Genomic DNA, 206,301 nt, shown 5'->3' with positions numbered 1-206,301 from the left:
TCTCGAATTTCCCCATTGTGGGACTAATAAAGGCAATATTATTATTATTTACACTTTAGCCAGCGATTTAACTTTGGCGCAAAAAGAAATTAGAATACAGAAAAGGTTACCAGATAAGAAATAAAATCAAATAAGATGGGCGTTTTATGCAGGAGTAATTACAACAAAAAAAGAAAGCTCAAAGAAAATGCTCACTCCATTCAACTGTCAAACATAGAATCAGAAGGTTTTTGTATTGAGGCATTTTTTAAAATTGTTTTTAAAAAACAATTTCAATCAGTAATGTCAAATAATAAAGGTTTCTAAAATGTTATTTTTCTGGGCGAATTATGTTAGCTAAACAAAAACAACAAGTCACTCCCCTTTAAGCATAAATTTAAATTTAAGAACACAGAAATAAAATAAATTATCTGCATGGAATAGTTTAAAAATAAAAATAGATGAACAGTGTGGAATATAAAATGAAGTGAAGTAAAATCCTCATTCCCTTTATGCAAATATGATACTGGTCTACAGGAACGAAAATTCATTAATTCATTGGGATGCACCTGTGTAAAAACAAAAACGTGCAGACATTTCAAATTTTCTTACGCCACAATATTTATTCAACAATATACAGATCCGTTTCTCTTCCTACATTTCAGACTTGCTCTCCATTTTGTACACTTTGTATTTACACGATTGAAAATAAGTCTCTCCATGTCGATCGCCTCAACAGTACAGTGTTCCTCACACTTGCATCTTTTTCATCCAAGGTGATCTTGGATCAAAGTGCATCCAAGCAGGCCTTCTTCTCTCCTCTCGCTCTTGGAGGGGGGCGTTTACGTGACAAATGCTGGGATGGTCGCACACCACATTTGAAAAGAGCTTTGTACCCATTTTGGATTCACCAAATTGGGCATGAGGAGGAGATGGTGGAGGTGGGAACGAGGAGGAGGTGGGGGGGGGGGGGGGGTTGGGTTAAATGTTGCATAGACTTCTATTCAGACGAGGAGAACAGAAAGTTTGGTGCTGCCAAGTGTTCAAATGCATCTGTTCTCGTTTGTTAAAATAAACTCCTGAGACCCTTTGGGACTTGGATCAACCTTTTGGCATACAAAAGAAAAACAAAAAACAAGCAGCTATTTAACCGTCGAGATAGAACACAAACAGCACAGCGTGGCGGATGCGACATCAAAGAAAATTATCTCTTTAGAAGAGACTTAAAAACCCTGCACTGAGTGTATACACACTAACATACATATATTATATACTATTTATATATATATATTTATAATCTTATATAATCTTCTTGTAAAGGTGGATGGATTAAAGTGCATCACAATGATTGAAAACTAAAAGTTTGTCACACATGCAGAGCTGGAAATGAACTTTGAAATCATTTGGACCAGACAAAAATGAAACCTCCAAAGTCGTCCACGTCGGCTAGCGTACTAAAAGGATGGGGAGTTTCAGTATTTTCATGATACCATGACAGTTCAGAAGACAATTATTTTAATTCGTGTTCAACCTTTGAAGTCATACATCCCCCGGCTTCAAAAAATGTCAAGTGTTTTAGAGTTGGGGAAAAAAGTCCTATAAATGCCACTAGGTGGCAGTATTGGACTGCAAAATCCTCACTACCCGTCCGTTCTACTTTTAGTGTGACTACACAGCCACTCTCTTAGTTACAGAATTTTCAACCGTTACTTTAAAGGATATACTATTATGTGAAACTGACTTTTTAATGGTTTTCAAAGAAATCGTGGTCTCTCGCGCCAAAAATTAAACGATCAAGAAAATCTGTGACAGTACTTGCCTAGAACTAAAAATGTGCCATTTCAATCTTCCACCACCACATGGAGATCTCCTCCAATGACATGTTCAGCTGGGCTGGGTTAAGCTCCAGTGCCACTTTCAAGGAACTACACTGTCCAAAACACAAAGCTAAAAGCTAAGCAGAGCTGCATTGAGTTTTGTCGTGAAATTTCCATGATTTCCAATGAGAAAATCGGCATTGTGTCCTAGAACATATGAAGTCGGACTTTGGAGGTTCCAGCTTGCCATGGCTGGACAATGTTAAACAAAGATTACTTGCTGATGTGTGTTCATTTACTGCAATGCCAACATGCATTATTTACGACAGAAAGATAATCACAAATGAACCAGCCAGTCCCCGTGAGTCATTTACAGCCAACGAATGTACAATCACCATGTAACCTCGCTTCAAAGACACAGCATGACGACAAGGGCCAAAAAGTGCAGTTATGTACACTACTGGGCGAGAGTTGTCCCTCACTATGACATAAACAAAAGAAAAAAAAATCAAAACTGTGTTCAACTTAAGACAGGCGAGCAAGTAAGTTTAAGGACAGGACGCGTGTTGGCACGTGCGGTGACAAAAGGATGGTGGGGCCACATTTACGGGTTACGACGAGCATGCGGGTGAGCAGCGCTGAGGCTCGGGCGGGGCTTGACGTAAGGCGAGCTGACAGCATGAGGAGCCAATTCAAACAATTGCACTTACAAACGCAAACATAAAAAAGTAAGACATCGTAAAGGAGCAGTTGAATGGATCCAATTGTATCGAACAACCCCGAACAGACGGCAGGGGCGTAAAATGTAAAACAAAAAAATAGTACAGTTCAAGTGCCCAATGTCCGACACAAATGGGCTCTTGGTGAACAACACGTGATGAGGTAGAGCAAAAAATGTTCCACGACAACTTGTTGCATCAACGAACTAGGATGCTGTGAAAGCCACTCGCCACTAGAGGGCAGACAAAGGCTAGCATAAAGCGCTCCAGCTCAGGACCCCCTCAGTGATTTGTATGCATAAACCTGTCTACAATGCTTTACACACACACACACACACACCCCCACTCAAACGTTTTTTTTTTTCAATTTGGTAATAATGACCTCAGTAGTGATTTCTTCAAGTCCATTTAAGATATTGGGAGTCCCTAGTTAGTTCCAGTTTGGTTTGACCGCACAAACTCAAAGCTTGTATACTATTTATTATAAAAAATAAACATCCTACCCTTTTCTTTGGATTGTCACTTAAAAAAAACAAAAAACGGAATATATATATATATGACTTGACTAAAACAGCAATTAACTAGAAAGATTTAGCCATTGGGAGCGATTGCACATGAGCCCGAGAATGAGGACGACGTAGGGGCGCCTTCCGCGGGGGAGTTATTGCTGAGTGAATGTCGACTTGAACTAAAGATGAAATGTCATTGAACCACTGCAGGTAGCCGAGAACCTGGCCAAAATGTTCCCCTTTTAGGAGCTTGAGGGATTACCTCTGTTCCACGATTGTAGATGTAGCGACACACTCATCCACACACATGTAGTGGATAGAAAAAGTATACACACCCCTGTTCAAATGCCAGGCTTTTGTGAGATGAAAACATGAGACACAGAAATCATATTGGAACGTTTTACACCATTAAAGAAAGAAAAGGGGGGAAAAAAAACAACTCTGCCAACTGCATTTTGTAAAATGTCGCGTGCCGATGAAACCAACGTCTTGGCTATCATTCTTTAAGTTACCTTTGGTGAGAAAAAAAAATAACTGTGGGTTTGGGGGCTGTTTTTCGTCAGTAGCTATCGTGGGCTTAGTCTTTTCTGACAAAATCCTGGCATCTGAAACAGAGGTGTGCAGACATCTGTTATATCCACTGTAGATGTTAAACCTGTGATATGATCTGCATGTTGAAGCTCGGGGAGCGGGACTGCTTGGTGAGGGGTGCCCCAGGAGACAGGGGGGGGTCGTCTGGCCTGATCAGGTGATCCTCCTGCAGGCTGACGGTGGAATGGCGGTGGGAGCCACCGGCGGGTCGCCCGGCGTCTTCGGCCGAACCTCCGCCGCCGCCCTCTTGTTCCCGTCTGCCGCCGTTCAAGCTGAAGGGCATACAGTCAAAAGACTTACTGGAGGACGTGCTGCCAGTTCGTACGAGTGGTGGTCCGGAGGGGAAGCTCAGGTGCTTCTTGATGGGACTCAGCTGGATGGCGTCAAGTCGGATGCTGGCTGGGGGCGACTGCTTCCTCTGGTGCTGGCGCTTGACTTCCGCCGACGTATCGGTCTGCTTCACCGCCTCGGGCCTGTCTCGCTCCTTGTCCCGGGACAGCCGGGCCGTGATGGCTTTCTTGATGCTGCTACCGCCGCTGCTCAAGCTGCTGGCCTTCGGCCCACCGCCGCCGCCTGCCCTGGTGCCGCAGGGCTGGCTGCTGTTGGACGCCCCCGAGGAGAAACCCTCGTCTGGGTCGTTGGCGTTGAAGGAATCCTCGCCACCGCTCATACCGTCTGCATCTAGGTTGATCACAGTTTTTTTTTTGTTTTTTTTAAGTGTTAAACAACAACCGTGAACTACGTATTGTCAAGAGTAGCTCAGATGTCACAGCGTCATTAACTCTGCAATAAACAGGAATAATTCAAGACAGAACATACTGACCTTGAGCCACAGTACCGCGCTAAAGTCTTAGACCCAATTTGAGTTTCATCTACAACCACACACACACGAAGGCTAAAAAAATCAATCATTCTGTACCTTTCTGATGCACTTATGAATCCATTTTCCATGTTTTCAATTTGTGTAGTTTACCATCTTTTTACTGCTGCACGGGTTTTATTTTCTTATATTTTCTGAGTGATGTGTACAGTAAAGCCCCACTAACAAATTACAAGGCTAACCTAAGTTTGAGTAGGTCAGTTATGCCGTTTGATGCTTTTTTTTTTCATTGAGAGGGGTTGATTTGGATGTGATGCGCTTCTTTAAATTGCAAGCTTTTGAGCAGTGGTAATGAGCCACACGCCAGCAGAGGGTAGCTGTGCACCAATTTAGATTGAATCCCTACCTATTTTCACAGAGGGGGGGGACTTTATTGTCATAGCGGGTGCAGTGATGTAGTATAAATGTGCGTGTGTCATTATTAAAAAAAATAAATAAATAGGGAAAAAGAACTATGACGAGGATGAGAAGGTTGTCACGTGAAGAGCCACTACTACTGGCGGAGCCGTACTAGTGAGTAGGTGTCACTCACAGACACAGGACTTGTATTGCACAAAAAAAAAATGATGAATTTCCAATAAAAAGACGTTCCTTAATATTTTAGTTGATTTCTAGAATGAAACCACTTAGAGAAGTTAACGGTGTCACTAAAGCAAAAATATCAGCATCAGTGTCACTGTTCTGCCCAACACGTTTGTTGACACAAAAATCAATTTGGGCAAAGTGGAAGAATTGATTTTGTACTGTTAATTACTAGAGAATTCCCCTGGTGAAAGATGGGTTTATATTATTTGGTAAATTCAATGTATAATTATAGAACTTAATATTCTGAGGGGGGGGGGGGAATAATTCAAAAATGAGCTAAAAGGAGCCTGGCAAATGGGGATGTTACATAACTGCCATGAATAATAACAATTTGAAGGGGGGGGGCTAAGACTTTTGCACGGTACTGTATGTTACCCAAAAGATATTTGTTTACAATTGTGCGGCAGGTGATACTTCAGTAACGTCATATCAGGCATTAGCATTCACGTAAATAAATGAACATCCTCGTTCTTTGGTTAGAGGGGATTAAAAAAAAAAAAAGCATGTTCAAGAGAGACAGCCGTTGTTCTCCAGCATGCACTGTTGGGACAAGCAAGCTAAACAGACAGGGCAGAAAAGGGGCCATATTCACATGCAAAGAACATGACGGAGGGGGGGGAAGACGCATGCTCTCCAGCCCAATTTATTCCTCCTGCGGCACCGCTTGGTCACATGACTGGCCGGCCGAGTCCCCAGCCTGCTATTCTGCGGAGAGTGCCGAGACCGCTCCAAACGCCTCATTGAGATTGATGGCGTGCCACTTTGTGCTGACAATTCTGCGGGGCAACTGCGCCTAGTGTGCGAGGCAGCGCCGGTTAACACTCTCACACATACACAAAAGTAGAGACGGCCATCTTTGGTAAGCAGTCAAGTCAATCAATCTGACATGAGCACCACAGATTCTTAATTCAAGACATTTTTTGGACAATTTCATGGGAAGGTTTATGTTCTAGCAAAGGGACCCAAAAAAAAAAAATCCCTAACATTTAGATTAGATGGGTTTGGTGTGAAAGAACAAGACTAGAGATTGCGAGCCAACTATGTAGAACCTCTCCCGAGAGATCAAGCTTCAAACTGATACACCATTTTCTTTTGGCTGAAGTTTTTATGAAGTCTGGAGAGCCATCTTTTATATTAACAGCATTTCTTGACCTCTGCTAAAAGTGAGCGGCTGCAGTTTGCCACGGTGTACTGTCAAATATTTTGATCACCTCAGTTAGTTACACAAGTCATAAATATTCAGTCACACACCGTAGCAAACTAGAACCTCAATATTGAACGTGTCGTTAAACCAACACCTGACAAAACGGAACAATATTCATTATGTCTTTATGTGTGTGCATAATATTTGATAAAGCTCTTGTATTGGATCTCATTATATTGCGTAAGTGGTCGGAACGCATGTTTTGGCTGGAACTTCATTCTATCATAAATCACAGACACCTAAGCGGAGTGTGCAAAGTGGTATAAATTAAAAAAAAACTGCTGCGGTACTGATGGAACCACTCTTCTATAGCCGTAAATTGATGCATGTGTCGCACAGAGTGAATTATTTGCAAAGTCCCCTGTCACAATAGCAGCTTACAATCAATTTCCTTTACAGTCTGTATAAAATGGCTCAAACCTTGACACAATTTCGTGCAGCGTATAGATTCCCGCGGAGCTACGAGTCACGGCAAAAGCATGCCATAGAGTTAACGCAAACAAAAGACCCTTCTTCCCAGTCTTCTCCATTCGAAGAGCTGCAGAAAGAACTTTCAAGGAAAAAGATCATGCAAAGACAACTGAGCAGCACTTTCTAACCATCATTCGTGTGATGGCTTCAAAGAGCACACATAAAAATGAAGAGACTTTCAACAAGACAAAATGGGCTGGATGGTGGACCCGAGCAATTAGTGGGTCTGCATTGCGCAAGTTGAAATTTTGTTAATACCAACCGAGTGACTGACTTGATCTTATCACGTATATATAATGTTAGCTATCCGGAGGGACTCTGGAAAGCTCGCTGAAGCAGGGTCATGCATGACAGAAGGCTCGTTCCCACTCACTGAGATAAGGGAATAATGTGACATGGCACAAGGCTGCGCTGGCAATCACAAACGCTGCAGGAGTGCAAAACAGAATGGAGAGTCGCTCATATGAATGCGCGGGACAGAGCGTGACCGAAAAAGCGGCGTGGAAACAAGACGTCAGGTGCTCTGCCGGTCATCTAAAACGGATCTACTGGATTTACTTATAAGGATGTGAAAGACAGCCGCTATGACTCAGTGAGTGACAAGGGCCAAAGAAAGAAATGTACGCGTGGGGAAGGAGACTGAGAGGTTTTGACAGGCCCATGCAACAAGGTCACTGGCCTCACTTCCTTCCAAACCAAAATTGGCATCGCTTCCACTCATCTCAGGCAAAGAGCAGCGGGCGGTTAGCTAAGGGTGTGAAAAAAAAAAAAGCCATATTTCCACCAAGCGGTACAGTTCAGTTTAGCATTTTCCCCCAAGATTTAAAAATAAAAACCTGCATTCAAATTTTGCCGATTTGACCTGTAATTTACGAATTTTATGATTGAAATCGTTCCATTTTTCAACTGTTCAGCTCGTTCCAATTAGACTTATTTTTTTCTTTTATTTATTTTTTTAATACAACCCCAAAATTAAAACTTCAAAGATCCAGTTTGCCAGGGCAAGCCCATCTCACCATGAAGCCTTCGCAAAAGTGGACTTAGTCAACAAATTCAAAATTCCTCTGGTAATTTTCTAGTCGTATTCATAATAAATATTTGTTTAAATAATCGGCCGATTAATCGATTTATCAAAATCTTTTTTACTCATATCAGTCAGGCCCTGGACATTTTATAAATACAATGCAAACAGAGCAATTAAAAATTCCATAATTCACACTTGAATATGAGCGTAAATGGTTAATTGTCTGTGGTTAACTGGCAACCAGTCCAGGCTCTCCAACGCCTCGCACAAAGTCAACGGGGATAAACTCCAGCTCACCCCTCACCTGAATGAGAACAAGCGCTAAAGAAATAGAACGAGTGGATGCTTGAGTAAAGACAAGGCGCAAGCATTTCCACTTGGAAATTGCAGCAGTCTGCTCTCATGGCACACTTGGTCATCTCGTGAATAAAATATATCTAACCAACAGCCACATGCTAAGCGCTTTATTAGCCTTGATCCAAATGATGTACCGAATATGGCGTGATTTTTCTCAGTATGCTGCTGTAAATGAAAAACTATGAAATGAACCGTTCCGAGCTGTTTGACATTTCCAAGTGGAAAAGGATGCCTAATAATAATAATAATTCTGTTATTTTGAAAAATGGGTACTGAACTGAACCGAAATGTACTCGCTTGGTACAAAAGGGGCTGAAGGGCAGGGAAATGCAAAGGCAGCAAAGAGAAATCCCGCAAAGCTGAAGAAGGGGAGGAAGAGGGTGATTTTTGGGTGCTTGATGCTCAGGGTGTCCGCCCCCCTGTGCCCTACCCTCAAGTGTGATGGGGGGGATGATGCTGCTGCTGTGATGGTGGTGGCTGTGAGGACCCGCTTCTCTCTGCTCATTGGCTGACAGGTGTTGGGCGGGACTAGGACGAGCGATGGTGACGCTCGACGCTGCATCGCTCGAGTAGTCAAAACAATCTGGGAGTCAACAACACAGACGGGGAAACGTGGTTCTTTAGTGGCAGCGGCCACCTCTGGTCTCATCATCTTACGACGCTACAATTCCTAAAAGCGACCTACGACTGGCCTTCGACTGTGATGACGGCGGAGGAAATCTGCAAGCACCATTTTGTCATGACTTGCAGAAAAGTCGGGTGAAGAAAGAAATGGAAGCAGTGAGACACAAACTACATGATGACAACTACAGAAAGTGACAGGAGACACCATATTGCACAGTGCGAATGGTGTGATAGGAATCTCTCTCACTGCTCAGAGGACCAAAATAAAATGATTCAAATCATTTTCTCACCTAAAAGCAGCTTCTTGTGGCCTTTCACACGTCGGAAGACATATCATATTACCATGAGAGATATTTGCATTATTTTCAAATGGTGATAAAATGATGACATAATATATGAGCATGCTGTCCATTGATGCCGTCTTACCTTCTCTCTTCCAGCGGTGGCGTCGGATGGAGGCGGTGGTGATGGCCGAGATGGAGATGCGGCTAATGGTGGGCGTCACTTCCACCTGCAGAACTTTGCGCCCCTGCGGTTCGTTCGGGGCGCTGTCTGGCAGCGAGTTCTTCATGGCGTTGCCCAGCTGGGGTTTGACACATAATGCGAAGGGACAGCCATGCGGCAGGCAAATTAATAACGGTGAAGGTTTCGGCACACTGGCGCAAATGTGTTTAACCTGTCACTTACCAGGAGAGGCTGGGAGTAAAGCTCCAGCTGGGCTCTGTACAGAATGTCCTCCAAAGCTTCCCGTCCCATTTCCCACTCTCCATTGTATCTACAAAAACAACACAGACACACGACGGCGTTGAGCAATGTCAAAGATAACATTTCCTCAGATCCACGCAGTCAACAAATTCTTCTTACGTAAGAGTGAAAAAGCAAGATTCTTATCAAATCGACTGATAACAGAGTTAATTAATTTCAATACGTATAATTTATATATAAATTTCCTACTACATATTTCATGAGTGTCTTTTTTAAACTAATTTTAATAGATCACACTTAATAAAAAAAAAATTAGTACCAAGCATTATTATTTTAAACAGAAATTAGGGTTTTGGCTTTTCTAAAAAGTACTTTTCTTTCATTAATATATGTTAATCAAATGCAAATGTTAAGTAAATTTAACTTTGCAAAGTGAGCATGGAAATCAATGAACCTTTCAACGTTATTCAGATTCATGCCCCTGTAATTTTCTACTGTAATTAAAAAAAATGGTAACTATGGGGCTTACTTTCTCGTTAAAAAAAATATATATTACTAAAAACGAAAACGTTACATAAAAATTGGTGTGTGTATTTTCTTTTCTTTCAATATTATATTTAGAGTTTAATGACTATGGTTGTAGCTTAGAATGGTTCAGGGCTAGAGTGCATCAGAGTGACATCTGCTCCTAACATTTTTGATCCTCAAATAACTAAACAAAATAATCAAAATATTTTAAAAAGCTCTTCTCTGTATAATGCTATGAAGTTCAACAACTACAAAAATAAATAAATATACTGCATTGTTAAATTAACACTGTACTTCTCTGGGAGCTCCAATAAAATCTGACCATGATCCTTGGGAGAATTGTGGCGACAGCTCTTGTACTGGATTATGCAAGTGTACCTAATGAAGTGGCCGCCCGGAATAGACGACAATCAGCTGAGACACTTACATGGCATGATAAACAGCAGTCAGCATCTGCACCATGAACTCAGGGTCCAAGAGCACCCGGTTGCAAGGCTCCCTCCAGAGTTTCTGCTGCTGCCGCGGGAAACCGCATACACACAACCTGAGGATGGCCCACACACACACGCACACACACACACACACGTCGACACCAATTGTGAGCATTATGTGCTCACCAGGAGGTTTGACTCAAGGGCTGAGTATTGTTCTCCACAGTCAAGCCTTGCCGTCTGTCTAAAGCAGACGTGGGCAAACTGCGGCCCGGGGGCCACATGCGGCCCGTTAAACGTTTTAATCCGGCCCGCCGAACTTGAAAAAAATTAAATGAATAAACCTTGCTTTTGTTCACTTTCATTTAAAATTAAATGTATTTATTTTCTCAGATGAGTTGAGGTTACCAAAACACTCCATCCATCTGCTACTGGTCCAGCCCATCTGTCATTTTTTTTTTTTTAAGAACTACAGTACTTTATTCATTGAGGGATTTATCAGATGATGCATCACAATTATATCAGATCAGATTTTTTTTAACAATTTAATGCAAATTATTTTTGCCTTCCAGCAATGGCTGCAAGCAGTTTTCAGGGAACCCAATTTTGACAACATCAACGCTACAAAATACGAACATACCCCCTAAGAGGTTGTGATGCGTGCTCGACGTTTCAGCCGAGAAAAGTAATAGCCCAGCTGTCCCAAAGAGGCTGTACATTTTGTACATTAAGTTCATATTGTAATTCCACTATTAAGTGCCATTAAAAGAAAAGAGCACAGGTGTAATAAAAACAAAGCAGTGTGCCGCAAACACGAGGCAGCAGAGGAGACTTAAGTCAAGGTCGCATATATTTACGTTGAAGATATTTCCCATATGTATCGTCAGTCCATGCGTGTGTATTCCTCACCGTGAGCTCATTCTGCAGACCGACTGATAAGAGGACAGGGGCATGAAGACCACAGCCGAGTTGTAGCACAGCATGAGGAAGCACAGCACCTCAAACCTGCAAATGCACACCAACGTCACAATGACGGTGTAGAATCACATGGCAGCATTTGTATTCCAGCACAACTGAGCCAAGTTTTCATATTCCGTTTCTTGTCATAAACAATAGTTCAGCCTGACCGATGGCTTTTCACGTGCGCAACGGAAAGTCTGCTGATCACATTGCCCGTTCCGAGCGACGAGCGTACCTGTTCTGAGCCGTGAAGGTCTCTCGCTGAGGGTGGAGGCCGCTGTACACAACTCGGATCAGGTCATGTTGACACAAAGCTCCTTCTGTCAAGGCCATGGAGCCCAAGCTTGAAGGCTACACATACAGACAAGATAAATGCACTACGAATGGAAATGTTCACTGGCATTTATCGTTATGTGGTGCAGTCCTGAGGTCACATCTAAGAAGTTTTCAACCATTTCTTCCCGCTTTTGTGTACAGTTCACTGGGCCAGAGTGTTCTAGTGGCTAGCACAACAACCTCACACTAGTGGAACGGGTTCCAAATCTCTGCTTTGGTCTTCCTCTGTGGAGTTTGCATGTGATTCCTGTTCTTGCATGACTTTTTTTTTAATGGGCACTACATTTCCTCTCATAAAAACAGGCAAAGCAGGGGTGATATTACAATTATTATTAATTGATCAATGGAATAATTGATAGAATAATTGATTCTAAAAAGATTTGTTGGTGACTACGCTATAATTGAATCAAGTAGCGGGTCGGTCCACGTTTGCCCGAATTTGGATTATTTTCAACCCAAGCGTACTTTATTTTAAGTCTTGTTTCATTAGATGCCATTATACATTTTATTTGATAAATTATTATCATTTATTAAAAATTACTATTACCATCCACCATTCCACATTACACCAGTGTAAAAAAAAAAAATAAATAAAAAAAAAAAAACATTTCGAGTCGTGAATGCACCTTTCACTGACAATGGCAATCAAATCCATTATAATTCTGAAAACTCAGTGGAACGTAATTACAACAAAAAGAGATGACTATCAGCGGGCCTCTTCATTGTGATGAAGCTCATAGTTAACGTCACTCCTAAATTAAACCGTTTTGTTTTTTTCTCTTAAGGCCCATGCATAGGTCTGAAGGGGAGGATGGATTAATTTAAGGAGCGACTCAAGGGTATGCTAATGCTGGCAATGTTTTGCTGTAGTCTCTCAGCATGCATGCGCAAGCCTCTCAAGCTTGCTATTACAGTTATAAATCGCCTTCAGCTGGCGCCGCCCTCGTATGAAAGCATATAATAAACTCTTGGAGCAGGTGGAAAGGCAATCCTCTCCACGTGTGGGTGTTATTTTACGAACCTATGTTAATGAATGACTGTGCTAAGCATGCAGGTATAGCTGTAAAGTAACGTGATGCCTCATTGCAAGTGCAAACATTGCAGTGCCAGCCCAAATACTTAGTCTTATTTCTTTAAAGAAGAAGAGGAACAAAAAAAACTGGGCAGGGGTTCTCACCTCATGATAAATCGACGGTTTGGATAACGACGGGATGGTGAAGGAAAGGAGCTTGCTGTTGCCATCTTTGTCCACAATCTCCTGGTAAACAGAAAAGAATACAGAGAAGCCATGACAAGACAGCCACGGAGCATTTCTTTGACCAATCAGGTTCCTAATGCTTAGTCACAGGAGTAAGTCTTCACCACTTAATCAGCACAACACACTGCTGCAGGGCTCAAGTGAAGTTTCGTGCTAGGCAGTCAATGAATCATCAGACTGGCATAATGACGATAATTCGTTTGAGTTGCATCGACAAAGAGAGGAAGACATTCTCAACACATTTGTCAATAATTTGTAAAAAAAAGAATAATAAAATAAATAAAAAAAATAAGATACCTGTGCGAGGACTGACCAAGAGTAAAGACTTGAGAAAAATCAAATTAACCTCATTTGTACTGTCACACCTAAAAACACCACACCAACGCAATTGTAGAGCTGCACGTTTTTAATTTTCCCATCAAGTGTAGACATTATTCATCCTTAGCTTGTAAACCCGCTAAAGAGGATTATAAGCGCTGTCACTGAGACTAGTTATCAAAGCACTTGTTTTTCAAGTCTCTCAGCATGTGAAGACCGATAAGAACATCGTTATAATTGCGTCATCAGATTTGTGCTGTTCAAAGGGTGAAGAGGAATTCGGGGGAGGTGAAGCCTATTGAAAGTGCAAAGCAAGATAAGTACAACTCATTTTAGCTACGAGGCAATATTGATCCGTTTGAGTTTTTTCAGCAAAAAGAGAGGACAAGATTCTGGAGCGAGTAGAAAAACATCAAAATCAATTTGATAATAAGGACACATTTTGAAAGGATATTAGGATTGCAGTAAATCGGAGAAACAGCCACGATTGCTCAGATGAGTCATGATCTATATTTTAGTAGTGTGATGTCCTCTTGACAATCGTTGTGCAATGGATCAAATAAATCACGGGTCGTATCGGATCACAGATGGGATCGTTTTTTTCAGATCAGAATAGAATTAAAAAAAATTATAGAATAAATGAAGACAATTTGTATTTTCCTTTTTTTTTTCAGAATGAAAAAGGCCTCAAAATGCAATTTAAGGCACACTCCCTTAATTTAAACATGGAGAGCGCATTACAAAGTAATCTAGGGCCGCAATATTGAAAATAAATAAATAAATACAACAATGGACACCCTGGGCATCAACGACGTAATGTCAATTAAAACTGCGATATGGCAAGTCGAAACGTCGACAACAAAAGTCAGATTGGCCGTTACGCCAACTTCAAAGTAAAAGTCAAATAAGGCCATTGGCATTAGCATTAATGACTCGATGTATTAATTGTACCTTTCATTTTGAAGTCAGCTTTTGCTGATGCGGCGTGAAGGAAAAGAAATTCTGTATCATTTAATTTGAGGACTCGTTTCACTCCAAATTGCCAAAATACTCCCATACTTATGTGATCCACGAATGTTTTCAACTTCCTCTACTGCTTTTATAGTGAATGCGGACTAATCATGTTGCCCACCGTGCCAGGTCCGAAACGCTGGGCTTCATCCGTATGGTTCACAGATCAAAGTTACACCACTTAGTGAAGGTCTCGCCTTACTGGTTTGTGCTCAGAACCAAGCTGTTTATCAGAGCCCAGGCATGAAGACGGTGGTATGCGTGTGTAGAATAAGAGGAATACATTATGCATGAATATACTTCGAGGAGCATCGGCTGAAATGGAGTGCTATCTATTGACTCGCTCCCGCTCTCTTCACACATTTTTAAGATGAGCATTCCTGGTGATTCAATCTAACCGCGGCACATTAGATGGAGTTTTCCCTGTGGGTTGTCTTTCACTTTGTGGAAATGGCGTATCTGACAGAGAATTTAATGATTTGATAGGATGTCGCAAGGAATTCACTATTCATTCAGCTTCTATCTAATTAAGATGACAACAAAATGTTGTGGAGAAACATTTCACATTTAGCCTCAAACGTGAAAACGTAAATTGATGATCCCTCATCAATAATGCGAGTCAAGTTGGGGTCGAGACTAGGCGTCATGATTCGCCTGACCCAAATGCAGCCACCCCAGATCATGTGATAGCAGAACAGCTATGCTGGGGAGCAAACAGCTCTGTTTCCAATGATCAGAGCACTTACTTTACAATTTGAAGAGTCTTCCAATGTAAAAAAAAAAAGTACAATAAATGATGATCAGAAAATTACTTTGACACCCCACAGTATTTAGAAAATAAAACATTAACAAGGTTTATTCATTTAATTTTTTTCAAATTCGGTGGGCCGGATTAAAACGTTTCACGAGCCGCATGTGGCCCCCGGGCCATAGTTTTCCCACACCTGACTTAAACAGTCACAAGGACTGTAATTATTTAGTCCAAATGTATGTTTGTTAATGCCAGTGACATGTGACAGGCAGAATAATTAATTCCACTAGATGGTAAAAGGCACAATTAACACAAGTATCCACCTTTTGCCCTCAAACGACAAATTATACATCTCTGTGTGGAATTTAAAATGTCTTGATTTTAAACTGAGTGCAAACATTTGTGAATAAATTAAGATCATCAAATGTATACTTTTTATATTTTTTATTTTATGGTGGGTCCTGAAGATTTTCCTCAAACTATCAGCCCCAGTTCAATGAAGGTTGAGAAACTGCTACGAAGCTACTATTCTGCAAAACAATTCAGCAAAATAAAAATAAAAAATGGAATTTGACTTTGTACGGTGCTGTCTGGTGACATTAACCATAAACAAAATGGTGTGAAATCCTCTCCCAGTATAATTGTAATTTCTTTTTCAGAAGGACTTTTTTCTTCATTTTCCAATTTCCTACCGTAACAGACATGTACATTGTCGGTTGATCAAATCAAAGGACAGCAGTGCGTGCAGGACCACATTCCGCACGCAAAAATGACACCCACCAGGTTGTAGATGCCCAAGAGGAGAGCCTCGATGCAGCCATTGCTCTGACGATCTCCGCTGGCCGTGACTCGAAGATACACCCACACCAGCTCGGGTAGAAACTGCATTGTGAACCGCCGCAAGCGGTCCTCGGAGCTGCGGTACAGCTCGAACAGCTGGTGGCACACGGGCTCCAACAGCTGGATGGATCAAAAAGGGGACATGCGTAAGAACATACGATTCTGTGCCTACGGCTAAGGCGCTGATCTGATGAGGTCGATCGCACACGAGTCGCTCTTTTTTTTCCCCAGTTCCAACATCATAGCTTTCTAACACGGGTGCGCATCCTATTCACATAACCGAGCGAGGCTTGGGGGCAAAGTCTAGTCAATAATGGGAGGTGTGACGGAGAAAAGGAGTAAATCACCATAATGAAAATCCGGGAAGATGCTCTTAAAAGAGGCAGCTGTTGTGCTCCTGTTCGGACCTTTTAGTGGTGATTAACTCAAGAGTCTAAAGAGCACTCTTATGTACACGCACGGAATAAATTTGGCCCAACAGGTCATCGACACCTATCCATTTCTTACATACGGGCACGCTCGCTCTCTATTTTATCACTAATGAGATTGCACAGGCAGAGTTGACATTCGGAATTAATTTAAGTCTGCGGTTGGTTGATATCAAATTTGACCATGAAGGAGCAGCGAGAGAAAAAAAGGCTGCCAAGATAATTGGATTCTCCCACTGAATCACTGTGTGTAAAATTAGAGTTCCATATCACTGAGTGTCTCTGGCCTTTCATCAAAGATTGCCTTCAAGCCACAAAAGCAAATGTAGGCACTGGATATAAACTTTTGTTTTTCTTTTTTTTTTTTTTAAATAATTATTTAATTAGCTGAACGCCTCCGACGTGTACTAAATATTCACTTAAGTTGCAGAAAAAAAAAACATTTCTAATAATACATCAACTCAGTGACGACCATAGACTTGGAATTTATTTATTGCGATAGATGTCCTGGGTGCTCAGCATAAGATTGCTCAAGACACATAAATCAACATTAAACTGAAAGTAAATGGTAGTATTAGTAATGTAGTAGTCAAATTAATTTTCCTGTCCATATTCATCAGAACATTGGGCAGGAAAAAAAAATGAACTTCTTTTTACGCTTGCATTCCAGCTAAGCATGTTAGAATGGCACTGAAAACATTGCACGGCCTATATAGTAGCTAAACCTGGAAAAAAAATCTGTTTCTATTAGTTCCAATTGGAATATTGGAGGTAAACTCGTTTTTACTTCACTTTTGTCCTATTTCCATTATGAAATTTGGCCTGTGTTGCCTATTCTATGTCACCTCATTGCCGGGATCCTGGATGACCCTGTACAGCGCTGGTACCAAGGAATTCTTCAAATGAAGGCTGCCAGCATAACTTGAGAGGTGGGTTTCTGGTAAGGACTGGATACAAGTAGAGAATACAGTTTTAGTTTGGCTGAGTGATGACACATTGGTCATTTCTTAAAAAAAAAAATCTCGCTGGTGCTGACACATAAGACTGCAGCATTTCATCATTCACATACATTTTAAGCCGCATTTAGTCAGTAAAGAATCCTGGCTTAACCAACAAGCCGTTCCGGTCCCTGAAATTCAAATCAGTTAAACACTTTAAATTCTTTTCTCCTACTGAGGCACGGCCGAATGAAGGCAATGTCAAAAACATTCTGGGAAACGTGGAAAAAAAAAATCTGTGACAGGGTGAGGAATATGGATCCACTCTAGAAAAGGAATTCTTGAAATCCACTTAGAAGAGGCAGAGCAGCCTTTTGCATGATCAAACACAGCGTGTTGCTCTTCAACATTCACACAATGAGGCATACCTTCTACTGAGCATTTCTTTTTTTTTTTTTCGTTTTAACTGTGGTCACAATGGCTCGCTCTTTTTTTTCGTTCTTTATTGCACATGCTTAGTTTTAAACTGTACATGAATGTATCAACTCAAGAAACACGACCATGTAAGGGCACTGAAACAATATCACCCTATCTTACACCAACACTGAAAACAAATTTCCAAAAGTAATCTATCAATTAATAAAGAGTCAAAATTAAATCATCAAAAAAAAAAAAAAAAGTGGCATTACCTTGAATTCTGAGAGCCATTCTTCAACAACTCCGCGCTCTGAACCCAGCATCTTCATCAGAGACACCCCTCAGCTGCCTGGTAAAAAGAGAGGAACACAGTTGACTTTGTTGGAATGACATTAGAAACACGCATTTTAAAATGTTACATAAAAAGTCTGTAAAGGCTCTATGATGGAAACCGTTTGACCCAGGATGAAATATTTAATTTTTTGTGGCATCTCCTAATAAAATAAAAGAGGAGATAGTGACTCAGTGCATGGCGCTGGCCACACGGTTGCATAATGCGCTACTATGCTGACCTCACCTGTCAACGTGAATCAACGAAAAACAACCATCACCACAGCATCCATATGGGCTGTCCCGAGGTGGCCAGCTTTCGGATCAAATCTTCAAAATGCATAAATAAAAAACCATATATGTTCTGTTTTGCTCATGTAGCACTTATCAGGGCGATGTTCATTAGAATAAAATGCAAATTAAGGTTATTTGTAATGTATACTGGATTGTTAAATACTATTACAACATCAAGTTACATTGGAGTTTAAAATAAAATTAAAGGAATATTCAACAAAATGCAGAGAAACGACAACATAGGCAGGATGGACAGAGGATGATTTATCTTAAGAAGCATTTGCACCCAGGGACATAAAACAATAGACACACACACAAAAGGACACACAATTTGACGCGAGCGAAATAGCGGCTATTACTTTTCTAAATAAAAATGCTGCCACCACATAATGTAAGATCATATTTAATGCTGTGCAGGGAACTTGTTTACAACATCAGAGATGCCGCTGACGTCGTGGAGTAGACACATACCAAAAATCTGGGCGAATCTGAGTATTTACCCAACCATCCGTTCACAGACACCTCGATTATCGGATGTGTCGGAGTGATTATTCTGTGGTGTGAGTTGCGTTAAAAGGGACTTTTCCTCCTCATCTGATCTATTCAGAAAACAGTAAATGTAATCCAGTCCAATATTCCTGATCGCAAATCCTTACGCGTGCAATCAGTGAGTTTGGCCGCTCCGAAAACTCGAATGCACTCAAGATGTTAAAAAAAAAAAAAAAGAAAAGAAAAAAATCAGTATGTGAGTACCCGTCTCAAGATTCCATTCTAGTTCATCTGAGAGGCTGTTTATAAGACTAGTTTGTCGCATACTGTAGGCCTTCGTTTTTCTTACCTCGGTGAGCGACAACTCAGATCTCCGCAGGGAGAGCCGAATGGTTTTCGACTGTGTCACACATCTTTGAGGGTCACCTGAGACAAGAGCAGAACAATTAACACAAATACCGGGAATCTCGTGTTTCAAAATTGAAAAACTTGGTTACACAAAGATGGCGGGGACAGCAGAAGAAAAAGCCATTGTTTCCTTAACACGAGTGCATCGGAAGTTGGCACATGTCTAAGGCAGCTTGCGTTCAGATTCTAACACTAACAAGGGAGAAGTGAAAACCTAAAATTGTTTAATAGTTTCGGTTCAAAACCATTTAGTGAAGCATTTGGATTGAAACGTTCCTATTTTGAGGGATGACGCAGGACAGGAGAAACCGCTTACTAAGATTTCGAGCAAATCAGGACTCCGCAAGCGAAGGGAATACGCCGCTTATCCACGAGATACACACATTTCTGAGCTGATTAAGCATTTTGGAGGCAGCCTTGTGTTCATCTGAAGGCCTCTTATGTAGAAACACAATTCAAAAGTAGGACTCAACGAAAACGCAGAGCACCAATCACGTCTGTCTTGTAGCGGCGTGAGTCACATCCCATCTAATAAAAGCTTGATATTCCTGTCAGCCCTAACCACCCGTTTGGTTTTGATTTAAACATGCTAACTAAAGTCAGTAATGACGCTTAAACATTAAAACAGCTTAATCAGAATTAAAAGCTGGCATTAGCATAGAGCATGAAGCGCCTCTGGTCATGTGAGTGGCCACAAATAGCTTGCGTGACAGAGGATGATGAAAACACCGTATTTCAAATAAATAGTACACAATTGGCATTGCCTACAATTTTTTCACTTATTAACTCATTCAATACCATAGACGGATAAATACGTCAAAATCCTTTTTTTTTTACTGGGCTGGTCGTGAATGAGTTAAGATGGTTAAACAACATAAAAAAAAAAATTCAAAAAAATTGGGGAGTAGCCTCAAGTTGTAGCTGTGTTCACTTTAAATGCAATCCAAGAGTGACTCAAGCGCATTCAAATCTGCTGTGTAAATAAATTAGTCAAATGTTCTCACTGGGGCGAGAACATTTGGTTTTCTGTTGTGTTCACAACAGCACCCAATGTAAAATTGTATGTTTCATCCGCCCTGAGAAGCCAATAGCGCAATACCGTGTTTAGCTCGCCAATTAGCTGTCACGGTTAAAATACAATACCGAGACAAAAAGCAAAGTTCCCTACGAGAGCCGCTCCTTGAATATACAAGATTGGCTCATTGTCTACAGCCGTGTTTGCAAAGGACTAGCAAAGCACCAACCCATCCTGTTTACTGTACTTCAAACCCAGATTACAATAGCACAAAAAAAACACTGCTAAATAGCACCACCGTTGGAACAAAGCCTACTAATGGACTTTGAACATAAAATTTATTATTCCTTTGTTGATTCAATGATTTGTAGTCTGGCTAGGGCAAGGCTTTCCATCTAAAACAACAATTGTCTTGAATATTTATGGAATTAGAATCCACTATAATCACAGTCTTATCTCACAGTCGTAAACACACGTTAAATGTGTCGCTAAAACACTTGGACTGCAGGTCTAAGTGCCCAATTCAGTTCAGTCCATTTATTGCCAACTTAAGATTTATCTATACATTTCAAGTGATCCATTTCCAACATGTTCTTGCTAGCAAAAGTAAGGAGACCAATTTCATTCAATGGAGTCTTGAGGGCGGCAAGAAAATGGAGCAAAGTGGTGACTGTGTCATGTGCTTTCATTTTGGCCTTCTATCGCTTAAGTCAGGCGTGGGCAAACTACGGCCCGGGGGCCACATGCGGCCCATTAAACGTTTTAATCCGGCCCGCCGAACTTGAAAAAAATTAAATGACTAAACCTTGTTAATGTTTGATTTTTTTAAATACTGTGTTTTTTCAAAGACATATATATTGTTGGAATGCTTTCGTTCACGTTCATTTCAAATTAAATGTTTTTTTTTCCTCCGATGAGGTGAGGTTACCTAAACACTCCATCCACTTGCTCCTGGTCCGGCCCTTTTATAAAATTTTAGAACCCATTGTGGCCCACCAATCAAAAAGTTTGCCCACCCATGGTTTAGGTAATAGTTGCTTGACCACTGAAAAAACAGCGGTTCACCTCACCATATGGTTTCGGTTGAGCCCGCTTAGAACCCTGGCTGAACAGGTTGGAGAAATAAATACCTGTTAGCATCTTCTTTTGCCAATGAAAAAGCATCAACGGGCAACTAGAGCAGAGTCAAGCCAAGTAAGTACCATGCAGTGGAAATGCAGGATGCAATTTAAAAATGAGAAAGATACGTGAAAAAAAGTCAAACTGAGTGAAAATAAACAAATAGGCGAAATACAAATTTGAGTGGAACCCAAAATAAATTAATTTCCTCATGGCATACTAGAGGGCACTGATAAATCTTCCTCCAGAATCGCACAATACTCTTTACTCATTATACAGTGACGTGTCTCTAACGCTTGGTGAATCATTCCACGACGGTGTTCAAACTCCGAATAAAGCAAGACAAAGAGACATTGTCAACCACTGCTGCAGTAAAGACAGAACAGACGACTTTAAATATTTACAAGGATAGCCTTTACCAGAAATTGTCTCCACAGCAAAACCACTCGCCTTTGAGTGTCTTTTTAGCACAATTTGCTTTTAATTTTCCACTTGTTTTAAAATATCGGCAAGATGGGACAAGATCTTGATGTGTGTGATCTGTATACTTCTTACACACCTATTCCATAGACTTCTTGATAGTACCATCTCTCTTCAAATAGCACCACCCACTTTAATAGAAGCTGTGCCACAAAAATACAAGTCATCCCTTTCCATAAATAAATACCAAACCTGAAACAGATCCCTTTTTTCTTCAATATTTGATGATGGCTGTAATTACTTTTACAATGAGATATAAATGACGCGCTACAGTAGATGCCGTTATCAGACTGTTGGCAGAGGAGACATCTGCAAACTCCAGACAGGATGGCCTGAGCTGAGAAGTAAACTCTGAACCTCTCAGAACTGTACAGAAAATACGCTAACCACAAGTAGTATACAATATCATACTTGTAATTACTTAAAAGAAATCCACAATAAATAATGCTGACCCACAATTAAAAAAATGGCTGGTACTCAGTGCCATTGATAAAATAAAATACCGCCACCATAACTATAAATAAGGTATGTACTGTAATAAACGTATAATAAGCTCACTCTTAAAACTATGTTCGAAAACCCAAATGAGTGGTGTCAAGTTTCAGAAGTCCGACATTGCCTTTTTTTTTTTTCTCCACAAAGTCATCTTAGCTCACTCAAGCATGAATTATTGAGCATGAGCAAGTTCTGTGCTGGTTTGTGCCACTTCAGTCTGCCCTTTTTTTCTTCATACGGATATCCAACCAAATGAGGTCATCACATCAAGGGACGCTTATAGCAAACAACTAAGTACAAGTACAACTCAGAGGAAACCGGGAAACACTCATCCTTTCTTAGTGTGTGCGTATTTGCAGGAGGTCTTCGAGGAACACCCACACACAAACAGTTCATCCAAACACTTTCCAGAGGAAGGAGGATTAACTCCTAATACGCAACCACGGTGAAATTGACGGCTGTAATCCGCACCCCGTCGGCCTCTCTTTATCGTTAAAGAACCAGCCACTCGGCGGCGGCGGGCTGCCACCTTGGGAATAGGAAAAAAAAGTTTCATTAATAGCTAATTCAGCAGTGGGGAATGATTCATCTTTATTTTGAACGAGACGTGCACTGAGAAAGGAAGACAGGTACGGAGTCGAAACGACATGCCAATGAGGTTTGGGTGCGCAAAGGTCATCGTCAAACACGAAAGCACAGTCAATATGTTGCCGGGCAAAATCAATGATTCTCCTCCAGGACACAAAAAATGACATTTATTTGGACAGGCCAAATACATCCTGAGCTGGTTCAGCAAGATTGAGTGAATGGCTAAAAAAAAAACAGACTGCGATGGTGATATGCGATAAGGACGGGGGGGAAGAATTGTCTCCACTCTCAGCATCATCCTTCTCTCAGAGCTCATAGGCCAGGCGAGGGGAGCTGAAGCGTACACACATCCAGAGCTAAAATTAGCAACTGCAGCTGCAGGGCCAGACGTGCTGGGATGGGCCCATGTTGCAACACACCATCTCTCGCTGGCACACACAATGTTCCACCAATTAGACAGGGCGAGCCACAACAAACACGCGGGGAGAGCGCAGGTGAACACCAGCAGCATTCTGCCGAATTCTGAGGCTCACACAGATGAGTTGAATGCAAACTCAAAGCGTGCATACGCCCAGTGGACACTCATCTTGGCATAATTATATTACATCTGAGTGAGAGAAGGGATATTGTTTTGATTGGCGTGCAAGGCAAAAATGGGATTTTTAATGAAACGCTGCGGTGAGTAAGTACATGTTCGTTTTTCATAACGAACTGGATAAAAGTCTTGGAAAAGGATTATTTTTTTTCATTGTGCTAATTTTGATTACTGTAATTACGTCGAGCAGCAACTGAGGCAAAATGGAGTACACAACCTGCCTGAAAGCAGCAGCGGCGTTGTTGACACAGGTTACAGTCCACTTGCATTGGAGCAAAGCGGGACAGTGAGATCCCTCAGAAGAAGCTGTTGCAGCATGGCTGGAGTGCACAACTGGGGCCTTGAAAAGTCTGCAATTTTCAATATAACGAATCAGATGGGCAGGATTTGTTGGCCAAGTTGGTTTGTACACTGCTTAGTGCGACCCAAATTTAAGAGATGGATTTTGTCAAAAGGTGATTATTTCCAAAGAACAGGTCAGACTTGATCAAGGAAACCTCATGAAATGCTTATGACTGCAATACAGACGTGACACAAACTACCACATTTCCGGACTATAAGGCGCACTTGTATAGAAGCCGCAGCAACTCTTTTGGGGGGGATAAAATCTTTTAAAGTCTTTTTTTTTTCCTCTTTTTACTGAAATATCTTAACAGCCAAAAATTGCTGTAAATTCCAAAAATATGATTGTTGAGTTCACTGAGAGTATAACGTCCATACAGTCGGTGTGAATGTGTGCCAAATGGCTGTTAGCTGAATGTGCCCTGGGATTTTGTGGCCATCAGCTGATGATGTACGCCAGCCACATCCGCAGAATCAACTCCAATTAACCGCATCCCTAAAGAGAACAGCTCTATAGAAAATGAATGGAACGATAAATGACAGCTCAAGGTTCATATACAACACCTGGTGAGTCATATCCAGATGTTCCGTTCTCAACCACGCAATGGCGACCTGAAGAGAAGTGTGCTGACCTGCTTGATGGAAACATGGACGGCGGACTGATGGGTATTGTAAAAATGCAATTAACGCTCCATTTCCTCCACTAAATAAATCATAGCAAATCTAAGCCCAGCGTTTAGCCACCATTTAGCATTAGAATGGATCCTCATAAATAATCAACACGTCGAGGACAGGGCAGTTGAGCATTGACTGAAAGGGATATCAGATTGAAATGTGGTGAGTGTGTGTGTGTGTGGGGGGGGGGGTCGTCGTCTTTGCCGATACAACGGCTGGTAAGCAAGCCTCAACAAAAGGATGACCTTGAGCTTGCCAACCACAAGGCAGACCAAAGGCTTTAAACCACAGAAGGAATAGCTGAGAGGGAGGAGAGCACAAAAGGAGTAGGGGCATTAATACTCCGCGCTGGTCCTGAGAGCTCGGCTTCTGCATTAAAACCACGATGATGAGATTTACATTTTGGCTCCATAAAGTGCAATGCGGCTGGTGAAAATACTAGCCTAACAATGACAAAATGCCCACAGCAACTAACTGTAGCCAAACTAATAAGCATTAGTGAGACCACTCCCGATGTTATTATCCTTTTAATGCCCTGTCGCGTCACAGCGCACGTTTGATAACAGGCGGCGCGCTCCGCAGTGTTCTCTCCTACGCTTTCCGTCCATGTATTTCCAATCCCATCTCAACATCAAATAGCTGGCGCTAATTCAAAGGCTCCATGGATCACCCGGGCTTTGGCGACTGTTCAACTTTGCACTGACAGGGGAGTCGTGACCGGCACAGAGAACCGACGAGCGTGTGTGGAGTGGAAAGGATGATGCCCGATGAAGTTAGCTAACACCGACCACCCCGTCACATTTAGACAAAACTTGTGGCCGCTCCCACCTAGGAATATTTTTAATCTATTTTTTTTCCAAAAATTTCTTCGGGATGTCTTTTTAATGCTTGGGCTCAATGCGCCGGAGCAATTTTGATGGCTTCATTGCCTCATTTGGTGCGTGCGAGTCAACTGGAAATAAATCTGTACTTTAAGTAGGGTTGCTCATCTCGTCTCTAAAATGCGGCTTTATTTTTCTTGGAAGTTGTAGGTTCTTTTTTAGCCTCATTATTTAGCCTGTTTGCTTGACTTGAGATTGTTATTTTACTCAACTTTGCTAAATTGAGGGTTTACTTTGTCCTTGTGTCACATGACCAAGTTGAGCATTTTCAAAAAGGCACAGGCGAATGGACTTGATTTTCAAAATAAAACTTCCTTCAGGCTGGTGTGATAAAATATTTTTGTTCAGTCTTGTTGAGCCCTAGGACTCGGCGGTGGGTGTGCACTTCACCCAAGTATTATTTTTGCATGGCTGGTGCCAATACAGCATGAAAGGCAAAGCGAGGTAGCTTCATTTAAATAAGATTTTGTAAAAATTGATTTAACACACCTTTAACACATTGGTCCCCAAACACTGGGCCGCGGCCTAGTACCGGTCCACAGGCCACGTTGTACCTGGCCGCGGTGGGCTGCACAGACAAAATAAATCATTTTTTTTAGCCCCTCCCCCAGTTTGCTGTCTGCAAAAGTTATGGACGTTGAATGAACCAGTCCACGGCGGAAAAAAAAGGTTGGGGACCGCTGCTTTACCAAACAATTTGTTTTTCACATTGGAACAATCTTGACGTAGTAAGAATGTATTCGCTTTCCATTGTAGTATTAATAATTCACTTGAAAAGTACTTTATTCCCCCAACCAAACAGTCCTTGTACCAAGGACTTTGGGACGAGACAGTCACAAAGTGTTTGCTTTATGTGCCGTCTGAACGCTCTCGTTGATGTATTCACAGGTATCGATCCATCATGTACTTTGTTGTTTAATCTCGAGCATTTTCTGGTTCAGTGCTGGGCCTCCCGACAGAAAGATATTCAAAGAATAGCTGCCGGTGTCGTGCAGATTGCAGTGGCAGCCAACACACAGATAGTTATGATACAAGGCAAAGCAGTGAGTCACATCCAGCCGACTGTCAAGTCTGTGCACGCAACCCGCCGAAAATGATTCCATTATGGCTTTTAAGCACACCAAGTACACACCAAGAGGCGGGGGGCGGTGGGACTAATGCAAATTGTGACACGTTCAAAGAAATATGTGCTTTGCAGGTAAAGTGCATGTGAAGTCTTGGGTTCTCTTATCTGAACGCTCTCAGGAAGAGCAAAAAAAAAAAAAAAACAAACATTTGACTTTCCTCCAATGGCGAAAAAGGGGAACCTCAGTGGGCTTGAAGCCTGTGTTCTCCTCTGCGTTCATGGGGGCGAGCGAGCGCGGTGGAAAACAGTCCCTGCTGCTAATCCATGTCCGGGCTAATTACAGCTTTGATCCTTTGGGTGAGCGCGTCGCCGAGAAGGGAGGGAGCCAACCCACTCTGGAGCTATACGGACATTGTTTCCATTAAATCAGTCGCGCTTCAAACACACCTGTGTTACGCATTTGCACTGCTGTATGCCATTAATGCAGTTTCAAGTATCTGGCCATTCATTTTTCCAAAATGCTCATCTGGTTTAGGGTTGTCCGAAGCTGGAATGTAGCAATACCAGATGACTTTGGGTAAAAAGACCAGTCACGCTCAGATTTCCACATACGTACGAGAACTGACCCCAAACTGCGGGTCCACTACACTGTTGGTGACTTCTGTCTCGACTAGTTCAACACACTGTTAGCTATAAGAAACAGCTATGGCACAACTGCAAACATGGAACGAGGGGGACTAAGTTGACCAGGCAACTTTGAACATTGGGAGGTGGTGTGAGAGCCATAACAGAAGCGGGATGACGCCAATGTGCAAAGGAATGCCATAAAGGCGAGACAAGGGCGCGGCGTTGAACATTACTCTGGTGTCTCCCGCCCTGTTGCTTTCATACAATCGTTGCAGTCCAACGAGTGCAGAATTTCAGACCACTATGACAGCGTTCCCCCACAATATTGCGGTTCTGCTACGGCGGCATTGCTACATCGCAGTAGACTCACCAGAGCTTGTAGTAAAATATGTTTACAATATATGTAATTTGTGTCTTTTAATATGTTTAAATGATTTTGAAGTGTGTGGGAAGGGTACAGCTATCCGTAAAAAAAATTACATATGTGGTCTCTTTATGTGCCTGACTGATTAATCAGCCAATATGAGCCATTTTGAAGTAAGACGATTTTTTTTTTAAACACATTAACACAGGCGTGGGCAAACTACCGCCCGGGGGCCACATGCGACCCGTTAAATGTTTTAATCCGGCCCACCAAACTTGAATAAAATTAGATGAATAAAGCTTGTTCATGTTTTATTTTCTACATACTCTGGTGTGTTAAACACAGATATTTTGTTGTAATGCTTTTGTTCATTTTCATTTAAAATTAAATGTATTTTTTTACTCCCATGAGGTGAGGTTACCAAAACACTCCATCCATCTGCTCCTGGTCCGGCCCCTCTGTCAGATTTTAGAACCTATTGTGGCCCACCAATCAAAACGTTTGAACACCCCTGCATTAACATATGACATTAGAAAAAGATAAAAACATTCAAACACACCACCCACCCAACAAAAAAATAAATTAAAAAAATTAAAAAATAAAATTAAAAAAAGCGGATTGTAATGTAATAAAGATAATTTCTTTAGAATCTTTATTTTTTTAAGCACTAAGAGGGGGAAAATGTATTCCTTGTATATTTGCTTTATTAATTGGAAAATTAATTGGATAGCAAAATTTTATTCTTTCAAATACAGAACTCATCATTGGCCTAAAAAGAAAATCCTTGTCGGACGGGCCCTAGTCTCTTGATATAGTGAATTTTCACCAATTGCAGATGGGTTTGGAACGATAACCTCAATGTTAAAGGAGGTTTACTGTGATGTGTTATGTTGCTGTGGCAAAGCAAAACAATTGCAGCAATATCCCACTTCCAAAAAAGACAAAGGCGGATAAATGATGACTCAAGATGCAGCAATTCTGGAGGATGTCTTTTGTAAAACGGGCTTTTACTTTTTACTACGTTCCTCTCAACAAGAACCCCTAAGTTGCAGTGATCATATTTTATATGACGTGTACGTTTAATGCGAAGCGCTTTCATCAGACCTCACGCCAGCAACATCGGAAAGATTTTTTTTTTTTTTGAAACCTCACCATAAACAGCCTCACAATAGATTTCAAAAGGCCTGCGAAGCACAGGTGCCATTTGTCACTGAACGGGAGAAGATGCAGAGAGACAGATTAAATGGGTAATTGGGAGTTTCTGCTCTAAAATAGCCTGCTGTCCTAGTGATAGTCCCAAAACACATAGCCACAAAGAAAAGAGGAAGGGAGGAGGAGGAGGAGGAGGGGGTGATGATGATGATAATTGAGGATGAGCAGCAGATGGTATGGCATCGGTTTTGCATATTTGCCAGCAATGCTATGATTTGAGAAACCCGCCTCAGCAAGGATGAGGGGAATTAATAAAAGCCATTATTGTTCAGTGCGTTGTTAGCTTTAAACATTTTGGAGAACCAAACAATCCCTCCAGCGGTAATCAATCATCTTCCTGTTTTAAAATAACCACACGGGTGAAATGTGGTGACTGAATAGCAGAGGCTCATTTAATAAGTGACCATGCCCAGCAGGGCAGGTGTGGTCAGCTTCACTACTCATTAATCAGACGGTTAATACCATAAGGCAACTCTGTGAAAAGATCATTAAATTCCTAAAAAGTTTACAACCTGATCGAAGGGGAATTGGGCCAACTGAGAAGGAAAAAAATGCTATGATTACAAATGTAAGCACACATTTGCGCTCATATTAGTATCACCATATTCTTCGTAAAATTACGGTTTTTTCCCCCATAACGTTAGTTAATTCATTTCAGTTTTGCTTCCGTAAGATCGGGGATGTCGATTGTGGCTATGTAAAGCCCTTTGAGACTGTCTGTGATTAAGGGCTATACAAATAAAATTGACTTGACTTGACTTTGTTTGCATCAAAAATTTTATTGAAAAGTTATGACTTTTTTTAACAATTGATTTTTACTGTTTTTCTAACAACAATACAATATTTACACTTCACAGAATTTAATTCTTGTAAACTTTTGGATTGTATTCGTCTGAAATTTTAACATACCTCGTTCTATTTAATAGGACCAGATAGCTCACAAATTACAACTTTGTCAAAAAACTATTGTAAAAATACAATTTTATTTTCTTCAAATGTCACCATTTATTATATTACAAGTTAAGTATTGTAATATTACACTAGTCTCACAACATTGACTCATTTCCTGCTATGTACATTACGAAATTTGTTTTCGTAAAATCAAGACATTATTCTTGCAAAATTAAAACTTTTTCTCGTTATTATTACAATTATGTTCTTGTAAAAAGTAACACATTTCCCCTATTTAATTGCATCTTTTTCTCATAGTATGTATTTTTCCATAATGTAGTGTTGATGCAGTCATACTGTTGAAATATGCAGCCACATATAGTGTTTCACTTTTCTTGATTTTTTTCCCTCATCCTATATTATTTTTAGTTTCTTAAAATTATTTGCACTTTCTTAAAATGTTTCACATCTTCATTCTTGTTACTTTACTACCTATATCCTTTTGGTTATTTTCATAAAAATCTACCTTCATTTTTGTAAAATGAAAACTTTTTTTCTCATTTATATCATGATGCTATTTGGTAATTGTACATTTTTTTTTCTCATGTTACAACTTTAATCTCATAATATTACAAATGATTTTTGACAGAACTTTCCCGAGCAAAATGACAACATTTTCTCACAATATTACATTTCCACACATTTTATCTTCAGAATTTTAGAACGTCTTTGTCATACTCTTTGGTTCTTGAATTTGTAAAAGTATGACTATTTATTCATATAAAATTGCAACTTTTTTTCTTGCGTTTAGTAAATTATTAGCTTACTTCTGAGCTTTAACTTCAGAACATTAAAACTGCTTATTCATGATACAACTTTTTTTCCTGCTAAAACTACAAATAACGACCCCCGTTTTTTTCACAAGTTATATACTACCATTTTATCCTCGAATATGACTGATAAAATTGCAACATTGTCATAAGATCATGACTTTAAGGAAATGACTATAATGTCAGATAATATTTGAATTGAATCTTGCAATTACGAGTTCAATTCAGTATTTTTTTCTCAGTGACTCAATCATTCAAACCGACAAACATTGCAGCTACACAACAACCCTAACATTAGGTACACCTGCATGAGATTTAACACATAAAATTGTGCAAACAAACAAGAAGGACATACAACACTGTTTGATTCGGACCCTTTTAACTTGAACATCACCGATTTTTTTTTATTACGTTTGTAAAAGCTGCTTGATATACTGTACGGTGCAGGTGTACCTAATAAAGTGTCCCGCGAATGTCTCGTGCCACCGTGGCACAAAAAAAATGCACGTTACGTACGCGGAACAACGCCGGCTTGCATAACAATGAACACTGTACTTAGATTACACGTTAAAAGATTAAAGTGCGTCTTTTTCCTCTGTCCATACTTCCAACCCGTCGCTATCCGCACAAACCGCCACCAATCGCTCGGGTGTCCCGCCGCGGCTAGCTAACCTTAGCTCAGCTCTTTAGCTTGGCCCATACGGACGTCTTCCGTCCTCGGTCGTGACCAGGCCGGATACCGCTTGCGACTCATCGTCCGCCTTGTCCCTCCGTTCCACCCGGCTTTTAACACTTTGAACGCCGCGTACTAAAAACGCCTCAGATACCCTTCAACCTCGCACAACCATGATGGGAAGGCGTCAAGTCAGCGCCTAGTGTCCTTTTTTTTACCCCCATTTCCTAACCAGCGACTTATGAGACACCCACCTGTAGTGACGTTCGTTGCGGTAGCTGCGCCCCCCGGGAAGGGAAAGCGTGGAGGTGTTTGGCGAGGGCGGTCACCCGGGTCGAGCAGCTCCCCTCGCGCGGATCCCAGGATGTGACCGACAGCAGCGACTACAGTGCGTGCGTGTGCGTGAGTGCAATGCGACGATGCTTCAAGCAGCGCGCGTCGCAATTGGTCGAGCTGAGCGGAAGTGGCGCTCGCTTGCTCAGCAAAGGGGGCGATTGGGTGAGGCGTTCATGACCGTCGGACGGCCCAGCTTCGCACGTCACAAGTAGAAGATGCCACCGCTGATTTTTGAGCATGTATTTGATATAATTGCTATTCGGCATAATGTCTTAGAAGTATGCGCTTCATCCTCGCTGGGAAGACGGTGTGTGCAGAACGTCACGTGACCAAACCCAGAAAACAGGTTAGTGGACTTCATGTGTACAATGTCAACTACAGGTTGATGACGTTAAAAGCTAAAAATTATGCTAAAATGTTGTATTTGTTATTTTACAGCTGGCGTCTTCACAGAAAAATGAAATGCATGCGTATCTTTTACTTATACATACATACATTGTAACACCCGGGTGATAACAGACTAACTGCTGTTGGCTACAACTCACACACAGTCACTCCACTCACTGATTGCCTCGCTGATGCCAACCTTCAAGCTCATATTACATCCTCATTCATCTTCATCTGCAATGCTCTTTTGTTCCTTTTCCATCTTTAAATACATTACAATCACTCTTAGTAACAGAAACAAAAAGCAACGTGTAGCAAGTGTCAACTATTTCCAAAGAGCACTAGTTCACTACTACTTCTAAGTTAATAGTTCTAAGTACCACCATCTTTTGGGGGTCCACAAGGTTCAATTCTAGGGTTGCTGCTTTTCTCTTTGTATTTAGAGAAAGCACAGCATTTAAGCTGTTTCCAGTCGACCATGTGCCACTTAAGAAGACGCCTTCTTATTACGAATGCTTTTATTATATCTTGAAGACTTCAAAGATTAGATGAACTTGAATTTCTTAAACTTTAACGAGAAAAAAACCCAAGTTTTAAGACAGGTTTTAAAGTGGGCAGATGGACTAGAACCATTCGCATAGAGTTAGTCAGATGCAACCAGGGACCATTGCCAGAAAAAAAAGAAGTGTTTGTCAAACTTTATTGAGGTAATTAATTTATTTACAAATTGACAGAGTCTGTCTGTTTGTGGGCTGAGCTAATATACACACAAGAAGCCATAACTTAGTCTGTTGTATGAATGGCAACAGGCGAATACGCTGTATTGTACTTTCTGTTATCAAGTGGAAGAGCATTGAATTGTTCTGCCATCACTACATAGATAAATATTTGTGATCAATAACATCAAAAATCAAATCAATTAATTGAAATTGTTTGGAATCACTGCACGAGTAGATAAATGTTAAAGCACCGGAAAACAGTTAAGCTTTCACAAATGATATTCTAACATTTATAGCATTACTAAAAACGTTCAGAATTGGTTGTTGATTGCACACAAGACAAGTGATGCAGGGGGCTAAGTAGCCATTGTTTGTATTCCTTAATACACACCATCTCTCAGTCTGAGTACATATTGACATTGTGACTGTCAGTTACGTAACAGTTAAATATTGTCACAGGTCCGGAATTTACTTGCTTGTGCCTTTAAAAGAAAATAAAGTGTGCTCATCCACACAGCAATGTGGCATCCGGCAAACAGATAAATAGATGCATGATGGCAATGTCCATGTCAGTGTCCATATGACACATAAAACTATTTGTGGCACACTGACAACTGAGTGACAATGTAGTATTTAGGGAATAAAGAATGTTTGATTTGATGAGCTTGCTTTTCTTTCTCACATGGTGACATTTGACAAGAGAAAGAGGAACAACTTTTATTACAATCTACAATTCAAATTAGGGTGTAAAATCTTGCAACACTTTACAGTAATCATTAGCCAAGAAGTAACTCCTGGATTCATAAAGGTTGACGAACCGTGGTGTAAAACCTAAACCTTACAATTGTTTATAATTCGGTTTAATTTTGCAGGGCACAAAACAGTAAATTGTTTTACGAGCGCAAAAAAGACGGCGCGAGTTTTAACGCTAAGATCTGACTGTGCCTACGTCACAAAATACTTGAATGTAATTGGTGGATGTTTGCCATTTCTTGTCGGGACCTACCATCGTTTTGCTACAATTTGAAACGTTAAATGCGCTTATATGTAACATACTAATTCAAGTAGGTCTATTGAAAATTACGCTACCGTTTAAAAAAATCGCGTTTTGTATGCTGTTGGCGTGGCAATACCTTAAAGTGATTGTGGTTGGTGGAAGTGGACTTCCGCGTTTTTTTATAAGTAGACTTCCGCTTTTTTCCCTGAGGTGGATTTCCGCGTTCGTCTTGGTATTTCCTTATTACGTCGCCAACTCAGATTCAGTTAGACTTAAAAGAGAAATAGACTGATGATTGCAGTACATTAACATGAAAGACTTAAAAGAGAAAAAAAGTCCATGTGGCCTTCGCATTTTAGTGATCACCAAATGGAAAATAATCATGCAAAATAGATGTCCCAATGCTTTGCTGCGAACGGCGATTATTTTGCCTCGATATATAAATTAAGCTTAGAAGAGTATGTTATAAACAGCATGATAAACTTGAAAGCACATTCATTTGAAGAACTATTTTGGCATCTTCATCCTGTTTCAAAATTGTGAACCTTGCCCCGGAAGCCCCGCCTGAGTTCTTTCTTTCCCTCTCGCTCTCTCTCTCGCTGTTTTACGTATTCTCTCTCTCTCTCTCTCAATTGTTTACATGCCAAAGAAGTTCGCCGCGAGTAGTTGCACACGATTCACTTTTTTTTTTCTTTGAAAAGTTTCACTATTTGTGTCCGGAAATTCCTCTCGTATGACGCACACTGAGACGACAAGTTTCCAAGTAAGTGTCTCTGAACGTGACCAGTTTGAAATTCCCAGCTATATTTTAAGACTTGCAGCGCTAAAACTTGTTTTTTTTTTTTAGTACCCAAGACTACTGGATGTTTATCGTCAAAGCTGTTCCGACCAACTTCCTGCATCAATGGCTCTAACTGAGACAGAAATGCGTCGTACTATTCATCAAATCTCAGAATCTCTCGGGAGTAAAGAACGTTTGAAGGTTTTCTACTTGTGCGAGACTTTGGACACAGACAATACGATAGCCCGTATGAAGGACACGTTAACGTCCAAAGTCATGAGTTATGACACAGGAAGTCTATTTTTGGCTGAGCTCATGCTACATTTGAAAAGGTATGACATCCTTAGGCAAGTTTTGGGGCGCAGCGGAGATGAGGTGCAAAGAGCTTTGAGATCCAGGGAGGTTCTGCCCCGATACAGGTGAGATAGGATCTTTAAAAAATGCATATAATCAGTTTAAACCAGCGCTACTGTGATTTAACCCTTCAACTTTGACCCATTGGACAGCAAGAAAAGTATCCTCGTTGTATTTATTTCACTATAAACGTTTCTTAAAGTAACCCAAAATGAATGAACAAAAACGAAACTCATGTTAAGTTTAAAGAAGTATATCCATACATGTTAACATACTTCTGTTTTAAATCTTCAGTTCCTCATTGCTGGTGAGCTATTTTTAGAACATTTTTGTTCTTATGGCTAAATAGTTCCCAACTCTTAAAGTTGGAAACGTTGAACGAGTCAAACAATACTCATAATACTAAGCATAAAGAACAGAATTCATATAGAGGGTCAGAGGGTGCTTTGACACAGGTGCAGTAGCTGTACGGCTATCAAATAATGTTTCCTATTCTTTGAAGTATTGATTAAGGATCAATCATCCCTTAATTAATGTCACATAGGCTATCAATACATTTTAAAAACATCTGTAGTTCAGGATTTGATTGAAACAATCAGTATGCTGGCGTGGTAGGAAGTCAGGCACTGTATACACACTTTATACAAGCCATAAAAAACAAACATTTTCTCATGTCCCACTTACTATTCGAGCGGTGTAATTGTATCTGACAAACGTGTTCCTCAAGTCATCATCTCTGCTACCTCCCACAGAGTACTGATGGCTCATATAAGTGAGGACATGGCCAGCAAGGACGTCAACAGTCTGAAATATCTGCTGGGTGACATGTTACCTCGCGACAAAATGGAAACTGTCACGGTAAAGGAATGTACCGCAATGCATTCCTGCGTTGGCGGGGACATTTGTTGTAATCTCGTCAAACATTTAAGTCAACGCTTTCACTTCTCATTCTGAATATTTGTTGCTTTTGCAGAACTTCCTGGACCTGATAATAGAACTAGAGCACCTTGATAAGATTTCCCCCAAAAGAGTGGATCTTTTGGAGGAATGTTTAAAGCATATCGGCAGGGTTGACCTGGCCAAAAAACTGAATGTGTACAAGATGTCAGGTGAGTCATTTAGTTTTCACAATAGTCCTTTAACATATAATGCTTGAGAACATTATGCTGTCATTGAATGATGCAATGCCAAGTTCCGAATTCCAGTTTATATATTAGATTGCATTTCCATTTAAAGTGGCACGTACAGCATAGCTGTGATTACACTGATTGAATCCATAGATAGATAGTAGAAAGATCGAGTGAGAGAAAAAAAAATAACCTCAATGTATGGATGCTTTGTTGGAATCAAAATGGAAGTTTAAGGAAAATCCCCACATTGATGTTAAAATTATGGGCTAGTCAAGAAAAGACAAACTTGCAAAATGTCGAATGAAGCAACAATTGGAAAAATTGGTATTTGTCTTTATTTTTCTGTAGCTGCCCCTCCTTTGAAGTCCTCCAGCACTCCCCCAGGTGAGGGGCGTGCATCACCCATTGAGTTAACTGTGTTTTGTTTTTGTTTTTTTAATTTTCCCTCATTGTGTACCCCTGTATTTCACATCTGATTTCAGCAAACTTGCCAGTACCTGAAGAAGGGATACATCATGCCTGCCAGGTAAGATTCTTCCTGATACAATAAACAGAAAAGAATTGTGACACCCGAAAACCAATTCCCTCCGAAGTTGTCAGCAATTGTCTGAAAGTGTTTTTAAGGTGACAAATTAATATTCAGGTGACCCAAGAGATGTCCTCTAACTTTGTGATATCGTGATCAATTAAGAGATTTGTCCACCTTTTGTTGCTCTGTTTTAACCCCTAGTGAAATTCAAACATATCTCTGCTTGCATCTGTGTACCAGAGTCCAGTAAATCGGTACACATTTACGAGTGACCCCAGAGGAGTGTGCCTCATCATAGACTGCGTGGGTAATGATGGAGGTGAGACATAATTAGACAATATTGGAAGACTTTGTGTACAGTGGAACTTGGGCTTGGTGTAATTCAATTTAGCTGCAGCACCCTAGCACACCACTAGAGTGTGCTGTTTCTCTCTCTGATACCCCCCCAATTCCCACAGTGGTTCAGTAGTGCCCTGAGATACAAGTTCAATTCATTCAGTGACCAAGCTTGTAACTAAAAAAACACTCAAATCCCAAATCATCTTTCCACATTGAAATGAATGGAAAATGAATCTTATTTCAGCCTCTCAACTAAAAACACTTTTAAAGAGGTAACTAGAACAATGATATTGGATTTAATGTGTGGCAAAAATATACAATTTTAACAATAAAAAAATCTTCAATTCAATGAACATTATTATTGTTATATTATTGCTGTGACTTTCAGAAAAATCAACTCAACCCCTTCTCTAAATTGTTCATAGGTATGAATGCTTTGTCTACAAGTGACGTATTTTTCTTCCTCAGAGATGCTGAAGCGGACTTTTCAGTCGCTCCACTTCAACGTGACCCTGCACAAATGGCTTGGCTTGGTCGAGACCGTTTCAACGCTCAGAAGGGTCTTCCGAGGAAGTCAGGAACACCGAGGCGACGGCTTCGTTTGCTGTATCATCAGCCGTGCTACCGACACGCACCTCCTGGCCACAGACACGCACTGTGAAGGGCTTCGTCTCAAAGATGTCCGCCGTCTTTTCAGCGGGGATGCGTGTTCAGTACTGGTTGGCAAGCCAAAACTGTTCTTCATCCAGAGCTACACTGTACCTGCAGTCCAACCCTGTACCAGCGAGAACAACTGGGATGAGAACCTGGAGACGGATGGTGGTGAACTGTTGACTCCGGATTGTGTCCCGTCAGATGCGGATGTGCTCTGGAGTCACTGCTCAACCGGAGAACATCAACTACGGCAAGATCAACACCGCTCCATTTACCTCAAGGCTTTGACCGACGCCTTAGGCAAGAGCCATGGAAGGTACGGAGATATCCCTGCTACTCACAAAAAGTTGTGGCTTTGGGGTGCAATTTTTATAAAATTCACAATTACCTTTACGGGTGAATGTAATTTTACAAAATTGAAACTTTTCAGTGCACATGTCCAAATTCAGTGCTTTTTGCAAAACCAACAAGTAGCTGAATGGCAAAAGTCACAAATATTGATCCATGTATTGACGCAAAATAAGTGAATACGGGAGTTTATCAGCAAATAACAGCAAGCGCTTTTTACACATTGTTCTCTTGAAAATGTTTTTTCTTTTACCTTGAATAAATGGACATGAGCATTAAAAAGTTTCCAGGTCAAATCAAGTTCACCATCTTAGGTCATGCGTAAAAGCTGAACACTCCGAACCTTTCGTGAGTAGCGTACATGATGATTCCATCTCCTGTTTTCTATGTTTGATTTGTAGCACTAAACATCCGTTTTATGTGTTATGACAGGAACAGACATGTGCTTGATCTCCACAACGAGGTGAACAGAACGATCTTCGAGCACAACAGGAAGCATCCGCGTGACGAATACCGCATTGACCTGAAAACCACTTTAAGAAAAGATCTTTGCTTGTAGACTCGCTCTTTTCATCGTCGTCAGTTGTTTAATTGGACTGCTGCAGATCAAGCGCTGAACCCCAAAAAATGGGGCACTGTCGAAATTAGGCATGTTGTTCATACGGCAAGCAATGCACAATTTTCTCGTCTCGAGTCGACATGCTTCTAATCCTTACAGTATCAATGCGTCAATTTTTTTTTTCCCTGATAATGTTAACTCGCTCTTCTGTGTTAATTCTTTTGTATGTTGTACAGCATATGCACTTCAATCAATCTAACAACTCAAACATTAGTTTGTATCGCAGACACCTATATCATGTCTTCATTACATTTAGCGTAATTAATCTTGTATTTATTCCGTGTGCCACTGTTCTTGCCACATGCATTGTGCAGCTAAAATCAAACTTGAACAGTTTCATACATTACTTGTAATGTTATAATGTATGAGGCTGTTTTGTAATTGTATATTTTCCATTTATTTTTTTAAAGTAACATAAAATGCCTTATATACATTCAGCATATTTGTAATTTGATGTGCTCGTATTGACTATGAACAGCATGATGGTTATTAGAACTGGAGTTGAAGTTAGTACACACTACGGCTTGGTATCGATCTAGAGTTACAAAATCAATTTGATTTGATTCGCAAGGGCCTGATTCGATTTAAATCACTTTGATCAATTTTAAATTCAGTTACGGATTTCACAGAGTATCATTTATTTTCAAATGGCTGCAAATAGTTGAAACTTTTTGTTCAAAATCTGAGCATTTGTTGTGCGTTGTCACACGTAATCACACAAATTTATGGGAAAAAGATTTGATTTTATGACTCAATATCAGGCTATGAAAAGGAAAATCCATTCAAATCAATGAATCTATTTTTTGACTGACTGACTAATCAGTTTAAGAATGAGGATATAGTTGAACTGTATATGTTGTTTTCATATTTTTTATTGCATTCTTGTTCACTCCATGGATGAAAATTCAGTTCACTCTACAAAATTCATAAGCACCTGACAGGCAAGTAAGTGATACATTTAAGGGTAATAAAAAGATAGTTTGAAATAATACAATTGTTTTGGGCATCATAGACTGCAGTATGTGTTTCTGGTTTAAACTATCAATACAGAAATTTTAAAACCATTTGGGAAGAGGGGTTTACTCTGGGCCTTCAGTTAGTTGCAAGTACAAAGTTCCCTGCATTCAAATGAGTACTTTCAGAAGTTTTAATGCACAAAAGTCAGAACTTCCAATAAAGTTTCACTCTGACCAAAAAAATTGTTACTAGTTTTTACTCTGTCGGTTTAGATATTGCAATGTGTTTTTAACTACTCCAATTGTGTGTGGCGTACTCGAGACTACCAACAGGGCACACGTGGATGATGCACAAAATGGCATTTAAAAAATACGATGAATAATGAAAGTCAACAGTATTTGAAAAGGATTAAGAAATAACTATCCCTACCCCTTAACTTTCTTGTAGGTTTTGATTCCAGCGGAAAGTTATTTACAGCACGTACAAACTTTCCCCAGTTAGTATCCCATGAAAGGAGTATAATCCCAATGTCTATTTACTAGATTTATTGGCATACACTGACAAGAAAATCCTGTACATGTCTCCACCAAATAGATATTTGAGTCTCTTTTTAAATCAAGTAGCCTAATATTTGTATTTAAGAATAAAATCATTTCTCAAAATCGACAACCGCAAGTCATCCCCCTAACTATAAGCCTTTTGTAGTACCAAGACTGACCTGTGAGAGGCAGCATTTTCCACATGACATTAGAAAACAGGAAGTAGTGGAAGAAATATAAGATAGGCCAACTGTTAGCAACTGTAAAGTACTTAAAAATACGCTTTTTAATTACGGTGAATGATTTTTTTTTTCGTCATTTGTGTCTGACTTCGCACCGCGACAAAACCACATCCATTTCTTTCTAATAGGCAAATGTCACATGACCATACCCAGCAAGCACTTAAATTGTGACGGTCTATTTTTATTTTGTTCGTCTCAGTACGAATATATTGCTCATTAAATAAAATCGAAAGTTCAATTGCATTTCAAGGCTTTATTAGTTGTAGCACTGAATGCAAGCATCAAAAGTACAAACACCTGTATGCAAGAAAGAGCGAAGTTAGTGTCCAACTTTCAATGAAATGACAAATATTCACCTCAACTGCTCAGACATGGAGGAGCCTACCAAGGACGCCAGGTAAGACACATGCGACTACGCCTACAGCACTTTTGACTGCAAGGGCATGGGAAATAACTGGGTATGCAGTAAGGCTGAGGGCAAGGGTCAGGTATTGGGCAAGAGGGAATTTGGGAGCAAACAGGACAGGGAGGGCATCTAGCTTCCAATGGCTCAAAGACCCTTTCGCCAGTCCTAGGAACTGCGCCTTCCGGGGACAAACTTCCACTGTGGTAGTGATTGTAGGGTTTGGCTTCATGCCCCATTGGCGCAAAAATCAAATAGCGTTCGCCGGCTTCATTCTGGAAGTATCCATCTACATTGGACTCAGGTTGACTGTACTGTGGATCCCAAGTAGCTGGCTGGCTTCTGTGGGAACTCCAAGCGGAACCAAAAGGAGGCACAAAGTCTCCTTGTCGCAAACCATGTCCTAACAAGAGGAAATAAGAAATCATTTTGCAAGGCCACAGATTCACAAGTGCTTACTTACCCTTTACGTGGAGTCCAAATGAGAACAGCCAGAGCACAAGCAACCTAAAGAGAAAAGATGACCATTGAACAAACTGAGCTAAACACCCAAATAGACAAAAGTTCATAAAAAGAAAAGACAATTTTACCTCACAGACAAGTTGCAAGCCATCGGTGAACCGTGTCACTTGTTTCTTCTTGTTTGGCTTCACAACTTCAGCTTGTTCGTGCGTCCCGCTGCTGTTATTGCTGTCAACCCAGTGGCCCTTTTTAAGCGCTGACACTTGCACCAATCAGATTGCTGCTCTCACTCATTGCAATCAGGTGTGTAGGAATTGATCTATTCCAAATCGGTGCAATACACTTGCTGAGCTTTGTATTATGAATAAATGGACCCACAGTCCCATCCCATCTCTAAATATATGAGTTAAGGTGTTATCCAGGGGATGAAGGGGAAAAAAACAACAAAAAGTAAACAGTGAAGAGCCACATAGTGTGAATTGGCCTTTGAGAATTTGTTGTCTTTTATTCCCTGAAAATTCTGGGCTTTCACTTGCTATAATGGAATTTCTGTGGTGGCATCTTGGTAATACGTTTAAGTGAATTGAGTATAATTTCGACATATAGCAAAAAGTCCACGATATAAAATTGTATTTGTACGATTAAAAAAAATGCAATGAGACAGAACAAATTTTCATCACTTATTTAAGAGCTGCAAAACACAACACAAAAGCAACATTTTCCTCTCATTTTATGCCTTTTAAATACATCCGTAGACATGCTTATTTGTTTCTAATTTTAACAGTTCTAATTCAAGAAATCTTGTCAAGTGAAATATTCTTTCTGCATCGACAAAAGATAACTGCCCTTGTTTAGGTTTCTCACAGCACTATGATGTGACAAACAGAAAAATACAATAGAGAAAGATATTGTGTATGCTGTCAAAGTGTTTTTTTCAGTCTTTTCCCACAATCTGAACACAGAACTGTTTTTTTTGTGTTTTGAACCAATACTTTATGATTAATTAAAAGTCAGGTGGCAGATTAAGCAGGCAAAAGTTGACAGTGGGCAGAACCAATGTGTGGCTTCTTGCATGTTTTTCTAAATTTCCCTTCTGAGTGAATCTTTGACCACACACTGAGCAGGCAAAAGGTTTCTCCCCGGTGTGAGTTCTTATATGTCTTATCAAAGTTGTCTTCTGATTAAATGTTTTACCACAAACCAAGCAGGCAAAAGGTCTCTCTCCAGTGTGTGATCTTGTGTGCCTCATCAAACCGGTCTTCCACGTGAATATTTTATCACATACTGAGCATGCAAAATGTTTCTCCCCTGTGTGTGTTGTCGTGTGCCTTCCCAGTTGCTCCTTATGAGCAAATCTTTCGCCGCAAACAGAGCAGACAAAAGGTTTCTCACCAGTGTGTGTTCTCATATGCCTTATCAACCCCGTTTTCCAAGTGAAATCTTTACCACAAATTGAGCAGGAAAAAGGTTTCTCTCCAGTGTGCGTTCTCATATGTCTTTTCAACTTTGACTTGTTGAAAAATGTTTTGTCACACTGAGAACATTTCACGTGTTTGTTGTTAGTGTGCGTATCAGCTTTGGAGTGTTTATCATCCTCAGAGTCAGAGGAGTGGGACGTTACGCCGTCACAATCTGATAGTGGCGCTAAGTGGCTATCTGCTTGTGATCCTCCACAGTGTCCGTCACCATCAATCTCATTTTCACTCTTCAATGGCATCTTGGCCTCCTCTAACCCTGGTATCTTCTTTCCCTCCTGACTGATGCTCAGTTCCTCCTCCTCTTCTTTAATGGGAGGGCACTCCTCCTCTTCTTTAATGTGGGCGGGCTCTTGATCCTCCACCTCCACCTTGTAGCTCCACTCCTGCTGTTCAGGGTGAAGAGCTCCTTCACCAATGTCTGTGGGACACAAGAATCCCAGGATCACACAGCTTTCATTAGAAAAAAAAAATCGAACAATAAAGACGCAAATAAATTGCTCAGTTACAACATTTAAGCGCAGATTAATTTGGAAGAAACGTGTCCACTTCAAAATATTTCATTATGATGTTAAATCTTGTGCTAGCGTTTACATTTTTTGAAACTAGAATTTCAAGGCTTATATGCTCACTAATACGCTTTTACTTTTCGTTCTTCAAGTTCATTTAGTAATCCAGTCTCTTTCTGTTTCTTCTTCAATTTTAAGGAGATGAAACAGGAATCGAGCACCCTGTGTAAACGTGTACAAATCAATTAGGTGTAATGCAAACGATTCAATAAAACGTTGCAAGATAGTTATAGCGAAAATGAACAAACCTGCTCCGGGGACAACAACTTGAGACACCTCGAAATTAGATTCCAATAGGTGACGTCGCTCGTTCTCGTCTTTTGCTCCACAAAGTTCCTCCTCGTACTCATCTTTCACACTTTTCGCACACATTTTCAGACGATAATCACGCCAGACACTCATTTGCTCTCTATTTAGCGATGTGTCGCGAAAATCCACGAGGAGCTACAAAGTGCACCGTGATCAAATTGTTATTGTGGACGAATTTTGCGACCGCGCAGACTCTTTACTTTATTTTGGTTACTTCCGGGAGATACGCGGAAAGGGAAGGATGTACTTCCGGTAAATGACTCACGGTCGGAATATTGTAGTTCATTACTGCCACTCACAGGTGAGGAGGTTGAAGAAGCAAGCAGTTCTAAATTAAATATTGAAAACATCAGTTTAATAGATCTATGAACAACTAAATAATAAAAAAGTAAAATACTTTTTTATTTTGGAACTTTGTATGCAGTGCTAGTTGCGTTTAAAGTGCTCGAGAAATAAATTTGAGTCGAGTAGATTGCATTAGTTCTGATTAATCAAATGCAAATACTACAGGATACAATATTTTTTAAATGTTATATGTACATTTTACAATTTTATTTTTTACTGACCTTATCTAGTCAATGCATCTTAACGACTGTCATTATGAACTAACTGGGGATAAATAGTTTGGTTTCCACGCCAACAGTCAGGCTCGAGCTGTCCTATTCCGCCTGTTTGGATGAAATGTCTAAAATGACATAATACAGTGAACCAAAGAGAATCTTAAATCAAGAAATCTTGTTCAGTGAAATTTTCCTGTTGCACAGATTTTTATTCAGGATAACATACACTTTTCCATTGTACCATAACAAGTTCATTTTTTAAATATATATATTTAGAGATCATTTACAGCTGCTTGTCTCATCAGCACATGTTTCACTCAATCTCATCAGTGTGTATTCTTGTGTGTGCCTTTCAAAAAATGTTTTGCTGAGCATGAATCTGTTCAACCAATCCTGTTTGATCCATTTAAACTAGGTTGCACATTGCGCGGGCAAACGATGACCTTTGGGAGAACTACTGTGTGTACTTGCATGTGTTACTAAATGTGCCTTCTGAGTGAATCTTTGACCACAAATTGAGCAGGCAAAAGGTCTCTCCCCAGTGTGTGTTCTTGTGTGTCTGATCAAACTTGACTTCCTCGAGAATGTTTTATCACAAACCGAGCAGGCAAAAGGTCTCTCCCCAGTGTGTGTTCTTGTGTGCCTTCTAAAATCTACCTTCCAAGTGAATATTTTGCCACAGACTGAACAGGCAAAAGGTTTCTCTCCAGTGTGTGTTATTGTGTGTCTTCCCAACTGTTCCTTATAAGTGAATCTTTCATCGCAGACTGAGCAGGCAAAAGGTTTCTCCCCAGTATGTTTACTTGTGTGTGTTATTAAATTAGTCTTCCCAGTGAATCTTTTACCACAAAATGCACAGGCAAAAGGTTTCTCCCCAGTGTGTGTTCTCATGTGTCTTTTCAATGTTGACTTGGTGGCAAAAGTTTTGTCACACTGAGAACATTTGGAGCGTTTGTCAGCGTGACCTTTCGAGTGTTTATCATCATCAGTGTCCGAGGAGCGTGATGTTATGTCGTCACTATCTGATAGTGGTGCTAAGTGATTGTCTGCTTGTGATCCAGCACAGGGGTCTCCATCACCTGCAGCTGTTATGTGTTGATTTGAGCTGCAGCCTGGAGTCTCCGCCTCTTTGCTCTCCTCACTTTGACACTTGCCTTTATCGTTTTCACTCTTCAAAGGGACAATGGTAATAATCAACTTGGTAATATCGTCCTCCTCCTCTTCCTCTTTAATGTGGAGGGGGTTCTCAGTCTCCTCTTGATTGTTCATGTGCTCTGAGCCCTCCTCCTTTATATGGGGAAACTTTTGCTCTTGCCTCTCAGGACCGAGCACTTCCAATCCAGAAGTAATGTTACAGGCTGAACCCATATATTTTTTTTTTCGAGTGTGCGTTCTTTTGTGCCTAAATAAATCCGACTTCATAGTGAATCTTTTCCCACAAACTAAGCAGGCAAAGGGTTTCTCTCCACTGTGTGTTTTTGTATGCTGTATTAAATCTATCTTCATAGAAAATCTTTTACCACAAACTGTGCAGACAAAAGGTTTCTCCCCAGTATGTGTTCTTGTATGCCTGATTAAATCCTTATTCCAAGTGTATCTTTTACCACAAACTGAGCAGACAAAAGGTTTGGCTCCTGTGTGTGTTTTTCTGTGTCTCGTTAAATCTGAATTCATAGTGAATTTTTTACCACAAATCAAGCAGGAAAAAGGTCTTTCCCCAGTGTGCGTTCTTATGTGTCTTAATAAACTTGTTTTTCTTGCGAATATTTGACCACAAACTGAGCAGGCAAAAGGATCCCCCAAAGCATGTCTTTCCTCCTGAGTTGATGTTTTAGAACAAACTGAGAGGGAAAAAGGTTTGTCCACAATGTGTGTTCTTGTATGTCTGACTAAGTTTCCCTTTACAGAGAATCTTTTACCACAAACTGAGCAGGCTAAATTTTTCTCCACATTGTGCGTTTTTATGTGTTTTTCCAAGTGTCCCTTCTGCTTGAATGTTTTATCACAAACAGAGCAGGCAAAAGGTTTCTCCCCAGTGTGAGTTCTTGTGTGTCTTATTAAATCTGTCTTCCAAGTGAATGTATTATTACAAACTGAGCAGGAAAAAGGTTTCTCCCCAGTGTGTGTTCTCATGTGTCTTTTTAAATTTGACTTGTTGAAAAATGTTTTGTCACACTGAGAACATTTGCAGGATTTCTTGTTAGTGGGACAAGTTGTTTCATCTTTAGAGTGTTCATCATGGTCAGTGTCAGACCTTGCGCCGTCCAAGTCAGGATCAAAGAGGCAGTCTGCTTTGGATTCTCCATGGCAGTCTCCATCACCTTCTTCAAATTCATCATCATCATCATCATCATCATCATCATCATCATCATCTTCATTCTTCACATGGTCACTAGTCAGTATCAACTTGGTGATATTGGCCTCATCCAGCTCTTGAAACTTCTCTCCACCCTGAGAGATGCTGTGTTCCTCCTCTTCCTCTTTAATGCGAGGGCTCTCTTCCTCTTCTTCTTTAATGTGTAAGTGCTCTGACTCCTCCTGCTCCAACCTGGAGCTCCACTCCTGCTGCTCTGGATGAAGATCTTTTTCACAAATGTCTGCAGGAAACGAGACAAAAATATGATTGTTCTTTTTTGCCAAAAATATTTCTTCTTACCAGACAGCTTTTGTGTAAGAACACGTAGCATGAACTGAGGTCTTGTATGTGTAATTATACAATGTAGCGATCACGAGTAGAATAGGGACATTCTACTTTGAGCCGCACCAACAATTCAGCCACAGCCGCCCTGTTCTACTCTTCCTGCATCTCATTCCACGAGGTTAAGTCCAGACAAAGTTCCGTTAATAAATTGCGCCTTTACACCCACTGTGTTTGCTTGCTGAAGCACAATTAAGGTCGACAAGAGGTCAGGGCATCCTGCATGTGAATGTTGGAATGTAACGTTGGAACACCCTATGTCCAATTGCTGGGATTCACCTAATAAGCCTTTCACTTGCTCCAAACATTTCTGAAGGTATTATAACAAAAGTTATGACTGTAACTCAGAATTGGTGAGTCTCGACTGACCGCCAGGAGGTGCACTCTAAAAACAGTTGTCAAAAATAACCCAATTATGGGTCAAAATCCCACTGCTTGGGAGTTCTGTGCAGAAGGATCTTTTTTTTCCTTTTTGTGTTTTTCCCAATGCAAAAAAAATATACAATGAAGACAGAAGATTTCAATAATTGCTAGATTTTCCTGAAATAAGCAATGCATTAATCCAATGATTTTGGTCATGGGTGTAACTAACTGTGTGTGTTGCCACAGAAAGTCCTACAACCTGGACTGTCAGCTGTCAATCACAGAAAATTGTGAAACGGGAATCGAGCAAACGCCGACTGCTTTAAAGAAAGCTATGTAAACGATCACACTGCAAATACAATTTAGGAAGAATGCCATTGATAGGAAAAAAGGCCACTAGACTAATGTGAGATTGAGAAATCAACAAACCTGCTCCGTGTAACACAACTTGCGGCTTCTTAAAAACAGCACCCCGTTGACGTTGTCGCTCATGCTCGTCTTTTATACCACAAAGGTTCTCCACAAACTCTTCTTTCACACTTTTTGCACACATTTTCACACGACAGCCACTTGATCACTGCTTAGCGATGTGTCGCGAAATTCCACGATGCGCAACAAAAAGCACAGATAGTAACTCGTCAATTAGTTCGTTCTCGTACTCGATAAATATACGAAAATATTGAAGAATTTGGATCATGAAAGCGGGATTGGACACAGCACCGTCTTGCTAGCTTTTTTTTCTAGTGTTCATTGAAAACAAGCGGAAGAGCGCATCAAATACTTCCGGTAGACGACGTACCGTTAGTACATTACAGTGCGCCACTGCCTCCTGCAGGCGAGAATGTGACACTGCACTCTGTCTCAAAGCAGAACAGCGGCCTTGTCCATCCATCCATCGATTCATTCCTTAGAAAGATTGTGCCACATTTCTATTAACTCATCTTTGAAAATTTACATCTAAAGTATTACACCATCAATATGATGGAATGAATGATATGCACAACTAAGAGTGCAAAAAAACAGATATGCTCCATGTAACACATCTTGAGGTTTATTGGAAAGACAATCAAGTTGTTGACAATCTTTTTGTGTTACAGTTGCAAGTAGCGGTCCATTGGGCGACGGAAGACAAGACACCAACTGAAATTCACAGATTTAATACTCATTTCCAAAGACGTGCACACTATCAGTGGACAACCTGCAGACATGAAAGCAAAGCAAATGAATGGAGACCTTGCAACAAATTGACCAACTTACTACAGTTCATCCTACCTGCTGAAATGACACGGACGAGCCTACCAACTACGCCAGGCGCGACAGCTGCGGCTGAGTTTACAGCAAGATTTTGAGCAAGGGCAAGGACGATAGCCACGTTTACAGTGAGGAGGAGGACAAGGGTCACGTAACGGGCAAGCCAGTGGCTCAAGGCAACGAGGACAGACGGGGCAAATCGTTCTCATTGGTGGGAACGACCGCCCACCAGAAACAGGAACCGCACCTTCATGGGAAAAACTTGCACCGTGCTGCTGGCTAAGGGGGTCAGCCCAATACCACACATCGGAATCAAGTTGACTGGATCGCTGTGGATCCCAACTAGTTGGCTGACTTCTTGGTGAAGGAAAGCCTCCATGATGAGAACCACCCCCTAAAAAAAAAAAAAAAATACACTCTAGTCCTGGTGGTGCTCACAAGGTAATTACTTACCCTTTGCGAGTTGTCCAAAGGCCATCAGCCAGAGCATAAGCACCCTTGAAAGAGAGAAAAAAAATGAAATGGTAAATAATTAAAAGCAGCGACAACATCACTAAAATGGGACAAGCCGAAACATTACCTCACACACAAGCCACGAGCCATTGGGGAATGTGGTTGCTCTCTGGGCCCTGTAAGCTTGGCTCTGCAACTTCAACTTATGTCATGCTGTGGCTGTCGACATATTGGCTCTTTTTAACCACTGTCCCCTGCGCCAATCATAAGCTGCTCTTCGTAATTACACTCAGGTGTGCACGTGTGTCGCCAGTCAACCTAACAGGAGTTCATTGTGGGCAAAGTAGGACAGTAGGCAACTGCATGTGGTGTGCACCCGCACAGTGTGTGGTCCCTCTATTAAAAAAAATAAAATAAATAAATAATGTACCACAGTGAACCCCACCAACCCGCCAATTTTCTTTAAAAAAAAAAACTATATATATATATATATATATATATGATATGTGTTCAATATTATTTAATTTCATTTTTTTTAGGTTTTTGTTTGGGAAATTCAGATTGGAAGTTTATTTTGTTTTTAAAGAACGGTTTGTGTTTACATTTTTTTTTCCAGAGCAACTGAATCTTTGTTAATTTGACACAGATTTTCCCGTATTTATAGTTTTGAGTTGTAATATCACCATTGACCACTGCATGGCAGACATGGCATTGTTGCACTTGCAATAAACAATGTGAGTCAGCCTAATAATTTGGGGATTTGAAAACACATCCAGGACAAACTTGCTCGTAATGTTGGTTTGCTGTTCAGCAGTTTTGTGCCATGGTTAAATTGTAATTTTTTATGCACTAGATTAGAGCCCGTTGCACTGGGAAAAAAATAGACCGAAACCAACACCAACCAACATCCCTAACATTTTGACAAACGCTTATAATTATTTAGCAAATTTTAGAGAATTATGGCAGTTATTTCTATATGTTGGGGGGGAAATATATTTATAATTAATATTTATTCTAACTGCAGCACAGACATGACTTCAAACCTACAGTAAGCACATCATTCAGTGAACCTAAACATCACATTGGAAAAGACAATCATTGAGTGTACAAACACTGCCAAAAATTATTTGAATGTGGAACTTCAATATCCTCAGAATTTAACAAGTGGAAATTTGTATGAATTTAAATGTGTAATTTCTGTAAAATAGGGGAGTAAACATACTGGACTGACCTCCCAGTATATTTTACTTTTTTTTTTTTCCAATAGCTTTCCAACCACATAGATTGCATTAACGATGGTTTCTTGCACAACCTTGAAGTCTTCCCCAATGATTCCGAAGCCCACGCAGCCTCTGGAGGCATTTCACATTTATTAGTTGACAAGATTTTGACACATGGACCATGTTGAACTATTTGATAAATCTTTTTTTGTGACATACCAGATTTGTCTCCACGTGAATTAAAACTTGAACAAATGCATGGAATATTTCACAAGTATGATGAACTAATGCAACAAACTTCACCTTGCTCAACAAATTGAATATTTTGTCCAAAGTCAGTTTATTGCAATTTCTGACATCCACCTGTAGTTCAAATATATATTTTTTTGAATGTTTAATATCTTGTGGCCAACACCCATGGTGGGGCAGCACTCTCCATTGACAGCATTGGTGTGATAGTTGAGTGGGGAAAGACTGGATCCAGGGTCACAAAATTTAATGGCTGCCATCAAGACTGTTGAATATCTGTAAGGGGGAAGAAAAAAAAAAAGTTTACACAGACCTTTCAAAAATGTAAACTTGCATTAGAGTTAATCTTACCTACACTCGGACACGGAGGAGCCTATCGAGAAAACCAGTAACTACATGAAGGGTTTTTCTTACAGCAAGATTGAGGGCAAGGGCAAGGACGATAGCCACGTTGACAATATGGACGAGGGCAAGGGCCAGGTACTGGGCAAGGGAGTGGCTCAGGGCAACGAGGACAGGGGCAAATGGGTTTCATTGGCTCATACAACGGCACACTTGAAGCAGGAACAACTGTGTCCAGAGACAAACTTGCACCGTTCTGCTGGTCATCGGGCTGAGCCACATACTCCATTGGTGGCAAACCCAAATACTGTCCGACTTCACTGTCGAGGAATTTGTCTAGATCAGATTCGAGTTGACTGTATTGATGTGGACCCCAACTAGTTTTGGGGGTTCCGTGGGAACCTCCACGTCTGGAACCATGTCCTAAGGGAAGAGATGACACTAAAAGTTGCTACACTTGTGAAAGCGCACAGAATTTTCAGGGACTTACCGTTGGCATGGTGTCCAAAGGTTAACAAACAGAGCACAAGCACCCTGAAAAGAAAAAAAATGACAATTTGGGGGGGCGGGGCGGAACAGTAACAGCCAAATTCAGTTGAAAACCCAGATAAATACATTACCTTACACACAACTCACAAGCCATGCGCAAATCTGGTCACTGGTTTCTCCTATAGCCCGAGTTCACAACTGCAACTTGCCCTCATGCCCTGCTATTGCTCACTGGCAGCTTTTAAGCGCTGTCACTTGCATCAATCAGCATGCTGCTCTGGATCATTGCACTCAGGTGCGCATGGCAAGGTGTGAGCGTTGTCACGTCGTACAATTATATTCACTCTCCCCCAATTCTATTTCCGGTCTTCAAAATAAAAGCCTCTATCTATCTCTCTATATCTATCTATCTATCTATCTATCTATCTATCTATCTATCTATCTATCTATCTATCTATCTATCTATCTATCTATCTATCTATCTATAATTTTATAACCTTTTATTTACATATTTTATTTTTAATTTGAAATAGTATGTTTCCTTTTAAAACCTTATCCCATTCCACAACTTCGACATACTATCAGAATACTTTCCCCCCAATATTTTAAATGATATATATTTTTTTTTTTTTACCCCCTGCTCCCTTTTCTCGTAGAAAACGTATAGTGAATATTCTTCAGCGTTTTCTAAAGAATTATTTGTATTTGTAAAAAAAAAAATTCTCCCAAAATTATAGCTACCTTTCTTTATTTAATTTTTGTTTCGTTTCGTTTGGGAAATAAATCAAGCCACTCACTGTGGTCGAGGGCCCGATGCGTCATTTGATGGTACTTTTGAACCACCGATTGTATCCTCCAAGGCAGGTTGTTTGTGCAGTTCCTCAAGCGGCCTTATAGGGGGCAGTAACGTCCCACCAGGTTGACGCAGGTGTCCGCTGTTGCTAAGATCCGAAGGCGGCTGCGCGATAGGCGAGCCGAACGTTGAGTTGAATGAGTTCTCGCCCCAGTTGAAGTGAGGCAGTCGTCACCGCGGGACGCAGCCCGTGGCGCCGCGGGGGAAAGACAGCAGTCTCCCCACCACCACCAGATACTGAAGTGTGACCTCTCACGCGCTCAGCTGGCAACACGTAACCGCCACGCGTCTGCCAGCGTCACGGCTAGCCGTGCCATGTCATGACGCCACCGGAGATTTCCTGCACATCTGTCCGCTGTTACTTCGAGACGCACCCTGTTTTCTCACCGCACCGGTGACCGAAACCGCATTTCCCCCCGAGGATCTCGGCTCTTTTTGTTGCGCCCTAGGAAGCAAGCCTGTGGATAGATTTGTGCTTTTGGACCGTGATGGCCGAGAGAACCTCAGCCGGGCTGCTGACCGTGACTCTGGAGCCCACGCCGGCTGTCGCTATGACCCTGCCGGCGGAAGTCCGGGCCAAGTTGGCCGAGCTGGAGTTGGAGCTGTCCGAAGGTAACTCGAACGCTGTCATGTCATTTTAGTTTGCTTTTAAAGGTTCGTTATTTTATTGTCATGTTGACATATTGTAAGGAAAACATTTTATATTAGAACAAGCTCACTGAACACGTCGAGACAAAAATGTCACACAATATATCTGTCATCACATGGAAGAGCATTTAATTGTTCTGCGTGTCACTATACGTCGCTGGCATTGATTTTACAAATAGGCTGTGCGGTTTTTGGGTTAATGAAAGTGGATTACTTTCCCCACACCTGATGATTTCTATCAGCACACTTATAAATTATTTTCCCCAACATTTGTGGCACGCATTTTACGTCCTAAAAAGCTTACAATACACTAACAACAGAAAGTTACAAAATTGTTACAAAGTATAGAATACTAAATTGATGTAAATAATTTGTAGACAAGTCCAGTTGAAGGGCAATAGGGCATTAAATTGTTCTGCCTGTGATGTCACTGGCACACAGATGGACTAAAGTACATTTGTAGGAAATATGGAATTGTTTTAGGACCTTTTGACTATTTCCTACGGCACACTGGTTTGGAATCACTGGTTTCATAAATACTGGAACAGTCGCCAAAGTGTTTCTTGCTATTTTGACACACTTATATAGTTTGTTTCGGAAACTTTAGTCAGCCAAGGCACATGTTATTAACACCATAAAAAGTTTACGGCGCAACAAATCAAAGGCACACGGCCAAACAAAATTTGTCACACGTTTGTATAATGCTTTTCACACAGCTGTCACTCAATGTTGCTGGCCTAGATAGGTGAACGAAGTAGATGGGGATCATTGCTCAAGACTTTCCCTCAGGTGTGTCCTTTGTTGTGACGTGGGTGGAACAGCTTGGTCTGTGCTAATGTGTCCATGTGGTTCAGACGGCAGCTAACTTCAAGACAACAAAGAGAAGTTGACAGTCTTTGTATGTCACAAAGGCTTTGATAGTATTACATTAAGGTCCATTAGAGTTACTCAACCACTCGCACGTTGCAGTTTCCTTGCTTCAGTGGCGAAAGTGCCATTGTGTATTTGGAGCCAAGATTCCAACCCCATGAGCATGAAAAAAAAGAGCTGAGATTCAAACCCAAATCTTAGAACAGAAGGACAGTGAGCACTTAACCAAACCTTCGTAAACCGAGGGATCTTTTGTAATGTCATTTTGCCGCAAAAATGCTAAAGGCACATTTTCTTTACTCCGCTAATTCCAAAATACATACACACACAGGAACCTTAAAGTTCAGATTGGTCACTTTACCTTTGATTGGTCAGATTCATATCTGATGAACATGCTGAGCACGTGTGGCAGACGCACCTCACACATTTCATATTTTCACACTCAAAGCGTAAAAGTTGACTGCAATTGCCAGCTCTGCTCACCTTCCGACAAGTCAGTGGTAGCTTGCCCAACCACATACCACATTTTCAGAAATCGGCTGATTAAAGATGTCGCACTTGATATTACAAACTATCTCAAGTACAATTTTCACAATGTCGCCTTCAACTCATTGACTACCTGCCGAGTAAATAAAATGGATCTTTGACGTCTTTAGCCGTCAATGGCAGTAAATGAGATAACTCACTTAAAAACAATTGAACAGTTAACCAAAAGTAAAACACAAAATCCGAACGCTGCCACCAAGGCCGCTAATGGAACAGATGAGTGTCCAGCAAATCTATATCCGTCCAGTTTCCTCTTCCTGCTCTCCGCATGACACATCCTGCCTTACTTGAGCTCTGATAGCAGCACTTCCCTCTGCTTTCTTCCCATTCTCCTCCCGCTGCGGTTCTTTGGTCCGCCGCTCCCCACCTCCACGGCCTCCACGTTTCACCGTCGCTTGGAATAGACAGAGCGTTGTGTCGGAAAGCAGCTCGTTTATTTCCCGCCCTTGTCAATGAGCTCTTCTCACAGGCATGTTTGACACGTACTGTTGCATCTGTTTAGTATGCCTGAGCGTGTGCGGCTAACCTTTTGTAAAAGCGCAGGAACGCAGTATTATTCATGTGCCGGAATGAATGTCTCTCGTATGTTTTGCTAAGCAGTCTAGCGGCGGAAGCAGTCGCAGGGCACGATTCGGCAGCTTAGCCCGATAATATTTCAGTGTCAGCAGTCGAGACCTGCCGATGTGTGAAATAAACAATCTGTGCTCTCTTGATGGGGTTATGGAATATAGTGGCAGGAATTTAATGATATTTCCTCTCTGAGTTTTCACATGTTGCATCTCACAAGATGACCCCTGATCTTTATTAAAGGGACATAAGGAAAATATTGAACTTTTTAATAGCCTATATTGACCTTTTCACCGTGACGGCACACATACAGCCGGGTGACAGTGAAACACTCTCATGCATGTGTCGCCCCTGTTGCAATTTCAAAGCCAGAAGGTAAGCAGAGCTGCACTGAGTTTTGTTACATGCACAAATTAGCATTAACTAATGTTAGCTTTAGCTCATTAGCATAACATGTGCTTGATTGCTCAGTAAAGTTGTTGTTGACTATTTGTGTTTGGTGAGGAGGCGAAGTGCCGCATGCATAGGGTGTAATGTACGAAGTACTGGTCTCTGGTCAGTATTTTCTGCATGTTCTGCTCCTGCGGGTAGAAGCCACTTAAGTAGCAATGCTCAGGCTCCGCCTCGGTTGTCATAGTAACGAAAACCAGACTCATCAATGGCCTAGCCGTATATGGTGCGGATCATCCAGTCGCTCACCTGCATGAGACGGGTATGTCCCATGAGAAGTGCTAAATTCAGCAAGACAAGAAATAAGATGTGCGAAGTAGTCTGTAATTGTTGATCTTAGGGGCATTTTGATAAACATGTTACAGATAAGTTAGTAAAACACACAGGGAAGTGTGTTGAATTTTGAAAAAACAAACAAAAAAAAAACAATATGCCTATTGCCTCCTTTTAGAAAGGCAAATGTTCTTGTTTTTCTAGGCACAGCTCATGAGTTCCACCTCATAAATCCAGTTTTAGTTTTGATTGGCCGCCACCGGTATGACCAAATCCTTTAGTTGTTGGTTTTCTCCAAATCCCTCCCATCCCAAATACTACAGTCTAGAGAGGGCAGGGCGTGTGTTACTTCTCAGCTGATGTGTATGAGTGGTCCAAAGATGGGGTGGAAAGGAGGGCAAAAAGACAAATGAACCCCATTATGTCCTGCCGGGATGAAGGAGGAGGGCTTGTCTTGTCTGCTGGGAAATTCATAGTCTCTCCCTTGCTCATTCCTCACATGGTTTCTTCCCTTCTCTGTTAGTTCGCCGCACCCTCTGATCACAAACTTTGTTTCTTTATTTTTAAGTGTTGGGAAGATTTATGACTTTGTAAAAGTACAATTCCAAAATGTGTACTTTTTGAGAGGTTAATGATCTGCTCATAAAAGAAAAAAAGTCATTTGTTTTCGTTCAAGTAGAGGTGACCTAATCCCGATGGAAGTGAAGGGTTGACCTTATTGTGGATCAAGGAAGACAAATGATGCATCAGCCCCCCCCCCCAAAAAAAAAAAATGACAGTCCTCAGGTGTCCTAATAACATGGCTGTCATGTGCCCATCAAAATATCGAAAGAATCAAGCATTATAACAAAATAAATAATTACATTTGTGATTGGCTTGGCCTTGTATTTAATTGTCACCCACAGTCCGTTGAGAAAACAAAAGAATCAAAACAACAAAATATTCACATTGTGATTCACTCCTTTTTACACGCACATTAAAATGTGGTAATTCTTCACTGAATGTGAAGGTCAAAGGGCATAGCTGATTGTCATGGTGTTTTTGTATTTATTTATTTATTTTTTTAAATGCTCAGACCACTCCAGGGAGAGCAAGGCCGTACAACACGTTCTCTTTTCATGATCACTTTGTTCTCATAAGTCATGACGTGTAAACTTCAGCCTATTGATGAGCCAACCCAAGCATTTTAATGAATGCACTTTAAGAAATCTTCGTCCAGAGTTTTGGGTGCATGGAAGATGTGTGATTTGTTTTTTTGCTCCTGCTGGCTGGTAGGCTAAAGAGGGAAAGAATGTTGAGCCCCGGAGTGAGTGTTCTCTTTTTGCTGCCTTAAAGTCCAGTTGGCAGATGCCATTGTGTGTATAACAGCGGTGAATGTTACTGGAGACTCATGCATATTTTAAGGGTGTGCCTCTGAGCAGAGCGGAACTTCAAATTCTTGGGCTTACGTTAGGATTTTTTTTGTTGCACTGCACATGAAGGGATGACGCATGCTGTTATCATTCCGTATTAAAAGTATTTCTGCTATTTCTTTCACTTTGTGTTGTTTTTCAAAAAAATGAATTGCTCTTGGTTTTGAGCTAGTAAAGAACCAGAGGAGTTGTGGATTTGATTAAAGATGCAGCTTCAGGAATAATGTTTTAACATTCTCAGGTTGCCATTTTATGGCAATTTCCATTTTTTTTTTCCCGAAAGTGGTTAATAAATTCATGGAGAATTTAGAAACAAAACATATAACTTTTTTTAAAATTTCAATTTGCGTACTTGCAAATGCACCGGGAACAATGCACATTAAATTTGTTTTGAATTGGATTACGTGGGTTCCCGGTGCACTGGCTTTTATGGAAATAAAAGCGATGATGAGTTTTATTTTTTTTCTACACACACTGCTATTATTTTGAAGTGTATATAATTTCAGCTCTGACTGAAGGGTTTCACTCTTGACCAGCTGTGATTCTATTTTTTTAATGACGTGTTCCTGAAGGTAAACAATGGTGACTGGGCTCTTTGCCACTCCACATCCAATGATATCTGTTGTAATGGTTAAGTTGTTTGGCAATGAGGGAAAAAAGTTAATATTTTACTTGGTAAAGGTAACTATTTAAAAAAAAATGATTGTTCTGAATTTGTGTTTCAATGTGAGTGGCGTGACAAATACAATCAGTCTCCGTACATTTATGGTTCGGCATTCAAAGAATTGCTGCTTTGTTTTGGAACCTATCCTCAGCTATTCACTGAAAAACTCCTCAATTTGCTGTTTTTTGTTTTTATGCTTAGCCCAAAACAATAACACCATCTGGTGGCATTTTTGTGCCTATGATTTATGTTGAAGTCAGTTGAGGAGCTTTTGTTTCGACCAAAGTAGTCCTCTGCTGCCACCGTGTGGCATGTACAGGCAATTACTGTACAATGTAAACCTTTTTCCCGGAAGCGGACGTCAATTATTTCTGGAGTTTTGTTATCCAAAGCTGCTGTTCCATAGCGTGAAAGTACCTCAACTTTCATTGTTGCTGTTAGGGTGTTTTTGAGACTGAATCAATCTGGTTTCCCACAATCAACCAAATTCTTAACGACTACGATACCACATACCACGCTAATACAAAGAATTGTTGTTTTCTGCAACTCTGTTCACGCTTTAAGGCAAAGCAAATTTACTGAAGAGAACTGCAGCATTCTTTTACAAAAATACTGACATGGACCTTTTAATGAGAAGAACAGTAGAATGCTGTTGCCAGTCTCCAGCCGGGCCACCATCCTGTCCTTCCTGCCGCACACGCGTGAGCTTTCCAGCAACCATCAGGTCTTTAGTCACGCTCCACATGGGATGCTTTAAAAACAGAGAAAATGTGCAGTGACTTCTCAGATTTGCCGTATTTTTAGTGGACGTGGTTGCCAGGTACTGTGTCTGGTCCGGTGCCAGCGATGACACTGCGTGTGTCCTTGCTGTGAGAGATGCTGACTAAACAGACAACGTCGGCCTCATCAAGGACGTCAAAATCAGAATGCGCTGCGCTCTTCATTTTTCCTCACCTGCATGGCGTTCTGTTTGGCCTCGGTTAACTCCCCGCTGTCCCGTCTCACAGCCGAGTCCACGTCTTTGATCCCTGACCCCTCCTTGTGTCCATCTGGTTGAGAGTAGCATGGAAATTGGACTGTGTCGATGTACCACCCCCGCCCTCTTCATCAGCACCAAAACTCAATTTAGTATTTTTCTGCTTTCACAAGCAGTATGGCATTACACAACCACATAATAAGTTGCCCGATGCCAGCATCTGGTGCGACTTATAAAATTCTTGCTGGCCCGTGACAATCGTTGTCAGCACAGTAGGATGGGGTAAATTGTCGGCATATCCAAATTTTTTAAAATTTATTTATTTATTTAGTTTTGGCACCTGAGTCCAAGTCACTTCCTTTTGAATGTCTGATGAAACCCAAGTCCCAATCCGATACATAGAAATAGATTCTTTCTTCAGTCAACTAACCTTGTAATGCAACGTCTGGCCTCCTTTTTGGGTTAATATATGAACTAAGGCTGCACAATATCAAAAAATTATTGGAAAAAATATTGATACAGCAATAATGGCCTATGCAATATACATATCTGATAAAGATGTAATTTTTTTCTTATGGAATTATTATTCTAATTTTTTATTATGTTTTTATCTGTATTTGACCAGTCCGATGCAAACCCAAATTCTTATTATAATTAGCTAAGAACATATTGAGCTTGCTTATTTTGCCGTATGAAAATAAATCATTAGATAATAAAAATGTATTTTCCTTAAGTACATATTAAATATCGCAATAATTAATATTGCTTTTGTCAACATCCATATCGCATGTTTTTCTAATATAGTGCAGCCCTAATATGAGCAAATAGGTGCTATACAACCCGTCGTAAAAAGTTGCAGCTTGAAAAAAAAAAACGACAAGCATTTTACCAGACGAACTGGAAATGTTATACAGATTAGTTGAAAAAGTCGTGATGTGCTCAGCATTTTTCAGTCACGTGAACGCATCGGGGAGTAAACGAAGTGGGTGTCAAACCTCACACCTTGGTCTCGGCTCGGCTTTGTGTAATAACCTTTACACGCATTTGCCTTCTACTTGATGGTGAAAAATTGTCCCATTGACTTTGTCCCTCCCACACCACCAACCGTTGATGCTGAGCTCACCATGTTCACATCTCATATTTCTGCATTCATAAGCAGACAATATCGTACAGGAGAGCTGATGTGACAACATACACATATTGTCTTTCACACATGGGGAAGTTTTATGAATCACGGTCTCATGTGCAGTCACAGGAAGATTCACCACACCGGGTGGGCAAACTTTTTGATCGGTGGGCCACAATGAGTTCTAAAATTTGACAGAGGGGCCGGACCAGGAGCAGAGAGATGGAGTCTTTTTGTAACCTCACCTCATCGTAGAAAAAAAATACATTTAATTTTAAATGAAAGTGAACAAAAGCATTACAACAATATATGTCTTTGAAAAAACACAGTATTTAAAAAATAAAACATGAACAAGGTTTATTCATTTCATTTCTTTCCAAGTTCGGCGGGCCGGATTAAAATATTTAACGGGCCGCATGTGGCCCCCGGGCCGTAGTTTGCCCACGCCTACCTTAATGGTTCATCCCAAGTGTCGTATAATATTGCCTGACACAAGGGGAGGTAAATCCAGACTGGAATTCCTTTTGACTGAAAATATGAGGTTATTAATGTTTCATTAAAAGCAAAACTCATTTACTGCCATTGACGGCTAAAGACGTCAAAGATCCATTTTTTTTTTTTTTACTTGGCTGGTAGTGAATGAGATTAATTAATTCCACAGAGCTGGTGTGATTGTGCACTGGCCAGTGCCAACAACCCCTAATTAGCCTCTGTGGACCTTTAACAGGCAGCCGCTACATGGGTCAGTGTGCATAGCATGTCAGGACTCTGACCTCTAATGTGCGGTCAGCAGGGACTCAGCAAGTCTAAAAAGCCACATGTCCACTTTTTTTTATTTTATTTTTTTTGGGTCGCAAATTGTGTTTGCATATTTGCGGCTATGAAGAATCTCAGTTACTATCTCAACAATACATAAAGTGGAACCTCTGTAAAGCTGGATTTGAGCAGACGAAGAATATATCTGATCATTTTAGAATCAATTACCTTATCGATTATTTGACCGAGTAATCAGTTACTTTTGAATTCTGAAATAAACATTTAAATTGAAGTATAACCGATCTGAAGTTGTGAGATTTGCTGTCTTCCGCAATATATTAAGGTCTCCCGAGTTATCATGCATGATTACTTTCAGAATCCCACGATGTGTATCTATGAAGTCAGGTGTAAAAAAAAAAAAAAAAAAAAGTACAAACCCAAGACCAACATTTTTTTGTCTTGCTCACTGATCCTACGTCTAGGTTACTCAGGTGTGACGTGCTGATCAAAGACAAGTGAGGGCCTCTTGGAGTGCAGCGGGCCGCATAGTGCGCACCCGTGGTGGAAAATAAACAGAGCCCCCCCCCAAAAAAAATGTGTGGAATGTGATTGGATCTGTCAACTAAAGCGTGAGGAGAGGGGATTCCAAACTCCAAGCGCTGCTGGAAGGCACGGCGACACACGGCACGCACAGGCAAATAGTTCAAACTAGGCTAGGCCAGTATTTTATCACAAGTTATGGCCAAGTTTTTCCACTCCCGCCTTACTTCATCGCTTTAGGTCTCCCAGTAGAATGTGGGAGGGAGAGAATAGATTTTTTTTTTTTTGTGTGATCGTCGGTCCTTTTGAAGGCGCAAAACTTTCTAAACGTTTACGCCCTCGAAAAGCAGCTCTTCCTTGTCTCCAGAAACGTTTTCTAGTATGCAGCGTGTCACGACAAGTCAGGATGCCTCTAAAAAAAAAAAAAAAAAGTCAGAAATTAAAATTGACCTCTTTGCTATGTGTTTTACAAAACAAGACTTTATATACTTTAATTTATCCGGGAGTGCTTCGGTAGGTGCTGCTGTTTTGGTTAGTCCAAATGGCTTGAGCACTTATAATTAATGGCACTAATTTGCGGTTGAAAGCCATTTTTGACTCACCAAATGGGGCATGGCGTCTATTAGAGGCCAGTACGGCAATCAATCAGTTTAATCTTAAGTGTTTTTCATGAGCTCGGGAAATCTCTCTGAATGTCCTGAACTGTTTTTTTTTTTTTTTTCCCCCAAGCATGTTTTGTATTGAGACGACTAATTTAATCTGGAGTTGTCTCATAACTTCTTTTTAGATGTAGCTCCACTTCCCAAAAGCCGATGCCCCTGTTAACTCGTTCAGACTGAATCAGTGGAAGGCTAATTGCTTCACGGTGAGATTAATCAACATTCAGTTGTGCACAACCAAGAGAATTCTTCAAGGTCAGTCGGTTACCATCAAATCATTTTAGGGTTGTGCTTGGTGCTGCAGTCACGTTGTTGGTTAATTGCAGTTATTGCAATAAGAACACGTGTTGAAAAGAGGTTGCGATAAAGTGCCTGCTCTGCCATACGACATAACTGCCATTAAACGTCTATCGCCGTCAACAGTCCAACTTCCCGGTTAAACATCAACCCGGGCTGCACTGCAATTATCTCCCGTTGTGTTTCTGTGCAATAAGCCTTGACATTTTTCTTTGCCCTTATTGTTCATTTAGATCCTGACAGATTACTTTAGTCAGTTCGTTTTAATTTTAATTGGCGTTATGTTTTGGAAAGTTTAGTTGTCTGAATTCCGATCAACTCCATACACAATACACCTCGTATCATTTGGAGCTGAGAAAGAGATTTCCTCCAATCTTTTCCCGGCTTGTACTATGAATGCTCGGTCTTTCAAAGTCCCTGTTCAAGTATGTTTTCTCTGGCGCTTCCAGCCGAACACATGTTTTACTGATAAGGAGTTCAGGGAGAGGTGAGTGGTTGTTTTTGAATCTGACAACAGGTGAACTTTTTTTCCCTAAAATGACATGTAACGTACGAATGTGAACAAACGCTTGCAATGGTTGGTCCTCTTTGTACGTGCCAGGTGAGGTCATCGCCATGTGGCAAAGATCACGTGGGCTAGCCAGACCCTGATAATCTCTAATGAACTACATATGCCTTCGCTGAATGTTAACTTAATACAGGCTGTACAGGGAGCGACCAAAAAAAAAATGTGTTCATGCGTGGTGTACTTGTTAAGATTTCACAATGCGGTGTTCCAGTTTTGAAGTCCAACGTGGTTGAAGCGACGGTCACAAGGCCTTTTGTTGGAACGTCCGCAATGTTGATCAAACACTGGAGTTTTGTTTAAAGCTAAATATAGAGCTTTGAGTCTTCCCCCGCGGTTTTTGGAGCAGATTGGGTAAAATCACTCTTAACATTCTTCACATCCTATGCTAATCTGTCAGGATAATCTTAAAAGACATTAGATAACTTTATTTTTTTATTTATTTTTTTGCCAGAAGGGGAGAATTATTTTAAGAATCTGTTTGTGTGCACTGCGCTTTGAGTGTGGAATCTTGAGCACTCGGAGAGGAACCACGACACAATGTTAAAGGGTTATGTCGTCCAAAACAACACCGTCATGTTCCGACTGCCAGCATTCTTGACATACATGTGTCAGCTCTCACTCACATGTGGTTGATATTCATGGCCGCGGTCCTGTAACATGTTTGTGAGCCATTCCTTGGCTTTGAGTTCAGCTGCTGAATCCCTTGTCCACTCATTGCTGTGTCCATATCCCCCCGGGGGCTGGCCGGGCTCACGGATTCAACTTTTGGATATCCCCTCATTGGGAAGGCATGTGGGATTTTCCGACTTGGGTTATGAAGTCTCACCCAATCTTGTGAGTTTCCGTGAGCAGGTCCAGTTTCTGTACAGTTAGTAGTTTTTTTTTTTTCATCACTGTGATTGACCTTTAAGTCTACCATATTAGGCTGTATGGTAATCTGAAGTACAGAGTTGAAAATGAATTGTCTAAAATGCTCTGGTGTGATGAACGATTAGAATTCATGGAGTCCAGCCTTACCCGATTGATTATTTAATGATTGTATTGTGTATGTCAATATTTTTGTGCACGGAATGTTTAGCTTCCTCTGTCTGCTTAAAGCATTATCAGGGAGCCCTTACTCAGCTTTGTGTTCCTTGGCAGCGGTCGGCTGCACATACAGTATGAGTCCATGCGATCATACGTGCCGACCGCCCATGCACAAACGCACCGCCCTCCTTCCTGGTTCAAGCATGTTAATTGAATTGAGACTTTGTGGCTTTGGGCTTTGGCTCACGAGTGACAGCATAAGTGCAAAAGCAGACATTATGCTGTCCGTAGAACTGACCGGTTGATCAAGTTTGCAGCCTTTTTCCTGTACAGAATGGTGGTAGGTGTGGAGGTAATTCCCAACCAGGGTGCCGTGGCACATTAATGGGCCGTGAGAGATCATCAGGGGCACTGAAAAAAAAAAAAAAAAAATTTCTACCAAAGAATAGAATTGCTTGAATGCCTCACAAACAAACACAGATTAAAAGAACAAAACAAAGAAAGGATTCATCTAAAAATGATTAGTCATTATTTGCAACTATATCTTTGTTTGGTGGGCAAACATTTTGATTGGCAGGCCACAATGGGTTCAAAAATATGACCAAGGGGCCAGACCAGGAGCAGATTGATGGAGTGTTTTGGTAACCTCTCCTCATTGGAGAAAAAAATACATTTGATTTGAAATGAAAGTGGACAAAAGCATTCCAACAATATATATATTGAAAAACCACAGTATTTAGAAAATAAAACATTAACAAGGTTTATTCATTTCATTTTTTTTCAAATTCAGCGGGCCGGATTAAAATGTTTAACGGGCCATATGTGGCCCCCGGGCCGTAGTTTGCCCACGCCTGGTCTAGAAGATACATTTTAACGTGTGCATCCATCTAAACTGTTGCTATCCATACAAGTGATTAAGACTTGGTGTTGTTTCAAATGTAAAATGGTTTCCTTGGCTTGCAGGTTGGGAAACGATGGTTATGAGCACAAAGTTTATATTGCTGGCCAGAGGTTATTTTTTTCAAATTACTCTGCCCTAACCCGTCAAAAAAGATATTTTCCGATTTTCCAATATTTATTACTTCTCCATCTTCTGTGTAGGAGGTTCATCTTACCAGCCTGACTGATGGAAATTCAATTTCGGGTTGTTTGTATTTTGCTGAAGGTCTACACTCAGTTGAGTGGCATTATGGTTTAATGCGTAAATATTTACAACTGCCGTACAATTGTAAAAAAAATAACTATTGCGATTTATAAAGTTGACGTCAAGTGAAGGATGCCGAGTGTGTGTGCTTGGGAGGCGTGTCTCTTCACAAATAGGGCAAAATGCCACTCACTTGCACATTTTGATCTGATCTTTTATTATTCTTGTCGCCATGGCACGAGGAATGCAAAGGTTCGATGTATTTATTGAAAGGCATTTTTTTCTGGACTCGAATTTGCACAGCTGCCATGGCGTTTGACCGTCGGTTCCGCTGCACCAATAACAATTCGCGTGTGTTTTTGTAAACGAAATGTTCATTAGTCTGCCAAGTTAAAGTACATTTGCTGATTGTAGCAAATTCACTTGCTGTTGCATTGACAGACGAGGTTGTTTTTCTCCTTGACAGTTTGTTAGCTCCCCTGCTAATTTGTCGTTTGGCATTGTGGTTTGTCTACACGTGCAATTGGCAGTTTGGGAAAATGCTTAGGAATGTTTGTCGACTCATACGCATTATTATTCAAATGATAATCGTTGTGGAGCTTTGAATATCTCTTGAGGCTTCTGCAACAGACAGGCTTCTGGCAGGTTATTGTCCGTTTGACAGCTATGACTTGTGTATTTGCATGTTGTAATAACTCCTCGCAACAGTGGAAGTGCTCATACAGGTCCCGAGGCTGCGAGGTACTCCATCAAGAGTTATTGAGCTGCAGGAAATGTTGGCTGACCTGGAGGAACATTCCTGTTTGGTTTTACGCCGCAGATGTACTCGGGAATTGTTTCAAATGTTTCTTACCGACTGCCAAAACTTACCTTGCGTCACCTCATAACTGAGCCTGTGCTGCATTGTGATTAGTAGGGGCCCACATTTTTTTTTAAGTTGTATGTAAAAAAATAATTTCTTAATAGAGAGCATTAAGATTTCATTTTACCGATTTATACGTGTTGTTGTGTTTTCCTCAAATGAAGCGAAAGCTAATTTGACTTTTTGTGCCATTGTCAACATCCTTTAGTAGCGGACACGCGGCCCTCGGGCTATGACTGCTATGGGATAGGCCTGGTAAAGTCTCAGTGTCAGCTCAGGCACGGTACGAAAGGTGAAAAGACGAGAAAGTTGATCCCTAAAGTAATGCTGGCAAAGTATAAATCACTTCTAAAATGAATGAGAACTTCTCTGTGACATTTGGTCAGCTCTTTTTGATGATGTCAGCATTCGAGATTCTCATCTGATCCATCTGGTTTTGAAACTCATCATTCAGGCCATTTGTTGGTATTCTGCCCCGAGATAAAGACCTTACAATGTCTTTATCCCTGTTTTGACTGATGAGCCACAGGAACCAGAAGACTTCATTATATCGTTTACTTCCCGTTGACTTTTCTTTACATAAAAAAAAATGCAGTATGTGGAATTCTTTCATGCAAATGGTGCAGATCAAAGTTGTCTGTGGCTAGGTGATAACATGGTTTATACAGACATTGTCAAAATAGCTGTCCTGTAGCAGATTTGATATTATCCATTTCTTTGCACATGTTGAGGCGGTCTTGTTGAATCCAGACTGATGTGATTTGGCTGCACACAGATGTGGAGATTGAAGCTGTAAATAGCAGAAGGAGACATCATGACAGACTCGAGTTCGCACTCGTGAAGTGCTAAAATGAAATACTTTCTGGAACAGGCGTGGGCAAACTACGGCCCGGGGGCCACATGTGGCCCAATAAATTTTTTAATCCGGCCCGCCCAACTTGAAAAAAATTAAATGAATAAACTTCATTAATGTTTTATTTTCTAAATACTGTGACATAAAGACATAGATATTGTTGTAATGCTTTTGTTCACGTTCATTTAAAATTAAGTATTTTTTTTTCTCAGATGAGGTGAGGTGACCAAAACACTCCATCCATCGGCTCCTGGTCCGGCCCCTCTGTCAAATTTTAGAACCCATTGAGGACGGACAATCAAAAAGTTTGCCCACCCCTGATTTAGAATCAGGCCTCTTTCAAATTTGGTTTCAAATCTGATTCAATGTGTGCCTACTAAATGGGATGTAATGTAGAATTTCATTTTTATTTATTTTTATGTAGTATTTTATTTTTACTGCCCAGTGTAGTTGTTAACGTGCATTTTGAGTGATATTGAATGTAATAGTTCACTTGAATGTGCAGACACTCATGGGCACTTCGACTTAATGTATAAATTCAGTCATAGTCTTTTTCTTATTTGGAACTGAGAAGCTTTTTGATTAAATTTCCTAAATCTCACACTTCCCATTTGAGTACTTAACCACAAGCATTCACAAACAGTGCGGTTGACAAGCTATGACAGGAAATACCAATTTGTACTGCTCATTTGCACATGCTCTTTTATTTAATTAGGAGTAACCATTCATAAAGTCACTGGCAAATCAGCAGTTCCTGCCTCGTGTGACATGCCTCACTGAACCGTGCCCAGGTCGATCCGTGGTGTCGGTATACTTCCTGCTTGGAGAAGAGTTGGCGCGGCATTAAAGTCATATTGGAGGTGGCGATTGCTGCGAGGTAACCATAGGACAGTAAACAGCGTTATCAGGCCTGCTGCAGGAGGAAGTGTCACTCCACGGCTGAACGGTCAAACCGTGGCTCTTTGTGGGCTGCTATTTGTGACTACTGGACGTGATGTGGATATTGCCATATGTGGATATTTGCACAGATTATAAAATATGATGATCTTAGCATCTTTGATTTTACTCGTCTATGCAGTATGAATATCTTTTCATCAGGTACATTTGCAGGTGTTCCTAATAATGTGGCTGTATCCATCTGCTATGCCATTTGCAGTCACATGTTAGTTGGTTCAGATGGGCTTCACATGTACAACATTGTGGCTTGCTGCTTGCGTCCACGTGCTAAGGTCAGATGTGACCCGAACGGAGCCGCTGGCCTATTTAACCTCAGTCAGGGGCCATGAGTTTCAAAAGAGCTTAAGGCCTAAGGCTGACCTTTTATGGCTCGCCCACACAATTATAATACTCTAAGCCTTCTGCCACTTCATAGTGGGTGAATATGAGGCCAATGGGGATGCATAATCTTCCAGGGATGAACGGCTGTAGCTTTTGCAGTACAACCAATGAAGCAAAGGTCAACGAGGTCTCACCTTAAAGGCAGGTGGCTTCATGATATCCATTAGCAGCTTGTGTATGAAGCAGATGAGCCCATGATTAACTTTGAGGGGAAAGATTAATGGAACAATGTTATCATCAGATTAACATATTGTAACATTTACGAGAAAATTGTTGTCTTTTTTGTGTAAACCCCCTTTATGACACACGGAACTAAGCATACTTTAAAGTAAAAGACAGGATGGCAGGAAAGGGAAAAAATGTGTTCCTCCTCAGTAGTGTGTAGTCAAACATGACTAGAGATCTCCAGCCTGCTTTCATCCTGATGTCATCTAACATGTCTCTGACCTCAGCTAGCATCTTGTCTAGCAGCCAACGATATGGCCACCAGATGAGCATTAAAAAACAAAACAAAAAAAAACCTGCGTATAACGTCATTGGGCTAAGTTGCCGTACAAGGAAATAGTTGCAGTATTTTTCCAATGTATTTTACGCCTAAATAAGTGCTTGCAAAGCAGATGCAAACTGAAATTTTTTTTTGTTTTGGTTGCTTTAGCATTGTGTACGGTGCATGTCGCTTCCCTCGGCTCTTTTCCTTCCATCGTCACACCCCACCCCCGTCGCTCTTCCTGCCTTCTGCACGGTCCTGTTCCATTCACATTTCCTGTTGTGCTCATTGAATGATACTACAATAGTATCCACTTGGAATTGCTGTTGCTAGCCATTTTGTAGTTTTAATGTACAATCCAAACTTGAGCAGTGCTTCTCACGGTGTCCCTTAGCAAAAAAACAAAACAATTACTAATAATTTACGTTATAGTCACACTGCAAATCCGCTTCAACGATACTAACAGAGCCATAACGGAGGCAGCACAGCACCTGTGTCTAAGACTATGGTGTGATGTCGGGACTGGATGTAAAGTTACACTTTCCCCCCCCTTGTCGTGTTGAAAGCAGTTGTCACACCAGGCTCTTACATCATCTCATAACCGATTATCTGGGATGAGCGCATTGTTGTGCGAAAACTGGATATCCTGCTTTGCTGAGTTCTGTATAGACAAGAACTGGGCAAATAAATCAGATCTTCTGTTACGGCTCTGCGGGGTCTTTTCGCTATGCGAAAGGAGATATCTGAATATTCAGCTGTATTGCAATTTTTTTTTTCAATTGCTTTCAACAGGAGAGGAGATGTGAGTGTCAGGTGTTAAATGTCACACCACTGCCACAGGATTTCGGAATTTCCTTGCACCTAAGTGTCATCCTAACTCTGTTATGGCGAGGAGGAACAGAGGTTGGGAGAGAGAGAGAGAGGCAGAGAGAGAGAGAGGCAGAGATTAAAAATGGATTGATAGACGAATGTAAAATATACTCCGTCATTTTTATATACAATCCCACTTCGTAGCTGCTATATAGGGATAAAACATGACTGACAGTTAAAGGTACTGAGCGCACGAATGTATGTTGAAATGTAATCCTTCTCGGACCATTTCCGTCATCAGACATTAACGATGTATTGGGAAGACGATAATACCAACAGAGTGGGAACAACTCAGGTTTGAAAGGGATTTGCAAAGTAAGGTGCATGCTATTTAGGTTATGTATATAATCTAGAGAATCAGGGTGGATTAGGGGGCCTGGATTAGAAGATATTGTATGTTCACGCCGTCTTTGTTATTGAGATTAGGTCACTCATATCTGCTCTGGTATAATTTACATTGTTAACAAAAAAAAGTGAAGCGCTCCCCTTCTGCATTTATATACTGTATTTGGGTATGCGGTATGAAATCTTCCATGAAGGGAGCGTTGATTCCACAGGCTGTGCTCCCACTTTCCTCGTTGAGGGGAGATACGGGGGCGGGGGGGTCCAGAACAAACACACAACCGGCTTTGCAGGTTCGCAAAACAAACACAACCTACATTGTTATCTGGAGTCCATGCTTGCCTGCTGGGTGAGGGTTTTGGAGAAACGGGCCTCCTCCCCTACGACAATACACTCTTAATTTTTTCTTTCGACACTCCCTGTGGTGTCTGCTTTTGTGAAGCACATTGAGTTGTCTTGTGTATGAAATGAATCCTTGGATGATTGCACTAAAGTTGTGTGAACTTTGATGATCTCAGTAAAGCACTATTAGACATATGTAAGTCTAGCCGTGTGTACACTTTACATTTTAGCCATGAACTCGCTTTGCATTTGTGAAGGTTTTGCATAGTGTGCGCTTGGAAGCAGTTGTCGACTTGAGTGACAGCTGGCAGTTGGGAAATGGACAAGATATTCCTCTTCTAACCGCTCCTTTACGCAGAGGCAGCCAGGATGGAATAGTTTGGATTTGAAAACGCCAATTGGGCGGCGTGTAAATGTCGCAAGTTGTTGTGACTGCGCCGACATAAGCCACGTGGGCAGCAGCTGTACACGCACACAGCCCACAACAAACGCACAAAACATTGGGCAAACGATCTGCAACAGGCCATGCATCAGTTCAGGGAAGATGTGACACATACATTTTTAAAACGCATCGAAAACAGCAATTACCAGGACAGCTGTTTCCTGTGTGGAACACGCAAATCGAGGCAGCGTGTGTGTGTGCGCACGTGTGATCAGTGCTGGGTAAACTTTTGTGCTCTCTGGCCCCATTTGATTTGTAAAATGGACAAGTGGGCTTTATGAGATTAAAATGAGCATGCAAAATTTGTGATTTAAAAAAAAAAATCAGAATAGTTATAATTAATGAAACGATTATTTATGAAATGAGAAAATCACTCTGAGGAATCATTAATCAATACATTTTAACTAATCATGCGTGGATGCCTGCATCTAACTTTAGAAGCGGTATTATTGTGATTCAAAGTCTTTGGACTATTGAAACCGTAAACTATGGCCTGTATTATCAGAATGTTTTGAAATATTTTTCATTTTCACTGCACAATACTTACCACGGTCTTCTTTAAAAAAAATCTTGAATGTGTAAATCACTTCCAAAAACTAACACTAAAGCTAACAAACCCGCCATGAAAACGAATTAAAACTAATAAAATTTTAAAAAGACAATACTCAAAACAGAATACTAATTATAATAAAAATTCCTTAACTATAATAACTAATAACTCGGGTGCTAACTCAATGAATCAGTTAGAATGAACATGAGGACCTACAGTAAGATAAGGAAAATGGCCAAAACGTTTTCATAATTTATTTTTTAATGAGTCACAATTATGAAAGCCAAGCACTCGAGTTCCCGAACAACACTTTCACAGATTGAAACAATACAAGGAGATTAACAAAGCGTGACGGTTTTTCTGGGATGCATCAGGCATGGTTTATGGTTGGGATCAGCTGGTTTCTTGTCATGGTTGATTTATGAATTTATAATCCCACTCTAGATATAACTACTGTGCGTTCAGTTAGACGTTAACATAATTCGATTGACGCATGTGGCCCTACTTTAAGGGCCCTTTCAGGGTAGAATGCAGCACATGATATTTTTTTTATTTTAAACAACTTATTTCTGCCTTCATCTAGAAAGTTGTGTGTTTTATTGTGGGGCAAACCATGCATTGGTCGTCGTCAGTCGGTCGAATTCCACTTAACGACAAACGAGCTTTCTCGCATGTACCCCATTGGACTGTATAGAATTGTCAGTGAACCAAAGATGCGTGTTTTTGAAATGTTGGTGGAAGCTGGAGAATCAGGAGAAAACCCACACAAGGTGTGTTTGATCCCTTAATGCTTACAACAACAAAGAAGTGAATTCCAGGCAGAACATTTTTACAATACTTTGTCCTTTAGTATTTAACTTTAAAAAGGGAAGAATCTACAAGTGCAAAAACATGCTCGTGCTCTCTCGCTCTCTCTCTCTCTTGCTCTTGCTCTCTCCCTCTCACTCTCACTCACTTTGTGTGTGTGTGTGTGTGTGTGTGTGTGTGTCTCTCTCGCTCTCTCTCTCTGTGTCTCTCACTCTCTGTCTATCTCTCTGACTCGCTCTCTCTCTCTCTCTGTGTCTCTGTCTCTCTCTCTGTGTGCATCTCTCTCTCTCTCACTCTGTCTCTCTCTCTCTCTCTCTCTCTCACTCTGTCTCTCTGTCTCTCTCGCTCTCTCTCTCTGTGTCTCTCACTCTCTGTCTATCTCTCTGACTCTCTCTCTCTCTCTCTCTCTGTGTCTCTGTCTCTCTCTCTGTGTGCATCTCTCTCTCTCTCTCACTCTGTCTCTCTGTCTCTCTCGCTCTCTCTCTCTGTGTCTCTCACTCTGTCTCTCTGACTCTCTCTCTCTCTCTCTGTGTCTCTGTCTCTCTCTCTCTCTCACTCTGTCTCTCTCGCTCTCTCTCTCTGTGTCTCTCACTCTCTGTCTATCTCTCTGACTCTCTCTCTCTCTCTGTGTGTCTCTGTGTCTCTCTCTGTGCATCTCTCTCTCTCACTCTGTCTCTCTCTCTGTCTCTCTCTGTGTGTCCCTCTCTCTCAGCCAGCTTCCTCCACTATGTCCCGCACTGCTTCTACTGGCGTTGTCGCAGTTTCCCCTAACGCAGTTTATCCTCTTTGCCATGAATGTGCACACATTCATCCTTTATCACTAATGAAATGTGCACTCCATGGAATTCTCCCTCCCGCAAGAAAATGTTTCTAGAAATGATTGAAACTGGCCTTTGTCTTGCCAACTCCCACAAAGATATTCAAGAATGACATGGAAACGGGAATCCTTAACAGGCGAAGAAGACCAGTGCAGGGTTAAGATAAGTGGAAAGCAGAAAGGGAGGGATGAAGGGAACGCAATAGATCTGTTTTTTTTTAACATCCAACATGTAGGAGGGGATTGGCCTCGCAGGGCTCATAAACAAAGACAGCGAGCTGTCTTTGTTCATTTCCACCCATTTGTAAATCCAATTTCTATCGTTGCATTTGTACTCTTTTTTTTTTTTTTCTCCCTTCCTTGGTCCCACACAAGCTTTCTCATTTGCTTTTACCCACCTCCTCTTCCTCTGTCAGTGACACTAGATCTGCCATGCTTCTGCTACAATGCGTTGCTTATTAGTTATTGTCTCTATTGAATTTCCACGAACAGCTGAGGTGACAAGAGGTCAGGACCTTTCCGTCGTCTCTTTCCTATGGTAATCCATAGATACTTTTCCTCCTCATGCTCCACCTAGGTCAAACGTTTTTCCTGAGAAGGTACACACCTTCTAGAACAATACATGCACATGGTCGTCCAATGAGATTGTGTGTTTTAAATGTTTCGTCCATGAAACCTTTGAGTAGATGAGCGGCTTTTCTTGTTTTGTTTGCTTCGTCTATTTTTAAGAGACAGACACTCCGCCTTTTAGGTGGCATTCAAGATGTTGTGTTAAAAATACTAATGTTCGATTGGCTATGATTCAGTTTTGTTCAGGATCAATATGCACATTGGAACCTTTGCCGTGTAGAGTGCACCGACAAATGACAGGATTTAACGTGGATCGTAATTCAAGTACCGTAGAATGAAAAGAAACGTCCCGGAATTAAGTGCGAACCTAGCTGTGGCTCAACCTCCCGAGTGGCCATGCAACCATGTGACCACATCACAAGAAAAACACTGATGATTGGTCAACTGGCCCACTGCCGGCTGCTACAGTATTTGTTTGCTTGTGTCATTCCCCTGATGATTTTATTCGAAACGCACCACTTGACATTTGGCAGCTTTCCTCTTTGCCACAAAGAATTCATTACACTCTTTTAGACAAATCAATCTTTTCAGCTCTGGCACCTCCCCTCCTTCTAGTTTCTGTCATCTTCATGACTAGAAACCCGTCCGTCAGGTGGAACTTGTCTGTGTGGGTTTCGTTTGACTCATTGTTTTCATAAATATTAAGCTTTCTTATTTGAATCTTTTTCATTGCGCGTTGGTGATGAACTAGCCGGAACATCTTCTTTAGGCTATCAGACGTTTGTGACAGTAGATGAATTAATGGATGAATTAATAGATGTTGGAGTGGTTTACGCCAAAAAATAACTCCACATTTGCAGTGGCCTCGGTGAATGCATGAATCAATATTGAGAGGCTGGCTGACCTGGCCTGACAAGATGACAGTCTGCCTTTAATGTAATTCCACTCTGGTGAATCTTGAAATTGAATCAACTGAACGGCCGGGGGCTGCAGGGTGAGGTTGAGGGACTGAATCTCAGCTCCAGCCTTGCTGTGTAGAGTTTGTATGTTTTCCCCGTGCTTTCTCCCGAATGCAATCGCTTCCTCCCACATTCCAAAAACTTGCACGTTACGTTCATTCAAGACTTTTAAATTGTTCTTGGGTGTAGGTGGGTTGTAATTGCGGGCCCTTCAATTGGCTTGTGACCAGGTCAGGGTGTACCCCACCTGTCACTCAAAATGAATTCAAAATCATTTGGGATGGACTCCAGCTCCCCCGTGACCTTGAATGGATGAACAGCCAAGCGTCAAAACCGATCCAATTGAATGTTTTGCTTGACATGGATATCATATTTCCTCAAATAGTAACCAGAACTGTTTAGTTGCTCAACTTTGCAGCTTACCTTGCATTTAGGGCGACTGTAATACTGTTGAATTTCCCAAGAGTCGAGCAGTTTGGATTTGATTTTTTGCACCAACAGCAGTTTTTGGGAGGAAGTCAAAGCACCTGAGAAAGCCCATAAAAACAAGGGGGAACGTGCGAACGGCACACGATTCCAACCACGAGACTCAGAATGGTCGGGCAGACTTACTGACCAGTACAGTAACCTCAAACTTAATTAATTCTTCCCACACCAATAAAACACCACTCAGTGAGAGTTTCACTCTATAAACACCTCGGTATTCCCTCGCATGCCAGGCACCTTCAAAGGGTGTGCCGTTTTATTTGTTTTTGTTTGATTTAGTTCAATACAGTGGTTGAAGCCTAAAGTTTTATGACAGTTAAAAATGTTTAATATTAAAAAAAAAAAAAAGTTGGAGGCATTTTAAGGTATATTTTAGGCGGAAGGTTACATTGTATCGCTTTTGGCTCTTTCCACTAGATTAGCTGGCCGTTTCCTGAATAAATCCATCATCTTTTGGTGGTGTCTTTTTGTTTGTTCTGCAGCCGTTCACTTTTTAGCGTATGCATATGTGTGCATTTTGGACAAATAATTCAGCGTGTGTGTGTGTGTGTGTGTGTGTGTGTGTGTCCCTCCCCACCATCACTCGTATCTACGCACATTCCTTCCTACCTTAACAGGAAAGACAAAGAGGAAACAAAAAGGCCACTTCCTGTCCTTGCAACCAGCACTCCACACAATAGAGCAGGAAGTGAGTGGCAACTGTAAGCAAGTACACGAGTGCAAAGGAAAGATAACTGATAGATCTCTCATTCTTGGCATCATTGTTTTTTAAAATCACAATTGTTTTCCATTACGCCTTAAATGTAACCATTTTATTTTAGGTATAAAATGATGTGCTCCTGAATAGCTTCCTCGTGTCTCTGGTGCCATTTCCTTGTTTGTTTTGGTGCTTCGTGATAATGACGCATAACATATCATTCCACATCACAATTGTCCATTTGTAAAATGATGCAATAGAAATGAAACGTGGCCTTACTATGAATGTATATCATAAATCATGATGATTACTATTGAACCAAACAGGGAACCTTTTACTTCATGCATGTTAAATCATAGCACAAAAAAAAAAAAGATGTTTACATGCCCCTGACATGACGAATAACTGTCTTCTATGTCTTGGCCATGTGTTACACACTTCCTTGTTCAAACTGTGTTGCACTAAGTTGACAGATCTAGTCAACCAGAAGATCGTGTTCAATCTTAATAGGATTGCCAGGATATAATAGCTAAGAAGCTATAGCTGCTCTTAACATTCATTGTCTGCTCCTTTGCAGACGTTGCATGTGGGCAGGCTGGTTAACTTCAAAGTGCATTGCCTCGCCCTGGTTTTCCTGTCTCAGATCTCTTCCTTTATTTGTATTGTCTGTCTTGTTTCCCATTGCTCAATCAATATATCTCACCTCTAGCGAGCTTTCTGCGCCCCGTTTCCTGCTCTCACCCTTCATCCCCCCCCCCCCCACCAGCTCATCTCTCTGCACTTCAAAGGCTCATCTTCTCCCCTCATGCTACCGCATTCAGGTTCCACGCCAAGGCCAGGTGGCCTCGGGGGGAATGCTGAGCCGTGTGGAAGTGCTCTGTGCCTTATCTGACAAAAATATGAGTGGAAAAAGTAAAGCGCACCCCCCCCCCCATTTTTTTTTCTTTTTTTTTTTTTTTTTTAAATAGTTGAGGTCATACATTGTGGAATGCAGCCATGTTTGGTTGGGATGAAGAAAATAATGTGTGAGGCTATAATCTAAGAATGACTATGTTCTTTTTTTTTTATATATATACTTTTGTCATCTTCATCCATCCTATTTTTAGAGGAGCCTCCTACTTTTGAAGAAACTCTTGAAAACTATCTGCCAGAAATAGCAAACTATGCGAAAGGCATCAAGCACAGAAAAGCTATGTAAGGACTGGATTGTTTATCTCCGCTCAAGTGGGAATCTAAAGCAGATTTCACCATACAATTACATGCTTCCATTAGCAGATTTCTCTGCTTTGACTCTTTCTACGCTCTACTCAAGCTTCACATAATTGTAAGCAATGCCCTAAAATAGGGACAAGTTTTTAAACCGAAACAGGCTTGAGAAAAATGGTCCATGTCCAATTCCCTTAAAACTACAAAGTAGTGTTCTTTAGGTTTATAGATATACACTGTATGGATTTAGTTGATTTATTCTATCCACCCAATTTTATATTGCTCATATGGGTTTGTTGAAGATCTCAGCTGACCCTAGTGAACAACACTCTGCAGTGATCACCTGCCAGACATAAGACAAATATGGACTAAGAAGCATTCACAGTCACACTTCTGAACAGTTAGTCGTCACTTATCCTCTCACATTGGTTTTTTGGAATGTAACACAAGTAACGAAGAACATGCCCAAGTCTGCAAAGTGAGCCCGGAGCCGAGAGTTGAACCATGACGTTGAGAGCTGTGCGATAGACGTGCTAACCCCAAATGTAATTCATGAACATACAAGTTTAAAAACAAAATGAAACTCTCCTTGAAAGCCAGTGTGTACAAATCTGTTGCTTTTTTGATGCTCATTGTTTTTGTTTGTCAGCCCAAAACAGGGGCGAGCTGCTCGGCCGGTAATATTAAATGAAAAGATTGAATATACAATTCAGAGACACTAATCCAATTAAGAAATGAAGCAATGTAGTGTCATTTATTTAGCAAGAGATGACACGATACGAGTTAATGTATAATTAACCAGGGTTATCCGGCTTTTACTCGGCAATAACATCGGTGAGATATTGGCTCGGTATGCAAATTCCAATCTCTATTACGGTAGATTGTGCAGTTTGCAAGCGATTCCAAATGCCAGTCTGACATACATTGGCAATGAGCTGTGTTTCTTTTGGTTACAAATGACAGATGATTCTTATCTGTGAACGTCCGGCTGAAGGAAGGATGTGGATGCAGTCGTTCCACGAGTCTGTGAATAATTTAACTTGAAATTCTTTTTAATTGCCTGACCTTTTGTTAGAGCTGAGCCTCATTAAGATCCCACTCGGAAGGAAACACATACACGTAACTGTGAGTGCTGCTGCGTGAGATATATTTCTAATGCTAAGCCTCGCGGTCCCGCCCATTAAACTTTGGTGTATTTGTGAATCAATCTCAGTCACTGTGACCGGCTTGAATTTGAGGCGCCAAGAAAATAAAATGGCATTGTTCTAACACATGCGTGGGCAAACTACGGCCCGGGAGCCACATGTGGCCCGTTAAACGTTTTTTATCCGGCCCGCCGAACTTAAAAAAAATAAATAAATGAATAAACTTTGTTAATGTTTTATTTTATAAATACTTTGGTTTTTCAAAGACATATATATTGTTGGCATGCTTTTATTCACTTTCATTTGAAATTAAATGTATTTTTTTTCTCCGATAAGGTGCGGTTACCAAAACACTCCTTCCATCTGCTTCTGGCCTGGCCCCTCTGTCAAATTTTAGAACCCATTGTGGCCCGCCACTCAAAAAGTTTGCCCACCCCTGTTCTACCATTTACTTTTGGATGTAGTTGATATGCATTTAATTATATTTCCGTATATCATAGTGAGTCTTGTGTCTGTGAAAACAAGTTATTTTATGGCTGGGTTTGTTTGTAGCGGCCTTTTTTAATTTTTTTTTTTTTTTAGTAAGAAACGTCACTCACACTGTACGTGTAGCTGTACCTGCCATCTCAGAGCTCATTAAAGAACACCCAAAGTCCGTGTTGAGCCACATTACAGTTCCGTCACACTCGCCCTGGAGACCGCAATCAGACCCCTTTCATAATTGCAATGAGTGCCGAAGATGATCACTGTTCAATCTGCTGGTGTCCCAACGACAGTGAAAGTGTCACACTGATGACTTTCAAATGAGCAATCATTCATCCGCGAAAATGCGGCTGGTCCCCATTCACCAAAGGGAGGTTATATGACACTGGATGGTGTGGTTATTAAAAAGACATGGCAATTTCTTTTTCAGTCAGAGCTCTTTGTCAAACTTAATTTATTCAAGTACCGGCACTTAAAATGCATGTCTCAATTCCACCCTTTTCCAGACTATACGCCTGTATTGTGGCATATGAAGACTTCAGTGTTCATTTTCTTAGAAATAAATGGATAGTTTTATGAATTTTCTCATAGGCACTATATCACATCAAATCATAACAAATAACACAACCACACCGTGTCAAAAACTTTATTTCACGGTCATTTATGTGCTATCTATCAGGGGCTGAAGTTGTTAGCCAACGCTAATCTGCGTATCCAAAAAATATCAGTGCAGCTCCGCTTACCTTTTGGTTTGAGATGATAGCAGTGGTGTTTGACCCATAAGTGCCTCTGCATGAGAGTGATTCAGATAGTGTGTACTCATTGCTTGAAAGTGGCTGTTTAGCAGATCAAGTTTTTCTTATTTTAATTTCCAAAGAACCGGTTACTTCTATGCAAAGTCAATTTTCCATAATGACACATCCCCTTTAAAGGTAAATGCACGTCACGCACACTAAGGCCTTCCAAAGGCCGAGTCCAAGTCTGATTGAGGAACTAAAGGCCCGTCACACATTTGTAGTGGGTGACTAGCGCTGTCTAAAACGAGTATCTATTTGTGCGCCCTTAATTGGATTCACCACGGTGTCCATGTGGAGATTCTGAGCTTTTTGTTTGTTTCATGCAAAAAAGAAAAATCCTGACTCCCCCACACCCTGCGATCCCTCGCTCTAGCCAAGGTGTTTATATGCGTGTGTATAGACAAGGTGCTTTATGGCTAAGCCAGTGTTAGGCCAGTGAAAAACATGCTTATTCATATGGTAATCACCATGCAAAGAATACAATAAATCTGTCCGTAGCCTCTAAGACCGTACAGAGCTTTGAGGAGTGCCCACAGGGCCGCTCGTATCTCATCCACCAGGAAGTGTGTAGAGCTTGCCATGAAGTTGCATGAGCTCGCAGTAGCTTCCCATTCCACTCGATAGCACAAGCTCTTAGATTGAATGAGTTGCATCATTTTTGAGAACAGATTCATCTTGTGATGTTTTGAGTTTACAGTGTGAATCTCTCACGCTGGTCACGCTTGTCACGGAGTTGTCTTGACTCCACAAATCACACTTTTTGAGACACAGTAAATGCTTAACTTGTTCGCTGCCATTTTGCCTGTCAACTGAAAATGACATCAGGGTTCAGGTAACGACCAATCCTGGCTCAGTTTAAAAAAAAAACAAAACAGGTGAGCTACGATTGGTTGTTACCTGAGCATTCAGCAACTGTGATGCTATTTCCAGTCAACAAAAGTGACAAAATGGCCGCCCCCAGAGTTGGTTAAAAACGGGTGGATTTTGCTGTTGAACTCATATTCCACAGATACAATATCAATCAGAATGCCGTAATCAGACTCGTGAAGGCACATAGAAGCTATTTTTGCAAAGAATTCTTCGGGGTTGACTTCCCCTTTAATTCCAACGCTCAACCCTCGAGCAGCCAGGTTCATCCGAGGTCTTGATCACACACTGTCATAACACACACAAATGCACGCACGTACACATCAATTATTGCATCGTAAGTCTCCGTAGTACTCCACATCACCTCAGCACTCGTGACGTCTGTGTCCCGATGTTGTTTTTGCTTCAGACATGATCAGGCATCTGCGCAAGCATCAGACATGCATGGGAGGGTGTCATGTGCATACAGTATCAAGTGTGTGCATCGCTAGTTCTTAATTATGATCCCCCCCCCCCAAACCCCCCCTCGTCGTCTCCTTTGCAAAATCAGTGTACAGCTGCAGCTGCCTCCTAGGCAGCGCTGCGTCTAATGACTCATTATTCACACTGTCTGTCTGCTCGTAAGCCTGGGGGGGGGGGGGGGTTGGATGTTGGACTCGTGTGTGCGTGTGTGTGTGTGTGTGTGTGTGTGTGCGTGTGTGTGTGTGCACATAATGTGATGAGCAGGTTATGTATTAGCAATGTGGTAATGGAGGGTTCATTAAGTCTCCTAATTCGTTGGCACTACTTAATTTTAAGGGGTGCCACCGTGTGGTTTGAAGCGTTGACGGATGGCGACTTTAGAGGAGCCCTTTGTGCGTGTATGTGACAAGAGTAGAAAACAAATGTAGTCACATCATCCCACGTCAACTCTATTTTCCTCCATCCTCCCCACCGCCTTTAGTTTCTTCAGCCGGTGTCATGTTGGTTGTCATCGTCAATCAACCCGTTTTTTTTTCCCTGCAGCCGCTCCACCCACCTTAACCTTTCCCAGTCCTTTCCGTAATGCACTTGTCACATAGAAAATTCCATGTTGCACATTCATGCCATTCAAAATGGTTTGAGCCTTTCAAAACATCTCCGTAGTCACATATTGGATTTGGCCTTGAAGTTAAATAGCAGCCGGTGGATTGAAATGGATTTTGTAAAATTGCATTCCGGTTGAAATAAAGCTTTTCCGCTGGCACATACTGAGTGTCGTCGCCGCATAACATGTTAAGTTTGGTGGTTATGAGCAGCGTGCAATGAGCTAGTTTGCACGGTGGCATAATTATGGCACATGTGGGTATGGTCAGTTACCGCCATACTTCGAAATAGAATACGCCATGTTGAGTCAAATTCAGTTTACTCCTCGACTATGATGGAAAGTGCGTCAATGCGTTGTCGCTGATGTCTTTTTCCAATAATGGTGTCTTTGAGATCAATAATGTGAGAAATATGGTTTTATCTTCAATAGAAGTTAATTGTCTAAAAAAAGTGAACAAAAAAAATGTAGGTTGTTACGATGCAAGGTTACTTGAGTTAATGGAAACTAACAAAATAACTAAAATTGAAAAAACGATTTTTCTTAACAAAATAATATAAAAAAAACAAAAACTAACTAAATTACATACTAATTCAAACTTAATATAATTGAAGAAAAAATGTCCTTCGGTTTCATCTTGGGCAGTTAATTTAATATATCAGACTTTGGGGTTCATTTTACATGAATTTATATCCATATTACTGCACGACCGTTAGCCGGAAGAACAGAAGGCCGAACTGAGACGTCATCAAGCAGCAGCCAATTACAATTTTAAATACTTTGTATATATATAAAAAAAAAAAAAATCCAACGTACAAACATGTACAATACGTTAATTGAAGCCACAAATTCACTTTATAAGCAACTTGACAAACATTGCACCCCTGCTTTATTATTATGAAGTTGCTTTCCTGTAATTAAAAGTCTGTGGACTGTTGAAACTGTAAACTGTCCCAACATTTTTAAATCGAATGCCACTGGACATGCGTGCTGGTGTTGTACGCTATTTAATGTGTAATTCGTGTCGGTTTGAACTTACACACAAGTCTGGAATGACATGACGTTTAGCCTCAATGAGCAATAAGACACAAGAGGATATCCGCTGGGTTTTCTGTTTGGAGTGTGCGCACTCGGGCTCATTATTCTGCTTACGATAGCAATAATTGAACCCATTGGCATCATGTTCTTCATAGAAATGTAATGGCAAAGGGTGAATAGGCCAGTGATTGCTGGCATAAAACACACACGTGCACACTCACGCAGATGCATAAAGGATGGCATACCAGCTGGGACTTCTACAAGACCCCCGCGTCCTATAGCATTGAACCCTCATGACTGGACTGAATTTAGTCGTAGGCTTCCATTGTCCTTTATAAGGAAAAGAACCATGATTTTTTTTTTTTTTTTTTAATTCAGATAAAGAACCCTGTTTTCTTCTCCCCAGATGATAATATAACCTTATATATATGGATAATTAGATTTCAGTCATTTTAAGATATAAGGTATAATTTGCAAAAATATGAATGCGTAAAAAGATAATTTCTTGTACACAAAGACAAAAAAAAAGGTATACGCATTCACACCTACGAATTAATTTCGATTCTTCTGTTACCTTCCAATGTGGGGAGAACATGCAACCTTCACACAGAAAGGTGATGACATTCAAGCCCAGAACCGAAGGACTTTGAGGAAGATGTCCAAATCACAAATTAACAATGCTGCGCGAACTGAAAAAAAAAAAAAAATGGACAAACATTAAAAAAAACGTGATTCAAATAATTTTCTAGGGGAAAAATATGTATTGGGTTCACCATAGTACGATTGTGTTTGGGAGATTTTGTCATGGCCATTTTGCGCCATAATTCCAAAAGGTTGGAAGCAAAAAATAAATCAAAAATATTGTTGCTGTTAAACTGTTACTGGGGTCTTAATCGACGTGAAGCATATTATGAACAGTTTGAACTAACCAGTTAGCGGTAGCACAAACCCATCACGCTGTTGCTGGAAAAAAAAATATCTGGAAAAGAACATGTTCATCAGAGGCAGTTTAGATAGTGGCGAGTGTTTGCTGACTCCCGTTTAAAATGAGTTTGAATATGATAAAAATGTGAACATTGCCACATCCCATTTATAAGAAGGAGTGCACAATTTTACTTTTACTAAAACATTTAATTGCGCTTTATAGGCCACTTGAATGCCCTTGAAATGAATATATCAAGGTCTTGGTCTTATTTTACATGATAAACGCGTGTCCCCTTTGACACACGACTTTGCAAAGGGGTGTGTCGGGGTCATATATCCTGGTAGCTCAACTTCCCTCGGCTGAATTGTTTCATTAGACGGCAAAACATGATTAATCAACAATATTTTCTCACGATCAATTGCACCAATCAACACATTTTATTTGTATTTTTTTGTAATCAGAGATGCTATTAAACTTTTCCATTAGTGCTCATTAGTTTCTCATTCACGCGTCCCGTGCTAGTTCACCTGCACAGGCATGTTGTAACAAGCGCAGTTGTTTTCCGGTGTATTTGTGTGTGTGTGTTTTGAATTAGTATGTGGGGAGGGGGTGGGGTCAGGGGCCCGCTTTGACACCCTAATCCTAAAGCCTAGCCAAGAGGGAGGGATGGAAAGAGTGCGAGTCAAAGAAAGGGGGTGCAATTGAGGGAAGGGGGTATTAGCAGCGAGGGAGGGGGTGTTTTGGGAAGGGAGAGTGCGGGAGATGGGGGTCATTCAGTCTACTGCAAAGGAAACAAAAGGATGCTGAAGGGTCTGACTTATGACAGGAGCGCCTCCTTCGATTGCCTGTTAGCCGGGTAGCCTTTGCTGTTTATTCTCTCCGACTGGCCTCCGCATCTTGCGTCCGTCCGTCTGTCCGTCTGTATTGGCGATGCATTCTTTGCTTCCTCCTTAACACGTGAGTCATTCAGCCTGTGCATGTCTATATTCGTCACTGACTTAACCGACAGCTGCTCGGTTATTTATTTTATCATCTTGACATGTGGTCGCATCTCTGGTTTGGATCTTCCTTCTGTCATTTTTTTTTTTTTTTTTTACTTACAGCTCAGCTTTTGTTTTGTTCAGAACTTTTCCCACAATGCATGAAATAGGTCAAGGCCAGTGTTTAAATAATCCCTCGAATGCATGTTTGCTCTCGGGGGGGGAGCACGGTCTATATGAATGTTGAAGCATAAAATCAACATTTGAATTGTTGGGGGAGTTGATGCGATGACATCTGGACACATCTGGCTTTGTTGGCCCATGTGCCCGTTCACTGTTCAGCCTAAATACGATACAATTATTTTTCTATGGCAGAAGAGCAGACGGTCTGCGTGCTGCCCTGGCATCTGTGTTGGCAGATTGAGAATCAGCCTGGCACAGGTACTGACTTTGTGGATGGGGAAGGGCTTCATTGTCAAGCGTCTAATCTCAGGTTAGAGATTTAGTCACGGGTCTCAAGCAATTGTTCTCATCATTACTAACTCAATATGGCTGTAATGACTCGTTAATTATGTTTGTTAACGTCAGATAGATAAACTGGTGATTCTAAAGTGAGATTTTAATTGCAATTAAGTTATGAAAGTATTTCAAACCTGATTTTGAGGATTGTAAAATTTTCCAAGAACTACTCTTTTAAAGGAATGGGTCTCTCTCTCTCTCTCGCTCTCTGTGTGTGTCTCTCTCTCTCGCTCTCTGTGTGTGTCTCTCTCTCTCTCTCTCTCTCTCTCTGTCTCTCTCTCTCTCTGTGTCTCTCTTTCTCTCTTTCTATCTCTCTCACTCTCTGTCTCTCTCGCTCTCTGTCTGTCTTTCTCTCTCTCTCTCTCGCTCTCTGTGTCTCTCTCTCTCTCTCTCTCTCTTTCTGTCTTTCTCTCACTCTCTCTCTCTCTCTCTCGCTCTGTCTTTCTGTTCAGAACCCTCATTTTAATGCCAATGTTGAGCAGAATAATACGCTCATAGTCTGCTTGGGTGCAACTCAAATTGCCAATAGCTGACACGTTGCACTTCTTAGACTGCAATTGAGTTGAGACTGAATGGCCAGATCCCATTTGCCTCACTTGTTTGAAATCACATTTAATCCGCTATCAGTTTAACAAATCAACCCAATTCTTAATGACTTGATTATCCTACCTATTTCTAGCATCATAAACAACTACAAATGTTCTTTTGGATCAATAAACTGCAATTCTCACAGACACTCGATATGGTTGTCATTGTCGATGATTGGGTTGTGAAGCGGTCTGGAATCTGGACTGAAGAGCTCCATCTGTGCTGATGCCGGGTAATTCACATTGAAGAACTGCGCCCCAAAAAGTCATCAGTCAGTTTTACTCAATATCTCTCCGTCAATTAAAGTCAATGTGACAAAGCAGAGGATAGTGACTCTCTTGCTGTCACTCCTTAGAGTGCACTCGGGGAAATTGGGATTGAATGCCAGGCCAGTGGAATGTTTACGGTAAAGAGTAACACCTAACTGCTTTTAGTCTCCCGGAATATAAAATGCATTGTTCCTCCAGACTGTGTTCAGCTGCACCTGAGCCAAAAATGTGGACATGACATCACCGCCATCCTGCTATTTCTCTTCCTCATTGAAAGACTCTTTGAATGTGCTTAAATAAAGACTGTCTGGAGGTCAGAAGAAGACCATTACGCTTAGTATGTGTGGACACGCAGCACTCAAGAGTGGACAAGAAAGTGGAGAGGTTAGTTTAAAAGCAAAGAGGGAGGGTCAAATGAGCAGGTTTTTGATTGGGACAGGGAAAGCTAAGGACATCTTCCAGCTGAGCCCCCCCCCCCCCCCCCCCCCCCCTCTCATCATTTTCTACAACTCACTCTCGCTTTACCGCCACTGAGCTTATTGCGGCACTTTAACAATTTCTCACAGCTCAATTACATCATAAAGCCTAGAGTCAGCATGAGGGAGCAAGGAGGTCAAGTAAAGGTTTTTCTCCCATGTTTGGTATTGTGTTGACTCACTGAAAGCTGCCGTGTGTCTCTTGAGACTGTGTAATTTGATGGAGGTGTTAAGCGTGCACACACACACACACACACACACACACACACACACACACACACACACACCCCTACCTACCCACTCTTCCACGAGCTGCCCTTCCATTTCCAAACGGCATCCTTAGATAACCCCTTTCCTGTTATTCCCAAGGCACTAAGCTACATATTGACCTTACGGAACCGCCACCATGTCTTACAGATTCCTTTACCAGGAAAATGCAAGTCCACTTTTGTCTTTTGGAATTTTTGCTGTAAGAAGTAAATTACAGGGAAACACAGTTGTGGGCGTAACATACAACGTACAGTGATGTGATATACGTACAAATTATAGTCACTAACTCTCTGGTATTGACTGCAGGCAAAGTAAAGTAGTCCTGACCATAAAAAATTAAATTCAAAATAATGTTGATTTTATGTATGTAAAAGAGAGTGAATAATGAAAAAAATAAGCAATTACAATTCAAATGTCTTTGGAGATGCATAGTTTCCATTGGGCAGCACAGTATCTTCGTTGTTATATTTGCGGGTGACTGTGAGATATATGTCCCGCTGAGCAAAAAATGTGCATTCTCAGTGAGGCCACTTTTGTCCTGCCTGCAGGAAATCAAGAGCTGGAATGCGCTGAATTTCTTACATTTTAATGAAAAGAAAACTAAAGTTGGTGTTTGGTCACAGTGGCTCTTGTACTTCCCGCCCTGCTGACTTGGGTCCTCTGGCTCCTTATCTAAAGCGTACAGTTTCGAACTTGGGTCTTAAACTGGACAGTGACTTTAAATTGAGCGGCAAATTGGTGCTGTTGTTAAATCCAACTTTTTTCATCTTCGGCAGCTAATTAAGGTAAAGTAATTCATGCCTTACTGTAAAGCACTTAATTTTGGAGTCAGCCAATCCTCCATCACGTGTCTCCAGTTGGTCCTAAATACTGCTGCTCGCCTCTTGACTAATACTCGTATGATTTATTAGATGTATTATGTACTTTTGAATCTTTAAATGGCCTTGCCGCCACTTACCTCGATGAGCTCCTCCACCCCGACGCACCTGCTCGGTACATGCGGACCAGACGCTATTAGAGATACAAAGGAAAGTGAAGGCTCAGAGGGGATCAAGCCTTTTCCGTTGCCGGTCGTTTGACAAGCCCCCTAGCTTCCCATTTTAAAAACTTGTTTGAAAACAAATTTTTATTCTTTGGCATATGACTCAGCATCAGACTTTGTTTTGGTTTTGCTGTTTTTGTGATCTTTACTGTTTTCATCATTATTTCATTATTACAGTTGAGTTAGGAGGTTTTGCGTTGAATCTCTTTGCTCCTGCTTCCTCTCCCCTTCTGAAAAAAACAAAACAAAACATGTTAGTGCCATTGTTTATGTGCCCGGACATTGGCTGGCGACCAATTCCAGACCCAAAACACCTCTCGCCTAAAGTGAGCTTGGATGGGCTCCAGCTGACCTGCTATGCCAATGAAAAATGGATAAGACAGCGGAAAAGACAAGTAAATAATAAGTCAGTCAAGCTTGACCGTTTCAATGTATCAAAATGTTCCCATTGCCACGCTTTCGTACAATAAGTGTTCCTTTGATGTCCCAAACCTTTTGGTGCACTGTGAGATTCAGGTAAAGGGTCATTGAAAGACTTAGCTGTTTGTTCCCGGCTCAAAAGATTATAGCTTCCACTGAGACATAACTTCATGGATCAGGATGCACTCGGCCTCGAAGCTCCACAAGCTACAATTTGGGGGGGAAAAAAAAGTACTCCCATTGTGTGCTTGTCAAGGCGTAATGCTGTGGTGCGTGCACGCTGACGCCCTGGTATGCACATAGACATGCGCCAGTGCACGGACAGAGAGACGCGGTCACGACAGAAGAGTCAGTGTTGGGTCAGGAGGCGCAGCCTATGGAGAGCTGGGTATTGTTCGGCATTAAACAGTGTCGCCATTCAGCTGTCAGGGGTGACTCAGGAGAAGTGTGACAACAACAACACCTGCCTTCACACTACCGCATTGTTGGCGCTCCATGCTAGAGTGGCAACGGTATCAGCAGAACTCTTTGCTCGGTGTACTCAGTAGTGCAACAATATGAGAGTATGTACAGTAGTTTGATGTGTTTTTACAGTCAGTCGTGACGCCGCAGCATGTGGGAAAAGAGCCACTGGTCGATCATTCAACGTCTGGAAAACAGTAAAAGAATCAAAATGAATACACTCATGCAGAAGCTGCTGTCAGCCACATCCCACACACACACATTCACACACAGACTCTCCGACGTCACGCCCCTCCTCACCAAGGCATGTCTAACTCAGATTCTACAATACACACAGAATTTTATATTCATTATGTTTGCAATTTATTTTTGCGCTCTAATATATTTTAATGTGTTTTTTAGAGATTAACTCATTTACTACCATTGACGGATAAAGACGTCCAATATCCATTTTCTTTTTTTTAACTCGGCTGGTAGTGAATGAGTTAGTGTCAGAGGCATACAACAATAAAAACTACTTTTCCTATCTCGCTGTACTTATTGTCGTTAGACCCCCAAAAATATATGCCAACAATAAAAGTGATATAATGGTTAAACAATATATTTTTTGCGTTCGTTAAAACAAAGTGGTATCATTAAAAAAGCTCTGACTTTATTACAATCTATATAAAACCGGAGGACAAACAAATAAAACATTTGGAGTGTCATAACAAATACATAAGTCAACACTAAAATATATGTATATTTATTTATTTGTACAATTTTTAATACATGACTGGATAAATAAATGCACAAATATATAATACAATAAAAATAATTGCACTTTTATTCACAGTAGGTGCACTTAGAATTCAAAGTACCACAGGATTTAAAATGAAATGTACAATTTCTAAAATGGTGCCAATTATTTAGATATAAAAACAAAGAACAGCGAGGACTTGACTCTGTTTGAGTCGTTTGTTACGTTCCGACAGCTCTGCTGAACTTTGCCTCTTCACTTGACCTCAGCCTCCACTCGACCCCCGCTGTGAAGCGTATATATTGTCCAATTTCGGGTCATGCGCTGATGAGGCCTATTCACCGAACATGAGTGGAAATATGACTGTCGAGCCGTTTGCGTTGACCTTTTGCAAGAAGTTTCTTGCCTCCTGTCGGCATTATGAATGTCATATCGGTTGACTGTTCAGTGTAGCAGTGTTTTCTGACAGCTGTTTTTTTTTCTTTCATCTTCCTCCACACAGCCAACTTTAACTTCTCCTTGCCACATCTATATTTATTTAAATCAGGGCTGTTGTCAACAGTGAGCATCTCCAAAGAGGCTAAACTGTTGCCGTGGAAATTCACAGGGCCCAGTTAGTATATATATTTTTTTATTCCTCAAGTTGGAATTTTGTTTTCTTATAAGCTATGAAAAGAACTATTTTGATGATTTTTTTTTAATTTTAATATCAGTAGTTATTGTTTTGTAGTAATAGATAGGAAATTAAAGTGTTTATGCAAAAAGCAGAAAAAAATAGGCATTATATGAAAATTGGGCTTTGCAGCGTAAATCCCCCCAGAGACTATCCAGCTTCGGATTCTAATGCTTGTGTCCACCACGCTGTTCTCAATCTATATCTTTAACCCCAATTTTAAAAGAAGATCGCTTAATGTGCAAGTCGCCCCGTGACGCACTCGCACGGCCTAATCTAAGCTAATGACTCATCTCTCTGCCCCTCTTCCCTCCCCACCCCCTCTGTTTTTTCATCTCTGTGCAGGGGACATCACTCAGAAGGGCTATGAGAAGAAAAGAAGCAAACTGTTGGCACCGTACATCCCACAGATACAAGGTAAGGATATATTTTGATATTTGAATATTTAAACACAGTTCACCTCCAAATGTCCAAGAAATGCAAACCAAAATATTGAAGAAAAAAAAAGTCAATGAATTTTTAAATGCATATCAAATATAGTAGCTTCTTATAGTGAATTAATCAGATCATGTGACTTTTTTTTTTGCCTCAGTTCCCGCCTCGGTATGTAAAAAAGACTAAAGAGACTGTTACACTTCGCGTTGTGTTGCTCGGTTTTTGACTTCAAAACTGGACTGCGAAAACCATGGCGTATTGAACACCTCATTCACAACGAGGCGCTGAAAAAAAAAAAAAAAAACACGCCGGGGAACAAAAATCTTTTAGTGTACTTCTCGTCTTGACTTTTGTCTATAGTGAGGAGGCAAATTCTGCTTCTGCGTTAAGACTCCGCAGTCTCCACTTTGCTGCAGTGGTCCTTTTCTCTCTAGGAGATGAACTAGATGAGATACTTTATTGATGTTCAAGGATGACTCTTGAAGGTCAATAAAGGACACAGGGCTCCGGCAATTTCTATAGTCACCAAAAAAAAAGTGCTAATGTAGGAATGTGTGTTTATTGTCATAATTTGTTACTGATTAATGTGCTGTGACCCATCCATACGGTATGCGCTCTTGGAATCCTGGCAATATTTGGCGGTGCACTAAACCCAACACACTGAGCCCTGCAGTGAGAGTAAGAGTAGAAAAAAAGTTATAGGGACCCCCCCCCCAAATAAAATGTTTATAATTTCCTAAAATAATAGTTTATAACATAAATGTATAATTTGTCATCTCAAGCTCATTTTACATTACCCTTCAAACTAAATGTCTTGCAGATTGTATAATTTTGAATATGTATCCGATGCATGCGTAATATGAACTCTCATCCATACACAGCAGTCATCAAAAGCCAAATATTCGCTCAACACAGGCAGAATGGAGAAAACTGACAATCATTTGTGAATCTGCAAAATTTATTCCTACGAACAGTTAGAGCTCCGAGACTCACGCCAAACATCCTCATTCACTTTTTGTACGGACATTCGCCACAAATGTCAATAACAATTAGAGTTGGTGGTGCAGTGCAGTAGAAAAGAGCATTTAGACCCACGTCAGATCTTCGTATCCGTTAAAAAACAATATGTGTGGAAAAGATGCAAGAACATCATCCTTTGGCTGTGGACCAATAAATGTATCTCCTTTAGCAGGGCATGCAAGTGATTGGCTTAAATGAAGTGCATTCTGCCCAGCAACCCAGTCTCTGGTCTTGGCGTGTGAATATAAACCCTTTTCCTCTCAGAGCTGGAGAAAAGCCATTGGTTTACTTTGTGTTAGTGGCCATTAAAGCGGTCCATCGGACCGGGCATACAATTGGAGTGCCCGTCCTTGCTCACAGGATGCGTGTCACGCTTATTCTCCGTAGTGTCCTGGAATGTCCTCGGACTATATTGAACCTGATGCAGTAAATGCACCTTGTGTTGTTTAGTAGATTGAGTGAATGTGTGTGAGACTATTGCTCAGCATTGTAGCGTGTGAGTTATGTTGCTGTCTAAGAGTTGCTGACATGTCGCTCAATGATCCTGACTAAGCTGCTGTAACGGAAAGGCCAGCCGTGCTGATTGCTAGCAATTAACCGCATCTTGCACCAGGCAGGCTACCACATACTGGACTCGCGTAATCGCGTCAAATTAGCATAATTTCCATTTCCTATTACCATAATTTCCAGAATATTGAGTGCAACTGAATGTAATACACACCAACTATACCAGCCAAGTAAAAAAAAAAAAAATGGATATTTGACGTCTTAAGCCGTCAATGGCAGTAAATGAGTTAAAGGGGGAAAATGGTCTTATAGAGGTCTCGTTTGACTTGTGAGGTGTCCACATTGTAGTATGGGAAAATTTGCTGTAATTATAAGAGTCAAATGATAAAAAATCACTGCCTGCCTTAATCAGAGCTGTGTATACAAGTCGTTTTATCGACTGTTTTGTTTGTTTTTTAGCTGGAACATGTTTTGAGATTTTCTCTACTCTACATAATCACCTTCTTTGAGCTTGGCATTTCTCATTGGCTTACCCTTGAAACATGCAAAGTGGCTGTTTATCTGTAAGTGAGGCTGGATTAATTCAAGATGATTATTTTCTCAACTAAGGCAGCATGATGACTAAGTGGTTAGCACAGCCTCTGTGTGGAGTTTGTATGTTGCTGTGCTGTCCTCGTACTGATCACAAAAACATGACATGGGCGTGCATGGACTTTTTCTGTCCACTGTATGAATGATTCCCTCATAATTGTCTTCCCGGCAGGTGTAGATCCTGCTCTGCAGCTAGACAGCCGGATCCAGGCCTCCTCCCAGGCTGTTCACTCCGCATCCAAACACAACAAATCTCGGGCAGCCAACACTAGGGATGAACGCTTCCGCTCTGGTAATCACATCTTTGTACTTTGTATGAGAGTTTGGAATTCCTGCTTGTGCTTTTTAAATGGTGCGCCTAAGCCATGTATTCTTTGTGTGGCGTAGATCTGCACACAGAAGCCGTCCAAGCAGCTTTGGCCAAATACAAAGAAAGGAAGATGCCCATGCCGTCCAAGAGACGATCCGTACTAGTCCAGTCCTCTGTTGAGGCATGCACTCCGCCAGGTGAGGCTTTTGAATCTATATTTAGCGTGCTGTGGGTTGCTAACTTTGGACATAGAGTATAATTAGCTACGAACACACGCCATCGTTGCGATTCCCTCATTATAGTGTAGGATGCTAACATTCTCGTAAGCCAAGATTGTGCTGCAAAAATATTCCACAAGAAAAAGAAACATTCTGGGTGATGACTGTAGCTATTGTTTGGGATAACAAAGGATTTAGTTATCCCGGGCGTGTTCCCAGCAGTCCTTCCCACATGCTTCATGCTGGTTCAGATTGTTAGCATTGTCTCAGAGTCAATATTTTACCTGTTTCTCTAGCAAGTTGTGCTATGTTGATGTCGGCCATGTTGGAAATCACGATATCAAAGCTCAACAAAGGACTTTTAAAACCTGCAGTGTCTTAATCATTGAGTTAGCTTAATTTGGTTTGTAGCTAGTCAAATTCGGTGTGTAGCTAGTTGTAATCCCACAAAATACACTCATCAAACATAGTCTTTCCATCTTTTGCTTATTACCTAGAACCCAGTGAGGACATTAACTTAGTTCGGGCAGTACATTCCTAGATGTTGGTAGATCCACTTGGTCTTGTCAAAGTTAGATAAATCCCAGGTTCAACAGGGTGTGTAAAAGGGGCTTCGGTGGCCAGACTTCTGGATTTCCACTTGCTGTCTTGAAATTCAGCGGCCACTTCTTAAGAACATTGAACAGCATGATGATGAGATTTTGTTTTAAATACCAATTCTAATTGAACCACGAAATGTTGGTTGGTTCATGAATCCAAAAATTATGTGCATTCTGAAGCTCATCTAGATGGTTGTGCTTTTTTTTGGTTGATCATGAAATTTCACTCTTAAGCCAAATATCCCTAACCTTTTGTGAATAGTGTATCTGATCACTGTTATTACATCACAGTTGTTGTACTTGTACTTAATCACTGTTACATGGTACATTGCAGTAATTAGCAGAGCCGCCAATTCATAAATGTACAGCTCATTAAGCAGTGCCTCGCAATTATATCCTGCTGTTTTTATCTGTTAAAGCAACTGGGAGCTTAATCAGTCTCCTCGCTTGCCTCATGTCTTGTTTATATGCAATGAAAGCCAACTCTCGATGTTACACTGGTTGTCTGACCCTCACTGTGTTCTTTTGCTTCACTTTGCCATGGTTACTGAGACACCGAGATATAGGAGAGATGAGCAGAGGAATAATAAACAGATTATTCACTGTGAAGCAGTTCCTTTGAGGCCACTGGCTGTACACACAAAATATGGACTTATTAGAATCGAGCCTCAAGCTTTGCGAGGCAACTTTTTCAAGGCCATGTAGGAGATTTCACTTGGGGAATTTTGTGTCGCGCTAGACGCGGTTATACAGAGTGAACGTTCCAATGGTTTAATTAGCAAACGTCTGATATTTGACATCAGTATTTGACAAGGAGCAATGAGTGATGCTAGACTTCTCCATTAGCTAGCTTCTTGTGCTAGCTAGCTTGCTAGTGGCTGGCTGGTTGCCTATTGTGTGCGAATGTTAATGTCCTTACATTGCCTTAGTGTTTGATTTTATTTCAAATTTGTGTGAAAGTTTCAATCTTGAAGACCATAATCTTGTCTAATAAGAAAAGAGTGATTTTGGCATCAGTAGGCAATTATATAATGTTTTGGGTGGGGCTCAATTACTATTGAATTTATAGTGTGGTAAAACCATATTTAAGCATAAATGTAAGCAACAAAGGGACAGATGAAGCGAATGTAACCACAAAAGTCAAATCCCCCCCCCACCAACCCGCATCTTGTGTTGCTGTCCTCTTATCATGACATGACGCTACTCTGACCTGTCGAATACAGACACCTCTTCTGCTTCGGAAGACGAGGGCTCGCTGCGGCGAAAGGGACGTCTGACCAACTCCACTCCCAACCAGAGCCAGAGCCACCCGACGGTCGAGCACTGGTTTAACCGGGTCATCCAGGGTTCATCCACCTCATCTTCCGCTTCTTCCACCTCGTCCCACCCGGGAGGGAGGTCTGGCACCACCAGCACCAACGCTAATAGCACCACCGCTTTCAACGCCAATACCAAAGCTTCTGCGCTGGCTGACCTTATGTCGCACACCCACCTCGGTGAGAGCTTCTTTTGTAAAATGTCACTTTTTAACTGAAGCACTGGTCCGTTTTGAGTTTGTAAATGGACTTCGTCTCCGGTTGTCATAGTAACAAAGGCCGTAATTGCTATTAGCCTAGCACTTTATGGGGTGGGATGAGGGCTGAAAAATAATGTGCTGATTTCAACATGACCAGAAAGAGGGTGTTGAAGTGTGATCTGTCTTGATGCCTTTATGGGGTAACCTCTTCTAGAATTGCTGAATTCAGCAAAGATTTGACGCATTCAATTATCTCCAGCTAATCAGATTTTTTTTTTTTTGTATGTATCCCAGACAGAAAGCAATGTCCCACGCAGCTGCTTTTGTCACCGCTCTAGCTACACATAAGCACTTAATGAGGCAAGACAAAGAATTTCCAAAGTTTTGTTTTATGTCTTTGGACTAAATAATCTTTGTCTGAAATCTCACTGTCATTCAGTCATTTGAAAAGGCTTTGGGCCAATCTGCTGCAGTTGCTTTATTGTTGTAGTCTGTTAATGCTCAGTGTGACACGTTGGCATCAAAATACTTCATCACATGTTTTTTTTTAAATATACAATAACAATTAGACACGTCACTAAATTGAGTGATGTCTTTAGGTGTCACAGTACTGCCTAAATGTCTTGGGTTATCTTGGTTCCAATATGTTACAGGTGTGCAACAGAACTTCAAAAACAGAACTATGAGAGAGACGTTGCAGCTCGTTTGAATCATCATAACCAGGGTTGAAAAAGTATTTTGTGCTCTATTTTTGCCATTCACGACAAAATTGTTCCAATTCTTTCCCATTTTCAGCACTTACCTTTGAATATATTTAAAGTATTTAGAAAAAGCACAAAAAATACTTTAGTGTGTCCTTAACCACTCATGTTAAGTGACATCACTGTCATCTCTTGACTGGCATGGCATTTAATTTTGATGTTTGACCATGCTTCACATTGATACTTCTATCTTTCACCGGCCGATGCAGATCAGATTTTGTCGTGACCTGTCGTCTGTTAATGTGATGGCTACTGGTGAGTCGGTCTCACACTACTGAGGTTGTGGATTCTTTTTAAGTTTGCATATTTTCCCCTTTGCTTGTGTGAGGTTTCGTCCTCCCATGTTCCCCAAAAACATACATATTGGTTTGATTGAATATCTAAATTGTCTTATGTGTGAATGTGAGTTTTTGATATTTGCTGTGGACCAGTCCAGGGTTTACCCCCCGCCTCTTGGCCAAAGTCAGCTGGCTCCAGCTGACCCAAGACACTAATGAGGACAAGCGCAATACAAAGGGATGGATGGATAGCTGACCTGTCCTTTCTATCTCCTTCTTCCATAGATAACCACATCGCTCCTCCAGACGTGACGGGCCTCTCGGAGCGCTCGTCACTTCATGCAGAGCAGTCCCACATTTCGTCGGTGCGAGGCATGTCCCGTGGCTACAACCACCACACCAGCATCATGGAGACAGCAGATGGTGAGTGTCCTGTACACACGCCGCTACATGGTTTCCTCCGGTTTGCCTTTTTTTCCCCCTGCTGTTCGTCCCTCTGTTTTCCCTCTTTAGTCAGTCTTCCCTTCAGATTGGCGCAAGCTGCCGGCTGACCCTCTTTGTGTTGCTATGGTAACACCTCTCCTCCTATGCCTCTGGGGAAAAAAAAACCCCCTCCAATTTCCGTGAGACGCAGTTTCTATTGGTAGTTCTTTGAATACTAATTGTTTTTTGTCATTATATTGACGACTTGTTTTAGCTGCTGCCTGGTGAGTTTGCGGTGCTATTTAGGAGTTATGAAAAGCCCTTCAAGCACTATTTATCATAGACGGTAAACGTTCAACGTGATTTTCCAGGTGTCGATCTTAAACGTTATTCTAAATTGTGCAACAAGTGAAGCTCTGTATTTCAGCCAATGCGAGTTTTTCTGCATTAGGCGTTAGACAATAACCGATCTCATCAGAAGATGCAGAAATATCCATTTCAGCAAAGTTGTTCTTTTACTGTATGCGCTGTGGAACCTCGTGTTAGCATAATTGGTTGCTCTCTCATATTTTTTTTTTATCAGTCTAATAAGGAGCAAAAAAACGCCATGCCACAATAGAGAAGGGGAGGAGCTCCTCCGTCTCTGACATTTATTTTATTATTATTTTTTTAATTCTTGAACTGCACTAGTCAGTCTGATTGCTGGGGATTTTCTTTTCTATCTTTGGTTGAAAGCTGTATAGAAATGAATACAATTTTGAGAATGTCTACACAAACCTATTTTTCTTGTCATTAACACAAAAGCAATCAAACACAAATGAAATGGGAACAAAGTTTAACTTTATGAGAATAGGTATCGTCAAAGTCATTATGAATACTGTAAATACTGTGGGAGTGATTGATGATTACAGGTTTGTCGACGCAAATGAGTGGAAAGAGAGTGGAGTCTCAGTCTCAACTCGGCGCCTCTATTTGAGAAATATCTGCATTTGATGCCCTCGTTTGTTTCTTCTCCAGGCTGTGAATGGAGATGTGAGGGAGCCCTCAGTGTGATGAATGGTATTTATTATTGCTACCGTTGCTTCAGCTCTTTGGCAGCCCGTGCATTTGTTGTGCATGTGACTGTCAGGTTTTGCACCCCGCCGCCAACCATGGTTGTTGCCCCCCGACCCCTCCAAAAAAAAGCAAATTCCATCATTCAGTCCATTTGTTTTGATGTTGTACGTGTTGTTAATGGTCTTGCCGAAAAGACGTGTGTTTGCACTTTGCATTTGTGGTGCTGAGAATCTATTCTTACTTAACCTACTGTACATGCTACTCCGTTGTGGGTTGGTCAGAAAAGGACGTTCTATGATGCGTTTGTGATAGCATGCACGATTGCTGGTTTTTCTTTTTTTATTTATTTTTTTTATTACATGATAGTGTAGTCTGATGGTCACTTGAAAGTGATTCTGGATCTTCACCCATTTTATTATGGAAATGAATCCCCCCCGTTATGTGACAGTGGGGCAGACACCTTTCCATAAAATGATGACAGCTAGATATCATAATAACAGATCACATATTTGCTTGCTGAATTTCACACTTGGGTGGAAAAACACTACAGAGACACATTTAATTGTGTATAGAACAAATAAAAAGTACATTTCCATGTTACCATCCCCTTTAAAGCATTCAAACGTTTGGATTCATCCATATAAACAATAACAAATATTGAACTAAGTCACAGTAAAACCTGAAAAAAAAAACTGAAGCATTGGCTGATACTGTAGGAATCCAAAAATATTGCAAGACCAAGTGATGCAATGCAATGCATGGGATGTTTTGGTGTTGGAAAAAGGTGGATTCATTCTGAGAACACTAATATGTTAATTACGATCCTTGGCAAGTCCTCATGTGCTGCTTCAGTACATTAATATATCAAAGCTTCAGAGTGGATGGCACTAAGGACCATCAGATGTCGTCGTCTGTGTAATTGGCCCATCAGGTGCCGCACTGCCCCTCACATGTGCCATCACAATGTGTGTGCGCGGGCAGACTGAGGCTTTCAGAGTCGACCTTATTATAGAATAAAAACCGCATCAGGCAAGCTGTGTGCAGCTGTGGCCTCTGTCTCCTGTGGCTGGAATGTCTGACACTTGTCCCTTCCCGACCTAGAATGAATTCACATGGACAAAACGTCTTGAATATAAAAGTCCTTAATTTCACCATGCAGGCAGTCCAGTTTAGTTTGGTCCAATGATGCAATTTCATCTAGCGCCTTTTGTATGCTGATAGATGACCACGTTTGAGCTGTGAGCTTATGCACACCGTGACAACAAGCTACTTGACAGGAGCCTCATCAGCCCAAAACCCAGGTCCATATGCTGGCTGGGAAGTCAGACTTAAAAATAAATTAATAAATAAAAAAAAATCCACCTTTCTGGCACTTTAGTTTGTTTTTTTTTTTCCACTGAGGTGCGCCCTCGCGGGTGACAAGATGTTTATTGCCAGCGGACTATCTGAAAGGAAGATTTTTCGGCACTGCTCCCCAGTTAACTGCATATCACAATTCCCCCAGAACTACAAACAATTGCACTGAAGTTCTTATCTAGTCGGGGTTCGAGAGCAGGCGAACAACTCATGCCTGCCGCCAACATTTTAGCCACACGCCAAAAATTAAGGATACTGAAAGGGTGAAGTATTTTAAAGTGGAAAACTGACCACTCCAAACTGATGTGAAATGTACAATTAAATCACCAGAATGTTCTATGTTGGGTGTCTGGAGTGTAGTCACCGTAGGTTCTGGCCACTCTGAGCTGAGCACATCCACCTAATGAGAGGCCTCATGTCTCAGGTGCTGGTGAGGAGACGTATTGTTGCTAGGCAGCAGGCGGATCCTCACAGTTTTCCTGGAAGGCTTATCCAAGAGTTTGCTGACCTAAAATACTAACTTGGTAGTACCTGCGAGCCTCCATCTACTGATGTTTGGTTGAGTGACAGCTGGTGGCGCTGAAATAATCTACTGACCTTGTGTGTTCTCCATTCTCCTCATTCATGGATCTGACTGCATATTTTACTAATCCTTTACGTCATCTTCCACTGCTGTGTATTTCCTTCGTTTGCCATCCGCGCCTCTCTCAATGTTTTTGTTTTGCCTGTTTTTTTTTCTTTAATCATATTTCTCATCATCCCATCCTCTCGGCATTGTCATTGCGTAGGTGTTCCAGTCAACAGCCGCGTCTCCTCCAAAATCCAGCAGCTGCTCAACACACTGAAAAGACCGAAGCGACCGCCTTTGCGAGAATTTTTTGTGGATGACTTTGAGGAGCTCATGGACGGTGAGTACCCCTGAAATGTTGGAGGTCAGGCACTTAGTCTTCTCCTGACTTTTGTAGCTTTCAGTAGAAAGATGAGCCAAAAGTCAAATGCAACAAGTTTGCTAATTAAAACAGAACAGACCCAAGAGAAAAAAAAAAAATCGAAATTTTGCGTATTTTCTGAACTATCGAGCGCCCCTACAGGTGAAAGGAAAATCCACAGAAATGCCGCAACGTTGTATTAGCCACAAAATCTAGAACAAAAGTAGCGGCTTATAGTCCGGAAAATACCGTAGTTAATTTTTATTTTGTTTTGACTGTATTTTTTTTTTTTATGAGTTTTAAGAAGTGTTTTCATTTTTTCATAAATGCTTTTTTGGTGTGTATTAATTCTAGTCTTAGATTTAGTTTTTTTTTTTTTTTTTAAATATATGGAGTATTTAAAAAATAATAAGGTCACCAAATTGCATTTTCAAACTTGCTCCAGTACGCCTTGGCCGATATTTGTGTGCCAATATGTGCCTTCCTTGTCGCTGTACCAAGCCCTTAGCCACACCTCACAAATAAACAGTCCAAGTCCACTTTTAGATAAGTGATTGTTTTTCTTTGTTGTTTCCACCCACACCTCCTACTGTGTATCAGAGACCACCAGGTGTGCTCACGGCGTGCTAGGCCACAGAAACACTGACGCGCATTGTGGACCTCTCTTGTTTCTCTCCTTCATTCCTTACCAGCCCATCGTGGCTTTTTGGGTGGTGCTCTGCCAGGCTGAATAAACACCGAGCAAATGAAAACGCAGCAGGATTAGTAACACACCAGCAGGTAATTGTAAAGCTCTCCTGACTCTGGCTGAGTGGAGCGAGCGTCTGCAAACTACGTGGGGTGTGTGGAGAGACCTTTCCTGACAGAAGTGTTTTTTTATCTGAAAAGCACAAATGAGATGGAATTGGAAAGTTGGGCAGGAAAAAAAAAATGTTAAGGACACAATATACGACTTTAATCCCCGCACCCCACCTTTCTCAATCCGCACTATCTCGCCATCAAACAATCCCCCTTGTATTACTTGTGAGGCTCCCTTCGCGAGAGATGTATAAATCACAGATTTACCACTACCTTGTAAAACACTCCAGCCGAATGGCTCCACAGGGTGATGGGTCATGCTCGGAATAAGCATGCTGAGGGTACTCAGCATTGTCGCCACCAAGTGGTGATGGATATAAGAAACTTTTTTTTTTTAAATCAATTTTCCTCTCTTAGTCCCTTTCTTCAATTTTCTCATCCATTGTTTATAGCGCTTCGATTTAAAGCCTATCCCGGTTGATTTTGACTTTGGGCGGGAGGTAGGCTACACCCAGAACTCGCACGCCCTCACGTTCATACCAAAGGACAATTTAGTTTCAATGAACCTTAGCATTCCTGTTTTTGGAAATGTGGAAGAAAGCCAGAGAAAACACACACAAGCACAGAGAGAACATGCAAACTCCACACACGAAGGCCGAGGCGAGATTGACATTTCGAACCTCTGGGCTGAAAGTGCTAACCACAATTTCATCGTACTCCCACAGAGAATGTCGTCGTGTCAAAAAGTCAAACCGGGCCGCTTTTTTAATGTTTTGATTAAGCCGGTGATCTGAGGTTGCCAAGGCAATGACAGAGACCACATTTTTTTATTGAATTATTCCCTATATATTTGTCAAAACAAAGACTTGCTGGTTCATGTCATTTTCTTCTTTGTGTTTTTAGTCCAGCAACCCAACCCAAACCAACCAAAGCCAGAAGGCCAACTAATGTCTCCCCTTGAGGGAGATCCCATCGGAGTGGTCACGAACTGGCCTCCCTCACTGACAGCAGCCTTGCAACGATGGGGGACCACCCAGCCCAAGAGCCCTTGTCTGACGGCACTTGATAACGCCGGCAAGCCCGTCTACACTCTCACCTACGGTAGGTATGAAGCGGACCGGTTAATACAAGACTGAGAAGTCCAGCAAGAATGATGTATAAGAGTCACAAGGGAGACATTTTTCCAGAAGCCAGCAAAGCGAGATATTTCCCCAACTGGGTTTAATTGCTTTTTCACATTTGGATTATTTTTGACGTTCAAATCATAACTCTTCAACGATTCTCAGGATATTTGAATAATTTTGCCGTAATATGGTTTAAACTTGCAGGTAAACTTTGGACCCGCAGTCAGAAACTGGCCTACACACTTCTCAACAAGCTAAGCACCAGGAATGAACCTTTGCTTCTGCCTGGAGATAGAGTAAGTTTTATGGCGGCCATTTTTCTCGAACATTCACACTTTTTTTTTAAAATTGGCAGATGCAACATGAACTTAATCGGAGGTAACAAACAGACCAAGTGCATAAAATGAGTAAAACGGCGCACTGTCGGAGTGTATTCTCCGTATAATGTTTGGCCTTATTTTTAACCACCTGAAATCTATTTGTCCTCTCATTTATCATTTCAAAGCCAGTCTGTGTCGTCTGCAATAAATAGAAGCCCATTTAAGCGCCTCCCTTTACAATCTAGCTCCACATCTAAAAGTCCGGAAACAAACACAGTGCAGCTCTGCTTCTGCACTCATCTAAATCCTTCTGAAACATTCAAGCTCTTAAATGATTTCATTAAAACACCCCCTGTTAGTTTTTGCATTTTGCTCGTTTACTCTACTGACTTTACTGTGACCAAATTATAGTAATGTAAATCCATCTGACCTTAAAATCCAAATATGTACAGAACCGTAATTTTTTTTTTTCTTTTTTTTTTTTTGCTTTTAGCTTTACAGCCCCTAGCCATTAGAAAATGTATGTCATTTCACCATTATAACCAGCTCCCTGCAAGCAATCATGATGTGGCCTGTGCCGAAAAAAAAAAATTCTGATTCATCTACAGGTTGCACTTGTATTCCCCAACAACGACCCCGTAATGTTCATGGTGGCGTTCTATGGCTGTCTGCTGGCAGAGCTGGTGCCTGTACCCATTGAAGTGCCGCTGACCCGAAAGGTAAAGGCAAAAAAGACTATGCACTCCATCCCTAATCATCACTTCCTTTAAGCTAGTAAGATCCTGTATTATAGTTTTGTTTTTTCAGGTAGCATGCTTCCCTCTCTGTCTGCTCGAGTGATTGTTATTCAGATGTCTATTCGAATATCCACCGCGCATTCATTTGTTGCTAAAAACATCTTGTTCTTCGCAGCCATATCGCTGTTATTTGTCGCAGCAGCCTCACCCGTTTCATGTTCTATTTCAAGAGCGTTATTATGCATCGGGAGTTAGCAAGCGCATCCAACGCAAACAAATTCACCTCGATGCTTTATACTCGCCGAATGTTAATGCGTGCACTTGATTGCCCCTTTATCAGCATGCCGTTTGCGGAAGCTGTTCAGTAATAAATGAGATTGGATTCAAGTGAAAGGATTGTTATTCCAGTTCAATTATTACATCAGACGCCCACTGTTCTTGAGACTGATTTATTAACCTCTCAAAAGTGTAGTTTTTTTTCCGGCGTGTAGTCGTGTAAGGATCATCAAGTGTTGCCTTGTTATGCAATGCAAAAACAAGTAATGAAATTAGAAATATTTCTTAATGTAAGATAACTGCTCTGACAAGAGTTCATGAAAATTTGATCGAAGTTAATATAGCCAGCCTAATAAAAGTTCAACTTAAAACTAGTCTATTGCCTATGGAGTTAATAGTATCTCTATATGCCTATAAAATGATGGTATTATAAGATAAACGTACTCATAACCGTCAATCAAACTCGAGACCAAGTTATAATCCCCTTTTGTTTTTTTAAAGCTTAAAATGCTTGAAGCAACTGATATGGAGAAAGACAAAACACTGCCGGGTAAGAAGAAATATATGACAGATAATAATTATATCTTGCCTTGATTTGAGATATTTAATTTAGATTAGATTTTAGTTTTTTTGCAGTGTGTCCGGTTAGCTACCACTCTGCTGCTTGAGTGTTTCACTTGTACAATTCTCCCCATTGCAGTAAAGAACATTTGTGTGTGTGTGTGTGTGTGTGTGCGTGTGGGTGTGTGTGTGTCAACCATTGTTTGTAATCTTTTTTTTTTCTTTTGGTCCTACAGGATGCGGGAAGTCAACAAATTGGCTTTCTGCTTGGCAGCTGTGGGGTGACATTGGCGCTGACCACTGACGCTTGTCAGAAAGGTTTACCCAAAGCACAAACTGGGGAGGTTGCCACATTCAAAGGTAAAGCCTCCTCGTTTTTTTGTTTTTTTTTTTCCAATTTGACTGTGCTTCTATTTGAGTTCCTAACTAATTTAATGCGTCTTCCTCTTTAGGCTGGCCCCGATTGCTGTGGTTTGTGACTGACGGCAAACATGTTGTGAAGCCTCCCAAAGACTGGCATCCTCCAATTCGTGAACCAAGCAATGATATAGCCTACATAGAAGTGAGGGATTTTTGGTTGAAATTTCATATTCGATAAGCCATTAATATTCTTGTACACCAAAGCCAGGACGAACACAACGCAACAGTTAGTGGCTGAAGGTTAGGTTTGGCCAAACGTTTGTGATGCAAGTTCCTAGAAAAGCCACACAATCGACGTATAAATGAATTCTATATCTTTTTTTTTTGGAAAAGGAGACCATACCGGAGTTGCATATTTCGATCAGCTCTGACAAAAATTTTTATATAACTTCACTAAGAAGTCAACATTACTGTTGTGGAAATTGGCAAAAATAACTGCTAGAAAACATTCTTAAAAGGCAATCTGTCTACCCGCAAGGGACGAACTACATCATTGCCCGAGACTGTTATGCCTCCCACTTGAAAATCGCTCTTTGTGTTATCATAACTGTAATGCACAACAAAACATTTCTCAGCTTCACTGAATGACTAGAATAGCAGCAAATGTCGGGTTCGTCTGCAAAGAGCACAGAGAGATTTCACTGGTGAATCTAAATCATTGATAAAGGTAAAAAAAACACTTTGGCACGGATGTTTGTGGCACACCCGATGTGACCTTAATAAATTGTGAATTTGTATTTCCAATTGTCACAAATTTTTTCCACCAATACAGATATGCCCAAAACCAGCAATACCAGACGATGCATGCAAATGCTGGCACTTAACATGAGACTCTCTATCAAACGGGTACTACTTTGGCAATTTTCCATCAACCAGGGATCGCACCTGAATCCAGGCTGAAGCGGAATATCATAAAAAGAGGTTTACATATACAAGAAGCTAACTGTGACAGGAAGGCTTGTAGCAAATATTCAAGTATTTTCTGCTATCATCTTTTTAGTGGAAGAGAAATGTGAATGAAACTGGCAAATTCATTACAGTCACTCCATTGTCCTGCACAAATACTGACGCAAAAGTAGTTCTCAACTAAATTGCCTATTTCCAATTATCTAACACGATTCTTGAATCACAAATATTACCCGGAATGTTAAGAAGAAAATCGTGATGTCATGAAGTTCCATAAAGTACAGACATTGCTTGAGGTCATGATTCGTTACTAAGCCCAACAAATGTCTGCACGCTTCAGTTTGAGAGCCTCCGTGTGGATCACCACTTGTGCTAATTAGCTTCCGTTGAAGATGTCGTGTTTTTCCCATTAGCGCCTGAATTGTTTGGCCTGAAGCAATTTTGTAGCATTAGACCAACTACACTTTGTCTAAGTTGCATTACAAAAACGGCACATGTAAAGCAACATATTGAATTTGGGCCATATTAAAAAAAAATAAAAATCAGTATCCCAATCAACCTTCACACTCAAATTCACACCCATGGACAATTTAATCTTTAATTAACCTAACGTGCACGTTTTTGGAATGTGGGAATAAACCACAGTGCGAGGGGAATTAAAAAAAAAAAACGCACCATCATGGAAAGAACATGAAAAGTCAACATTGAAAGGCAGTAGGTGCCAATGTGATAGGCCTGAGCGCCGAGATCCTGAATAGATTCATCGATGCGATAGGATTGGATTGGATTTGATCCTAATGATTTATTTTTTCGTTCTCGTGCAGTATAAAACCAGCAAGGAGGGAAGCACCATGGGGATCACAGTGAGCCATTCAGCCATGCTCGCTCACTCTCACGCTCTCACTCAAGCCTGCGGCTACACCGAAGGTGAGTGGCAACCACACGCCATATTTCTTTTTTTTGGTTTGTCAGTTGCATTAGAGCAATCGCTATGATTTGGTTTGCAATATGTTATTTTACAAAAGTTACATTTTTGTCACCCTGTCTCGTCTGCTTTTTTTAAGTCAAGTACCTTTGCAGTTTCATACTATATAATACAAAAAGGTGCCTTTGTCGATGTCAAACTTGAATTTTAAAATGTCCTTTTTTGATTCTCAGCTGAAACCATAACCAACGTGCTGGACTTCAAGAGAGAAGCGGGTTTATGGCATGGGGTTCTCACTGTGAGTGCTTTAAAATTTCTGATATCATTATTATTAGCTTGCTTGTCTGATAAGGAAAGTCGGATAATCAGTGATTAACTACTCATTAAAGCACACTTTTTGTGAACAAATTGTAAGCATATTTGAACACACGATAAATTTGCAGATATAATACTGCAGTTATGGACTGATGCAATCAGGATCGGAATGCACGGCTATTACAGCTCATTTGCTCTATTATAAATGAAGTCTTGAGTCTGAGCTTGTTCACAGTGACGTGATGCACGTCAAGCTTGATTATTTCCTTACTTACCCTCTCATCGCAGAGCGTCATGAATCGGATGCACGTGATCAGCATTCCTTACTCCTTAATGAAAGTCAACCCTCTCTCGTGGATTCAGAAGGTTCACGCATACAAAGGTGAGGGTTGGCCTGTGTGAGCCATCGTTAGATGAAGTTTGTTTCATTATTATGACAACCAGAAAGAGAACCTGAACAGATTTTTTAAATGTTTTCAAGATGCCTCCGCTCTAACCTGATTGACATGTTTGATGTATATGACATAGTAATAACTATACACAATTTTGAATTCCCATCTAGAGATAACTTCGAGAATTAGTGGTGTAACGGATGACATAAATCGGATATAGATAAATAGTCTTAATTTATTTAACTTGGAAAAAAACCCAAAAAACGCTTTGGCCCATTTAAAAAAAAAACAGCTTCTAATGTCTTATATGGCCACTTAGGATTTAAGAACGTAACTTAACGCAACATAAGGCACGATACATTCATATTTTATACATACGTGGTACGGTGTATAAAATAACAAATTATCCTGACAGACATTTTGAGCTGAATATTTTCGTAAAGTTATTTAATAAAGCAAAAGTGTTTTATAAAATAAGTGAAGACAAAGTTTTATTTAGCTTGTTTTATTTATTTATTTTAATCTTGAAAATGACCTCGAAGTTTAATTTAAAGACCCCCCCCCCCTTTAAACATGGTGAGTGCATTACAAAGTGATCTTGGTCCACAATATTGAAAAAGAAGTAAAAAAAAAAAAAAAGCGTTGTGCATGTTTACAGCTTATTTAATATTTGTCGAGAAAGCGACAGAAACAAATTCCTGTATCATTAATTTGAGGTGTCACCCAAAATTGGCAAGATGCTCTATGCACTCTATAATATTGTACTTAAAAAAATAAAACAAAGCAATAATTATTAAATTAAATATTAAATTAATTATTAAACAGAATATAAAAGGTGAACAATTTGTGCTACTTTCATTTATAGATGCTACGTTTGTCTGCATCCCTCCGAAATACTTTTTTTAAAATCTTTCAATATACAGTATAACATTTTAACCGGCTGAAAAGGAATGTTGATCAAAACTGCTCTGGCTGTCAGGTGTGATTATGTTTGTTGTGAGACATGTCCAATATGTGTTTGTGTGTCCGCCATCCAGCGCGGGTGGCCGTTGTGAAGTCCAGGGACATGCACTGGTCTCTGCTGGCTCAAAGAGACCAGCGAGACATCAGCTTGAGCTCGCTGCGCATGCTGATTGTAGCCGATGGAGCCAACCCATGTGAGTCCACGTACAAAAATAATAAACGTCACACACTGGTCAACATGTTGGTCATGTACATGCTCACTCAATTTGTTTGTGTGTCTCTGATGCCTTACAACAGGGTCAATATCTTCCTGCGACGCCTTTCTCAACGTTTTCCAGGCACGTGGGCTGCGACCTGAGGTGATCTGTCCATGTGCCAGCTCCTCAGAAGCCCTCACTGTCGCCATCCGGAGGTGAGATGGCATTACTACATCTTAGTGGTTTTGGTTTTCTTTTGGATATGTTGCAGACCCAAAATAGGTACGGTGTTGATTTGGAGCTTTGCAACTTCTTGTTTTTGACACACTGGACCAAACTGTTGGATGATATTAGGCTTAAAAATTAATTACGGTCATAATTTGATGGTAGTTTAATTTAGCAAATTCTTCAAAATTACCAATTCTACTTGTTCTAAAATTGTCTATCCATTTTAGACATAAAATCATTCATGTAAGTTCCATCAACAGTAACTCCCACACTTTTTCTAACCAATTCTAGGACTTTGTGGCATGCTTGGACCCAAAAACAAGACACTTTGTCTTCAAAACGTTAAGTTTCGCTTGTTCTCAACAGTTAGTCATAAAATTCATGTTGAAACAAGCTTTTGACAGCCGGAGTACTTTCCATTGAGACATACATCGTGGTATCAGCTGCATAGGTTGTCATACCTGCAGTTTTTCATACGTATGGCATATCGTTTAGGATGGAATAAAGGAAATGTCCAAGGCAACTACATTTTGGAATACCACTTTCAAGTTTAACGACATTCGACAGTGTGTTATGAAACATTTCACATTGTCTTCGACCTCGGTCAGTTTGCGTCCGAGCAGCAGCTCCTGCATTAGTGTGGTCAAAGTGCTCGTGTTTTACTGCTCTGTGGTTCACATGTGAAGACATTAATACATAACTGCGGTTCCATCATTTGATAATTAAGTGAATACGACTTTGTCCTTTAGACCTCCAGAGATGGCCGTCCCTTCACCGGGCAAGGCGGTGTTATCGATGGGCGGGCTGAGCCACAGTGTAATCCGCGTGGACACCGAAGAGAAGCTCTCTGTCCTCACCGTGCAGGACGTGGGGCAGGTCATGCCCGGAGGTGCCGTACACAATCGCGTTATACCATCTATGGATATGTACAGTCCATGAAAAATGTCCTGAATTTTTATTTATTTATTTTTTTTATGGCAGCTGTGGTATGTGTGGTGCGAGCGGAGGGGACGCCATACCTCTGTCAGACAGACGAGGTGGGAGAAATCTGCGTGAGCTCAAGTTGCACGGGTGCGGCTTATTATGGTCTTCAGGGCATGACCAAGAACATATTTGAGGTTCGTATGTACTATTATGCCAGAAATTTCGAGGGGCTCCGTACAAAATACCATCAGGAGCAATACAAAAGTGTATTTCATTAAAATACATTCCAAACTACTATTTTGGACAGCTTTAACGCCATATGCAATTTTTTTTTAATTGTCATCATTTAATAGTGTTCATATTTAGAAACGTTTTTACAGTACTCATGATGTTTCCGGCGCACAAAATAAAGTTCCGATGAGCAGTCTGTAGGAAATTTCCCGTTGATGTCATTAAAGCAGTGCATTGATATTTGACACCGAAAGTCATAGTTTGTGAAATAAAGTGAAATATCGAATTTATTGTCAATCATCTGCTCAAAACTTTAATTTCTTCATCCAAGGTTGGTTTATCACAGCAGCAAGTCAGCCAATACCGATTACAATTAATTTAGTCTGCTAATTGTCACGTTTTCTCACAGACCACCCCAGTCACATCGAGTGGAATTCCAGTCAGCGACAGAACCTTTACCAGGACCTCTCTGCTGGGTTTTGTGGGACCAGTAAGTTCTCTCTACCGCATAATTAACGCAAAACTTTTAAAACCTGCACCTTTTCAACTCTGCTATGTTACAATTTTTAATACGTAAGTCTGTTATTAGCTTCTGTGACTTTGATCAATTCTCAATAAATGCATGTGACTCTCTGATATTTTTCAAGTGATTCCAAAAAGACCTCAAATGAGCACTAAAAGTCTTACTTTGACATCCTGATTGCAAAACAAAAAAAAAAAAAAAACTTTAACGGTTCAGCTGACCTAAATAACACCTCAAATTGAGTTGGGCAGTCAGACGGCACGCTCATTGCTTTGTTGTGCCCTTGAAAATTTCTGAGATGGACTGTGCAAATAGCTCAGGAGAATTAATGAGCCGTTTGGCTTTTTCCAAGTCAGTGAAGCCGGGAATCCAAATTTTTGCATCTCCCTGACATCTGTCGTATTGATTCGGGGCCAGGCCTCAGTGTGTCTCAGTTGTCAAGTATATGAGTGTGAAGTCTAAAAGTGTTGTGGTCAGAAGGTGAACGTACACACAGAACGGGCATTCTGGGCTTTTGATCATTTATTAGAAACTTCTTTTTGACGAGTGCGGGTGAACTTCTTTGTACCCGGTGATGAGCTCAGCTAAGGCTGGATTTACACTGCAAGCCTAAAAATTAAGAAGCGTTTTAATTCAATAAATTGCGCCAAACATTTTTAATTCCAAATGTTTGCTTTTGTGTTCTGCCACCAGGACAGCCTCGTGTTCATCGTAGGGAAGATGGACGGATTGATGGTGGTCAGTGGGCGGAGGCACAATGCTGACGACGTGGTTGCCACGGCTCTTGCGGTGGAGCCGATGAAGTTTGTTTACAGGGGGAGGTTAGAAGACACGACGCAATTTATCAGTCAGTCCCACCGGCCACAACATTAGGCACACCAGCACAATCTAAGGACATCAATATACTTTGTCTCACACACACACTCTTATTATACATTATAAAAAGGATGGGTAAGTAACCCGTAATCCTAATCTAAACTGTGGTTATTTTATATTCTAAAACATTGCCTGCAAACTTGATGAAGACTCGTGAACATATTTGTCTATAATGCCAAAATAGTTTGAAAGTAGAGTGTAACCGTGCTATATCACCCCTGCCCCCTAAATCAATTTATAGGAATTAATTTTCTTTTTATTTTCACATTCTACGTACTGCCACTGTTGCAGATGCACTTTTCAGTTTATTGAATGGCAGGCGAATGGTAAAATACCGAAAACGCAATGATCCCACTTGCATAGGCGCTGCTGTTGGAATGTTTTTTGAAAGTGTGTTTTAATAGATTAGTAGGGTAGAAATATCGGTGTATATTTTTATTTAATGAAATGAAACCTTGGTGCGTTGAACAAGTTGCAAGTCACACAGCAGATTGTGTTTAGGATGCTTCACTGTTTTCACTGAAGAATACTTTTCTCCTATGGAGCAATAATAAGGCAGAAAAGTGAATAAAACTGCTCTACTGGATTTCATTTGATTATTATGCAGGTGTCACTATAACTGCAGCAGATGTGTGTTAAATTCCTGAGATTTTTTTTGTTTTGCCTGGTGCATTGCAGGATAGCTGTTTTCTCCGTGTCGGTGCTACATGATGAGAGGATTGTCGTGGTGGCAGAGCAGAGACCAGACGCCTCTGAGGAAGACAGCTTCCAGTGGATGAGCCGCGTCCTTCAGGTGCTGACTCTGCTCATTATATATTATATTATATTTATTATATATAATCTATTTTTTATTTATTATTTATTATATTATTTATTATATATATATATTTATATATATATATATATATATATATACATATATATTATATATATATATTATATTTTATATAAAGTTAGAAACAGTTCCATATATAAAAATAAATGCAAAAAAAAAAAAAACGGTTCTCGTGTGTTTTCTTCCAGGCCATAGACAGCATCCACCAAGTGGGCGTGTACTGCTTAGCTCTGGTGCCTGCCAACACGCTTCCCAAGGCCCCCCTCGGTGGCATCCACATATCAGAGACCAAACAGCGCTTCTTGGAGGGCGCCTTGCATCCCTGCAATGTCCTAATGTGCCCTCACACGTGCGTCACCAACCTACCCAAGCCACGGCAAAAGCAACCGGGTACAGAGCTGCAACGTGTCTGCTGGAGGAAGATGCTTTGCCCGATTTCAACTGTTTTAACTGAGTGGTGGACGGGCGGGTGTGCGTGTGCGTGCAGAGGTGGGCCCGGCTTCTATGATCGTCGGCAACCTGGTGGCAGGCAAGAGGATAGCGCAGGCCTGTGGGAGAGATGTGACCCAGTTGGAAGACAATGAGCAGGTACTCACCCAGGGAAAATAAATTCTGGTTTCATGGAATGACTTTTCATCACCTCAGCTGTACACGGCGAAAACAGAAGAATAACTAGGATTTTTCAAACATGCCAAATGAGACGTTGTTCATCACCAGCTCTATTTTCAATCCAATTTAGATTCATGGAACTGTTTTTTTTTTAAATTCTTTATCTGAGCCTACTTTTTGGCTGTTAATTAATTTATGATAATTGCTGCCCAGTGTGAACAAGTTTTGAATAGCTGTCTGTTGTTGTGAGGTCAAATTTTTAACATTAATATGTAACTTCCAAAAAATTATTTTATTATTACAATTATTTGTGAAATGCAATAAACAAGTAATGACACTTCAGGGAGGTTGTCATCATTCATGCATGAAATGAAAGAGTTAAAAAAAATATTTTAAGTTTCATATTTTTAAGACACTGTTGTCTTTATGTGTCCTTGTTTCCTGGCACTGCTAGTTCCTCTACATTCAAGATGTGCTACAGTGGAGAGCGCAGGCCACTCCGGACCATCAGCTGTTCCTTGTTCTCAATGCCAAGGTACCTCAACACATCCACTAATATCTCCGCTCTGAACTGAAACGCATGTCTTATTATTGAATCAATTACACATGTATAATCCAGAGGGTTTGTCGCCCCCTACAGTGCTGTCTCTGCATTGCTGCTATTTAAAATTTTTTTTTAGGGCGCGGTGGCCAGCGCGGCATCCTGTCTTCAACTCCACAAGCGAGCCGAGCGCGTGGCTGCAGCTCTGATGGGACGTCTCAATACCGGGGACCACGTTGCGCTTGTCTACATGCCAGGTACTCGCAACAGATCCCTGAGGTTCTCCGTGACTATCAGTCATGCCAGCAGCCTGTGGATGGGAAAAAAAAAGGAAGTCCTTTTTTTTTTTTTTTTTTTTTATGCGCAGGAATCGACCTGATTGCCACATTCTATGGCTGCTTGTATGCCGGTTGCGTCCCGGTGACGGTCAGACCGCCACATCCACAGAACTTGGCCACCACCCTCCCCACCGTCAAGATGATTGTTGAGGTAACAACACACAGCCTGTCAACCAGGCCTGTGTAAACTTTTTATGAAAGTGACTGAAAAGTTGTTGGGACAACCCGATAGGAGCCAACAAACATGCTAGCATCTCTCCAATTTTCGGAATGAATTATTTCCACGAAATAGTAATGCGATCAGTGTTGTGTCCGTGTTCTACAGGTCAGTAAGTCAGTGTGCATCCTGACCACTCAAGCAATAATGAAGCTGCTGAAATCCAAAGAGGCCGCCGCTGCAGTGGACGTCAAGAGTTGGCCGATGGTGCTGGACACGGGTGTGCTATGATGTCTTACAGGGACACCTTCATTGTGTGCTGTCGTGCTGACAAATATGATTTTTTTGGTTTTTTTTTTAAATCTTGTTGATTCAGATGACCTCCCCAGGAAGAAAAGCCCTCAGATTTACAAGCCCCCAACACCGGAGATGTTAGCCTACCTTGATTTTAGCGTTTCCACCACAGGCATCCTGGCAGGAGTCAAGGTGCGTACTGCAAATACTAAGAGCTGTGTCCCCCCCCCCAAAAAATTGTCCTTATGTGACATTGGATGATTTTTTTTCTTAAGAATCCTTATGTCATTTTCCTTATCATAGATGTCGCACGCGGCCACTGGTGCCTTGTGTCGCTCCATCAAGCTACAGTGTGAGCTCTACCCTTCTCGCCAGATAGCCATCTGTCTGGACCCGTACTGCGGCCTGGGCTTTGCGCTCTGGTGCCTGTGCAGGTGTGTCATTGTCAGCCGACATATTACAATTTTACGAACTCTTGGCTATTTAGCCTAAATTTTATCCGCCAAATGTGAATCAGCAAGATAAAAAGCTCTCGACCAATAATCTTTATGCTTTATTCCCTTATACTATAATAATACAGTCAATCCCGTGGGGTGTGAAAGCGATCCAGAATATCAATTCAAAAAAAGTTATAGAATGATTTTTACATTTTCTTACATTAGATTGAGTGAAATATTCAGTCCAAAACATGAATTAATTGCCTTGTTGGCAAGTACAGCGTCACTTGTAGTTGGTCACTATTTTTACACACAGCTCAGTTTGTTCTCTTTATCGGTTTGAGGTCTGGAGACGGGCTTGGCCACTCCTCAACCTTGATACATATATCTTCTTGAACCGCTCCTTTGTTACGGAACATTTCGGGTCCTCTCTTCAATGTTCATCCAAGAAACTCTGCTGCACTTGACTTTGTGATACTCATCCCTGCCAAAAGCCTTTTGTCAACTTTACCTCATATTTCATGTATGCTTGTGCGTTACAGCGTGTACTCTGGCCACCAGTCCATTCTGGTTCCCCCGCTGGAGCTGGAAAGCAACGTGTGTGTATGGTTGGCTGCGGTCAGCCAGTACAAAGTGCGTGTCACATTTTGCTCCTACTCAGTCATGGAAATGTGCACCAAAGGCTTGGGCTCGCAGACGGAAGCGCTGCGGGTGAGTGTGACTGTTTTCATGTCATGATTATAGCACAAAGTATTACACATAAAAAGTCAATAAAATGTATGTTCAATTGTTAAAAAAAAAATCATAATGTTTGACTAAACGGGGATTTGTGGGTTTGATCATGTGACGTTCGCAAGCTGAGCACTGTCAGTCGACAGCAAGTGGCATTTTTTTTTTTTTTTTTTTATACTTGACTTCTGCTTCAAGCATGGAAATAATAGCCGTCTTCCCTCATGTCCAGTTGCGGAACGTCAACCTATCGTGTGTGCGCACGTGCATGGTGGTGGCGGAGGAGAGGCCTCGCATAGCGCTCACGCAGTCCTTCTCCAAGATCTTCAAGGACCTGGGGCTTTCGCCGCGTGCCGTCAGCACCACCTTCGGCTGTAGGGTGAACGTGGCCATCTGTTTGCAGGTGAGCATCCGTCTGGCGGGACTTGACCTGTTTCAGAACTACATGCATGGGGCAATGTTCCACAGATAAGCTGTCATCTCCACGATATACGTTTTAATGTTTACACTCACTGGCTACAACATTAGGTAGGCCTGCACCATCTGTACTGAAGATCGCACCTGCCAGTATTATTATGATTAGACTGTACAGGTGTACCTAATGTTGTGTCTGTTGACTCTGTGCAAAAGTTTAAATGTGATTATTATATTTCCCTCTTCCTTTGTTTAGTTTTGTGTTCATGTGTTGTGTTGGCGTGTGTGTCCACGTGTATACATGAACACATAAAAATGTCTTTTATTTATGTGCCCCGTCAGCCCAACAGATTAGGGAAACTGGTCGAACAGGTACTGTCAGACAAGAGTGGTTGCTTGCTCTTTTTGGGGGCTGTTGCTGTTTTTCCATCCCTGTGTGTGTGTGTGTGTCTGTGTGTTTCTGCCTTCATGGTTTTTGTATATCATGGCAAGAATATAGCTGCATCTTGCCACGAACCTGTTTGTGGGCAGGTGTGCTGTTCTTCTCGGAAGCCTTCATGCCGCCTGCGCTGCTTTACGTTAGAGCAAGGAATCAGCGCATGCCTTTTAAGGACTGTTTCTCCTGGAAAGGGTGTGGTGATCACACATGTACACTGAGGCAAATTTCATGTTTGTCCATTTTTATTTGTTAATTGGAATTCCTGGCTGTGTGGGACCTCACAATTCTCAGATTTGGAAAATTCTGCTATTGTAAAAAAAAACAATAATGTGTTCAGTAACATTCAAACATGTTTAAGTTAACCACTACAGGTGCATCTTAAATTAAAATATTGTAGGAAAGTTCATTCTATGTTATAGACATTCATAAAACACATCTGGGAATACTGGAAGAGGAGCCGTAAAAGCCACTGTATTATGTATTTAAGTAAGAATTTAATGAATGTATTGCGCATAAATTGTAAAAAAAATAAATTAAAAAAAGGTTAAAATGTAGATTGAAAAGATGCAGTTCTTAGTGATTGAGTTCCAGTACAAAACTAAAAAGTTAAATAGCTCTGAAAAGCACTGATGCAGTGATTCTTTTGCTTACCACTAGAGGGAGCCTGTGCACCACTGGTCATATGAGATGCATATGTAGAGTATCTGTAGCTACTTAAACTTTTCTCAAATTAACTCTAATTAGTTGCTTAGCAACAATATTGATGGATCAATGTGACCCCGCTCGCCATGTAATCATTTAAAAATATGATAAAATACGAAAAGCAAAAAAATTTTAAAAACAATTCAATTATGTAAAAGTATTATTAATGAATGATATGTTTTATATTAGAATCGATCAACTCACATTTTTTGTTGAGTTAATAATTCATTTTTGTTTATGTGTGGATAAAGTTGATCCAAGTAGTTTGCCTACAAGCTGTATATTGTGAATATAAAACCATCCATCCATCAATTTGTTTTCTAAAGGGCTCAGTGCATGTGAGCTGGAGCCTGGGACGGGTCACCAGCCAATCACCGGGCACATATAAACAAGAAGCCGCTCACACTCACATTCACACCTGTTTTTATTTGCATTTCCCCCCCCTTTTGTCACACAAGTGTATGAAGGAGTTAACCTGTGAGTAATTTGCAATCAGAAACATCCTCAACTGTACTATTGCAAATTTCCCATTGGCACTTTGCACATACATTTTTGGACTTTTAGGTTGACTTCTGGCTAACTGTGCCATTGGCTTTGTTTCATGACATCGCATAATCTTTGGATTGGTGATGCCATGCTGAATGAATGTGCAGCTTTGTGCGAAGCTCTCCTTGTTTGTGGAGCCGTGTGTGCGTGCGTGCGTGCGTGCGTGCGTTGGCTTTGACCCTGCAGTTGGCCGTCACTCCCCCTCATGGCTCGCTGGTGCTTTGCATTAACACTTGGCCAAGGCGTAAGAATGATAAATCCAAAGCAAACTCAAATCAATATCGAAGTCATAGAAATTGGGTGTGAGGGTTCTTGTCAGCGACTTCTGTTGCTGCGTTTAATTTTAGCAATTGCTCTGTCAGAAATGTCCAATTTTCATGTTTTTTTTTTTTCAATTCTTTTTCAGCGTAGCCCTTGATTTGATTTTAACTAGTCACAGAAAACTTAACTTTTGTAAAATCATGATGAATCTTATGATGAAGGACATAATAATATTTGAAAAAGTTCTACAATACTTTCCTGGGCTTAAAAATGTCGCTCGCTCACAATTTCAAAGGGTGCGCTTTAAAATGTTTCTGGCAAACCAGAAGGACTTGTTGACATCATCTGGAATGCACGTAAGCTCATTTGTGCCTCTTTGTCACTCGTCAGGGTACAGCGGGACCGGACCCCACGACGGTTTACGTGGACATGAGGGCTCTGCGACACGACAGGTGAGAGACGCTGGCCATGGGCGTTGGTGGAAAGTCAGGGCTAGTAAGTCCTTCTCTGCTGGCCTAAACGCACTGAGCGACATTTACAATTTATATTGGAATAATCTTAAATTCTTTCATGAATTTGTATTACCCTATTGTCAATGGGCCTCTCTCTTTAACTTTACCGATTATAAATTTGCTACACAAGGCCGGCTATCAGGCTCACAATGTCTGCATGGTAAGAGCAAGCTAAGTTCAACAACGAGCAAAATATGTCTATAGCGATCTTCACGCATTAATTCATTTAATAATGACAATTTCTAAACATAATGTATTATCTTGATTTTTTTTTTTTCAGGGACTTCAATACATTCTGAACTGTTTTCAAATTATGCAAAAGGCACAATTAAATGTGTCATGCAACCACAGATGTGTCAATTCTGTTTTGGGATCTCATTCAGGGTTCGCCTGGTCGAAAGGGGGACCCCACACAGTTTACCCCTGATGGAGTCCGGCAAGGTACAGCGTGAGAAAAAAACACTGAACGGTATTCACACTCTGCAGAAGACTTGAGCTATCCCGCTGTCATTGTAGATACTCCCTGGAGTCAAGGTGATTATTGCCAACACGGAGACAAAAGGGCCCTTGGGAGATTCCCATCTCGGCGAGGTGAGCTTCAACCTCACTACGGCGAGGTCCATGCACGCTGATGTTAAAAACTGCAGACAAACCTGATGGTGACGAATGTGCCGTTTTTGGTTGCATGTTTGTACTAGGTGTGGGTGAGCAGTCCTCACAATGCGACGGGCTACTACACCGTCTACGGAGAGGAAGCGTTGCACGCGGACCACTTTAACACCAAGCTCAGCTTCGGGGACACGCACACGGTGTGGGCAAGGACGGGCTACCTGGGCTTCCTCCGGCGCACCGAACTGACCGATGCTAGCGGAGGTGAGACTGCACCTCGGCTGCTGAATGTCTTCCCTCAGCCAAGATCAGTGATCCCCAATCAATGTGCACTGGGAAATTATCCAGTTTCACTGACTTCAATTAGTTAACAAATTAAGATCAGTGTATAGCGCTGGGTGATTTTACATCAAAATGTTATTTTGCTGAATTGCAAAATTGGCTATGGCTTTATTTACCATATTAATTATTTAATATTATATACATGTGTGTGTGTGCACTTGTCTCAGAGCGCCACGACGCCCTCTATGTGGTGGGTTCTGTTGACGAGACCCTCGAATTGAGGGGGATGAGGTACCACCCGATTGACATTGAGACCTCCGTCATCCGTTCCCATAAAAGCATCGCTGAATGGTGAGGCTAAAATAATCTGTCCATGTTTCCCCACTGTATAAACGCGATACTGTATACAACACACACAATGAATTATTTAATTCAATATGGCATGGCTCAGTACAAGAATTGTTATTTTATATATGAATGAACTTCTCAGTACTGTAAATGTGGCGATATACCTTACGCCTTCAAAAAAGGCAATTTGACGTGTTTATTTTCAATTGGAACAATTTGATGCACCCACATCGTTGAATCAAAACCGATTTTTTCCAATTCCATTTTTTTTTTGTGACACCTAGTATATACTGTATAATGTACTAAACGTGCTTCCGGTTTTATGTGAAGTGCCGTGTTCACTTGGACCAACCTGCTTGTGGTGGTGGTGGAGCTGGAGGGCTCCGAGCAAGAAGCCCTGGACCTGGTGGCGCTGGTCACCAACGTGGTGCTGGAGGAGCACTACCTCATCGTGGGCGTGGTGGTGGTGGTCGACCCCGGCGTTATCCCCATCAACTCCCGAGGGGAGAAGCAACGCATGCACCTGCGAGACGGCTTCTTGGCCGACCAATTGGACCCCATATACGTGGCGTACAACATGTGAGGGCTCGGCCATGGGATGTCGCGGTGTTTCCTCGCCATTCGTGCGCCGGAATGATTTATCTGCTGCGGACCAGGAGTGACACCGGTAGCGCTGTCATTTTTCCGACAGGGACTCTGCTGTGATTATGTCCCAACCATCACCGTTGCATTAATTAACACGACGGGGTTGTAAGAACGTTGTAGCTCTCTCCACCAGGTGCAGTGGATTTAAAAAGTCCACATACCTCTGATAAATGCAATGCCAGGTTTTAGTGAGAGAGGGGGGGGGGAACGTGTTTTCACAATTAGTGTGACTTATCCTTTGAAACTCGTTTGAAAATAAATAAATCAAAGACAGGAGATTGTTGTCAAACTAAATAGGCAGTATTTGTCAAAAATACTTACAATGTTGGCGCCGCCCTCTTGGCAACCTCCCAGATCAGTTTTCACTCACATCTTTTCATCAGTGAGCAGGGAAATCCCGATTGTGGTAATGTTGCTGCTGTTCCATATTTTTCTCCACTCGATGACGATGTGTATATTTAATGCCTTGTCAATTGTTTTGAACCCTTTACCTGGCAAACGATAAGACCCAAGCGATGCTGCGGGAGCTCTCTGCGGACGGTGTCACTCCAGAAATGTCAGGAAAAGCCTACTAGAACAGCTGAGCTTTATTTTTTTTTTTTTGCATTATACAAGTCATAAGTCACATTTATGGTGAAAAAATGTTTTGAAAATATTTATTTTAGGTTTCATTTTTCCCAAAAAACATGGCATTTGAACAAGGGTATGTAGACTCGCCACTGGAGGTTCTACCATACTCTGACCGTAGGGATGGGCATTTTTTTTTTTTGTTTTAATTAACAATGGAAAATCTGTCTTGAGCAGAATAATACAGCTGGGTCGAGTTGTGCCAAAGTGCAGGGCTGTGCCAAAGTCGCTTTACTTCTCTTCTTCAGGACATCAACTCGTTGAGACGGTATCAACAGCGCCCTCTCAGGTTGCAGCCAAGCCGTCCACTCCCGTTTTTTTTGCCTCTCTTGCTTCGGGGACAAGCAGTTTCACACCAAATTCTGAGAAATCAGTTGATAGATTGCTCTGCCCATCCCTATGAGAGATGTTGTGGTTCCCCTCAAAACTTCCCATCTACTTTTGTGCATTTCCCTTTTGTATGTAAACTCAATGCAATATGACTGATGTAAAGAATGTGGCTTTGGAATGATGCGATGACCACGCCTTAAGTGTCTTTCCTCCCCTAGCTCTGCTTCAATTTAATTCAGTCCACTTCGGCAGCTGTTGGGTAGTGAGGAAGTACAGGGGGTCTTCGGTTTTCCGACGGATTCCCGTTCCTTTTTGATTGTAGGAGATGACAAACACGTACTTGCAGCAGTATTTGCGCTCCAGGTTGCATTAAGGATTATTTCTTGTTCATTAATTAGTAATGCATGTTAACCTCAATCCGAGTCCGAGGCCTCATCCGTAGGAATTTGCCATCATCAATATTGAACATGTTTAACATTTATCATGTCGATCTAGGAGGAAAATATACTCGTAACACACCACAAGATAATCGCTCTGGATAATCATTCTAATCTGACCTTTGCTTTGATTGTGGAAGGGACAAAAAAAATAAATTCAGGACGTACCCTCCAGGCCGCCAAGGGCCAAAAGAATTTTAGCTCGACATTTATTTTGAAATTAAATACTATTTCAGTAACCTACACAGATGCAGAAGTGAAGTCATAATTATAGTAAATGTTTTTATTAAAACATGTCAGCGTGTTGGGTATGCACGCCCCTGACTGGTTGCCAAGGAATTACTTATAGACCAAACAATTTAAACAAAATCCTACCCATGGAAATCTTCAATGAACCTTACATACTTTTAGAATATGGGAGGAAGCCGGCCGGCCGGGCGCTGCACATAAGAGCTGTGAGGTAGATGTTTTAACCACACCCCCAGTGTGCTGGCAATGAAAAACAGCAAATGCTGTGGGAACAGAGTGGGACTCATTTGGCTCAAAACGTCTTCCTCCCGAACCGTGGCAAACTGAGGACCCCCTGAAAATAACGTCTTCCCTATTATCCCCAGAGTCTAGCAAATGTGACCATGGTTGATTCTCAGCCGGCTATTTATAAAAACAACGCCCTCCATAGATACATCACACATGCAGTGATGTTGGTGAAATTAAAAGATGAACGTAAATGTGCTGCAATCTTACAGAACTTAAATTGACCTCTGAACTGTCAAACGGACCAATGGTTCAGTATCTTTACAAAACTTACTCTCTATCAAGGAGCTGAAAATTTTTAAGGGAGTGCATCGGTATGTCTTTCGGTGACTCTTCCGGTCTCTGTGCTGCAAACTGCTGATGAGACTCGGTGAGAACATCCGGTTAAAAGTTGATCACTTATTTGGCATTTTCTTGGTCTCATGATGTCAAAATATGAATGGCATAATAGTTTAAAGACCAATTGTAATAAGGAAAACAATCCATTTATGGCTGAAATGGTTATAAATTTGGCAGATCAGCTTCTTGTTAGAGAAACTGTGCAAAAATATTTCAGCAGTTGAACAGGTGGGCATGTGAAATAAAAAAGTTTAGAGAACGTCAAATGAATTTCAGATGGAAAGTCTTTAGTGTTTTGGGGAGTTCATCTCGAACTTTTTGCAAGTAGTGTTATTTTGTTTGTCGTTATTACCAACTGTGATAAATGTGTGCGTTATCGCGCAAAAAAGGCAGTTTGATGCACAATGTTCACAGCCTTTGTTTCCAGTGCCATAAGGTCGAGTGATAGACGCGTTGCATGTGCCTCCCTTCTTTGTCAGGGTTCCCATGACTTTTTGTTTTTTTACTTCTTTGCCTCAGAAATAGGCCTTGAGCATGCTGCAAGGATGTAAAGGTTTGATCTAAACGACTAATGGACACGGGAGGCTTAACACCAAGACTGAAGGAATCTGTTAAATATGTGAAAATTGTCCCTCGCAAAAACAATCGCAGATGGACTCAAGATTGCGAGGAAAGGATACACACACCGTATCTTTTTATAGGACAAATGAATAGGAAGCAAACAAAGTAGCAGAGGACCATTCTGCTCAGGTGACTGTCACGTGTGGTATAACGTGGAAATACATTTTGTCCAATATACGGTAAGGTGTCATTATTTTCATAACACAATTTCTTAATGAATAAAATAACAATTTTAACTTAACTTTGTTGTGGTCAAACAATCTGTTTGGGGTTGCTGCTCACGTTCTAATAATACCAATGGACATTAGGATTTGGCGGGAGTGAGAACCCATAAAAATGACATTTTAACTCATTGGCGCAGTATTACATTCATCACGTGTGTTGCTGCGAAATCAAGGTTGACATGTTTGTCTATGATTACAAAACGCATTTGTGCCACACAAACAACATTGCTTATCAAAAGAACGCCATAGTTGCAGTCAAGGATGGTCGTGGCAGCAGCGTGCTTTTTTGGGGCTGTTTACTTTTCAGATTGAATTGGGTTCTTCGTCCAGTGCTTCTCAATTATTATTATTATTAATCCCGATTTTCAAGTAAAATCAGGTTTTCTGTCATTTTAATACTTTTTGTTTGAGAAGTTTTTTTTTTTAAATGAATTAACTTTTTTCTTTTATCACAACACCTGACCATGTGAACACGGGTGTGTAGACTTCTTATATTCCACTGTCTCCGTGAGTTCAACCAGGTTCTATAAGTAGTGGACTTGGGTTTTGCAAACATTGAACATTAGACTTCAAAACACATTACTCAAGACGCTTCATTCGTTGAAAGAAGCAGTAAATTTTTAATACAAGAATGGCAATCATCATCTAGAGCTAAACATGTAACTCAAGAACACGTAAGTGTGACAGTTTAAGAAAGCCACGGAAGATGGCAACGTGACGAAGCATTTCAACAAAACGTAGCTGTTTATTCCGTGCTGATTCTGAAAGAAATGAAAAGAAATTAACGCGAGTAATTGGAATTGGCCCACTGAATTAAAAAGCGTAAACAAAGAATAAATGCGTATGGTCGTAGAGTTTTAATTCACGTACGTTTCTACTACAGTCAGAAGTTGAGTTGCTGTTTCCAATGCCGCACCCACATTGGCCGAATTGAAACTTTCGTTTGGGATGCGCGGGAAAGGATGGTGGTTCGGGTATTGTGTCTTTTTAGCATCCACGCCTAAAGCCTGCAGCTGGGCCACAATCTGAGGGAGGTTGCTTAGCATGGGGCTGGAGCTTGAGACTTTTTTAGCCATGCCTAAAATTGTGCCGCTGAGACACTGGCCATTTGTTTTGTACTCAACAGCGATGATGGACTTTTCCACTGCCTGGTGGACTTTGAACAGACACCACTCTGCACTCCCCCCATCGCTTTCGCTGTGCGCAGCATCGAGGTCACAGCGGGCCTGCCGACACCACCGTCGGGCCTCCCCTCGGTTGGGCCGCGGAACATATTTGTTTTGGTCCCAAAAGTTGTAGGAATGATATTTTAGGAAAATTCGTTCTCGTCCACTTCTGTGGTGAAAAGCCTCCTCGTCCCATCGCTGGTAGTAGTTTCCGAATGAAACGTGAGCTCTGCTTTTCATGTATGTGACTGCCTTTGTGACATAGTGGCACTGAGGGTTTTTGTGATGGTGCCATTTGAGGTATAGTCGCTTGCCGTGTTTTATCCTCTCCTCCTGTGGAAGAGTCCAGATCTCTACCAAACTTTGCTCAATTTCCTCCACTGCTTCTTCAAAAGTTACCGGTAAATCTCTTGTAGAATATTGTTGGTATGATGTTACTTGCAAATTCATACCGGCGCCTTCTGTGGGTTCATCTAAATCTTGTTGCAGCATGTTTTCGGATTTAAACTGATAGAGGTCAACAATGCTGACTTCAATGATCTCGTCTTCACCAATTTTTATTTTGTACCTCTGTGAGTAAGGTCCAGATTGTGGAGGTAGGACCTCCACAATGACCGCATAAATGTATTTGTCATCATCAATGCAGTAAGCTACATATTCTCCCTCTTCAAAGTTGTTGAGAACATTCATATCTAAGGAGTCATGCCACTCCTCTGGAATGTCTCCTTTCAGGGCCGGCGAGGTGGCGAGAGAACTTTCAACATCAACACTGTCGTGGATCCCATTCTTGGCCAAAATTTTACGAACATCTTGCAGATTGTCACAGAGAAGGAGCTGGCCGAGGACCAGGAGGTGCTCTGACAAAATTCTGTTCTCTAACAAAGAGTTGATCACCTTTGTCAAGGTCATGTTCACGTCATTTAAGACCTTTGGGAGCATGGCGTCATTGTGTTTCATGTAAAAGACGCAACCTCTTTCAACCTGTCGGACAAAAACGTCCGTCTCACTTGCCGTGTTCTCCAGTGCTCGGTCTTTCAGCCACAGCTCCGTCATCAGGCTGGTGCAACATACAATCTCGATGCTGCCGAATATTTTCTTACAAATGTCCGCAGCCTTCTCTTGGGTTATATCACCTTTTGACTGCTCTCTAATAAGACATATCAGTCCATGTGTGAATGCACTCGAAGTCAGATGTTGATCAAACCAGCCACGAAAATCACAGGCGTGACTAAGCTCACAGAGTTGCATGTGCGATTCCACGACTTTTTCTTCAGTGACCTGCGACAGCATTTTAGGTTGGAGTCTACGGGGCAGCAATTGCAGCAGACGGCAATGCTCGTAGATGTCGGTGCCCAAATGACATGTACTGAGTTTCTCAAGCAGCAGGAACTCTTTGTCCAGTGTTGCTTCCAACCGTTGGGGGTCAAACGCTGTGTTGTTGAAGTACAGTTCACATGATGGGTATAGTTTTCCATCTACAGCAGGAAGGTACAAAGTCTCTACACTGTCCATAAGAGACTTGTTACCCTTCTTTTTATGGAGCAGAAACAATTGCTCCACAGCACGTTCAACTGTTTTCCTTTGTTTCTGGTTGAGTTGGGTTTTGGTACTCGATTCAGCATTGACTGCTGCCAGAACATAACAGTACTGCAGTGCAGTTGGCTTCTCCTTCACGCCAACTTTCCTGAAGAATGGCCAAAACGCAGTGTCCCGAGTTGGAATATTGTACAGATATGGCCTAAAGTCAAGTTCATGGAGGAGTGAAAGAGCAACATTTCCCGTTCTCACCAGTTTAGAATCTTTTTCAACCAACACTAGCGGGACACCTCTGAGTGATTGGCTGTCAAAATCAATGGCTTGCAAGTAGGCATAAGAACGTCGAAACACGTTTGCACGGGTGTTGATCTGAACGTCCGTTTCACAAAGTGACATGCAGACATTTAACATGTTTCTGGTTATGCAATTTGCAGGTGGTCGTTCATGAGCTCCCGCTTCTGTCATTCTTTGCAGATCCTTCTTGGAATTTTCTGGTAGATTTATGATTGGCATTGAAGACCAAACCAATTCTTGTTCCGTGAGATAGCTATCAATTAAAGACCCGTTGATTTGAACAGCAGTGGTCTCTGGCGCAAATGGCAAATGATAATCACACAGTTCATTTTTTACTTTGACAGGAAAAATAAACTTGATGTTGGTTATGCTGTGCAGCAGTGTTTTCTCATCACTTGCAACTCTCAAGGCTTCTTTGAGAATGAGGGTGGATTTCTGTTGCAGCTCCTGAGAGTGACCATTTGCCTTAGTTTCTGACTCTACGTCCTTTGCAAAGCGTACAATATCGTCTTCGGACACAACATGCTTCATCCCAAGTTCCTGGAGCAATTTCTGTGCTGCTAGTTCTTTGTATTGAATCCCTTCGCACAATTCAGTCCAAAAACTTTTAGGCACAAAACTTTTTTGAGGCAACATTGCCCGGTACAGGTCAACTCTGTCATCAAAGAAGTACGAGACTTCTACCAAGTGGCCCTCAGTATTGCTAATCATTGGTACTGTCTTCAGTTTGGAAAGGATGTTGGACTTGTGCTGAAAGTAACTGTCATGATTTGGCAATGAGAGTAACAGTTTGAGGCACTGAAGCTTCTGACGCTCCGAGAGTCTATGCACAACAGGCAGAATGATCTTCATGAAATACTGCACTTCATTCAAGGTTTGAATGTTCAAAGTCTGAGCCACACTGACGTTCTCAGGATTGTTTTTGAGGAAAATGCTGTTGCTCTCGGGAGGTTTGAACAAGTCTGGGAATTGAATCAGTGATTGTGTGCTCAAGTTGAGGATGTAAACCGCTCCATGGTTATCAATTCTCACTCGATGGCCGTGTATTGTTTCAAAGAGTGGCAGAGACCGGAGCTTGCTCTGATACGCTTGACAGTTTATGGACTGTCCGGACTGCAGGAAGTGTTGAAGTTGTCTCATGTCATCTGAAGAAAGCTGGTGAAATTCAAAGTGGTCTAGAGCAACAACTTGGTTCAGCACAGAATTGTTGTCCCTCACATTCATTAGTTCTTCTGTTATAAGTGAAGTTTTGCGATAGTCAGCGTCTAGGAAAAAGGCTGTGTCAAGCTTCATGAAACCGAGTTTGAACAGGATTTTGGATAGATCAGCGTCCAAACTGTAGGGAATTACACTGGGCATGGCTTTCATTTTTTGAAGGAGGTGCTTGTTTGACCTTGGGCACACAACAGGTAAAATGGAGAAGTCACCGAAGAGCTGCTTCAGACCAGCTAATGACATATGCTTATCATCACTTGGACTTTTGGTTTTTAGATGGCTTAATAAGAACTTCCACAGCAATTTCAACCAGGCTAGAGTTTCTTTATTTGGAACATAAAGACCACCTTGTGGGTCAAGCTCACATTGGTCAAGATTCTGCTGAATCAAGAGTTTCAACCAGTTGGAAGCCTCAGGAACTGTCAACTTGCTGGCGAGGCTCAGGGCTTCTAGCACCTTCAAAAAGTCACGGTTTGTCTGATAATGTACAAAATGATGCTCAAAGCCAGAGAATAGCCTGCTGAACGTGGATATCAGCTTTGGTGATTTGTTGTCAAACACCCTCAAAAGCCCATCTGCTGTGAGAAGAAGAGGAAGCCCGTTGAGTAGAGCAGAATCGCCACCTGTGATCTTTTCCAGGCAGATGTCACGTAGGCAAAAACCGAGGAGCTTGGAGCATCTTTCTGAATTTTGGATGAGCGTGTCATTTACAGGCAGTGGTAACTCATTGCTTGTTTGGATTGGATTATGGACAGGCTTTGCTCGTAGGAAGGACTGCACACTTAAAGGATTTACATCTTTAACGGCAATGCCAGCACTTATGAAACTGTGCCATATCCTTTCCATTTCTTTGGAGAAGGGAACCAAATGCATGCCAAGGTCCCTCAAAATTAGATTTATGTCCGCACTGGACGATTCCAAGTAGGGTGCAGTTGTTGGTGCGGTTTCATTTGCATCCCACCACTCAATCGAATATTCAGTGGTAGTAGTCAAGGGCTTTTCAGTAGTAACTCGCTTTTCACACCTTAGCACTGGAATAACCTCAAGGCCTCTTTTGCTAATTGATCTGTACACCTCATTTATCATTTCATGCCATTCCTGACCAACATCTTCAGACACTGTTGGCCAGAAACACAAGTATGATTTAGGAAAACACGACATCATCATTTCAAGACTAGTTGTCTTTACCAAAATGGTTTGACTGATGTGATGAAGAAGATCTCCATACAATGGTGCAATGGTGTCATTTTTTAAAGATTCGTTCCATGTTAGTTTCCGACTCAGGCCATCTTCTTTCCAAAGGCTTTTTCTGGCAGAGTCAACCTCAAAGTCTCCATTGATGTGCACTGGTAGACCAGTGGTGCCTGGTAAAGGAAGCAAACAAAAGGCTCCTCCTTTAAAACCACTGCGGCTGAGTGGTCTTTTTGAGCCCACGCATGCCGCTACTGCTGCTCGTGGATATTTTCCGTCTCCATCAGTGGACTGCGATGTGCTAAACTGCTCTGCAATGATCCATTCACTTTGTCTTTTGTCTGAGGTTGAAATCATTCTTCTGTAAATTGCCTTGCACTGGACTGAGTCTTCAGTTAGAACAGCATTTTGAGGACACCTCACGCCAGCCTCTTTTTCGTGTTCTGTTTGTGGAATAGTCTTTTCTACTGAAAATAGTGTTGTGATTTCATCTGAATGATCATCGATTTTATGGACCGTGACTTTGCAGATATTTTTCAGAAAGAGAATGAGCCCTTCGGGGTCATCAGAGAGGGCAGAACACAGGTCATTCAAGTCATCATCATTGACTTCCCGTTGTGATATTTTTGAGATTTCTGCCATGGTATGAGTCCTTAGAGGCAACCTAATCATGGTTCCGTCTTTAAGGGGAAATTTGTCTGGAAGATAGGATTTGTAAACATCTTTGTACATGTCCTTGAATGCGTCACCTAGTTTATAGCCAATTCCCGCTCGCACCTGTTCGTTGTGGCTTTCAATGTAATTTTGGTTGGGATCTGAAATGCACAGTAAATCATCTCCAGTGAGGAATGAGGGGCAATCGGTCAGATGGTAAACAGAAGTGAATCCAAGTCCATATTTTCCAGCCTTTCCTGGATCATGGCCCTTTCCTCCAGTTCCCAGTTTCTGAATGCCAGTCAAGTCTGCAGCTGAAAACACATTGTTGTTGAAAACGCAGAGCGCCGGGCCCTGTAGCCTGTTCCATTTCTCTCCAAAGGTTTTTTCAGTGCCGTGCTGTCGTCTGTCCCAGACAAAATGAATTTCTGTAGACTCTGCATCGTCAGCGTTTTGGATGAGCTCTTTGAGGATATCCTTCTTTGACGGGTAGGCAGAAAGGATGTTTCTAATCCTCACAGTTATCTGCTCCTTCTGTTCGAACTGGAAAGAATGTGGTAGGAGGCTTTCAACTGCATGACTTTGCAGATTATGATGTCTGGTTGTTTTGATTCCAAAATGGAGTGCCATAGCACGTGGGATATCCTTGTGGCAGAGAGTAACATCCATTGTTACTGGCATCCATGGGCTGTCATTAAAAAAAAGCTGGCAGGCAGGTTGCAAAACCCCAAGTTCATTGGGTATGAGACAGTCACTTGTGGTTTTCACTTTGGATGAGTATATGCCTATGTTTAAAATTATGAGGCAAATTTTGAGCTCATTCTGTGGCAAGGGTTTGTCTCCACGTTTTAAATGAACTTCCTGAAGCACACTAAGAAACTGGTAGGGAGTGAATGTGTTTTCAACACCTATACACTCCCAGAGATTCCGGAATCGAGCAAAGGCAGGTGGAAGTACATGGAGATAGGGCTTTGCATCAAATTGCTCTTTGACAGCCACACGGTTGACGTTGACAAAAGTATTGCCATCAAAAACGAATGGGAATGATTTAGCTCTCTGAGAAATCAATGTTGATGTATTTGAGTCAGAGAGGTATTTATTCAGAAAACTGTAGCATTCACAGGCAATCATGTGAAGCTGCGATTTGTTCGTGGATTTTGATTGCTCCTGTGTTTTTTGCAGCTGCTGGAGCACCATGTCAGCTGTTGGGGTGTCACGAATCCCTAGTATTTGTAAGATAGGATCAGTAACGTGTATGTTCAGACCCGAATGATCCAGCACAGGTTGTGTTTTGTCAACAAGTAGTGAGCATTTTTCACTGAAAATGTCAACTGGCCGTCTCAGAACTGACTTTGCACCGCAGCAGTGAAATGCTGGGAGAAATGTGATCATTTTTAAAGTTTGCCAGTGACAGGAGTCTTTGACATTCATGTGATCCTTCATGAGATCAAGAAGGCACTTCAAATACCCATATGCTTTTCTTTTGTCAACCCTCCAAATCGTATGGATTGTCTCTGCTTTCTCAGCAATGGCCTCCAGTGGAAGATGGTCATTTGCCATTCCCAGCTCCAGCAGACGTTTAATCCTCCTTGGGGAGCAAAAGTCATTCTCCGTACCGCCAAGCAATCTCCCCTTCTCGTCTTCAAAAAGATAAGCCAATTTGCCCGATGGATTCACAAGTTTCTTGATATGCTGGAGGTGACCATCCATTGTGGGAATGCACGGATACTTGATCAATAGATGGTCAATTTCATCTGAGTGAAGGTCAATGGCATGTAACAAAAGAGTATTTCTACTCTCCGTGTCCAGGGCGGTCAGGTTCTCAAATACCACGTCTTGGTAAAACTTCTTCCAACTCCACGTTTTCTCCTGCAAAACCTTCTCAAGACCACCATGTTTGAAGCTATTTCGCAACCAGCGTGGAAGAGGAACAACATGGTTTGGTTCTTGGATATGTTTCTGACAGACCTGCATCACAAGTCTATGCATCTTTTCATCCTCTTCAATAGTTTCATGTAGAAATATGGCATTGTTCACTGAACACCAGTTTTTGCCATCACAGAAGACCTCTGGGGCAATGTGGTCCTGGGTGATGGTGGAGTAAAACTGATCAACCAAAGGTGTGAATGTGTCACTAACTTTTTCCCGATCAGGCCAAAAGGTGTGATAAGAGTAACTTTTCAGGTTGCCATTTTTTGACATGTCTTTTAACACCAAAAGAGCTGTCACATATGCTGTCACTATGGGATCCTGAAGTAGAGCTTTGTTCCAGTCATGTTTCACCCCATTTTGCCACAGACCTTTACGATTACTTGTTACAGCAAATGTTCCATTGATATGGACTGGGAGACCAGTGTGAATGGCAAGTGGGAGGAAGCAAAATGCCTGACCAGTTAGCTTGTTTTCCGGTGTGGAAAGTTTTTCACTTTTTGGATCTACTTGTAAAGGCACAGCTATTCCGCCAATCGGCAAGGAGAACTTGACTTGCTTGTCCTGTTGCACGGCCATTTTTAAGGACTGATCTGTGCCAAAGCAGTTGTGCACGAGCCAACACTGACTTTGTCTTCTACCAGGTAGGTCACTGGTTATTCGGACAATGTTGACGATACAGCAGTCGATAACTTTGCAATTCACATCATGTTTCAGTAAGGACTTTTTAGCTTGAACCTGTACTGACTGACGACTCTTACCTGGAATTTTTATTGCACACAGAGTGCTTTTGGTGACGGTGAGGACGGTTTGTATTTCGTCATCTCTTGCAGGAGTTGCTGCTTGGTTTGAGATATTTTGCAAAGACAGCGTGTTAATGTTCTTCAGGAACAAGATATGCATTTCGGAATTGTTAGTGAACTTTTGCTGAAAAGAAACGATACCATCTTTGTCATATACTTTAGTGCTTATCTCCGACTCAAGAGCCTCTTCCTTGGTTCGGAAAGGAAGTTTGATGAGAGTGCCTTGATATGGGTGTGGAGGACTTTGGGTGGTGAAATTACAATCAAAAATGTTTTCGTATGGTCCAAACTGACCAGGGAAACAATGAAAGAGTTTGTTTTGGGAGAGGTCCAACTTGATTCCAGGATTTGATTTGTTCCTGATTATCTTTTTAAGGTGAGTGACATTTGGATCAAGTATAAGGAGTTTGTTTCCACTTAGGACTGAAGGAACGTCTGTCACATGATACACAGTGTTGAATCCAAGTCCAAACTTTCCAATTTTGCCCACCTTTTGTTCTTTTGAGGCCGCGCCGACTCTCACAATATTGTTCCAATCCTCTGATGTGAACTTCTCATTATTGAACGCCCAAAGGCAAGGGCCCTGACAAAGGGCCATGCCAGGATCTATGAGAATTTCAGGGGGATTCTTGTGTACTCTGAAATCCACCAAGAATTTACAAGAGCTTGCTCCAGCATCTTCCGCATTTTGAATGAGCTCTTTGAAGACATCGCTTTCTTCATCATACTCTTTGAGAATGTTTTTAATCCTCATTGTTATGGGCTCAGATTGTCCACACTGCTCAATCCCCACAAGCTCAGGATCGAGGATGTGCGTACTAAGGAACTGGATGTTGAACCATTCAGCAGCAGCTTTTGGAATCTCCTCGTGTAGGACATGAATATCATCCTTGCTGTATTGAAGCCCCTCCAAACTTTTTTGGCTCAAATCACAGAAAACAGCCGTCGACAGTGATTTAAGGGTATACCGACCCTCTCGTGTGTTGACTGGCACTGGTAAGTCCTCCTGAACCTTCACGTTCTCCTTCCATATCCATTTGACAATTTCTATGGAGACTTTAATCTCAGAGGGCAATGCTGTTGGCGGCTGTCTTCCTTCAATAGTTTTCATGATGGTATGGAGAATGTCAACAATGTCTGACTGTGAAAGCACTGATTTCAGACCAAACTCCTTCAGGAGCTTCTTGTATTGCAGGAATTCCTTCGGTAATTTCTTCACCCATAAAATCAGATCTAGATTATGCGGGTAGTCGAGAACCAAATCTTGGGGAGAAACAAACTGGTCACCGCACCACAGCCAACGCATGTTCCTATCCATTAAAGCTGTGAAATCCGAAATTTGATTTTGCATGTGATTGTAAATACTATGCAACCTTCGTTTGAAAGCTCCATTTGTGTCAGGATCATCCATTTTGTCTATGTTTGTAATCAAGACAAACAAATTGTCTTTGACTTTTTTAGGCGGGGGCAGGCATTTGAGACCGAGACGGTGGCAAGCTCTGTCACTCAGGCTTCCATTGAGAGGCATCACATGCCCAACAATGTCCTCATATTGAGAGTGTCGTATTTCATCTGGGCAGAAGAGGGAAATGTCGTCTGTGTTCTTACCAGGGTTAGCACACGGAACCCATTTCAGCAATTTGAGGCTGTGAAGCTGCTCATCAGAAAATTTGGTCAGGAGACTGTAAGCATCGAGCATGCTTAAGAACGCTTGAGCTCTGCTGAAAGTGCGTGAGTGAACTTGCAGCTCGCCAATCACCGCAGCAGCGTGCAGCAAGTGCTCAGGAGACACATCCGCTTCTCTGTTTATCATACCAAGAGCTGTTAGGCTTTCAAGCATCTGGTCTGTTCGCAAGTATAGAGAAGGGGGAGAAAAATCTGTGTCAAAAATGACTTTGAAAATTGAAACTTGTGGATGAAGAAAGTATGAAGTCTTTTTTAACACTCCGTTTGCTTCGATGAAGTTTAATTCTTGACAGCGGTGTTTTAAGGTCTTATTCTGGGAGAAAAGGATACTGCCATGCTGTAAAATCCAAGTCATGATCTTTTCGGTGTCCACTTGGCTGCATGCTTTGGCTTCAATGTTATCAACCAGGAGAGTTGCTGCTTGAGCTGTGTCCAAAATCTGAATGTTGAGCATTTGCAAGAGTCTGCGATCAGCCTCAGTCGTGCATTGCAGTATTGATTCAGGCATCGGTAGATCCATTGGCATTGGCGGATCTTTTGGATCGCAACCTAAAAGTACGGCCTTTTTGCAGTGTGCTGGGAGCAGCACACCTTTTGTGTTTTGAAACAGAGGCACCTTTAAGAGAAGCTCCTTCTCGCTACTTGAGAGAGAATCCAGACAAGAAAGATACTCCTTCAATTCTTTTCGAGTGGCAGGGCTCATGGTCTTGAGTTCTCTGACGAGATGCTGATACTCAACGTTCATCAAGATGGTCACAACACTTCTTGGAGACGGACACAGCACAAAGGAATCAAGGTCGTTATGCTTAAGCCATTCATTTCCCCTCACCACTGTCCCACCGACTTTTTCCACCAACTTGGCTATTTTATCCGGCAAGCTGATCTGCCTGCTTTGTTGGAAAACAAGAGTTGTGTTTGGGTTCAATTTAGCAAGCAATAACGATTGACCGGAAGAGAGGGGATGAACTGGTATCAATGGAATGTCAATGAAAAGGCTTAACTTTGTAAAGTGAGTGTTGAGGAATTTCCAGAATTCTTGGAGCCAATCCAAAGGTGGATGCAGATGTTTGTTGACGTCCCAGCTAACGACCGCTTGTTTCCAGTCCTCGGGCAAATACTTCCTGGTGTACTGTGCCACCTGGTCTGCATCGATGTCCTTTATCTTGAATAATTCTGAGGAAAGACAATAAAAATATAATTATGTGCATTGGAAAAGATGGGGGAAATAAAAGATGAATTTCTTACTTTCACGAGCCAGTTGTTTCAAGTGGGCAGTGCAGTCCGGGCTTAAATCATTCGGGATGAAGAGGCGTTTGCAAAATGGTAGCAAGACTCTGCAGAGAGTAGAGAACTTCTGTTCACTATTCATGTAGAATAAACTGACTCGTCGTTATGATTAAGATTACGGTAGAGCAAACTACAACCGCACTATTAAACATACTATTAAATGAATGAATTTATGAGCATGCCAATTAAAACTGATCTTAAAGGAGATTTTTTTTTTTTTTTTAACTGCTCTCATTCATTGACTCTGTCGCCTACAATGGAAAATGACCAATTAATCATAATTTGTGATAGGTTGTAAAAGGGATGTGGATCTCTGTTTTGGCTCAAATTATTCAAGATCCAATTTATCCACAATTCCACATTTCGCAGCACTCAGCCAAATTGTAAACACTTGAGAAAAGCAGTCGTAATTACCTGAACAACATGCATCCGCGCATCTGTTCAGAGGTACAGTTCTAAATTACTTGGAAATTAAATAGTTGATTTTTTTTTACTTGTTTTGAACCTAATAGAGGTTAAAAAAAAACAACTCAATTGTATGAACAAGTGAAAAAAAATAAACTAACAAAGAAGACAAGATGATTTTTTTTTTTTGACGATATACCTTGGAAATTCCTTGCTGTCAATCAAGGCAGTGTCCTCCTCTTTGTCTGTGAAAGCTCTAAATGAGCCATCACTAAGTGGGAGAAGCTCAAGATCCCGGAGATCCCTGTATTTTCCATCACTCAGAATATACTCCAGAAGACAGAGTTTGTCATCTCTGGACAGGTTACGCAGGTCAACGGTGTGGAGGACCTCCCTGAGGTATGCTGGCGTCGCATACGTTAGGCTGTTGGCGTGCGGGTGAACTCTTTCTATGGCTCTTGTAACATTGTCCGGAAAAGTCACAAGATTCTTTCCGCAGGAAAGCAAAGTTCTTCCAATGGCACTCAGTATGTCAGGCCTCGCTGGGCCAGTACAAGGGAGCACAGCATCCAACGGGCTGATGAATTCTCTTTCATCTCTGGCGAGGGAGAGCAGAGCCACATTTTCTTGGAACAACTGATGAAGGACGTCTACAGCGATGGCATGCCATTTGTCCTTGTGTTGAAGCTGGTCAAGATCCGGCCACAGCTCATATACAGAAGCCACGGGGAGCAAAGCCTTTTGAGCAAGTTTGACGGCGTCGTTCATGATCATTTTGTACGCTTGTGGCAGCACCGCCTTCATCAGCAATTCATTCCACACGGCGTGTTCGTCATGTAGCTGATCTTCCTCCTGCCATTTGATGTGTCTCCTGTTATCTGTGAGGCCAAAGCAGGCGTTGACATGGACTGGCAGTCCTGTCTTGTTGCTTTCGTTGTTCGGCAGCGGGAGGAAACAGCTCAGGCGGCTCCTGCTGGCAGCTCTCGTCTTACCGCAAGGGAACGCCAAGTCAACTTGTGGGCGAAAGCTCAACTTTTGTGCGAGGGTATCTAATTCGGCCACATGTCCTTCCGTCATGGTACACGTTGTCAAAAGCCACTTTGTTTCCTTGTGCTCTTCTGAAGTGATGGTCAGGACTTTGAGTCTGGTCAAACCCTCGATGACGGTTTTGTCCCGGGGCGCCAAAACAGCATCCGTGCAGGCTGAGGACTTGACTTGAAGTCTCGTGCTCACAGAGCCATCGATGTCAATGTGCATCAAGGTAACCGTGGTCACATTTTTCAAAAAGAGCAGGCTCAGGTCCGCATCTGCAATGAAGCTATCAAAAAGCCGAACAACCTTATCTGCGTCGTACAGATTATCCGAAATGTCTGACGCCTCATCACGCAACGGAAATCTGAAAATCGTCCCGTTAAAATACTGATCTTCCGTAATTACTTTGGACCACTCTTGTCCGCTTACGAGTGCGACAATGTCCCGAAAGGGTTGGAACTGATCGCCGATCCTCGTCAGAGCTTCTTGATGCTCTACGTCGTCCAGCGACCAACGGAAACCTCCTTGTCTTTCCCCAAATATTTTTTCTTGGGGATCCAAAATGCCAAGGTTGCCAGAGCTGAATATACTGGGCACATCTGTTCATGTGAAAAAAAAAAATGTTACCTTGTCAATAAACGTGTCACAAAAATCTCCACAAAGAAATGTACACCATCTGAGAGGGTCTTCACCTGTAATGTGGTAAACGGAGTTGAATCCAATCCCAAACCTCCCGACTGTGGTGGGGTCATTGCGTTTGACGCTTCTCCCGACGGCCTGAATTCCCTCCCAGTCTTCATCAGTAAATGGTGCGTTGTTGTAGCTATATAGAGCAGGTCCTATACAAAAACAACAAGCAATATTTCAGGCTATGTTAAAGGTTGCATATGCACAAAATGGAGACTTAAAGTCTGGAAGCAAACTCTTAGAGTTCTCAAATACATTTTGATGAGTCAAATAATGACACTTTTTGCTAAATCTGATGTTCTATTTTTGCATTCCATTTCATATATTGCTACCACATTCTGTGATTCTGAACAATAACAATATCCAATTAAGAAGCAATACACCCGCACAATACATTCATATCATTTGGAATATGACCAACATTTTTGAGATTCACAATCATGTCACACATATAGAGAACTACGGTGAACCGTGAGCATCTTCATCATGGTTACCTTGGAATCGTCCCAAAGTGTCCGTCCAAAGACTTTTAGTTCCATAGCTTCTCTCGTCATGGATGAAAGTCACATTGGTGGCGTGAGCATCATCTGCATTTTGAATCAGCTCCTGATTTTTTTTTTTTTAAGCCAAACACATCATCAATCAACGATGTCGACTACTCATGTACAACTAATATACACCAAGTTCCAAATTATGATGCAACTGATGTTTTTCTCTTATTTTCCTGAATAGTCCATGCAAATGACTTTGTTGTGTATTTTGTCTTTGAAGAGCGGGTCCATCTCGGCGACCTTCCGGAGAGGCAGCTGAGCAAGGCTGGACTGGCGATGAAAAAGAACTTCTCCGACACAGCCATTGTGGTTACAAAAAGATTTTATTCTGGTCACGTGCTCATGCCAAGAGAAGTCTCCCCGAAAAGTTGTGCGTGCCTGCATGTGTGTCTGCGTCTGCTGTGTCCATCATCTTATCGGGAGAGGTATGAATATTCACTTATTACGTATGCAATGTCAACCCCTTGATTTTATGGTCTCCTGCCAAAAGCCGTTAGGGCAGTGCTTCTCAATTCTTTTCTGTTACGCCGCCCCTAGCAAGAAGAAAACAATTCGCGCCATCCCCCCTCCATCCACTCTCCGCTGCAACTACAAATAATAGCATTTTTGTCACAAAACAAACCTACACCGGAGAGTTAATACTCACTGTGTACAATGGCCAATGAGAGCGCCACTGCCAACTACTGGAGTGGATGTGCAACTACACTTTATTATAGTACGGTGGGGAAAAAAAAAAAACATGTCACACGTGGCCCCCCTCAGCATCACAACACGCCCCCCCTTGAAAATTGTGCTCAGTTGAATTTGCATGGACAATTTAGGAAAATTACAGAAATGTCTTTTTGCATATGCAACATAAAAGAAATAAAAAATATCATCAAATGATTGTTTTTAATCATGTCAACTTTGATAACTTAAATACAACACCCACCTTCAAAATTTGTCCGCCATCTGGATAGCGACGCAGGATGTCTTTCAAATAGTCGATGAAGGGAGGAGCTGTGGCCCCAAAGGAAGTCCTTTACCAAACAAAATAACATTCAAACGAGACATATTATTGCCTTTTCATTACAACAATGCGTGTCTAGGGGAAAATGTCTGCCCACTCTAAACAGGTTTGTTCACAGCAGCCAAGATTGGGGAGTTGACCTGTCTCATAAAAATAAGCCAGTACTGACCCTGTCCCCCACTCAACTGCTGGGTGTGCAAGTTACCATGATCACCAAGATCAGTACAATGGCTTGGCTACGACTTGGTCTTGAAATATGAATCAGAAAAGTTCACACATAAACCACTTACCGTGTTTTTTTCTTGGTGCTCATGCTCGTCGTTCTTTGAGTGCCTTCTGCAAGAAAGTCAGAGTATTTGGAACCCCATAGGTATTGTGTTGATGACAACTTTCACGAAGACTTTTCTTTACTTAGAATTTTAGCGTGGGTAGCGATTACGTTAAGCTTAATGCAAGGGAAGTGGCAGAGACGGAAAAGAGGGAAAATTAAGATAGTGGAACCAAAAATGGTACAGAGAGTCCTCAGTGCAAATAAAAAAATCCTGCAGAAGGAAATGAGTGAATAAATGGATTGCAGACTCACCCGGGAATCTGGTTGTTACTCCATTCTCATCAAGCAAAAGCTTTGCAGGCTATTATGAGGTGAAGGAGAAGATGTCTGAAAAATCAAAGTAAACACTGTGGCTCATGAGTAGGTGAACTCTTTACTTATTTTTTCAATTGACCATATTAACACCTTTTCGAAAAATTGTACACTTCCATGTACTAAACACTTGCATGCTTGTAATTTTTAAATTTTGTTTCTAACCTAATATGCAGCCAATATTCTTGGATGATGGTTGGAAGGAAGGAAGGAAATTAGCGTGCCAACCAGCTCAACACGCACACACATTTGGGCATATGAAACCTTAACTCTGCCCTTGTAACTAGAATTTAAAACCTTAAACTTGATTTAAAACCGTAACCATGACTCATAGATGCACAGTTGTTGGGACTTCCGGCTTATACCAACATACAGTTTATAAAAATAAATTTAAAAATTAATAAATAAACTAATAAATAAATACATAAACAAAGTGTATTGCTTCATATGTTCCTCGATTGTGTTGCGTTTTTATACAATACAATACAATGCAATGTTATTTTTAAAAGCCCCTAAATAAAGCTTTATTGTATTGTATTGATACACGAGTAAATAGAGTCACGGGCTGGGTCACGAAACACTTACAACTCATAAATCAAGGACGGAAAGTACAATGTAACCGCAAACGGGTTTCTTTTATTGTCATCTATCTTTTTCCTTTCACATTCAACGCACCCTTCTAAGGCTAAGCCTGCAACACTATGTAGTACCTCAGGAAATTGAAGGGTGGCGCTGTTACGCCAGAATGAAAGTTGCCCTTTGAAGAGAAACGAAACTGAACCCTTTTAATACAATACAGTACAACACGATTTTATTTATTTCGTGCATTTCAGAACAGCTGGGGCTGTAACAAAGCGCTCCCTAGCAATCATGCGATAAAACATTTAACTCCGTTGTTCCGTTGATTCTTTGTTGCTTTGATTTCAAATTCTTAATTCTTACTTCTTCCACGGTGTCAGACGAGGAAGGCTGTGGTTATCCGTCAACATAGCAATACTGTCTATTATTGTTAAACTCATGAAACTCATCCGATAGGGAAATGTTCAGGGCAACGTTTTACAAACTATAGATAACCATACAGGAGAACAAAAAAAAAAAATAAATAAAGTAAAAAATAAAAAAGGACAATGCTAATATTTTCCAGTTAAATAAGTCTTGGAAGTAGCCGACATATATATATATATACATATATATATTATATATATATATATATATATATTATATATATATATATATTATATATTATATATATATATTATATATATATATATTATATATATATATATATATATATACATATATATATTATATATATACATATAATGTATATATTAATATATATATATCATATATATATACTATACATATAATGTATATATTAATATATATATATTATATATATTATATATATTATATATATATATATATATATATATATATATATATATATATATATATATATATATATATATATATATAAATCATATTTATAATCATCAAGTGAAGAAAAGAATACACTACCTCGTCGTGCTCTTTTTCGCGACCCATCTGATGCTTTTCTCGCTGCTGCTGTATTTAAAGCCCACTGGTGTAGTGAGGTCACGCTGCATTTATTATTTTTTTTACCAGCAAACTCTTTTTACCAGCTAACTTTCGTTTCCTGCGAAACGTCATTGTTTGTGTGAGCGGAGATGACCACATGGGGGAAGCCTACTGGTGTTTCATAATAAGGGACAATATCAAGTTTGCCTCTATTTGTCTGTCTTTCTCACTGCCTGTCTCTCTATCTATAAAAACAATATAACTAAGTAGCGCATTTCACAGCAGCTGGAGCCGTAAGAAAGCACTTTACATATGGCGTAATATAAATTGGGAGTAAATCGTAAATAGTCAATTAAATACTTTGTAATTACACATACTAGTGAATGAAAGCAAATCATTTTGCATAAAGGTTACATCAAATCATCAGCTAAAATAAAATCAATTATAAATATAGTTTCGAAAATCAAATAAAATGCTGGCGGGCATGGTGTCTGTTTTACCTCCAACCTGTAGGTGGTGCTGTCTCCCCGCACATGACTGTCACCCCCTTTGCTGCCGCAGCGGAGCTTCACACTTCCCGTCCCTCTTTGACATTGGTATGTAATAAAATAAAGTAAATAAAAACATATTCCTTTAAAGACTTGTTGAAGTTAAGGTAAATGCGTTTAGGACAAGGTGGGAAGCTTGATTGTTTTTTTGCCTCACATCGATTGCCAGTTGACTTACAAGCTAAGGTATCGTGTTGTTTTCTAAGACGACCTACCTTATTTGGTACACCCACACAATCTAAATGGGATGCGAAAGCCATTATTACTAAGACAATAATGCTCAATTTTTATGTTATAAAAAGGTAACACGCCATTTATTGAGTGTGTAGTTTTACAGTGATGTACAGTGATGCTTTGCGGTGTTTTGCGTTTTCGCTCTAGAGTTTTGTCCTCATTCAGGTCAGGGGTGAGATAGAACCAACGTAGCTGATTTATATGGTGGTGTACATCCTGGACTGGTCACCAGCCAATGACAAGGTTTAACTAGGTGTAATTTAATATATCTACACTGAATGACTCTCTGGGTAACATCAGACCTCCATGACAACAGAATAGTAATGTGGTTTTAGTCGTGAATTTTCAGAGCAACGAGCCATGCACGTTATGTACTGTAGCAACTTCGGACAACGTGGGACATTGGGGAGTTAGTCTTGAATTTATTTTCAAATGGGATTAGTGTTAAAGTCTTGAATTTAACTTGCCTTAAGATGTAGGAACCCCGAACAAACATGAAGTAGGCACACTTAATCTGATTTAGTGGGCCACAAAATATATGTACCCTGTCCTGAGTTTGAGTATCAAACAGTAAACCTAATAAGTATGTCTTTGAAATGTGGGAGGAACCCCCGAGGCAAGCACAGAGAAAATTTGAAAACTCCCTATTGGGAGTTTTTGACGCTTAAACCTCAGAACTCTGAGGTAGACAGGCTAACCACTAGGTCACCATGCTGCCATTGACATATGTTAAAAATCTTGGCGAGGAGAAATTATGTTCTTGTGTATGTGTTGTTAAGTTTTCAGGTGCAATGACCTGAAAGTGTCTCTGCTGTTTCTAAGCATCACCATGCAGGAGAAAAGCAGCCCAGAAGTTGAGCAGCAGTGCTCCGAGTGCGGACGCAGCTTCGGTCTTCCACAATCAGACCAAACCATTCGGACTGGCAAATCTGAGGGTGTGTCCGGATGTCCGTCCTGCCGGGAAGACGGTAAGGCCCTCAGCGAAGGACAGGCCCAGGGAGGCGCCCACATGGACCCGCACAGCTGCTTACTGTGCGGAAAAACCTTCATGTCCTCGGCCCACTTGACCCTACACCTGGCCTCCCACAACAAGGAGAGGAGGTTCCAGTGTGCCACCTGTGGCAAGTACTTCCACCAGAACTCCCACCTGGTGGCCCACGAGGCCATCCACAGCGGTGACAGACCCTTTAAATGCCCCGAATGCGGCAAGAAATTTGGGCGCGCTGCACATCTCAAGACCCACCGACGAATCCACACCGGTGAGAAACCCTTTAAGTGTTCCCACTGTGACAAGGCCTTCACGCAAAAGGCAGGCCTGCTCTCGCACGTCCGCAATCACAGGGGCGAGCGGTCCTACAAGTGTGATGAATGTGGCGAGACTTTCAGCTCTCTGCCGCGACTACTCTCTCACAAGGCCGAAGAGTCGGCTCAGCAAGGAAAAACGCTTTCGGCGCCCGCACCTCAGCCCGACTCCCGTGCAAGCGACCTAAAGTGCGGCGTCTGCTGCCGCACCTTCATAAAGTCGTCCTACATCAGACTGCACGTTCGCCTCGAAAAGGGGCTGCGGCTTTATCACTGCAAAGTGTGCAACAAGACCTTTGCCAAGCTGGATACGTTTATCAACCACTGCGATAAACATTTGAGGCAGAAAGGGGGGAAAAGCGATGATGACAGTGTGGTAAAACCCCCGTTGTTCATTCCTCTGTCAAAGCCGTCGCAACTCCCGGAGGTCGCTCAGCCGGCATCCACTGAGATCACTGTGACCTCTGGGGTCAAATCGTGATTTGTGATTAGAAGGTCATGGCATGCCTTTATTGGGGTCACAGGTTTTGTAGAGCCAGGCACAGCTTACTTTAGGGTGGGAGGGAGTGTACAACCAATTCAAGGGCAGATGCATCTCTAAATAGGGGAAATCAAACAAACAAACAAAAAATTATAAAAATATTGAGGCAAAAAAAACCTCAGTGAATATGTTAATTCACGAGTGCCACAATGTGAGATTGGGGGTTTGGGGATGACGTTGCTGTATTTTGTAATATTTATTTCAGTTAGCTCCAGTTAAGACCCAAACCAGTCATACACCAGCCATTTGTATTTGTTGAATGGCTTTTTGCTGGAAATGACACAAGAATGTGGCAAAAGTGTGTGAGGAGTTATCAATGAAGATGAATTACGGTTTTCCTAGTTTTGGGGCATATTGAAATCAAATACTTTATTTTATTATCCTTGGCAAATTTTTACATTATTTTGGTACCTTCTATTACAATTTTGAACTTTTTTTTTTTTACATTTGCAGCATTCATTTTGGGCACTAACTTTTTTTGTTGAAATTATTTAAATTATTATTTTGGGACTAAAGCTCTTATATGCTGGCTTCCTTGTGTCATTTCTCAGAATTAAAAGATCACATTTCCCAAGTACTGTACTGTAAATAGGGGTGTCACAAAAACGGTTTGGAATAGTCGATCACTTCATATTGTATTGTATATTGACAACAAGAAACTCATTGCATTAACACCCTCTTGAACTGAGTTGTACCGCATCAAATCAGATTTGCACTTAATCAAACAGAATTGAATCGTTCTACTTTGATTTGTATGATTTCCAAAGGGAAAAAGCAGCAACTCGGAAGTTGACGAAATGGACTGTGTTCACCTCTGAAGGTTCTGCTGTTGTATTTGTCAAGGTTTGTGGGACTCTTCAGACTAAAAAAAAAAGTGCATGAGTTCAAAGTTGACTTTAAAGGTTGTGTGATCCATGTGTGTGGCACAAACTAAATTGTCACTGAAAAATGTCCTGGAAAAGTTTGGACATTTTTTTCCCCACTTAGTTGTTTTGTATCAGCCCCAACTTAAGACTGGTCCCAAGGACCCAGAAGCTCAGCTGGTTGTGCCAGATGGCGAGAAGCTGTCAGCGCCACATAGGGAAGCTCTTCATCCCGGCCTAAAGATCAGAAAGAAAAGAAGCACATCATCGTATTAGTGTAGCTCCCCTGTCGTATTATAACGACCATACGCAGGAGGCGACTAATTTGCCTGGCAGGTAGCCGCCTCCTGTGTGTGGCTGTTGATGTCCCAATGGAGGGTGACAGTCAAGTGGCGCCTCCAGATGGGGTTCCTTCGCAGAGTCATGGTTCCGTTAATGCAGTCTGCGGCATGCACGCTGACGGGCTCGTCCAGCATGAACAGAGTCTGCTTCCAGTGTGTCGGCCTGGAACCAAGACTTCAATTAATTGAAGACTGTGAGTGAATGGTAGTCTGTGTATTAACGACAGCTTTGTGACTGATGGGGCTGCATGGTGGTTTCGTGATGAGCACATTTGACTTTCTGTTGAGACACTTGACTTACTTGCTGGAATTCACAAATATTGTGCCTGTCCTCAGGTAACTTAAGAACATGTAACTTTTGAACTTTAATGATGTGACTAAAGTATGGCTTTTACCCAGCACCCAAACAAAAAAATGTCTTTAATGTACATGCAATTGTTTTTCTTTTAAATTAAAATGATAATATGCATTGAGCATTTTGAAATCACATTACTTGGAATCATGTGTAATTGTACTGTTTATTTATTTTTTAATTAAAAGAGGTAAAATAATTTTCAACAGGTGTGTTTTCTGTTTGTGGCCCATTTTGTTTGGCTTCCACCTTCCTAAAATAGATTGAAATGTTTTTGCGCATGGGTGCCAGTTCCACTTTAAAATGCCACAGTAAATGGACGGATGAGTGATACTCTGAGTCGGGTCCTGTGTTGAGCTCCACTGGCGCGCCGCCCTCCTCCAGGCTCTTGAAGCAAACCCTAAACCAGGCAGTGAAGCCGTGGAACACGCCAGACTTGTCCAAGTGAAACTGAAACTCTCCCTGCATTTCCTTAGAAACGATACAGCGGTGCGGCGCATTACCAAACACATTTCGCTTGGCACAATTGTACGAATGAACGATCGGACGGCATACTTCCAAGTCTGCCACCTGCAGCGTGTGCATGTCCAAGCAGATGACGTCAGCAGGAGTGGCGAGGCGGTCGCCTGGCTCCATCAAGTGGCTAAATTTGGGCTTGCCGAAGAACTCCTGCAGTGCGAGAGGCCTACGGGAAGAAGGCCATTTGGACAACGCACAATGCAAATAAACTGCATTGAAAATCTCTATGAGAAAAAAAAAAACTAATGGTGCACAATTTTATGGAATTTTCGTTTCAAAATTAGACCAACGAACGAGATACGTAGAATGCAGCAATTCTCACCTTGCCTCCAATGCATCCCGATTGTCTATTTCATTTAATTTATTTACAGGTTAGAGTGCAAGTCTGGAAGTTTTTCCACTCATCTTTTATCATTTGTATGACATCCATCCAAATTATGCAAAAAAGGTGCAACTCGTGAAGTCCCATTCATCTCATCAAAGGGTAAGAAGCCACTTTATTTTATTTAGTCTCATGATAGATTCAATCGTATTTTTTACACTTGTTGTGATAATCATGGCTGTGCAGTTCATCTCAGTTTTATGAATGTGTTCACTCTGAATCTTCTGTTACATTGAAGAAGATACTGTACAATGTCAACAACAAGGGTTATCACGAGTCAATCGGGTCTTTACTGTGAACCAATTTTATATTCTTTATGTTAAGGACACTGTCTCGAACCTCAAATGGAGGTTTCATAGAATGGACCCTGGAGGTTCTGGATTCAAACCTCGCCCCGACCTTCCTGTGTGGAGTTTGCATATTCTCCCTTTGCTGAAGTGGCTTTTCTTCAGCTACTTCCTCTCACATTCCGAAAACATGTACATTAGATTCATTCATGTCTAAATTGTGTAGAAATGTAAATGTGGGTGTGAATAGTTATCAATATATGCTCTGTGTTTGAACCACGACCAGTATATGTGGTGTAAAACTCCTCTTGCCAACAGACAGACGCCAGCTCACCCGTGATCCTCACGAAAGACGAGCGCAATAGAAAATGGATGGAAAACCAAAATGTGCGTCTTACTGAAGCGGGGTGAAGTCTAGACCGTAGGGCTTCTCCCAGAAGGCCATTTTCTCGGCGTAATATCGTTGGGCTTGACATGGCACCAGGGTGAGAGCTGCGGACGAGGGCCACATCGTGCCACCTTCCCTCAGCCAGCGGTCCCTGGCCAGCAGGACGGACTCCACCATGAACTCAAACTACACCAAAAATGAAGGGGATAAGGTATAGTTGAAAAGTCACATGCCACCTATAAAATTGAAACACATAACAGTTTTGAACAACCAATTACGAAAATGGGAGAGACCCCCCCACCCACACACACACACACACAAATAATGAGAAAAAAAAATTTAGTTGAGATGACCAACAAAGCACACCTCAATGTACACACATATTGTGTTGTGTCAAAGATGTTTTTTCTATTTTTTTCTCAAAACACCTTTTTTCCCTGAAAAATAATATCCCGATGATAAATTCCAGCTTCATTCTAGTGAGTTGATAAAAATGCTAAGATTTGGACCGGGTGACGGGATATGTGTGTTGTTGATTCTTACCAGTAAGCAGTTGCCCATCCACTCAGACACCAAGACGTCCACCTGCTCAGGTAGTTGGATCTCTTCGGCTCGACCCTGCAGCACCGTGACCACCTCCTCAAATGCATTCTCCTTCACCAACTTCCTGGTGTGCTCCACCATCGAGCTTGCCTCCACGGCATAAACCTGCAAGAGTGCAAACCGACATCACAACATAGAAATCGCGTGCCAATTCATTGGTCTCTCATTACGAATTCACCTATTTGCTTTTTTTTTTTTTTGTAACCAGGTCTGATAACCAGGTCTGGTCCCTACTACCACTTGTCAAGTGTCCATGTGCTTTCTCAAAGAGGTGTCGTGTTCTCCTCACCGCTGCCGGCTGTGCCAGCTGAGCGCAGAACAGACTCATGATGCCCGTACCACAGCCGAGGTCCATCACCACCTTCCTGTGCAGAGAAGCACTGTTGTTGACGATGACCCGCCTGTACGCCTCGGTGCGGCTCTTGTCTGACAACATCTCCAAGTGAAGATTCTGGTATGGTGTAAAAACATTTCAAATTGTTTTCCTCCCAAAAATGTGCATAGACATTGAACTAATAACATTAAAGTGATTCAAAAAGGCCAACCAGTGTTCCGTAGGTAAAGTAGTACTCCTCATCCTGCCATGCGTCCTCCTCCTCCTCCTCCTCTTCAGTGGCTCCCTGGTGGAGGTAGCTGGCAGGGACATATCCAAAGAGCCCTCCAAACTCAGCCCACCACCAATCTGGGGTAATCTTGGCATGGACCATCAGTCGGTCTCCTTTTTTTTACACTAAGCTGCTGAACAAAAGTGACACAGAACATTTTCAAATTTGATAGGAATCTAATCCAGGGATTATCCATTCATTTACTGCAGCGTTTGGTTTTAATTTTTTTGCAATGTCCGATTACAACACGAACACAGACTCAATTACAAATATCTTCTCGCAATAGTAACGCTGCGCTGTATTTCCACAGCTTTGCACGTGAACATTAACTCTATTTATCACGTAGTGGCTTAATTGATTTAGTTTTGTAAAATTGAACTCCGCTCTGCTTTCTTGTACACACAGTTTGCAACATGATAAATTATCCAGTAAATTTGACATATTCTGCAAGCGAACGGACAGACAAACAGATGACCTCTTCACTGCAACGCCCAGTAAAGCTCCAGAGAACAACATACTCCTCAGGTGGCACCAGATCTTCCTGCTGATCCTCCATCTCAACAAACGCAAATCGAGCTGTTTAATGTTGTTCTCAAAAGATATATTTACCCATGTTTAACTAGATTTTGGTTACAACGTGTAGTTTAGTTAAGATGGAACTAGAGTATCACTGTAAAATGACTGGAAAACATAACTTTTGCAAGCATTTCCTGCGCTCTACGTCACGCATGTTGCGTTCAATGGTAATCGGAAATAGCGAACATTGCGTCAAAGATAACCGGAAATCGTCAAATCACTATCAAATAAACTCCAATCTTGATGAATGATGTCAAGTTCAATTAAAAACGGCGTCTAGATTCAATATTTTTTAATATGAATTATATTTATTCATAATAACAGAAGGTTTTCTTTAAAGTATGCAAGTGCGTGTGTGCTTGTTGGCTGCACTCAGCAGTTTTTTTTTTTTTAATGTGAACAAAACCGTTTGTTTTGTTGTCACAATTTCCCCCCCTCAATGTTTCCTTGGTTTACGCTGGTATACAAGGCCGTTTCCTACCCCCAAAAGATTTTTTCTATGGCGGAATCGATTTTCTAATCTATAGTTTTTTTGGTAGACATCAAAAACATGCATGACCCATTTATGTCCGAAATGATGAATGGCTCAAACTTCCTCTCCATCCGCATATGCTATAACTACACGCAGTAATCACAACATTACGTAATCATGTTGTTAGATTATCCTTTGTACATTTTATTTTTATTTCATTGTCTTAGTAAACGTGGCTGCTTTTGTACTTATCTGAATGGATGGCGCAGGTGTTATAAATAGTACTATAATTCCTCTAATACTTAAAAGCATAGATCCAGATATATTGTTCAATATTTATTTGATTAAAGTGTCCCTTTTTAGAATGAGTGCCCCTTTTTAGAATGATTCAATTATGTCAACACGTGACAATATTTATTGATTCACAAACAGTATTGTTCAGCCAAATAATGAAAAAATGACAAATTGACAATGGTTAAAACGTTTTTTTTTTTTCCATGTCTTTTTCTTTCAATTCAGACATAATTTCATCCCACATGCTGCAGGTTCCGTTTCTTCAACTGTCACACTTTGTCTTGGATTTTAGGAAAGGTTTATGAAGCACATCATAAAGGCGTCTTGCCTGCAAACACAAAGTGCCAACAAAGTGATTAAATATATATTACACTTAGGTTTTCTTTTAAACGATATCATAATAATGTGCGTTTCTCCCCTCACTTTTTGTGGACCAAGGCCTGGACAGAGAACAAGGTCATCTTTCGACGCACTGGTGATGCCTTCCAAAGACTGTTATGAAATAGTCGAATAAAAGAATTACCGATGAATGGACCCAAGTCAACATTTCAGTTGCAGTGATGAAGGTTAAGAGGTACTCACAGAGAAGGTTGACAGTAACGTCATTGCATCTGTCTTGTTTATGGACTTCACAGTGGTCAGGCAATCTGTCACCTTCAAAACAAACAAATGTGTATTTTGTGTGAGAGATTCTTAAAAAACTAAGGCAGTGACGTCATCACACAAGATTGAAGTAGATAATAAAGAAGACACAAAGTGCTTCACACCTTAAAAAAATAATCACAAAGTTACCTTTGATAAATAGTTCTTTTCAACATGCTCCTTTAGAAGATCTGCTGGTTTCTTCTCATATGATTTGTATGTCTCCAGATAACGTCCTGCCTCTTCTGGGCTGCCAGTTCAGAAAAAAACATACACATAAAATAAATGAATTATATTAAATTGTATATAATAAGATGAAGTATGTTTAGGGCATTTTTATAAAATATAAAAATGATATTGATTATATGTTGACTATGAGTTGTGAGTGTTTAGATTTGCTGCATAGCTGTAAAACCGCACTGGATTGTGGTCATCATAGCTTTTATTAATGAAGTGATGTGTTCATTTTTGAACCCAGTTATGTTCAACCGCAAAGGTTGAACTGTTCACACTGTCAGGTAGCAGATCATAATGTTTGTAATTCTTTTTCTTCTAAGGCAATCAGTCGCAGGACTTGCCTCCATGCTAAAATAAGAGTGCAGTCAGCCAGGATGCAGATGCGAGCCAGCTCCTTCAATGCATGATGTGGGTCTTTCTATGAGGGGAAAACACCAACAATACACATGTTACAAACATACAGTAGATTTAAAAAGTCCAAACACACTTGTACAAATGCCAAGTTTTTGTGAGACTAAAAAAAATGGCAAAGATAAATCACTTCAAATCTTTCCAACTGATAGATCCAGCGTATGTATTTTGGGCTATTTATTCCAATTTGTCATAATTGCTTCAATATTAATCAGCGATACAACTTACCAGCTTGGACAAACCAATTCTTATGGCATTTTATACTCACCACATCCACTTGAACTAGTAAAACTCGAAGGGTGAAGCTCTGTCCAAGCTGCTTAAGTCGATCATGAATATAGTTTGGATTCAGATTGTGATATCTCAGACTTTGAGTCAGTTGATGTAAAAAAAAAAAAAAAAGAAGAAAAAAAAAGAAGAAATGGAGAGAAAGTCAAATAAATTTCAGGTAGTTCAAAAAAATGTACTATGCAAGCGCAAACAACCACCTGAGAAAGAGAGCACAAGTAGTCTGGCCCAGAACGTAGTCTGGAGCAACTTCTCCAAACTCCCATGGGACCCTCGTCACAAACTTCAAAATGGGATTCCCCCTCTATAAGCATAAAAAGAAACTCCAGTTATCTTCAGGTACAAACGAGCTCCACGGAGGGAATTTAAACGTGAAGTTCAAATTGGAAAAAATATGCCTTGAAAAACACCGGACTATACTTTCTGATACACAATCATGCAGATACTCCCACATCCCCTGCAGGTGTGACACCTTTACTATCAAATGAAAGCCAAAAGGTAAGCAGACATTGTGGTTTGATGAGCGCACAGATTGGCGTTTGCATCTGATAAATGGCCCTTATTTGATTGCACAGTGTAATTGTCGTAGAGGTGAAGTTGAATTTGTGTTTGGTCATAGGTGCCGCACAGAGAGAGTATAGTGAATGAACTGTTGTCTCCATGAGTTACAATAAAAAATATATATATATTGTTTTCATCTGCGTTCTTTTTTTTTTTTTTACCCCCAGACTCTGGGCTCTTACTCCTGCAAGTAGCCCCTCTGGTCAAAACGCTCAGGCTTCGCTGATTTCAACGAGACAAGAAATGGACCATGTAACGGTCGTGCAGCATTTCTTAATTCCTGGACTATTTTAATGAATGCATGTCAAAGACACCAGGGAACTGTACTAAATTTTGAAAAAAGTCTAATATTTCTTATTTTGGGTTGTGCAGGTCTATCTGATATTCCTCTTGGTGCATACCTGTCTGGGACTGACAATAATGCTGCTCCCGGACCCGGTAGGTTTTGGACCGAGGTTTGGACATTTTACTTCTCTTTGAACACAACTGGACCCATGAGTCTCCTCGCTCTTTGTCACATCATCACCTCCACTAATTCCTTCCCCAAGTGGCACTGTGTCAAGCTCGCTTTGTTTTGGACTGGCATTAATTTCAGATGTGGGTATTTCAGAAGGTCCATCTCGTTGAAGAGGCGCAGACCCTTGAGCTTTAGCTTTCATGATATATTGTGCATAGGACAAAGACTGTCCCTCCTTTCCTGGTGATGCATGTGCATTGGTTTTGCTTTGTCCCACAGTTGTTGATGGTTGAAAGTACTGTTTTGGCTGAAAAACAAACATGTCTCACTCAGATGATTGCAAGCACAAACATAGAAGAAAATGCTGATAGGATCGCTTACTGGTGTTCTCTCTTTAGAAAAGGCAGAATCGTCCAAATTGATATTAAACCTCTTCTTCATTTCTCAACGAGGGATGTTTTGAAAAACGCACGAACAAAAACAACTTGCTAAATTTCCGATAAATCAGAAACACAGCAGTCAGTCTCGAACAGATCGCAAAAATACAAACCTTTTCTTTATTTAATATTGATTCGTGGACCGTCGGTGCTTGTTGTTAAGTTTCAAGCAAGAAAAACAGTCCACAAGGCTTCGTAATACAAACTCCAATTCCTCCGCCAAATATACACGCACTTCCTAGTTCCATATAGCTCCTCCCTCCACGGGGCTTATGGGTAATGTAGTGAATCCAGAATTTATATATAGATCACAAAAACCACAGCTCACCCTCTTATTAATCATTGTTTCGTGGCAGTTTGTTTCCCGTCTTTTTGGGCACTCTGAAATTTTATTATTCATATTACATATTGTAATAAAGGGGGTCGTTCTCCTATTAAGTGATAAATCACGTGGTATGGCTGTGGTGAGAAATCAATTGGAGGATTTAAATTCTTTTTGTTATTCCACGTAATATTAATTTTCTTTCTATTGGTGCCCATTATACATTCATTATTATAATCTTATAGTGAAAAGTCAATTTTTTCATCGAACAACAGAATATAGTGATATCGCTTACCTATAATATATAGATAGACACTGTATCCATCCATCCATCCATCGATCCATCCATCGTCATCACTGGGAGTTGCCCGGGCAACTATGACGCTGTCACTCAACGCGCGCAGCATTGCATGCTGGGATACCTTCCTATCATGGCGGAAGAGTTAGCTGGCTAACGTTGTAGGTACGCGATTGTTCGTCTTCGCACGTTTTGGAAACTACGACCGCGGCTCTTGGGAAAAAAATCAACTCTCCCGCTCGTGCTTCCAAATTTAAACGGGGTAAATATGCGTCACAAAAAAACTGTAAATGTGATAAATAACAAAGTTGCTTTGTTGAAACCAGCAGTCGCTCCTAGCGAAAATGGACTTGGCGCTTGGTTGTTAAACAACTACGAGCATGCTAACCAAGATAGCTGTTTTAGCTAGACGAATAGGTTGTGAATGGCGGTGGAGGCCGCAATTGTGTAGTGTCGTGCTGATTTTATTATCACTATTGCGTTTTAAGTCTTGTTAGCAAACGAATCGTTCTTTTAGTGGAAAAAATCTTAGATGTTTTATATGTCTGATAGGAGCGTGACCTCCGATGATTTTTGAATGAATGTTCAAGCTAGCATACAGCCACGCAGGGCCGCTGGCGATTAATAACTTGTAAACTGAGTTGTTTTTTTTTAATTAACTTTGTTTAAATTCTCGTTTTCTTAGCCAACGTTTCCCCACACGTTAACAAGCATAAATAAGCAGACGAGTGCAGATATGACTGGACAGTGTCACAAATTTAGCGTCAAAACAACTCGTCGTGGTTGGCTGGTCGCGCGGCAATGTTAACTTGTCGCCATTCTTGACATAGCAAGGACGATCTCGTTTCGTGTTTGTAATAGAACAGCTATCACATAAAACAATGCACCTTAAGTCAAATGCGCAGATTTCTTTCAAGTGGATGTGATCAAGATTTCACTTAACTAATTTTGAAGAGTTCTTATTGTTGCGAAAGCGTATATTAAAATATAGTTTTGGAATATCTAGTATTCAAAAATACATTTTCTCCCTGTATAGTAAAATATATGCAAAACACAGACGTCGAAGCATTCATTTCGAACATCAGGTTTTCATTTAAGTTAGATTAATTTGCACATTTTTACTTATTTTTGTGCATTGTGTGAATAAACAACAGTTTTGTGTGATATTCAAACTACTAACTGCTTGATTATCACCTAGCCATTATCATGGTGATCTGACAGATTTACACTCTTAATTGCAGCGTTTCCCCAAATTCAGGGTCAAGGCTGTCATTCGATTTTTGGGGGAGTTAAATTAATCTCTTTTATTTGTGTGCATACACTATATGTGAATGTCTGCAAAAATTGAATCAAAACAGCAGGAGATGTTGGAGACTTTTATTTCTCTTGAGACATTTCATTAAATTTCTTAAATCCAAAATGTGAAACGTATTGAACAAACGAGAAGAGTGCAGCTGCTTTGATTCAATGTTTGCTTATTTGTAGAAATATTTGATGCATTGTGAATCCTGTAGAGGAATCACCTTTTTAATTTGGTTCATGGGCTAAAAATGTTTAGAAAACCCTTAGTGATAGTGTGTTGATTCTTCCCCAGTGACGGTACTCTTCTCACATTAAGCGGACCCTTCACAACAGCAACTGCAACCGATCAAATGGAGTGTGCAGTGGATGTTCCAACCGGTGAGTGACGGTTCGGATACAGAAACAGCCCCGCTACTTTCTTTTAGACATTTGGTTGTCAAAGTACATAGTGTAAATATACTTTGCATCATTGTGAAATTTACGTCATTTTCAGGCGAGGATGAGACAACGGAAAAAGATGACGTGAATTGCACGGACGGGACTGAACAGCCACATAAGAAAAACAAGAAGCACAAAAAGCACAAGAACAAGAAAAAGAAAAAGAAAAGGAAGGGTGAAAAGGAAAGCAGCTCGGATTCTGGTGCTGAGTCTGAGGCGGAGACAGCCTCTCTGAAGCCTCTGCGGAATACTCGAGCCAGGTGAAAAAAAGTTGATTTGGCTGTCACGCTTTGTGGACACATCGTTTGCCTCGTGTCACTTAAATGTTGTCTGTGTTGCCCACTTCAACAAAGATGAGAGCATGCTCGGAGAGAAAGTTAATTGCGTGCGTGCGTGTGTGTGTGTAGGGCTGTGAAATTAATCTAAATTCAGTTATGATTCTTACCTTCGAATTGTAAAAAAACAACAATATTATTACACATACGTGCTGCCAACTTCCATCTTGATATGCAGTGCTACGAAAAGATTACTCCTGGTATCAAATTTTTAAATAAAGTTGCTCCTCCTTTATTATTACTTAGATACTTAAATTGACAATTAGTGTGTTTCTATTTTGTGGTGAACTTCTGAACCTATTTACCGATGTTTTTGCAGCGCAAGGCTGGCCGCAAAAGCTGGAGATCATGTTGGGCAGAAGGAAGATTCTAAAACAGGTAGGGCAATTGTGAGGACAATACATTTATATTTTGGATTGATTTTTCTCTAATGCAAAATAATTTAAGAAAAATAGAATAAAAAAAAGCTCATTAATTGTCTTGTCAGATTGTGTGGACAAGGAGGGAGATGCAAAATCTAAAAAACACAAAAGACATGCTGCTAAGAAGAAGAAAAAGAAGAAGAAGAAGGATGAAAAGAAATCCCAATCTCGTTCTTCATCTGATAGCAGCACTGGCTCAGGTTCTGAATCTGAAACGGAGGGGCGTGCAGGGACAGGGGATGGCAAATCCTCTCCAGCGGTAGCGCCTGGCCAGCATGAGCCAGTGTCCCTAATGTCAACACAAAACAACAAAGGGGATGAGAAAGGTATTCCCAGTCTGCTGAATCCAGACGCACTCGAAGAGAAGAAAGAGTGTATATCCGAAATGGATGTTCCACAAAGTGCAGAGAAGACCACTAACGATAGTCAGACCAATGGAACAGAAAAGGATATAAAATCCCCACTGCCTTGCTTGGATGAGGTAACGCAGACAGGAAGAGTTGAGATTAAGGAAGAAGCCAGTCTAGGAGATGGTACATTGATTCATGCCAATGAACTTCCTGACATTATTCCCAAACAGGAAGGTAATGCACCTAGAGATGAGCCGATACAGAAAGATGAATCCAATTTAATGCAGCAGACCACTGTAAAAGAGTCTGACTCACCTAGGCCAGCATCTCCCCTCCCTGTTATGGGCCCAGAAATTAAGCAATCTGGGTCAACACGTAGTCGGTCTCCATCACCAAGTCCCCCGAAGCAGCAGAACGAGGGTCAAACGATAGTGGCAGTGGAAGAACCACCAGAAAATCATTCGAGATGCGCCTCAAAGGACAAGCAATCTCCCACTCGTCTAACAAAGCGGCAGCTCTCGCGCTCCATCTCTCGCTCTCAGTCTCCTAAACCTAGGAAGAAGGCTCTCTCACCACCCTCAAAGTCTCCCAAGCGAGCTCGCCGTCGCTCGTTTTCCACTTCTCGGTCGCGAACGCCCAAGAGGAAGTCGTTACGATCGCCGCGGAGGTCCAAGTCACCAAAACGTCGGAGAAGCTTGTCTTTGTCTCCGAGGCGACGCCGAAGTCCCCCGCCTACAAAAAGAAGACCGTCAAGATCGCCAAAACGTGGCGCACGCAGATCGCGCTCTTTGTCGCGGTCTCCGAGGAGAAGCCGGAGATCAAAATCTCGCTCACGGGGGCGCTTAAGGCGCTCCCGGTCACGCTCGCCCAGACGTGGTGGCGCAAGCGGTAGACGGTCACGGTCTCGCTCTTTGGCCAGGGCCCGTCGCTCCAGATCCCGGCGCCCTTACCGCCGCTCCAGGTCACGTTCCTTGGCCAAACGTACTGGTGGCCGGCGTTCAAGAAGTCGATCTATGTCGCGACATCGGAGGTCGCCACCTCCCAGAGCACGGCGCTCACGTTCCAGATCTCTCCGCAGGAGCAGGCGGACCCGATCACGTTCCGTCACAACCTACAAACGTCAGCGGCGCTCTAGATCAAGGAGTCCCCGCAAACGGACCAAATCCCGAACGCCAATTTCTCGCTGGCGCTCCAAATCCAGGTCTCCAGTGAGAAGGCGTTCTCGTTCCCCTGCCAGGAGAAAGCGGTCTCCGCCGCGGTCTAGCAAACGCTCGAAATCCCGCTCATTGCCTAGAAGGCACAGGTCAAAGTCACGTTCGCCATTGCCGAGCAGAAAGAAGTCCAAATCACCAAGGATCTGCATCAGAAGGTCAAAGTCAAAATCTGTCTCTGTTGGCTTGCACAGATCCAAGTCCAGATCCCGGTCTGAGTCAAGTGATAAGCCGTCTGATAGGTCCTCCCATGCCAGATCCGCCTCACCCCCTCTTGAGGAGAAGATGTCGTCTTCTCCCCAGGCGGAGCAAGCGTCCCCAGAAAAGATGGCATCCCCAGAAAAGATGGCATCCCCAGAAGAGATGGCATCCCCAGAAACGATGGCGTCCCCTGAAACGATGGCGTCCCCTGAAACGATGGCTGAAGTACCTGAAATTGTTCCTACAACAGGTGAGAGTAGTTTTTTTTTCTTGCTGCAACGTCCCTTGGTGTGGGTCTAGAAAAAAAAATGTAGGTTTGGACCCACCCCCCTTAATAATAAAATCCTTCATATAAAAATGGCATCTATTTGTGTTGTCCTTGACTAATACTAAAATGTATTTAATTGGGGAAAAAAATAATAATCAGGAAGGGGCCAAATACTTTTGCACACCATAAGATTTGCAGCCTTTGCGATTTGACTTTTGTCTTCTCCTACATTTTGATTTTAATTTGATTGTTTAGCCCTACTTAACAATTTGTGGATGAAAAAGTGTGTTGGGTTTGAATACCATGTCTATATTTCAGGTGGCTGGAAACCTGTGACCTCATTGGTTGCTTCCAGTTCTCCTGATGTTCCTTCTGTGGAGGAAGTCCAGGTGCAGCCTCAAGCCCCCGATGACATCCCTGAAGCAGAAGAGGAAGCAGAAGAGGAAGAAGAAGAGGAAGCAGAAGAGGAAGAAGAAGAAGCAGAAGAAGAAGCAGTCGAAGCAGAACAGACGGAGGGGGCCGGCATATGCCACGAATACGAGACCGGGTCTGGCTCCCAAGAACCTGTCACTGGACCAGAGGCATCTGAATGTTCTGAAGCCCCAGATGAAGAAATAGAAAGTTCTTCACCGCCGGTGAACACGCTAGAAGAATCCCTGCAAAGCCCCTCGCATTCAGCATCTCCAGGAAGGCAGAGCAAAGAGTGTTCGCCTTCACTCGCTGATCACAAGGAACCTTCCCGCTCACCGTCACCCCGAAAGAGGTTTGTGCTTTGCGTATGTAAGGAACACCAAGATTAGTTTGTGAATACAGTGAACCTCCACCTATGCAGTTCTCTAAATAATCGCTATAGCTGAAAAACTCTGTTTGAGGCTTTTGTGTTTTTCCACTGTGCGATAAATTGGTGCTGAAGCCAAACTTAATTTGAACGGAGTAATTGCGACAAAGTATGTAATTAATGTAATCACTTACATCATCTTCAGGTCAAAGTCACCGGTGAGGAAGAGAGATTCTGTCTCACCATCTGAAAAAAAGAAGCGCCGCTCAAAATCTCGGAGTCCTGGCCGCCGCAGAAAATCCAGCCCATCTCGTTCAGCCACACGGCGCAAGCGTTCCCGTTCCAAGTCTCGAACCAGGGCGCGCCGATCCAAGTCCCGCTCCCCAGTCCGCAAGAGACGGTCCCGCTCCCGCTCGCCCAACGCAAGGGGGAGGAAAAGATCCAAGTCCGCCGACAGGAACAAGCGCTCTCGGAGCCGATCCGCCGGCCGCAAGAAAAGGTCTAGGTCAGGAGACAGGGGTCGCAGGTCCAGGTCTCGTTCCTCTGACCGCAGACGCAGGTCAAGATCCAGAGGGCGAGGGAAGCGTCCGGTGTTTCGAAGTCGCTCATTTGATCGAAGGGATAGGTGGAAAAGGGAGCCTAGCCACTCTCCCGTTCTGATTCTCCGCAAGCAGCGCCGCTCAGGGTCGCGGACACGGCGCAGCGCCAGCAAGTCGCCTCCGAGACTCACTGACTTGGGTAAAACTTTTGTCCCGCTTACATCATAGCAAAGTGACAACGTAGAAGAACGCTTACACAATTTGTTTTGTCATTGTATTCTTTCCCAGATAAGGACCAGTTACTGGAGATAGCCAAGGCCAACGCAGCTGCCATGTGTGCCAAAGCGGGTGTGCCCATCCCAGAGAGTCTGCGTCCGAAAGCCATCCTCCAGCTTCCCCTGCCGACGCCGTCCCCCGGCCCCCTCTCCCTCCCACTGCCGTTACCCCTCCCCATGGGCATGGGGATGCCAAATATGCCCAACATGGGTCCAATGGGGTTGCCCGGTATTCCAGGAATGCCCAGCATGTCCAACATCACCATGAGCGCCGCCATGGCAAGTATGACGGCGGCCACTATGACGGCAGCCTTGACCAACATGGGGGCGTTGGCAGCCATGCCTCCCCTTGCCCCTCTTCCCACCATCACAAACAAACCTCCCCCGTGTCTCGCGCCACCAACCCCATCCTTGAACCTCGACCACATCGAGGAAGCGAAAAGGAAAGTCACTCAGCAAGCTAACATCCACACGATAAAGGAGCTGACAGAGGTAAAGGATGCTGGTGTTTGATGCATGTTGCGTTCGAGCGCCTGTAATCGACTTTCTCTGTTTTTTTCTAGAAATGTAAGATGATTGCCAACAGTAAGGAGGAGATGGCTGTAGCTCAACCTCATGTCTCGGATGATGAATTCTAAACCCTTCAAGTCTTCAAGGTAAAGAGAAAAATTGTTATTCTACCTGTTCACAGAAATTCATTTTACTTTTTCCATTAGGGGTGGTGAATTTTAAATTCCTTGAAAGATTATGGGAAAATTAACAATGAATTATTTTTTTTATGAAAATAGTTGCCCCCCTCAAACATTGATTACGTTGTTACATAAAATGTCTCTCTTCTTCAGACTGCAAATGAGTTGCAATGCTTTAACTGATCACTATAATGAGGGAAATTATTCTCATTTGACCCAGTTAATTGGGAAATTATTTATTCACTACAAATTATGTATATCCCAGTGACGTATCGTGACTGGCAGAACAAAAAAATGCTCTTCCACTAGATGGCAGAAGGCACATAATTAACTTGAGTATCTTTTTTTGTGCAATTTGTTTGGTCGGGTGGCTGAGATTTTTTTTTTAATTTTCCAATGCCAAACATGCCTAGAAAAGGTTGGAAAACTTGGAATTGTGGTACATCTGGATTTGTGTATATATAATATAAAATACAGATGTGTTTGTGGAATGTCAGCATAGCTGTTTCACTCTTTATTTTCATCTGGTGAAATCACATTAACTGACATCTCGTTCGTGTTTTGCATCGACCTATCACAATTGTTATTGAATTTAATGTTTCTTTCTCTGCAGGCGCTCACTGACTAGAAGTTAGACAAACTATGTGAAGATACATTTTTTTTCTCCTTCTTACGATCCGCACAGGAAAATCTTGCAAAAAAAAAAAAGAAACATATTTTTTTCAGGACATTATGCCCGCTGTAGTTTCCTTTGGAAGTCATGTGGCATGGCTGAGCCTCACACAAAAGAAGAGCATCCTAGTTGCTTACATCTCTCCCCCACGCTGCTTCCGTCTGCGTGGCTGGGTCATGTGATACCACTCAAGAAACTGGACACGTTGACTTCTCGTGTGCATGATTGTAAAACTATAGTGCGAATGTGAGCGTGTTTGTATATATAGTGATTTTCACCAACATCCCCTCAGTGTTGCTGCTTGTCCAAGCGGTCACTGTTGTAAAGACTGAAACCAAACTTACTAGTGGCGCCTTTTTTTTTTTGTTTTTCTAAAAGATTAGTTCGTCTGAATTTGGTTTTACTTAAGATTTCTTAAAGGACCGTGTATAGTGGACACTGCTTCCTTGTTCTGCTGTATTCCCTAGTTTTTGCCTTTTTGTTTAAAAAAAAAAACAAAAAAACATTTTCATTTAATTTTTCATGCCTGATTTGTTGACACATTCTTGGGTAATGCTCAGTTGCAAAAGTTGTAGGATAACCGAGAGAAGCAGATTAAGACGGCGCAACTTCCTGTCACATAACACATCAAAATTCAATTAGTTCTGCCCTGTTTGTGATTATATTTCTTTTAAAGTGGCAGCTAAATTTAACTCGGAGATGCACGCACAGAGGAAATAATTCATCATTTTATGAACTGTAGGAGTACTTATTTGAAGTGATAGTGGATTTGAAAAGCTTGAGACATCACTAGCTGTGATTCCAACAGTGGATCAGACAATCACTTCTTGTTTTTGGCGATCTATTAATGTCGTGCATAACCATGGAACTTAAATCCATGTCATTTCACTTCAGTGGAGAATGAGGAAGCTGCCATCCACTCATGACCAAGGCTGTCTTAATGGTGGAAGATAACGCAAACATTTTCTTTTCCCATTGTGTCTGCTTCTCTATCAACACACAAATCTCCTTGAGGTGATCCTTATCGCTATTTTAAAGACGGGAGGAAAAAGAGAGGAAATATGTGTTTTAGGAATTTTTTTTTGCGCGGGTTCATTGCTTGCTTTGTATATAAATGTGATAATGATTATTAAAACCTCATTGATCTGTACATATTCATGACCTTGTGTGTTTTGTTCTCTGCATGTGACTGCACATTTACAGTAGTGTTTTTGTTTTCATCTCACGGATAATTTTTTTAAATGCACAATAAGTTATCGTAGAAATAAGTGACACAATCAGAATATAATAACCTAAAAAATAGTGCAATGCCTATTCATGCCACAATAAAGGCAAAAGAATTCTGTTTTTTTTAGATTTGAAAAAATTAATAACACATACAATTTTAAAATTGATTTGTATGCATTAAATATAAATAAAAATGTTAATTACATTTTAGGGCGTTGTCTTTTACGCATTTTCCTTCAATTATGTTGCGGTCCGTGGCATTTGAATGATAGCATTGTCATGTCTTGAAGAGATATTGATATTTCACAAGTTTGTATTAGTCAAAGATTTTGAATAAGTTCACATTTCCTCTTAAATAAGTTTATTAATTTCGATTGCTTAGTGCAAGCTGTTAAAACTACTGATAAAAGTGAGAGTGAGAACTTTTTTTTCTGGGTCGTTTTCGAATTCGTTGATGTTAGCCCATCTGTTCTAATAGTGGATCTTGGATGTATTTCACTTCCGAAGAAATAGAGACGATATCGTCGTATTTGCACAAGAGTAGCTCATGACGTGGTAAACGTAATCGAAAACACTTGAGCCTCGGAAGACGTTCGTCTTTGTGAGTGTTTCTAATTTCATAAACATTTATTTTAGGTCAAGTGTGTACTTTATTTTGAACGCAGGTGTATGGAAATGTGTTATTGCATATGTTAATCTACTCTGTTTATTTCTTCTCTGTTGCAGTTACTATATTTATAAATATACCTTACAATGGTTGTCTGTAAGGACAAGAACACTTCATAAAAGCAAGAAAAGTACGCCTTGTCTACGGAGTTTTCTTCATTAGTTCACTGGCTGTCGAGCTGCACATAGGCACGGTGTCGCGAGGACAGCACGAGCAATTTTCTTAAATTATCTATACCTGCGAGCCTGTAATCTCAGCAACCATTAGGCTGGAACGCCACTAATTCATACTGCCATCTTGTGGCCAAATCGAATAATTGCAGAATGGTATTGAGGTGACCAAGTTCTCAGCACTGCCTTTGTGGGTCATATTGACTCGTTTTCGCTGAAAATTATCATGAACGTTTTAAAATGGTTACAAAATAAAATATTATATATATATATATATATATATATATATATACATATAGATATGTATATATATATATATATATACATATATATACACATGTATATATATATATATATATACACATATATATATATATATATATATATATACATATATATATCTATATATATATATATATAGATATATGTTCTTATATATATATATATATATATACATATATATGTTCTTATATATATATATATATATATATATACATATATATGTTCTTATATATATATATGTTCTTGTTTTTTATTTATTTTGGTACAAATAAATTATAGAACAGTTTATCTATAGATTTTTTTTCTTGATCTTTACTGGGCATATTCCAATAAATAATTGTGACTAATACATGAATGCATCTGAAAGCATGAAAAAACGAGTGTTACTCTTTGTAAACGCATGCTTTTTTGATGCACTTCTTGAAATTTGTGTTTGCTTGCGTTTCAAAGGGGACAATGTGCGTATCGTGCAATTGACGCAATTGACCAATATGTTATTTAGAATGTATTTTTAATACAAGCAGTCTTTCCACTATTGTGGCAAACTGGCTGATTTAAAATGTCGAACCAATTAATAAATGAAGTGTTCAGGCATCATGGTGGTTTGTGGTAAAGAAACCAGACTGCCATTGATTTTGAAGTTTGAAGGGAGACTTGGACTGATATCAGCGTGATTTCAGAAAGACATGTTATCTACCATTTAGACACATGGGGACGGATTTTTGAATAGTGGAAAAATTGAATGAGAGTCTCTATCCTCTCAGCCAGTGTGTAAATCTTGCATTTATTTAGATGAGCTCCTTTACTAATTGTAAGTGGCACTTGTCCTGACAGTCCTTTCTCTATTTGCATTTGTCAGACTACCACATTGCCACATAGCAATTAAAGGGATACCAGCTCCCATCAAGCAGGAACAAGCGGGGCTCCTCGTGCAGAGCCAAAAGGTGCAGATTTCTTTTGTTCAATGTGACAGTCAGGCCCCGGTAGGTATAAATGAGGCTTCATCATAAATGTCAACTAAAACCCAAAGTGACGTTGAGAGGTTGTGCAGCCTTGCGCGCCCACCTGCAGATCTCCTGATGAAAGCCTGTGCTGCAGTCAAAGCCCATAAGTAGGACCTGGCGGCGAGATTTAACAGCTGTCACGACCGCCTTATTGTCGGTGTATGAGGCAAAAAGATGAATGGTGAAATACTTTGGGTTCGGGGAGCAGTGTCTGATGGGCTGTGGAGTAGTCACATGCCTCGTTGCTGTTTGAATTGCTGGATTCATTCAGTGCGCTTCCAAAAATAGCAGGCATTACAGAAACATTGAAAGAAAAATATATTTCCAACCAAGGAGGTCAGTGAATGAATTTACCTCCTGAGAGTTAACACAGCAAAGCTCATTTTATTGCCACAGGATGTTTTTTACGAAAAGCACATGTAAATGTTTGTGTTGATGACAGAAAAAGCCAATAATCTCAGCCATACCATTTTCCATTTAATCCAATGGAGAATACTTAACGAGACCTATATTAGGCATATTTTTGCAATTCAAGACAACGGTTTAATTTTGTTCCGAATTTTGAACCCTCATTTTACTCCTAAATTCAGCAGGATTAATAAAGATACACCACTATGTGGTGTGTGAAATTTAGACGACATATTTTCACATTTCTCAGACTTTAAAGCATTAAAAATAAGCTACTACTGAACTTTAACTTCAAGTGAAAAATGTGACTATAATATCATTTTTATTATTATATTATACGTTCTTTCGCGGTGGGATTTGAATATCTTTATCTTTGGGACAAATGTATGCGGCTATTGGAAAGGAGCTCTTAAATGTTCTTTTCTGCTGCTGTACTTTGTGTCTTCAGCAGTACTGCACTGACTGCATCCCATTTGGGCGGCGTTTGCATGCATACGTATATACTTACGTGGGCTACAACTTGCATACCGAGCATCGAGTGAGTCATTGGCATTGGCAGATCAATGGCTAGCGGTCGATGGACGCCTGAGTGCTTTGCAACGACCACTCTGTTGTGCAGCCACTAAAAGGAGGTCACACGCACTAATTTCTCCTCAGTCCTCCTTCCACATCCCGTTTTGCTTTCCCATCAACTGACCACCCATTCACACATCCACACACCCACTGGAGCTTCTTTTTCCACAATCTGAGACAGGCTAATGAAGACAACAGAGGCAGTGAAGAGAGAAGAATCACGAAGATTTGCGGGGAAATTAGCTCTTCTCACAGATAAGAACCGAGCACAGGAAGGGGAAATCGACTTCCGAGATGGGAGAAGAAGATTTTGCTGAGAGTGACTAGGCCCCCCAAAAAAATAGAAGGACGAGATGTGATCATCCATCTAATAGTCAGGGAAAGAAATGCAGCTCTTGGACTGTCAGTTCAGTGGAGCGTCAACATTGTTTGTGTGTATGTGTGTTTGTTAAACAACACTGTGTTTATGTGTGTTTTGGTGTCCCCAATGGGACAGTATTCCCAGCCAAAAGTATTTAAAGCCAGAGTATTCTACAGCTGTGATTGCGATGGCATAAAAACACGGAGGATCATTAGCACACCACCACGACCTCGATTGTCAGCAGTCCCCAAAAGATTATCTGGATGATTATCATGTGTTGTGGCGTGTCTTTAGAAGGATTTTTTTTTTTTAACTCTCCTTCCCGATCTGCTCTGGATATAGTTCGGGGCTGACAATCATGCACTGTCGTAAAATACTTGTTTAACTCATTCAATCCATTAGACGTATATTTACATTTTCAAAATTGTCGTCCCTGCCTCCCAAAGACGTATTTATACGTCATAGCCTTCTTTTTTATTTTTTTGCGTCATAGCTCCATGTTTTTATCTTTAAAACACAATATTCTGCAGGCCTTACAAAATCAGTCAAAAAACAGAAAAAAAACGCTGTGATTGAGGTGTTTCCTCTTGTGAAAACGGCTGGGAATAAATGAGTTAATGCTCATGTGAAGAGACTCACCTCTCAAGCACATGCCGTAATCCTCCCTCTGCTCTTCATGTGTCATCACAGTAAAGAGTGAGTACGCATTTTTTTTTTTAATTTCCTCATACAGCTGTTAACGTTTGACATGTTTTCACTTATTTCACAGCTAAGAACATTAAAAGCGTCTGTGTGATCTGCGATGTTGACTCTCCTACAGCAAGCCGCCCTGGAAAATGACACGCCAATGGCATGTATCAACATAGAGTGAGTAGTTTTGGTTTATTTTAGTTCTATTAAGCAGCAGGTCTTTTTACACTTGGAAGGCTGTGAAGATTTTTTTGTTGTTGTTTTCTTTCAGTTTCGAAAAACGGTCACTGATGGTGTCTCTTTGACATGACAAAATTGATCCCAAATTAAAACAAGTTGGAGGTTGGACGGTATGCTTGTGGTCAACCTTGGTGCTTCTAATGGATATTGATTCAGCTCCTGTTTGACATTTAAATGACAAATATAGTGTTCACATATAGCAAGATGTGGTACAACATACTGAAAAAAAGTATAATATAGCAGTTTAAAAAAGTAACATATTCACTAATTTTCCACTCTGTAAGCAATTTGTGATAGTTTTAGGCAATGGTGAATACTGTTGCTCTTTGACCAGGGGAGAACTTAATGGTGGTGTGGTCTCTGACAGTAATACCATGCGTACTGGTATGGCTTGAGCGGTCTGACATGCCCGCTGCTGGGTCGGCCCTGATACGTAAAAGCTGTCATGATTTGTATTTGTTATTTTTGGTTTAGTATTTGGTTTCATGTTTTGGCCTTGTTCATGTGTCTTGTCTCGTCTTGTCTATTGTGTCCACCTGTGCTCGTTTACCCAACCCCTAGTGTCAACCAATCCGGTCCTTCCAACCCTCCATGTCTTGTCCAGGTGCTCCTCGTTGTCTCGTCAATTTGTGTGTATTTAGTTCCCTGGTTGCTTTCAGTTCTTGTTGGTTCATTGTCATTTTAAGTGTCGCTTGTCCCTGTCGCTTGTCCCGGTTGCCTGTGCCTGTTGCCAGTTCCTGTCGCCTCTCCCTGTCGTTGGTTTCCTGTCGTTAAGTTTTTCCAAGTTCCTTGTTTGCCTTAGTTTTCTGTTTAATAAATCCCCTTTAAGTTACCCCTGCCTGGCTTCCCTGCGTTTGGGTCCTCACCTTCCTCAACCTTGACAGAATGAACCAACCAATACTGGACCCAGCAGGAAGCTCACGGCGACGAGTTCGCCGTCGCCGCCCAAGCTGGTACCCCCCTCAGCCTGCCGACCAACCCCTTCGTGTGAGTTCCATATGTTCCGCCAAGCCAGTTTGCCACTCTTCTTCGTCTTGTGTTAACATCTTTGATTACGACACCATTTTGTCCCCCCATGTTTTTGTTAATTCAGATTTAGATGATGACCCCTATTTTCAGTTGTCTGATTCCGAGTTTGACCCAGATTTTGATTTTTCTCATGAGTTTTCTTCTCCCAGTCAGTTTTTGTCACGGTTTCCTTTCGAGTCCTTTGAGTCCACACCTGAATCACACCCATCAGACCTTTACTTGGGCACCCGGTTGGCCATCTATCCTGGACCTCCGCGAGGTGGTCAACGACGGCGCCCGAGTAAAGGATCTGCCACCTCTCGTAATAGCACCCACTTTTTACACCCTGAGTCACGTTTTTCCGATTCACTTAGTTCACTTCGTCCGTCTGTTTCTGTACCTCGTCCACAGTCGTTTTCTGCACCACCTTCCGTTCGACCCACGTTTTGTAGCGCACGTTCACCAGCCCCTGTAGTCCCGGTCCCTCGTGTCCTTCGCGTCTCCCGTTCCCCTGAATCCCTATGGCGGCAGGCTGATAGGGATCCGGCCCCCGACCCAGCTCCTCACGAGCTGCAGCCTCCAGTGCCGGCCCCTCGCCAGCTGCAGCGTCCCGTCCCGGCTCCTCGCCAGCTGCAGCGTCCCGTCCCGGCTCCTCGCCAGCTGCAGCGTCCCGTCCCGGCTCCGCGCCAGCTGCAGCGTCCCGTCCCGGCTCCGCGCCAGCTGCAGCGTCCCGTCCCGGCTCCTCGCCAGCTGCAGCCTCCCGTCCCGGCTCCTCGCCAGCTGCGGCCTCCCGTCCCGGCTCCTCGCCAGCTGCGGCCTCCCGTCCCGGCTCCTCGCCAGCTGGGGCCTCCCGTCCCGGCTCCTCGCCAGCTGGAGCCTCCCGTCCCGGCTCCTCGCCAGCTGGAGCCTCCCGTCCCGGCTCCTCGCCAGCTGCAGCGTCCCGTCCCGGCTCCTCGCCAGCTGCAGCAAACCACGCAGCCTCCAGAGTCCCACTCGGGCTCACCGCCAGCTGCTGAACCCTGTTCCGGCTCCTCCCCAGCTGCTGAGCCCCGTCCCGGCTCCCCGCCAGCGGATGAGCCCCGTTCCGGCTCCCCGCCAGCGGATGAGCCCCGTTCCGGCTCCCCGCCAGCGGATGAGCCCCGTTCCGGCTCCCCGCCAGCGGATGAGCCCCGTTCCGGCTCCCCGCCAGCGGATGAGTCCCGTTCGGCTCCCCGCCAGCTGATAAGCCCCGTCCCGGTTCCCCCCGAGCTGCTGGGGCCCGTTCTGGCCTCCCGAGAGCTGCTGACCCCCGTTCCGGCGCCTCGCCAGCGCTTCAAGTCCCTGTTCCGGCGGAGCACGTCCTGCGTCCGCCACCAGTCCCGGCGGAGCACGCCACGCGTCCGCCACAAGTCCCTGTTCCAGCGGAGCACGTTCTGCGTCCGCCACAAGTCCCTATTCCGGCGGAGTACGTTCTGCGTCCGCCACCAGTCCCTGTTCCGGCGGAGCACGCCCTGCGTCCGCCACAAGTCCCTGGTCCGGCGGAGCACGCCCTGCGTCCGCCACAAGTCCCTGTTCCGGCGGAGCACGTCCTGCGTCCGCCACCAGTCCCTGTTCCGGCGGAGCACGTCCTGCGTCCGCCACCAGTCCCTGTTCCGGCGGAGCACGTCCTGCGTCCGCCACCAGTCCCGGCGGAGCACGCCACGCGTCCGCCACAAGTCCCTGTTCCAGCGGAGCACGTTCTGCGTCCGCCACAAGTTCCTATTCCGGCGGAGCACGTTCTGCGTCCGCCACCAGTCCCTGTTCCGGCGGAGCACGCCCTGCGTCCGCCACAAGTCCCTGGTCCGGCGGAGCACGCCCTGCGTCCGCCACCAGTCCCTGTTCCGGCGGAGCACGTCCTGCGTCCGCCACCAGTCCCTGTTCCGGCGGAGCACGTCCTGCTTCCGCCACCAGTCCCTGTTCCGGCGGAGCATGCCCTGCGTCCGCCACAAGTCCCTCTTCCGGCGGAGCACGTCCTGCGTCTGCCACAAGTCCCTGTTCCGGCGGAGCACGTCCTGCGTCCGCCACCAGTCCCGGCTCCGGCGGAGCACGCCACGCGTCCGCCACAAGTCCCTGTTCCGGCTGAGCACGTTCTGCGTCCGCCACAAGTCCCTGTTCCGGCGGAGCACGTTCTGCGTCCGCCACCAGTCCCTGTCCCCGCTGCGCCCGGCCCGCCGCAGCTCCAAGTCCCGGCCTCTGGTGCGCCCGGCCCGCCGCCGCTCCAAATCCCTGCCTCGGCGGTGCCAGACGGCCCGCCGCCACCCCACTTCCCTGTCCCGGCGGCGCCCGAGGACACGCCGTCGCTTCCCGTCGCTGCCTCGGCGGTGCTCGACGATCCGCCGTCGCCCCAAGCTCCTTTTTCGGCGGGACTCGACGATCCGCCGGCGCTCCAGTTTCCTGCCTGGGCGGTGGATGACGACCCGCCGTCGCTTCTCGTCTCTGCCACAGCGGCGCCCGACGAAGCGCCGCCGCTCCACGTTCCAGTCTCGGCGGCGTTCAACGACCGGCCGCCGCTCCACGATCCAGTCTCGGCGGCGTTCGACGACCGGTCGCCGCTCCACGTTCCTGTCTCGGCGGGGTTCGACGACCAGCCGCCGTTCTACGTTCCTGTCTCGGCGGGGTTCGACGACCAGCCGCCGCTCCACGTTCCATTCTCGGCGGCGTTCGACGACCGGCCGCCGCTCCACGTTCCTGTCTCGGCGGGGCTCGATGACCAGCCGCCGCTCCAAGTGCCTGCATCGGCTGCGCCCGCCCCGTCGCTGCTCCAAGCTCCGGTCTCGGCTGCATGCGGCGTCCAGCCGCCGCGTCTCGTCTCAGCCTCGTCAGCGGACTCCATGCAGTGTTCGGGTCATCCTGGACGTCCGCCTGAATGGCCGCCCTTGGACTTATGCGTCTGTCCTCCCGGACGCCCGCCTGAATGGCCACGGCTAGACTCCCTGGTCTGGTTTCCCGGACGGCCGCCTGAAGGGCCACGGCTGGACTCGCTGGTCTGGCCTCCCGGACGCCCGCCTGACCAGCCTTGATTGCGGACTGTGGTCCCGCCTCCTGGCCCCCTTCCGCCCACCCTGATTTTGGACAATTTTCTTTTGTTTGTGTTTGGGACGTCTGGGATCCGTCCCTTAAAGGGGGGGTACTGTCATGATTTGTATTTGTTATTTTTGGTTTAGTATTTGGTTTCATGTTTTGGCCTTGTTCATGTGTCTTGTCTCGTCTTGTCTATTGTGTCCACCTGTGCTCGTTTACCCAACCCCTAGTGTCAACCAATCCGGTCCTTCCAACCCTCCATGTCTTGTCCAGGTGCTCCTCGTTGTCTCGTCAATTTGTGTGTATTTAGTTCCCTGGTTGCTTTCAGTTCTTGTTGGTTCATTGTCATTTTAAGTGTCGCTTGTCCCTGTCGCTTGTCCCGGTTGCCTGTGCCTGTTGCCAGTTCCTGTCGCCTCTCCCTGTCGTTGGTTTCCTGTCGTTAAGTTTTTCCAAGTTCCTTGTTTGCCTTAGTTTTCTGTTTAATAAATCCCCTTTAAGTTACCCCTGCCTGGCTTCCCTGCGTTTGGGTCCTCACCTTCCTCAACCTTGACAAAAGCACCCCAATTGATTCTTTTATGAGGCTAAAAGGAATTTTGTGTGTCAGGTATGATATGGTCAGTGCGAACACATTGTGTGTTGTGTCCCCTTTTTCCCACTGTGTGAGTGAGGGAGAGACAGCCGCAGGAATCTGTAAGTTAGTTCCAGTCCATTGCACAAAAATGAGAGTGTGTGTATGTGTGTGTGTTATATTTCAAAAGAATGGTTGGATAGAAGTCATCATACTATTCACAAAGAAGATCAAGCCTGTTAGCAATGGATGGATGTTCCATCAGTCACTGGATGACCCGCTCTACCAACTGAGTCAAAGTAAGGACATTTAGTCTAATGACCTTCCTGGCAACATATTTCAAACATTAAAATGAAAATACAGTCACTCTCTGGGGGATTTAGATTTTAAATGTGCCGTATCATGTTCAACACATTATATTGTCACCTTCACACTTAGCTGGCCCTCCCGAGTAGCGCTGATGAAAAATGTTGTCCCCTTCCAGCTTTTAAGATGCCCATCCATGGTCTAGCGGTTTAAAAAAAGTATTCTTCTCAAGCCGCTGCGCACCCCCTTGAAGACTTTTAGCGGAGGAGCATCTCACAAGTGGTGGTCCGTCAAGACCTTCAAGGCCTTCTCTGCTGGCCTAACATAATCAAGAAATCGTGATCATATTCTTCCCATGGATGTCTTATAATATCCTCGTGTTGTATTTTTAGGTGAGAGTTTTTATCCAATCAGAATGCAGCTAGCTCGTGTTGCCAGGCAGATTTCACTATAGCAGTAGCACGCACTATTCGTCCGAGGCCTTCAGATACAATCGCGCGGGCATCTTTTTGTCAAAGTCAATGAGCTTTCAGAGTTGATAAACACTTGCGATAGCCAATCAGATTACGAATTGGCTATAGTGAGCCTTCTCGCTGGCCTTATGTTGAAGGTGATGAACGCGTTTTGTGATTGGATACTCAGTCGTGAGGGGGCAGTGCTACGCTGAATCAACACATCCAGAAGTTGTAACTGGCCACCGTTTGCATTTTTAAACCACAATGGCCGAAGGAGGGGAAAGTGTGGATTTAATTATAGCTATACTTGCGAGGCCATTTTCAAGAGAAGCCAAGTCGTCCAACACTCAGTTGTGTGTAAGTGTCTTTCTGTATATTATTTCTCCAGCTGCAGTGTCATAAATGATGGCAATAAGAGGCGGATTTATTCAAGTCGGACTATGTACGACTTCACTGAAGGCCGACGTGTAAAATGCACCGTCCGCCACTGCATCTCAAACATATCCAAGCCCCCCAAAATGGAGCCCCGAGGTTTTTGTGTGATTGAGGCACAAATGTTCCGCTCTATTATCAGTGTGCTGACTCACATGGAAGAATAGGTCGCGGTGACCCAACTTGTAAGGTCATGACACAACAAGATGTTTGTGGCTGTGTACGCTTGCCACTTCAGATTCAGCTCAGGGCTCTCGCTCAAGTGCATTGAAAGGAATTCGGTAGTATCTGTGCTTGCGACTTTATTTGCCCGAAACACACTGTTCTTGGCCCTGAATCGCAATTGTCATTGTTGGGCATCAACAGGAAGATTCGACAGTGTTTTACTCTGTCCCACCTGTAACGTTGTAATCAAATATTGAAACCAGCAATGCGTTAATTAAACATTCATACTCGCCACAAGGCTTCAAGGTGCTCACATGGGTTAGCAGAGTGGCCCTCTTACTGAGACATGGCAGCTTCTATTCCTGGCACAAAACACTCGAGGCATTTTCATTTCAACTCCAATCCTTGTTGCCGACTCGTTTAAAGTTGTTGGTGTTGTTTAAAGTTTTACGCTGACTTCTGTGTAACGTTAATAAGTGGACATGTGATGAATATATGAATATACGTCAATAATGTTACGACATTACATTATACAGATGTGAAAATGTGTTACATTAGACACTAAAATATCTTAATAAATTTGTCTACCAGGACAAAAACATCAATGGAGCTCGAACAACAACCCTGGGCGCCCTGCCACTGTTCCTTAAGGATTCATTTGAGCTGGCCAGAACTTGCAAGGTATTTTGATGTTCTTTTCCCCACATAAACTTTCTTCAAGAGAAAGACAGCTTCATTGTGTGCTTAAATCGCTGCCTTTAGAGCAGTTATCATGTGACTTCATTTTTGAGCAAGGCAGCTCTACTTAAACAGCACATTTCACTCACATTGTGTGTTACATCATGAAAAGTCAACATTTTAAATTATTTAAAAAAAAAAAAAAACAGCAAGCAATAGATTAAAAACACATATAAGGCTTTAAATTAGCTAAAAAAAATGTGTCCAAAAAATATTTTTTTTAACCTGGACATTCATACTTCACTTCTGCTGGCAGCATATTTCATTGATGTGCAGCATTTTAGATAAATGCTGCTTCACCTTGTTTGCTTTGAACTCTCGGCCACACTATTTGACCTGAAACTGCAGGCAGTTTTACCTCATTTTATTTCGTTGTGTGGTTCAAAACAAAATTCTGTGAAATATAGTAATTGATGGAAACACAATATATGATGTTAAAATAATAACAGTTGATTCTCACTCAATACAATAAATACAATATATCTTTATTTTGATAGCGCTTTCACAAGCTCAAGCAAATAATTGTGCAGACTCTCAATATATCCACTCCGCTGTGGCTAAAAACGTGCTGGTTTTATGCTCACTGACCACAGTTTTCACAGATAGTTTGTGGGTATCGTACATTATCATCCCGTACGGTCTCACAGAGTGGAAATTCACAGTGACGAGGTCAGCATGCTCCAACAAGCCTGCAGGCGGGGTCAGGGTGGTCATGGCAAAAGTTGAACTAGTTGGAAAGCAGCCATTTCTTTCTCGGAATATACAAAAGTGTGTCTTCATTTTTCCAGTTCCAGTGTGTAACGGGTTGAAATATGCGCTCCGGCAACGTTAATAGAAAAAAATGCATGGAAGGTAGATTTCAGGCTTTGACTTCATTCCAATTCACCAATTGGTGACATATGCACATTCCCATCTGCCCAAGCAACACAAATAAACACATTAAACACACCCACTTTAAGTCGAAATTAGAGCAAACGCATAGGCTATTACATACGCTCCAAATACGCTGCGTTAGTTTGAACATAATTTCATTCATTTTATTCATTCAATTCAGTCTACACTTTGACGTATATATTGTGTAACACGCCACATGGAGAACCAGATCACACACACGCAGGCACGCCAGGAGTGACTTTGTGTGAAAGACACTCATTAACAGTGTCACACCACTTGAGATGGGGAGTGGGGAAGTTGCCTTGATCAATGTGGACATCAGCAGTGAACAGCAAGCAGTCTTTGGCCAACAATTTTTTTGCTTTTTTTTTTTACATATACAAACATTTCCCGTGACCCTCCAGCTCCAAAGGCCAAGTCCTTAAAGATAAACTATTGCTGCCTCAAGGAGGTATGCCCATCATTTGAAAAACTGAATAATTGCCAAGGGCGGCCGGTGGTGTAATGCAGATGTTTTCTTCCTATAAATCGATAGTTGATGGATCAGCCAAGGCTAACTAAATAAATATTTTTTTTTACTGTATTCGTATTATTCATGTCTTGTTATTTACTTCCATTTTGACCCGCTGTTGATGTCGTGGAATTATTTGCGTGCACTTTGGCCTCCTGTGCATGTGCGTGTGTGTGAGTGTGTCATGATGAAAACAGCCGTACTGGATCTGTCACGTGAAATGTACATGAAAATAGCCAGTCCCCCCAAAAAAATCTGATATATAAGCAAATATTCAAGATGTTTGCCAATCTCAAACTAAACATCAAACAAAGAGAACAACTGCCAATGGAAACTGTGCTAGCAAGAAGCATCAATTTAACTGTGTTAACCTTTAACCTTTAAGCAATGGATAACTGAAAAGAAACAGCACAGCAAGACATGTAGAGAATACAGCAAATCCAAAATCAATGAATAAAAAAGACAGGTACAGGCATGTATTCTATATCCTCTGCAAATAATATCTTATGTACAATATGTCCGTCTTGTACTGCCACCAAAGACAACTTCACGCTCTTATTTCAACGAGACTACAATCACTTGTTGCTCAGGAGCCTGGGCTTCCCAATTTCGATATGTACAACATACAATGTGTGCACGTCTATATAACACGGGAGTTTAGTTGTGCGTGGACATGAGCGTCGCACGTCTCCCTCGTTATCTGTGTCAGTAGATTTATGGCCAAAGGTAGCGAGGACCAAGCAACAAAACAGCCTCTGCTGTTTTTTTTTCCCCTGAATGGATATGGCAGCTGGTAAATCAACTGCAGGCACAGCTCAGGCACAACGCCTTTCGCAGCTCCAGCAAAATATCCCCCCTAGCTGGAAAATCCCTGCGCGCTCTTCATCCTGTCTGTTTCACTTGTCAGCCCACCCTGTGTTGTGACTGTGCATGAGCTGCTGCTTGAGGAAGGCACTCAATCCATTCCAGTTTGTCAAATCAGTCAGAATGTATGCACCATTGTGACTATTTGTTTTCCAGCCCCCCCCCCGTCGTCGTGTTCTTTTTAAAGGGTCAGGACGTTGAGAGCCTACAGAGGTTTTGCGTACATCTGTAGTCGTCACTAAAATGTTCAAGGTCTGATTATATAATGCACATAATTATTCATGCAGTGAGCCTCGCATTGATATAACACAACAAGATCGTAAATGCATTTCACTGCCGTCATTTTGTCAATAACAACAAGCTTGCTCCAGTATTTTGCATCGATTTACGATTGCTTTGAAGAAGACAAACGCTGCTTTGGAGTTTTTTTTTTTTTTTTTGTATATAATTCATTTTTCGTGTGTTGTGTTAAGAATTATAGGACACACAATGTCTAAGCTTCCTGTAACTCAGCATGTTTTGAGTATAGGTGGTCATCTCTTAAATGAAAAATGAGCCAGGGGACAGTGCTAGGTGATTGATCGCACCAAAAGGCTTCTCATTGAAACAGAGACTAGAGTAGAAAGAAGCGCCCAAAAAGACAATATATTGTGTGCTTTTTTTACGGGAGAAGACCGAATTTCATACAGTCAAGTCGAGCCATCACCAAATTTTAAGCAAGTCGAGTCAAGTCATTACTTGGTTTAAATAAGTTATGTCGTAAAATCGTGCTCAGTCGCAACAAATATTCTGCATGTTCTGCAGTTGACACATGGAGGGTTGAGATAGTTCATGCCTAAAGACACGCACAGATGCACAGACAGTTATTTTTTAGGACACCTATGGAGCTAAAGAAACAAAAACCATTTTCAATTTCAAGCGTGACGCCACGATGCCATGTCAATTTGCAAAAGCAATATGTTCCATCCTCTCTGGAATTATTGACCATTTTCATTGTTACATTTTGTGGTCAGCATGGTGGTTGTCAAGCTGGACTCATGGCAGACTCCAAAGTGTGTCACATGGTGCCGTTTTAACCACGCTCAGAAAGAAATCAGGAAAAATAAAATGGTCGGATCCACAATTGAGTACGACTGTATATAGTCTCACATTGTCAGGAATTATTTCCAAGCATTGATTACGTATTTAGTAGCAAATCTCAGAAATTTATTGACAGTGTTTTGAAGATGTCAAATAATCGTAACAGAATTCAAAAGCAGAACAAAATGGCCTAATTTAGAACTACAATGCATTCGGTTATATTGCGGAGCGCCCCCCCGACCGGGTTAGCCTTTGCCCCCCCAAAATGACGATCTACGGCCCTGGTTATGCGAGACTCACTTTCTCTGTTCTCGGCATCGTTTGTCACCAGCAGCTGCTGCAAAGTCGCAATCATGAATGCAATGGGAAACAGAAGCCCTATGTGAAGTGAACTTTGGCAACTAAAGCAAGACTGACTCCCAGCCAGCTGAGAGGCTGCCGCGGCCATTCAATTATTCCCCGTATGGATTAAGTCACAAACGACCTCACGGACCTGATATACAGGCCGCTCTTCGTTATGCATGCACGTTGTGAGTGCTTCGATGGGAAGGGGGAGGGGAGGCAGAGAAATTCATCACAGGCTGTCTCTCTGTCTGTCTGTCTATCCATCTTTCCATCCGTCCGTCTGTCCATCATCCATCTGTTTTCCAGTCTATTTGTCCATCTGTGCATATACCTATCCATCTACTGTATTATCTGTTTTTATATTTCCCCATTTGTCCTCTGTCCGTCCGTCTGTCTGTCTGAATCCATCGGCTATTTATCTGCCCATAGAAACGGTAGAAGAAGTCCCACATTATAAGAGATGAACAGTTTCTTGTCTTATCAAAGTCAAACAGTCCCTGCAGGAAAAAGGGAATGGTAAATACATCAATGACACACCAGTCGTTCTGCCCAGCGTGCGTGCGTGTGCGTGTGCAAAGGGGACTCCAATGAGTATCTCAAAAACTGACACTTTAAGGGTTAGTGTCAACTCAGGGGCATGTGCCTCATATGCAAATCTGTTATTTTGAGCCATAACCTGCATGGCTACTCTGTGAAGTTGCACATCTGATCTATTTTGCATGATAGCCATTACTAATGCATGTCACAGCGGGCGAAAACGTCCATTTCTTGGATGTCTTGCAATGTCGGGGAACTTAAAACAAAACCAAAAAAACAAACAAAAAAACGGTTGTGTTTGAAAATGCGGAGGCTCACAGGGGACGCGGCTGAAAAGCGAAAACGTTTGCAAGGTTTTATACCTGTATGAATGAAAAAGTCACTTAAGGAGCGCATGGAATTTAAAGTCAACTTAAGCATCATTGGCTGAAGTCCCTTGAAAGCACTGAACTTACCTGAGCTTACACTGTATAAATAATTAAAAGACACAATAAAGCCTATACCGACCAACTGAAATGAAGCAGAGTTTAACACACACACACACACACACACACGCACACAAAATGGCAGCCTTTGCAATATGAAAATTGCATTCTATTACATTGCGATGACTATTTGAATTCTATTAATATTTCATCCTGAGTTGGGATTTCCAAATCATTACCAGGGCACGTTCCCATCTTGAGGAGAATGTTGCTCACACAATGGCCACTTTTGGCTTTTTTTTTTTTTTTTTTTTGCCAGTTTCCGCGGCAGTAGTCGGAAAAGTTGCTAAATTTGACGACAAGGTTGCTATTTGTTAAGCTACCAACACTGCAGTCACAAGTCTTTGCTTTTACTCGCTCTTACTGCCGATATGTGCACTTCAAAATGAAATCACAGCATTCAAAAAGCACCGCTCATTAAAAGAACTTTAAATGAAAATTACAGCCCCAATTACGAGCGACAGGTGTTACTGTGTCAAGTCACGTGACGTGCAACGTAGAATGCTTTGCTTGTTTCAGATGAGATGGAGCGGAAAATCCAGTGGACACTCTTGTTGTGTTCTAATCTTTATTCTCTCTACCCTTTTCTTCAACAAGCCTGCAGAGAAGCTCTGATTACACCCTTTTTATTTTCTCCATTGAGGCTCCAGCACCTCAATGTTCTCACCGCCTCCAGGTGCTGCCGGTCGATACTCTTCTTCACTGGCTTTAATATCCATTTAGCTTCAAGTGTGATCACAGCATGTGCACCCATGTCCAAAATGGCATAAAACTGTTGTGTGCCTAACAACTTGTTTTCTATCACCGGCCCTCGCTCACCTCTCCTAATTGCTTTTCTTCACGCCCTTCGCTCCCCTCTATTAACTCGCTCTCCCTCCCCCTCCTCCCATATGACTCATTCGTCATTTTTTACAACTATCCCCCTTTCTGTACTTATAGCCGCTCTTTTTGGAAGACCTCCCTTGTTCCTATCTTGTGCAGCCCTCCATTCTATTGCTCCGTCGCCCTCGTATTCGCCTGTCCTTTACTTTCCAATCTCGGTGTCCTCTCCTCCCCCGCTGATGTTGTAAGAAATACCAATAAGCACCGCTGCTGTTTACGGGACTGTGCGTGCGCGCACAGGAGCGCGCACGCAAGCACACGCGCATGCGTGCGTGCGTGCGTGCTCCCAAAGCCCCGAGCTCGAACTGCACTACTGCCTCATAGGCTCCTGCAACCTGCAAAGCTGCAGCAACGACACCCGCGCTGAACTGCAGGAGAAATGAGCTTGGAGACTTGCTTGTGATTAAGCACGCACGCATACGTACACACGCACACACACACTAACGTACAGATCGCTACAGTGCATACAAGGTGGGGTTTAAAACAACTCCATCGCTCAATTTCAAGCACCACTGGGGAAAGAAATGGTGTGTTGGATTTGCTCATTTTTTTTTCAATCAGGTGCTTGCACAAAATAAAATCATCTGGATCCAGTTCGATTTTGAAGTTATGCAACTACCTAGAAAATATCCAGATGATTTTATTTTTTTGCATTTTGTGATGAAATAAAACGGAGTAAATTCAACACGTCCCAAAGGAAGGCTCTAAGAAGTGCATCGGCTTTCGAATCTTTTGACCTCTGTTTGACAAAAAGTGGACACAATGGGATGAAAAATCCCTCCTCATAGAAAATGACGTACTGTGAATTCATTATTTCCATGCACAAACTCTCAACGTAAAACCTTTATTAACTGTGCAGTTATTGTAACAGTTTTAACATTCCAAACTGGCGCTTACTTGTCAAAAAAAAAATAAACCACAGTAATATCAAAAAAAGTAACAAACCAATTTTCACAAAGTAAGGAGATGTTCATTTTTTGTAGGGAGTAAAAGTACAAAATCATCAGAAAGTTACTTATGACGTGCACCGGTCCAGCGTTTGTCTACTTTTGAGATTTATCAAGAACGAAGGCAATTTGGACAAGACTCGTGCATTTACAAGCGATGGCCTGCTGCTATTAGGGACACTGGCAGCAAGAATAATTGCCTCGCTCACAACTTGTATTCGACTGCAAGCCACAGATTCCGCCTCTTCCATGAAAACCAGAGAAACTGTTAAATTATGCCCCTGTCTAGTCAAATGGCAGCATCTTAATTTGGAGTGAACCGCGGCAACACGGTGGTTTGTGTTAGAGCTGTTTGCATCACTTTTGCATGTTCTCGTCGCGCGTGTGTCTTTTCTCTCTCACATTTGCATTTTTGTGACCAGTTCTTTGATGAAACAAAAGCCAGATTTGAAAAGGATTTTCTTTCCAAGCCATTCATTTGTTGAACATGTTCGGATGGTGACAATGAGTGATTCAAACTGGATAAAATTAATGCTTTTCAAATCTGCATGTCTGGCTGAATGAATTTGTCCCTTTTTCCTCTGAATGATAAAATGAATTTATAGTATTTTGAAAAAGCGCACACGCTGTGCTCGTGAATAATTTGAAATTTTGCATATCCGCCAACATTTCTCAAAAAAATGTGCCTAGCATTTATCTTCGACACGAGACATCAGTAAATCATGGCGGACCACAGTTCACTGAGCAAAATGTCTGAACTCCACAAGGGTTTCTTTTATTCATTTATTTATTTTTTGTGTGGGAAAGTGCATAGAAAAAGGATTATGTCTACCGGGCATCAAAAGATTGACTTGTTTTACTTGACTTTCTTTTGTTTTGTTATATTGCACAGCCTTTGATGGTAAAAAAAAAAAGTTATTACAATGTCAGTTGATGGAACTGTTTTGAATGTGAACAAATATGAGAATCAAACAGCATCAGGAAATGGATGGTGCTCCACTTTGGAATCTGCACTGTAAAAAAAAAAAAAAAAAAAAAAAAAAAAAGAAAAAACCTTCTGATAGCAGTCAGTATAGCCACAGTGACTAATTAGAGCTGAAACTGCAGAATCTTCCCGGCCAATCTAAGTAGACACTTAAGAAGCCACAACTCACAAGCAGGCAGAAAATTTGTGTTCTCGTTGTTTTGTTTTCATTACAGAGCATTCAATAACAATTAAAGCTGATTTAATGTTTCTGTATCGTTGAGGTACCGCTTACTATTAATGCAAAATCCATCCGGCCTAAACACTTTCCGCTCGGTATCTATCCTTATACATTTTTTTTTCATAATCTTGCAAAGCTGACGCATCTGCAGCAATGCGTGTTGGTAGACGTGCGACACTCAATTGTTTTGTGTGAGCCCCAATTGTAATTTTTACACAATCGCCCACTTCTGTCATGTTTGACCACAACGTTTGGTGTGCAGTAGCTCTTATTGTTTGCTTATTATCTACGCCACATCTAAATGACCAGTAAAAATGTCTTCCTTTATTCTGACTCTTTTGAAAAAGTCACCACCCCCCTCGAGACAAGAGATGGCTTCCGTTACTTTCTTTTAATGAACCAACCTTAGTTAATGAATGTAATACTGGTGCTAACTAGCTCCTGCTGTCACTCTGCTATCAAGCTTTCTCAGCCTCCGTGTCGGTCGTTACTTCACCTTCTATGATAATGACCCTCCAGTTCTTGCCGACTCGAGACTAACATATTCCCCACTGCATCCGCACGACACTGACAGAGTTGACCAGGTGAAGAGATAGCTGAAGAGGCTCTATTGAAACAGTAAACATTTGCTAATTACAAAGCATCTTAACGCACATTCTTTTCTTCGGACACTGGAAAAAGCAGATTTTCAAAATTATCCATCTCCATCTGAGGTTCCGTTAAGATGCAATTCTGTCGTGCAGTTCCAGTGCGGTCTTACTGTGGACAGATGGATGGTAAAAAGTATGTTGTACCGGACGACTGAAAGTGCCTTTTCAGTTTTTTTTTTTTCTTCTTTTCCTGGGAATTTGTGTTTATTTGATGAATGAATTGTCTTTGACGTTCTGATCATGCCTAAATTCATAAATATTTGCACATGTATATATCCTCCTATAAAAGTAATCGGATGTGACCCCTCGGCCATATCATATGATAAAAGAGATGAAAATACTCACAGAGTGTTCTTGGGCCAGTGAAACCCGGGTAAGCATGGGGAAGAGGAGGAGAATTTCTCAGACAGCCCCGTTGCAGGTTGAGTGAAATTTAATTGGCCTGCTCATGACTTAAATAAGATCTCATGTCAGGAGGGTTTGCAGGAAATTGAGAGACCCCTGGAGGAAGACTTTTATTTCTGTCTTCAATTATGTGCATCAAACGAGGATAAGGATTGACAAGGAAAGAAAGTTGTCTCTTCCTTATTGTCATCATTTGAAATGAAAATTGAATTGGAATAATATCCGTCCATCCGTTTTCTCTATTGCTTGTCCTTATTAGTTTGGCAGGTGAGCTGGAACCAATCCCAATTGAGAATGAGGCTGGGCGAGGTGCATTTTTTTTTTTTTCTAAATGTCTCTAAACATCCTCTCTCTCGCTCTCTTACTCTCTCTCTCTCTCTCTCTCTCTCACTCTCTCTCACACCACATTGGACAACAAAAGAGTTGGTCGGATTGTGGAGACAAAAAGTATAAAGTCGCGAACTTTGCTGCGGCAGCCTGTGCTGACGTGACGAGTGTTCCCAAACACGGTTGGAAGCAACTGCGGGCTGTATTATCATATGCACATGCACACACACGCACACGCACACGCACACAGAGCAGGCTGGAGGGTGAAAAAAAGGGCTGAATCGAAGGCAGACTCTCCTGTTTTGTTCCTGAAGAGGTCACTGTGCACCTTGGCATCATTAGTCAAAGTGATCAGGAGCTGAAATGTTTTGTTCGTTTTTAATGTACTTACTTACCGTCAACTCGTGCCCCACAACAAGTGTGCGTGTGTTAAAGCATATGTCGCGCTCATGTAATGGCATGCTCATTCTCTCCTTCATAGGTGAGCATCATTGGATCTGTGGCTGCACGCTGCATCACTGTCCAATCGCATTTAGGGGGAGCACCAGAGAGAGGGAGAGAGAGGGTTGGATGGGGAGGGGGGGGAGTCAGTGAGGAAGAGAGAGAGAGAGAGAGGGGTGAGATTGATCGCTCGTCCTGGGCCTTTCACATCCCATCGGAGAACCACTTCAATTCCTTTCTTAACGGCCGCTATTGCATTTGGATTACAGGTTGCGAGGATTGCGGTGGTTTTTTGTTTTTTGTTTTGGTTTTTTGAGGGGGGGGAATCTGGTTTTTGTTGTTTTTCGTTATTTTGTGTCAGTGTGTGTGTTTGGTGCGGGGAGGCAGGTTTGCACTCATAGGAGACGACGAGTCCGCAAGCAGCATCGGCAGCATCAGCATTAGAAGTCACATCTTCAAAATATCCCATCCCTGGCCACGTCGCGCCTCAGCCGCGGTGACACGCGGTGCACCAACGAGGACGTGCGCGCACATTTCAGGCAGCTCTTGCAGGTTTGGGCTTTTTATTTAGTCGCAATAACAATGTTATTCTAGCTATTCTCTAAATGTCTTTGATGTTATCAGTGTTAGTATTGTTGTGAGGGGGATGCGGCGTGCGCGGACGCGCCGCGGGGGTGGTTGCACGGTGGCAGGCTGCAGGGGTTTGTCCTGATAAATGGAGCGTTATTCAGCAGCGTGCGTGCGTGTGATCACCACTGGAATGTTAACTAGCACCTTGGACAGCGCACGCCCGCACACACGCTCGCGCGCGCGCGCACACACCGTGGTGGTGTGCTGGTGGGAGGAGCGAGGCTGATCACCTCCACACTGTCATATCTGAGCGCGCGCGCGCGCGCGTGTGTGTGTGTGTGTGCGTGTGTGATTAGACTGAATTGATGTTGCACTGTCTGGGCGTCTGCGTGTGTTATAATTCTGCCCTAAGGTCTGTAGGGAGTGATAGCAACTGTATGCATGCATATGTGTGTAGGGGTGTCTCGGTACGTGTGCGTGTGCACGCGGGTGCGTGTGCGTGTGTGGGTGTGTGTGTGTGTGTGTGAGGAAATGGAGAAGGAGTTTGTTTTCGGCATTGGAAGAGAGGAAATCCTGCACTTGTGCTCAGGGGCTAATCAACAGCCCTTGTGTGGGACAGAGATGGAGACTAAAACGTGCGCGCGTTTGCGTGAGCGCGTACGCGCGCGTGAGTGTGTGTACGTGTGAGAAAGAGAGTGTATTGAAATGACGATTGCTTGAACTATATCTACAGTGTATCCAGAAAGTAGTCACAATGTATTCCAAATGATTTGTGATGAATTTGTAAATTTATGAAGAAGAAAAAAAAAAAAGTAAAACGTCCCTAAAAATAGCCTGCAGCATCATAGGAACCTAATTGTTGCCAAAGGGGCTTCGGTGAAGTATTGACTGTGAATACACCGTGAGTGTTTTATTTTGAACAAACGAGAAAATATTTCAATTATCTTATTTTTCCCCACCTTGTATGTTGTTAAGTATCGCATGAACTTACATGCACAAAATAGTAAAATGTGGGAGAGAAAAGTGACTGAATACTTTTCAGATGCACTCAACACTGCACAAAAAACGGAGAACACGGCGCATCTTTCAATGGAGCACAAGAAAAAACGATGTAGGCCTCCAGTGCCTTTCTTTAAACGAAGCAGCACAGTGCCCTAGTGGTTGACATATCTGCCTCACAGTCTAAAGGCTGTGGTTAGAATCTTGTCTTTGTGTATGAATTGCATATCGACTTTTCAAAATAAACACAACATCTAGCCCTCATTTCAACCTGTCCCGGTTGTACTTGTGTGCAGCTTTTGCAGAGTATTTCCACGGCATGCCTGCTGGAGATGATGCAACGCTGAGCCAGGATTGATTGTCGGTTTCCACGTGGGCTAGTGAGCGTAGAGTAAAGATGTAGAACCAACAGTGGGTTTGGGTAGATGCTAACGTTAGACGCCCGTTAGTGAGCTAGCTGCCCTACACTTGTTATCGTGCTCAACATTTGACACCATTTTAATTCCTACCTCATGGCTTTTCATTATAATTGCGAGTTGCTTGTTTCACCTTCATAATATAACCATAGTGAACTTATTTTTACACTCCAATGTGTTAGCTTTATATGTTTTATTCTAGTTTGCCTGGCAAATTGATGTCATTAATATTCAAATGTAAATAAGCTTTGCTGTGGTTGGATCATTGTTTTCCTTCACGTGAATATGGAGAAAGAGTCATTTTGACTTACGTATGAAAAGTTATTGAGCATTAACTTCAACTTTATAGCAGTCTGCCAATAAAGCCCAGCTAGGCAGTGCATCAACACCTTTGTCTTTGTTACTTCACAGCTGGCCTCTCATGCGTTCACAGAAGCATGCAAAGGGCTTTTGGCCACTAGGACGCCGGATGGGAGATGATAAGAGGAGCTTAGGGCTTGCGATTTGGTATGGTACAACAATACAAGATGGATTTACTGGAACAATGGATTCTACCTTCAGCATGTCACGTAAAAGAAGCGGCACCCAACGTTATTTGTGCTAAAGGTTTTTTTAGGAAGCAATCTTTGAGGGAGTACTGCACACGTTTCTCCTCAACTGGCCCCGAGGCGTGTTACTTCGATACAGTCTACCCTGTAAAAATTTGGTTTGGTCATTATCATGACAGAAAATCACTCTTTGCAAAGATGGGATGTTGGAAAAAGAAGCTTTTTGTCACAGTTTGAAAGGCTTCATTGCCTCATTTGGAAGACTCATACATGCGGAACAGGTTTGGTAAAAATTAGCTTCTGTGATAAAAGCATATTCTAAGTCGGCCTGCGGGTAATGTCTTTTAAATGCAGCTGGAATTTGTCGGCGATTGTCTCCATCATTTGGCCTTTTCTCCTTCTCAAATATCTTATTTTAGGACATTTTTTCACTCATTTTTTTCTAGCTAATGTGTTCTTTTAAAAAAAAATTGAACCTGGATTTTAATGATGTGCGCTCAGGCACAGGCGGATGCACCTGGTTTTCAAATTCCAATCATCATTAAAATACGTTTTGTTGCTGCTTTGATTCCATGACTTAAAAACCTTACCTGTGCTGTTTATACAAGTTTTATTCTTGTGCCAGCCCAACCCCAGAGGAGAGTAATTTCATTTCCCTTATTCACTTTGGGGAAATGTTTGGAAATCCCAACCGTTGTTCAACCAACTGTGTACGTGTGTGTCTATGTACGATTAAATTAAGTCTGTGTTTTTGTAATTACAACTACTGTGCTGTGGATATAAACACTGTGTGCATGTGTGGGACCGAGATAGAGGACGTGTGTGTGTGTGTGTGTGTGTGCGCAGGCTTCCTCACACCACTGGGGTCAGGAGCTCATGTGTGTTCATGGTTTAATTAAGCGTGTGACGTGACTCTCCACCCTCTCAACACTAACCCACCTCCCCCTCCACCACTTTGCCCTCCACAGGATCTTGGGATGCGTGCAGAAGGCGTAGCAGGGGAGTGACATATGTCTGCAGCTCACACTCACACACATCAGTCCTGACACGCTGACACACCAGTCACCATGAACGGCGGCGTTTGCTTTTCCATATGTAAGTCTATCGCGTGCATGTGTGAGTGTGCGTGGAGGATCGTATATGCACACGTGTGCCTGGATATCCATACAAGTTGATTTGCTGGCGTGTTTTGGTTTTTATTTCCAGTCTCAGATGAAGGTTACTAACAAAGTAAACATAAAAGAAAGCGAATTACACGTTGTGTCTCCGTAGCAGTGATTTTGTTACCCTTTAAGCAATGTATACAAACACTGCTGCAACACATGTAGACATATAATATAAGAATACACACAGGCATATATTCTTCATTTCTGTAAATAATGATTAATAATTCTGCTGCACTGAGAAGCTAGGAGTGGTACAGTACTGTACATTCGTCTTATACAGCCCCTAGTTGGCCAACACTGGAATGAGCAGGAGAATTCTTTACATTATATTTAAATGTGCCCTTGCTTCATGTTTTTATAAAGTCTAATATTAGAGTGCAAATTTTCTCGACAAAAAAAAAAAAAAAAGGTTGTTTGGGGGAGGCTGACACAAATCAATGGCATTTCTATTTATTTCAAGAGGTAAAGATGGTTTGCGATACAATTGTTTTGAGTTGCAAGCATGGACAAGAAACAATTTAATTTATATTTGAAGACACGGTTGTACTGTATTAGAATTTGAGATTTATCTCGTTATTAGCTTATAGAATAAAACAAGAATGTTAGTTTTACTGTAACGTATATCTATATGTAGAAAAAGTGCTCTCTTCATTTTCACATGCACACAGAGCTGTGGGCACGTGTGTGCGTGTGTGTTTGTGTGTGTGACATTTTGGCTTGATTTACACCTCGATTCCATTGACGAAGACTAATGATGTCATTCTGTCCTTTCCTTTCCCCGTCACTGCTTCCTCCTCCTCCTCTTCTCTTCCAGGAGGCAGTTTGGGCTTGTCATGGGGCTGAGTGGAAGGAGAGAGTGACAGAGGAACAGTGATGCTACTGTTTACATAACAAGACATTCACACACACACACACTCATACACACACACACATGCACAGACACGCACACCCCCACTCATGAACACACACTCGAATCGCCAGTACATGTCACACAATCACTTAAACACACACACACAGACGCAAAGGGGATGACGCCAAGTGACTCACACACTCAGAGGCACTGAATGACACACACACATATACACACATATAAAAGGGAAAAGTTATTCGCAAAGGGTCAGGGTGTGTGTGCGTGCGATGTGTTTATGGGCCAAGCTGCATGAGAGTGCCGGATACCACTGAAGGCTCGAAAACCAGCATAAAACGGACAGTGCCCAATCTCCCGTCGCCATGCCCGAGCCGAAGAGGAGAAGAAGATCTCCCCGGCTCGCCTCCTCTCTCCTCAGGCTCGTCTCCTCGCTGCCCGCCGTCTGCCTTCTCCACCTCAGCCTCTGCGTGGCTCGCTCGTGGGCCCAGCAGACGGTGCCCGTCGTGTCCACGGCGCAGGGGCGCATCCGCGGCATCCTGACCCCGCTGCCTTCGGACCTCTTGGGCCCCGTCATCCAGTACCTGGGGGTGCCCTACGCCAGGCCCCCGACCGGGGACCGGCGCTTCCAAGCGCCCGAGCCGCCCTTACCTTGGCCCGGAATCCGGAACGTGACCCAGTTCGCGCCCGTTTGCCCGCAGTCGTTGGACGAGAGGAGCATGCTGGGAGACATGATGCCCTCGTGGCTCACGGCCAACCTGGACATAGCGGCCACCTACCTGACCCACCAGAGTGAAGATTGTCTCTACCTCAACATCTACGTGCCCACCGAAGAAGGTGAGGATGCGTTTAAATGTTGCCGCATTCGTTCATTCAAATGGAAAAAGAAGTACAGTAAACCTTGCATGTGTGCAGTTCACTAATCACAAATTCACCGTTCTGAAATACTAAGATGCCGCCAAAGCCCTGTCTGTTGGGAATTGGTGTCAAAGAAGTACAGCGGTGTACAAATACGCAAAACTCAAACACACACATAATACTAATATAGACGGAGATGCTTCCTTAAATGCTATGCCACGCAGCTCTTCTAATTTATCTTGGTTTTAGTTTGATATTGCAGTTAGCAAAGCATGACTTTGAAATAGTTCATTTTTATTTCTTGTGGTAATTATTTAAAAAAAAAAAAAAAAACATTTTGGACGTGCAGGATCAGATCGTGTCCGACTTTAGTGCTTCCACTGTAATTTTTCCTTTTGCATGCACGGGCTGGAGCTTAAAATGCAGACACCTGCGCCAGTTGCTGTGGGGTTTGCGCCTCTACTTGTGGAGGGAAGTGAGAAGGACAAAGACTCACTCATGCATGCATAGTGGTTCATACATGCCGAGCGCACACACACACCTGCTTTTCTCCTTAACCAGCATGAACACTCTCACATGCCTCAATTTATATCCACTTGCGGATTGATTAAGGAAAGCGGGTCGGGGGCCAAAGCGTAAGGATGCAGGGGAGGCGCCACCTGCTCGTAAATTGATTCGATGCATACAAACGGACGGGAGGCCAATCAGGTTGTCACTCGCTATTACACACACACACACACACTCTTCATCCTCACTCTTCTTCTCCCAGACATCCACGAGGAGGGCGGGCAGAGGCCCGTGATGGTCTACGTCCACGGCGGCTCGTACACAGAAGGCACCGGCAACATGATGGACGGCAGCGTGCTGGCGAGCTATGGAAATGTCATCGTCATCACGCTCAACTACCGCTTGGGCGTGCTCGGTAAAACCATAATACTTTACTTGGAAATGATGTGTGAAATAGTGTGAGTGTGGATTTAGAATCCAATTTGTATTACAGGTAGAAAAAAAAAATCATTTCAACTAGTAATGTTCGATACCACTGCAGCAGTTTAGAGCCAACAACTGCACATTTATTTTTAGCCTTAAGTATCAGTGGCTGGTATCGGGAGCCTCTATTAGTCCTCAATACCATAAAATAAGGCCGTTATTGGTTCGATACTGATAGCAGGTATCGGTACACAGACAAGAAGTGTTTACTCAATTGAACTTAGAACCGCTGATGTGTTAGGGTAGGGCATTGATTATTATTCTCTAAATACGAAATAAGATTGGATTTTGCGAATAAATGATGACACTTAACTGGCTGCTGACCGCATCTCTTTCCCAGTCAACATGGAGTGGCTTCCACTTTTTTTCATTCGAAAGAGAGATGACTTGGCCAAATGAGGCGCTTCTCTTCAGTACAACATAGGTCAGAGGTGTCAAAGTCATTTTTGTGAACGGGCCACATCGTGGTTCTGGTTTCCCTCAGAGGGCCGCTTTGACTGTGAACTCATATAAATCACCTTACATTATCACTTACAGACAACACATTGATCCAAAGCTAGTTTTGAAATCAGAAGCCAGTAATAAATGGCAATATTTTATATCTCAATGTTGTTAAAAGTGAAGAAAATGTGCAAGTTGAAGCACATGATTTTCCCTTCGCGGGCCACAAAAAATGAGGTCGCGGGCCACATCTGGCCCCCGGGCCTTGAGTTTGACACATGTGACATAGGTGCTTGGCATTAAGATTGCTCCAAAGCAATATATTTAATTCACATGATCACAAAACAAGCAAAGAGTTGAGTTATTGAGCAAATAACGACGGATGCAATCTCGCTTTGTGTGGATTTTGCTCGTTTTCCTCATGCTTGTCTGAGTTTCCTTTTGGTAATGCGTCTGAGGTGCGAATGCGAGTGTGGATGCTTGTTTGTCTGTATGTGCCCGGCGAAGCGTTTGTTTGGTTATGTATTGATTAGTCTGGGTCAGGCATCTTTTACATCGGAGGCCGTTTGAGGAATTACAATCAATGATCTGCGCACCCACACCATGCGTTCATTTTAAAAAAAAATTTTTTTATACTGTTCCAAATGAGTATGAAGTATCGGCGCAACACATTTCTTTGTATGCAAACAATGCATGCTGAACTTTACCGTTTTTTCCTTATTTACCGCTCTGCCCTTTAGAAAGGAGCAACGGCAGTATAATTACCATTTATGCTATTTTTGGGCAGCTAATAACATTACACACTTGATGAATGAAAATTAACACGATGAGGGGAGCGCAGTTTTTTTTTTTTTTTGCTGTGATTTCGACTGAAACATTCACAGACTAGCGGAAAGGTCGGCACGTACAACAACTTCAGCCCAATGTCAACAGACAGCTCACCCATGACTCTGAGGTAACGTCATACAATATTCCAAAACATTTAATTAATTTGATTTTTTTTCTGGAAATGCACTGTTTTTTCAGTTTTCTTTTTCTTTTTTTGGTTTTAAAGGTCGTTTCTATTGATCTTATCTGCCGCGACACTCGTTGCAATGTGTTATTTTTATCTTTAAGCCTCTAGAAAATGGATATCAGGTAATCCTGGCCTTCTTGGTAAAAACAGAGGAATAATAATAACAGAAAAAACACTGATGGCATCATATTTATGTGGAGCAAAAGTGATGATACATCACACCTTTACTTGCATTAATAAAGATTACACAATTTCCGCCCACTACTCCTCCAATGTGTTCCCAAGGTCAACATGTGCTGACACAGCATCTTTTAGCATTAGAGATTGGTAATCATTTTCTCATGTAGCGGTATTAAAAATGTAATTAAAAAAATGTATGCGACTAGCATTTATGTGCTCGGTTTCCTTAAATAATTAAAAGCGTATTTTATATTCTAGCTTTGAATGCGGTTCAACATGCAAATCGTTAAGATAATTTCCTCCAGCGCGGGAAGCGGCAGATCTGATGTGCAAGCCAAATGCTTGTGCATGAATTTTGTACGATTCAAATATTCAACAACAAAAACTGACAAATATTATTCTGTTGCATGAGAGGCAATGAGAATGCACCGGTTAAAACGACCGTCAGCCATCTTGTTGAAGAGCGTTTCAAATGTTTTGCTTGTCATACACATGGATGAAAAAGATGACATCTTTGCACTCCATAAATCATTTTTGGACCATTTTGAAGTGAAATTAGACCATCTTCCGAAGCACACCTGAGGGTCTCGCAGCATGCTAAATGTGTTGTGAATAATTGCTGTACCACCTGTACGTCTGCTTCGATTGGGGATCATTTGGGCCAATTTCCGACAGTCGGAGTTCGCTAAAGGACAGAATTTCTTGGCGCGGCCGAGAGTGTGTCCAGTTTGGTGGCTTTTGCAAATCATGTGGTCCTGTTGTACTCACTCGAGTGGTTCATGGCCAAGTGCGGAGTGGTTGGATGAAAATCAGCACCTCGAAATCTGAGGTCGTGGTCGTCGGTCAGAAACAGGTGGAGTGCCCTCCCTGTTGGGGAGGAGTTTCTGCCCCAAGTGGAGGAGTTCAAGTATCATCAGGAGTGAGGGAAGAGTGGAGCGGGAGATCGAAAAGGTAGATTGGCGCAGCGTGTGCTGACGTGCGGACTCAGTCTGTTGTCGTGAAAAAAGGAGCCGCTTGGTGAAGCTCTCAATTTGCCAGTCGACCTGCGATCACGCTTTGCGGCTCTTGACCGAGTTGCAGGCTCAATTTATGTTGATGCTTATTTATTTATTTTGGAATGTTTAGTTAGGGTGGTGCTTAGTTTGATTTTGGAAGGAATACGGTTTCATTTGTCTGTAATTTCTGTGAGGGACCTCTGGAACAATAGAGAAAATTTTTCACCACATTAAACGATAAACCTTAGCACCCTCACTAAAGAGCTGACTGAAGTAGTAGCCATGTTTTTTTTTTTTTTTTTGTGATATAAATTTTTTTTCCAGGGGGCGCACTTGAGTACGTTTTGGGATTAAGTTTGAGCACCCGTGAAATACATATTTTTTTTATTTTTTTTTTTACTGGTCCCATTAATTTTTCCAAGCATTTTCAAAAATGGATGTTTTTGGGTTGTTGAGTAAAGGCGATTCATTTGTCAAAAGAATTAACGCCATTGCAAGCAGGTCATCCTGGCGCCTGTTGCTTGGGCCCTAATGACACAAATCTTTCGCTTCATCATGGGTGGACCAAAAAAAAGAAAAAGAAAAGAAAAACTTGTTCATTAAGTTTGTTGAATGGCTTGTTCGTGTCTCCCCGTGTAGTCATACTTTTGTGTTTTAATCATCTCCGTCTTCTGTGTTTACATCACCTCCATTAAGATCACGTTCATCATCATCATCATCCATCATCACGGGTGGCGGCGTCTTCACCCGTTCTTCGTCGTACTTGTTGGATGTGTGAGGTGAGCGGGCGGATGCGAAGCACGCACTTTCTTTTGCTTTACTTTAATCGTATTCAGCTGGAACTCGAGCATGTCTTGAACAGTCTTACAAAATTCCAATGCTGACCTAGATCTTTCAGTGAACGCATAGAGAATATTCAAAGCGACCTAAAATTGGAAACGAGCTTTAATTGGCCATTAATATGCTTCTTGTTTGAGAGGATTACTGGTGGGTTATGAAATGAATGAGTTTTACATTTTTTTATTTTTTTTTTTACTTTCATTCCTCTGGCATTACTCTGAATGAGATTCTGTCCTGATGAGATATACGGTGCAGTGCGCCCTGCAAAAGCTTTGTTGTAATTGGGACCAATTGCAGAAGCTAGCAAGCCCGGGGATGGCTTGAAAGCAGATACAGTAAATTAGAGTTGCAAGACACAGTTCGGGTTTCAAGATCATACTTGGGTTTCCAATTTGCGTTTTAATCCACAGTTAGGCTTTCCAGGCAGGGTAAAGGGTTCGAATTTAGGCTTCATAATTAAAATTAAAATTAAGGTTTCAATACAGGATAGGGTGTTAAGCAAACTTTACGTTACATTCAAATCAGTGTTTCAAAATAGGGTTTAAAGACAGGGTTTGGGTTCCAAGCAAAGGTTTGGGTTTAAAATCAGGTTTTTAGTTTCAATGTAGTTTTTAAAATTATTATTTTCCCTCTCGACCGAATAAGGGATTTAAATGAGTAGGTTTTTGGGCCCAGTTAAAGTTTCTAATTCAGGTTTGAGGCATTACTTAAGGGTTTAAACTACACTTTCAAGCCAGGAGTAAGGCTTCAACTAAAGAATAGGGTTTGAAGACAGAGGTATGGGGTTTAAAATATTATTATAATCAGCGTTGTATTGTATAATTTCAAGTTGGGGTTTCAAGACAAGGTAAGGTTTAGGTTTTCAAATTACACAATGCAGCCAGGGTTTAGGGTTCAAGCAAAGGTTCGGGTTTCAAATGAGAATCAGAGAAAAAGGTTCGGGTTACAAACCTGGGTTACATTCCGAGCAGACACACGTTCAGCTTGACTGATTTGTGGCTTTACTATATGCATGATTGAATATGATTATGCATGTTGCGTGTTTACACCGTGTGTGTCTCTGCAGGATTCCTGAGTACAGGGGACCAGGCCGCCAAGGGCAACTATGGTTTGCTGGACCAGATCCAAGCTCTGCGCTGGGTCAAGGAGAACATTGCGGCCTTCGGAGGAGACCCAAACAGGGTGACCGTGTTCGGGTCCGGCGCTGGAGCTTCGTGCGTCAGTCTCCTCACTTTGTCCCACTACTCCGAGGGTGAGTAAGAAATGAAAGCTGTAGTCACTATTTGTATTGTTGCGTTTATATCATTTAAGACAAATTCAAGATTTTATTTAATGAGTAAAAGTAAAAAAATAAATAATAAAATGCTTATATATACTCAGTATAACCACACAGTTTTTTTCCCCGTCATACAGGAAAGAAAGACACTGATTACAATGAAAAATCTAGTATAAAATGGAATGAGACAATACAATCAAATATATAGTAGAGCTATTAAATCCAGATGCGATTTCAATCTGTTTGCCACATTAATCAATGATCCAGAGGCTATTTTGCAATTAGTGTTTCAAGTCTGGGTTAGAGTTTTGAATTTCGATCTGGATTTCGAATTGGGATTTTGAAACTAGGTTGGAGTTTTACGGACGGGTTTCATACTAGGATTAGGGTTTAGAATTGGTGTTCAAAGTTAGGGTTAGGGTTTCGAATGAGGGATTATCATCAAGTGTTTTAAGATAGGCTATGGTTTTAAATGATGATTATGGTTTTAAATTGGGGTTTCAAGTCAGGGTTGAAGTTTTAAAGTAGAGTCAGATTCAAATTTCAAATGACTGCATTGATTTTTTTTTTTATTGTTTCAAACTACAGATAGCATTTCAAATTTGGGTTTCAAGCCTGGGTTAGGGTTTGAAGTTGTTTTAAATTGCCGTTTCAACGTGCAAACGCCACACAGGAAAGCCCGAGCCAATATTCAAACTGAACATCAGAGATGTGAGGCAGGCCTGTTAGCCAATTTTGCACAGCGCTGCCCCCCCCACCATCTCCCAGTTTATTTAAACTCCAAGTACAATAATAATCACACATATCCTCTTAAGACCTCGATTCTAATTAGTCTTCCTGTCTGCCTCAGATTTGTTCCACAGGGCCATCATCCAGAGCGGCAGCGCTTTAGCCAGTTGGGCCGTCAACTACCAGCCCAGCAAGTACGCGCGACAGCTGGGGGAGCGGGTGGGCTGCGGCATCGACGACAGCACCCAACTGGTGGCCTGCCTCCAGGGTCGCAGCTACCGAGAGCTGGTGGAGCAGCACGTCACGCCGGCCAAGTACCACACGGCGTTCGCGCCGGTGATCGACGGGGACGTGATACCGGACGACCCGCAGATCCTGATGGAGCAGGGCGAGTTTCTCAACTACGACGTGATGCTGGGGGTGAATCAGGGCGAGGGGGTGAAGTTCGTGGAGGGCATCGTGGACTCTGAGGACGGCGTCACGGCTGAGGACTTCGACTTTGCCGTGTCGGACTTTGTGGATAGTCTATATGGATACCCGGAGGGCCGCGACACGCTCAGAGAGAGTATCAGGTGAAAATGTTTACATTATGTTTTTAAGACGGAATTTGGACAGGATCCGAACACTGTTATACCTCTATTGTGCCAATTAACCGAAAAGTCAAAGTGAAAGGGGTCATTGAAATCCAATGACAAGTTATATTTAAAATGCATGAAAACAAATGTTGATTTCGCTCACGGTAGTTCTTATGGCTCGATATTCTATAACCAATTAGATTAGGGAATAGTTTTGGAAGTAACATGCTACAATGCAATTCCTGAAAAGCACCCAATTGACACGTGTGCAACAATCTGGAAAGTCATAAGAGCAGAGATAAAGTGATCAGTGGTACATTACGTAGAATAGGATGACGGTTGTGCAGATGATACAGATAATCGCTGCACCATTTTAAGTGACCAGTCGCAGTAATTGTAATGCAATTATGTGCAATTATGCAGCAAGTCCTCAAGCACTTAAAGTGTCCAAGCGCTGTGGAATATTGATCAACGACTGTTGTTCAAGAATGTAAGAGCTGAAGCTACAATAAACAGTTAAATATTTCCACAATTTTTTTTGTTCTCCAGAAATTGCAAATATCTAGTTCTCATTAGAATTTATTAGATATAATTTTAACTCATTCACGACCAGCCCAGTAAAAAAAAAAAAAAAAAGGATCTTTGACGTATTTAGCCGTCAATGGTATTGAATGAGTTAAAAATTATTCGGATTCACCTTTTGCCATGTAGTTCTGTCAGTTGGTTCAAGTTCTGACATTGCCTTGTTTTCTTGACATCTGGCGATTTTAGGAGCTTAGCATGGAAGAAGCTTTGTAATAATACATTACCGGTCATGTCTATTTCGCTTGAGTGCTTATGGACTTTTTTGAATGGTAGTTTGTTACAACTACGTTGCCAAGCAACTGTTGGAAAAATGACTCAGAAATGACGCTTGTTCCTTCTGTTTCTCGCGACATGCGACATTGCAAATCGTTGACCTTCCACGGAGCATTTGTGATGACTTGAAGCCACCATATTATTCAGCTGTCAATTGGCTGACGCAAAAATCCATATTCTCATGTATTTAGTGTTGAACATTTGATTGATGAAGTCCTGAATGGATAACCTGCTGTGCCTCTCGTCTTTCTAACCCAAAGGTTCATGTACACGGACTGGGCCGACCGTGACAATGCGGAGACCCGACGGAAGACGCTGGTGGCGCTGTTCACAGACCACCAATGGGTGGCTCCGGCAATCGCCACGGCGGACCTCCACGCTCAGTACGGCTCACCCACCTACTTCTACTCTTTTTACCACCACTGCCAGAGCGAAGCCACGCCTCCCTGGGCGGACTCCGCACACGGTGATGAGGTAAGATAATACAGTAAAGCGGTGTCCTTATACAGAACTCTTTTTTTTTTTACAGAGCCCCGTGACATGGGGAATTTTTTTTTATTTTATTTATTGTGGCTACGATTCATAGTGGACAGTTAGATAAGCAAATCCAGGACACCATCTGTGGCCACATCTAAAGCTATACAATGGACAAAGACTGTGTGATTCAGTTTTATGTGCTATACAAAGATATTCTGAAAAGCTTCCCATTGCAAGGAATTCTTCTTACCTTGTGTCATTTAAATTCACTATTAGGTCGCTTCACCGGTGGCAGATCAGAGTTCAACTAAAAAAAAAAAAAAAAAAAAAAATTGGGTCAAAACCGACCTGCCACATACATTTTTAATATCACATTATTATATACCAGACTTTTTAAATTTACATTTCCAGACTACAAGTTTTAAAAAACTGAGTAGAATAGATTCTTACTGGGTGCTAGTAGCAAAAAGGCAGAATGTTAGCAGCTAATGGAGACGGACTGCGGCAGCATCTCCTCCCGCCCACCTACACGCTGCAATCCTGAAAGTGTGCCTGCACTCACAGCTTTCTCCTCGTCAGCTTCATAAAAATGTAGCTCTTTGTTTCGCCGCTGTTTTTACGACTCTATTAAACGGACCGCGCTTCACGGAGCGGACATGCTAATGTTAGCATAGCTGCAGCTAACGGGCCTGACGTGCCTGACTGCTCCTTGTGGTTGATCAACATAAATCTAGAAACAGAGGAGAGGTGCTGTGCTCATGGTTGCCTGCGGTAATAATCACGCTTGTGGAAAATGTTATCTATCACAGTGATAATAAAACTGGCAAACCGCAAATCTCTCGTGAGCAGTAGCACACTGTCAACCACGCTCAACCCACAGCGTGGAGATTGGATTTTTTTATTGTCGACGGAAGACTGAGGATGTGTAAAAGATTAACGGTTAAAGAGATTTAAAAGATTCAAAGAACTATTGGGGACTTTAGAAGTGCAGCTCATGATACCAAACGTGCAGAAAGACGTTTTTGCCTTATAAATTATATCATACATGAATGTTCAGGGTTCTTTTGAAATGTATTTTTTTATGGTATTGTTGTATGTACATACAGAAGAAGAAAGGTCCAAAAAGTTGTTTGAGAATTGGACTTTAATGCACAAAATGTAATTACACCCCCCCATTTGCTCTGAATTTTTTTTTTCGTCACTTGACAAATACTCCATATATTAAAAAAAAACAACTAAAACTAAAACTACTAATACTAGAAAAAAATAAATAAATTCCACTAATATATAAAAAAAACTGTTGTAAAATTGAATTAAAACTAACTGTACTAAAGTCAAAACAAAAAATCCCAAACTATTATATCCTTGTTACGCCCTCAAACACATATGTCAGCACACAGTCTGCGTGCTTCTGCGCCTACGTGTGGCTGTGTGAATAGTAGGACTGGATCTCGGTCCCCGAATGATTGGAGCCGACCTGTCACGCTGAAGATGAGTTTAGAGAAATGACTTTCAGCTCCCTGAAGCACGAAGACGTGTGTGCCTCCACTGACACTGTGACATCAAATTTTGCCATGAGTCATTTAAGCGTAGGTTTCCTGTCAAGAGAACCCATGTAACCTGTCGCACTAAAGCCCCCCCAACGACATCTTCGTGTGTGTGTGTGTGTGCATATAGGTGCCGTACGTTTTCGGCGTGCCCATGGTGGGTCCCACTGATCTGTTCAACTGTAATTTCTCCAAGAATGATGTGATGCTGAGCGCCGTGGTGATGACCTACTGGACCAACTTTGCCAAGACGGGGTGAGTGGTTACAAAAGCACACAGATGAGGGGGGGGCATCGATTTGCCCTCGGAGGAGATGTTGTGTCTTTTAACTGACTACAGCAAGAAGCCAAAAGACAAAAGCACAGCTTCAGCATTCCTCACGTCTATTTATATCAGCCCTCCAAGACACACGCATCCATTTGTAATTTGTTTAGTTTTTTTTAAAGCTGCAGTGCGGAACTTTGCTAGCCCCCCTTAGGCCAGACTACTGTTACTTCCATGCATGGGCGTATTTACTGGAGACCATTTTCCCATCTCAGCATAGCGGCCATAAAAATATTAGTGGATGGGGCGCTGATTATTACAATTATACTGGGTGTTGCAAAAAAACGTGACATCATTTGGAGTATAAATATTTACGTAACTACATGTCGGCAGAACCAAATGAAGCAGGTCTCAAAATACGTATTTGTCTAAAGACAATACATTTGAACAGATAGAGATTTTATCACCGATTTCATTAAGCTTCACAGAGAACAATATGCACCGCCGGTGACACAAAAGGTTTCCCTTTTTGTATTTCTCTTTGAATCTTTTGTACCGTGTCCAAATGTGCATTCTTGTTGGTGGATTTTTTTTTTCTCAATTTCCTTAAAAATGCACGCTGCACAGGCTTGCTTGACCTTGTTCGACAAGCAGTCTTTTTATTGCTCATAAATGTCATTCTTCAATCCTCACCCTGAAAACAAATGAAAAGCAGATTAAAGTAAAGCTTTATCATTTGAGTACAGATTGGCTCCGCATTTAGACTACAAAATGTACAGATTTTTTTTTTCTATGTCTAAAATTATATTTCTCACAGTTGTGAGATACAAAATTCAAATCACCACGTGGTTGAAAAGAATTTCCCTGGGCTCTCTGGCTTTCCCCTACATCCCAAAGACATACATGTCCGGTAATTGAGCACATTAACATGACCAGTTGAGTCAATTGTGGATAATATTGAATACCTTGTTGAATCTCAGGTTGCATGAGCAAAACAGAATTCTGTGAGTGTGTTCTTTTATGAATCATGCATCCATTTTATATCACACTTGTCCTCCTTAGAGTTGCGGGTGAGCGAGAGCATATCCCAGGCTCGGATGACAAGTTGGGCTAGTTGCCAGACAATTGCACAACACATACAGAATAGACGCATTCACAACTCCAGACAAACACAGTGGGAAATGGATGTCTACTGATTGCAATGTCCTGATATGACATTCAAATAAGAGGACTAAAATTCCCACCGTAGAATTGAAAATATGCCCCCACTAATAAAAATAAGGGAACAAATACACATCCATAGAAAAGCAAATAGAAAAAGATTTCACAGAGTGAACATGCTTGCTTGTGTGGGCAGATCAAGAGCAAATTTCTTCCATAAGAGAAATAAGAGCCGCGATTCCTGCTGCCTTTGCTCATAAAACCTATCACCTCGGCACATGAAATCATATTTTCTTTGTTGCATTTGCAAGCAGGTCAATAGCAAATGCTTGTTACACCACAAATAACCCAACAATGTGCAATGATGACTCTTATATTGTACAATACTTTTTATTTAAACCTACTCCATCTGTGCCCGTGTTGGGGAGTGCGGGGCACCACCAATTTGGTGAACGATCATGACTCAGATCACTTAAAAGACCTGTCATGTAGCTCGTAAGTATGATGCGACCGAGACGAGGAACATCATGATATGGATATAACGGCGAGAAGCCGGTCACTTTTCAAAATAAAATATTTTTCAGCCTTGAATAATAAATACTGTAAACCGCCTTTTTTAAAAAAAAAAATATTATTTTTTTTTATATCTAAAGTAGTCCGCATGCTTATGGGCCGCAGCCACATAACACCATGACTGTTGTCATTGTACAGTACGTAACAATAAGGTGTTGTTGGCTTAGCCTTATTCCCGCGCATGCCTCACAGACAAAGATAAACACTCCAAACAGTCGGGACAAGGTCACTCATAAACACACCAGGACGCGCGTCAGGGATGATTTAGACGCAAGACGTCGCACTGGCCCACAATGGCCGCCTCTTTTCAATGAACAGCCTGTTCTCACAAACAATCATTGCAGTGGAACCTCCAAAGATGAAAACAATCACTTCTCAAGCGCTTGTTGTCATTTCAAATCACATTTTTCCGCATCAGCAATAATGTAATGCAAATGTTTGCATCAGAACACGTTTACTTATTAACTGTGCAGGTGATGTTTTATGTAACGTTTGAACTTTCTTTCTTTCAAAGCATACAAGTAGCATTAATCTTGAAATCAATTCAGATTTCCTCATTGTTAACTCTCTGCTGATTAATAATAATAATAACAAGCCTTATACAATGCTACTACATTTATAATAAAAAGCGAAGTAAAATAACGTTTACGAGCATGTGCTTGGTAAAGTCGACACATTTCATTTAATTGGGCGCGAATTGAACCCCAACAGCAACAAACATTCCAGCAGCCTCTTTCCCCAAAAAGCAGTTGACTCGTATAACCGTTTTGCACTCGTTGATGAGCAGTCTTGGTTTGTCTTAACGACGTCCTGGTTCACGAGTGTTGATAATCATATAAAGAAATCAAAATTTCCGGTTCTGAAGAAAGATCATTTGGCTTAGATTTTGTAATACATGTTCATTACTTTATTTTATGTATTTATTTTTATTTTTTTTGTTTAAAAGGTTGATTTATTTGCAGGATGGATGTCATGACAATTTTCCTTTTCGTCATCACTGGTACTCTGATGAGTAATAATAATAATAATAATAATGATAATATGTAAAATAATAATAATAATTTTAATAATAATAGTAACAAGAATAATACTAATAATAATAATAGTAATAATAATAATAATATGTAAAATAGTAATAATAATAATAATAATAATAACACACGCAAAGCAGACACTCATTGAGTTTTCGCTTGTGTTTTTGTTGACATCACTCATAATTGTAGTTTGGTTTTCTTTTTAAGGCATATTTCCCTAGAAAGTAACTCCAAATCGTGCCTATGTAATGAGCACACAAGCCAAATATGTTATTGTCATATTGTAAACATGAACTTAATGTTATCCAGAAAGGAAAAAAGTGCGCAGTGATTTAAATCCACTGTGATGATAGCATCTTGAAGTTCTTCTCTGGCGTGCGTGACCGGGGGAATCCAAGACTCCTTTTCAAACCCCTTTGAGCCAAAGAGATGTAATAAAAGAAGAAAGAGACGTCATTTTTCATGCCTCCTTTCTCATATCACATGAAAATGAACTGCCACTTGCTGAAAAATGCTTCTGTAGATCCAATTTAATAAACTCAAAGTGGAAGAATATTAGTGGCCGGGGAAAATACACAAAGTCTCCGCATGAAAACGTTAAAAGTGTGACAATAGGGCCGCATAAGAGGACCTTTTATCTCTTTGCTCTGACACCGCGTACGAGATAAAAGCATTTGTTGAGGATTGGACTCTCTTTCAGCGCTCCAACTGAGTCGTTCCCAGTAATGAATCCGTTGGCGGCTCGCTCCACTGAGACCCTTGCAGACATTATGCAGGGGGGGGGGGCTTCATCTAAATCACAGCGGCATGTTGTAAGTCAGGACGTAGAGAATTAGAACACCGTTGACATGGCTGACAAATAAACAGTTCACCTTACCAGGTAGCTTTGGAAAAATTGACGGGTGACTGCAATATTTACGACCTTGAAACAGGTTGTGGCTGAAATGCTGGTAAGACTCAATACGAACAATAACAAAATCAATTGCATGGTAGCAGAATCACAGATGCTTTTGCTTTTTTTTTTTTTCCTAAAGAGTATGATCATTGTCTTGTCTTGTGTTATTTTATTGATTGAAAAGATGTGCAGCCGCTCTATTGATTGTACATGATGAGAGAAAATCCTAAGAGGTCCTGCGCGAGCTTGGGCTGAAAAAGTCTCAGGCGGCTCCCCCGACATTTGCTCGTGTGAAAACACATGAATGAATAATGTTTGAGTCATGTGATCGCACCCGTGTTGTGAGATTGAAATGCTAAGTGGATATTTGCCATGCCTTGGTTGAATTTTAATGCGGGGTGTTCACATGTGAAGCCTTGAAGTGGATTTTTTTATTTGCTGAGCCATGACAAGGAAGGATGATCACATTTTTCATTCAAGTTGAATTCATGTTGTATTAATAGGCGTGATAGAGACTTCTACAAATTGATTTTTCTTCATGTTAACGCTTGATTTTGTCCGTCTGTTGTACCACGTACGCCTAACGACATTTTCCTTTGTCTTGTTTTTTTTTAAGTCAAACTCTACTACCTTGGAAGTATTTCCATTTGTTCGCAAGGTTGCATGAAAAAGAACCACAGAGCTGTTCGATAATGTTGTCTTTCGTTTCTAAAAAAAAAAAAAAAAGTAATAGAAAATGACAGGATCAGAATGAAACTTTTTAAAGTCAAACAAGCCGATCGGGTGCAGAAGGTTGTCATTCTAATAATATGAGCTGTAATTACATGAATCAATAACAACTATTTTGGTCTAAAGAGCCTGTCTGCTCCACTTTGAGTGAGTCATCAGTGGCGTCTTTCAAGAGTGGTTAAGGCTTTACGGGGAACAGACAACTGGCTAATAACTTTTTGCAACATCGTGACAGTTCTCTTTTCGAAACGTTGGGCTTTCTTTAGTAAGGGAATGAAAGTGAACCCCTGTCATCGCTTCTGTCTGTAAAAAAAAAAAAAAAAAAATGACGAAGGTTTTGCTTGTATTAACTCATTTACTGCCATTGACGGCTAAAGACGTCAAAGATCCATTTTTTTGTTTTTTTACTTTTGACTATTGAGTCTATTGTTCCTTAAATTTGAACGTCTCCTTTTCCAGGGACCCCAATCAGCCTGTTCCACAAGACACCAAGTTCATCCACACCAAACCAAACCGGTTTGAGGAGGTTGCCTGGTCGAAATACACCCCAAAAGAGCAGCTCTACCTGCACATCGGTCTGAAGCCCCGCGTCAGAGACCACTACCGAGCCACCAAGATCTCCTTCTGGCTCCAACTGGTTCCTCACCTGCACCACGTCAACGAGCTCCTCCAGTCGGTGTCCTCTTTTACGCATAGCCCCTCTCCGCAGGATGACACCCCTTATTCATACACCAAGCGCCTCTCCAAGGGATGGCCTTCGAGTAGTACCCGCCACCCGGGTTCCCAAGGAGGTACGCAACAGCCTCCCGAGTCGGCCTTAGGACAGGGCGGAGGTGAGAACGGAGTCCACGTGGCCAGCGAGGACTATTCGACGGAACTCTCCGTGACCATCGCGGTGGGAGCTTCGCTGTTGTTTCTCAACATCTTGGCGTTCGCCGCTCTACTCTACAAGAAAGACAAGAGGCGGCTGGAGCATCGCCGGCCACGTCCGCTCCCTCCCCCGCGGCGAGATATCACGGCCGCGGATGTTGCCGCTCATCTTCAGGGTGAAGGACTTATGTCATTACAGGTGAGTCAGCATTTTTTTTTTAACACCACGTGACAAGTTCATCTTTGTGTTCAATGGAATGATTTCACCTTGATCTGGTCATCATTCTTTTTGGCTTGTGGATGTTTTTTTTTGCAAGGAACACAAGCTATGCTGGAGGAAAGTCTCATTTGGGTACTAAATTCCATTGCACTCTCTTATTTATTTATCTAATTTATATATTTGTCTGTATTATTGTTGTATTGAACTGGAGAGGGGAGCCCTCTAATCTCGTTGCACACTTGAGTACAACGACAATAAAGGGATTTCTAATTCTAATTCTAATTCTAATTTGTTTTTGTTGTTCTTCAACTCTGTTTTTGCAGAGAACAGACAGATCGCTGTCAATCAATCATAAGACTGCTGTCCCGCTCCAACTTTTAACATATTTGCAACCACAAAAATAGACCAGTTTTGAGCACCCTTTATCATTCTTGAGAATTGAAACTTGTCGTCATAATCTTAGCGCATAAAGCACACAAAAAAAAAAAAAATAAATAAATAATCAGGCTGATTTTAAGCTTTCCAACCAAAGTCAGCAAATGTGATGTCCAAATGGCATAGCTGTGTGTTAAGACTGACAACAAGAGGCATTTACTATCAAATATGCTCGTTGTTGTGTGAGACACGAACTTCATGGGCTCTGGACCCAGTGGCCACGTTATTGTGTCATTTTCAGGAATGTGATTAATCAAACAATTTCATTTGAATGAACACAAAGTCACGTGAGGGGTTTGTGCGTGATTATCTTTATGCTTCTTTCGTCAGTGGATCAGCTGCCATTGGAGCACATCTGCAAAACATAGCTTGGCATTGAAGCGAGAATTGTGTATGTGTGTGCGTTTGTGGGTCTGGGCACATGCGCACATGTGAGTTGAGTCCAGGTGCCTCATTTGGTTCCCGTTCAAAGTCATCTGTGGACTATTTGGTCTGTTGTTTGCTCTGTTGGTTGGCTCGCACGTGGTGTTAGCGATTGCTAAATGCCAGATTACCTTTCGAACCGACATGCTCTGCTGATTGCCGCTCAACTGCTTTGTGTGCTCTTCATTTGGAGTATCCGTCGATTATTTTCCCCACCGGTACATCTAGTGTGGGAAATTAAAATCCAACAGGGTCTTTTTTTTTTTGTTCCCATGAGCCAATTATCAACGTGATGTTTGCGTTATTTATAATTGTGGCTGCCTGAGGAACATTGCAGTAGACGAACACGAGATCTATTGAGTTCACATTTTCTTCCATGCTTTTAGGTTTATTGAAGACTCTCTGGCGGTGGGGGTGGGGTTATTTTTTTTGTAAAGCCCTATTCTCGTGTCCAAGTCTAGCGCGAAGCGCAGGCTAACTGCTCGGTGGAATTTTCTTTCCTTTGGTATTTGACTCGATTTTGACAGGCGCGGTTAGAAATGGGCGTTTGTTTGAGGGAACACAGACGACTTGATTCTCGGCCAATTGAAGCGGCTCCCCTCATTGCCTTAACGTTCAGTGCAGGTGAGGTGTGCGGTCTACTTGGCGGGAGCCTAATGAGCTTGCTTGCTGGAGTCTATGCAAGACATCAGCGTGCACAAAGTATGTTTACAAGGAGCTGCCAAAAGAAGTGTGAAGTTGGCCGCTGTAAGATGAGCTCTTGGAGACCGCCATCCAACCACGGCTCGTGTGTGTGTGCGTGCGTGTGTGTGTGTGTGTGGCAACACATCTAGATCGACAACAGCTGTACTTACAGTCATCTATTATTTATCTTCTGTGTAGGAGGACTAATATTAGTGCCGTACTGATGAGCTGATAGACGTGTGAGCATATCCCGTAAACATCATATCTTTTAGTTGGCCAAGGTTATCACACCTATGGGAGCAGCACAATGGCAATTCAATTGTATGCAGTGTAACAAAAAATGTATTTTTTTTTTTATTTTTTATTCTATGCAATTATGTACAATAGTACAATATTATGGAGTGTGATTTTTCCTCCTCACAAACAACATTTAGTTTTTTTTTTGTGTGTGGGTGGTCAGATTGGATTAATGGTATTTCCATACTTTTAAACGGGAAAACATGATTTGAAGATTCCATCGCTCTCCGTTTTGAAAATCTACTCTTAACACTGCTTCGATTGTTTCGGGATTAATACTTGGATCGATGGTTTGCAGGTGAAGCAGCTGGAGTCGGATGCGGCGTCAGCCGACGAGAGGAACAACACGCACCACCATCACACCTTGGACACGCTGGACGCTCTGGACGGCTTGGACACGCAGGACATCTACAGCACCCTTGACACTGTGCGCCTCACGTGCCCGCCCGACTACACCCTCACCCTGCGCCGCTCGCCCGACGACGTCCCCCTCATGACCTCGCTCACCCCTGGCTCGCTACCCGTGACGCCGGGCTCGCACCCAGTTACCCCCGCCACGCCCATGACCCCCATGACGCCTGGGTCGGTGGTGGCAATGAGGATGGGCCACCCCCACCAGGGATACATGCACCACAGTCCGTATAGTAATACGCACTTGCCGCACACGCACATCTCCACGCACACACACTCTACCACGCGTGTATAACCGCAGAAAAAAAAAAATCTTGCCGCCAGCGGGACATAATTATAACACACATGCTTACACACACACACACCTACACACACGCACGCACACACACGAAACAATAGGAGACAAATACCTCTACTAATGACCCTGCAGGATTGTTCCAGATGGAGAGACATAGCAGTAGGAGGAGACAACAGCTGTGTGGGAGCTAATGAAGAAGTAAAGATGCACTCGGATGGACGGCAGCTTTGGATATGACACAATCGTTCTAGGTGGCGCTCGAGTAGTCAGCAGCAGTGGACCAACTGGCGCATCTTCGGATATGATGAGCTGTGGACTAACAATTATTCCGTGCAGCGTAGCAACAACGATCAGTGGTGGAGCAACTTGTATCTGGCGCAGTTTTGGATATGACGCCACCTCCATGTTCTTGGCAGCTCTTGAGCAGCAGGTTAGCTTTGGACGACGATTTCTTTGACTGGGAGTGTCGAGCTTAAGTTGAGAAGATACAGAACTGACCACACAGAGAGAATAAGAAAAAGATTGAAAGAGGGAAAGAGACTTTTTGGCTGTCCTCCTGAACAACCTGTCAAATGTGAATGTAGCATTCTTTTTCGGTTTTTCAAACAAAACAGAGATCTGCCCCCGGAACGAGTTAAGCTGAGGAGAACATCGAGAGCAGGAAGGAATATATATTTAAAAGAAAACGACCTTAGCTGAAGGGAAAGTAAGAGATTGTGACTTAACCCAGAGGGATATATTGTACCAGCCCTCCGAGATGTTCCGCTCGAGCATCAATCTAACCAGCTATGTGTTCAACTACTGTAAATAGAATGGAGAGATGATATATTATGATTTATGGCATTTACTTGATCTTGCATTGACTTATTTAACCACATTATTGCTTTCATTTCCGATATTACTCTATTATTGTATAGATGTCCTGAATCAAGGCTGGTTGTATGTCTCGCTCGCTCACCTACTTTAGTATTTAAAAGGCTTTATTTGCTATTTGCCATCATTTCAACGAGTCTCATTGTAATCGTCTCAGTCGAGTTGTTTCGTTGTCGAAATGATGGGACAGCGTCCTGGCTAATTGTTGGACCACCAGGTGACGAGAAGGTTTTGTGTAGATAATGCAACATTGCTAAGATGACCAACCGCCATTAACAACGCTTTGCCCTCCTTCCTCTTCGTCAGCCCTCAAATTCCTAAAATTGTCCAATACAGTTGAGTTATTTCGAAGGCTGGTTGTTGAGGCGTGGAGGGGGAAAAAAAAAAAAAGCAAATTAAAATTCTACCTCCATTGCTCACACCATCGAATAATTACCAAATATAACTATTAAAATCGTATGAATTACTACAATAATTAAAAAAAAAGGGAAAGGTAAGATTTTTGTTTTTCTTAAATTCATATTTTCTCACCAACCGCTTCCACACAGTAGTAGTTTGTTAGATGAACTTGTGTTTAACCAACATTAGCAGATAACTTTTGCATTAAAATTAACATGATTGCATTCTGAAAAAAAAAAAAGCAAAATTCAAAGCAAAATAATTAAAGCCATCCATTCATTTGGAGAACAAGTCACTTTCTCGTTTTGATCCGTTCCGTTATTATTCCTAATTATGTGGCCCAAAACTGAAAAAGAAAATATTGAATTTAATACATTTTATTTTATCACGCAGTTGCAAAAAATAAAATCATCCTGGATCCAGATGCACATTTTAAGTAGTCAATTAGTCTAATTTAGAAACGTGTTTGTATCCGGATGATTTTAGGTCATGGAATCACATAATGAAATACAATTGAGTCAGTTCAACAAAAAAATGTTTTTCAGTGTATATATTGCAAGGAACCGTAACTGTACGCTTGATGGCCAATCAGAAAAGCAGCTGATGATGATGGTGAAGTGGAATTCAATTTAATGTCAGAAATGTATATCATACAAGTATTTTTAATATGATGGTGATTGAAAAAAAAAGTTTTTTAATGTCCTGCAATAATTTCATGGCGTTTGAATTTTGAAATTTCAACATGTGCTCTATAAAATCTTCTAATTTAAGCTTTTCACTTTTATTCTGGAGAAAAAAAAAAAAAAAAAAAAAGAATCCAAGCATCAATCAACTGCTTGTTATTGAAGACTTGGAATAATAATCTCATGCTGCGTATTGTATTTTGAACATTTGAAACGCCGTTGCAAGGGCCGTTTTTGAATGAATTCGCCATTCTTTCAGCCAGGCTTCAGCGTCTCGTGTAAATCATGACGTGCTCTAATTTGGAGAGATTTTGGAGGTTATCCAGCTGGCTTCACACAGAACGCTTAAGGGCTCTTTTTGTCAGTTTGCGTCACCGCGTTACGTTCTCAAAGAAATAAATACACCGAGTCATGTCGCAGAAATGATGCTGTTCTCGTTGCTGCCACTAAAATTGACAAAAGGGCCAGTCATGTCGCTGTTTCAAATCTAACCGTTTGCCAACCTGCATTTTCACTTCGGCAACCCTTTCACAACCGCAGCAACTTCCGTGTTGTGTTTTTCTTTTCCGTACCCTTACGCAAACCTCCATTCTCCCGACCATGTCACTTTGCCACAC

General features: G+C 41.8%; 11 protein-coding genes and 3 long non-coding RNA genes across 32 annotated transcripts; 5 read left to right on the top strand and 9 right to left on the bottom strand.

The window, feature by feature from the left end:
* Nucleotides 1–575: 575 nt before the first annotated feature.
* On the bottom strand, nucleotides 576–31,490 carry hycc2 (hyccin PI4KA lipid kinase complex subunit 2). Of its 3 annotated transcripts, none has more exons than XM_088315891.1 (13): nucleotides 31,310–31,490; nucleotides 19,144–19,220; nucleotides 17,954–18,030; nucleotides 17,172–17,273; nucleotides 15,839–16,018; nucleotides 12,898–12,978; nucleotides 11,620–11,735; nucleotides 11,334–11,429; nucleotides 10,421–10,537; nucleotides 9,448–9,535; nucleotides 9,187–9,343; nucleotides 8,567–8,719; nucleotides 576–4,296 (listed from the first exon to the last, which is right to left on the bottom strand). In XM_088315891.1, the coding sequence occupies exons 3-13, from the start codon at nucleotides 18,008–18,010 to the stop codon at nucleotides 3,674–3,676; spliced, it is 1,770 nt and encodes a 589-aa protein (XP_088172017.1). In that variant the 5' UTR covers nucleotides 18,011–18,030; nucleotides 19,144–19,220; nucleotides 31,310–31,490; the 3' UTR covers nucleotides 576–3,673. The 3 variants fall into 3 exon arrangements, with proteins under 3 accessions (XP_088172017.1, XP_088172018.1, XP_088172020.1); XM_088315892.1 differs by lacking the exon at nucleotides 8,567–8,719 and adding an exon at nucleotides 9,051–9,071 and having other exon boundaries at nucleotides 31,310–31,489; XM_088315894.1 differs by lacking the exon at nucleotides 8,567–8,719 and having other exon boundaries at nucleotides 31,310–31,488.
* An 85-nt stretch (nucleotides 31,491–31,575) lies between these two features.
* LOC148323503 (CASP8 and FADD-like apoptosis regulator) lies at nucleotides 31,576–39,447 on the top strand. Its single transcript, XM_088315895.1, has 10 exons — nucleotides 31,576–31,737; nucleotides 31,830–34,257; nucleotides 34,342–34,694; nucleotides 35,382–35,487; nucleotides 35,603–35,738; nucleotides 36,108–36,143; nucleotides 36,242–36,285; nucleotides 36,529–36,607; nucleotides 37,096–37,597; nucleotides 38,062–39,447. The coding sequence occupies exons 2-10, from the start codon at nucleotides 34,228–34,230 to the stop codon at nucleotides 38,186–38,188; spliced, it is 1,413 nt and encodes a 470-aa protein (XP_088172021.1). The 5' UTR covers nucleotides 31,576–31,737; nucleotides 31,830–34,227; the 3' UTR covers nucleotides 38,189–39,447.
* Nucleotides 39,448–40,224: 777 nt separating this feature from the next.
* On the bottom strand, nucleotides 40,225–41,135 carry LOC148323502 (uncharacterized). The gene is made up of 3 exons (XR_015846517.1): nucleotides 40,980–41,135; nucleotides 40,853–40,896; nucleotides 40,225–40,792 (listed from the first exon to the last, which is right to left on the bottom strand). It is a non-coding gene; the product is annotated as an uncharacterized LOC148323502 (long non-coding RNA).
* A 302-nt stretch (nucleotides 41,136–41,437) lies between these two features.
* LOC148323501 (uncharacterized) lies at nucleotides 41,438–43,408 on the bottom strand. The gene is made up of 2 exons (XM_088315977.1): nucleotides 43,144–43,408; nucleotides 41,438–42,747 (listed from the first exon to the last, which is right to left on the bottom strand). Exons 1-2 carry the CDS (start codon nucleotides 43,295–43,297, stop codon nucleotides 41,855–41,857), a joined length of 1,047 nt encoding a protein of 348 aa, XP_088172103.1. The 5' UTR covers nucleotides 43,298–43,408; the 3' UTR covers nucleotides 41,438–41,854.
* Nucleotides 43,409–43,863: 455 nt separating this feature from the next.
* LOC148323500 (uncharacterized) lies at nucleotides 43,864–47,582 on the bottom strand. Its single transcript, XM_088314493.1, has 3 exons — nucleotides 47,255–47,582; nucleotides 44,697–46,361; nucleotides 43,864–43,889 (listed from the first exon to the last, which is right to left on the bottom strand). Exons 1-3 carry the CDS (start codon nucleotides 47,376–47,378, stop codon nucleotides 43,864–43,866), a joined length of 1,815 nt encoding a protein of 604 aa, XP_088170619.1. The 5' UTR covers nucleotides 47,379–47,582.
* Nucleotides 47,583–47,854: 272 nt separating this feature from the next.
* On the bottom strand, nucleotides 47,855–48,780 carry LOC148323499 (uncharacterized). The gene is made up of 4 exons (XR_015846528.1): nucleotides 48,657–48,780; nucleotides 48,530–48,573; nucleotides 48,098–48,470; nucleotides 47,855–48,023 (listed from the first exon to the last, which is right to left on the bottom strand). It is a non-coding gene; the product is annotated as an uncharacterized LOC148323499 (long non-coding RNA).
* A 1,285-nt stretch (nucleotides 48,781–50,065) lies between these two features.
* LOC148323498 (uncharacterized) lies at nucleotides 50,066–51,115 on the bottom strand. The gene is made up of 4 exons (XR_015846508.1): nucleotides 50,961–51,115; nucleotides 50,831–50,874; nucleotides 50,350–50,763; nucleotides 50,066–50,274 (listed from the first exon to the last, which is right to left on the bottom strand). It is a non-coding gene; the product is annotated as an uncharacterized LOC148323498 (long non-coding RNA).
* Nucleotides 51,116–51,738: 623 nt separating this feature from the next.
* On the top strand, nucleotides 51,739–121,130 carry dip2a (DIP2 acetate--CoA ligase A). Of its 5 annotated transcripts, XM_088315490.1 has the most exons (40): nucleotides 51,739–52,294; nucleotides 88,934–89,005; nucleotides 91,314–91,433; nucleotides 91,529–91,648; nucleotides 93,492–93,764; nucleotides 95,109–95,246; nucleotides 96,264–96,305; nucleotides 98,447–98,566; nucleotides 100,289–100,486; nucleotides 100,714–100,805; nucleotides 101,438–101,548; nucleotides 102,640–102,763; nucleotides 102,856–102,965; nucleotides 104,554–104,656; nucleotides 104,888–104,952; nucleotides 105,258–105,351; nucleotides 106,399–106,518; nucleotides 106,622–106,736; nucleotides 107,499–107,638; nucleotides 107,731–107,867; nucleotides 108,314–108,394; nucleotides 109,121–109,248; nucleotides 109,982–110,096; nucleotides 110,327–110,528; nucleotides 110,626–110,726; nucleotides 111,202–111,282; nucleotides 111,428–111,545; nucleotides 111,656–111,777; nucleotides 111,952–112,063; nucleotides 112,160–112,269; nucleotides 112,381–112,511; nucleotides 113,057–113,225; nucleotides 113,476–113,646; nucleotides 114,000–114,029; nucleotides 115,996–116,057; nucleotides 116,501–116,558; nucleotides 116,634–116,708; nucleotides 116,816–116,990; nucleotides 117,236–117,359; nucleotides 117,687–121,130. In XM_088315490.1, exons 1-40 carry the CDS (start codon nucleotides 52,171–52,173, stop codon nucleotides 117,937–117,939), a joined length of 4,836 nt encoding a protein of 1,611 aa, XP_088171616.1. In that variant the 5' UTR covers nucleotides 51,739–52,170; the 3' UTR covers nucleotides 117,940–121,130. The 5 variants fall into 5 exon arrangements, with proteins under 5 accessions (XP_088171616.1, XP_088171618.1, XP_088171617.1 ...); XM_088315492.1 differs by lacking the exon at nucleotides 96,264–96,305 and having other exon boundaries at nucleotides 51,740–52,294; XM_088315491.1 differs by lacking the exon at nucleotides 114,000–114,029 and having other exon boundaries at nucleotides 51,740–52,294.
* Nucleotides 121,131–121,709: 579 nt separating this feature from the next.
* Nucleotides 121,710–138,805, bottom strand: sacs2 (sacsin molecular chaperone 2). Its single transcript, XM_088315489.1, has 9 exons — nucleotides 138,723–138,805; nucleotides 137,142–137,216; nucleotides 136,849–136,894; nucleotides 136,481–136,568; nucleotides 135,493–135,604; nucleotides 135,004–135,150; nucleotides 133,479–134,910; nucleotides 132,833–132,921; nucleotides 121,710–132,760 (listed from the first exon to the last, which is right to left on the bottom strand). The coding sequence occupies exons 3-9, from the start codon at nucleotides 136,869–136,871 to the stop codon at nucleotides 121,971–121,973; spliced, it is 12,681 nt and encodes a 4,226-aa protein (XP_088171615.1). The 5' UTR covers nucleotides 136,872–136,894; nucleotides 137,142–137,216; nucleotides 138,723–138,805; the 3' UTR covers nucleotides 121,710–121,970.
* A 427-nt stretch (nucleotides 138,806–139,232) lies between these two features.
* On the top strand, nucleotides 139,233–143,130 carry LOC148323495 (uncharacterized). Of its 2 annotated transcripts, none has more exons than XM_088315615.1 (2): nucleotides 139,233–139,339; nucleotides 140,348–143,130. In XM_088315615.1, the coding sequence occupies exon 2, from the start codon at nucleotides 140,355–140,357 to the stop codon at nucleotides 141,306–141,308; it is 954 nt and encodes a 317-aa protein (XP_088171741.1). In that variant the 5' UTR covers nucleotides 139,233–139,339; nucleotides 140,348–140,354; the 3' UTR covers nucleotides 141,309–143,130. The 2 variants fall into 2 exon arrangements, with proteins under 2 accessions (XP_088171741.1, XP_088171743.1); XM_088315617.1 differs by having other exon boundaries at nucleotides 139,329–139,477.
* prmt2 (protein arginine methyltransferase 2) lies at nucleotides 141,985–146,442 on the bottom strand. 9 transcript variants are annotated; one of them, XM_088315606.1, is made up of 9 exons: nucleotides 146,184–146,442; nucleotides 145,649–145,841; nucleotides 145,393–145,554; nucleotides 145,044–145,208; nucleotides 144,511–144,686; nucleotides 143,480–143,609; nucleotides 143,259–143,395; nucleotides 142,561–142,735; nucleotides 141,985–142,468 (listed from the first exon to the last, which is right to left on the bottom strand). In XM_088315606.1, the coding sequence occupies exons 2-9, from the start codon at nucleotides 145,808–145,810 to the stop codon at nucleotides 142,436–142,438; spliced, it is 1,140 nt and encodes a 379-aa protein (XP_088171732.1). In that variant the 5' UTR covers nucleotides 145,811–145,841; nucleotides 146,184–146,442; the 3' UTR covers nucleotides 141,985–142,435. The 9 variants fall into 9 exon arrangements, with proteins under 9 accessions (XP_088171732.1, XP_088171736.1, XP_088171737.1 ...); XM_088315610.1 differs by having other exon boundaries at nucleotides 143,495–143,609; XM_088315611.1 differs by having other exon boundaries at nucleotides 145,393–145,468.
* Nucleotides 146,443–147,025: 583 nt separating this feature from the next.
* On the bottom strand, nucleotides 147,026–150,328 carry ercc1 (excision repair cross-complementation group 1). Of its 2 annotated transcripts, XM_088315210.1 has the most exons (10): nucleotides 150,197–150,328; nucleotides 150,028–150,038; nucleotides 149,591–149,953; nucleotides 148,829–148,932; nucleotides 148,609–148,708; nucleotides 148,271–148,347; nucleotides 147,843–147,942; nucleotides 147,633–147,704; nucleotides 147,474–147,542; nucleotides 147,026–147,378 (listed from the first exon to the last, which is right to left on the bottom strand). In XM_088315210.1, exons 3-10 carry the CDS (start codon nucleotides 149,846–149,848, stop codon nucleotides 147,313–147,315), a joined length of 846 nt encoding a protein of 281 aa, XP_088171336.1. In that variant the 5' UTR covers nucleotides 149,849–149,953; nucleotides 150,028–150,038; nucleotides 150,197–150,328; the 3' UTR covers nucleotides 147,026–147,312. The 2 variants fall into 2 exon arrangements, with proteins under 2 accessions (XP_088171336.1, XP_088171335.1); XM_088315209.1 differs by having other exon boundaries at nucleotides 150,028–150,319.
* Nucleotides 150,329–150,750: 422 nt separating this feature from the next.
* sona (SON DNA and RNA binding protein a) lies at nucleotides 150,751–159,334 on the top strand. 2 transcript variants are annotated; one of them, XM_088315559.1, is made up of 10 exons: nucleotides 150,751–150,868; nucleotides 152,298–152,383; nucleotides 152,499–152,703; nucleotides 153,098–153,156; nucleotides 153,266–155,212; nucleotides 155,549–155,993; nucleotides 156,214–156,746; nucleotides 156,836–157,314; nucleotides 157,386–157,478; nucleotides 158,125–159,334. In XM_088315559.1, exons 2-9 carry the CDS (start codon nucleotides 152,356–152,358, stop codon nucleotides 157,458–157,460), a joined length of 3,771 nt encoding a protein of 1,256 aa, XP_088171685.1. In that variant the 5' UTR covers nucleotides 150,751–150,868; nucleotides 152,298–152,355; the 3' UTR covers nucleotides 157,461–157,478; nucleotides 158,125–159,334. The 2 variants fall into 2 exon arrangements, with proteins under 2 accessions (XP_088171685.1, XP_088171684.1); XM_088315558.1 differs by having other exon boundaries at nucleotides 150,808–150,965.
* A 9,356-nt stretch (nucleotides 159,335–168,690) lies between these two features.
* LOC148323491 (neuroligin-4, X-linked-like) lies at nucleotides 168,691–205,817 on the top strand. 2 transcript variants are annotated; one of them, XM_088314851.1, is made up of 11 exons: nucleotides 168,691–168,720; nucleotides 170,371–170,460; nucleotides 183,592–183,718; nucleotides 184,604–185,491; nucleotides 186,282–186,434; nucleotides 191,040–191,225; nucleotides 192,100–192,550; nucleotides 193,672–193,885; nucleotides 195,566–195,690; nucleotides 200,551–201,160; nucleotides 203,319–205,817. In XM_088314851.1, the coding sequence occupies exons 4-11, from the start codon at nucleotides 185,020–185,022 to the stop codon at nucleotides 203,724–203,726; spliced, it is 2,619 nt and encodes an 872-aa protein (XP_088170977.1). In that variant the 5' UTR covers nucleotides 168,691–168,720; nucleotides 170,371–170,460; nucleotides 183,592–183,718; nucleotides 184,604–185,019; the 3' UTR covers nucleotides 203,727–205,817. The 2 variants fall into 2 exon arrangements, with proteins under 2 accessions (XP_088170977.1, XP_088170976.1); XM_088314850.1 differs by lacking the exons at nucleotides 168,691–168,720; nucleotides 170,371–170,460 and adding an exon at nucleotides 180,270–180,642.
* The last annotated feature ends 484 nt before the right edge of the window (nucleotides 205,818–206,301 follow it).

The sequence above is a fragment of the Idiotropiscis lumnitzeri genome, chromosome 14 (genome assembly GCF_059441095.1).
Source record: "Idiotropiscis lumnitzeri isolate Australia: NSW breed Sydney's pygmy pipehorse chromosome 14, RoL_Ilum_1.0, whole genome shotgun sequence".
Classification (NCBI taxonomy): Eukaryota; Metazoa; Chordata; class Actinopteri; order Syngnathiformes; family Syngnathidae; genus Idiotropiscis; species Idiotropiscis lumnitzeri.
This window is presented reverse-complemented; position numbering and strand designations above follow the sequence as displayed.

Bases quoted from the DNA above. Each gene is read 5' to 3' on its own strand.
- LOC148323495 (XM_088315615.1), top strand. From the start codon at position 140,355: ATGCAGGAGAAAAGCAGCCCAGAAGTTGAGCAGCAGTGCTCCGAGTGC.
- LOC148323491 (XM_088314851.1), top strand. From the start codon at position 185,020: ATGCCCGAGCCGAAGAGGAGAAGAAGATCTCCCCGGCTCGCCTCCTCT. The intron at 185,492-186,281 runs GTGAGGATGCGT...TTCTTCTCCCAG, and splicing joins CTACGTGCCCACCGAAGAAG to ACATCCACGAGGAGGGCGGG. The intron at 193,886-195,565 runs GTAAGATAATAC...GTGTGCATATAG, and splicing joins ACTCCGCACACGGTGATGAG to GTGCCGTACGTTTTCGGCGT.
- ercc1 (XM_088315209.1), bottom strand. From the start codon at position 150,087: ATGAAGAAGAGGTTTAATATCAATTTGGACGATTCTGCCTTTTCTAAA. The intron at 149,954-150,027 runs GTAAGCGATCCT...TTTGTTTTTCAG, and splicing joins TTTCTAAAGAGAGAACACCA to CCAAAACAGTACTTTCAACC. The intron at 147,943-148,270 runs GCAAGTCCTGCG...CTGAACTGGCAG, and splicing joins ACTCTTATTTTAGCATGGAG to CCCAGAAGAGGCAGGACGTT.
- prmt2 (XM_088315606.1), bottom strand. From the start codon at position 145,810: ATGGTCCATGCCAAGATTACCCCAGATTGGTGGTGGGCTGAGTTTGGA. The intron at 144,687-145,043 runs GTAAGAATCAAC...TTTTTGGTGTAG, and splicing joins GGATGGGCAACTGCTTACTG to TTTGAGTTCATGGTGGAGTC. The intron at 142,736-143,258 runs GTATCACTCATC...TCTTGGTTCCAG, and splicing joins AACACAGGACCCGACTCAGA to GCCGACACACTGGAAGCAGA.
- sona (XM_088315559.1), top strand. From the start codon at position 152,356: ATGGAGTGTGCAGTGGATGTTCCAACCG. The intron at 153,157-153,265 runs GTAGGGCAATTG...TTGTCTTGTCAG, and splicing joins GAAGGAAGATTCTAAAACAG to ATTGTGTGGACAAGGAGGGA. The intron at 155,994-156,213 runs GTTTGTGCTTTG...CATCATCTTCAG, and splicing joins TCACCGTCACCCCGAAAGAG to GTCAAAGTCACCGGTGAGGA.
- sacs2 (XM_088315489.1), bottom strand. From the start codon at position 136,871: ATGAGCACCAAGAAAAAAACACG. The intron at 134,911-135,003 runs GTGAAGACCCTC...TCACATGAACAG, and splicing joins CTCCGTTTACCACATTACAG to ATGTGCCCAGTATATTCAGC. The intron at 132,761-132,832 runs GTAAGAAATTCA...GTCTTTCCTCAG, and splicing joins GAAACAACTGGCTCGTGAAA to AATTATTCAAGATAAAGGAC.
- dip2a (XM_088315490.1), top strand. From the start codon at position 52,171: ATGGCCGAGAGAACCTCAGCCGGGCTGCTGACCGTGACTCTGGAGCCC. The intron at 107,868-108,313 runs GTTCGTATGTAC...GTTTTCTCACAG, and splicing joins TGACCAAGAACATATTTGAG to ACCACCCCAGTCACATCGAG. The intron at 116,559-116,633 runs GTACAGCGTGAG...CTGTCATTGTAG, and splicing joins CCCTGATGGAGTCCGGCAAG to ATACTCCCTGGAGTCAAGGT.
- LOC148323503 (XM_088315895.1), top strand. From the start codon at position 34,228: ATGACGCACACTGAGACGACAAGTTTCCAA. The intron at 36,286-36,528 runs GTAAGATTCTTC...TCTGTGTACCAG, and splicing joins GGATACATCATGCCTGCCAG to AGTCCAGTAAATCGGTACAC. The intron at 37,598-38,061 runs GTACGGAGATAT...GTGTTATGACAG, and splicing joins TTAGGCAAGAGCCATGGAAG to GAACAGACATGTGCTTGATC.
- LOC148323500 (XM_088314493.1), bottom strand. From the start codon at position 47,378: ATGTGTGCAAAAAGTGTGAAAGAAGAGTTTGTGGAGAACCTTTGTGGT. The intron at 46,362-47,254 runs GTTTGTTGATTT...CGTTTCCTGCAG, and splicing joins AGTTGTGTTACACGGAGCAG to ACATTTGTGAAAAAGATCTT. The intron at 43,890-44,696 runs GTGACAAAACTT...ATGTCATTTTAG, and splicing joins ACGCTCCAAATGTTCTCAGT to ACATTTCATCCAAACAGGCG.
- hycc2 (XM_088315891.1), bottom strand. From the start codon at position 18,010: ATGAAGATGCTGGGTTCAGAGCGCGGAGTTGTTGAAGAATGGCTCTCA. The intron at 8,720-9,186 runs GTAAGACGGCAT...GTTGACTCCCAG, and splicing joins CCACCGCTGGAAGAGAGAAG to ATTGTTTTGACTACTCGAGC. The intron at 4,297-8,566 runs GTAGGGCACAGG...TGATCAACCTAG, and splicing joins CCCCCCCATCACACTTGAGG to ATGCAGACGGTATGAGCGGT.
- LOC148323501 (XM_088315977.1), bottom strand. From the start codon at position 43,297: ATGAGTGTCTGGCGTGATTATCGTCTGAAAATGTGTGCGAAAAGTGTG. The intron at 42,748-43,143 runs GTTTGTTCATTT...TGTGTCCCACAG, and splicing joins AGTTGTTGTCCCCGGAGCAG to ACATTGGTGAAGGAGCTCTT.